At 39.1% G+C, this 288,358-nt stretch overlaps 10 protein-coding genes, 1 long non-coding RNA gene and 1 pseudogene across 21 annotated transcripts; 7 read left to right on the plus strand and 5 right to left on the minus strand.

The window, feature by feature from the left end:
* Nucleotides 1–7,729: 7,729 nt before the first annotated feature.
* LOC148412829 (14-3-3 protein zeta-like) lies at nt 7,730–15,006 on the plus strand. 2 transcript variants are annotated; one of them, XM_088432598.1, is made up of 6 exons: nt 7,730–7,873; nt 8,431–8,814; nt 12,753–12,876; nt 13,067–13,230; nt 13,308–13,403; nt 13,977–15,006. In XM_088432598.1, exons 2-6 carry the CDS (start codon nt 8,521–8,523, stop codon nt 14,049–14,051), a joined length of 753 nt encoding a protein of 250 aa, XP_088288724.1. In that variant the 5' UTR covers nt 7,730–7,873; nt 8,431–8,520; the 3' UTR covers nt 14,052–15,006. The 2 variants fall into 2 exon arrangements, with proteins under 2 accessions (XP_088288724.1, XP_088288725.1); XM_088432599.1 differs by having other exon boundaries at nt 7,746–7,869.
* Nucleotides 15,007–16,245: 1,239 nt separating this feature from the next.
* Nucleotides 16,246–29,700, plus strand: adam17a (ADAM metallopeptidase domain 17a). Of its 3 annotated transcripts, XM_088432666.1 has the most exons (20): nt 16,246–16,458; nt 16,752–16,884; nt 18,153–18,286; nt 18,522–18,610; nt 19,091–19,274; nt 20,210–20,340; nt 20,417–20,503; nt 21,619–21,744; nt 21,825–21,969; nt 22,042–22,133; nt 22,548–22,700; nt 23,353–23,552; nt 23,732–23,835; nt 24,817–24,951; nt 25,035–25,165; nt 25,243–25,321; nt 25,401–25,489; nt 25,575–25,634; nt 26,499–26,535; nt 28,252–29,700. In XM_088432666.1, exons 1-20 carry the CDS (start codon nt 16,353–16,355, stop codon nt 28,623–28,625), a joined length of 2,589 nt encoding a protein of 862 aa, XP_088288792.1. In that variant the 5' UTR covers nt 16,246–16,352; the 3' UTR covers nt 28,626–29,700. The 3 variants fall into 3 exon arrangements, with proteins under 3 accessions (XP_088288792.1, XP_088288791.1, XP_088288794.1); XM_088432668.1 differs by lacking the exon at nt 26,499–26,535 and having other exon boundaries at nt 16,247–16,458; XM_088432665.1 differs by lacking the exon at nt 26,499–26,535 and having other exon boundaries at nt 21,825–22,133.
* A 1,018-nt stretch (nt 29,701–30,718) lies between these two features.
* Nucleotides 30,719–33,026, minus strand: iah1 (isoamyl acetate hydrolyzing esterase 1 (putative)). Its single transcript, XM_088432671.1, has 6 exons — nt 32,889–33,026; nt 32,757–32,809; nt 32,517–32,662; nt 31,803–31,964; nt 31,619–31,740; nt 30,719–31,129 (listed from the first exon to the last, which is right to left on the minus strand). The coding sequence occupies exons 1-6, from the start codon at nt 32,952–32,954 to the stop codon at nt 30,953–30,955; spliced, it is 726 nt and encodes a 241-aa protein (XP_088288797.1). The 5' UTR covers nt 32,955–33,026; the 3' UTR covers nt 30,719–30,952.
* A 103-nt stretch (nt 33,027–33,129) lies between these two features.
* Nucleotides 33,130–44,799, plus strand: itgb1bp1 (integrin beta 1 binding protein 1). 5 transcript variants are annotated; one of them, XM_088432678.1, is made up of 8 exons: nt 41,524–41,833; nt 42,856–42,974; nt 43,085–43,163; nt 43,242–43,372; nt 43,520–43,612; nt 43,975–44,124; nt 44,207–44,283; nt 44,371–44,799. In XM_088432678.1, exons 2-7 carry the CDS (start codon nt 42,903–42,905, stop codon nt 44,276–44,278), a joined length of 597 nt encoding a protein of 198 aa, XP_088288804.1. In that variant the 5' UTR covers nt 41,524–41,833; nt 42,856–42,902; the 3' UTR covers nt 44,279–44,283; nt 44,371–44,799. The 5 variants fall into 5 exon arrangements, with proteins under 5 accessions (XP_088288801.1, XP_088288804.1, XP_088288800.1 ...); XM_088432675.1 differs by lacking the exon at nt 41,524–41,833 and adding an exon at nt 33,130–33,239 and having other exon boundaries at nt 44,207–44,799; XM_088432674.1 differs by having other exon boundaries at nt 41,524–41,726; nt 44,207–44,799.
* LOC148412833 (dnaJ homolog subfamily C member 30, mitochondrial-like) lies at nt 33,131–34,961 on the plus strand. Its single transcript, XM_088432670.1, has one exon. The coding sequence runs from the start codon at nt 33,140–33,142 to the stop codon at nt 34,082–34,084; it is 945 nt and encodes a 314-aa protein (XP_088288796.1). The 5' UTR covers nt 33,131–33,139; the 3' UTR covers nt 34,085–34,961.
* On the minus strand, nt 34,876–41,481 carry LOC148412834 (cleavage and polyadenylation specificity factor subunit 3). Its single transcript, XM_088432669.1, has 17 exons — nt 41,302–41,481; nt 41,144–41,207; nt 40,947–41,044; nt 40,631–40,759; nt 40,378–40,555; nt 39,945–40,034; nt 39,710–39,860; nt 38,629–38,804; nt 38,171–38,329; nt 37,872–38,018; nt 37,612–37,764; nt 36,521–36,629; nt 36,248–36,441; nt 36,098–36,185; nt 35,631–35,697; nt 35,454–35,550; nt 34,876–35,374 (listed from the first exon to the last, which is right to left on the minus strand). Exons 1-17 carry the CDS (start codon nt 41,370–41,372, stop codon nt 35,252–35,254), a joined length of 2,094 nt encoding a protein of 697 aa, XP_088288795.1. The 5' UTR covers nt 41,373–41,481; the 3' UTR covers nt 34,876–35,251.
* A 2,281-nt stretch (nt 44,800–47,080) lies between the features above and the next one.
* On the plus strand, nt 47,081–95,276 carry asap2a (ArfGAP with SH3 domain, ankyrin repeat and PH domain 2a). Of its 3 annotated transcripts, XR_015867767.1 has the most exons (31): nt 47,081–47,575; nt 62,584–62,656; nt 68,798–68,943; nt 71,102–71,176; nt 77,561–77,610; nt 77,820–77,846; nt 79,751–79,880; nt 80,891–80,976; nt 81,105–81,180; nt 81,260–81,346; nt 81,910–82,013; nt 82,247–82,316; nt 82,404–82,491; nt 83,110–83,158; nt 83,336–83,502; nt 84,502–84,635; nt 84,908–85,002; nt 85,078–85,267; nt 85,907–85,992; nt 86,238–86,353; nt 87,765–87,832; nt 87,908–88,015; nt 88,092–88,302; nt 89,259–89,411; nt 89,561–89,666; nt 89,878–89,936; nt 90,082–90,161; nt 90,251–90,370; nt 91,790–91,838; nt 91,938–91,989; nt 93,038–95,276. XR_015867767.1 is itself a non-coding variant. In XM_088433048.1 (29 exons), exons 1-29 carry the CDS (start codon nt 47,450–47,452, stop codon nt 93,110–93,112), a joined length of 2,955 nt encoding a protein of 984 aa, XP_088289174.1. In that variant the 5' UTR covers nt 47,081–47,449; the 3' UTR covers nt 93,113–95,276. The 3 variants fall into 3 exon arrangements, 2 of the variants coding, with proteins under 2 accessions (XP_088289174.1, XP_088289175.1); XM_088433048.1 differs by lacking the exons at nt 91,790–91,838; nt 91,938–91,989; XM_088433049.1 differs by lacking the exons at nt 77,820–77,846; nt 91,790–91,838; nt 91,938–91,989.
* A 2,381-nt stretch (nt 95,277–97,657) lies between these two features.
* Nucleotides 97,658–140,934, plus strand: mboat2a (membrane bound O-acyltransferase domain containing 2a). The gene is made up of 13 exons (XM_088433743.1): nt 97,658–97,926; nt 118,195–118,340; nt 121,701–121,778; nt 128,740–128,835; nt 130,075–130,130; nt 131,023–131,077; nt 133,573–133,759; nt 134,037–134,229; nt 135,276–135,379; nt 135,462–135,526; nt 135,637–135,769; nt 136,801–136,952; nt 137,852–140,934. The coding sequence occupies exons 1-13, from the start codon at nt 97,843–97,845 to the stop codon at nt 137,997–137,999; spliced, it is 1,497 nt and encodes a 498-aa protein (XP_088289869.1). The 5' UTR covers nt 97,658–97,842; the 3' UTR covers nt 138,000–140,934.
* Nucleotides 108,469–109,868, minus strand: LOC148412837 (uncharacterized; annotated as a pseudogene).
* A 1,116-nt stretch (nt 140,935–142,050) lies between the features above and the next one.
* Nucleotides 142,051–198,175, plus strand: kidins220a (kinase D-interacting substrate 220a). 2 transcript variants are annotated; one of them, XM_088432600.1, is made up of 32 exons: nt 142,051–142,146; nt 146,500–146,660; nt 147,221–147,319; nt 147,571–147,669; nt 148,795–148,893; nt 150,004–150,102; nt 150,335–150,433; nt 150,728–150,925; nt 151,009–151,107; nt 152,141–152,239; nt 152,335–152,433; nt 152,506–152,683; nt 152,768–152,932; nt 153,016–153,195; nt 153,986–154,151; nt 154,249–154,400; nt 155,022–155,122; nt 155,229–155,414; nt 155,578–155,718; nt 157,207–157,444; nt 157,519–157,610; nt 160,974–161,118; nt 161,276–161,438; nt 178,588–178,766; nt 181,498–181,712; nt 183,830–183,946; nt 187,022–187,054; nt 190,070–190,186; nt 190,306–190,404; nt 192,101–192,319; nt 193,687–193,908; nt 195,124–198,175. In XM_088432600.1, the coding sequence occupies exons 2-32, from the start codon at nt 146,529–146,531 to the stop codon at nt 195,901–195,903; spliced, it is 5,010 nt and encodes a 1,669-aa protein (XP_088288726.1). In that variant the 5' UTR covers nt 142,051–142,146; nt 146,500–146,528; the 3' UTR covers nt 195,904–198,175. The 2 variants fall into 2 exon arrangements, with proteins under 2 accessions (XP_088288726.1, XP_088288727.1); XM_088432601.1 differs by lacking the exon at nt 187,022–187,054.
* Nucleotides 198,176–199,974: 1,799 nt separating this feature from the next.
* Nucleotides 199,975–201,927, minus strand: id2a (inhibitor of DNA binding 2a). Its single transcript, XM_088432602.1, has 3 exons — nt 201,430–201,927; nt 201,275–201,336; nt 199,975–200,648 (listed from the first exon to the last, which is right to left on the minus strand). The coding sequence occupies exons 1-2, from the start codon at nt 201,802–201,804 to the stop codon at nt 201,280–201,282; spliced, it is 432 nt and encodes a 143-aa protein (XP_088288728.1). The 5' UTR covers nt 201,805–201,927; the 3' UTR covers nt 199,975–200,648; nt 201,275–201,279.
* Nucleotides 201,928–273,100: 71,173 nt separating this feature from the next.
* On the minus strand, nt 273,101–283,792 carry LOC148412840 (uncharacterized). The gene is made up of 3 exons (XR_015867839.1): nt 283,423–283,792; nt 273,867–273,940; nt 273,101–273,598 (listed from the first exon to the last, which is right to left on the minus strand). It is a non-coding gene; the product is annotated as an uncharacterized LOC148412840 (long non-coding RNA).
* Nucleotides 283,793–288,358: the final 4,566 nt, after the last annotated feature.

The raw sequence follows: 288,358 nt of genomic DNA on the forward strand, positions 1-288,358 counted from the left end.
CAGCCCTGGCTCGAAGCCTGCAGCAAATATAGATTTTACTGCGAGCAGACTTTACATCATTCTGAAAAGAGGATAGACATCCACCGCGTTAAAATATTTGTCACTTATGAAACAAAGGAAGATCTACAATTTTGATCACTAAAACGAAGAAAAGGTTTGTCACGAGGAGAGCATTTTGCCATTTGTGGTCCACTGAAAATGACATCACAGTTAATCAGGGTGCTCAGGAGTCATGACTCAGTTTGCGAATGTCACACGACCAGACTTGGAAAAAAGGGTTTTGATTTGAACATTTATCACCAATAGCTTCTGACAATGCAGGCAAACACATTTTTGTACAAATGATAAGATGATGATAAATGATTAAGACTAGTGAAGAAAACAGAGTTTGACTTTATTCTCAGAATTCTCACTTTAAAACCATAAATTTTACTTAAAATGAGAATTCTGACTTCATAATTCTAACTTTAAATTCCTAAATTTAATCTCAGAATTGTGATGGTAAAGTCGTTTTCCTCAGAATTCTCACTTTAAAGTCACAAAATTACAGTGAGAATTCTGGCCTAAGACTGCTGACTTTAAATGTCAAAATTCTGACGTTAAAGTAAGAAATCTAACAATAAAGTTTTCAGTTTAATCAGAATTTCTCACTAGTCAATTTTTTTACTTTAATGTGAGATTTCTGAAAATAGTCAGAATTCTGAGATTGTTCACTTTTTTCTGACTTCAAAGTGAGCATTCTGACATTAGAGTAAAAATAAACAGTTTAAAGTGAGAATTCTAAAATAATGCCATGTGTTTTTCAAATAATATAACTAGAGACCCCCCCAAAAACATTTCAACATGTTTGTTTTAATATTGGATTTTCTTATGTCGATATTAATAGCTATTAATAGCTAAAACAGAAGATATCAGCTATTAATCTGAGTTCAAATATGATAAGACAGTTTTATAAAATTATGCAAACTATTACATGACTGTCTCTTGATTAATTGCCACATTATCACCAAAATTTAATACAACCATCAAACAAAAACAGGTTGCCAGTAGGAAGTTGCTAATAAACAACCTCTTTCTCGGAAGTCATGAAGATATAAACATTACAATCAAAAGTGATAATGTGAATTTGCCTGTTATCAAAGAGCTCCTCCATTGTCTCCGGTGCTTGTGTAACACCGCCATAAAAGTAACTGCACTGTGACGTTAGTTAAACAAGCGATAACAGCACCATATTTGTGGTAGCAATTTGCATACACCTAACTCCCATGGCTTTGATGAAGCGCCGTGACCTCTTTTACCTGCTGCACTGTGTTGCCGTCTCCTCTAGTCTGAACCAGCTCGCCCACCCCCATACGAGCCATCTCGCTGTTACTAACTTTATCTTCTGTGCCAATCGGTGCCCCAGAGGCATGTGGGGCCAGACCACGAAAGACAGAGAGCGCTGTGACCAGTAAGGCACACGCACATAAAGAGATGACATCTTCTATTTTATACAAGCTGTAAAATGCATAAGAGTGTGGGTGAAGATGTGCGTTTGCGTTGGTGTGTGTGTGTTTTTTTTTTTCCTTTTTCAAGTGGGTGTGTGATAGTGAGAGAACTATCATAATCGTTGAATTTGCTCTCACATTTGCATTATGTAACAACCAGCACAATCCTGCGTAGTGCTGTGGAATGATAGCAGCACGTGCTGTGACCTTCTGCTGGTGTCGGCCCGCAAAGCCGCTTGGATTAATAACTCACAAAAAGTGACAGAACCAGTTCAGACTAACTGCGGAGAGGATGCTTGTTGTAAACACCATGAATCGTCTTATAACTTGCTAATATGCAGAACCCAACAAATATGCTTGTGTGGTGATTCTCAATCCTTTTTCAAGGACAAGATTTTTTTTTCAGCCAAGTACTTCCAGCGTAAAGCATTTTGGGTACAAATAAATAAACAAATAATAATAGGACTTAAAACATAGTGTTGTGCCATTAGTGTAGGCGTCACTAAACCTTAGAACTACATTTATGGGGGTATTTATAATCGTGTTAAATACAGCAAATCCAGAAGATATCGAACATCATCTGCTGAAATTTTTATCTCCTCTACTGGAAGACACTAGTGACAATGCACCTCTATAGAAAAAATAAAATAAAAAATATAAAGACATGCAATGTTTTGCAAATGAGCACAGTTTTAACACAATTTAGCAATAAGTTGATTCACGTTCTAGCTAATTTGCTCTTTATTTGAAAACAAAAGTATTGTTAGTGTCAAAGCATTAAAAAGGCATTACATTGGATTTGCTGACACCTGGAAAAAAAAACTGATTGAAATCTCAAATAGTGCCATCACATTCCCCCAGGGGTAGTCACAGAACTGATGTGCTAATGTATTACCAGGGGTGGTCCTGGAAAAATGCTCCAAACTTTTCAGTCAATAAATCCATCGGAAATGAGCCATGCTGGTGAATAATTGAGTCTGCAGCTTGCTGACATCATCATTCTGCCGCTGTAGCCAAAAGCCCCCCTGGCCAGGACTGGGAGAGTTCCAGCTTGCTGGTCCACACTGGGAACATAGCTTTGGATGACACAGTGGAAGACTAAAAAAAGATCATTGGGGCCTGCTGTTTCAACTGAAAACTGAGAATAAGAGTTTAGTTTGGGTCGTTGTCAATATATAGGAGCACGATAATGTACAAGTTCTTTACAAGGTATTAGCATGTGACAATAAAACATAATTAAATGTATTTTCCATACAGCCATTATCTTCACCGTTTATTCTCACAAGTGTTGCGGGCGTGTTGGAGCCTATCTCAATTGTCTTCAGGCAGTAGGCGGTGCACACCCTGAGCTGGTTGCCACCCAGTCGCAGGGCACACAAAGACAAACAGCCATTAACACTCACAAGCACACCTAAGGACAATTTAGCGCGCCCATAATACTTACCATGCATGTTTTTGGAATGTGAGAGGAAATGAGAGTACCCAGAGAAAACCCATGCAGGCACAGGGAGAACAAGAGGATTCAACACAAGAAGCCAGAAATGAGCGAACCAATCTGCCACTGTGCCACCCTGTATGTGTTTTGTCATAAAAAATTGAATTTGTAGTAATTGTAAATAACCTGTGGCAGATATCAAGTGGTCTAAGAATATGACACACATGTACAGATGGTAGAAAAATCACAGACATCAAAATGTTCCACTAGGTGAGGGGGTTGCCAAAAGGGTGGCCAGAGAGTGAAAAGTCCATCTGTTTCTTGGTCAATTTCATATGTAATTTAATTTTAATAGACAGAACTGATACAAATGAATTGCACTTCCTGGATAAATCAATTTTATTGCACTCAAGTCAGTTCAATCGGATCCAGTCCTAGTAAATTACTGTAACAGACCATAAAGATATGTAACATATATTCAAAATGTACCTCTGCACCTGGTCCATATACGTTACAATAACAGTGAAAGTTTATTTGTGTAGTGCATATGGGTCTTTTCTCCAGCATCCTCCCACATTCCAAAAGCATGCACGAGACTCTAAATTCAGGTGTGAATCAGGGTGTAACTGCCTCTTGCCCAAAGTCAAACGAAATAAGCCACACGCTCACACCCAACCTTAATGATGACAAGCTTGACGACTCCAGTTGCCAGTCTTAGGAATGTATAAAGTCTACTGTACTGTAAGTCTTCCATTTCCAAGCAGCAACTTTCTTTGGTTCAGAGTGGCAATCCCACTGCCCACTGATGACTCACAAAACCAACATGGTAATGTTATGGTGCACTGATGCACTGCAATTATGCTTATCTCCAGGTCTATGTGTGGCAAATGAAGTCAAGCAACTCTCACTGATGCTGCGGAGCTGAGGGAAGACTTGTCTGTAGTAAAACCACAGGGAGTGTCGAAGAAACTTAAAAATGAATTTCCATTGCATTTCACCCCACGAAAGAGGAAGGGAGAGGTCTGCGTGGAAGAACGAGAGGAGGCTCGGTGGATGTGACTGTGCTCTGAGTCAGTCGTGGTGATTCAGATATGTACCTTCCAAGCCCCCAAAAAATTATGCTGATAATTTGTCTGGTGGGGTCTACAATGAAAGAGGATATGAACATGAAACAAGGATGGAGACATAGGTGGTAACTGAAAGAGAAAGTCTCCCACTTTGGGTGGGAATACGGTTGTGTAACACTTGGTTCCTCCTCCGCACTATCGCCAAACTCTGCTTTCACCATCCGTTGTGGGATGTTTCACGCGTATGCGCTGTGTTCGTGCCTCCGCACTTTCACTGCATTTTGAGTCAACATCAAGCAGCCTCACTTTGGTGAAATCAAATACAATGAATTAGTTCAAAATTGACACATTCATTGATGTTATACTTTACTTATTTATACAAGATATTTGCTCTAAAATGTCTAATATTCAGTGGTAAAAACTTAACATTTTGTCTATAATATGTTAACTTATGGTAACAATTATTACCTATTATTAAAAAGACATTTTGTTACTCGCTGTCCATTGCAAACGACATCACATACTCAGGGTTTAGGGAACGACCAATCACAACTCACCTGTTTTCTGGATCTGGTCATGAGGTGTTTACAAGCCGAGCCAGGATTGGTTGTTACTTTTCAGTTGACAGCAAAGAATATAATGCATTTTTCAAGGTATATTAAAATAATTTTTTAATTTGCACCCTCTAAATATTTTTTTTTACTTTACGAACTGAGCAAACCTTGTGTTCTGACTCTGTACCCTTCTGCAGTACTATTGGGGAAAAAAATCCAAACAAAAACCAAATCATGGTCATCATTAGGGATGTTTGATTTATGACGTCTCTCTATTATACATTTTACATAATATACTAATTTCTATTATACATTGACTTACAAGCTTATTTGTGTTGCAAGCCAAACTTAAAATTTATAAGCAATCCCAGAGATGGAAATCTATCCCATGACATTGTTGTCTGTTTTGTTTTGTACTCCGTGCTGAGAAGAAATTCCTTTACTGCCATTAACGCCCAAAGACCAACGACCAAAGATCCATTACTATTGCTCTGGCAGTGAATGGGTTAATGAAGTCAGAATACTAAAATGGCATCCACATCTGTACTAGATTGTCTCTCCCCTTACTGAACCAGGCCAATAGCTTTGCCGCTGACTCGCCCAGTGTGGCTGTGAGGGTAATTATCACCCATCAATAATTGATTGTCATTGCAATTTATCTGCTGCAGCAGGAAAAAAAAAGAATACAATAGTACTAAAAGCATTTGTGGGACCTCACTCTTTCATCTCTGGCGGGAAGGGAGGGGCTCACAAAGGCACTGCAGCCCGGTGCGGTGATGCTTGTCTGCTCTGAGGTAGCCGGTGCTGCAGCTCTGCAGCACCTTGCATGATTGGACTGCTGAAGAAGGTGCATAGATTTGATTGACAGCCGGAGACAGCACATCAGTCTTCAAGGCACACATACTTTTGCACAGGTTGTTTATTATTCTTCTCAAGGCAGCTGTAGACTATAAGTATACACTTCCCCAAGCCTGCTTTGGGTCTCTGTGTGCTCGCATTAGTGTTTGAATGTTCTGTGCAAGTTTGCTTTAATTAGCTCTAATTATAGGTGAGACAGGCATAGTGAACTGAAGAACAAAGGCCTAATTGCCATGCAACAGCCTCCTTACTCACTATGCAGTGAGAGGCATGGCACTCCTTTTAAGCATTTTATCCAGTCACGACAGAGTATCGGTTGTAATGGAGGAAACAAGCACTCCCTCCTCATCTTTTCATACATGGGAACCTTTAACGCGATCCTTCCCAGGACGTTGGTCTAACTTGCCATTTGTGTACAACACATATCAACCCTAACCCTCAAGTAAAATACACATTTAAAAAAAAAAAAACAACAGGACACTCTAACCTGTACTTGATAAACAAGCAATTCCACACACAGCTAAACAGATGTTGGCTACCATACTAGTGACTAGTATGCCAAAATGGCTAATATTAGCTGCTAGCATTAGCAACCTATCTATCGTGTCTTCAACCTGAACATCGCTCTTTACTTTATCGAGATTGAGGCTCCATCTTATCTATCTATCTATCTATCTATCTATCTATCTATCTATCTATCTATCTATCTATCTATCTATCTATCTATCTATCTATCTATCTATCCGTCTATCCGTCTATCTATCTATCTAAGCAATGCTTTCTATAGGCAATACTTATGAACACAAATGTAAACTTCAGTATTGTTAAACTCATTTGTTGAGATTGACGCAAGGCATCTGAACAGTGTCTTTCAGTTTAATTTAAACTCATTCAATCCAAAAGCTTTAATTACACGTCTTAGAAAGTCCAGACATTCAATCTTATGATAATTTAGAGTTTTTTATATTATTATTTTTAATATTAGGGTAGAGAATTGTCTGAAGAAGGCTGTCACAGAATGAGTTAATTTAATAGAATATCTTCATGCTCAGCATTCAAATCAAAGTTTTTCACATGATATCCACATGAAACATCAGAATACGGGCTACACAAGTCCCACTGCTCGCTAATATAAACTTGAGTGGCTCAAATCTAGAGCTGACGCTGTGGGATTTCATATTCTATTAATATTGCTATTTCTAGCCATCTGGCCTACTGTGGAGAAGAAGATGCTCTAAAACTGAGAATGCTGCTTCCAGTGACAGAAATAAATGTCTCACTTCCTAGACCGGAAGGCAAAGGGAGTCTGTAAAAGTAAAAAAAAATAATCATAATAATAATAAGAGAGAGCGTGAGAAAGAGGGGGGCCTGGTTTCATTTGGTTGCTTACAGGATGTTAGCCTTTATGTTCTTTCCTGTTGAGAGCAAATGTTGCCATTTCGGTGTCCTCTGGCCTACTTCACAGTGTGTGTGCTGGAAAGTCTCCATGATCACGTCCAATCGGGTAAAAAAAAGCAGTCTGGCTTGGAAAAGGAGAACGTTGAAATTGCCACTCTGTACGCATATGTTTCAGTCACGAAGACCACATTATAAGCTTGTGGCTAACTGTGCGCTTGGTACGTGGGCCTTCAGTGCAGACCTAGCTCACTACATCCATTGTGACGAGCGTAAACCACTGACAGGAAACAAAAACATAATATAACATCACACAATGTGCCATACGTTTAACAGTAACGTGTTTTACACATTAGTGAAAGCCAGCTGGTTTCCATGGCCTCAGTGGCTTGTCAGTGTGCCTTCCCATGACTAAAGAAGGGTGGGGCATAAGAACATACAAAGATCAGAACAAGTAGATTTGAATTTAGTTCAGAAGAGCAACAATAAGCTTTTTTGAAAGCGTTTCCCCCCCCAAAAGAGATCAAATGCAGTTTGAATTTAATCCTATTTTGAACATTTATCTGTGGTTAAAATAAGAATTGTAACAACAAATGAACGCATCATAACTTTCTATATAAATGAATGCGGATTTTAGGGAGAAAAAGAGACGGCGAATAAAATGGCATTGTGCGATTCACTGTGTGATAGTGTGCCACGCCCGCATATAGTGTCCGCACGTCGTGCCAAAGTAGGGAGCGATTGGGCCGATATCACCATGGCAACGTGGTGACGTCATCTCCCTTGCTCTAATTGGAGGAAACCCCGTGCGACGATCCGCTGCAGCGTTTCGGTCTGTCAAACTACACTTTGATGTCCCGCCTTTCACCCCCGCGCTCAATGTTTATTCGCCGGCATTCCGAAAATTACCTGTCACTCAAAAGAGAAAGCGCTATACAATTGGAGAACCTTCCCTAGATAATCCGCCCTCCTTTAATCAAGTTCAGTTGGACTTTAGCTGCCGCTGGCTTGTTCTTTGCCTTTCTGCCCAATCCATCGAATCGGACCAATTTGTGAAGCGATTTCGGACTTCTGTAGGTGAGATACGTCGACGGGTTTGTTCTGTACGCTGTAGTAATCTTCCAGACGTCTTTCTGATAACGAATTTGAACACATTAGACGCGGTCGGTTATCTTGAGCTGCGCTTTCGGTGACACTTTTTCATTGATAGGAGTGGCCCGTTAGCTTAACCTGCAGCTTTAGCTCCGTTAGGCTAGCTTTGTCGCTAGCCAGCTAGCCGCTCCAGACAGCTTTGTGGCGGGCTGCGGTACCGACGTGACTCAGCTTGGCCCTTCGAGAACCCCGTTTTCGGTTCTAGAATCCAATTTCCTTAATAACGCAACCAAAGATATTTTTCACATTTATATACGTCATGAAATGACCGTTACGTAATCGCGTTAACGCGTAATTGTCGCAAAGCGACGGAGACACTAAAAGCGTTTAATGTCGTTTTCCGTTACAATGAATGGTTGTTATAGTATTTCTTTGATGTAGCCGATGACGTTGGTTTCCCCTATTTTTTTTCCGAATGTGATCACGTTTCTCATCCTGTCACGCCGCGGTGGAAATAACGCCACTCCTTGTTCCACTCCCAGTTCACAGTCCCCGACTCTCGCTCGCCCCGTCCTTGTTGACTGATCCATCGCTCCCCAATCAAATAGCCCAAAATAGAAATAACAAAAACGATGGAGAAAACGGATCTCATCCAGAAGGCCAAACTGGCAGAGCAGGCCGAGCGTTACGACGACATGGCCGATTGCATGAAGGTGGTCACGGAGAAGGGCGACGACCTGTCGAATGAAGAAAGGAACCTGCTTTCCGTTGCCTACAAGAACGTGGTGGGGGCCCGGCGGTCCTCATGGAGGGTGCTTTCCAGCATCGAGTCCAAGTCCGATACCAGCGAGAAGAAGCTGCAGCTGGTTAAGGAATATAGGGAGAAAGTGGAAAAGGAGCTGCAAGAGATCTGCAAGAGCGTTTTGGTACGTGGCCTTTTTATTTATTTCTTTAAATTGCGAGAGCCAGGCATGATTTAATTGAACTTACCAGAGTCCAGTCGACGAATCGCCACCTTCAGAGTAGCAAAGACATTAAATCAAATAATAAGGTACATCTATCAGTTTCTGCACATTTCAAAGCCCATAGCATGGTAGCTGACCAATTAGACAATTTGATACTGATTTCATCTTGTGGGGGAACATAACTAACACTTTGAAGAAAGCCCAACAGTAATGCCTGCATACCCTAACCAGTTCAAACTTGATCGAACAACTTGGGCAAGCTGCATAGGAACAGGTTAGCTGTTACTTTTATCAGTTCCGTGAATTGTTTTGCTTTTGGACAAAATATTGAACAGATTATTCCATGGCATTACTAGAACATTGTAGCACAGCATTGCTCTATGCTGTAATGTTTTTGATTTCTAACCCAGCCAGCATTCTTCTCCAATTCCTGAGGGGCTTGCAATTGCTTGTCGGAAGGTTGCGTGTAATTAGTGCAAAATTCAAATGCAGTAGAGTAGCTATTTAATGTCCTTTATTTGAATGAGCCTCTAAGATTTCATTTGCAGTATTTAGATGTGATTGAGTGTGTGTTTTAACGTGATCTCATAGGCCCCATGACCATAATTCAGCCCTATTTAATAACTCATTAGGTTAGCTATTTCAGTCTAGTTTGATTCCGATGCCATGACCCTCTTGTTGCTTGAATTTTTGTGATTGAGCCTTTTTCATACTGGGGCGTATAAGAGTATTATATAGCCCACCTGTCTGTCTGGCATCAAGATTTAAAATCGCAGCATTGTTGCAACACTGAGAAATGGTTTCTATATTAGAGCCTGCAAAGTCACCACCATTCTGTTCAAGGATGCTAAATGGCTTCCAAATTTTTGTTTCACAATAGTTCCCTTTAATTACAAGATCAAACTGCCATTATAATATTTTTAACTTGAGTCGATGCTTCAAGAATAACTTAACTCTGGAAACAAAATGAAATGTTGACCCTTAAAACAAAAACACACTAACCCTTTGAAGATGCCCGACTGCTACACTAGTCAAATAGCAAGAGTGACACTGTCACCTGGTGGTGTTTTATGGGAATTTTTGTAATTAATACATTAACCATGGGCATCATTATAGTCCAATGGATTTTAAGCAAATGATTTGCATTGCTCGTCTTGCGCTTGATAGCCAGAGGTTTTTCCATGAGTAAATTCAATTTCTGGTTTATTGATTGTCACAGGTTTTTATTTATTTTTTCCTTGGGGGTGGGGGGTGGGTCCTCAAAGACGTGGCATCACAAAAAAGCCAAACACATGTGAATGTGGTCATTTGAAAGCTCATAGGTAATTTGCATGAAGACACACAGTGGTGGTTTGGGGTTTCTGGGACACCAATCATCAGGACTCTTACCTGGACCCTGATATGTAAATCTGTGCTTTTTTTTTTTGTTCCATCTGACAGACGAATAGCTAATGTGACAAGTCGTGCAATAATTGACACACACAAGCACTTCCCACTAGTTAAGCAGGGTACCTTTCAACAGGGCCATGTTTTTAAGCTAATGACTTTGGCCTACATTTGAACTAGTTCCAAGCCTGGATTGACCACCAGTGGGGGCGGGGCATGCTTTCACTTCTTGATTAATCTATGGCAACAGCAGGGATTTTGCTTTGCATTATTTCCATCCCGCCTTGATAGTGGATTAGAAGGGATCTGTTTGCAAGATTTTCAGTAATGTCCCTACTGTCTAACTGAGATGCCACAGGGGCTGTTCACTTTCTGCTTGCATGTTCCCTGCCAGTGACTCAGCCTTTTGTATTTCTTCTGCTGGGTGTTCCAGAAGGGTGTGTCTCTCCTCAGGCCTCAACTCGTCCGCCGAAGCCTTCCGGGCTGCTAACTTTTCTCCAAATGGGAAGTCTCGCTTAGGCCGTAGTGGCTGTGAGGATGGGCACAAAATATGGAGCAGATTATCGGTTGCTTACCTGAGTTGTGCTTGGATCTAAAGTGGCTAATCTTGACAGCTAGGTTTGTTGGAATTGCATTCATCATGACTGTTGGGACCCTACTTCACAAGTATGTGGACTGTTTTTTTGGGAATGTTTTTTGGATCTGGTTGGAATGGACTTCAAATGTCCACCTTTGTGACTCTTACCTTTTTGTACAAAGTGGTTCACTTGAACTTTTTTTTGTAGGGGGCTGAATTTAGGAAGAAAATGTAATGTTCTGAAAGTTGTAGGTTTTAACAGGTGAATGTCAGAATTCCCACAGAAATGTAAATGCGGCAGTCTGAAGCTTGCAGCCAGTCAGACATTAATCAGGCCAATCATTAAATATTTGTTGTACAGAGGGGACTTGAGGCTGTGGATTAGGTATTTTCACAGGAGCAATAAACTTATTTATTGATGTGACGGGCGCAATAATTAGCCTTTTCTCAATTACTGTCAAATTCAATATTTTAAAAAAAATCTATATCAGACGTGAAAATACTTAGGTTCACAACTAGCTGTTTTTTTCATGTGGCGACAACGCGGTTCACACTATCTCGTGAGGGCCGGCAACTGAAATCAGAGCTTTGTGTGAATGCGCCGTGAAGAGCGCATCCCTCCTTTTTGTCTTTTGTGCGCAGCTTGAGGGGGGGAAAGGAATGCTCAGCACATGAGCCGTGTGCATGTTTTGACCGAGCCAATGGTGGCTTGTGGACGTGACTTGGGAGTGGCTGCCGGGAGGGCTTTGGCTCAGACAAGGACACTTTCTTCCTGCCAAGGCTTGGAATTCAAACCTTTTTTCCTCATTAGGTTTTAGATTTATTGTAGTTTGCAGATGTTGATCGGCACGGTTTTAACTGTTTTTATTTTTAGTTAGAATCCGCCTTGGGCAATGTCTTATGACTTGGGACAGGTGTGTCCATTTTCTTTCATGACCACAATGAAGGGGGAGGGAAAAAAAAATTCAACTTGTGTGGCTATTTAGAAATAAATAGGACTTATGCACATAAGCTCATATACTCATGCTTAAGCACTTTCAGATATACCTATATATTTCTATTTATTTTTTTGTGGGGGATGCTTTGGAGGCACTGCTATGGTGAAAGCAATTGTCACCGCCCACAAGTGTTGCATGTGTTATAAAAGCACAAATGATTAGATTTTGTATCTGTCAAATGAATTGGTGTAAGTTTTTCCTAAGTTTGATGCCGCAATTTTTTATTAGGAAAAAAGGTTTAAGTTCTGTGACTGCTCGTCAAATCATCTGTCCCCATTGAAATTCATTTAAATACTATTAATCCTTTCCAACCACACGGTGCTCCTTAAAGTGTTTTCGCCTTTGCCACCAACAGGCTAATTAAGATGCACAATTTGACTCAGATCTGTAGAAATATATTCGTTTTTGCTGTAGATATGTATTAGTTTTGTTTTTTTTTTCTTTTGCAGAAGATATGTGTCTACAAGTATTGTATATGTGTACCTGCAATTTAATAACTGCCTCTACTTTGCTGGTTTTCTTCAGCGTATGTTGGTTTGTTTTTTATGTTAGCATTAAACTACCATACTTTCACTAGAGGCAAAATATGTTTTTTTTTTTTTAAAGAATTGTTTTTTGTCATTTGACAGTAAACGTCAACTGAGTAAAAAACAGGTTGAACCATGCAGCGGCCTTTTCATTTTTGTCCGCAGGTTACCAAAAAAAAAAAAAAAAAGGCATTGGCATTTATATCGCCAAACTTAGAAGTTGATGTACCACTGTACTGATAATCACTAATCTGGGTAGTGTGCCTAATTATTATACGATCTGTCTGAAGGTGTTCCTTCCATGCCCCAGATTTTGTCCTGATGTCAGCATCACATTGAGGAGTATTTGATGTGTTCTGTGCCGAATGCCTTGAACTAACGGAGTGCTTCTTCACTGCCCACGCCCAACAGGAACTGCTGGAGAAGTATTTAATTGAGAACTCCAAACAACAAGAGAGCAAAGTTTTTTACCTAAAGATGAAGGGGGACTACTATAGATACCTCGCTGAAGTTGCCTCCGGAAATGACAAAATAAGTAAGTATATTGTATATACTGTATGTATAAAGTATTCAAACTAGGAATGTGTGATAGTAGGATATGTGGATATATAGACTTCTATTATGCTGTTGTCTACCCTTTGATAGACTAAGGAGTGGCTGTTTGTATATTGATACTGTTTGTTGAATCTTATTTGTGTGTGTGTGTTCCCTACTTTGATCATCAGAGATCATCGAAAACTCACAGCAAGCGTACCAAGAAGCGTTTGACATCAGTAAGAGCGACATGGACCCCACACATCCCATCCGTTTGGGTCTGGCGCTTAACTTTTCCGTTTTCTACTACGAGATTCTCAACTCGCCAGAGAAAGCATGTGAACTCGCTAAAAAGGTTAAACCATTCACACACGGTTCACTTTTTGAGCCTGTTTTCCATTGGAATAATTCCGTTTTTCATTTTGTTCGCAGGCGTTCGATGAGGCCATTGCTGAGCTCGACCAACTAAATGAGGAGTCCTACAAAGACAGCACCCTCATCATGCAGCTCCTCAGAGACAATCTGACAGTGAGTGTCCTTCTGTCATCATGTCACTCAAAAAACATCCCTTCAAAAGTTTCTTACAACATCTTAAGTCACTTTGCATTGGACTTAAAATTTCATTTTATAAAAAAAGAAAAATAATTTTTCAAAATATTTTTGCATTGAAGTCAGGTCTGACAAAGTTTTTGAACACTAGAAAAGATTATGCATGACCTAACATAAAACGCATGAATTAGAAATCTAAGGTCTTATTTTTGACCCCATCGCGTTCTTGGAAAAAAAGTTGACTATTTCATTTAATATGAGAAACAAGGGGTAATGGGTGTAAAACCGAATTTTGAAACTTTTTAAATTGTTGGTCGCAGAACCTTGAGTATGCAGGGATCGACTCCTCAAAAGTGCTTTTTCACAGCATTCATTGGAAGTATTACTGTAATCATTTGTACATAACCAGAACAATAACACAATGAACAGATTTGGTGCACTGAAGGGTGTAATTATGAATTGTTAGCAAATGGAATAACTTCTGAAGACATGTTGACTAGGAAGTACACACTCAGTTGGTTTGTATTTAATTGTCCTGTGTTTCTCATTTAGCTATGGACATCGGACACAGCCGGCGAGGAGGCCGACACCGGAGAAAGAGGCGACTGCGGTGATACTGAGAACTAGAAGAAAGAGTCCTTGGCCTCCAAAAACAACAAAAGGATTAAAAAAAAAAAAACAAAAAAAAACTTTTTACACATCCGTCATTCCTTATTGCTCCAATCCAACATTCTTCCAATGAAACCATTGCTGAAAAAAAAAACATGTAATCATGAAAAATAATAAATTGGAGAAACAGAAAAAAACGGTTTAGAATGACCTATAAAAGTAAAACCCTCCATTCCTTTGGTTTATGTGTCCTGGCCTTTCAGTATGTGCAATTTCAGCTGTAGAAAAGTATTGATAGCTTGACATGGTATTACGCTCTTTTCCTAAAGTTAGAGGCAGAAACCCTCAAAAGTCCTTATAGCGAAACAACTGGAAGATCATCCTTTGAGGAAGATTTTGTTTCCAGATTATCTTGGTTTCCTCTTCCTGCTCTGTCTAAAAACAAAATTAAAAAAAAAAAAAAAAAAAAAAAGCGGTACGGTTACATCATCTGAAATTCGACTTCAGAGTTTTCATGCTGCAGGGAATGCCAGTGTTCCACGCATGCCGGCAGCAAAATACTTTAGTAGTGCCCCATTGGATTAATCTCACTTTATGATGCCACTCTTTCACTGAAGCATGTCTGTTTGGGGGAGGAGGGAATAGCGGGGGCTTGACTGACCGACACGCCGGGACCTTTCAAATGGGAAGATGAAGACAATTCTGTCATTGCATGTCTCTTGAGATATTACACTGGAATGGGAACAAATGCTGTAACACACAAGTTCAAGTGTCAAGTTTAATATTTTTCAATGCAGGTTTGTACACATCCTAAAGGAGGGTGGTCTTGTTTGTCTGTCCAGTGATTGTCATTAGAGATTTGGACCACTATTGTTTTGCTATTCATTCAATTGTAGTCCCCTAAAGCCTTGTGGAACCGTTTGAATCCCTGTGTAACAGCTATGTTAACATAAATAAATCATTTTATAAACCATGCCTTTGTCAATGTTTTCTGTGATGTACTGTATCTCAAGCTATGATTCCACATCCTCCTGTTTTAAGTACTCAAAACCCACACCAGCACAAGGAGAGCTAACGAAACTCCAAATAGGAAATCCAAAACCTTGATTTTGAACTCTCAACCAAATAATACCAAAGCCGCTTATCCTCACAAGCGTTGCAGGCTTGCTGATGCCTATCCCAGCTGACTTCGGCAGTAGGCGGGGCATCTCCTGAACTGGTTGCAAGACAGCTGCAGAGCACACAGAACCATTTATGCACCCAATCACAAATTGCCCATACAGCTGCCAAGCATGTTTGTGGAGTGTCGGAAGAAGCCGGAGTGCCCTAAGAGAACCTATGCGAGAACATGCAAACGCCACACAGAAAGGCCGGAACGAGCTGGATTTGAACTTTGATCCCTTAATTATGAGGCGGAAAAGCAAACCATTGGTCCATAGAGCGACAGCGACGTATTTTCCCGTTTTGTTTTTTTTTGTTTGTTTTTGTGAACGCCCAGACATTCAATCTCTGGTATTGAATGTTAATTGGCCATGCTCAGTAGTAAAACTTAATTTCAGCCGTGAAACTGAAGTTTTCTGTGGTCAATTAAGAACTTCAGCAGTAAAAGTTGAAAATTTTGTGTTTCATTTTTATAATGGCCATTTTTAACAGTAAAACATTAATAGCTTGACTAATTTGATTATCTTTCATGAACAATTCATGCCTTAGAAAAACAAACAAACAAAACATTTCTCCTCATGCCGTCAACTGAAAATAGCACTATACATAACCAAGATTGAGATAATGACCACACTTGTTTTCGGGGTTTGGTCCTGTGAGCTTCAAAGCTGAGCCTTGATTGGTCGTTACCCGAGCCAAATACTTGTGATGTAATTTTCAGTCGACAGCGTGCCAAACCTTTTTAAAGGTTGTACATTTAAAATAATTGTCAAATCAAAGACAAAATAAGGTTTTCCCATTGAGACTGTCATTATAAAATTAATTAAAGACAAAATATCAACTTTTACTGCTGAAACTAGCTAAATAAGTTTAGTTTCCCTTTAAAATTGAATAGAAAAAATAATTGCAAAGATCAAATAAAAACTCAAGACTGCAGACAACTACCAATGCCTCGCAGTCGGGATAATTTTTTTTCGAACTAGGCTGACCACGTGCTTTGGAATTAATGACGTCACTTCTTTAATTTTTAGACGACGCTGACCGGAAAATGACAGAGCTACAACTTCCGCTTTGCTCTTGCTAGCATCCCCGAAGAGCTGGGAAACTTTACGACAATGTTGGCGACGCTGTGATATTTGTTCACAGTGCCATTTCACCATGTGGACCGTGTATTTGTTTGCTTTTCTGGCTCGCTTAGGCTTGAGCGGAGCTTTTTCGTCAATAATTACGGCTCAAGACAACAACATAGCTAACGCCGAAATTGGTAAATATTGCTAGCTTTTTACATGCGAGCCATTCTACTGTTAATGAAAACGAGTGCTAAACAATTCAAACATTTAATTTTAGTTTCTGTAAATCTGCTGTCATGCTAATTGTATATTCCTTTGTTGATAACGTATTAGGTTTTTGCTCGTTGCGAACAAGGACGAGCCTTTTGCAAACAGTTGTATTTTTCTCAGTCATTAAATGATGTGTTGTTCCTTCCTTCCTCTTAATAAAAAGATGTTCATTATGAGGTTATTCGCGACTGACCTCGACTGACCTTTTGTCTTTTAGATGCACTTCATTCCATTCTGGCTGATTTTGAGATTCTACCAATGTCAGACCTCCAGTTACACTCAGTGAGGAAGAGGGATGTACACACCCCGTCCCACCTGGAGCGCCTGGTGAGCTTCACGGCTTTGCAGAGGTAGGCAAGGAGCTTTTTTTTTTTTACCTCCTTGTGTCGTCATATCATTTTTTAGGATTCTAATGGAGATGTTATATTCCAAGTTTGGAATACTTCCATCCACAGAACGCTAAATGTAATGTAATAAAATGGGTAACTGTAAAGATTTAATTAGTGTTTTTGTGAACCTACATTTGTTTTTGCTCTTCCGATGCAGTTTTTCAAAATCAAATGAACTGTAAAACCCATTAGTGTTCTAGGGATTATAATGATGATTTTTAATGTATTTTGAAGGTGTGGTCTGAAGAAGGGATGGGGAGTACTGATACTAAGTATGGGTATCATTCTGATATAAGCGACATTTTCAGGTAACAGCTCCTTGTGGAAGTTGTTGATACCAGCAACTGATATTTTAAGGTGTGGAAGCAACAATTTCATGAGGGTTTGTTAAAACATATGTGTTTTCATTGTTAATGTTTTCTAATATTTGATAGAGACACCAACGTTTTTTCAACCACTGAATCAGTCGAAAGCAATTGTGTTGAAATGGGTCAGTATCTTGAAGCACTTCACACGAATCCATGTTGAGAGTCGAGACACTGCTTCCCGAAACACTCCATCCAAATGAGTCAGTTGTTGAAATGGATCAGTGGTTCAAACATTTGACACAATTCAGTGTGGTGGCATCTGCTGAATAGAACTATTTTGCATTTACATTTGACAGTTAGGCAAAGCGTCACAAAAAGTAAAGTTGAGGTGAATGAATACAGTGATAGTAGTTGTACACAATGCTCGTGAGAATGGGATGAGAATTTGGGTGATTTACATATTTTTTTTATTCCAAAATAAAATGATTTCTGGAGCACTTGGCTCCCCTTTTTACTGATGACCTCTCCAAGTTTGGAGAAAACCCTTTTGCATGGCACCAAAGTTGCAGGCATATGCAAATATATTTTACTGTAGGTAGCATGACGTATGTATGTCTCCCTCGTTATCAATTATGCATGCAAATGCTCTTTTCCTCTCAAAACCCACAACATATTAAGGGATCTTGCCCCTTTATAACCACTGTGAGACTGATTGAGTCCAATTGACTAAGCCTAGCTCTGCCCTAAACCACCTGCTCTTCACATGTCAACGTTCACAGGCTGCAAGTGTGGGACGCAACAACGTACAGCTGTGAAAAAAGACACAAGATGAGGACTTTTTGAGGGGCCCCTCAACATGCCCGAAAAGTCACCCATTTGTCCAAGTGTGTGTACTAATAATAGTTTTTGTATTCTTTCCAGACATTTCAAATTGTACTTGACCACCAATACAGACCTTTTCACCGACAACTTTCAGGTCGTTTTTGTCGATAAACTCGGAAGGAAGGAGAACTTCAACATTCAGCGTCAGAACTACTTCACAGGGCATGTGGTTGGTGAGTTGAGGTTAAATTGCCTTTATACTTTGCTAGAAGTATTGAATAGTTTGTGTCATATATGTAACATGTAAAATTCCAGTCCAGGTACTGTTATTTTGCGGTCTCTTTTTTATTTATTTTTTTAATGTTAACAAACAAATCTACAGTTTGGACATTGTTTTTCTTTATTGTTTTTTTTTTTTTTTTAAATCAGGAACATGATTGCCAAGACTTATAGTCATTTTGTTTTCAGGTGAAGACAATTCTCGTGTGCAAGCTCACATTGATGGAGATGAGTTTTCAGCTCACATTCTCAGTGACGAAGCAGAGTACAATGTAGAGGTGAGGGAAAACTCACTCTTTGCATTAGTTATAAAGTTAGTTCACATCCCTCTGTTGTCGGATGTTTTTGGGGTTCTTTTCACCGAGGCAAAACAGAGAAAAAGGGACAAGTCAGATACATCATCAGCAATGTAAAGATGCTTGTTGCCACTTTTTCTCAGATCTATACCAGTATAAGGGTTCACTCTGTCAGGACTTACTGATACTGCGATCCGATACCTCAAGTCATTTTGATCTTCAAAATTAATTTAACACACAAAAAAAGTGTGAACAAAGCCGTTTGTTTTTTTTATGCTGACGATGACTTGGTAAAACAACTACGACTTACTGATTACTACAAGTTGTGCCTTCGGTATTGGTGGCTCCTATTAACAGCCTGCACGAGTACACAACACCTTAAACTAAGGGTGATGTCAACCCAAACACTGTTGCCTATCTTCCACAGTTGTTTAACCCAATCATTTTGTCCATTTTTGACAGCCATTATGGAGGTTTACAGATGGCATTAGCGATAGCAGATTGCTGGTATATCGCTCAGAAGACATCAGGAACCTGAGCCGCATTAACTCCCCAAAAGTATGTGCCTACATGCACGCCAAAGACCTCCTGCCTGAATCCACCAGGGCAGGTTGGGACGAGCCCCAGGTGACGGACAAGACAAACGGTGTGTCTGCTTTTACTTTTACTCCTATTTGTAGCTAGAAACATACTGAGAAAGATGAAGTGTCTAGTGGCTGGAGATCAGAGATGATGTAAGATGGTTAGGAAAAAAAAAAAGAGTAGGAGGATAACGAATGTCTAAGCCGTAGGAGGCTCTGGTGGTTAGACAAAAGGGCGTGGGTGCCAGATTCTTGTACTGTCACTTTCATCAAAATCCTTTTTATCCGCACACACAATTGTGATTTATCATTCATTATGTCAAAATACCTTGCTGACAAAAGGTGAGTTGTGAAATTAAGATACTTTGTTCTGCTTTTTAATACTATTACATGTATCTGAGATCAAGGAGCATACAATTTACTTACAAAGATTTTGAATAGTAACATTTATCCTCATTGAATAGTTTGGGATTTTAGAAAATTCAACTTTATCCAGAGCTAGTCCTTAGTCATCATTTAACCATATCATTTTTAATGATTATGATTACAGGTTCTATGCAACAGTTTCTCATAATTACGTAACATTTTGAAATAACTCTTTCATTGTCGTACTTTGACATCTTTTTAAAATATGAAAATTCAGACCAATTATTCTGAATTGAATTTTGTTATATTGGCGGCTCTGAAGACTGTTGTTAATTTTTGGTTCTCTTTCCAAGTGTCATTGAATGTTGTTTGCCTTCATGCGATGAATTCACTTCAGTATGAAATATGATGCTGAATGGATTCAAATTTCAGTTTCCTTTGTTGCATTGTTGCCATGTTTCTTGAGAAAGTTAAAGCTAAGTAGCGCAGCTTGCCATCATTGTTTACTTTAACTGTGTGTGCGTGTGTATCATGTCATCTAATCTTTGACTGATGTTTATTTGAATACAGCAGTGCGCATATGTGCTGCTCTTTCTGTTTATGTCTGACTAAAGCTGCACATTTCGCTTGGCAGATTTTCATCATAGAGAAAAGCGCCAAGTGCACGACCACAAGAAAAATACCTGCCCCTTATTACTGGTCGCAGACCACCGCTTCTTTAAGCACATGGGTCGCGAACAAGAAAGCGTCACTCTCAATTACCTGGTCAGACACCTAAAACATGTTTGAATAATAAAATGTATTGTTGTGTAATTTTCCATGTCTGTTTTTCTTACTCCAGATTGAGCTGATTGACCGAGTCGATGATATTTATCGAAATACAACCTGGGACGATGAATTCAAAGGCTATGGGGTGCAAATACATCAGGTTTGGCAGCACCAAAGATCTTCGCTTTTTGCTGACTCACTGCAGGAAGCGACTGACTGGTGGACTAAAACGGTCCCCTCATTGAGACATACATTTTAAGAGGAACTGAAAGCTTTTGTCTGCGGCTCATTAAGTTTGTTCCACTGGCGTTGCGAATGAATGGGCACACTGTTTATTGTAGTGTGACTAGTCTTTTCTCACTCAAAAGATATGCATTCATTATTCGACAACACCAAGTCATTTCTAGTTCACTCTCAATGTGAAGAACATCTGACCGCTTTTCTGCCACGGATATTTTTGTGGTGTAAAGTACATAAAATAGATTTGTCATTCACGATTTAATCACAGTTCTGAGCTTCAAAAGTATTTTGTCATAGATTTTCGTATTTTAAATAGGATTAAAAAAAACCTCCCCCATTTGGCTTCTTGTAATTGAGTTGTTGGAGCATGGAGAACAAAGGTCATTCACACCCTGGACAGTCATTGTTTTCATTGTGTTTTAATTAATGTTTTAATTGCAGAATTAAGATATGAAAATGGATTTGAAAGTTTTCAGAGTCATATGCATTGTGATGAGCAATTTCAGTTTACCACATAAATGCAAAGCACTCAGCTGCGAATGCAGCCACAGTTGATGATAGCAACAAAAATGTTGATATAACGAACCTTAGCAATCTGTTTGGCACACTAGACTATAGAATATACCATGTTTGAGTCAGTTTGCAACGGACAGGATGGAGGACGTATTATTTTTTATTTTTTTTATTATTTGGCGATTTGACAAAAGAAGACGGCCCCATTCATCTTGTTGGTTGGAACTAAACATTTTCGCCAGCATTTGAAACAATGGTTGCAACTGCATCTGTTAAAATCAGTTAAAGACAACAAATGACCAAAGCCACTTATTGTTGTATGAACCTTTTGATCTACTACATCCAAATTAAATTAAAATTATATAAAAACCTAGTTGGGGGTTTTTGCACAGACTTTTAGGTGATATTAAATTAGATGGGTTTAATGAGATTGTTTATTTGTACATTTTAATGAATTAAACTCTCAATTATTCTAATCTCTTAATAGCGCTGTTTTTAATCGATTGCTGGATCGTTTCTCAGATGATCATTCACAAGGAGCCCACAAAGCCACCTCCTGGTCGTGCTGGCACTGGCTGGGTCCACTACAACATGGAGAACAGCCCCGTAAAAGGGAAGGTGGTTTGGGATGTCAAAAAACTTCTGGAGGTAAGAAGGCTGCAAGCATTTGGGATCTACAAGGAGTTGCATTACTTCAAATAATGAAGTAATTCTTCATTTTTTTGCAGCAATTCAGCTCAGACATAGCTGACAACGCCTCCTCTGTGTGTCTGGCCCATTTGTTCACCTACCAGGATTTTGACGAGGGCACCCTGGGCCTTGCCTATGTGGCGCCTTCCAAACCCCAAGCCCTTGGTGGCCTCTGCCCCAAACGTGATTTTACAATTTCTCTCGCGATACTGTGTGCAAGGATCACAAATATTTATTTCTTGTTTGTTTTTACAGCTTATTATCCATCTCTAACTGCCAAGAAGCCCAGTTACCTCAACACCGGCTTGACCAGCACCAAGAATTATGGAAAAACCATTTTGACAAAGGTTAAGTTATGAATATGAATGCAATATTTCAAGATATGTCAGATGCTATAGACTGCTTGGCCAAATGTGTAAAACAAAAAAACATCATTGTTGACCATGACGAGTTTTGTCATAATTATATACCTGTAAATTGTACATTTTTACCGCTGCCCACAATTTCTATATTGAATTTAAACAGAACAGGAATAATATGGCTTAACTTCTTTAAAATGTGTGTATTTGCATTGAGATTAATTAAGAGAATTTTGTCCAAATATGCAAGTATTCAGGCTGTTACTGCATCTAACATAGTGTAAGGCAAGGTGGTTTGGGGGTATGAAGAAGCTTCTCAAGGACAACTTTCAGTCCTTGGCTTTGTTTTACATGTTTGCTTATTTGTTTACCATCAACTGAGGCATCTTCTTTTCGCATCAGGAGGCAGATTTGGTGACCACTCATGAGCTCGGGCATAATTTTGGAGCCGAGCACGATCCGGACAACATTCCAGATTGTGCTCCCAGTGACGACCATGGGGGAAAATTTGTCATGTATCCCATTGCTGTGAGCGGAGATCATATCAATAACAAGGTACACGCCTCATGATGCTTATTTTCTTCTAAAGGTTTCACTACAACGATCTTGCTAGTAGGTCAAGCGAGTATAGTGTTCTCAGTCTTTTGTACAGGCATTTCAGATTTTCATAAAAGATCCACTGACTTGTCAAATGCATTTGTATGCCTTGTTATAAGGTTGCATAATATCATTTATTTGCAGCCCTCTTTGTTGTAGCCATCGGCACAGACTGCTGATGGAGGCGATTTATCAGTTTGCCAGAAGGCTTGCAAATTTGCATAAATTGCATAAATGTCGGCAAAGCTTGGATGACGCACAACCCGACTGGCAAGACTTGAGGAAATAAAAAAGGGTTCAGCTTTAGTTGCCACGGAAGGTGTTGAGTCGACGATGCGATGTGTGATACGTGTGAAAGCCAGTTTTAAGTGAGCCGCTTTCTGTAATATGTAATAACAATAAACTGGCCTCCGCTTTGGCTTCATGAACCTTTTATCCTCAAGATTTTTATTGTTGTGAATAAAGAATGCACAAAAAGTCCAAACAAAAGCAAAGCACATTTTTGTGCTCAAGATTTACTAAGAACGATTAATCCAATTTGAAGAGTTTTTTTCGTCAGACTGTTAGGGCTTGCAGTCAGAATGAACTACTCCATTGTCTCCTCTTCTAGCGTTTCTCCAGCTGCAGCAAGATCTCCATCGGAAAGACACTGCGTTACAAAGCTCCCGTGTGTTTCAAAGAGAGGAACAGCAAGGTGTGTGGGAATTCCCGAGTGGAAGAAGGGGAGGAGTGTGACCCTGGCTTGCTCCACCTCAACGACGACCCTTGTTGCTCGTCCAGCTGCAAGTTTAAACTAGGCTCCCAGTGCAGGTATGAAATTGAACATAAAACAATAAACAATACAAACAAAAAACAATAATGCACTTTATTCCTTTTCAAACTGCTCACCACGCTCAGACTTCTAATATAAAACAGTTAATTCATATAATTCTTCTTCAGAATTATTCTTCTATAATTCTGTCTCAACACGCAACTTCTTTTTCTCACAGTGACAGAAACAGCCCATGCTGCAGAGGTTGTAAGTTTGCGCCAGCAAGAACAAGGTGTCAAGAACCCATCAATGCTACTTGCAAGGGCATTGCCTCCTGCACAGGTAGATGTGCCCCTCCCGCTGGCCGCACGCATGCTCACGCCCGCATCTCAATCTGAAATGTGTTACAAAATTCATTACAAATGTTCAGTGGTCCCGTGACCCCTGTGAGGACAACCCCAGTACTTATTGAGATTTTTTTTCCCTTCACATTTTTTTCAAGTGTTGGGCTAAAAAAGGGTCTAAAAAGGCTAGTGCTAAAATAAGCACTAAAGTAACGAATTACTTTGGGTCACTGCTTCTCAATTATTTTTTGCAAAAGAACATTCTGCACCCCTTGTCCTCCCCACTCAAAACACTGTCGATGAATAAGTTCATTATCAATGAAATTATATGAGTATATCTAAAATTGTATTCTTGTGAACATTACAAAAGAAAAAAAAGCAACGTAAATCAACTTGTAAAAATGGTAGCTTTACTTTTTACACGTATTGTAGAAGGGAGATGTACAATTTGTTTTAATATTTAGATTTTTTTTATAATTATTTAAAAAATATTTAGATATAGGTGGTGGAAGATTGGTTAGCGCGTTCGCCTCACACTTGAGAGTCTCAAGTTCAATTCCAGCTTGCTCCGGTTTTCTTCTGTTCTCCCCAAGCTCGTGTGGGTTCTCTCCGGGCACTCCGGCTTCCTCCCACACTCCAAAAACATGCTTGATAGTTATATTAGAGACTCCAAATTGCCCTTATGTGTGGTTGTGTGCTTAATGGTTTTTTGTCAAGGCGTGATCTGTGATTGGCTATCAACTTGTTTAGGGCGTCCGCTGCCTACTGCCCGTTGGCAGCTGGGATAGACACAAGCAAGCCAGCAACTCTTGTGAAGATAAACTGCGATAGAAAATGGACGGATATGTGTAAAATAATATCCAAAACATGGCAAAAATCTTGTGGCCACACAAAATGGTCCAAACCTTTTCAGCCTTTTGACTTTGAAGAGGGAAAAATGTTGTTTCAAAGTTGTCATACAGCTATATTTGACCTCCAGGCAACAGCAGTCAGTGTCCTTCCCCTGAAAATGCCCCGGACGACACGCTTTGCGTGGACAACGGTCGGTGCCGCAACGGAGAGTGCAACCCGTTCTGTGAGGCTGTGCAGAACCTCCAGTCCTGTGCCTGCAACGGTATCAAATGCAGCACAATCAGCAAAAGCTGTTCTTTTCTTTCTCACCCGGTGTAATGAGTTATTCCACCCTCCCATCTGCAGCTACAGAGAATTCCTGCAAAGTATGCTGCCGGGTGAAAGATGGTACCTGCGCGCCTTTTGTCCTGACCGGCGGCAGTTTCCTTTTCCTTCGTAAAGGGAAACCTTGCACTGTGGGCTTCTGTGACGGAAACGTGAGTATGGAAAAGTGCGTTAGACGAGACACGGTCAAGTTGCAATCGATGTTTATTTGGTGTTGATATTTCCGCAGGGGAAGTGCATGAAGCAGGTGCAGGATGTAATTGAGCGTCTCTGGGACTTCATCGACAAATTGGACATCAATACATTTGGTATATGCGTCACATCAAACAAGCAGATGAAAGCCTGAATCCATTTGATGCTTATTTCAATTTAATGTGTCTCCATTAGGGAAATTCCTTGCGGATAACATTGTGGGTTCTGTAGTCGTCTTCTCGCTCGTCTTCTGGATTCCTCTTAGTATTTTAGTTCACTGCGTGGTAAGAAACTATTTTAAATTCTACCAGAAGAGTTAAACTCCTGAAAGCATTTGACCCGATTATTTGTGTCGCTGCTCTCTTACAGGATAAGAAACTGGACCAGCAATATGAGGAGAACACGATGTCGCTGTACTGCCCTCTAAATGTAAGTGTGTTATCGCTTACGAGCTTCCCACGTACATTTTTAAAAAGGTCTTTTGGGGGGAATTCTGTGGTGACCCTGAAGCACTTTAGTTAGGTGGAGATAGTGGTCTTTTGCTTCCAGTCATTTCCATCAGTCTAACCTTACACTAAAGATGCCAAACATTTCAGTAGATAGTGCTGAAATTCAATATAAGAGCTGTATCAATTTTTCTTTAACCGTAAACGTGGAACGGGAACAATAACAGGAACTGCTCATATAGATCCTTCAAATATATTGATTGTTTTCAGTATGTGAGGGTTAAGTTATCTAATATGACATTAATTTCTCCTTTTCCAAATGTAGATTCAGAAGTACTAGACGGGCAATACATTCATGTCCTCAGCTAGCAGACAAAAATGCATTTGATACAAGCTCGAACTTTTTCAGTCATCATCTATTTGACAAGTATGAAAGGAGCTTGTGGAGCCTAAGTGCAGGGTTGTACCCTACTCTTCCATGGGCTGCCTCGTTTTTTTGTATTTCTCAATATTGTTTTTCTCTTAACTTTTACTCATACTTCGTAACCTAAAATTCACTCAATTCTTATAACTGTTGTTAAACAATCCCATACTCCTAAAAGGCTTCAGAACAACCTTGGTCTCAGAATGTGTTGTTGATACAGCCCTTGTATTGGATTTTACTGTTGATCCTTAAATACTTGATGGAACGATAGAATAACAAGGAGGATAAGTGGAAAGGCTTTTAATTTGACTGATGTTTCCTGATTCGGGGACACAATCAGACTTGTGTTCAGAGTTGAAACTTAGCGGTGGGGCTTTCAATGACCTTTCTGTCACTCTTGGCCTTTTCCTATTGGAACTGCAGCAGACGCTGGAGGTTTGTAGTAGAGCTCCAGCTATAGGTGAGTGCGTGCGCCATGGCTTGGTGTTGCGTTGCCATCGAGTCCATGATGATGATGATGGTGCATGGTCTGTGGGCCCACGTTTGGGATACTCCCGCACTCCTTTACTCCTTGATGTAATCGCTGATCGCCCACAAAATCGCCGCAGGGACGTCCCACGCGCTATTCGATCAGAAATTACCTCAAGAACGCAAGATTGCATCTTGGGAGTACTCAAACAGACTTGTTGTCATCTGTGAGGTCAGATGCAGTGTGTGTCCACGTTTTCAGTTTGCATCTGTCGCAAGCAGAGCAGGATGATGTTTTCTTTTTAAAGTCACTTCTTGTCTTTTACCCCTTTTTTTCAGTTGCTTTTTGCACTTTAGTCACTATTTTGTTGTGCTGGGGAACATTCCTCACAGGACATTTTAGCCTTTTTTTTTTTTTAAAGAATCAACAAGTTTGCTCTGACCGACCCATCAGCATGTAAAAATGCTGACATCGAGGGCCAGCGCATGATTACTGTGAGGATGAATTTGGAATCTGATCGCTTAAAGGGCCCCTATCATGGAACTTCAACTTTTTGGTGCTTTTGACCATATTACAATGTTCATTTCTCACCCCAAACACCCTCAAAGCGTTATTTTCCTTCCTTGATTCGTTTAGGATAATTCCCTGCTTGTTATGGGCTCTCAGCACTGGCCCCGCCCGAGTTGACAATCAAGGATTTCAGTTCTTGTGTTTCTCTTGAGGCACACTGAGGAGGAATGCCCTTGTAATGTCTCGGTACCGTCCATGCAGAGTAAACCCATGCCCGCATTATACAGTACAAGAAGCCTCTTACATTACATTTTCTTTCCAGAGTTCGGGAGAAGGTCGGTCAAGTAAATTCCTACGTTTCATTTATCAATTTAAATTTTTACTGTAGAATATGACAAAGTTACGAAATTGTGCATTTGGAAGCACACAGCCAGACAACCAGCAGGCATTTGTAATCGTCATCATTTCAGAGAGGACTTTATGATGAATATCCACCAATACAAGAGTGATATAATTTTACAAATGAAAGCTGACGCAATTTCCACAATTGCAGAGGCTATAGGTTATGTTAGCTTTTTTTTCTTTGGTAATGTTTCGTGGATGGTCGGCTTTAGAATGACTTTTTGTAGGTGTTGTGGCAGCCACGCGGTGAGAGGCGCGGTTTCAATCAATGAAACTAATCACTTAGTAGAAATGTTGCTTCCAAAAATGTCATAAGAATTTCAACCACCTATGTGCCAAAGGTAAGATTGCATCATTTATTATTTAACTGTGGTCAGTTCAAAATACCATGATACAGGTCCTTTAACAAATGTATACAGCTTTTGTTGGCTGCGGTGTATGGCTTTTAATTTTTAGTTTTTTAAAGAAACAGTCTCGTTGCTAGTATGGTTCAAGGCATCAGCCACCACCAATCACTCGGCATTGACGCTGGGACCCGTTTGGACAAAAACTAGATAAATAAGATCCACATACATGTATGAAAATCAGTGCAGCCACGAGAAATAAGAGATTTATGTGACGATATGCAGAAATTAATTTTCAGTCAGTTCCAGTCAAGAGAATGGCATCCCTATCTGGCACTTGGTGGAAATGGAGCTAAAATGTCTCATTTGAGTTAAAAAAAAAAATGAACCCCACCTCAGCCCCAGTCAGCTGCTACCTGCATGCACTTCACGCCTTCTCATCTCCCTCCAGCAAGAAATCCTGAGCAACCTGGAGACTGCGCCCATACGCATCGTCAAGCCTCCTCCACCTCCCTCTTCCTCCTTCGCCGGCCCGACCGCGCCCTTATCGCAGCCCCGGCAGGCGACAACCAGCGCCATCTCAAACCCGGGCCCCGGCGCGATCCACGCGGGAACCCCGGAGGGCGATGTCGGGGGGCTGCGGATGGCCACCATCCAGGAGGACAACAGCAGCGAGTCTCACCTGGGAGAGGAGGGGGGCCGGGCCGACGACTTCCCAATCGCAGGAGCCTGCTCGTCGGCTATGAGATCCTCCTACGAGGATCTGGGCGATCAGAGCCCGTCGGCTCGGGAGAGGCGGCGCCTCAAGAGGCAGGAGTGCTTTGACGCCAAAGAGACTGAGTGCTGAGTCCAGACCTCGTTTAACTAACATTCACATGGACACTAGTTTTATGGAAAGCTGTTTGAGCATTTAGTTCATATCCAGCTTAAGGTCAATGTACTGATGCGCCCTCTGACCTCACTACTAGTGAAACTATGCCATTTAGTCGTGGAGAATGAGCAAATGCCATGAGGAATGCGAACCATCAGATGGCGCCAAAGCAAAAATTGGTTTGATCATGTGTACGCTGACCTGAAGCTCGCTATCAACGAATTTCTCAAATCTCCCATTGAAGTGTCTTTTTATTTTTCGTTATACCTCAAACACATTTTAGACAGTATTTGATGCACGTTCAACAATTTCCGCTGTGTTTTCACAAGCAAAACCACTGGATTATCGTTTTACTGTAATCCCCCGCTATTTATGGTGGACAGGGACCAAGCCCCGCAAGTGCAAAGATGCCAGTGAATGAGGCTCCACCCCCAAAACCGAAATTTGTAGTTTACATTGTGAGTAGACTGCAAACAAGTGATTCTATGTAACTTTAAGCAATTACTGTTCCTATTAGTTGGGCTTCAGCGCCATCTTGTGGTGTGAGTCAATAGTTAATCATGTTTAAGCAGGGGATTGTAGTGCGCAAATACTTTTGGCTTTTTTTTTTATTTAAACTTTTTTTCACTGCCTGCCTTTTTGAAACTTTTGACATCTTTAGCTGTCAATGACAGTGAATAAGTGAAATGTCTGCTTTGTGTCACCCTGACTCCGAAACACACTGTTGTGCCTTTTTGGACTCCCTCATACAGAACAAGGTAGTACAGCGAAAGTCCTGTGGCAAAGCTGTGAGGTGCTCAATTTGTGTTACTGCTAAATTGTGTGCCCGTGACAAAATTGTCACGATGTCTCGCCACTGTTTGCCTGCCTGCTATTTTAAGTTAAAGCCAAAAACTGCAACATGGCTGATATAAAGATATCAAGTGGTTTCCAAGTAAAATGCTTTTATTCAAGGCCAATGCTTACTTTACTTACACACATAACAATAAATAATGATTGTAAATGAAGTAAGACATTCTTCAAAATTGACTGATGTTACGTGTTCTTCTTGTTCACTGGTTACGCAGCAAGTTTCTTTCGGGCTTCCTAGTGTCCACATCTTTGGAGTCGGACAAGAAAAAAGACAGGTGAACCACTCTGCTCTGCAGCAGCTCCCAACTGTGCTGCATGACAAACATGTTGCCTTTTTCTGACAGGCGGAGGCCATCTGACAGGTAAACTTTGAAATACTGTGGAAACAATTAAAAATGTCTTTTTGGGGGCACTTATTTATACTTTACCTCAGAATGTATAGTCTCCAGTACAGTATCTAACGTGCAATTGTTTTCGCAAATCTTTAAAAAAAAAAAATAATATATATATATATCACATTTGGGAATGCAGCATGAGTGTGGTACTAATACGACTACTGGTACTTGAAAGAATAATTAATAGAGTTCAGTTGTATTTCACTTTTTAGATTATTTTACACAAATACTGTTATGTCCTTGTAGCTGGCACTACTGTAGTTATGATGCGTTGCCATGACAAAGAGCATGTAACTTTCATTTGAATTTTTTGCTTGTGTACTTGGTTTTTAATTCGTCTTGCTATTTTCAATTTTTTAAATTGTAACGGTTGAAGTATTGAATAGGAAAGGAAAATTGTGAAAACTCATTTTCAGTTCAAGTCGGGAAGCGCAAATGCACGAGAGAAAGAAAAAAGTCACAGAAAAGAAATACGGGAAAGATGATTGTCTGGTGGACTTTATTTTTTGAGTCATCTACTTACGTTTTCTGGGCACGCATGGTATGTTATCTGTATTTATTGATTGACTTTGTCGTTCAGATGCTGTAAATATTAATTGTAAATATTGATTGTAAATATTTGTCCCTTTTTGGACTCCCCTTATATAGAGCAAGGTAGTACAATGGAATTTCTGTGGCAAAGCTGCAATGTACTCAAATTGTGTTCCATTTAAGTTGTGTGCCCGTGATCAAATTGCCTGTCTGCTATTTAAGTTCAAGTCAAAACTGCAACATGCCTGGCATGAAAGAATATGAAATGATTACTTAGTAGAAATGTTTTTATTCATGACCGCTGCTTACATACACACGCCCCAAAATGTGATATGATTCCATATGGTAAATGGAATTCCACTTATAAAGCGCTTTTCTACCTTTGGTACTCAAAGCACTTTACACTAACTAGTCATTTACCTACTGATGACACAACATCACGAGCAACTAAGAAAAAGTCCATTCTTCAAAATAAGAGTCTCCATGTTGTGTGTTCCTCTTGTTCACTGGTCACACAGCAAGCTACTTTCAGGCATCCCAGCGTCCACATCACCCCAGTAGGGCAGAATTAGAGGCAGATGATCCACTCTGCTCTCCAGCAGCTCCCAAACGTGCTGCATGACAAACTGGTTGCCTTTTTCTGACAAGTGGAGGCCATCTGACAGGTACACTCGGAAATCCTGAGGAGACAGAAACGAAAATTACTTTTTGGAGGTATTAATTTATTCATACTTTACCTCAGAAAGTATGATCAATATCAATTAGTTGGACAGACTTACACACCTAAAAATGTTGCACACATAAGGTTTTCATTATACAATGTATCAATATGAAAATATTTCAATATGTTGTTTGTGTGTATATATATATATATATATATATATATATATATATATATATATATATATATATATATATATATATGAATTTTGAAAAAATACTGCAAGGCTCCAATGAGAAATTGACAAATTCTAATTCAAAAATGGCAATAGGATACTTAATTTTCTTTTGAATGTGTATACGTTTGAGCTGAGTTTACATAATACAAAAAACACTGCTCCAGATTTTGTTTGGCCTTGTTGAACAATTTAACAAAGACAATTCATATGAAAAGATGCTACGTTGTTTTCTTTGACATAACTTATACAAATAGAATGATAGACTGAAACCTGTTCATCTTTCTGCATGAGCGTCCACAAGTCCAAGGCAGCAGCCCCACACTTTGCAGCCGCCTGGACACACGCCTGAGCATACTGACCCGCCACAGAGTTGAGACGATTGAGAGGACTACCTGGGATGCAAAAAGACAGCGGATGAGCTTCAGCGGAGACGCAGACATCCTAGAAAAACTACCTTTCTGCTTGCACGTTTTTTCCCAGGCTGCCTCGTCAATAGGAGGTGGGCTGATGAAGATGACCTTGCTTGCAGGGATCCCCACCGTGGCCAGGTAGCTGCTCATTGCCTTCAGGTTCTCGGAGTACTCGTGCAGAGGGACGTGCTGCTGAGGGTTCTTATCTAAAGATGGGAGTTTTTTTTTCAATTTGTGTTCTGTATATAATGAGTGAATTAACAGATTTGAGCAAGATTGTTTAAAACAAAGACGATGGCTGTAACGTGTGGTTTCTTCGCCTAGCCACATTGGTGACCCCTACGTGATTCAATGTGACAAGGCGAAGAAACCACACATTGCTGTGCTAGTGTAGATCTTTACTCTTCGCATGCAATCACAAAGCTCATCGAACACTGTCCAAAACAGCAAAAACAAAGCCAACGGATCAAGGGTTCATTGCAACATGCCTACTGGGCTAGAGACATGGTTCCAGCGCCCGCCACAATATATATAACTTGATTTTATACATGCAATATTTTACTTCATTTTCTACAATAAATACATTGACAATATCGAATGGAAAGTACATTGAACGAACCATTGTGAATTCCCTTTAGTTTGAGCGTCCCACCGTTGGCCACTAGATGGCGTCACATTACAGTTTACGCGTCATATGTCTGTGCAGCGTGCACCCGTAAACCGATGAGCATATATACCGTATTTGAAAGGTTAAATACCTTGCAGCGCGCAGTCGTTGGCTCCAAAGAAGACAGTCACTGCCGCAATGTTTGCCGACATGTCTTGATGCACTATCCTGGGAAGAACAATCCTTCCCCATCTGGAGTTGTAGCCGGACAGCCCTCTGTTGACTACGTCGCACTTCCTGCTCGAACAACACATAAAAATACTCCAATGACTAAAACTCCGAAAGAATTCATCAACTGCGATAATCAAGAAAAAGGGGGGTCAGCGTAGACCTTGCCAATTTATCGGCGATGCCCGAACCCCATCCTTTCACTTGGAAGGAATACTAAAAGAAATCAATCAAATCAGATGACATAGCAGCGTGCGAGCGAAAACAGCAAACGTTTGTTTATGTAGCAGACAACCTGAGTGATGGAATCCCCGAAAAGGATCACCTGTGGCCAAATCTTTAAATGTATACTTTTGGACATGGCTACTTGTTATCACATTCAAACGCGGTAGTTGTATAGCGCATGCGCATTACACAACCCTTTCGGGTTTTGTGCTTTACGTCAAACACTTCATCACCCACACCAAAAGGGGCGCTGCACACACAAATGAAAACAATAAATACGACAACAAAAAATACAACCACTTCCGTGTTTTGACAACGAACATGGCGGAGGTCATACCCCGTTTCGGCAAAAGCACCTGCAGCCTTTCGCCGAAAATTTACAACTTTTACCCGCTAAAAACGACGAGGAGGCACGGTGAAGGTACAGTAAATTCATCGCCTTTATCCGGTGGGGTTTTATTGGTGGATTGTAACCGTGCCCGAAACGCAAATGACTCAAACGTGACAGTTGGGATTTCACACGATATCCGTGGATGCGGTTTTGATAGTTATCTAAGAGTAAGATATCCAAAAGGTCCAAAGCACAGACAGGTGTTGTCCATTTGGCGAGGAGATTCTTTGGGGTTTTTCTTCCCGCATGACAACGCTCGACCGGGCTCGTGTTGGGAACATTTGACGTTCGCCAGGACTTATTCCAATGGCGCCCGAGCAGAGGAACCGCTTTACAAAAGCAAAACGGGCTACTACGACATCCTCGGGGTGTCCCCCACGGCTACACACGCTCAGATCAAAACTGCTTACTACAAGCAGTGCTTCCTCTACCATCCGGACAGAAACGCCGGCAAAGACGACACCACTGTTCGCTTTTCCGACATCAGTGAGGCCTACGCCGTGCTGGGTCACAAGGGCCTGCGAAGGAAATATGACCGCGGTCTCTTGAGCCAGCTCGACCTGACCAACAAGGCCCGTGCCGGACCATCTGTGGCCAAGACCCCCGGAGAAGGAAGCTCGACTGCCACTGGGCGTAGAAGCTCGCCGGTGGACCCCCGGGCGAGCATGTTTGACTTTGACAAATTCCTTCGCTCGCATTATGGCGAGCAGCTCCAGAGGGAAAGGGATTTTCGGCAACAGAAAGAGGAGATGTTGAGGAAACGCCGGGAGACGCTGGCCGAGAGAAACAAGGAGCGGTCCATGGAGATTGGCGTGATCATGATGGTCTTTGCTGCCATGGCACTGGTGGTCACCTTGAGAGAAGCTGCGCGTTGATGCTGGCAACTGGACCGCGTTTCACCTTATCACTGTGTTAATTTTCCATGCGCTCATTGTTGGACTCCATATTCAAGCTTCATTTGAAATTATGAAGCAGAGATTACTTCAAAATGTAGACACTTAAGACATCAGTGATTTATTGAAGAGGCTCTATTTCATCCATCCATTTTCTTAATCCCTTATACTGACAAGGGTCGCTGGCTTGCTGGCGCTTATCCCAGCTGTAGTAGGCAGGGTATATCCTGAATTGATGGTCAGCCAATTGCAGGGCACGCAGAGACAAATAAATCACGCAAGCCTTTTCTACACGTCGCCGAGGTTTTGCAAACTGGCAGTAAATGTCTCCTGGTTACGTGTAGATAAAGCCTCATATTCACAAACACAATTTGGAGTGTCAGATATACATGATGGGTTTTCAAAAGGTACTTTCCCACAGATGTTCTGACATTAGAACTTTTCAAGAAACAGTAATTAGTTTTAAATGAAGTATACCATCAAAGTTGAATCCCGATTTTTAGCAACACTTTGTGTTTAGAGGTGTCTATTGGAGCCTGATCTGATCAACTCCAATTGACATTTATTATGAATGTGTTTATGCAACCCCCCTCCACTACCCAAGGAGAAAAATGGCTGCTGCTTGTGTCACTTTCAATTTGTCAAATGTGGAAGTAACTTGACTGTTCCACAGTTAAGCTGTTTTGACTTACAATAAGTCATGTCACATTCATATTTATTGAAAGAGACTTTATAATATGTTGTTGATCAATCTTGTTAGAAGTGCAACCTTCTGGAATGATGTGCCTTTATTTGGTGGGTGAGTGCCTTTGTCATCCACATAGTGAAGTACTGTAATAAATAAGACCTAAGTATCTGATTTCTGTGTTCATTCCGTCATTCTCAATTATCTTAACATGTATTTTTTTAAGTGTTAAAACCAGTAAAATCACAGACAAAAAAATGACCCTTGTTCCCATTGTTAAATACTGAACATTTAGTGCAATTAGAAATTAATATAAATGGACATTCAAACACAGTCACAGGTCAGTGCACATTTTAAAAACATATTAACTATAAATAAAAGTGCTTATAAGGTAAAAACAAAACACACGTTAAAAACAGTGACAAACTATTCAGGGCATATAAAATGTTACATGAAAAATGACATTACTTAAGTGGTGGCAATAGTGACGTGATGGGGTTGAGGGCGTCAAAGAGGCGCTGCACGGCTTGCTCCACCAGCTCCCTCAGGGAATCGTCCTCCGTGTCCTCGTCCTCGTAGCTCACCGACTGGTCGGAGTGGAAGAAAAGTTTCAAGTGGCCGTAACAAATTCCAGAATCAATACCGCACAAGACAAAAGAATCTCACCCTTGTTTCCAAGCAAACATTCACCGTCTTGCCGTCGACGGTCACAGAGATGTTTTGACCATCGCTGATGTCCACGTAGTCTTGTCCGAACATGTCCCTGAAATTGCATTAGGCTTAATACTGTACTTTGAATCATCACATCAGAACATGTAAATATGATAGTCATACTATACTCACTGCAACATGACTTCTAAACGACTTTGAAAGACGTCCATGTCCAAAATAGAACTCTGAGATTCCATGACTAAATAGAAAATTAACAAAGTAATTACTCCAAGTGATTTACTGTTTGACTTTGAATATTAACTATACAGTATATTTAACCATATTAATCTGGAAAAACAAATTTCATATCCAAGTTTGAGCTTCTCACAGAAGTCAGAAATTTAGTAAGCATGCGATTCAACCAATTAAAAAAAAAAAGAAGTGTATAATATACTGTAGCGTCTCTTTAATCGAGGCAGCAAATGTTACTGTTAGCTGATGCTACAAAAACTAGTGTGATATTTCTCTGCCAATTTGTGTTGTCACCTGAGGTGATCGACTGAAGCGATTTTTTATTATTTTTTTCTCTCCAATGACAATTGACAAACTGAGAACAAAATTACATCATGATGCGATGAGAGCTCAGCATTTTTACCAACCTTTCTGAGCCTTCGGATTGGACTGGACCTCCAGCACCACAGTGGTGATGGCGTCGGCATACATGTCATTGAGAGGGTTAGCGATCCACTGAAACGAAATCCGAACAATTACGAACTAATACACATGTAGCTAAGAATCCCAGCGCTCACCTCCAGCAGAACCATTCCAATTTCGTGAACCAAAGTAACACTTTGAAAGATCCTCAAGGTTTTCTTCTCTGTACCATCTAGCTCTTCGACGTCACCTGTGAGGTTTCTCAGGTGGCAGACGAGCAGCGAGTAGGGTCCGGTGAACGGGATGGCTTGGGTCTGCTTCACCGTGCTCATGGACAGCTCTGTATACACTGCAAAAAAAAAAAAAAAAGTCACATATTGACATATACTGTATATTGTGGGATGAAAGGTGGACTGCTGAGAACGTACGTGAAAGGTCCGAGGGGTTGAGGATGTGGTAGTTGAAGTTCTTTTTCACCAGGATGCCAGAGACTCTCTGACCCTGAACACACCTCTGATCTGCCAGAGATCCCATCACCTCAACACAGCAATACAGTCATATCATAAATATGAGCGCTCCTCAAACAATCAATAAGTAGCCTAATAGCATACAGTAATTGTCCTTTTTTAACTTAAGAGGAATAAAAAAAAAACCTACCGTGCTAGTTAAAAAAAAATGTTCGCGACAGAATCTAAAGCTAGCCAATTATATTTTGTGCAGCGAAATGCTTTTTTTCCTACTAGCAGAGTGGTAGGTTTTTATTTATTTTTTGCTCTAACAGCTTATTAAATATGATTTCTAAAATGTGTTTAGGTAGCATCCCATAGTCTTAAAAGCATACAGTAATTGTCATTTTCAATTGAATTAAGTAATAAAAAAAAAATAATACCTATGTGCTTGCGAATAAGTGTTTTAGTGCCACAGAATCAATATGCTGAATATGTTTTGTATAACTAAACACATTTTTTTTTAGCTAGCACTACGGTAGTATGGATAGTATTGGTCACATAAAAGCAACTTAAAAATGTAGCCCCTTAGCTCGTGTGTAGATTGTGTTCCTTGGCCCTTTTTTTGTTTTGTTTGTTTTTTTAGCTAGTACATTGGTAATTTTTTTTAATTGCAATTATACACAGAATCTACACACTAGCTAGAGCAATTTTGTGGAGCTAAACACTTAACTATTTGTAAGCAATAAGAACTAATACAATAGCTATAAAATGTATTTCACTATGCATGATCTGCATGCTAGCACATTGGTAGTTATTGCGCTTATAAAAACTAGCAAAAAATGACTAGCTACACAGAATCTACATGCTAGCTAAACACATCTTTTATCTAGTGTGTAGATATGGTGTAGATTTTCAGTGGTTCAGGTTTTAATGGATAGACTCATCTCGTGTTGAATTTGTTTGTTTTATGACAAACCTTCAAATATGACTCAATAACCACTGCGCTAACAAAATTAAGTATGTTGGTTACTTGATGTGCACTTTTGCGCCATGCGCTAATGTTGAAGAACCTTGGCCAGTTTCTCTCCTCGGAAGTTGAGCGTGACAGACTCTGTGTTTCGAGGGTTGTGGACTTCAATGTGAACCTGGTCGTTGTCTTCGTACTCTCGGATAAGTGCCGCCTTCAGGCGGGCCATCTCATTCTGCTCGCCGTGGACCAGGATCTGAGGATGGCAAGAGGCCATTTTGACCCGACCGACAACAGAACTACGTAAAGGATCGCGATTCCACCGTATCTATCGAGGTACGAGTGATGTGTTTGTTTCCCTACCACATGTGGAGGTTTGAGAGCACGGATGAACTCGCTGGTCTGCTGGTAGTCTGTGTGTGCCGAGAAAGAGATGTAGTCCACCGACATCTTCAGCTGCAGCTTCTGTCCCGACATGGTGGTGATCTCCTCCGGCTCGGACATGATGTGCTGCGCAACGAACGCAGTCATTTGCATTCACATCCATAGGCTCATAAAATCAAGCTTGTAGCATTTACACTTTTCTTACTTCAGCTTGTAATTTCTGCAAATATTAATGGAACTTCTAATTAACTGCTACTGGACAAATAGTATCAGCTGACCTTGGCCAGTGTTCCCTCCACGCAATATCCTGCGATGATAACTCCATTTCTCTTGTCTGTGCACCAGCTTTCAAAGAGCTCCCTAGATAGGCCGCTCTGCATCATGCCAGGGGACGCCATCACCACACTGGGGCCGATGTCATCAAAGTGGTCCATGCTCTAGAATTTTTAGATATGTCAGATTTCATACTTCTTAAAAGGCAAAACGATTTGAGTTTGCTTTTCAAACCTTGTATGGACAAGACGGTGGCAAAAGTCCACAGACAACGGGCCCAGTTGATTAGATTGAGGGTGTGAATATTTACGCAGCTAGAGTATTGTCCCCCACAGGTTATAAATGAAAAACATTATCTTGAGCTCCAGATTTTTCATCCCTCAAATAACATGCATTTTAACAAGGGTGTGTACATTTTTTTCTATCCACAATACATCACTCAGTATTTTTTTTTCCCCCGTACCTTGAGGTTGCTGATGTGCTTGAAGACAAAAGGGTTGTTGATGTTGATGGCCTTGCGGATTTTGTCGTTCATGGCGTTGACATAGGTCTGGTACACTGCCATGCACTTCTTTGCCAAGGACGAGGCGTAGTAGATGGGGATGTCGTGGAGCTCGGGATGGTTCTGCCAGTACTCGTCTGCGAATTAAACACAGCAAAAAAGACACGTGACATGACAGAAAACTGATAGTAAAGATGCATTTTTTTTTACAATTTACATTAACTACACTGGAATCTCCAAAGTTGTATTTGTTCCATGATGCCAGTTGACTCTCCAACTGTTCTATTTTCTTAATACAATTATTACCCCAGGAAAAGAGGAATTAATTCATTCCAGGCTCAAACACCAAGCATCATCAACATTTATTATTGATGTAGGCTATTTTTTTTAAGTTTGTTTTTTTAAACGTTCCAAACTCGAGTACAAGAAGTTAACCATTGTCAAATAACTAACTAAAATGGATCTTTGACATCAATATCCATCAACGATAGTGAACAGATCGGCCAGATAGATTGTATATAAAGTAAAACGATTTATTTTGCGAGAAAATAATACATTCAAATGATTATTTAAAAAGAATACCTACATATGAGACCCATATTTGACCATTGTCTTTAGTTTAAATATACATTGATTGTTTTTAACAAGGCAGCACCTATTCCAAGTATGTTGTCATACATGATGGTTTTACTGAAAATTTTGCTTGACTTTTTTTCACCATTCTACTGTAGTATACAGTATTAGCATACTACGCCAATTATTTAGAAAGTATCAAATATGATGGCTTTTATTTTGAATTGTTCCCAGTGGCGGTCTTAACTTGAATAAAAACCCAATTCCCCATTCTGCCCTCCCCAAGAATCTATTCAACAAAAAGGCGCAGCTTTTTTCATGTCATGATATCACAAATATTTCCATTTTTATCTTGGTTACAATGCTGCCTCTTGCATGAATTGCACAAGCCCAAAAAAAAAAAAAAAAAGACATGCCTGATTTTTCAAAGTGTTGAGAACGATGATCATAATCCCACAAAATGTCTCACCCAGTATGAGCAGCAGTTCCTGGGCTCGCCCCAAAGCGAATACGGGGATCAAACACCGGCCCTCCCTGTTTACAATGTCGTGGACCGTGTTACAAAATCGAGCCTCGCGCTCTTCGCGCTTCTCGTGGATGTGCGTGCCGTAGGTGGACTCCTGCACAAGGGCGTTTAAAGAAACTTTTGTCAAGATGGAAGAGAAACATTTTTTGTGAGAAATGTTGAATTTTGGTGGACGTACAATGATTAAAATGTCTGGTTTGACGCTCGGGATCTCAGCCGCCATTAGGTGCCTGTCTTCTTGTCGTGAGAAGTCGCCGGTGTACAGCAGCTTTTTAAGGAATGGAATAAATACATCACAAACATAAAAAAGTAAATAATAGAAGCGGTCAGAGATGGGTTGAATTGCAAAAATTGAATCTAAGGAAGAATCTTTATTATCTTTATGAGTAAAGACTGTAAGTAACAAAAGGCCATCCACATAATTAAAAGTAATCAGTGAAAAAATACTGAGTTATTGTTGTACAACAGTATCACTTTCAACTAAAACAAACTAATATTAATAAAATAATAAAGTGAAAAAAAACCTAAGCACAAGAGAGGGCCTTAAATTTCATTTTGTTTCCACTTATGAAACAACACAAAAGGCTCATAATGATATGGTGAGTTGTTACCTTGACCCCGGCTATTTCAATCATAAACATGGCAGCTCCGAGCACATGGCCTGCATGGTAGCACCAGAACTTAATCCCCGCTACCTCTTTGACCTCATGGAAATTAATGGTCTCAATTTTATCCATGCTCTCCTCCAGGTCCGTCTCCGTGTATAGCATGTCATCTGCGGAAATATTGCTAAAAAAAAAAAAAAAAAAGCAGCACACATTACACTATTGTGATTTAAAAGAAATTAAGGGTCTTATTGCTTACCTGACTTTGACATAGTCGGACAGGAGCCAGCGGTAGATGGCTTTGGTGGCGTGGGTCATGAACGTTCTGCCTTTGAAGCTGGTCTTTTGGAGGAACCAAGGCAGGGCCCCACAATGATCTAGGTGGAAACTGAAGACAAAAAAAACGTTTATTTATTTATCTATTTATTTGTGTATATCATGTCAGCCCCTAATGGTAGAAAGAGCAGTGGTTTTAGCACCTAATTAGAGGCACGCATTTAAAATGTGTTGGGGGTCTTTATGTTTGACCAAAAAAAAAATTAAACCGCAGTCTTCTGAAAAAGACAGAGGCTTACTGGCTGATGAGCAGCAGGTCAATCTCCGCTGGGTCGATCAAGTCGATATATGGGAGAGCATCCATTCCCTCTAAACCAGGGTGGATGCCACAGTCGAGCTGACGAAAACACAAATTATGCATAACCTCCAAACACGCATTTCTCTCTATATTAAACTGTCAAAAAGATCAGTTCGGCCCTAATCAATAATTATTTACCATAATTTTTCTTCCTTTGAACTCCAAGATAATACAGGACCTCCCAACCTCCTGCCCAGCTCCACTGGTGAATAAGCGAAATAGAGAAAGGAAAAATAACGGTGGTTTACATTTGATTTGCAATCGTTTTAAAATAATGAAATAATTTTTCAACGTACAGCGGACGGATATGAAGCTGATCGCTTTCCTCTGCAGGGACGGCCATCTCAACTTTACGTTTTGAAGCCATCGTAAGCGAAAAGCACAGTGCAAAAATGACAAATCCTAAAATCAAATCATAGCACAATGTTTTGAAAATGAATGAGGAGGCGGTCCCTCGCCGAAAGGAATACTTCCGGTCGTCCTTCAAAATACCACCGATAAGAAGGAAAAGCAATACTCATCAGGTTCCGGTGCAAACATTCTTTTCCAGAAGAGTTTTTGGGCGCAAACCAATAAAACAATTCGAAATATAGCAAAAATTCATATGCGTCCAGCTTTATTGGTTTAACGTTTAACGTTGTAACCGTAGTCTACTTTAGAACGGGCTAAAGTTGTGCACGTCCTCTTTAAGAAACGCTGGGTGGAGACAGTGAAACTACTGGTGAGAAGCTAAACAGAGTGAATAAAAGCCTTCAAACGACCTGTTGTAGGCACGGAGATTAACAAAGATATGTTAACGGTACACTGACGCACCAACTTTAACGACAGGTATTGGTATGCTGCTTTTCTGTCAACCGCGATCATTCGGAGCAGACATAGTTAACCAACTTCAAGGTTGAAACGATGTTGAGCATGGGAGGTGAATAAGGAATCGTTTTTGTTGGGTGTTTACGTTACTTCAAGTTAGATGCTGGTTAGAGCAACTTTAGCCACGCTGTAACTTGTAAGTCGCGAATATAGATAATTGTTTTGGCTAACTGTTAAGGCATAACAGATGTGTTGCCCCTAAATATACGCGATCCACTTACAGACGAAGCAGCGTTCGATTTCACTCACTACTATGCAGATATAAATAAATGGTGTGCCTTTTCCAAAATGTACATTTACAGTCCACTAATTTACGAGTTAATTAATTACCTGCATATCTCGTAGTTCAAAACATTCTTATTTCAAATCACCTGTAACATTTGCGAATGAATGGAAATGTTAAAAATGCACCCAAGCTGCTCGAAACAATACAATTTTTTTGTAACATGTTTTTGTGTCAAGATTTAAACGAGGTGTGCATTGTGCACAACATTGCGGTTCGGTTATTGCTGCTTTATTTTTTATCACGGATTTTAATTTACGACCACAACTTTTACTATTGAAGGTTTACGTTGCTATTTTCCATGCAACTATTCTAACTTTTGTGTCAGATCAGTTAAAAAATAGCAATTTTATTGAGTATCTTGTCCTCTGTCTACATGTGTTGTCACTTGGTTGTGTTCAAATGTAAGTTTAAAAGTCTGTAAATACAGCCACATCAATTCTAGTTCAATTAACAGGGTAACGCTGTTTTGCATTGTGTGTTAGGACTTTCACAAGATACATTTGGTTTGATTAAAGGTGAAATCAAGTTAAAAAAAATCTTTATAATATGTTGTGCTTGTCCTCCTCTATCCCAGTCGTTATTCTGATGAATATAGCGTTTGTGGGATTTGAATTTCGGGATGGCTATTTTGCTATTTGCCTTCCACTTAAAATGACAATCATGTAGTTTTCCGTGTTAAATGTTTTGTGATGTTCAGGTTGGAGGTGGGCTGGGATGCGGTGGTCCAGGATGCGAGAGTGAAGGATGTTTCGCAAAGTGAAGAAACGTCACAGTAGCAGTAGCTCTCAGAGCAGTGAGATAAGCACCAAAAGTAAGGTATGAAAATGGCTTTTTTTCTTTTTTTTTGTATACACATCTTCCATTGGATCTCATTAGATCATACGAGTGTATCAATGTATTGGTCTTAAGTGCTGTCTCTTGCGTAGTCTGTAGATTCAAGTTTGGGAGGACTATCCAGGTCCAGCACAGTCGCCAGCCTTGACACGGACTCTACCAAGAGCACCGGTCAGTAGGACTTCATTTTCTGGACACTCACATTCATTTCATCCTGTTTATTTGATGCCGAAATGTACACCGATTTAGGAAACAACACATCGGAAACATGTGCAGAGTTCCGGGTGAAGTATGTGGGAGCCATTGAGAAGTTACAGTTTGACATGAGCAAAATGCTCCAGGAACCTCTTGACCTCATCAACTACATTGATGCTGCTCAGGTAAAAAAAAAAGATCTGAAAAATATTGGTTATCGCTACTGGTGGTGTATAAAGGCAATTTTTTGTCATTCTCTAAATATATCTGGACAGAATCTTGTGTATTCTATTCTTTTTATGTATTTATACAATTATTTTTTATTTTTTTAGCAAGATGGAAAGCTGCCGTTTGTACCAGGTGACGAGGAAATGATCCTGGTTGTGTCAAAACATGGAGTTAAAGTAGCCTCGCTTGACCAGTGTGTGAGTTTTCTTATACTATGCTTTACTTCTTTTCACACAAGAACAAAGCAATCAAATCAAATCATTGTTTTTTTCTGACAGCACAATGTATATACACTTCTATTGGCTGTATTTACAGCGCAGTATTTGCGATTAAGCATTTCCACAAGTAGTGAAAAATAGCAATAATTGACTGAGCCACAAAAAGGTTTAGAATTGCCTCTTGAGGCCTGAAGATGGCAGCAAAGAGTTATACTTATCTAAATGTAACTCAGGATAGATTTCGATTGAGTTTGTTTGCATGATAGCTAAAAAAAAATGGTGCTGTGGTTTTAAAATTTTATGATGTCAATAGTTCTTATTTAAAAAATACCTTCCTCCAGGATGTGTTGCACCGCCACCCTCTCTACCTTATCGTGCGCATGCTGTGCTACGATGACGGTTTCGGCGCGGGGAAGAACCTCTTGGCGCTCAAAACCACTGACCCCGAACAGGAGGGGTGCAGCATCTGGGTGTACCAGTGCAGCAGCTCTGTGAGTGCTAGTGTATGTATGCTATTTAATAAACTAAAAAAAAGAGGATAAAAAAAGATTGGCTGTTTTTTAATGCCAACAGGAGCAGGCTCAGTCCATCTGCAAGGTGCTCTCAGCTTCCTTCGATTGTGCACTGGCATCAGATAAGTCTTGAAGATGGTGAGCAAAAAAATAAAAGCAGCAAAGGGAGACAACCATGACTGACAAATGCAAACACGTCTTAAAACTGAGTTTCTTTTCCAATAGGTACTACATAGATGGCATGTTAATTTCTGTATCCACCAGCCACCACACAAACAGTCTCTTTTGATTTTTAAGTTCAACATGAATGCTTCCAGGGAATCAAATGAAGTAATGACAGTGATTTTAATGTATAGGTTTTTTGTGCTTTCCAGTCATTTGGTACGATATATGCCTCAAATCGGCAGATAGTATCTATGAATAATTGATTATTTCAACAATAGTTTGGTGCAACTATAACGGTACAATTCTTGAAATATGGCCACATGTCCTTCATTTTTGAAACTTGAATTAAGAACATACTTTTCATTTTTGTGACAAATAATATCAGAAAATAAACTTTGGTACATCTTTTATGCTATGCTTTTGCCATTGTCACTTTCACCCATTTGTTGTTTGAAAATGCTTGTGATATTAAATGAGTGAAACGTTCAAGTTCTGATCATCTTCTTTTACTCTTTAAAAATCAAATTAACGGTGTCAAAAGGATAGATTAATAGCAATCATTTTTTTACAGTCAGAGTCATAGTTGAAGATATTGGCAGCCAGTGAATCTAAAGTCAAATTACAAATTTTACAAAATACTTAATCCCCTGGTAGTACTGTACCAGTTAAAATATCCATCAGAGGGCGCTCTTGATATTTATCACAAGATAGTAGTCAGGGGTGTCAAACTCCTCTCGGGCCAGTGGCCTGATTGTTTTCCAGTTGTTGTTTTTTTCCCCCCCAAGACACCTGATTCAAATGATCATCCTGATCATTATCAGACTCCTCCTGAGCTTGTTAATGATCTGATCATTTGAATCAGGTGTCAGGGGACAAAACCTGTAAAACATGTGAGATACCTGCTCCCGAGGACCGGGTTTGGACACTCCTGCTGTACATACAATGGTTAAAAAAAATATTCATTAAACAATATAATCATTATTTTAAAAAAAAGAAAAAAAATCACATTACTATGAATACATTGATGTGAGATTCAGAAAAGCCCTTCTCAGTTCAGTGCTGCAAACTACTATCACAATAGTAAATAATATACACTTTTCTCATTACCTATTAGTACATACAGCACATTGTTATTTTTGCTCAAATAATGTTCTTGCATTGGCTAGTATGAGATTGTGTATGAGTAGCACATGATGAGGTGGGTGTGTTGCAAGCCAAGAATGCCATGCACGTTGTGCACTTACTCTTTAAACAGGTTGTACTTGGTATTATTAATTGTGTTGTTGAAACTAGACTAGATGGACTTTGCCCAATATAGAACACATGCTGTGATTTTGTTGGCAAAATACTCTCTTGCTATACATTCATGGCATTTAAATATACACATCAGTAAATGCATTTGCACCGTGTTACTGCATAAATGCATGCTTGTTTTTTTTTTTTTTTTTTATAAGGGGTTGGTATTTTTTTACACGTCGGTGTCCAATCTGCTGTCCTCGAATTGTGCTGTTGTGAATCTGGGTAGCAGATTTTCATCAGGGTGTGTGTGTTAGCGTTTTAATTTCATAAAGACGATTGGAGTCTTCGTGCCAGGCAGGGTTTGACCAAATCGTGAGGGCTTCATTTAGCAACTTGCCAGGAGATGCTGCAGAACTGCAAGAATGTGTGAACACTGCCCACTTTGTGATTTTGAAGGCTGGCTAGACTGACACTATTTACAGTTCACCAATTGCCTTACTTTTGGGTTGGAAATACTTATTTTTTTAATGTTCAGAATCTGGGAGAAAAAAATATGTCTGGTAAATAGTGACAAGCTGTGTGTTGCTCTACCGTGTTGGTTCAGGGTACCCCCTCCTCACACACACAAACACAAACAGCACATGAGTAATATTTTGATACCTGCATCAGTGTAGATCCTGTTCACCCTGTTCTTAGTTTACAGAAGTGTGCATTGAAATGAATAAGCGTTGTGTTTTGGTGTCTCTATTGATACATACAAGTGCACTGGTGAATGCAAAGAGCGGTGCATAGAGGAAGTGTACATGAAGTCAATTTCCCTTTAAAGTACGTCATTCACTGAACAATGAAAACATTATCTTAACTTAGAAATATTTAAGTAAACGTCACAAATGATCGAAGCCTGAATATCGGCTATGACGCTTTACTCTAATATTTTGTCAGCAAAATCAGACGATAATATAAAACAGATAAAGTGTCAATGACATGCCAAATTCCCTCATGAGTTTCATTAAGAGTTATGGATTTCTTTGAAACGTCTTTTCCAGTGGGAAAAGGAAAAGTGTAAAAGATGAAGAAAATATTGTAAATGTTATTTTTTTTCATTCATCCAACACATTTGAAAAAAAATAAATCGCTGGTGAAAATTTAACCATAGTGCTGCATTCATGTACTACAAGAAGAAAATCTCACGTACTACAAGCAGACATTCTCACGTGCAATATGAATGAAGAACAGTTAGGAATTGTAAAATATGGACGCAAAAATGTTGCTATGGCAACGAGTAAACAAGACCAAAATGTCAGATGTTGCTCAGTCGAATTTCCTTTTAATCGTGTCCAGGCGATATCTTCCGAGTTGCTATAATTACGATTGTTTAAATAGAGTCTCTGAAGGTAGCATAAGATCACGCCCATGCTTGACTCTGATTAGCTCTCGTTTTCTATCCGCCGTTTTCTATTGGCTATTGCCGCTCCATTGAATCCCCTCCTCTACCTTTGTGAATTTCATGCGCTCGGGATGAGAAGGTTCGCTTGTTGTTTCCCGGCGCTCGTTGTGTAGTACTCGAGTCTTCTCCTCTCAGGTCCCACGTTGGGAGACAAGGAGGGACAATAGACTCCACAGAGGGAACTTCAGTGTCAACGTCGCACCGAGAGACAAGCGTTTTAAACCGAATGGAGTGGCAGTACGTCAACTGAAAGGCAAGAAGACGTTAAGAACTCCGTCACTGCGGAACACCGTGTCGGCGACCGATCGTTGTCCGAGTTCTACCCAGACATGGTTCACTGTCGGCCGGGGCCGTCAAGGACACTATCGCCGCTTCTTTGAACATACTTTATTGCGTCGTTGCAAAGAGCTAGTCTTCTCCTGTTTGTCCGACAGTGGTTTGGGAACATTCATTATGCCTGACCAAATCACAGTGTCCGAGTTTGTGGTCGAAACCAACGAGGACTACAAGTCACCCACCGCCTCCAACTTCACCACCAGGATGTCCCACTGCAGGAACACCGTGGCCGCACTGGAGGAGGTGAGTGCACCAGCAAAACCTGCACTTTCTCAAACTGGAGATTCTATAGAGCAAAATCTTAGAAAACGCTAATATATTACTTTCTGCCATCTAGTGGAAGAGTTCTTAATTAACCTGCTTGCCAATATACATCTTTGGCGTAGAGAGATGGCCCACCCAAGGAAATAGTTTATAAACAAATTTTAGGCCAATTAATTGGTATTGTTCATTATCTTTCTTGGCACACCTGATAGCCTCACACAGATAACTGCCGCAGAATCACAGCGGTACTAAATCACCTGATGGACACTCTTTCGACGTATTTAGCCCTTTTCAACAGTCAAAAGTTAATATTTTTCTCTATTATTAATTGGGTTATTATTTGTCATGTGCAATTAATACCTTTGAAAACACATTTTGCCACTTAGGGTTCACATAACAACCAATCTTAGCTCAGCTTGTGATCATCACATGACCAAACCTAGAAAACAGGTGAGCCGTGATTGGATATGAGCCCAGAGCATGTGATTGTGTGGTTATTTGCAACCGACAACAAGTGGCAAAATCTGTTTTCAAATGTTTTAATTGTACGTAAGAAGTGAGTGAATCATCTTTGGCCACAATATGACTGAATGTCCGCCATGCGTAATATGTAATGCTAATTTCTTTTACGGTGTGAATGGAGGCATAGCATGTTTAATACATGCATTTTCTGTAGCGGTTGTCCTCATTAAGGTTGCAGGTGGGCTGATCCCTTTGGGTGAGAGGCGGAGTACACATTGGACTCTTGTGTTTAACGCATGAGATTGTAAATATTAATCACCTATATGCATAGCATCAATCAAAAGTAAACATTATAATCTTTGTAAAGTTAGATTTCTTGTATCGAATCTCATTAGGGAATTGCAGATGGACCTCATGAGTGACAGGATTGGATGCTTTGCGTGCACGCACACTGGGCTTTTAGTGTTTTCTATTGACTTAACATCCCTCAAAAGTGCAACCATATTGCTGATGTCGCGGTTAGATGCGCGCATTACAGTTTTCTGCTACTTCCTTGCTAACATGCAGGTTTTCTTGAGGCTGGCTTCCGTTTTGTTCCCTGTCGGCATCCCTCTGCCTTGTTAGAGTTTCCCGACTTTGTGTGCTTCGCGGCCTAGAGCCTCGCCCACTGGTAAAAATAGAATTTCCCACATGAATTGGTTGGCAGCGGGTGGTGTGTGTACAAGTGGTGTGTGTACAATATGTATATGTGTGTTAGTGTGTCTCTGTCTCTAAAAGACATCAGGTGAGGCAGGCCTGTTTATCCTCTGTAAATGTTTGACCTGTAAGGCAATTGCACATTTCTTATAGGTTCCGGTGAATATTATTACCCAATAAAACCCTCTTAATTGTTGATGACAAGCGATATTGAGTATGTTGACAGCGTAGTGTTTCAATTTTAAAGTTCATTTTCTGTTTCTGCCATACAAGTCTCAACAGAAGTTAATTACTATTATTAGTTGGGATACATCGATACCGCAGATAATTTACAATTACTCAGACACAGAAAAATGCTCTGATGCTACGACACTGAAACTAGTTGACCAGCCTCTTGATAATTGGAAGCAATTTCGGCAATCAAACATTGATTACATAATGTTGACAGAAGAAAACTGTATTACTTTTCTGTGTAACCTGTTTTTTCACAGTTTAGTAGCCCGACAGATATGGGCATTTTGACATGGGCGCCGATTTTTGACAGGAAAAAACACTGTCGACAATAATTGGTTGATTATTTTTAGAAATTGTAAAATTGTGACATTCTTTTCTGTCAATTCAGGAAATACGGCGTTGAAAAAACACTTATTGGTTCCCTGAATGCATTGCGTTTTCTTGTCCAATGTGTTTGTGTTACTAGTAGTTCAATCAGTGTTACATTTAACAAGTTTGCTTAATTTATCTTGCTGCTGTTGTACTAAGTATTTTAGGATTGTTCTCGTTTAACAAACTGTGACTTTAGATTGTATGTAAAAAAAATAGACATCCAGGTCAATTCTTTGCACAACTTCCTCACCTAATCATAACTTGTAAAAATTAGATTTGCTTTGTTTTGAATGCCAGTTCCACAGAATGTGCTGATTTTATGATATATATTAAGGATACACAATTATGGTATGGTGTATGCGGTAAATAATGAATACAGAACTTAAATGTTTACAACTGCTGTAAATGGTTAGAGTATGTAAGGGAAATGTTAAAATAATGTACAATGGCTGAATAATTGATCAGGCTCTAATCAGTATTTCTAACTGTCATACAAGTGTAACATGAAGCAAAATACCATTTGTTAAAAAAAATTAACCTCAAGAAAGTACTCTGTTATTGTTGATGCAAAAACACCACAAAAAGCCCCCCAAAAATGTTTAATAATTCTTTAATCCTCACCAAACTGAGGTTGCTTAAGGTGTGATATTATGCTGGTATTTGATTAATTGTAATTTTGAAATGAGTTTTAGTAGTTTCGCGATACTTGCTTTCCTTCTTTCCACTGTATTAAACATTAAGAAGAGACAATTTCTCTCTGTCTCTCTTTTTTTTTTTTTTTTTTTTAACGGCATGCTAATCCACATCTGGGCTCAGTGTCAACAACTTCACTTTAATCTGTCTGAGCCTCCACACCTCGGTTATTTGTATTTATATACACCTGCTCAGGCTGTCGGGTTTCCCGCTGACATCATCACCTGGCTGCCCTCCGTTGTTGCTGGTTTATAATTAATCCGCTTTGGGGCAGGGGGTGGAGGGGGGGGGGTTAATATCTGTTTTGCTTTGAGCGTAATGTGTCAGTTGAGTGTGGGAAATTCCGGGAGACCTTACTGCTGGACCTTGATCTACTTTGAAGAGAATTGGGCAGCTTTGTTTTAAATTGCAGCTGTTTTCTTTGCTTGTTGTATTGCTGTTGTTGTTTGACATTGACCTGCCAGTGCTCGGTCTCAGCCAGCACACAAACCCTTATTGTTAGCGGTCGCTTCAACAATGAAATGGAGCAGTGCTTGGGGAACACTTGCATTTATTGTGGTCTGGTCTGCAATTACAAACCCACAAGGACATCATTCATCTTTTACAAATTAATTTTTGACTTATTCATAGATGCATTTGAAATAATTGTATACTACAGTAAAGTGCCAATCTCACTAATTTGCAAGTGCTATCGAAGCTAGTGAATGCACGTTCATGTCAGGGATTCGTCAAGCTTTGTACATGGTCACCTTCATACTTGAGATGTTCTTAAGACGTTCTGAAAGAATCCTTATTGTTTTTCGTGTCGCAAAGAAGTTTTGAACTTGTTAAAAGGTGAGTAAAAGCTCCACACCTTCAACCTTTTGCCAACGTGTCTTTTTCAAAAAACAATTAAGATAGTTTCAAAACAATTAAAATCGTTTAAAAATGTCTGTCCTAAAAGTATTTGCGACCTTGAATGAAACTTGACAAGATCAAAAAAGTCACAACCTTCACGGAAACTTGACAACTTTCACACCGCAGTGGGATAAGGGCTTAAACATCTGTAAATGTTGATAGTTGTGAATGCGCGTTCACACCAGGGTTTGTTCAAGCCCCCACGTGTTCTTAAAACGTTCTGTTTTGCACCTGTTCAAAACTTCCTTGCGACACAAAAAACAAATTAAGACAGCTTCATAATAATTAATACTGTTTAGGAATGTCCTAAGAATGTCTTAAAGGGCACAGTTGTCAGATTTAGACCGTTTTTCATTAAAAAGGAATACATTAAATTATTGTAAATTTCAAAAACTTGCAAATGAATGCATTGTTAATGACCAACAGGATGTTTTAAATATAATCATTGGTCTAGTTATCATTAAATCATATTACATGGGGGGTGGCACTTCTCCGGAGGCGCCCATGTTTGTTTTAGCTACGGAGAATTGTAAACGCAGCACCTGCAGCACCTCCTGCTGTTCGTAATGAAAAACGGTATACATTTTACACACTATCCCTTTAAGGATATTTGCAACCTTGAATTAACCCAAATGAGATCAAAGGAGCGGGATCGAAAAAAAAAAGTAATATTCAATTAATCGATTGAATTGACTAAATAATCAGCAGATCAATTAACAATAAAAAAGTAGTTACAACTTCAAGATTTAAAGGCGGAATCTAAAGCAGTGGTTCTTAAATCACGGTTCATGAAGTCACTTTGGTGGGTATGTGAGATTTTAAAATGGTTTCCGCTGTTATTCCCAAATCCATGTTAAGGCTTTTTAATGCTGTTACAGGTACAGAACACTTTTAAATCAAGAGCAAATAAATTTGAACGTAAATTAACATTTTGCTTAATTGTGTTGTAGTACTTATTCATAAAATATTTGTATTGCTTTCATTTTTTAACGTTTATACGGATGTGTCCTCATTAGTAACACAATTTCACGACAAACAAGACAGATAATGATCTTTAAATGGTCTATAAAATAAATCAGAAACTAATGACACAATACTGTTATTTTCATTGAGACCCTCTGACCTAAAGACGATTACTCGAGCGTCATCTTTGTTTCAACCTTCTTGATTTAGTTTAAGGGAAGGCAAATCCTTTAAGTGATGACAATGCGTCTGTTTGGTTTACACAAACGTTTTTCATCGAGTGCAATTCGCCAACAAAGGAGATTAATTGGTTTATGTAGTGTGATTATTGCATAAGTCTGTTGTACCAGATGGTTTCAACATCCACTTTAAGTTGGGTTGTTTGTTTTAAAGCAAAGTCTCAGGCTTTTATGTTGTATCTCTTTACATCTAATTTGCATTCAACACAAGATAAATTAGGCTCATAGTCTTAAACAAGCGGTTATTAGGTGCAATTCATGAAGCTTGTGTGGGCGCGTGTACGTTTGCAAGTGTGCACTTGTGTGTGCCGGTGCTTGTAAAAGCCAACAGTGGGTAAAAACCTGTTTATCCAGTAAGAGGATGTTGGGCTTTGTGTCACGACCCCCCTTTGTGCTTCCGGAAAGCATGACTCTTCGTTCTCAGCTCTTTTCACGTATCTTTTAATAGTGACGTACAATGAAATTAGCGCTGGCCTGTGTGCAACTCACTCCGTTTGATCGTGGAAGCATTTGCTCAGAGGTTTTTCGTGGAACTGCCAATAAAAGAGATTGTGAATGAAAAGCTAAAAATGGCAACCGTGGTTGCACTAATAATTATTATTGACGCGGAGTTTCTCATCATGTGCCGTGGTGTCAACCTAAGCAGGTCATGCATGCATTTGGTGCCTCCAGAGAGAGACACAGGAGTTTGGGAGAAGTTTAAATAACTACCATACTTATACTTAAGCTTTATCTCTAATATTCGATTTCAGGTGGCTATCTGTTACTGATATACACTGTAGAGATTGTAGAGGCTACAGGTCAGACAGTTTCTAGATATAGCTGGCTTTTTATGATCCCAAAAATCGTCTCAGCTAGCCTACATTCAATGATTTTTCGTGAGAAAACTTGTGACAGTGGATACCTAGTGCTTTGCAGTTTTCCTATTAAGTTTTCTTTTTATTAGGATTGAAGCTATCAAGTATTTTTGGTATTGGGATATCCTACAGAAAATTCAAATTGAATATCCAGCTATAGTCCAAATACTCATTTTTTTGGTGACTTGGGAGGAGTTTGATAAAATGACACTGATTGACCCATTACATTTTACTAATTGGTAGAAGTATATATTCAATCAGTAAGTAAAGTAAGTAAATAATAGAGAGTTATGAAATAGTCTCATATAAAAAGCCCTCATAGGTGAGATTCAAATTTTCCTCCTCCGGTTTCGATCAGTGACTATTGAGCATTCAAACACAAAGCCAATTGTGTTGTCTGCTGTCTATGTCAAATATGTGACCACACAAGTGCCATTAGAAGGAGGGGTTGACAATTTCCCCGGGGGCTGAGTTGACCTCCTTGTGAAGTATTGATCTTAGTTAAAATGCTCCAACGTGAGCTTGGGGAATGTCTGTAATGGGCTTGACCCACTTACCGGTTGTTAGAAAGAGCAACACCTAAACTGATGCACCAAAGACTTCTCCTGTCCTTGACATACAGTATCTCGCGCCCTCAAGTGCATCCACTTTTACGTGTGCCTGGTGGAAGGCATTTTAGTTTTTTTGAAAGCGGTTACTCACGACCGGATTCGGGATTCTGGATTGGGTCAGTGGTCAGGTTTGTTGCTGTGAAGCAGTCCTCACTAATCATTCGTGACAATCCATACGTTAGTCCTTTTGAGTCCACTGACTTCCCCACACAGCTGTGAACTGTAAATTTACTTTTTGTAAATTCTAATTTCCTGACAAGTACAGTGCTTGAGATGCTGAGTCTTGATTGATTTGATATTTCTTTTTAATCTCTATTAAAAAAAAGACACTGGACCTTAAGGTGCCTATTGATGCCAGATGACTTGGATCTAATACTTAAAATAATTCTGTGAAAAGAGACTTTTCTGAGCTCAAATCAAATTAGAACACCACATTTGGCTAACTTAGCACAACACCGGGGCCAAGTATAAAAGTTGTGAATGTCATGAAAGTGAATGTCAACATTTAGCATTAGCTAATGTAATAACACTGGTCATCTGTCAGACTAGTTCTTTAAATTATAAACAATTTCTGGCAAGACATTCTTGTTTTTGATTTACAGAAAAATTGCAACATCTTGGTTTTTAATTCTCAAAATCCCGTCACCCTAACTTCCATTGCCGTGGTAAATCTATTTCTAAGCAACTCATTCATCACGGCTCATGGCTGCAGGTGCTGGACATCTAAAGGCAAGTGTCATCAGTCCTCCAGCTAGCTATTATTTCATCCAGCCGAGGCGCTTCACAGAAGTATGCCAGCTATGCGGTAGTCAAACAAGTTGCCTGGCTGTTGATTTTGTAGCTGGATTACTTTGGAATACCTCTGGGAACAGCCATGGTATTCCCAGCATCAATTAGGCAACTGCTGGCACTGGCCGTGAATACCACACCAGCCTTTCGGATTCCAAATTGTTGGGCATGGCAACGTAATGAGTCTCGTTAAAAAGCAACTGGCTTTCTATGAACTCGAGAGGATTCATGGAGCGCTTTATGAGCTCGTGCTGTGAGCATGTTTAACCTATTATATTTTTTTAGTCTGAATAAACCGTCAATCGGGCTACTGTTCAATTTCCTGACTTTATTCTGGGTCTTTTGTGATTCTATCTTGCCAGCTGGTCACAGTTAATACATCTCTACTCTACATGATTGTTATTCTTGTTCACCACTAGCGGGTGCTTAAACGTTTCATTTATCACGATTCGTTTTACGGCCAATGTGATGACACAAGGCGGCAAGTGTTCCCTCGTACGTCTTGACCATGTGTTGGTCTGTCATCTTGTGTTGTTTCTACAGCTTAGTCCCTCGCCCTCCAACGTTTGGCGGGAACGGTCGTGGCCACGCTGGGAGCGGCAGCTGCTGCCCTAAAACAGGTGGTTCAGAGGAAAGTTTTAACAAGGATTCAGACGCGTGGATTATCAATGGGGAGGGAAATCCACAACTAATAGACTTAGAGACACATGGATGGATGGACAAGCACTCACACATATTAGCTAAATGCTCAGTCAGGCCCGACTCCCAAGTGAGCAGATATGGCCAGTCTTGAGTATACCTTCTAAGAAGCTTAATGCTCCCTGTAATTGCAATTGGATTCTGGCAGGATTAGCACGGTGCTTGTGTCTGGCTTCAGCCGTACACGTCTACATTCAAGCCTGTTGTGAAATACTCCGACATAAAACACCACTTGTGATCTATGCAGAATCCTCTGGTGATGATCAAACAGTTCTGACCCCGGTTTCAAAAACTTTTCTGAATAGATTGTGTCTTTGTTGTTTTACCATCACAAAGCATCTTATTAACAAGCATTTGTAATCTAGCTAACTTGGATGCAGTTAAAAAACGGTATTGTTGTCAAAAAAACAACACTACCGATTTAAAAAGGTGTTGATTTATTTTTTTGATGCCCAATGGTGTTTAAATAATCAAGTTCATATTTAAGCAATTATGTTTTTTTTAAATTTTCAGTCAATGTGCTCACGTTACCCCTAGTTGGGGATCACTGCATTGGAGGATCTAATTGCACAATAAGAGCTAACTCCTGAACTATCGTGTGTTTGTTTCCATGACGCTAGCATTTCGCACAAGCAAATCTCAGCATATTTCATTTTGTTTTGTGCCAAGTAATTCCCGTGGTGGTTGTAAGAGCCATTGCAACGGCCCATAGAGACTTCTAATGTAGAGGTAACACTATAGAAACACACCAAGGTTTTTGTTCATATTTCTCTGTGGTTGTTTCAAGGGCAGAGCTAACTGGCTGGGCCCAATCAGTGCAAAACCTCATCTTATCAGTTGTTCCTCAGAAAATTTAAAACGCTCCATTTAGTCACGGTGATGCAGATTTGATGGTGATGTCTCTTTATTTGTCTAAAAAGAAGTTAGGGTTTTAGAAATTTTTGTATTTCAGAGGTCAAAAGGACACGGCATGCGGCTCATCCATCAGTCTGTCCTCTCCTGGATTGCCTGAGACAACCTCTCTTGCTGGGTATTGTCCTCTGACAGGCTGCGTTTCTTCATTAATGAACTCCACAATTGATTTGTACTCCGGACCACTCTTTGGGCTGTTTGGATGAATGAGTGGGAGGGTGAACCCTGCTAAAATGTGTTGTCCTGTTGTCACTTTTATTCCAAGATGTGACCCAGAAATATTTGTGTGTGGGAAGAAATATTACCATCAGTCAAAGTAGCCTCTTTGAGACCTCTGAATGAACTTGTCACATTTGACACCAGACCGAAAATGTGACGCAGTTGTAAAGTGAAAATAGATGGGGAATTCAGCATTATTGCTGTTGTACATACATCGCACATACAGCTCTGTGATTTAATCTATATATGATACAGCTTGCAGCAATAGGTTTAAAACCCCACATAAACGTCCACATACCAAAAAGCTTTATACATGTTTGTATTAAGTGCTATAACTGATGATAACTTATGATAATACCGATTAGTTTTAAATCAAAGTATTAAACCCAACAAACAATTAAAGTGTCTTTCATTAAAGAAAAATACTGTGCCAAATGTCTAGACCACAATAATCTCTTTTGGTTGTAAATACATTTGGATGTATACTTAACAATCATGCAAAAAAAAAAAAATCAAGCTTTCATAGAGGATGAAAGAAAAAAAAATACTGAAGGTCTAAAATTTGCACAATATTTAAGCCTCTGAATCGATCGATGATGAAAACCAATCGATTAATTTGATCGAGTTATTGCTAAATCATTGCATTTGTAATTGTCTTTGTATTTAAACACAACATTGTGGCGCAGGGTTCATGGAAAAATGACATGACACATTTTCATCTACATCTTCGGCAGCTTCAAGATAAATGGTTTGCTTGATGAGCAAATTGCACAGGCGAATCCAGCTGTTAGATTATTTCTTTTTTGGGAATCCATCAACCATTGCAAATAAGTTGCAACGTTGGTGTGCTCCAACCTCCTTTTTTCTTTCAACTGCATTATTGCTTGAGCTTGCAGTCGATTAGAAGCCGACACGCAATTTCCCCTGCAACTCTCCCGAACGCTGTCACGCTCCATTTAAGAGTGCTGTAACAGCTTCGACACCATGGGGTTTATGCATATGTTCATGTGAAAGAGCCAAAATGAGTCTCAAAGGTGAGGTCAGCTGTTTCCCCTCCTAAAAAAAAAAAAACAAATGGCAGATTTGGTCCTGCCAAACATACTTAAATGAGTCTCCTGCTGCTTGAGCTCCTTATCAGGTCTCCTCCGTCTTTGTGTTTTATCATCTAACAGATGGGATTAAATTATGCTCTTGTGCTCATAACCCACTTTTGAGGGAAAAAGCTTGTTGGAAATGCCTCGGTAGCCTGGGAAAACCAAACGAAACAAATGGCCCGCCCAAGTTCTCTAACCTTGTAAAATGTGAGATGTCTCAGCAGTGAACATGAAAGTTTGTTTTCTCTTTGCACTGCAACTAATCTTGACATCCTGGCGTGACTTTTGGCACCTTGCAGCAGACCCTGGAGCTGCAGCTCTCCTTTATAGTGATTGTTGAGGAAGTATGAAGTATTACCGGAAAATAGATGAGATGTTTAGGCAAAAAAAATGGTACTAATACTATGGTGGGCATACAATATATCGAGTTATGTTTTTTCCAGGGCTGATACAGTTTTTAGTAGTCAAGAAGACAGAGAACCAACGTTTGGAGCAGGTATTAATTTTCAATAATAGGAAAAACATTGACCTGAAAAAAATAGTACTACTGTTATTTTTGTAAGCATATAATCAACATAGCAAAATTGCCTGTCACATTCCAATGTTTTCGGAAAACTTAGAATTGAACACTTGTAAATAAATTTATCAAGCCAGCAAATTCATTTGATTGATTGATTGATTGATAATAAGTGGAGATGCAAAAATGAATCACAATGCCTAATAAAGGTCTGTTCTTTAAGATGAAACATCTAATGGGACAATACCCAGCATTTAGCACTTTGGCAGACTTTCTTAATCGGAGAGTGTCCTAATCAAACATTTGTTCCACCAAAGACATAAGTAGTATTTGTTTTTTGACACATTCACAAAGATTCCAAGATGTCTGAGAGAAATAGTTAATGACTCAAGTTGGCTCTCTGCCTAAAGGTAGCCACTTACTCCAAATATTAACTTTGATTGTAGCATACACAGAAAGATTTGTCCATTTATTTTTTTTTCCACATTTGAGTTTTCATCACATACAAAATCAAGTCTGTCCTCTTCCCGTTGCTGCCTTCATCAGACTTTCCAATGACTTACCTGAAAACAGAACATGTTTGTAACAGCCCGACTGTAGCTTTGTCTCTCCTCCTCAAGTTCCTGCCCGCGGGATTATTCCGGGCCAGCCAGGTGGAACTGTATATTTGACATATGTTTTGAATGAGTCACAGGACAAACAGTGCTGTGTTTATACCAATTGCTAATATGTGGGACCTGTGGAAAGCAATTTTTTCCCGGACCAGAAGAACACGGATTTATTAGAGTCTGGTACATATCTGTTTGTTTCTTTCGTAACATCTTGCAACTCATTGAATTAAAAGGCACAAGATGTCTTCACCAATATCCACGTCTACCAATTAAATGAGATAATTAAACGCCAGACTGCTGCCTTTTTATTGCCTGATAGCGTCTACCTCATGTGGCACACTGTTTATTCACAAGAGTACCATGGGAAGGAGGCTTAATGGGGTAAGGAAGCTTAGCACTGGCGATTTAAGGTGAGGTCAGTGACTTTTAGTTTGTTTATTTTTCTTGGTTATGTGCGTGCAAAATGCTGACTAGGGCTTTGAAGAAAGTGGAATACCATCTTACGTTGCAGACATGTTGTCCTTGCAGATACTTGAACGGTACAAAGAATAATGCAGGGTCTTGTCTTAGTCATTCCAGCATGCACTTATTTAAGAATGTCTTCAGACCGCAGACAAAAGAGGGCGACAATTAAAACACCGCCAGATGGAGCTGCTATTGTCAGTGATACCTCAGTGTAAAAAATGTAGAGGCCTTAAATTATCAAAAACGTTTGATGACTTGGGGTTAGTGCTATGAATGGAAGCTTTTTAATCAAGATTACATGGCTGTTTCGGAGTCTGTTAACATTCTTTGGTAGTGAAGGTTTGCAGAGATGAAGAAAAGTTGGGATACCGTCGCTAAACGATCTGTTGGTTGACGATTGCCCGCCATCCATGCCTTGCGTGCTCCTTCATTTTCTGCCTGTCCTTAAAAATGGCTCTACGACATTGAGCCTTGGAAAAAAAAATCGCGACCCATACATCTATTGGGGCTCATTTATGCTAGAGGAAGCTATAACGAAACCTGAGCCGTATGTTAATGAAACTTAACAAAAAACACTTTGTATAAATATTCAAACAATCTAAAACTTGTGCAACTGTGTGCAAACTAATGTTGAATGTTGCTACTACTGTATATCTCTTTTAAACAGAATGGCTGATGACTTAATGTTCTTTCGCTGAATTACACGGTCAAGTGACTTACGACACATTGCGTGATTTATGCACTTAGAGTTAATGTCTTAACGCACTTTACTGCAAAACTCAGGAAACGCCTAGCCCTAAGTAAATAGATCTCCATGGCAACGGCCTTGTGACCCACTCAGCCATATTTCGATTGTGCCTGTGGATGTCATACAATAGATAGTTTTTGATTGCAATCATAACGTTGATGGTCATCATGATGTGACGCATTGTTTTAAATGCGTAAAAAAGTTTTTGAACGCTTGATCACAGGCTTCTACTGGGGGAAATGCTTATGCCGCAGTGAGCTCGTTTAGTAAAGCAGCATCTATTGTGTGAAGATACTCCCGATCCCCCGCTTTTTTGGAAACCTCCAAGGCAATGGAATTCCCCTGGGAATAGTTTCTGGGTTGAACCCAGCTAAATTTAGAGCGGGGCCTGCGCTACAAACAAGAAGGCCGAGTCTCTCGCCTCAAGCATGCCGAGTGCAAACATGAGAAAGCGATTTCATGAGCTGCTTGTGCTACAGCTTGGACTGGTCATATTGATTCACAGGGTGATTACAGGCATCTTGCAGCGGTCAACCAGAGGTTAAGTAGGCCCATCGGCTAACTGATCACTAGCACTTCTTAGGTGATATGTGACATTTGATGGTATGACATAAGTGGTCCACAAGGGCTGCTCTTAAGGTTAAATGTCTTTTTTTTCTGAGTGTTTCCAGTATGCACCTAAAGCGTAACATCTTTTTTGCATCTGAGCCTTTTATTTATGAATGTGTTGTGTAAAATTAACAGCATAGTTCTTTAGGTGACCTCTTGTTTTAGGCCAAACAGCCATACCAGTAGATACTAATAAGTGTAAAAATAAAACAAAAAGATGCCAAATAAATGTGTAATGGACTGGCAACAGAATGGTTTATAGAACCATCCTGTCACCTTAATGAGAGTTTTGTGTCCCTGCAATCAATGTGTTCTTTACATACAGGACTGGGCTATACTGTCCAAAAATAAAGTTTTTTTTTTTATTTTTTATTTTTTTTTAGTGGACGATTACGAGTTTAAAACAAAGCAAAACAAAATATGTATCTAAAGGTTTATTTTATTATTTTTAAAATAACCCAAAATATTGATGATTAGGTTTACGTGCAGCCTGTTTTGTCATTTCAATTAAAATAATTTCAAATGTTTTTGGTAAAAAAACAAACAAACAAATAAAACAAAACAAGATGGTTTCCCCCTGATGTGTTTTTGTTGTTTTTCTTTAAATGTTCTGTGCACCCTGGCCTTTTGTGAGGTCTAAACTGGGAATTTCTCAGTCACTTGGGCAGACACAACTAATTGGATAATGGCATATGACACAAATGAGTCATTTAACAGGCGCCTATGCAGAGATTTTACATGCAGTTGCTCAGTGTAGAAAAACTGAGTTTGCAACATGTATACATCTTTTTTTTTTTTTTTTAATTGAGACAGTTGCATTATTTTTTTCTAACCATTACATTGGGGCTTTGGGTGAGCTGGAGACTATCCCAGCTATCTTTGACCATGAGATGGGCTACACTTGACTGGTCACCTGAAGCCAATCACCAGACACATATAAAAAGAAAATAAAATTTTCATGCACAGTCACACCTAGTTTGCCCTAACATGTTTTATGAAATTTGATGGGAAAAAAAATTGTTAATAAGTCAACAAATTCCTTCTTGATCCGTCTGGCTTAACAAATTCACCGCTTAAATTTTGAGTGTGTGTGTACAGTACTGTGGATAGGATACTGTGGCTGAATGGAAGTCATTGTGTGATTCGTGTATGCAAAGTTTCTGGAGCATCTGATATGTGTTAAGCAGATATGGGGGAGCAAGGTATATAAACATGGTGGCCCCGCCAGCTTTTGCCCGCTTGAGCAGACATACTTAATAACAAAAAGCCCCTCTTTGTTACCCCTTCAAAATTCCCCCTTTTCTTTAGAGACTCACTCATTCATTACGGTTACAGTGGCGTATTGTCTAAACTGTATTTGCTGAATGTATCAGGCCATTACATTAGGTAGACCAGCACTTTATAAGTGGCAGTATGACTAATTTAATAACTATGATGTCTTTTCGTGACTATCAGAATAAAACATTAAAACCTGCGTTCCCTTTGTTATCTGTTTTTAAATGTTTTCTGATATTTTAGGTGTGGTAACAGTCAAAAGTGAAGAACAGTGTAAGTCAAAAAAAGTGAGGAACGATACAAAAAAATCGTATTGGAATATTTCATATGACATAATTAGAGCTTTGAAAAAGTCATGTTTTTATTTATTTTAAAAAAATAGTCTGCTTTTGAGGTATGTTTGATAACTAAGTCATTTATGTTTTTCCTTTTACTTTCAACCATTCTAAATGTTCATTGGGTTCAGACCTATTCTTATTTTTTTATTATTTAATTTAGACCTCCTCATCCCCTCCTTAGGACAATTTAAGTCCAAGATTATTTCTCATTACATAATTGTGGTGCCGGTGAATTTTCTTTGACATCATTCATGCAGTATAGTGGCATGTTGAACTTTGACACGCGTTAAGCTAGTACATGGAGGCCTTTCTAGAACCGGACCACCTCAGATTTGTCTTCAACATAGCGAGTGTTAAAGTGGCAAACTACTACACATACATTCTGACACACATCCCATAAAATACAATAACGGTGGGGAGCACATTTCTATTTTTAGCCTTCCCGTGAATAATTCATTACTTTGCAGTCAGTGTAGATTCAGCACAAGACTGTGCCCTCCATATATACGCAGAGTGAAATACAAAGAAGCAACACTTGTGCTGACCTCGGAAATGAAGTTGCATCATTTATTAGCTTCATGTTGGAGAAACAATTAATTTCCCAGAATCTCCACTGGTATTTTGTTTGACCTTGAATGAAATACTCCTTGTCTCATATTTTCTTGTGTTCATTTGTGTTTGTTTCAGGCCTTAGATGTGGACCGCAGTGTTCTTTACAAGATGAAAAAGTCAGTGAAGGCCATCTACACGTCTGGTTTGGGTGAGTTATGCTCCTCTTTTATCTTCATACAAAAATCAAGGAAAAAGGTCACTGTTCATTAGTATCATTGCAAAAACAACATAACCAGCTTCAGTGATTTGTGTTGATGATTGACTTAAGATGAGAAAAAAGATTAAATTTGAGATTTGTTTTTTTTTTTACAGTAGTGCAACTGAATTGTTTTCTTTTGTGCTCTAAGGAACAAGAAACCATTTCATGTCATCACTATAAATAATATATTATCTCTACACAGTTTCTAACCTACTCATAACATTGGAACATTTGAACTGTATTAACATTAAAGAAAAAAGAAATAAATATACATCATCTTAAAATGAAGAATAACATTGGGTTTTTAATTCCATCTGTAACAGAAAAGGTTTGAAATACACCAATTTGCAGGAAATTAAAGGAGTCAACCCCCAAAATTTCCTTACAATAATGGAGCGGGGGAGGAGGGAAGGGAGTGGGAGGGGGTCACGTTTCCAGGGGTCTCATGCTCATCCTGGCATTGTGGGTTAGGGGTACACCCCGCCCCATTATTTAAAAGGACTGTGTTACAGTATACTTCCATTGTGCAGAAACGGGACCAATGACGCACCACATTCTGAGAAACACTACCGCTGCAATGCAGAAAAATAACAATTTGTGCCTGCTTAGGAAGGGAACGGTCTCCTCCAGAATGTTACAATGTTTTAATCAAACAAGTCAAATGGAAAACTTAAGGTTTGAATTTGGGATGGGCAGTTTATTCCACCAGTGGGTGTTTTTTTTTAAGCGATTATGATTTGTTTTCGTTATACATTACTCTCCATATATGCAGTTTTTTGGTTTTTTTTTTGTTTTGTTTCTCCCCTGTTTGGACAATAAAAGTCCAAAGGCAGATCCCACCAGTGGCTTAATCAGTTAATGGCTTACTTAGTGGTTAAAATTTCAGTTTGTCATGCTGTATTGATTGATGAAAGGAGTTGTCCATCCTCATTTAGCTGCATTCAGATATCACTCTGGGGTCAATGAAGTTTTCAAACAGCGTGAAGTTTGTGTGGCACATTCCTTGAATGAGCACCTTTTTCACCCCACAAAGGTCCTCCACAGGGACTGCATCGGCAATCAGAACACGTACATATTCTGGTTCAGATAGTGGAAGGATTCCCAGTCTGCGCGCGCACGATAGGATGCCGATTGGCTGCGCCAGTCCTGAGTGTTTTCCAGCATCTTTTGTTTGGCCTGACAGAGCCCCCGCTGATGGCGAGAAAGAGAGAGAGCCAGGGCGAGAGACATGTGAACAATGTGCTGAGCACGTCTTTCGGTGAACACTGCCAGCACTGTTGTGGTCCCCCGCGACAGCTGTCTGATCCGGACTCTCAAAGGAACAGCTGGGAGGGTTACTGAGGCGGGGACACACGCCTGCTTTCAAATCCCGTCACTCATTAACACGCATCATTGGAGTTGTGTCCGCATGAACATTAGCACTTTGCTAGGGTTTCCTTTAAATGTTCCTATTTAAATCTGCATAACAAAAAAATAATGGTTAGGATGTTAAAATGTGTTATGTGTGGATCCTGCTTTAGAAGCAGGTCAGAGTTGCTTGCTTTCGTTGCAAATAAGATCATGAGCTGTGACAACATCATGAAAATGGTGTTGGCAGTAAAAACACTTTATAAGCCATCTGGCTGCTGGTACAGTTCAACCAATAAAGCCTTGCATTAACATTTTGTTTTTAGAAAGTCTATGACAAAAATCCAGCCCGAGTCTCAGATGTTTATAATACAAACAAGTTGGCTTCGTGGAACCCGTGTGACGATTTTCTTTTGGTCTCCTCACCTGTAAAGTCAAACAGAGGAGTGTTTATGAAAATGCGATCATGCTATTATAGCGTTAGAAGATAACCAAGTTTGGGTCGTTGCTTATTTTGGATGAAAAGCGAATCAATTCAGGATAACTAAACCCATCATTCTGTAAGTTATTGCTCTGTGGTGCCTTACCACCCATTTCTTCACCTAACCAATAACATCTGACATTGATGGAGTTATGACTTACACATCTGCCTCACATGCCCAAGTTTGAATCTCCATTGGGACAACTCTGTTTGTAAATGGCTTTTCTCTGTGTACACAGCTTACATCTAGAGCATCGGGGGTTCTTTTATTCTTTAATGCCTTTTTTTCCTGACGTTATGGACGAAACCAGAAAGTCATTCTGAAATAAGTGAATCAAAATAAGCGGGTATATATATCTCAGTTTTGCTGTAAAATTTTTGAAGTTTTCACCTCAATCACATTCACTCGCTAAAGAGAGAATCCCAACATCCCTCTTTTGAACGACAGTTCTTTTGTGTTAAACGTGCCATGTTTCTTTAGACTTAATCCGTGATCCGTACAGAACAATCACCGTGGTTGACGCCGCTGTCAGAGGATGAGAAGAAAGAGTAGGAGTAATCTTGTCAAGCGACCCAGCAACATAACGAAACACACCACCAATGAGCTACTTATGCCATTCTCGAAATAAACACCCCAAATAATACATATATACTTATGGGGCTTTCAAATGGACTACATTTCAAACTCATACAGACTAAAAAGCCATCAGTGCATTAAACATTCGTCTCTGCCATAATAATAATAATAATGTTAACAGCGTAATTTTTTTGTTTAATAAAACCGTTGCTTTAGGTCCCTGGGATGAACCTGTAAAGAAAAATGCTCCACAAAATTAAAAAATGGCTCCTTAAATCAAGTCAATGATTAAAAAAAAACTTCTCTGCGAGAGAAAAAAAAATGTTATGAATACTGGGTTCCCACAGGGACTGATTTGATCGAGGGGACGGTGTTAGTGAGTGGTGTATCGATGGTGCGTAGCATATTAATGTCAGTAAAACGTCTGTTTTTTGGCCCCGTTATTCATGCTGTGGGAGTAGTCTTAATCAGCCGCAAGCGTCGTGCGGACCAGCGGTCAGGATGATGGATGGATGCATGTTGCGTGGCCCGCCAGCATTGAGCGGCAAGGGGGCACGGCAGCAACACTAAGAGCAAACGAGCCATTTTACTTCCTGGTTAGAAAGATCAGTACCATAAAATTCATATTTAAAAAGAAATCAAATCTCCAATGTACCAAATGGAATTTATATGCACATATTATACTATGGAAAGTATTTAAATATCATGTTACGATCCCTTTGAAGCTTCTACTTTAGGCGATCAAATCTAAACATTGCAAAATTAGGTTACAGAAAGTTAATGATGCGTCATGTAGACACGTAGGGAAGCAACTTTTTTTTCCCCTCTGTGTGTTTACACGATGAAAGTTTCATGTTCCCCATGGAGGTTGCTCGGGAAAAAGCGTGACTAATGAGCACAGGGAGTTTCACCAGTAACTGCCTCAACATTGAGTTTACACTCCTCCTGAACCCCTTGTGAAGATGTGTGTGAGTATTGATGACAAAGAAGAGGATGAGCAGAGAGACTCAAGGAAAGAATGAGATGGTTAGCATGGTGACGGGTTTGCTACACATTATTAGCAATCACTGAGGGAGAAGAATGACATGAGGAACATGGTAAAAAGTGAGTAAGAGACGAAAAGTTTGTATCAGGGACCCGCCAGCTTGTTGGTATCTAATGAATAATCCAGCAACAATGTTCTGGATCATAACAGAAATAGGGAGATACAGGCTAAGAAAACCATTGCATTAGATGCACACAAAAGAGTGGAGGAAAGTTGAGAACTTTTATTAATAGTATCAAAGTCAAAATATACGTGAGTACTGAAATGATACCACAGCAAAAAAAAAGATAGTTGGTTGCAAAATTTAAAAAAAAATCTACTGAAATTTTGACTATAAAGTCATAAAATACGTTGAGACCAGTCCTTAAAAATTAAAATCAACAGTTTAAATAAAACAAACAAAAAAAAACTGATAACAGCTGAAAACACAATAACTACAAATTGACAGTTATCTCTATTATTTTAGTTACATCAGTCACGATACAAAAATGTTTGACTTTTGAGACCATACCTTCATAAAACACCTTGAGATCAGTGCTAAAATTCTACTACAGCAAAACGTTCAAAACAACAGTACACTAGTACAGAAAAGTACACTAATAGCAGCCAAACAATTTAAAATGTGTTGTCTTTGTATTTAGAGCTGTATCGATTCCAAAATTTTGACTTCAATGTTAGGTCTTCGTAAAATACCTTGAGACAAGTCCTGAAATGATACCACAGCAAAACAAGTGGGAAAAAAGCGTTGAATTAGTAGCTGACAACTCAATAACTTTAAATTTAGTTTTAGTTTTCAATCTAATGCTGTCACAATACCAAATATTTCACCATACCTTCATAAAAGAGACCATACCTTCATAAAATATCTTGATCATTTTTTTAGATACTATGGCAAAAACTTCAAAACAGCAGTTGAAGAAACAAACCAAAGAAACAGTGAAATAGATGACAGCGAAATTGAATTGTGAAAATCAAAAAATCTTACTTTGACACTGTACTTTTATAAAATACATATGGACCTGTATCGAAACAATACAAAAGTAACTATAAAACCACAAACACAATAGTACAAATAAAAAAATAACAAAACAGTTAACTAGATGACATCTTAAACACCTTCAGATTTGTTTTATTTGTATTGATTTGTCATAATACCAAAGGTTTGACTTTGTCATACCATCAGAAAATCTGTCAAGATCAGTAAGAAAGTGATACCACAGCAAAAACAGGAAAAAAACAAACAAACAAAAAAAAACTAATAGCTGGTGGTTGAACAACTTGCCGCATTGTCACTTTTGCTGACTAAAATTCACAAAATTCACTTAAGTCCAAGCTGCAATACTAGTAACATGGATTTTGGGGAAATAGTATAAAGGAGTTAAAAAAAAAACAAACAAAAAAATGTATTTGTAGACTGTATACTGTAAATGTTTGGTGCAAGTCTTGCCGTGACTTGACCTTGTGTCTTAAATTAGATTTGTCTGCTGTGTTTTGCACTTAGTGACTCAGAGGCTTTCAGCTAATGAGACGGTGCATATCTGCCGAGCCGCAGACATGATGTTATCCAGCTCCATCTATAAACCTGACACACAGCTGAACACCGATTCCGTACGCTTTTGATCTGCGGTGCGTGTTTGTGTTTGCGTGAGTCACAGCAGCGTCGCTCCAGGTGTGTTTTAGTGCTCACCTTTGCATTTTTACACGCTCCTCCTCTTCGCGTTTCTTTAAAACGTTAACCCACGCTCGCGTCAAATTTCTTAGTGATGGTTGTCATAGCAACGGCCCCCCCTGAGCCCCTTCCCAAGCTCCGCTGCTGTCCTGATTACATTAGCTTTTCCCCTCTCATCCAAGACGGCATGGCAATAAGGTTCCCTTTAGACACAGTGTAAGATTCAGGTCACCACTTTGTTTGTTTGCGTTTTTTTTTTTTTGTGCCAGCTTTCTGGTGACTCTTAGTAAGTTTTACCCCAATACATAGTGGCAACATTGAAAATGTACCAAAAAATGTGTTATTACAACAAATACCTTATCGAAGTGCATAGATTGCGCGATAACTAATCGATTAGTATTTTGATACTAGTTTGCGCAGTGGCAGATTGACCATACTCAATACCATATTCATTTTTTGAATTTTTATAAGATGTGTTACAATACAAATATTTGCTGTCATCATGAGTTTATACCTGCACAAATTTGGGTTCTATCACTGCATAGAATTGGTCCTGCATCGTAAAACAGAACTCCACCTAACTCTTTAAGATATACTGTTCATAGTCCAAAAAAATGTTTAGAGGTCCAATGAGAGAACAAAAATTGCAGTGTTTGTATTTCACTATTATTTAAGTATTTTTATTTATTTATTTTTTGCAGGCGATTGGTCTTATATTTTATCTCAACTACTGTATATCTGAGAACAAAGTTATAAAAGTTATAAAAGATTCATCATTTTTAAATGACTCTTTTTCTACATTGGTGTTTGCATTGTTTGTCATTTACAATGGGAATGTGATTGTCAGGAAGTTCCAAAAATTCATTTTGTTTGGTTGTGTACTCTAGGATGTATTCTATAAACAATGTAAACAACCAACAAACCTGAACCTGAATGCTTATGTTTGTTTGTTTTTTGTTTTTTTTTCCTAGCTCACGTTGAGAATGAGGAGCAGTACACCCAAGCGTTGGAGAAGTTCGGTGAAAATTGCGTGTTCAGAGACGATCCCGACTTGGGGTCGGCGTTTCTCAAGTTCTCCGTCTTCACCAAGGAGCTCACCGCGCTTTTCAAAAACCTGGTGAGTGCGCATTGTGTAAAGCAGGGCAAGTGGATATTAAAATCCACGGGGGAATAGGATTTCCATTTTCTTCCTAATTGTAGGATAAGTGGTTCGGAAAATGAATGACTATCTCAATCCCCTGGAGGCAAACACACACACACACATTGAACATCATTGTGTCTGTGTGAGGTTGATGTAATCAAAATGGATCTTAGTCCTCTAAATGCAGCATCTTGTGTATCCAGTCCAATGTAATGTACTCATTTGACTCCTATCCGCTCACACAGAGATGAGGCAATTTTGAAACTATGATACCTTATATGAAAGCAATGTGAAGATGAAGCCAACCTTGTACATTAGCTTTTAATCAATGGAACCTTTATGTAATTGTGTGACTTTTAACAGCGACCAAGCATTCCGCAAACAGATAATTAGATGCGAGATGTCATCAGGTCCAGCCTCGAGTTTGCTGTAAATTCTTTTGCTTTCAACACAGCAGGGTGGGAAGAAAATGCCCATTAATGTCTCGCCATCTTTGAACATGATTATGTCCAGATGACAGCCCACCTCATTACGGTTTTGAATCTCCATCTGAGGCTTAAAAATGTTATTCGTCAAGCATTATATGAAAAGGCAACCTCTACAGTGCCAGCCGAATTCGAGCATTTTGATGCATCTTTCAAGGCCAACAGACTATTGTATTTTATGACTATGTAGACATTTTTGGTACCATATGAAAGATTGGATTCCATTCTTTACCAAGAAAATGAAAGTAGGATTCTATCCTATTCTGTTCTGTAGTAATCCCTGTTTTGAAAAAAGGTTATTTAAGAGACACTAAGCTTTTTTTGTGAAAAGATGTTTTCTGCAGAGCAGTGACTGACACAAATATTTTTAGTAGCATTTGAAACATCTCAACAGTTCTTCCCTTCAATAAAACATAAACAAATCAGTGAAAATGTGTTTTTGATGGCAAAACAACAATTTGCGTATTCGATTGGCATAACATTTAGCGGAGCGCTGGCCATGAGTGTCATCCATTCGTTCACCAAAAAAACATAGGTGATATGAATTCTTGTCTCTAGCACACAACCTAAATATTTTACTCATCAAATTCTCGTCCATGGCACTGAAAGCGTTAATAAGCCCTTAATCTCAAAAGTCATAGTGCTTAACAGAACTACACACCACAAAAATCACTGCAAGGATTTGGAACTGGACCTGACCTTCTTTAAAGGTATCATTACTCTCTTTGAGGAACTAGAAATGACAAGTTAGAAGAATAAAATTGCTCTTAATTTCATGTAATTTAAAAAAATTGCATTGGAATAAAAAGGTATTTCTTTTTAGTATTATCTGTCATTATTTTGGGGGAAATCTTGTGTATCAAAAGTACTAATGGTATCAGTAGTAGATGTCAATCTCTGTGATTACTCAAGAGTTGAGTACTCGTACTGCTAACGATATGGAAAAAAAATGGTATGAAACCTCCAAATCAATGTAATTCCCTCAGTCACTCCTCCACTTCCATATCTGTTCATACCAAACCTGAGCACAGATAGAAACATTTACGAGCTTGTGTGAAAGTCGGCACTACAATTCACTTCAATCTGCTATGTCAGCGGTTCTTAAATGGGGTATGAGAAGGCCCTTCAAGGGTGCGTGAGATACCACGTACCCGCAAATCTAATTAGATATAACTTTTTATGTTGTGACAGGAACATGACATTTTTTCTTTTCAAACTAGTGCTAGATTGTGACTCCTTTGATAGTGACTCCTTTGATTGCGTATTATACGTATGCACATTTGTCATTAGTGATGCGCTTTCTGGTGAAGATGAGCAATAAAGGAGTGGTTAAATAAAATAAAGTCGAGAGATGGACTATTTTGAAAGTTTAATAAATCAGATAGCAGTTTGTTTACATTGTTTTAATTTCATCCAAAAATGCTTTGCTATGGTTAGGGAGTATACTTGAATGAAAAATTATTGAAAATCATTGAACTGTGTCAAAGTCTGCAATTATTGGAGTTATTAGAAATATTTTCATTAGAAACAGAATGGCTACCATAACTGTAGTATGCAGTGGTATCAAACTTTGCTGACACATATTAAGAAGTGTTTCTTATAATTTGGTTACAAAACCTCAACAGCTTCTTTGTTTGTCTCTTGTCCAGTTCCAGAACATGAACAACATAATCACGTTTCCTCTGGATAGCCTGCTGAAAGGAGACCTGAAAGGAGTCAAAGGGGTAAGTCAGCAAAGTTGTGTCATTGGTGTCAATTTACAAACAAACTTAAATGCACCTTTCATGATGTTTGACTCTTCAGTCCAATTGTGTCAATTCAAACTTGGCAAAAAAATGATACAGAGTAATGCATTTTTGAATAGGGCCTAGTTGCTACCTCTTCCCTGGTCAAGTGACCTTTTATTCCTTTTTGGCTGTTATAGTGAAAACATTATGAGAATAAGTCATCTCCAATGAGGCTGGTTGCTATAGAAATGTGTCTCAAAGACTTTGATACAGATAGTCGCGGAACTGTTTGTCCTTGTTTTTTTTTTTTTTTTTCCTTCACATCGATGTTTTCTCCAAGCGTCTGACATGGCTTCCTGTCATTGTTCTGGCAATGCTCTGCATGCACTCCCCTGTCCCTTTTATGAAATTCCTACGTTCCTTCCAAATGCTTGACCACTTAGTTTTATTGAGCTCTTGGATGATTCTCGTTATATCAACGCAATGGAGTTAATGAGCCGTTGAACATTTTTACCCTCACCTATTTAATGTCCCTACTCCAGAATGCAAGTAAAACTCTCCTCTCCAACCTGTTGCCCGAGGCAATATTCATCAGTATTCCCACCCCTCTTCTCACTATCGTCTTCTTCCTCTTTCTCCATTATCGCTCTGCGTGGCTTTCCCACGAGACCGACCTGTCAGCAGATAGGGAAGCCGGATCATGTCCAGGCTCGCTTGACAAGCAGTTGAGGCCATAGGGAGAAAAAGACAAAAGTAACGACTCGACTCATGAAAGAAGACTGCAGAAAAGAAGTCAAGAACTAGCTGTAATGAATGTTATTCACAGACGTTTTCAATGTGGATAAAAAGTGCAGTCATGTGTGGATAGATGCAGCACAATTTAAGAACCTGTCTGAAAGCTTTTACGCTCATTAGAGCGTGACAATAAAATTGTATACAAGATATCCCAATCGGAGCTTACAGTTTGATTTTTGTTAGGTTGTTTTGACATTTAAACTAAAAGTACGAGTCACAGGAAAACACAGTAGTAGATGTCCTTGGAAATAAATAGATACACATCTCATTTTCCACCCAAAATACTTTCGACCGAAAATGGGGAAATGTTGCATTTCGGTTTCCGATTCAATTAAAAAAAATAAAAAATGTTGTGTCTGATTTTCACATGGGCAACTGAGAATGGAAGGGGCAATGCTTGATAATGCTTTGAAGTGCTTCATAGCAGTTGCCTATCTTTTTTTTTTTTTCCTGTGAAAAAAGGCAAACCAAAATAAGAAAACGGCCTAGCAAGGAAGACAAACATCACGTCACACGCACAATAACCTGTTACAAAGGTCACCTTCAAAATAAACACACCAAATAGCACATGGATGACAATGCCATACTTGCAGAAGGCTTTTACTATGAAGTTAGCTTTCATAGCTGTGGTAGCGAAGAAGCTAGCTTGAGTCTATGCGACTGTTTTTATTGCTGTCACATCACATCTCTAACAGTAGACCACCATTAAAAAAAATACAAAACTAAATAAATTTCTGATTAAGTATGCTAAGAAACTGCTAATCAATAACGTTGCCATTTTATGATACGACATAAGCCTCCAGCATTTGTGCTAGCTGCTAACTTTGTATATGGTGGATTCAAACACAGTCAGACATTTCAAACTCAAAAGAAGTCCATTAGACGTTAATAACCGAAAAAGTCTAAAACTACTTTTTTGGAGGACATCTTTGATGGAAACGCCCAAACCTCAGTAAGTGTATTCATATGTATGTAAAATGACAAATTGTTTATTAATGGCAATATTTCTTTTAACTTACACATACATTTAAAACAGTATAGTTTTACATGTTATACTCTATATAGTCTTTTACGGTGTCTCTTCAGGCACAGACGTTGTGCATCAGATTTTTATCTCGGTGCAGGCCAGTGACTTGCACATCGGAACTCTTACCCATTTTTCTCGTCTAAAGCAGGAAATTTTGGACTTCCCAGTTTTGTGGAATGCAGCATTAATTTCCTGGTGGTTAATGTTTTCCACAAACATGCCAATACTCCCCCACTTCACTCTTGAGTAATATTAATAATGGCTTGCTTGTGACTAAGATAGCAACCTTTCTAGCTTCTGCTCAGCAAAAAAAAAAAAAAAAAACTTCACCTCATCTCTTCTCATTTTGCCACCCAAGACAATCTGGACTTTGTTTGGGTTAGTCTGAGTCCAGCCCCTACTTAACAACCATGGACGGGCTCCTCCAGGAACCGGTGGTGTCCCTCTTAAAGATAAACAGACGTTATACAGCCCCAGGCAGTGGAAAATGGAAAGTGCTGAGTCTAAAAGTTGGTTGTGCTCACGGGGGATTTTCGTAGTGGACACCAACATGATGTCACGCCTTTAGCTGACCCTCTCGGCAAAATCAACCATCCCGTGGTTGAATGGCCACTGTAGAATCATCTGTGTTTGCACAAGTAAGGCACGAGATGAGAGGGCCTTAGTGCTTCTGAATGGAGCCGCAAGAGTCCAGCTGAGCCTCGTCCCATTGTGGTTCAGTGGCGCGTGAACCACCCACCCGTGCTTACTGCTTGAGATTTTAGATAAAAACAGATTCCCCTGTATACAATCTGCCAAAGCAGAGCCCGTTGTTTAGGTAGTTTAAAATGCATATGAAAAAGTTTAAATGTGAAGTTCAGGCATAAAATGTTCTTTATGATAATATGTTCTGTGTGGCCCCAATATCGGGCAGAAAAGGGCCGCACGGTGGAAAAGATGGTCAGCACGTCTGCCTCACAGCTTCCTCCGCCCTTCCTGTGTGGAGTTTGCATGTCCTCCCCGTGCCTGTGTGGGCTCTCTTTAAGCACTGGCTTCCTTTCACATTCCAAAATCATGCATAGTAGGTGTTTTGGACAATGTAAATTGTCCTTAGCTGTGATTGGACGCGTGTGGTTGCGTGTGCCCTACAAGAAACCAGTTCAGGGTGCCTAACCCCTGTAGAGAGCTGAGATAGGCACCAGCAAGCTAGCAACAGATAGTCAGGATAAGCAGCAGTGTTGTAAGCGATACCAACATAATGATCATAAACAACTTATATTTTAATATTGCGTTTTCTCTTAAAATTAACAAAATTATTGACACTTGTGTACTCTTCTAATTTGCAATTTGTGATCGTAAAACTGCTCTTAGAGACCACCTTGTACCGCTATCGACTGCCATTGTAAGTACAGTATATCTTGAAATGAGGCCAGTTATCATTCTGATACAGATACTTTTAATTTTTTTTTTTTTTTTTTTTGCTAATTACTCTATGCCATGCAATCTACCAATACTATGGTCATGATCAACCAGTCGACCATGATCGACACATTGAACCTCCTGTTTTAGATTATTTTACTTCAAATAATTTGACTGTTGTTGCATAAACTAGGTAGAATTGAGAAGAAGGCCCTTTCCCATTGCGTGTGGGAAATGGTAAAAGCCCTGTTGCATAGAAAGCAGTTGTTGCTGTCTGACAAGGATTGTACAGTAGACAGTATAGTACAGTACATTGTCAGAACCTTTGCCAGTAGATCAAGTTTCATTGCCATTACTAGCATAGCTAAAAAAGCCATTTCAAATTTGTGCGGGTCCAGACTGATGATCCGTGCGTTTTCTGTGCGGTTATCTTGTTCAGAGCCTTGGCAGGGCCGGGACTTTAACAGCTGAATTTGGGCAAAAGACAGACTACACCCTTGTCTTTTTGCCAGATGATCGCAGGGTGCTTGTGAACGGAGTATTCAGCAAGAATTTATCCCATGCCAGATGTATGGAAGCTCCAACCGACTTGAACCATGCCACTAGCATTATCCTTAGATTGCACATCCGGGATTTTTTATGAACATGATCTTTGTGTAAACTTCAGTGCATGTGTGTGGTCTAAATGGACGGCTCAGCTGCACTCTGCGCTTTTGTTTGACCTATTTGGAATAATTTGTACCTATAAGGAGGTTGACTTTTTATGAAATCTGGTCGTCAGTGCTGCTGACCTTGCTGCATCGAAGTGGTAAAGCGACTGAGAAAAGTGTGAGACGAGCCAGAGTTGGTGGTAGGTTTGCTAATACAAGCAATTTTTAAGGGCACGACACAATGTTCTAGCTTGGCTTCTGACTCCCAGCCAAAATAGGAGCAAGGGTACTAAAAGCTGCTTCTCCCAGAGGGAGTATTGTGCCCTCTTTCTTGGCCCATTCTGCCATTCCCTGCCTCGCCATGCCCACGTGCGATATTTTTAGCAATGACTGTTTTTCTCAACTCGCAGGCTCTGACATTTCCTTCCATCTACCCGCTTCCAGTTTGTTTCGCAGCTTCCTGTGTCCTCTAAACTTTGGTTTATAGGGTTTTCTTTGTGATCTACTCCTCACTCTGATGTTTTCTACCCTTGAACTGTTTGGTGAGTGGCAGAGTGCTCTTGGATTTGGTTCAGCGGACCAAACCTGATCCGGGGTTTGAGAAGTTGAGCGTGCCACTCCGTTGTAGCGCACACAAACAATGACACCATAGCCTCAACCTGTCTATCTAACAGTGTTTATTTGCATCATATTCCTTAGAAAAAAAATGACCCTAAAATCTGATGTCCACTATATGGATAAAATCATTTGATACTCTCATGACTAGGGGTATATACAGTAGTTATGATTTTTTGAGGGGACATTATTTTTGGTCATAGAGGCCATTAACTAAGATTTAAAACCAATATTTATATATTCATTTTCAATAAACAGGAAATTTTGCCATCAAAATGTTTTAATGAAAACAAACTAATTCAAATTAATTGAAATGTCTTTAAGTATATGTTGCATATTGATCTTATTTTCAGATTTGCATAATGTTGATGATTTTTTTTAAATAATATTTTGACAATATACATTTCAAATAGTACTGACTGACAGAAAAATAAAATCTCAGTTATCACAAGTCATTCTTGACAATTATTATTTTTATTGTTTTACTTGTGATTATTATTTTATTATTAACGCTCTGCATAACAACAAACCAAGAACCCATTGAAATAACAATTGCACACAGTGAAACTATGATTTTTTATTCTATTTATTATTCATATTACTATAATATGTAACAATCAGAGCAGCGCTCCCAATGTTGTTGTATATAAGATGACAAATAGGTATTCTGTTCCATTCTAAAGCAACCGTTAATTTAAAGGTTTGATTTATTAAAACATAAACCCCAAATCAATAATTTGTACTGGTTTTAAATCAGTTTTAACGTAAACTTAACTTTGAAGGCCGATAGGAGATCCCTAGTTCATAACCCTGGATCAAATCCGCACACGTTTACTATGGAATTGTGTAACCCTCACTGCTGTCAATTTGCATCGGATCTAGTTTGTGTTTAATTAGCACCACAACAGCAGGGATGCTGTTTAATCAAAAGTTTTGTTCGAGCGGCTGGTTTAAGCTCACCCTTGACAATGAGAAATCAGCTTTGCATGTCGTAGGCGTGACCCGGGGAATTAAATGTCCTTCAAACAATTACAGGGAGTCGCCTGGCCTCCATGTGCCCCGCCGAGACAGCTGTGGACTGCATTTATGTGAAAGTGGATTTACGTCTGTTGTTTCTCGTCTTGACTTTGCTCATTAGTCAGTTTGGAAGATCTCAGCGTGTTGCTTTCCGCTTGGTGAATACTCACATTCCTGTATTCGTTTTGCTGCATAGCCATGCTAGCTTTGTCTTAACGTATTTTTTTATTTTTTTTTAATAATGTCATCAACTTCATTTGCCATGTCAGTGATGATACACCCCTTGGTGTTTACTTGAATACATATTTGTTTATATTTTTTTTAATGTAAAAAGATTTGTTTTATTTAAAATGTACAAATATGTCGTTGCAATAGATTTAGTTGCGCAGATGAATTGTAACACGAAGCATCATATTGCAAATTTTGTTTACAGTGACTCCTTTACAAAACATTGTATGCCTTTGTTAAGTTTTATACAGATGTGCAAGTGATGCAATTTTCTGACGGACGAGCCAGAAATAAAACAAATGATGTTACGCAATCCAGTGTATTGCACTGTTAGGAGGGATTTTGTAGAAATATTTCTTTTAAAAAATGTTAAGAATCATTACTGTGGGGAAAAATAATGTATATTGTGCTAGGGGGTAAACACATTTATTCAAAGCCATCCCTTCCTGTTTTTGCTTGTTTTTATGTTTAATACATGCAGTATTGTTGCATATTAAATCTACAATGAATTGCTTGATACATTTCCACAGTAAGCGAAGAAATGTAGATGTATGTCCATTCAATCCACATCAACTTCAGCTCTAGAATTTAGTTTAAAATGTTCCATAAAAGTAATCTTCCGCCACCTTTTTCCTTTTTTTTCCCGCACAGGATCTGAAAAAACCTTTTGACAAAGCCTGGAAGGACTACGAAACTAAAGTGTAAGGCGGCTGTTTCAGCCATTTTGAAATGTTCATTTTGAAACGTGCCCTTGTTGTCTTCACTAACCACTTTCCCCTGCTTTAACACCCCTTGTGATTTTCTCTCACGTTCACGTTATTGTAATAACCTCTGTCGTCTTCTGCATCCTTTTGGTTGTGCATGCAAAAAAAAAAAAAATGTTTATAGGTTTTGATATATATCTTACAAGCTGCAAAGGACATTCTTTACTGAAAGGGTAATACATTCTCTCTCCAAGCCCGTATAATTAGACAGTTCAGTCTTGTTGCCAACATTCAGCCTGGTGCTGCATGGCATTAGTCCACCATCAAAAGGGTCAAGTTGCGTGCCTGAGGGGGAAATTTGAGCGAAAGCACTTGTGATCTGGCGTTTGTTTGAATTTCCAGTTTGGAGCATCGTGTCACTTTTAATGCTGTTTGTTCAGGGATTGTGATTCATTTCATATTTCTTAACTGCAATTTGGATAATGACACTGAAACACAAACGCATTGTCATCATCGCTTTCAATGCATCAGCTGTTATTGAAACCCTTCCTGAACCGACAGCAAAGAAAGTGAGTGGATTCTCTGCTCCATCATAAGTTGAACGACCGTCATCTTGGCTTGTGGCCAGACAGCATGGCAAACTCGTGCCTCTCAATCAGCGATAGCCATGATGACTGCAAAAGCTGTGGATGCATGTGCTGATACAGTTTGGCAGGTTTACATCAAAGAAATGGCAAGCAAATTTTGCATAAAACTGGAGCTTGAAACGCAAGGGTGGCAAACTCATTTTCATTGCGGGCCACATTCTACAAGCCTGTCAATGATATAATGGTATAATAATCAAGTTCTCCGATTATTATATGTACACAGTTGTTCCTGTTTTAGGGATGTCACAATAAATAAAATCATTTTAGTAATTAGATTACAAACTATTTTAAGCAAAATCAGTGCCTTGAAGCCTCCTCAATCATTTTTTTATTGCTCACTCATCTACCCAATGTATAGAGTGACCATATTTTCAAAACCAGATCAATGCAATTTTACTCATATGCGTAGCAAATGGGCACCAGGAACTATTTCTAACATAATCAGTAGCCGATCTGATGACCAGTGGCTGCGTTATTGCTTTAGCTAAGGCTAATCGCTATCTTGGATGACACTTCAACAGTGCTAAACAATACACTTACCATTATCCTGCTTTTTGTTATGTTGTAAAAATGGCATCCCCTGCTTTGCGACTTGCGTTGACATGTGGCTGTTCTGATTTATATTCATCAAATAAATAATAAAACATTGCCACGTACACCTGCGATATACTCATGGAAAATTGGACTCAAGCTGTGTTGGGACTCGGGACTTAAAAAGGTCAAAATCCGGACTGTAACCAGGACGTCTGGTCATCCTCCCCGCATTGACAGAAATTTTAATGATGCTGGTGATCCAAGAGGAACTTAATGCACTAAATAGAGAGAATGTCCACAGGATGGGATCATTTTACATTTAAAAACAAAGATAAATAACAGTGTCTGTTAGCATACTTCAACACTTCTAAAATCGCTACACAAAGTATCAGTGAGCTAATTTATTGTAGCGTACCACTGCTAGCTAAGCTAGTCAATTGTAAGGCTTCCACAAGTGGTTATGGATAGGTACAACCACTTAAAGGTTTTCAATCATCTAATTCAACAAATATTAATAAAATAAAAGCTCAACCAATGTCTTGCCACTCAATACACCAATTAGCTAATAGTTAAAATACCCAGCAATATTTCTGAGATTGGTAATGAAAAGATGCATCCTTTTTGCAATCTGAAGTTCAAAAGAACACTGCAGGTTGCATGGAATGCAGCCACTCCTCCATTGTGTGATATGGTCTTATTATTTTTTTTTCTCCTCATTGCCTGCCGGAGTATGCGCCGTTGTTGGTCTTTGTGTCAAATCTTTCAAAATTATAAAGATGCTCTGTCAAAGTATGCACCCATATTTTTCTTTGTTTTGAAAAAAAACCCCAAAAAAACAATAGTTTCCTAAAAATGAATAGAGAAGGATTTTTTACAAAGACCACTATTTACTGTCTGCGTTCACTAGCGTAGCTGAGGCGCCTCGAGTTCACCCCTGCAATGTTTCTCTTTGCCAGGACCAAGATTGAGAAGGAGAAGAAGGAGCACGCCAGGCAGCACGGTATGATCAGGACGGAGATTAGCGGGGCGGAAATTGCCGAGGAGATGGAGAAGGAGAGGAGATTCTTTCAACTGCAGATGTGTGAGGTTCGTTTAATTAGCGGTGGTATTCAAGTTCCACTTTGTTGCTGCTACTTTGAAACCTAGGTAAGAGCAATTTGTTCTGGGACATAGGTCAAACTTACAGGGTTACTAAACCCTAAAAATTAGTACTACGCCTTCCAATACGCAATTTGCCATTAGTTTTCATATGAACACATGTGATCAGGGTTTAGGTGACAACCAATCACGGCTTCTCTTGTGAATGTCACATGACCAACTTCAGCAAATACTGGAGATAAGCTGAAATTGGTCCTTACCTTAGCCTTGAACACATGTGAAGTCATTTTCAGTTGACAGCAGGTGTTTTGAAAGAATAGTTTACTTATTATAGACAGTAAATAAACTTTTTATTTTTGAAAATGGCTAAATAAGTAAAGTACCCCTCTACATACGTAAGCCAATACTTTTAGGAAATATGTTCCCAAACTACTACTTCTTTTTTTTTTTTTTTTCAGTTCCATTCCTTTGGAGATTTACTGGTGGAAAAATCCCACTGGTGTGTTTACCAAGCCAGTGTAATTTGTAATGATAAATATTTCATGGGAGTGCTGCGCCTTCACTGTCAAAACATCGGGCTCTTCTAGGGGTCACATCCCCCAGTTTGCACACCACTGTTTTGACATCAGATTTTTTTGTACAACTTGTATATTTTAGTGTAATTCAGGTGTTTTTGACTTTTGCAATTCACATCATTTTATCATAAAAAATACCAATTGCCAAACTAGTAATAGCTGTTAGGAAAAACTGCAAAATGTCATCATTTGACAAATATTTCCATCCAAAGTGTGTATTCTTTGGAATACAGGCACACACTTCACATGTTTTATGATTGTAAAGCCTGAGCCGTTTTGATTTAAGCTTCCAAGAACTTGAAAGATAACATTTTTACTTTCATGTGAGCAAGATGAAAAGTATAGTGAACATGTATTTTGAAGAAAAATGTTCCCTCTGGCTGAACCTATTTCTAAATGAGTCCATCTTGGTAATGTTCACAGTATCTGCTCAAAGTCAACGAGATCAAAATCAAAAAGGGAGTTGATCTACTGCAGAACCTCATCAAGTACTTCCATGCACAGTGCAAGTAAGGCATACGCTATTTCGATGCATACAGCGATCTTCGCAAATTTTCACGGAAATGCATTCATTAGGTTTCTTTCTTGGTGGAGGTCATCCTGAGTGTTCATTTGTTTTGTTTTGTTTTTTGTCCAGTTTTTTTCAAGATGGCCTCAAAGCGGTGGACAACCTAAAGCCTTCCATTGAAAAACTTGCCACAGATCTACACACAGTGAGGATTACTTTCTTTGCAATTTACATAGACTTCTATTTTGTTTGTCTTTTCTGCATTTTGTATATATCGTCACCAGATAAAGCAGGTTCAGGATGAGGAGCGCAAGCAGCTGACTCAGTTACGGGATGTGCTTAAGACATCGCTACAAGTGGAGCAGAAAGAGGTAGCACAAACACTTGAATGATTTAAAAAAAAACATGCAACCTCTGGGGTGTTTCACTTGTGAGGTTCCACTGTACGCACCCACGGGTCTATTCGGGTTTCTCCTCATGCACAATAAACCTTGCAAAAATGCTACAAATGACATTTTGATCTTATCTGAAGTTTTCTCCTCTCTCTCATTGCCTCCACAATTTGTGAAACAAGTCTAGAAGAGTAAGTGGATTAAAAAACAAAAAAACTGCATTTATTTTCAGTAGTTGATGCTGCGCCATTTGTGTGTGTTTGATCTCCTGCTTGATTTGTTGTCATGTAATTTTTGTTTTGTTTGAGAAACGCAACAAGTTGTAATCCAGTTGGCTGTGTGCATGTCTCCTGATAATTGATAAAATCTGAATACTTTTACAGTATTCTTGTCATCACTGGCCTTGTAGTTGACCATTTCCAGCACTGCTATTTTTGAGTAGGCACTTACAACAGTGTCAATATCCATCTGTCAATGTCAACATTGATTTTTGATGCAATAAAGCTCTCGCTACAGTATTTTCTTTGCGTGTGCTTTTCCAGGAATCGCAGGTGCGCCAGAGCACCACCTACAGCTTACATCAGCCGCAAGGCAACAAGGAGCACGGCACCGAGCGCAGCGGCTATCTTTACAAGAGAAGTGATGGGTGGGTTTCGAAAACTAAACGAATGCATCGGCTTTGCTTGTTAATTTATCCACTGCCATTGACGGACAAAAGTAGAAAATCCATTTGAAAGGGGAAGTCAACTTCAAAATGTTTTCATCATAATAAGTTCTATGTAGCCTCCAATGCATTTTTAAAGGTGATCTTATGAAATATCCGATATAAATTGCTCTTATCTATATTTCTGTGCCTCTTTTGATAAACATGTGATGCAGGTTGAGGAAAGTATGGCAGAAGAGGAAATGCACGGCCAGGAATGGATACCTCACCATCCCGCATAGCACTGTAAGGAAACCGTCACTGTCTAGCCATACGACATTCGCGCGCTCTGATCAAGTTGTCACTTGAAACTGTCGTCCGTCCGTCCGGCAGGCAAACAGACCGCCAGCCAAACTCAATCTGCTCACCTGTCAGGTGAAGCACAATCCCGATGAGAAGAAGAGCTTTGACCTCATATCCCGTAAGCCCAGCCCTTCTTTTACTTTCTCGCCGTCTGCCATTTTTTTTTGACCGCAAATTGCTGCTCAAAGGAAGTGAAAGGTCACAGCTGGATAGAAAGCCGGATGGATAGGCGGATTTTTTTTTTTTTTTTCCAGCAAGGATGTTATCTTCTCGTTGCTCCTTCATTGTTTATTTGGAGGATTATATAAAATGTGTTTATTAGTATCTCTTAATATTGAATGAAACAATCTTTTAATTATGCCATATGCAGGGGGGTATTTATGAATAATGATGCATTTGCAGTGCAATAAATTTGAGTATTGTAGGGACATTTATGTATTTCTGCATAGGTGTCAAACAAGGCCCAGGGGCCAGTTTTGTCCCTTCTCAACATTTTATGTGGCCCTCGAAATGCTGTTTTGACTTCAAGTTTCTGGCTAAAATATGAAACTAACCATGTGCGCAACAAACTCAATATTTCATTTGACTTTACATTTGACAGAAACTGTAACTTTGACACCTCTGCTTTAAATAATTAGCCACAATTTGAAATATTTAGATTTTCCTTTCAAAATGTTGCTCAGGCAACTCTATGAATTATTTTCTGTGCAATCTACTGTGATTTTCTTCCTTTCAGATGACAGAACGTATCACTTTCAGGCCGAAGATGACCAGGACTGCCAAATGTAAGAACCCAATCCCTGTTTTTACCCAACTTCATCTTGTTTCCTATTTTTTCCAGTTCACATACTTCCTTTTTAACACAGCCCAACCTTTTGCACTATTTTTATCATTCAACTTATCTACCCCACTTTGACGTCTCCCTTTGTTCATTGTCACCCATTTTCCCCCTTCACCTGCAGCTGGATCTCAGTGCTCCAGAACAGCAAGGAGGAGGCGCTGAACCAGGCTTTCAAGGGTGACCAGCACGTCGGCGAGAACAACATCGTGCAGGAGCTGACCAAGGCCATCCTGGCCGAAGTCAAGAGAATGACGGGGAACGACGTGTGTTGCGATTGCGGCGCGCCCAGTAAGTGGTGACATTCTGAAATGATTGACAGCTTATATTACGCTCTATTATTTGCCATTGATTTGTATTTAATTCCCCTTCAGCAGCTGTTTAAATCCAATTTCTGTCAGAATTATTGGACTGTGACTTTCTTCTTCGAAAGTGTGAGAAGCCCTCGGGCAGCTGTAAAACTTCTCCAAGGACATATCACAGTCGGTGCATATATTACAAAAGTGTTTTTTTTTTTTTTTTCCCAAGGACATTATATCAGAAAGTGCGTGTGAGTTTCTGATTTACTACAGCCTTTTACACTGGACAGCTACGTTGGCATTTTCTCAGCTCAGCTGTGTTTAATAGCCCAAACGGGACAGGATTTGTCTCGGTTTGAATCACTCCTTGAATTTGTCGTTTTCTGACATAAGGTCAGAGGTGTAAAATGGCCACCGGCTGTGAGTGGGAAGTTAAAAATCCAAGACACTTTGTCCCATGCCCATTTGCGTCAAAAGCAATCATCATTATTTTAGCATTTAAAAATCAAGGATATAAAAATTAAGTTGTGTAATTGAGATTTTGCAACAGTGGCAGAATGCTGGATGGGTTGTTTACAAGACATATACGCTAACTACGTAATTGTTGCATTTAAAGTCCACTTATTTTGCCAGTTAAAAGTTAATAGTGTCCCCTCATTTCTTGCGGTTAGTGGGGAGCAGGGATAAATAAATAAGTAATCAGATTAAAACAAACTAAATTGTGAAATTGAGATTTTGCAAAAAATTGCAAAATGCTGGATGGATGGTTTACAAGATACTTAAGCTAGGTACTTACAACATAATTGCTGCATTTAGCCCCCTTATTCAGCCGTTTTTATCAGTAGACAGTTAATAGTCACAGTGTATGAAATGTGTTTAAAACCTAATTTACAACCCTTCTTCTTTTAAAATAGTTATTTCATTGAACTACTTGGGCAACGGTATCTATGAGGAGGAAATCCAATGTGCAATTTTCTTTCTCTTTTTCCAGATCCGACGTGGCTGTCCACCAACTTGGGCATCCTCACTTGTATCGAATGTTCCGGGATCCACCGAGAGCTTGGGGTCCACTACTCCAGGATCCAGTCGCTCACTTTGGATGTACTCAGCACCTCCGAGCTCTTGGTAGGCCGCTGTCGGCGTCTCTCATCTTCCTTGTGCTTCTCCGGCTTTCGCATCCGTAATTCTGGGATGTTGTGGTAGGATGACAGCGGTAGAAGCGGTGGTCATACTTTGAATATTTTGCCTTTTTGGGGGGCTTCTGCAATCTTTTTAACTCCTGTCAGTGTTTGCGTGTGCCAGATCAAATGACTCCTTGTTGTTAAATGCAGGACATTGTTTGAATCAATGCTATGCAGAAGTGCGGTATGTAACTATTCCACATGCGCATTCCACAGCTGGCCAAGAATGTTGGGAATGCAGGCTTCAATGAAATCATGGAGGCAGGTTTAAGTGCTGAAAACGCAGTGAAACCCAACCCCGCCAGTGACATGTAAGCGTTCTACTCCTCACTCCTCGCCGCAGTCGTTACATGCGTAGTGAGCCGACACTCGGCACCTTCCATCAGGCAGGAGAGGAAAGACTTCATCATCGCCAAGTACACAGAGAAGCGCTTCGCCAAAAAGCGATGCCCAGATTCCGCCTCCCGCCTCCACACGCTGTGCGACGCCGTCAAAGCTCGCGATATCGTCTCCCTCATTCAGGTCTATGCTGAGGGAGTGGACCTGATGGAACCCATACCGCTAGCCAACGGACATGTCAGTATATCTACTTACTGGCCGCAATGTTAGGTAGAAGTCAAGCTGTGTCAAAAAAAATAAAAAAATCAGTCTTCCGGACTTATGATAGAAATGAACAAGCTTCTAACGGTTAAAAAGAAAAAAAAATGTTTTTTTTTTTTTTTTCTTGATTTAATATTACTGTTAGAAAAAAGCTTCTGACGATATAAAAACTGAATCAAAGTTACTGGATTCTGACGTCATTAAAAAAATAAATAAGAGAAAACCTCCCAGTGGCAGAAAGGGGCTTCCCCTTCAAGCCCATTTCCACCAGGAAATGAAAAAAAAAAAAAATATATATATATATATATCTTAACTGCTTTTTTTAACTGTAGGGAATGGGGTTCCATAATACTGGTATGAATTAAAAAAAATAAAAAGTGATGCAGAAGGTTCGTTATATCCTACTGAAAACCCCAGCCTTTTTCGTTTGTGTCCCCTGTTGCATCCATTTTCCACTGAGCACACTAGCACTCAAATGAGTCAAAAGTTATAGAACAAAAACTAATGTCCATTATAGTGGACACAAATAAGCGACGTCTCACGAGGATAAAGCAGTGAAACACTTTACCGAATGTCATCATAATTGCTCCACTGCTAATTTATTTCGTCCCTCAGGAGCAAGGAGAGACGGCTCTCCATCTGGCTGTCAGGCTGGTGGACAGGACCTCTCTTCACATCGTCGACTTCCTCACCCAGAACAGGTAAACAAAAAAGCACGCAAGCGAAAAATCAGTTACGAGACGGCTCAGTTGGCCAGCCTATTAAAGGCTGATATGTTTTGACACTCCATTTAGCCATGTGACATTTAAACGAGGACGCTTATCTATTGATGCAATTTACCGGAGGACACTCAATTTCCGGAAATGTGATAATTGGTACAAAATGTAGTATTTTGCTTCATCACAAGAACTTTTTGTACTCATCCTTGTGCTTTCTCCGTCTGCAGTTTAAATCTGGATAAGCAGACGGCAAAAGGCAGCACGGCACTGCACTACTGCTGCCTGACTGACAACAGCGAGTGTCTGAAGCTGCTGCTCAGGGGCAAAGCCTCCATAGACATCGGTAAGCTCAACATCTGCCTTTAGTGACACTCGCTGAGGCATTGTTTGGAAAGGACAAAGATGGGTGGAGAGTCGTAATGGAGAACTGAACAGACCGAAAGCTATCAATACAATGGCAGAGATTTCTGATCCAGCTAGCGTTGGATCTTATGTTGTTACCTTAACCAAGTGATTGGTGAGCCCATTTCATTCATGAAATTGATTACATTTACACATGTACATTGATCTTATCGGCCTCTTTCCTTCAATGTTCTTCGTTAGACCAGAAATAAAACATAAAGTTGAATATTTCAACCGAGTCTGATGGAGCAGACGTCTTACAATATGTGCGTTCTGTAGATAGTTGCGTCAAAAACATTACAAAATCAACTTTTTGGATTATATATTTACACCAATAATTTGGGTCATATGAATACATTTTTAAAAAATGGCTTATTCTGTACAAAACAACCACATTTCTTTTTATTTTTGTACTTCTTAATTTAGCCAAAAAATGTTGGGTCAAAATGAATAACCTACAAAACCACCAAATTTTAATTGGGTTATTAAGTTGCATCAGGCTTTTTCTTTACTTTTTTTTTTTTAATCCAATGTTTTTAGAGTGTAGTTGCAAAAATAAAGTGAATAACCCAAAACAGAAAAAAACAAAATTGGCTTAAATGAGTAACCCAAGATGTGTCAGTCTCTTTAACTAATATTTTCATCCAAACATCTTTTAGAGCGTAGGTGTCAAACTCCAGTCCTCGAGGGTCGGTATACCGCATTTTTTCCGGTTTACCTCTCCCCAACACACCTGATTCAAATGATTAGCTCATTAGCAAGGCCTGCAGGAGCTTAAAAATGTTCCCAATCATTTGAATCAGGTGTGTTTGTGAGAGAAAGTTCGAAAACATGCAGGATACCGGCTGTCGAGGACTGGAGTTTGACACCTGTCTTTTAGACTGTAGGTGCATCAATACATTGAACAACCCCCCAAAAATAAAACTAAACAAAAAAAAAATCCTATTTTTTTTTAATTATTTTTTTTTTACCCAAACATTTTTATAGTGTAGATTCATACATAAATAAACCCAAATTTAGTTGTGTCTCTGACCCAATTGTTTCTACTAGAGCGTCAGTAAGCTGTTTAGTATTTTGCCATCCTTGTTATGGTTCCCCATCCAGATTTTTCCCTCACACAAACACATCTGTGAGGTTGAGTTCCCAAGGGGTTCGACTCCATGGCGACTCTTTCTCACAACACTAATCTTCCCTTCTGCCGTGACCTGTCATCAACAAAACACACCGATAATGTGGACAGAGAGGCAGCGGACGCAGTGTGGGAAACGTCTCCGTGTCAGTGAGGGGAGAGAAAGCGGCTCCGACGTTTGCTCCGTTATTGACTCTAGCGTTCCTCCGCTCTCCCCTTTCAGCTAACGAGGCCGGGGAGACGCCGCTGGACATCGCTCGCAGGCTCAAACACCTCCAGTGCGAAGAGCTGGTGAGCTGATTCTGACAGCGAACACTCACAGGTCACTTCCTGGGAAAAACATGGCCGCTCATTTCGTGTGTACAGTTGAGCCAAGCTCTGGCAGGGAAATTCAACGCCCACGTCCACGTGGAGTATGAATGGTGCCTGCAGCATGAAGACTTGGATGAAAGTGATGAGGATCTTGACGAGAAGGTGACAGGACGTTCGGTGTGACGCAAAGCCTGCGTGGCCTTGAGTTAAGAGCTCCATCTTCCTGTGTACGTTGCAGCCCAGCCCCCACCGCAGAGAAGAGCGTCCGGTCAGCTGTTACACACCGGGCAGCAATTCCCACCTGCACGGAACGGCCAAGGACAAGCAGCGCTCCTATATGCCAAATTTGGTCAATAATGAGACTTATGGAACCATCGTCAACAACAATTCTCCTCAGGCCGGGGTGCCAGCCACCATCTCTGCCCCGCCGCTTCCTCCAAGGAACCTGGGTACAGTTTTCCCCCCAAAAATATTATTTTTTTATTTAACAATTCATGTAATGCACAAAAAACACACTCGAACAGAAGCTGTTGTTGGCCTCGGCTTTTCACACACTTTCTCACACCAGGCCTTGCCTCTTAAAGGAAAATGTTTTTATGTTCAAATGTTCTCTGTGGCGCCATATGCAGAAAATGAATTAAGTAGCATTTCTGTTCATCAAGCAGGCTTTTTTAATGACTGGTTTAGGCTAGTGGGGGCACATGGAACATATTGTAGTATTAATGAGACAGTTATTCATAATTAATTGAACAAGGAAAATATTTTTCATGTGCAATTAATACCTTCAAAAACACATTTTGCCACTTGCTGTCAACCTCAAATATGTTACTTGCTTCTTTACTTTCTCCCAATCTCGTTTACTTGCTTTCTTGTTTCCTTGTTCTTGTTTCCCTGCTTCTTTCCTTGCCCTGTTTTCTTCATTCCTTGCAGTTTTTTCCTCTTTTCCACTTTTTTAAAAGTACATTTAGGTTTAAACGTGTGTAATAGAGGTAAAATGATATCAAAATGTGTTTTGGTCTCTGTGTTCTGCGAGCGGTTTTGAAGCATATCCATCTGCATAAAACGCAGTTCACCAAAGCCTTTGGCCTGTGTGGATGTCTAAAGGACTGACATCATGTCTACGCTTCGACGCTATACACTCGCGCAAGTAATTTCATTTCTTGGTGATGTGTGTGTGCTACTAAGAAGCGCAACATAGCTCCACTATCCAACCACACCGTGACACGGCCATCACAAGACCTATTTAATAATGTTAGTGGCCGTATGGAGCTCCGCCAAGGAGCATCTCATCTCCCAGCCGCACCATTCCTCACCTTCCCTCTACCCCTATTAATGTCCCTCTCAATTTCACTCACATATAATCAGATTTTTTTTTTTTTTCCCCATTCTTCTTCCTGACTCGCAGTCCAGTTAGCAGGCCTCGGAGGGGCGAGTCAGCCCTCGTCGTCCAGCGGCTGGAAGCCTGCCCCCTTAGACCTGGTTGGTCGACAAAGATCATCATCGGATCCGCCCAACATGCACCCCCCTGCCCCCCCTGTTCGGCTCACCTCTACTGCGGGTAAACATGGGTTTTGTGTGGGTATGAATGCATACACACACATATATATATATATATATATATATATATATATATATATATATATATATATATATATATATATATATATATATATAACACAATTGTTTATTCAAAACTTTGTGCTGCAGGTTTGGGTCCTTCTCCTGCAGGAAAAATTGACACACTGAGTTTACATTCCAAGTCGGCTCAAGGACCTGCAGGATCAAGAAGCAGTCAACAAAAGTCACCGGCAGGGTGAGGATATATGAACTAGGACCCGGCCGATTTAAAAAAAAAAAAAAAAAAAAAAAAAAAATCTTTCTGCATTGTCAGCTCATATTGCTGGTGTATTTAATAGAGTGGCCACGTCCGTTATAAAGGCTAACAAAATGATCTGTGCCCTTGTAGCCTTTCGACTTCCTGCTGTACGTTCCGTCAGGCACTCTTACTTTATTCTTTTTTCCAGCAACGATAAAAGTTTCAATCGAACACCAGTCCATCGGACGGCTTCAATCGAGCGGCCAAGTGAGTAAACCGATTTAAGGCCATGCGCGTACAGATGGCAAAGCTCCGTGTCAGTCATTTCTTTTTCCGAGGACTCCGCGTTTGTGCTGTGGAAGCGCGCAAACCCTTGTTGTCTTTGTGATCTCATTTCCTCTTCCCGGCCCAGCTAAGGAAGTGCCGGGTTGCCCCCAGAACTCTATAGGTCACACTCTGCCTCCAGCCCATCACTCCAGGAAGGCCTACACCGTGAGTCGAGAGCCCCCGTCACACTCTTGTTTTGTTCGCTAGTTTGCGTCAATGTCACACAATGTTACACGTTATCGCCCGATTCCCAGAAGCACAGGCCAAAGCGAGTTAAGGCCATCTACAACTGCATGGCGGACAACCCAGACGAGCTGACCTTCTCGGAGGGCGAGGTCATCGTGGTTGATGGGGAGGAGGACCAGGAGTGGTGGGTCAGTATCCCAGTGTGTAGTTGTGTGTTTGTGCCTGTTAAAAAAAAAAAAAAAAAAAAAAGACAAGCAACCCCCATCGATGCATAGAAGAATTTTTCACTTCAAATTTGTCAGACAGTATGAACCAGGCAATGAAAATCTAGGCAAAGTACACAAACATTTGAAAACAAGTCTTAAAATGAATAATTGACTTTTTGCAAATGATGTTGATGTCGTTAATATCATTAACGTGTGACCGATGAAAACTGTAGCGTTTATTTAAGGCGTAAAGCCATTTTGGAAGGTTGGTAAATAGTAATCAGCATCACTGAAAAGCATCCCCGTGAGCAGTGCAACCAAGGATTATATTAATAATCGTTTAATTTGTCAATTTGGATCTCTTTATTCAAAAGCCTTTTTAAAAACTGAAAATACACTGTAACAAATGTATTTCACAATTTGCTTGCGACTTTTTTGTCAGATAATTGGAAAAATGTTGACGTTTTTCAAAAGTTAAATCAATTCCTTCCAATGTCTTAGTCCGAATCTACAATGCTAATAAGTTTACTTTCATAGAGGACCAAAGAAATCTAACAATATTTTCAGGGAAGCTGAAGAATCGAGCATTTGTATGGTTTCAGGTCTTAAAATGATTCATCGATTATCAAAACTAATTCTCGATTTATTTAGTAATTGTTGTAATAATAGTTGTTGATAATTTGTTGCTCCTCTAATATCCGTATTTGGACGTTTTTAACATGCAGTGTGCACACTAATTAGTCTGAGAGACAGTGTTGTTGGGTGTTGCTGGTTTGGTTAGCAACAGGGTGGAATTATTAGGCTTAGCGATTAATGATTGTCTGAACAATCGTGTCTGTCAACAGTTAATACTTATTTTAGATTTTTCTGATGGGGGGGGAAAGAATGCATTTATTAGGACTACCATACCCGACTTGGTCGCCTTTTTACCCCTCCAGCCCAAGCATCTATTATAGTTATTTCTTTGTTTGCGTGGCTAATGCAATGAGCGACTAATTAATACACTGCATCTATGTCGAGGCCGATATTTGTGGAAATACGGTCATTGTTGTGTAAACGTACCCTCAAGACGATCCCTTGCTCTCATTTCCACGGTAACCATGGTAGCGCTAGCAAAAAGCCATGAGCTCATCTTGAACTGGCGTCTCTCTCTCACACACACACACACACACACACACACACACACAAAATCCCCATCCCCACCCCCCTTTTTGCCCCCCACTCCCACTTCCTCTGCGGAGCCCCTTGAGTGAAAGTGAACCAGCTGCAGCCTCTGAATTTAGCCGTCCTCGCTGTTCCCGCCGTAAGGTCCCCAACTTCCTCTCGTTGCATTTAGCATTGTTAGCGCCGCCATGTTTTCTTCGCCAGTGAACAAACATGTTGGAGCTTTGTCGTTTTCAGGTCTAGAAATGACTAAATGGAGCTTTTCAATATTGTCTCCATTGTCAAGGTAATGAGCTCTTTTTGTCCACGTTGTAGTCAAATAGCCATCTTGTGACCTGTGAAGTAACTAAGATCCTTGTCATCCACAACACGCCGTATTTTTCAGATTTAAGTTGCAAATACGACTTACGCTCCGAAAAATATGGATTACATAAAAGGTATCAATCTTTCACCCAAAGCCCTTCTAGCAAGTCCTCTTGTGTAGTGCGTAGCTTAGCGCGTGTTTAGAAGCTGAATCCTTCTCTGAAAACAAATGTGTTAAATAAGATTGCAAACAGTTTTGATAACATTGCAAGAAGTGGTATTTGTTGACATTCTTCGGTTCAATGAAACTTCAAAAGTCAAAACCGTTTCATTACGCTGCTTGGACAGTTGAAACTGTTTCCGCCATGGGAAATACACGGACGCCTTGACGTATGAGTTTAATTTGGTCTGTGACCACATTTGCAACTCAAAACTTCATGTCTCAAATCGTCGTTACCGGGTGAAAGGATCCCAGATCCTCAAAGTGAAGTGACTCGGACTTGGATGCAAAAAACAAAACAAAAAAAAAGAGATATCCCTAATAACATTAGTTGTTGATTAAAGGAGTATATGGCGCTGGTTTATTATTATATTGCCTCGCTGCATATTACTGGACCGTTATCTAGTATCAATATACGCTTGTCCAACTCATGTCACAAGCCACTGTTTTCGATATGACTCCTGTCCGAGGGCAGTTTTGAATGTGAACCCAAATATATATATGATCCCTTCATGTTACACAATCACAAAAAAATATGGATAGCTAGTTTTGAATTACAAGGCCAGTAAAAACGTAAAATTATTGCTACGTTTATTTGAGAACTGGTACATCGATTCACGAAAATTGAGGGCCACAAAATGATATGGTGGGCCAGATTTGGCCCCCGGGCCTTGAGTTAGACACTGATGTGTCATACCATCCCGACAATGACATTTTAGCCAGAAAAAAAAAGCACTTGTGCGTCAAGGTACCCCTGTAACGACAATAATGTTTTTGAGGGTTCATCAAAGGGAAATCTATCATAGAATCCATTTTATAATTTACGTAACCTTGCAAAATTCTTATGTCATACAAATCGAAAAACATAAGACAAATAACCTGTTGTATAGTACAAGGAAAATAAAGTTCTTCTGTTTTCATGAGTGCTTTGTACTCATGTTTCTTTGTGACCTCTCTTCCAGCTGGGCCACATTGAAGGCGATCCGATGAGACGAGGAGCATTCCCGGTCACCTTCGTACACTTCATCGGGGACTGAAATGTCACCGCAGGGAGGCGAGCGACTGCGGGATTTCAAAGTCCCGTTGGCCCCTCCGTGGTGACCGCCATGACATTCGATGTTTTTTTCTTTGTTGTTGTTTTGTCAACCGCTTGCCGTTTGTGACTAGAAGACAATTGACATGATCGTAGCCAACGACGTCTCACAAGAAATGCACTTTCCCATGCCGCGCCGTCACACCTAATGAAGGTTCTGTACCTTTCACGTCCTCCGCTTGTTTGTACGTTAGTAAATGAAAATACAAAGCGAGGGGTTGACTTCATTTCAAATGATAAAAAAAAACAAAAACATGCTCGCAAAGCCTTATTATGAAAAGTAAGCCGCAATACTACTCTCATTCATTCATGTCAAATGAGACTTTACGCGCGGTAATGTTTTTATGTAGGCTCAACCTGTCATCTGCCTTATTAAGCAGCGAGGATATGTCATAAATCTGAGAATGTCAAAATAGAACCAAAATGATTCATAACCTGGCCCCATTTTGAGTTCAAGTGTATTCTTTTAATACTTTTTGATGACACAAGAAAGTGGGGAAAATAGGCCATTTTAATTTTTCTCCCCGTTTTATTCATTGTTACAAATTTCCCCCCAAAAAAGTCATGTCATTCATACTCTTGTTCAATACATGGAGCTATCATGTTCTATATCAATGGTTCTCAACCGTTTTTTTTTAATGGCCATTTATGTTTTTCCAGCCAAGTACCAGACTTGAAACAGAGTGCTGGGCCATCCATGTTGGATTTATTAAACTTTAGATCTAAGCATATTTTTTTAGCAACTTCAGAAGATAATCTATTTCATTTCTGGCTTCTCTTCCATAAAATCCTTACAAATTACATTGCGTATTTAATATAAGACTTAACAAAATAAAGGCATTTTGCAAGTGACTCACAATAACACAATTTAGGTTTAAGTTTCATGTTCTAATTGATTTGCTCTTAATTTAAAAAGGAAACAGAACAGTTTTTGTCAGTGCATTAAAAAGCCTTGAATTATACCATTTGTGAATCATTGTTTAAATTGATTAATTTTCAAGTTTATAGTTTAAGGCTACAACTAGTGATTTTCAGAAATTGATTAATGAAATCTTGATTATTGTTGAGTAATCGATAAGTCAGATTAAAAACATTGCATCCCTTTATTCAAAAACAGGACATTTTTTCCACATTTTATTTTGGCTGAACACAAAGATAATAAGTCTGCTTGCATGGAATACTCTAGAAGAATATTTACTGGTGGGAAGTTAAAATGCTGAGTACACTGAAACATTTAAATTAAACTTTGTCTCACAACTAAGATGATCAAAAATGCTTTTGCTAATAAATTACTTGTCAATTAACCATTCCTCTCTTCAGACGTTTAGTATCCAGTTTAATACTACCAGGATAATTCAGAATTGTATATAAATAATGTGATATATTGTCAAAAATACAAAAGGTAAATGTTAAGCATTATAAATGTAAGAAGATCTTACAGTTTTGCCATCTTTTTTTTTAATGATTTATACATTAAAGATACATTCAACTTCAAATTGAGCCAGCGTATGAATACTAATTTGAATGTATTGTGAGCGTGTGCTCATTCTGTTTGTGCGACGACCTCTTGACATTCTGCTTTTATCGTGTAGACATTTCTTTGTGTGTTGACAATTCAGCCGGTCTGCACAAGAAAAAAATGCTCGGGTAAGCTCGAATGTTTTTTTGTTGTTGTTTTTTTTCCCCCTTAAACAAGCAGCTGTGCTACAACTAACTTCCTCTTTCCTCCATTTGTACAGAAAGTGCGTTGTTTTTCATATTAACACAAACATAATGTAATTAGATTCAAGTTGTGTTGCAGAGCAACTGTGTGTACACTAAAGCGAATGTTCGTATGTAAGAGGCATTTGAAGATGACACCATGAGAGCCTTGGCGAGTGACAAAAACGAATTGCAGCTAATATCCAAGGTGTTTATTATTATTATTAACTCACTGGAAATAAGATGTAATCTATACATGTGTACATAAGTGTGTGTGTGTTATTTAAATGTAGCGAGACTGTGGGGAACACTTACAGCTGGACTTTAGTGTGAGTAAAAAATATCGATTGTCATTATTGTCTGTGTATGTAAATGGGGAAAAACTGGAATAAAAGGATTCAAAAGTAGTGATGTTTTTTTTTGTCTGGGAAGCGTGATTAAAGTGGCTCAATATGTGCAAATGGTCATTGATCGTCAGGCTTTTAAAGCAAGGTGCCTGTTGTGTTTCATTAATGATGAGTCCACTTTCGACTCGACTCCACTGAGTGCGAGTATATCAAGTGCCCTGCACTTTATTATGTCCTGACAGCTTCCGTCCATCTTCTGATCAACTGTGAAAGTGAGAGGCCACAAAGAACCAGAGAAACCATGTGACTCGTTTATTTCGCTCGGTGAAATTGTCAATTTTGTCCAAAGGAAGTTCAAAATAGTGTTTTAGAATGGTGAATGCCGTAACAAAATCGGTAAATAGTTTTGTTGCGTCAATAAAAGAATCTTTATAGCTAAAATGGGAGGAAGTGTTTTGAACCATTGCTGACTGTAGTCACCAAACATATCAAAATTCATTCCAACTTTATTGATTTTGAACCAAAGACAGAACAAGGACACCCCATCAGTTTAGAAATTTCAATTTATTTTATCAGATCTTTTTTGTTTTTAAGGGCCAGACAACTACACAATTGCCAATTATATTAACAATATAAAAATATATATGGGTACTATTCCGCAAAATGCCATCATAGCTGAAAACCGCTGAATTTCACGTTCAAACGTTCATCTGAGGGCCGCATATGAGATTTTCTGTTAAAGGATTTTGATTACACTTCCAATGCTGCCTACAAGCAAACTTTGTTAATACGTTTTTTTAAGTAGCGTGTCAAACTATTTTTAGTATATTGTACACCACAGGCCGCTAAAATGTGAGTTTGTGGGCCGCAAATCGCCCTTGCCCAGTAATTTGGTCACCCATAGGCTTATTGGTCTAAATCTCTACTAACCATATAAAAGAAGTACATTTTTGTGTGAACAAAAAATGAAAGACATTCTTTTATAATATGGCTGAATCATGCATTATAATAAGTGATTTGCTTTTTACAATTGTACATCAGTTTAAACATTTACTCTGAACTTTGCCTGTACACTGGACAGTGTATTTGAGGCAACAACCGACTTTAATTAAGTGTATTTATATACCTATGACGTGCATTGGATGTATGCCAAGAGTGCTGCGTCTTTATGTCTGTGTGCGGTTATGTAAATGACACGCCTATGGCAACTGATGAAAATAAAACAAAGTCGTTTATTTTGTTTTATTTTATGTTATGTCAACTCAATCACAGGCTGTGGGCTTGGCTTTGTAACGCCCATTCTTTTACCCATGCTGCCCTCTAGCGGCAGCAAGTAAAGCGATTCGAATTTTGAAATAAAAACGTAAATTTGTCTTCTTTCATCTTGTCTATTTTTTTAAGACAAAGTAAAAAGTATCCAAATATGTATAATATTTTTCATTCAAAATCGGCAAATGTTTGCTTTCAAACCTTTTAGTGGACGTTAGATGGCAGTGTCACACAAAAAGTGTGGCTGTTGTCCATCATACGTTTTAAAAAATGCAAAAACATGAATTAAAAAGAATACGACTTCATAATAATAATATAATACATACATTCATTCATACATACAATATGAAAAAATTAGAATACATCGATATGTCGTTAAAACATACGTTTCATTATTATATTCCTGAAAAAAAATGTTACTCCGGTAGTAGTGGCGGTTTATGCCATTTTACACGTGTTTTTAAAACATATATTACATTTTAACAGAAAAGCGGATTAATTGACAGTGAAGAGCCATGCAAGCCGTTCACGCGTAGATTCTCATTCTATTTTTTGCGTCACACTTCTCTGAGAACGTGAGAAACGTGGGCGGGTTTTGACAAAATTTTAAACTGATCCCAATTCGCTCATGATCCGTGGCTCAAGTCTACTTCCTTTTGTTCTTCACTGTGATTGGCTGCTGGGATTTCACTTTCTCCAAACCACTGGAAGCGTTTCTGCTTACCCGCTCCCTAGTTTTTTTTTAATGCCAAAGCTACGCTGCTGTCAAGATTTTTCACCATCAAATATATTTTGATCGTATTTATTATCTAACAGGTTGTTATTACGTTCTAAACAGTGTGTTAACACAACTTTAAAAGGTAGGGTAACATTAGCACGTCTTAAATATGAGTGTTTGTTTATTGTCTGGTAAAACACGATGTTTCAACGGATGTTTTAGGCAATGAACATGTTCAACATGCTTTAGATCTATTTAAATTTCACGCTGTTGCTGAATGTATCAAAGTTGGTGGATTACAAAACGTGGACAAGAAAAAATCGGTAGTAGACACCAATAAATTACGAAAAAATGCGTTGAAATGACATTTCTGGTCTTGTCGCTTTGCTCAAACGAATGGCGTGGTAACGTCGGTACTTCTCTCGCTTTTCTTTTCTTCTCTTTGTCTGGATGTGAGCCCTGGATGACAACCGCCCAGCTAGACTCAGCGGAGGCAACAGCAGCAGCAGCAGCACCGGCGGCGGTGGCGGCGCCTGTGGTGGCTTATTTCTCATCTCGGCAGCCGAGGGAGGCGAAACGAACCCGAGGGGGGAGTAAAAAAGCAAAGAGGGAAAGGATTTATACGTCCACCATCCTAGCATGGCTACCCAAAGCACAGCATCGTGCACCGGATCCACTCTGCTGAAGCCCATCAGCGACATTATCAACCTCCCTCTCGACCAGGTACGATTCGGAATGGTTCGGCTTTCGGGTGGAAAAATGCAGCCCAGACTGCACATGACGCCGCGGCTCGCTAGCACGCAAGGCTAGCTGGATGATGGCGCTTCGTTAACCACTGCCAAATGTTTGCAAAAACCAGATTACAACGTCGGATTTATACGGGGAGCACGAGTCAACATTTTGAGCTTTATTATCCCATCATTGACGTTAGCTCGCTTGCAATTACAGTAATGCCTTTTGTCTCTTCCACACAGCCTGTTTGTGGGACCCCCCCCGCCCCCCTTCCCAAAATCACGCTTTTATGAATGTGTTTACATTATAATCTGGATTAAGTAGTCATCTCTCGCATGGTGTTCACTCTAGGGCACCGGTTGTCCACTTTTAGCTGTCTACAAGGTGACACAACACCAAATGTGTTCTGGAAAGAAATGCCAATGAAAGCAGTATAATTGGAACCAAGGCTATTTCAAAACAAATGCCATTTTATTACAGTTTGTGCAGAATTATGAGTAAATGCAGCCCATGTTGCGTTATATGACTAGCATGAATTACAGTAGTTGGGTTTGCATCCAAAGCATTTAAATGTTTGTTATTTATTTGTATGCTGCATACAGAATGGTGCGAGGAAGTATCTTCTCATATCCAAAGCCAATATTTTGTGTTAGCATGGATAGTGAATCCCATCTACAGTGTGATACTTTTAAGTCTGTTTTCAAAAGAAAAAACACTTTCTGCTCATCTGCCAGTTAAATTCCTCCTTGTGATCCAAACTTTCCATAATAAAACACAAGGGCCACGATCCTTCATGTTTGACATCTTTCCCTGCTCCAAAACACCCGGTTCAAGCCATCAGCAAGTTATTCTGAAGCCTGATTGTTTGAAATAGGTGTTTTGGGGAGGGAACCATGTAAAACGTGCAGGTTAGTAGCCCTCTGGGCGTAGTTTTTGACACCTGCTCTCCACCTGTTTAATGACACTCAGTTGAAGAGTTGAAGGTTTCTGTCAAACAAAATGTCAAAGAGTATGCAGCCTCCTCTATCTTAAAACTAACGTACAATCCTAAACACAAAAGGCACACAAGCTAACAATCTTTGTGATGGTGTTGTTACATCATTTTCTATATTTTTTTATTATATCTTTTTTTAGTTTTCAAATGGTTTTACAATGTGTTGAAAGTGTCAAATCAAACATTTTCTTTACAATATGTTCTATGCACGCTTAACAATTACAAACAGTGTTATGATTGACAGTTTATGGAATATGAAGTCAGAATGTTCAAAATTGTAACAATAAAATGGTTGGTATTAAAAGTGCTAGGCGCAAAAAAGACTTTTTATTCATGGCAGGGGGTAGACCTTTTTGTCATTTGCTGCTGAGAATTGATCGATTAATGAAGTAATCAATCATCAAATTAATTGGCGACTATTTTGCCAATTGATTCATTGTTTGGAGCTATTGTTTATCTTAAGTATCCAAATCTTTTGATTCCAACCCCTCAACAGTAATTTTTCATTGATTTCTTTTTTTTTTTTGTGGGCCTTCCGAAAGCAGATTGAAAATAAGACAATATATAACGTCCAAACCATGAATCAAATCCATCTCAAAAAGGTTCACGAGTATATAAAACTCTTTTGCTATCATATTAATCACCAAAACAATACTAAATGAACATTGATCAGTAAGTAAACAGTAATCAAGAAAAAAAGTTTGAATGCACTATTATGCAAGCTAAAATTTGATCAGAGGGAATAACAGACAGAATAATCGATACAGCGTGGCAGCCTTACTGTCGGCTGTTGATGACATCACAGTTGTTGATGTTTTCCGAGTTTGGTCATGTGACGTTGGCAAGCGTAGCCAGCAGCCCCCCCAGCACAATGCTGGCGTGGCTTGTTAGCCTCCTGCTAGTCACATGTGTGAGTGTGCCAACAGTGTTGCCACTTGTATCTCTCCAGTCTGCTATTATATTACGTCTGATCCACAGATTGTTGTGATTGTATCTCCGCGTAGGAGACACAGGCTATAACGGGAGTGTGAAATGTGCACCTCTTCCTTGCTGTAGCTCCAGCGCCACCTCTGCCTTTTTATAGGCGCGCGATGCCATTCCTCTTACTTTAAATAAAGCCTCAAGTGCCGGCTCATGAATGATACGCCCAACGCCACGGAACCTCATTCCGAGCCGGCTCGTAATGTTGTCGGGCGTTAACCCGTCTTCATGCACCCGTCATAAACCTTGACTGACTCACCGGTCTTGCTCTTGAAGATATTGACCTGACAGTGTTGATTCCAGAAGAATCCTTGACATTTGGTCGCTTGCATCCGCTTCTTCCTCTATGGCTGACTGCCTCTTATGTAAAAAAAAAAAAAAAAAAAAAACAGAACGACGATGCTTGAATATTTTCAAGCGAGCAACTAGTTCTATTTCGATTATTATTATTATTATTATTATTATTATTATTATTATTGGAGTATTATGCCAAGGTTGGCAGATTGGATTGTCCAATCAGAAAAAAACATTAACATCAACCTTTAACATTATCTGTTAATTTCCAAGATCAATTCCCAAAGACGTATTAGTCATAATTTTCAATCGCCAGTTACAAATCCATTTTTTTTGGCTAAAGGAGGGTCTTAAAATACATGGTGAACCTTCTCTCTCAAACAAATCTGATTCAAATGTTTTTTTTTGTATCATTTTCAAGCTTCTTCAGAGCTTGCTAATAAGCCAGTCATTTGAATCGGGTGCGTTGGGGAGAGAAGGTTCGAAAACATGCGGGATCTTTCTCTAGTTTCGGTGACATCTTGAACTTTGTTGCATAACAACAAGTCTTTGTTTGTTGGTGTGGAATAAAGCAGGCCTTTCTTTTCCTCGTATTTTCCAATTAGACTCACCTGCGATCCATGAGCACAAGCAGTATGAATGGATGAATTTATTAGTGTTTTGTTGGTTTGGACCGACTTTCCGATTTGATTTCAATACAGCAGGCAGATCTTGAGTTCATGTCTAATTTTTATCCACTTGGAGAAAATCTGGCTTTAAGAACTGTTTCTGCTCCCTGTCCCTGAAGCACCTGACTTGGGACCGTTGATTTTATTTGAAAGCCCAAGAGTCCAGTCAAAGTTTCTCTCAGTTCTCCTTTGAATTTAATTGGCTACCCTCTAGAGTGTCTTATACGGCCAATTGATTTCTTTCCCCTAAGCTCTTGCTAATGGAGTGCCGCTGGCTGCTGCCGTCATTATTATTATTATTATTATCATCATTATTCTCATTATTATTACGTGGCGCATTCAACAAGAATATGTCTTCCTCACCCTGGAGGAGTATGGAATGTCATCACGCGTGCTTGACAACAAGCCTTACTCACAAAGCAGTTACCAGCAGTTCCTCGAAGAATTCAGCCGTTAATGTGATTGGGTCCTGACGGCTACCAGTGTGACTAGCGTCAGCCATAGATGATGGTGATGAGGATGAAAAATTGTCCAAGAAGGAGCAGGCTAAATTGTAGGCATAGTTATTTCTTTCAATCACAAAGACATTTCATTTTTTTATGCATGCAACACATTCAATCCCAGCTAAATATGTTTTTAATTTTTTGAGTGAAATTCTTTCCAATGTTTGGCTTAATTTAGACAATTTTTCATTAAAAATGAGTGAATTAAATGATTATAAATGTCAAAACTTGCAAATATGTGTTCTTAACGACCAACAGTATGTTATAAATATAGTTGTAGGTCTAGTTATCATGAAATTATTTTACATGGGGGGAACGGTAAATGTAGAACCTTCTGCTGTCCATAATGAAAACGGTCTAAATCTGACACAGTGTCCCTTTAAATGGCTGGTACTAATCAACTAACTATTACTTTAGTACTTAGTCGATTACTTTAATACTTTAGGACCTAAAGTAATGACTGTACTAACTAAATTCATTACTTTTTATGTTATTATCTACTTTATTACTTTAGCGCCTAATAATTACTTTTTTGTTTAAAAGTAATTGTTACTATAGTACTTAAGTACACAATTCAATTAATCTAGTACTTAGGAACCCAAAATAATCGATTAGTTAGTGCTGGCCTTTTTTTGACCATCTTTAGTCAAACACTTGGAAAAAAAAAGAAAACATTGAGTACCTGTGATTGAATGTCTGGACATACAAACATGTCTTTAGGATTGAATGAGTTCAAAGCATAAATACATGAATAACTAAAAACTGCTGAGTGACAGGCTGAATGATAAATTGGAAATTGAATGTTGAAGGATATATGATTGAGATACAATGACTTGGAATGAGCTGAACATGTTGAAGTTGGAATGGTTTGAATCTGTTGAGAAATGTAGAAAATACAGGGGAAAAGTGATAAAAAAAGGCCTATATCGTGATATGATTTTTTTCCCCATATCTTCCTGGCACGAGTGGTGATTGTGGTTTTTGTTTTGCACAGGCATGTAGTTGTGACAAATCCCAGAATAGCATAAGTGAGGCTCTCTGCTGCTGCACCAATAAAATGAACATGGAGTAGCGTACCAAAACTAGCAAGGGTGCAAATTAACCAATATAGAAAAGCAAGCTGAGAGGATGTGGGCGTCTAACAGTTGGAAAATTGCTGGTTGGACCCTTTGTTCCTCCAGCAGAACATCGCTTCGCTGCTGTTGCTTCAAAAACTGCGAGCGTGACTGTAATATCAATAGTAATTGTGATTTTCAACCAGGGTGCTGTGAGAGCTCCTTTACTGTGAAAATGATTCAATTTACTACTTAAATATATTCAAGGTGCAACAATACTGTCACTTAACATCTAATCATTTTTTTTTTTATAATTGATTGTTTTGACACCCTGTTTAAAATAATAACTCTCAAATGATCAGAATTCTTTGTTACGATTAGAAAATATTCTTCATTTCTGTTATCCTCCATGATATCAGATTATTATCTTCACTCTTTCACTCTGGAAAGTCAACACATGTAACAAGTATAATATGTCAATCCTGAGCAAGTAAAAAGAAAATCAAATGTGTTACGGATACACATAAAATAGTGAAAAATATACAAAATATGGAATTTCCTATCAATGTTTAGGTATTTGGGTTTATTGTATGCATTACGGATGATATTATAATGTATGTATTCATATAGGCATAATATTTATAGATTACATTTATAATTATACGTTAAAATTGCCATGATATTTAGTTTTATACCGTATTAGTTTAAAGTATAAACTTCCTCCTACTTTTTTTTTTCTCCTTAAGTGTGTGTACACTGTTATCTGTTCAATTATTTATCATTAATCTTGACTTTTTTAAAAAAATGTTCAAAATCAAATAATTCGTCATTCATTCCAATAATCGATTATTGAAACAAACATCTGATGCAGCCCTAATTTCTTTCATTTGTCTATGCTAGCAATCGATAATTAAAGGCAGGACAACGTAATACAGAACAAGCAATACATTTGTTTCCATTCACATGGTTGGAAAGCAGCTTTGTGTTGAATTGGAATAAAATGTACAGTATTTCCAATCCATATGCGTGTATGGAAATATTATGATAAAGACGATGAGCCCTACTGACTTATTTTAAAACCACCGATCTTCTAACTGTGCACAATCAGGGAGCATAGGGGCCGGTTTGGTCAGGACGAAATAAAAACAGCTGAGTCACACACTTCAATTAGAAAGGAATGTCGCAATAAATTTCGACAATGCCTCGGCTAAATCTATTTCAAATTTCATTAAGTTGGAGCCACAAATAATGTTTCCATTTGCCGTACCTGTGAGGTGCTTTAGAAGAATCAATTGTAGATGCCTCTCCACTGACAATCAATTCAGAAGGAAGTGGCCAAATTTCCAGATGACAGCCAAGGCTGATCAATACTGGGACAGACCAATAACTGGAGCTGGGGGGACAAAAATAAAAAATGAAAAATCGTCCGACATCTCAAAAGGCTGTTTGCTATCCTTAAGGTCATTTGACACAAATTGACCTCAGAGACTTCAATGGAGTTACAATTAACGATGCAAAGTCAACTGGATGAATATTCAGGTGCTCATTTAGATGTATACATATGTTTATGTGCCATTAATTTATATATTGCATACTTATGTAAGTTTACAGTATCTCACTACAGTAATAATAATTAATGAAGGGCTGTATTGTAAAAATCAAAATCACTTTATGCATTCGGTATACCATGCGGATCCATTTTCTGAATTGCTTATCCTCAAAGTTATCAGTAGTTCCAAAATTAGGGTATGTAAAGGTACTTTTAGCAAATGTAATCTGTCCCGACAGTAACAGTATATGCTTTCTTTTCAAATTAAGAGCAAATTAATTGGAACATGAAGCGCCTTTGTGAAAAGGTTTCAACGGATGTACATTGTCATTAGTGATGCAAATTTCCAGCAGATGAGTTGCTGAATAAAATACGCCTGGATAATTTTGAGTCGTTTATATATATATATATATATATATATATATATATATATATATATATATATATATATATATATATATATATATATATATATATAATATACTCATTCACGTCCAGTGACTGCTATACTGTAGACATCAAAGATCTATTTAAACTAGACTGCTAGTGAATGTGTTAATCGACAATTCATCCCAGACAGAAAAAAAACAATCACCGACCAAAAAAAAAAAACCAAAACCTTCCTCCTGGATGATTCCTCCTGGATGATTCCGTTTAAACACTGCTGAGAGATGGTCAAACCCATGTTTCCGTGGCAACACACCCATGAAGCACAATGGACCATTACAGCAGTTTTATCTGATATACTCGTAAGAATACTTGCATATCAAATTGCACCAGCGGATGTCACGTTAGTCAGACTCTCTCTTTGGCGTATGGTCGACCGCCGAACCGTTTTCCACTTTGCCTCTGCGTCGATCCAAAACCCGAGTACTTGACTTGAGATGCCCGCCAGAGTGTTAAGTCATTTAGTAAAGATCCGCTGTTTAAAGCTTGTCTCCCTTCTCTTAATGCACAGTGGAGGACTAGCATGCCAACTGTATCATAGCAACTGACTTATATCGCTGTTCAATTCCTCCATTTGTAAAATATTGAACTTCATTTCTGTGCTCGGCGTACTTTAGAAGTTGTGGGAAAACTTAGGAAGTGTCGTTCCCCGGATTCTCAGCTTGAGTAGGAAGTTTCCACAACAAAAGATTATCACCCTTGATTATCTAGTAGTGAAAAGCACCTGCATGATTTAAACGGCAATATTTGACGTTTGTTGAATTAGGTGTGCATCCAGCTGCATCCCGTCAAAGTCACTTTACTTATAATAAGATGGGCAAACGAGTTTCTGGAAGGAGGAAGACACACAAGCCCACTGCTTGGAGGGTAATAGCTGATTGTTTGGCTATTTTTAGCCAGGCTACCCGTAAAGTTCACGCGGCATCAATGGCCCAGCTTAAGGAGAACACCTCACTGTTGGGTTTTACAGGCTGCTGCTGCTGCTGCTTGTTTTAGTATTTTCAAGTTAACACTCACAACATTAGATGAGCTAGTGAAACGAAGAACGGATTTTTGTTCCTTACTAGAATATACCGGCATAGTTTTAGTTGCCCACTTTGTTTTGTAATGCCGCTGCTATGGAGGATTTTTAGTGCTGGGATATCCTACGCAAAATTCAAATCGAATATCAAGTATTGGAATGAAAATATGTATTTTTTAAGTTTCTTTTTTGCTCGGTGAAAAACAGATGACTAAATAACACACTTCCACTATATAAATATATATATATATATATATATATATATAATTTTTTTTTTTTTTTTTTTTTTTTTTTCAGACAAATCTCTCCCCATAAATGTTGGCCGAATTTGCCGGCAGAACATTAGTTTGCTAAAAAGTGATCAGTTATGCTGTGAGCATCAAACTGTGTGCAGTCATTTATCTTGCCAGCCTATATCGAGCACTTGAGTCCTGCTAGCATGGGCTAATTCATGCTAGTAAGAGCTATAACGGAGCCCGAGCAGCTGGTAAACACTGACAATAGGTGTCGTATGCTATCGTCAGAGTAATTAAGTTTGTTAGCGTCCTGATTTGGCGATTGAATGTGATTTCGAAGCAATGATTTGTTGTTTGTATTGTGACTCAGGAGCAATCGTTGCATTAGAAAGACAAGTCAAAGTTTTGAGCTGTGACATTCTGCTGGAAACAACTTCAAAATTGAAGTCCATATATGGGTACGGGCCAATAACATGGCACCACTTGTTTGAATTTTTTATTTTTGTTTTTTGTGTTTTTGTTTGTTGTACAAAGAGAAACAATGTGCTGAAAAGTTTGTTCGATTGGTTTTAGTCAAAAATATTGTGCTAAATGATCATCATTTTCTCGCTCCCCTGTAAAATTAGCGTTTTCACCATGGTCCCCATTTTTTGGCCATTCCCCATATTCTTTGAGAAATTAAGATTTATTTTGAAGTTGACCTTCTCACTGTGTTTCTGGCAGAATTTACTGTCTTGCAGAGCATGAACGATTGTTGCTGCGATTGGCTTAACAAAGGAATAAGGAATAAGCAGGCATCCGGGCCAAGAAAAAAAAAATGCCTCAAGCGTTTGTTTTCAACTGAGGTACTTAAGTTACTTAAGTACTCTGACTCATTTCATCCCTGGTTTCTCCTTGGCAAAATTACCTGTCAATCCACATTCCTCTTTTTGCATTAACAAACATCAGCTCTTTTTTTAAAATCCTGTGTGGGAGTTGAACATCATTGCTCTCTGTGTTGGCTCTCCTGGGAATGCCAGTTTCACTGTGCGCAACACACAGACAACATGCAAAAATCCTTTCAAAATAATTATTTCGTTCATTAAAATTTTCAGGGAAATATAAGTTCATAAAACACATTTTATGTGCAGTGGGTTAGTCAATGTCATTTTTTGTAAAAAGCCAGATTCAGCCCATACTAGGATGGTTTGACCCAACTTGTCAATGTGCCTCCTCTCGTTACCTGTCAAGTTAATTTTTTTTAATTTTTTTTTTTTTATGAACACTTCTCAAATATGATCCCAAAGGAGGACACTTTAAGTTGAATATTTTTCTTCACATGCTACTTTCATGACTATGATATGAAAATGATAGGTGGTGTAAAATAGAGGTTTTCATTATTTTTTTTCAATGATGTACCCACTGTGAAATATTTTTTCAGCCATGTACCTACCACCTGTCAGAAAATTGCATCACATTACTCTCTTGTATAAAACTTGTCAGAGGTGGCCATTGTACACATTTTTGCTGATCTTTTCATTCATTATTATTTGGTGCCCTTCCATCATTCTTAAGTCTACCATTTTTTATCAAGCCAAACAAACTGTAAATGCCCATTGTTTTATTTTACCCACACTTAAATAATCAATTCTTCACTACCAGAGGTGGACGTTTTCCCTTTTTTTTCATCAAAACGGGTGACCGTCAGTTATGAATCACTGGATAGTCCGAAGTTCCCGCAACAATTCATTTTTCATCAGTGCTTTTTTAAAATTTTTTAGTTCTTTTTTTCGGTTTCTTGTCAAAAAAGAGATCTGTCAGTGGACTGCCCACCTCATTCAACATTGTGCCAACAAGTCAATATAAGACAATTTATTTATTGCATATAGATATTATGTTATGAACAAATGACATGAGTTTTTTTCATGCTCCAATTAATTTGCTCTTAACTTAAAAATGTACTTTTCCTGTCACAAATGTCCAACATGTATATGCAGTCACACATGGGTACAAAAATGTTATCCTGTTAAAACCTCACACACCTCCTGATGGTGCCTTCATGTACCCCCAGGGGTACTTCTATCCCCATTTGAGAACCACTTATGTAGAAAGTGTCTCCGTGTACAAATTGACTCGTGGCATATAAACTGCAGTAATTTGCCGGCCAGAAAAAGTAATAAGTCTTTTTGTATTGAAACGCTACACACATTCACAGCAATTGCTTGTTCTGTCGGCTCTTATCAAAAAGCATGTTTGGAATATTCTTCCTTCGTGAACATGTGGGTTAAGAATGTGAGGAATGCAAGGAATAAGCATCTGCTGGGTACAGAATGTACACTTTGTTAGAGATCTGTTCATTTTTTTCATCTTGGCAGAGGAAACCAGATAACCTTCTTGTCTGACATTGTTTTTGTCCGGAAAAATATGACTTAACTTTTGTGAGATTTTTGTGACAACTGAACTTGAAAGTTTGTTTTTGGAGCATTATCATATAGTGCATGTCTATAAGAGAGACTTAAAAACGTGTGTCCAATTTGTATTGTCGTTTCCGACACGTAAGGCCCTTTGTGGAATGTTTGCATTCTCGGGTTCTAGAACACCCACGTCACATAAACAACATTACAGTTTTTGCTGAAAAATATATCACAGAAATGACCCCTTAGCTGCGTTTATGCGCCGACCTTGATTCCCTCCTTCCACCGTGAAGACAGTGCTGGAACTCTGCCCAAGTCATTGAGGACAACAGCTGAAAGAAATGAAACACAGCCTGTGCACACCAGGGCTGGAAGCACTCATGCTTTTGGGCTCACTGGTTGAGAGCGAAGAGCAACGAAGCTGAAACAGGAAGGGGCTTTATTTATGCCATAAATATATCCCCAAATTGTGCAGGCGCATGTGTCGCTACATAAAAGTGTGAATGGCACTTTGCAGCTATTTTTGTCACACAGTTGGATGCACAAATGCAGGTTCAAGGTCACAATCTTGGTCACTGCTTATTCATGTTCTTTTAAACTTTGTATATTAGCTGATAGAAGACATATTGACTTAAAAGATAAAGTGCTTGATTGATTTGAATTGATGCAAAAAATGATAAACTTGCACTCCGATTACTATTTTTTTTTAAATCATTGCATGATTGTGTTTGCATTATTAGAGTTTTTGGCGTGTAACATTTGCGTCTGTGATATTGTCAAGATAATAATAAGTAAGCTGCAAGTTGCGCTTGTGCAGTGGTACCTTGATTTACGAGTAGGGCCTGAATGATGCAATTTTTTAAAGATATTTAGCCGAATAAAACCTTGTCAACCATTTAATTGTTAAATAATCTAATATAATGTATAACAAATACCATTTTTTCTTCGGTTTTGTTGCACAGTCACCTATAGGACAACCAAAGGCACAAATTACATCCCCAGAGATTTTTGATCGAATTCAAGGTTGGGATATAGTTGGGCCACTCCAGGACGTTCACAGAGTGGTTCTGAAGTCAAATCTATCAGATCTTGACTGTGTGTTTTGGGTCGTTGTCCTCCTGAAAAATGAACCTTCCTCATTCTCATTTTCCTCATTTTCACATTCCTTATTTTCATCCAGGATATATCTGTATATCCTGCTACATTCATTTTTCCTTCTATCCTGACTAGTCTGCCAGTTCTTCCCGCTGGAAAACATCCCCATAACATGATGCTGCCACCACCATGCTTCACTGGAGGCATGATGACGGCAAGGGGATTGCCAATGCCAGGTTCTCTCCAAACATGATGCCTGGCATTCACACCGTAGTGTTCAACCTTTGTCTCATTAGACCAGAGAATTTTGTTTCTCATTGTATGAGAGTCATTCAGGGGCCTTTTGGTAAATTCCAGACGGGCTGCCATATTCCCTTTAATAAAGAGTGTTTTTTGTCTAGCCACTCTACCGTACAGGGCAGATTAGTGAATCGCTGCAGAGGTTGTCTTTCTGGAAGCCTCCCCTGTCTACACAGAGAAACACTGAAGCTCTGGCAAAGTGACCATAAGGTTCTGGGTCACCTCTCTATCTAAGGCACTTCTCTCCGGATCACTCAATTTAGACGGCAGCTCAGCTCTAGGAGGAGATGGATACAAATGTCTTCCATTTACAAATAATGGAGGTCACTGTCCTCATTGGGACCTTCAAAGCAGCAGAATTTTTTCTGTAACCCTCCCAAAAATTTTTTGTGACCATCCCCAGATATTTGCCTCAAAACAATTTTGTCTCGCAGGTCTACAGACAATTCCTTTGACTTCATGCTTGTATTTTGTGCTCTGACCTGCCCGGTCAACTATATGCATAGGCGTGTGTCTTTCCAACTCATGTCCAATCAACCTCATTTACCACATATGGACTCCAATTAAGCTGTAGAACATCTCAAGGACTGAGATTTATGACAAAAGTGGTGAATACTTTTGTCGATTTGATTCATTAGTTTTGTATTTTTAACAAGTTTGAAAATTGTGAAAAAAAAAATATTGATTTACATTGTCATGATGAGGTATTATATATGATTGAGGTAAGAGATTAACTTCATAAAATTTGAAATGAGAGCTGTAAGGATGACTAAAATGTGAAGTGCTTTGAATACTTTCTGGAAGCACTGTACAGTATAAAATCTGTTTATTTCTTTACATTGTCCTTAATTGTATTACAGCATTATGTTTTTATACATTTATTAAAAACACATGCCAATTACGGGGGAGGGGGTGCAGGAATAATTAATGGCATCTCAATTGATTTCAATGTGGCTTTGTTATGAGACTAAATTGGCTTACAAGTTTTCAAGTTGAGGCACCATAGCATTCATAATGCTTTGAAACTTTTTATGGGTAGAAGATCGCAAAAAAATCTCACTTTTTGCAACTCTGTTCATAAAAAGCCTCACCAAGGGAGGAAAGCAATGAACTGCAGGTGAAGGAGAGTGGGAAGAAAAAGTTAAAAATGACAAATGGGCATGGAGAATTAAGGTGAAGTGTGGAGAAGCACGGATGCCTGGAGGAGCATTCTGGTTCTCACACATACTCTCTACAGTATACGTATATTTATATGCACGCACATACACTCTCTTTTTGAATCGGTAATGAGCTTCAGGAAACAGGCTTATCTCTCTCCCACTTGCAGCGGCTCTGACTTCCTCCTCCCACTCCCTCTGCCAGTCAGTGAATCAGGCTAAATGTTACACAGCACTATACCGCCTCTGCCAGGAGGAACTGCCTGAGAGCTTATTGCCCTGAAACACTAATCGCTGACTGGCGCCTGCTGTAACATCAAAACATAATGTATGCTGTCTAGCTCCTCCTCCTTGTTTCTCCCCGATACATACACACGGCGGATCTGCTGAAGCAGGTAGTGAGAGAATGAGATGAATGCAAGAGAAATCTCCTGTTGCTGGGTTCTTTTCAGTGCTGGACTGATTTTTTTTTCACTGGATCGTGACACAACGTTGAAAAAAAAAAAGTTCAACCCAATTGCGGTTGAGCTGTTGCTTAATTAAGACCAGTCTTACAAGGCAAAAAAAAAAAAACTAAAACAGTGACAGCGGCGACTAAGAGAAACTTAAATGAGGGAGCATTAAATGAAAAGTGAACCCGTTTGACCGTTTTAACAATAAAGAAAATGAGGATTTGATCTTTTAACTAGATTATTTTTTCATGCACAAGTATCATATTTTAAATACCATAAGGTACAAATCAAAGCTTTATAAATGTTTCACCAATTACCAGTGCACCTTACAGTCTGGTGCACCTGTGCTTGTGCACTTTGTGTGTGCACAGACTCCCGAAATGTGTGTGAATCTTATTGTACAACTTTGGTAAGTCCTCCTCTTGACTGTCAGTCAAATTCCCCCTGACACATAGACATAAGGGAAGGAACATGAACCTTATATATGCTGGCCCCGATAAAGCAATCAGAGAACATCACACATTACGTACAGTACGCATGCTAGCACCGATAAACGAATCAAAGAACATTACGTATTGCATTCAGTATGTACACTGACAGGGAGAAATCATTTCATTGCTGACCATGTGGTTGAACATCCACCTTTGAACACGATGCACCCAGAATTTGGAATAATGTTGCGTTAATGGAATAGTAAATGAACTGCAAAATCCACCCGTGTTATCGCAGGAGGCAGCCATTTTGCCACTTGATGTCAACTGAAAAGGACATCACAATTGCTCATCTAAAGATCAATCACCACTCGCCTGTTTTCTGAGTTTTGGTCATTCCATGTTCTCAAGCATTTGAGCTATACGTTGGTGTATTGAGAACCATTAGGAAATTGAACAAACCTGCCCTTTGTCAGATAGAATAGTTCTAATCAGAACTCCGTCTGCTATAACACAATTTTCAGAATCTGAACCAACCTTGCATACCTGCTTGTGTTTGCTTTGATTTGTGTTTTTCAGGTTAGTCAAGTTATGACTAGGGCACCCATTTAATGAACTGCATGCCGCTCAACCGCATACTCAAAAATTACGAGCAGTTTTTGCTATTGTTGTTTTTTTGTTTTTAAAGCCAGAAAATTGATGGTATGGACATGAAAGCCCTTTGCCCTGCCTGTGTCCATCCTTTCACCCACATCAGCTGGTGGCCCGTCTCTACAATACAGATTTTTCTTATTCTGTGTTCCCATTTTTGAAGGCCTTACAAATATCCCTGTGGCGCCCATTTTTAAAGCTTTCCATCTGAAACAGTGCAAGCATCGAACCCCAGGGTATATTTTCAGAGAGGATCAATAATAGAAAAAGGGATCCATGTATTATGAATGAAGAAACATTGTACCCCGGCACAGAAGCTTGCAAAATGTGTATTTTCTAACTTACAAGTGTGCTAATAGACACACTCGAATGCCTTGTGTTGTCTTTTAACCAATCCCTAGCATGTGATAGCTACGTGGTTTGTTACTGTGTTTGATTATATATACTGTTCAAGTAGCAACTTGCAAACCCTTGTCCCGACCATTGAACATTGACTCATTTCCCTGAAGGAAAAAAGACGCACAGTATAACAACAAGATTGTGCTTGCGGGTTTAAGTTAAAATAACAAAAAAAATTAACGCAAGCTTAATGAGTCTTGTTGTTAACATGCCAACCCGATGGGATTTAGAGCTCAAAGTATGCCGTGTCTTGACGGCAAGTAGTACAATGCTGTATCAGCTAACTCGAGTGGGAATCGGTACGGATGATATGATACTATTGGCTATATTTAAATTTGTCCTTCGACTCTGCTCGTAATTCATTTGACTCATTTCTCAAATTGTGAACAATGTCGGATTCTGAGCATAGTGAAATAAGATAAGCGTGTCTATGTAAAAAGGAATTAGCTGGTATAGCCTCTCTTGCACTTGAATAAGAAGTTCCACAAGGCTTGACACTGTTAGGATTTTAGAGTTGATCACCAATCACCTCATCGATTTGCAAGTTTGGGAACAAAAAACAACAACGAATCACCGATTTGATCAGAAAATTGACGTTTCGAGTCTATTGAAACATCTGTAAACCACCCCATGCTGTTTGCTGGGGATTGGAATTGGCCGGCCTAAAAAATGCCATAATTTGCTTATTGACACTTATTTATGTGGGAAAAATATTAAAGATTAAACTAATTGTTAACATTTTCTTGGTGTCTAATAGTTCATTTGTAGAAGATAGAATTTGATCTCATGTTCAACCTTGATAAATTATAAAATGTATATACTGTAATACATATATATATATATATATATATATATATATATATATATATATATATATATATATATGTATATATATATATATATATATATATATATATATATATATATATATATATATACACACACACACACTTGGGTGGGGGGGCTACACTGAGGGCCTATTATTTGACGGAATAACTGATAGGTCAATAGATTTGAAATAGATTCAGTATTAACAGCCCGAGTTCCCAAAACCTTGACTCAACTTTCACTGTACTCCACTTGGCTGTTACCTTGAACAATAGAGTTTTCCCGTCACATCCTCCCAGTCCACCACATGACATTCCTTTCTTGCCGTGCAATATGCCGTTCCTCGTTCCTCAGGGAGGGGCTCATACTTCGCACTCACAAGTTCCTCTAAGCACTTCAATCCATTTTGAAGGAAACACCCTCTTGTGCAAACTGTTCTTGTTTAATTCATTGCACTGTACAAATGTAGTAGCGGGTCTATACCGATGCAAAGGGCAGAGGGCAGGGCCACAAATCTGCATGCATTGATACATTTGTTGATCGAGCAAACACTGAAGTACTTGACATCCACGGCTTCTTTTGACTCTGTGGTGAGGGAGTGTGATCTGACGGTGAATATTCTCGCGAGCCGGCTTTTGCAGTCGTGAGATCCTCTGGAAAAGAGCAGCTCGTAGTAATCAAAGCGTGAAATGAGTTTCAAAGCTGTGTTTTGGTAAACACACTGTGGAGCTCGCAACAGAGGAGGTTGCTCCAAGGGTCACTTGATGGGATTTGTTTATTACAGAGGCCCGGTTTTATTTTTAGCCCCTAGAGGTGATTCGGCGTCTATTTTTGGCTGAATGATGGAGGTAGCTGCCAGTCAATATGTACTCGCCTCTTATTGACGTTCGACTGCCGATGTAATCAATGCAAGAATGGAAATACTGTTTGAAGCTATTGTTTTATACTGTAGATGTTTGTTTCATATGAAGTGATGTCAGAGCCTTTTAGTATCAATTCTTTTACTGGTTCTTGTCTTTCTAAAACCCTCTTGGCACCGTATATCCAATATCACCAGACAATTGCCTCCTGCTAACCTCATGAACACACTATTGATAGTTGAGGGAAACAACCTTTAATCAATGAACTAATCAATCCTGGTTTGGTCTATGGCAGCAGTTGTCAATTGAAAGTTAAATAGGCCCAGTGGTCTTTGAGCTGATATCCTGAACATTATATTTTATTACAGTGCTTGCCAACCTGTTTTTACCACATCTAAGGATCCTTTAGGATTTAAAAAAAAAAAGAAGAAGACTTAAAACTGCTCTACCCTCTGTGGCAGCTTTATTAAACTTTGGAAGTAGTTCTAAGTAATATCTCTTGGCTTATTTTATTCAACAACATCTGTTTAATATCTGGCTCGTCTGTTGAAGAATTGTCACTCATATCTCACAATTGACAATAAAGGCATACAAAGATTTGCAAAGGTAATAAAACAATTTATCATAAGTTGCTTCATGTTACAATATATTTGCTTTAATATGAAAAGTGTACGGTTCCAGTAACAACATAAAAAAGCATTGAATTCAATGTTCTGTTACCTGCAGAAACCCTTTTAAAGTCTCTCTTACCCCCTGAAGTGCCTTTAGTACCCCCAGGTGAACCGCTTTGTTCTATTATATGCATGATCAATCAGTTTCAAGCCGGAAAAGTGAAATTTCATTGCCATGTACTTGTGCAGGAGTAGCGACAATATAAAAGCCATTTCATCATCACTAATTTACTTTTCAGTAAAATAGAACGTAGAGGGTATGATTCTGTCATAGTCCCAACAATTTGCTGATTTTCACATTGAACTGGAAGGACCATCAAAACAATTGTTCATGAATAAGTTATCGTAATATTCCTATAAATGAAAAATATTGTATATATGTGTATTCACTTGCTAAAAAATCACTATGGCCAATCCCACAACATTTTCAATCATTTTTATGTCTTCATAGAACACTTAAAACCTTTGAGCTTGAAAAGTTTTTACAGTTTTACTTCCTGTTGGTGTATTATTTATTTTTAATTTTCCCTTATTGTACAGTACATGGTTAGGCAATGGATGATGCTCGAGCCACCTAACAATGGCCAAAAAACACAACCTCCTACAGTATATGCAAATAGTGCAGTATATGAGAATAGTGTTATTTTATAAATAGAAAGTGTCTACTGGCCATCGATATAGCCCATTACATAATTTTGCCATTGATGACTTGATTACAGCAACATTAATTATCATTATCTTAAAATACAAAAAAATCTGATTTATACAGTACATTTGCATTTTTTATGTTGTCCATTTGTACAAAAGTAAATGTGAAGCTTGAGCCTTAAAGTTTTGGTCCTGATCCCCTCTATCTACTTTCGAATGCAACTAGAGGGCCTTATATATGCATTTGAGGCTATATCTATCTCACTGGCTCTGTCATAAATCATGCAGGAAGCATAGATAATGGATGGCGTTTGTGGTGTCTCTAGCCTTTCACTGCTTACCGGCCAGACAGATCTATTTGCATGACCTATATTTACCAGCATGCTATTGTGCTGCCTGTGAGTGGGACATCAAACGAGTATGTCGCCTTCTTGTCGGATTAGCATCGACTGATGTTTGCTGTGTTTTACACCGTGATTTGTTCGAAAATTTTCAAGGTCTACATCTAGGATTTTAGTTCAAGGGCCAGTGTCGACTGGCCAACTAAAACTGTGATAGGCTCCTTATGTTGGTACTTTTCTCTTCTACAGCAAAAAGTCCATAGGGCATCTGAAATAGGTTCCATCAAGAGAAGGTCAATGGAGCTATCTAACCTTATTCACAATATACGGAGTCAAGCTCTTCTGATGCCATTATAAGAAGAAACAACAGCTTTAGTATTTTTATAAAGCAATGTAGAAATTCCCATGTGCAAATATAAACAATACAGATGCCCGATATTGTACAGACATTTTGATTATGTTTACAAGATGGACTTTGCGGAAAATGTAATTGGATGCTCGGTTCACTGAGGACTCTAAATGGAATTGTCTGCAGGTGTGAATTGATGTTTGTCACAATACTCCTTGACACACGATTGACCCCTGCCTCAGTGGTATTACACTCGAATACATAATGAAAACACTTGCTAGGAGCTGTTGTAGGCCACAACTCACACCTAGACAAGTCAATTTAGGTCAACAAAATTAATCTCATGTTTTATTGTTTTTTTTTTTCTTCTTTTTTTTTTAAATAGAATTCAGTATTACTTTTTTGAAAACCATGTAACAAGAAAAGCTGAAAAAAAGCTGAAAAACTCATTCCAACTATTCATGTGTATTAGATGTCAAATATCCATGTTTACTGGGCTGGCAATGCATGTTAACTCATTCACTGCCAATGGCAGCTACAGTATGTAAGCCCGATCAAATTTAACAGGTTTGGCACTGAATGAGTTAATAAATCCATCCATCCATCAAGCCATTGCCCAAACCGCTTCTCCTTAAAAGGGTTGCGGGCGTGTTGGAGCCTAACACAGCTGTCTTCGGGCAGTAGGCGGAGTACACAATCGCAGGGTACACTAAGACAAACAAACATTCACACTCACAAACGCACCCAATTCAGAGTACCCATTTTGCCTAATTTTTGGAACGTAAGAGGAAATCAAATTGCCTGGAGAAAACGCGCACGGGCATGGGGAAAGCCACAGAGGGTGGCCAGAACCGGAATAGAACCTGCAACATCTGAGCTGTAGGGTGGGCATGCTTGAATATGTTAATGTATTTAAGAATATATTTGCAACATGAGAAAAATGAATTACAAGAACTGTGCTATATGGTGTCTTTTCTATATAAAAAGAGGTCATTTTGTAGGCTGCAGCTAGGCGCTAGTTAGACACAAGCTTGCCAATAAAACGTGTCTATCACATTACTAAGCAGCAGGATTGGGCCTTATAGGGACAGTCTAATAATTTAACTATTTTTGCAGTAAAATTAAATAATAAAACACTTTTTTTTTTACCAAATTATTTTTCATTTTCAATTAATATCCTTAAAAACTCACTTGCTGTCAACTGAAAAAGATATTGCCCATGCTGAAGGCTCAGGGAACAACCAATCATTGCACAATTACTGGTCATGTGACATTCCCAGGCTGAGCTGTGATTGGTTGTAACCTGAGCCATCAGTACATGGTCATTTTCAGTCAGCGGCAAGTGGAAAACTGTTTTTAAAGTATTAGTTGTACATAGAAAAAATAATTCATCAAACTAAGTAGCTGAAAGAATACGTTTTTTGTTCCTTATTAATATTATAACCATTATTTTTCTTTTACAATTAATACCTTTAAAAACAATTTTTTTCACTTGCTTTTAACTGAAAATGATTTCGCCTGTGCTAAAGGCTCATGTAGCAACCAGTCATGGCTCACCTGCCAGTCATGTGACATTCCCAAGCTGAGCTGTGATTGGTTACTTGAGTCATTAGTTTTTTTTCCAATTAGCAGCAAATGGGAAACTGTGTTTTTAAAGGTATAAATTGCACGTAAAAAGTCATTAAACTCATTAGGTAAAAGAACACCCTTTTATTGCTGAAAACGGCTTTAATTCACATTATTTGATGAATCTGTACATAAAAACTATATAAATATGCTGAAAGTTTTATGTAGAACAGCCAATCATCATTTTTTTTATGTTTTCATTTATCATTGATCAAAGTAGCATTTATCAACTAAACTAAAATGCATGTTGTGCAAGTGTATCTGGTCATATGTTAACTGTAACAATGTCGTGTTGTGCTTCCTCGTGCAGGTTAACTTTGTGGCAGGCCAGTTGTTTGCGCTTCTCATGGCCGTTTGGTTCCGTCTCTACCTCCATCCCAGTAAAACCAGTCCCTTCGTCAGACATGTTGTGGCCACTCTGCTGGGCTTCTATTTGGCTCTCTTCTGCTTTGGCTGGTGAGTCACCACACCTGATGTAAAATATATGTCATCATTTAGCTTCCTTTTCTTTATTCCTTACTTCCGTGAACCAAACAAATGAAAGTACACATTGTGTTCTTTGATATTGTTTTTCTGGTCGTCATCGACTTTAGTTTGTTGTGTATCAAAGAGACAATGGGCGTATGCTCTTTTGAATGGATTACATCACTTCCTGTTTTCACTCTTAGCGAAAGCAAATCGATAGATCACTTTGGAGCAGATAGACGATTATAATGCTGTCACACTTTAATAGACATCTAATAACATTTGGCGGTGTCATTTGTGCAAGTTTGCTTGCATGCTTATAGTCCACACAGTTTTAATAAAGGTGTCATTGTTTTTGTTTTGTTGAATGAAATATCACAAGTATAAAACACCTTATTGGTGGAGATATTTGACAGATATTGTCACCGGTGCAGCTACTTTGACCAAATCTTTTACAGTCACCATTAGTTTGGTCTAATTTTGAAATTGGAAAAAAAAACACTGCACTGAACTAGGCGGGGACAAAAGCATAACACAGCTTTCACAATTATGTAAATTTGAACAAGAAAAAAGGAACTAGTCTTAGTGAAACTGTGTCACCAACTAGCAACATGTAGGATACAGTTTGGTGACAGGAGGTGGATAGGAAGATGATTAAAAAACAAAAATAGTGTGACATCGCTTTTACCATCTTTAAAAAACATTAAAACAAACAAAAAAAAGACCTATTGTCCATTTGACAAAGACATGGCAGCAGGTTTGTCTGAAACAGATCAATACAAAAGACATTTATGTTGTTGAAAGCATGCCAGACAATGTTATTTGCTCCATTAATAGGCTATAATCCCAGATGGATTGCCGTACCCTAGTAGGCTTTAGAGAGCAAGCATAGGGCGCTTTACTTAGCATTTCAAATTTACTGTATAAATTACAACTACACTTTCTGATGTACGGTAATCAGATATTGCTTAGGGTACAACCAATGCAACTTTCGCGTCCATATTTCATGTCTGATACGGAGTTGCATTTGTCTTATTGACAAAGCATAAATCAAGTATTTTGCGGTCCATATTATTTGTTCTCGTTTCTAGCATTTCGCAAATGTCTTTGTTCTAGTGTTGGCCAAAAAATAAAATCTTGATTTTCTTCAATCAGTCTAGATGATGTCAATTTATGATTTTAATAGAAAAAAATCCTGAGGAAAATGTTCAGATAAAAATAATGAAAATTATAATTAGATTTTATATGATATATTCTATGTATATTCTATATATTATATTAATTATAAAATAAAAACGTATTACCCGTATAAGGCTTCTTAAAAACATTTTTTTTTTACTTGCCGTCGACTGAAAATGACATTCTGTGCCCATGGCTCAGGTAACATCCAATCGTGGCTCACCTGTTAGTCATGTGACATTCATAAGCTGAGCCATGGTTGATCGGCCATTACCTGAGCCTACGAACATATGTGATGTCATTTTCACTCGACAGAAAGTAAAAAAGATGTTTGTTTTTTTTTATGTATGAATTGTGTGTGAAAAATATTCTACCCATCAAATCAACCCATTCAATCTCAAAGATGTAATTTTATGTTGTTAAAAGTCTTGACATTAAATTCTAGGTACTATTTTTTTTTTAAATACACATAAATGTTAGCCCAAGGACAAAATAGTAACTTTTTACTGCTAAAAATAGTAACTTTTTACTGCTAAAAATACCTAAATATGTGGCCTGTATGCCACAATCATATTGTAAGTACCTATTGTAAACATGTCTTGTAAGCGACCTAATCAGCATTTAACCACTTTTGCAAAATGTTTACAATTTAGATCATTTTTAAAATGATTTTTTTTAATGATATCAATGAATATGATTTATTGGCCAGTTCTACGGTATTCAAATATACAAAACCATGTTGTACTTTCAAAAACAGACATCATGTAAACATATTTGCACTCTGACATAGACGCATAGTGTGATCATAACTGTTGTTCAGATGAACTTGTCATGTAAATATCTTTGAAGTATGCCGGGATAGGTGCTTGTTTACCCGCACCCCTGGAAGCCATAAAAAACAAACAGAAAAAAAATGATATTTGCATAATGACGTGACTGTTGCTATCCTGTGACTGGATATGACACATTTAGGGTTGAAAAAGCCACATGCTCGATGGTGTGACTGCTTTCATAAGGCATCATTTCCTCATTTTTCTATCAGTCCAGGGCTGCAAAGTTGCTGATTACGCTAAGAAGCACGATGGATAACAGTATGATTCCCAGCGAATGCCGCATTATACTTTCTTGTGAGACACTTAGACTTGTAGTGTCGGAATTGGCTGTCACTTTGAGTACTGCGCTATCAAATATATGAACAAATGTATTGGGACAGCATTTAGAAAATGTTGGGGGTCCTAAATTTCTCCTTCACTAAATCTGTTACGCAAATTAAATTCAATAGACATCATGTTGAAACATTCTTTGTCAAATGAGGTACAAAACCTTTTTAATTAATTTTTTAGCATTATGATAAAGTTCAATATGTGCACTGCTTGTCACACGACTTAAGTCATGTAAATTTTTTGACGGATATTTGTGCTTGGTGATATGCCAATGCGGCTCATAGACACATTGTTGTTTATAAAATTCTGCCACAAGGGAATGATTATATTGTCTTCATAGTAATTTTTTTATAATCGAATTTTTTTCCAGGCCAAATTTAATTTTAAATAATTCTAAAAAGTAATCCCAATAGCAAATTTGGTATAATATATTATTGAATTATCTCATATTATCGTTTTTCTGTCTTCCGCCACATAAGCAGATTAGTGTCGCTTCAAAATAAAAAAAAAAAAATGCAAGCATTTACTTTTATTTTGGGGAAAAAAGTACGGGTAAACATTTTTGTTGTTTTTTTTCTGACTTTATGGACTTGTGGCTGTTTTATTTATCTTTTGCATTTTCTGCACTGTCAATTTATAATCTCGTGTTTTTTATAAACAAATTAAATTTAAACTAATTAATTTACAGACTGATCTACACATAAATATTGTATTAAAAAAACAGTATGTTGCACCACCCCTAATTTTCTGAATGGGCACATTTAGCAAATATTCCAATTTTTTCAAAGTAGTGTCCTTTCCTTATAAATTTGATTTCTGTTTGTCAGCTGTCATCTGTTTTGTTTTAATTTGCGATCATCTGAATAAGAATTTCTTATGTTACTAGACTTCACAATTGTCATTTTTTTTTAGGACAACAGGTATTATTTAAAAAAGAAAGAAAAAGATCAATTGCTTATTTTTTTTTCTGTTGTCAATCAAGCTATTTACATAATGTCTTTCACGCCAGGTATTCCCTCCATTTCCTGGTGCAGAGCGGTTTATCTTACGGCGTGATCGTCTTCGCTGGCCTGGAGCACATGCACAAGTAAGCGCTTCCAACCTTTTACCTACAGAATAGGCCGCTGGGTGCCCAACTGGGCGCGCAACAAGCGAGATCAGCGTCAGCGTAGTAGGATCGACCGTCTGCAATTGTTTGTCTGGCTCTGTTTTGAGGCGAACGAGCCAGGGTTACGATGACAACGATTCTGCCCTTAGGCCTACGTCTGTGTGATTGTGGCTCATCAAGATATACACACACACACATACACAAATAAACACAAGCGCTTTGATGCCAGGATTCAAGGTTACGAGTGCAGGTGTAGACAGACAATGTTTCCCCGTGGGCTGAGCACTGAAAATACATGCTAACAAAACATTTTTTTCAAACAAAGCAGCTGCTCTAATAAAGGACTCAGCGTGACCATGACCTAGAACTAAAAAAGAACAGGATCATGCTGACTGAAGTAAGCAAAATGACGCATCCCTGGATGTATATACCCTTAGGTTTGTTAGCTGTAACCACACATCAAAAGATTCACTACAAGACCGAATCTTTAAGGAAGCAGAGTAGTGTTAAACTTTAAATATATGCATATAAAAAAGAAATCGCACCTTTGACACGTTGGTGATGGACCGTAATTCCTCAAATATAAGACACGTTTTTTTCCCCAAAATGACCAGCACAAGTGTCCAGAAAAACAAACAAAAAAAAAAAAAAACTTTTTCGAGCTTATTCAGCTTTACACTAGAGAGGCATTCACTGACTGCTCACAATGTGGGAAATCTGAAACACACTTAACTCTTTCAGTGCCGAGTGTTACCAGAAACGGCAACCTCTAGAGTGCATTGTATATTTAGCATTTTCACACACCTTTCAAGGCTGACAGACTTGTTTTACTTTGTGGGCCTTGAAGAAAAACTGTTCCCAAGTGTATTTATATAACTTTTAATACAACAACTTCAAATGTATAAGTTTAATTTTGTTACTGTCCAAAATAGTAAAAGCATAACATCACTATGAATCAGAAAACATTAACATTACCAATAATCTTAAAAGTTTTTCATTTATTAAATAAATTCAACACATTTTTATAATTTACAAAATCATATAATGGGCCGGATTAATACCATTTGTGGTCCAGAATTGACCCTCGGACCGTATGTTTGACACAGCGGGGACTTAGACAAACCATTATACGTAAAAAAAACTTTAACTTGAACCTGTAGTAGCCTAAGTAGTTAATAGTAGTTGAAAGTTTTCTTTTTTTTTATTGCTTTTTCCTGGTGTGGGCGCGAAATGTCTTCTTTTTCCTCTGGGGAGCTTTGGAATATATGATTGAGAAGCACTGAATTAGACATATTGGCCTATCTTGTGATCAAATTGGTGATCAGTCACTGTGATTGGCCCCAAAAATTGTCAAAAAGAGTCAAAAAGATAACAAAACATAAAATATATACGTTTGGGAAAAAAACATTATTGGTTGAAAAAAAAAACTTCAAACAGTGCTGTGCCAATCTGTATTATTTAATCAAATTTGGATCTACATTTGTAGTGGTCTCTTTAGGTGTATTTTATCCAGCAACTCCAGAAGATAGCTCATGAATCATCATGTTTCATTTCTGGCTCATCTGACGTAAAACTGCCTCACTGATAACAGTATGCATCCGTATTATATATAACTTGACAAACTAAAGGCATACTATGTTTTTCAAAGAAGTCGCTGTAACAAAATTTAGCTGTAAGTTAGTTCATTTTCCAATTAATTTGCTCTTGATTTGGAAAAAAAAAATAGTGTTCTTGGCATGGCAATAAAAATCAATAAATGTGCTGGTAGCTGCTGAAACTCTGTTAAAATCTCAAGTACTCCATGAAATGCCTTCATTTACCCCAGGGTTTACTTCTACCCCCATTTGAGAAACACTTCATACTGTATACTCTTTGGTATTGATCTTCTGCAGCTTTCACCGAATCAACCCACCTTCACCGCAATGTTGGTGTCATAGTTCCACTCGGGGGCACAAATACTGTGGCAGGATGCACTGACATGCTCGCATTCACCGAGGGCGTTGAACCCACAGGCTTGGATTTTCTTTGCATAACAAATGAGGCATTATTAAAGTGGCAGGCTGAGGTTGACTCAGCCGTGACCTTGCGTGAGAGCAAAGTGGGTTGTCTAATGTCTGTGAAAGGTTATCCTGGGCAATCATCTTGTGCTATGTTGAGTAGGGCTTGGCGAAATGGTCTTAATGGGGAAGTCGAGTAAAAAAAAATTCTATGTTCTACTGCACCATACGTACAAACGTTGTATTTTGGTTAATATGTTTGTGGGATAAGAATTCATCAGTCTGCTGTCAACTGAAAATGACATCACACTTGATGATCACTTGATCAAATCAAATCACTTGATTTAGGTGCGCAGTGTGACAGCTTTATGAAGCTGCTAAAAGCTCCTTTTTCTTGCAGTGTGGGAATGACTGAGTTTGAAACTCTCCCAGCGTGACTCGAGACTGAAGAAAAATGGTTTGCTCACAATGCTAGGCATCGCGTTTCATGGCATTCCCGCTCTCATGGCTCCCTCTGTGCCACTCCTCTTTCTCCTTTTGACAGGTCACCTGTTGTGCTTATCCAACAGAATGTTCTAGAACACTTTCAGGGTTTCGATTGTAACGCACAGTGCTTCCTGCTGGTTAATGAGTGCAAGCACAAAAGCTGATGACAAAAATAGCTAGCAAAAGGAGGATTCTGAGTGAATGCCAGAAATGTGTTTTATTGCATTTTTTCCCCTCAATCAAACTTTTACCTAATTCCATATGAAAATCATTATGACTAACATGAGATGCAAATGGTTTCTGAGTTTTTAAACCATTGACACCCATTATAATTGCACTGAAAACAAAACAAACATGTAATCCCATCATCCTCCAAAATGTAAAAAAAAAAAAAAAGCCTCAAAGGGGAAGTGAACCCAAATGTCCCTTTTACTACAAGTTCTTTGCAGCCGCTAGTTTAAGCCACCAGAAAATAGAAAATATTTCGTGCATTGACTACAAATAAGATTATCTCTAAAAATTGTATAAGTATATCTAAACCTGTATCCTTCACAACATTAACAAAAGAAAAAAAAAGCAATATAAATCATCTTTCAACAACTTATTTTTTACGGGTTTATACGGGTTACAGCTTAGTCTAAAACTGAAAATAAATAACCAAGTGCATCAAAGTGCCTGAAACTTATTTGATTGCAATTACACTTCACATGATAAAAACAAAGCATCACCTTGCACCCTACCCCCCAAAAAAATCCATCAATCTGGTCCAACATAAAGCATCACCATTTTTGTAATTACCTGTTTTCATGAAAATAAAATAACAATATGTATATAACACACATGTTAAAAACACATAAGGGAAAGTACATAAATAAAATTGTTTTGTGAGCTATAATTACAGTTCATTCAAGTCGCTACAACAGCTTTAGTGTTGTATATGGAGTTCAGGAACTGTATATAAAGAGCAAAAAAATAGACACACACATTTACACATTTATTTTGTGATTTTTAATAAGGGTTTTAAAAAAAAACAACAAAGCATGACCGAACAATAATGTTTGCATCGTATGCTGGGTGTCATCCCTATTTGTTAGGCAGACTGTTGATCCACCTGAGGAGGCAGCCTCTCACTGACAAGACTGGCACACGGACAAGTTGTGCCCGGGAGGGAAGGAGCAGTGACGTCAGCAGCTGCGACCTTCTTCCTCCTGTCGCTCTCACCTCAGCCGCTCAGGCGAGACAGAATTTTCGGCGATCTGATTTCTCTGTCCGGGAAACCTCTTTGGCTCTTCAGTGAGGCGTTGGATTAATGCTTTGATTTGCAGATAACCTTTCAAACGGGCCCTTTTTGTGCTGCAAGCTGTTAGATGCGACATCATGTGACTTTGATTGGAAGCTGTGAAGCATACAGTGTGAATTACTGCATCACAGCTGCTAGCAGAGCAGATGGAAATTTCCTCTGCATGTATTTGAGTGGACACGGTGGTGTTAGGCTTCTGGGCATTTACCGTGTGTGCGCAACCTGCCAGTGCTCAAACACACATTTCAGGCTCTTTTGTTTGACTTTTGTGCATGTGTGTGCGTTTGACTGTGTGTACATGCTGCTCAAGCGCACCTGTCCACCGCTGACCCGCGGAGGGAGATGGGTTTGCTTTAGTTACAGCAATTTTGATACAAATGGCGCAAACACAAATCAGACGTGGATAATGGTGGAATCTCAGTTGGGCCTCCTGCAAACAGAGCTGCTGCACGCACACGCAATCATGAAAAGCACAGCTGTAACATACTGGAGAAGGGAAAGGGATCATAAAGAGGATTAAAAATGCTCGCGTGGCAAATACTTCTTGAGCTGCTTATACTCAAATATACTATAGCATACAGTTCAATAAACATTGTCATATATCCAGCATAATCTAAATGGACTCGCTGGAGTCATGGAAATGCTGCCTTTAGAAGATAATTTAGCTACAGTTTGGATTGACACTGAAGGAAATGCATTAACTGACAATGTTCATTATTGTGGGGCGCACATGTGCCTTGCAGATGTCAGGTTCCGGGTCTGAATATTGGCACTGGTTGCAGGTTTTCATATTGCCTGGCTAATTCTTGCATTCCAAAAACACCCATTAGTTATCCCAGATTATCAATGATTTTTTTTTGCATTGCACTTTCCTAGGAAAGAGAAAACATTTTGTGCTGCCCTCACACTTTTGCCACCGTGACTATAAATAAGATAATCTGAACAAAAAATGTAAAGTATAGCTACTATTGTATTCTTTTTAACATTTACAAAAATCAACTGTCAACAAATGTTAACATGACTGTTTACAACAGAGATTCCCACTCGCCACGGCCCGGCACAGGTCCGTGGATCAAATTGAACCGAGCCGCGTGGGCTGCACCCGAAATATTGAACTTGTCATGGCATGTAAGAGTAGGCTCGTGTTTTGCTTCCCTCTTTGGGGCATTTTTGAGTAATTGATGTAATTTCAGTTCACCTGGCAAATCCACCTGGCTCCGGCCTTCCTGTGTGGAGTTTGCATGTTCTCCCCGAGCCCGCGTGGGTTCTCTCTGGGCGCTCCGGCTTCCCTCCACACTCCAAAAACATGCATGGCAGGTGAATTGGACATACTAAATTGTCCTTAGGTGTGATTGGGTGCGTGAATGGTTGTTCGTCTCTGTGTGCCCTGCGATTGGCTGGCAGCCAGTTGAGGGTGTCCCCCGCCCACTGCCCAAAGACAGCTGAGATAGGCGCCAGCAAGCCTGCGACCCTCGTGAAAATAAGCGGCTCTAGAAAATGGATGGATTAACCAGGTCCACGATAAAAATCTCTGTTGACTGGTGCGTGGTGATAAGGTTGGGGACCCCTGTGAAGAATACAAAAAATAGATCAATCCTTATTTAAAATAGAATTATTTTTGACTAGCTGAACCGTTTGATTCCTCCCAAAATATTAAAGCAAATATTCAATTGGCATAATGATTCTATATATATAGAAGCGTGTCCTCTCGTCGTCAATCTTGCCAGTCATGTCACAAATGTCTAAATTTGTAGAGCTAAAATCTACAAATAACTTACACCCCCACCAAAATGGCTTATACTATTTCCCCATTGAAATGACCAAAGTCAGAGGGCTATTTTTGCCTAGCTGAAGCTCATAAACTCATTTCTGCAGGTCCTTGGCACTACGATGTCACCAGATGACTCCTAACATAATAGTTATCGCTTTGGCCTGAATTTTTCATCTTTGCTGTTATGATTGTATAAACATGCCAAGTTTGTGCTGTCTCTGTCTCCGAGGAGCTAACCAGGTCATGCTGTAATGATCACCATTGCTTCACATTGCTGCCTCTTCGGATTTTACCATTACGAGTGCTGCGTGGTTTCATTTTATGTGCAATGTGCTCAGTGGTGGAGGTGGCATGATTTCTCCTCCCATCTCGGTCGAAGCTTCCCGAATCAAAAGGACACGTTGTGTCCTTTCTCCCGTCATCCTTTGGCCCGGTCCAATGTGTGGTGTCCCTTCTGAGTGCAACACAGTCCTTTATTGTTTGCAGCAGGGGGATGCTAGGTTGATAGTGCTTGGACTGGGCTCAGTCCACCCACAGACTTTCCCTGTTTTTCTGCCTTGGCTTTTTCTTTTGAAAGCATGTACTTGTCTGCTAACAGAGACACATTGTTGGACACTCCTTCGGCCTTTTGTTTAGTCCTTAAGCATTTCCATAGTGATGCCTTGTTGTGGTGGCCATTGTTTTCTTGAGTTTCACCATTGACAAATGAGGATTGATAGCGTATGTATTTTTTGTTTCCATGGTGTGAAATAACATAGCACATTATGGATGGCACAGCAGTTCAATTGACTCATAATGTGCTCAGAACATGGGTGGCAACTTATTTTGATTAATTTTTTTAACACAGAATTCATGTCTTTAAAGTGAAATAGTTTAATTCATGTTGTTTCATTCAAGCAAAACTGATTGCAATGATTGCCATTGTCTGTTGAATGACTTGTACAGTACTGTAAGATGTGCACGTGTTCACCCTCGTGAAGGTAATTCTTAGCTAGTACAGTACTTTCAGTGAGTGTGTAAAGAACTCAAAACCTGACTTCAACCCAGTAAAACATCATTGAGCTTTGACCTCACTTGAGTCATCACGAAAGAAGTTCCTTTGTAATTGTAATAAAAAAAATATCCCAATACTTTTGTCCACATGGCATATTCACATTTAGCCATTGAGACTCCCAGTCATCAACGTAGATTTTAAAAGAGGAATTTCAAGTTCAACTTTGCTTCTTCTCCAACAAAGACAGCATACGGCTTTGTTTCCACTTATAATAAATACGTAGAAGATGTAGCTTGAGGCGTTCATCCGAGGGCGTTTTCATTCACATGCCAGCTGCCCATAAGACATCAGGAATTGTAACAGTTTTCGTTTTTCTCTTTCTCTCTACACAGGTACTGCTTCATCGTGACACTTGGCTATTTGATTGTGTGTCAGATCACACGTGTCTACGTGTTTGATTACGGCATGTATTCTGCGGATTTTACTGGGTAAGCACCAGACATCTTCTGTATGCAATGTGATGATGCCGCTTGACAGAGACGCAAAAAAAAAAAAAAACGTTATTCCACTGTGAACCAGATAAAATAGAAATTTGTCTGTAGATGTTCGTCATTAAGCAAGTCGCGTTCTGTTCTCGCCTCAATTTCGTGTCAATTGAAGCAGACTGCCTGCACCCTCCACAAAGTGGGGGTGGGTTGTTGCTTGGCAACCCAATCCAAACCAATACTGCCTGTTGAAGAGCACAAATTTCACTCTTTCATCTTCTCTTCCTGCGCTTCTTATTTTTCTCCAGACATGGCATTTTAGTTCCTTAAGTGTATTAATATTTTACGCATGGAAGGGCTTAGCTTGTTTTTATGTTGACAAGCCACAAAAATTAGAATGTGTTCAACTCTATAACCAATTTACAGCCTTATAACCACCATAATCCTAATTTACAGTACACATAAAATGACTAATTTAGCCATTTTCAGCAGTAAAGAGTTACTTTATTCATAATTAATGTGATGACTAAATTACGTTTCATGCGCAATTAGTGCTTTTTAAAGCACATTTTGCTCCCTGCTGTTGGTTAAAAAGGACAACACGTGCTCAAGGCTCAGGAAACAATTAGTTTAAATGTATAAAAACTGTGATAATTTCATTTATCTTTCATTGAGATAAAAAAACTGTATTTAATTGTAGTTATTTTTTTTTAAGTGTGCTGCCGCTCAACAATCAAGCATTTCATTGTAACCTAATTGTTGTTTTTTAAAATCAGTATACACTATTACACAAGCTACAATATTTTGCAACTAATTCCGAGGAAAAATAATTTACTATCTCCTTAAATAAAAAGTAACATTTGATCAGATGATTCAATTGATTGATCGAATATTTGATAGAATAATTGTTTCTAAAAATATTCCAACAGTGACAGCCCTAGTACACTCAAATATTGCTTTTAATGTCAACATCTCAGGTGAGGTAATTTGTGTTTTGAGTTCCATTTTCCTGGATTTTGCTTGAATTCTCAAGGGCATTTGACTTGGTTATGAAGAGAACATCCAAATATGAGTGTCATATTGTCGTTTTTTTTTCCATGTGCGATTGTGAATGGCAACACTATCCCGCTATCTTTTTCAATGTAAAAATGTTTTTTTATGAAGCCTTTTATTATTTTTAAGAGGGAAGGTAGGATAGCCATACAGGGGATTGAGTGACTTTTGTGATTTTGTCTTCATTAGGCCCATGATGGTGATAACACAGAAGATTACAAGCCTTGCATTTGAAATCCATGACGGTAAGAGAAATCCTCCTGCCATTTGTCACATGAAAGTCACCGGTTCAAAAAAAAAACAGCTCACACTGTCACATTTCCAAGCCCGGGACTAGTGAACCAGCACAAAGAGTATAAATACTGTTACGTAACAAAGCAATGACCCACCGCGCTCCCTCGCTCTGTTAAACGGTTAAATGGCTGACTTAAAACACAAGTTCCGTTTTGCAAGAAGACACACGCAGTTAAAGTCGGAACGTCCATTACATCCTGGCCAAACAACACATGATGGGCCACCAGGAGACAACGTTGCCATTTCTACCCAGGAAGCAATGAAATCAAATTCAAACAAAGGTCCTCTTGACTGTGAGGTAGATGTGCTAACCGCATTCCATCATATTGACCAACTGCAAAAAAATTGCGCTTCTACACTAAACATGGATCCGGTTGTCTTCAATTTTCTTTTGTGAACACGCCTTCTTGAGGACAGCAGTGCAGAGGAGTGAAATTGCAATCCTAATTTGCCAAAGAAAAGCCAGTATTGCTGGGCTTCTCATTGACAACTTTAATCTCTTCCGACAAACATTTACTCATCTTGTCGCCGCTTAAAATATTTGTCACCAAGGTGCAGTTGGGAAAGTGCAGCCAACACTTTTATAAGAGTGTGTATTCACTGCACTGTTGTCTTTTTAACCTTTGCTGAAGAGGGCCAGTGCGAGACCAAGTGATGTTTAGGGGGGTTATTTAACAGTACACCATAAATTGTTTCAACACCAAGAACAGCTTACAATTAATCACATCAGTGTAGATCAACAATCAAACTTTTCTACACAGTTTTGAGTGTAAAATTCATTATGTTTGGTTTTAAAATTCATATTAAATAATTGATAACAATGCATGTTTTTTCTGTTTGTAGGTTTGGCCAAGCGAGAAGGGCAGCTGACTCCAGGTCAGAAATACCTTGCTATCAGGTATGTGACTCAGGTATGTTTTGGTATGTCTTAATGACAGGACATAAAGTTTGTGCTGAGTAGTGATTAAACAATTTTGAATTGGAATGATCATTTCCTACATATGTAACTTAGTGTAATGTGTAGTCCATTTAAGGGGCGACTGATAGCATAATGCAGTGTTGCCAGCTCTTGGAACTCTTAAAAATATATATTATTAGCGGTGTCAAAACTACAGACCGTTAGAGGTGTTCAATTAATTACCGTCATAACTAAAGACTTATAATCGCATCAATCAAAGTTTTAATCGCTAACTACATGTGTTTTGTATGCTGATTAGATCACGTTTTATGCATCGGGTCAATTGCATCCTGAGCTGGACACTGATTGGCTGCCATTGTGTTGAACAAAGCTGGATAGACTCCTGTTGTGGGCGCTTGAAAATGGACGAGCATGTGAAAGTTGTCGGTCTGATGAATGGTGAATTTAACCTTAAAAAATGCCTTTGATCAAGGTAGCGTGATATGCATTCTTTGAAAGAAGGATCTCGTTTACCACTGGAGCAACTCAAGTTTAGCTTACCACATAAATGCAAAGTATCTAGCTTCAACTGCAGCCACAGCTAGCAATAGCAACAAAAATACTAATGTAGCGAGCCACATCAAAACTCTTTGCCAAACTAAACTCAAGAACAGCCTGCGTGAACGATGTTTCATTTTAATTTTAATTTGTAATCATTAGGGGGAAAAAAAAAAAAAAAAAAAAAAAACATTATTCCTCCTGATGGTTGAAACTAAGGTTTGCAACCAGCACTTGGGACTAGTCTCAAATACAGCAGACGGCAAATGGTTACAACTGTATCTCTGGTGACTGAAATGAATAACTGAAACCACTGTTTTGATGCCCACCAACAGTATCCATCATGTTTTTGGTGCAACCCTCTCTGGCGCACCTGATTCTAAATATCAGCTCATCAGGAAGCTCTGCAAAAGCTTGATAATTACCCTGAATTTGAATCAGGTGCATTGGAGATGAGTTACACCGAAAACATGCTGGATAGATTAATTAATTACAGGTAATAGATAGATTAATTGAAAAGAGATTAAATCAATTAATTAATAATCTTAGTCTCTCAATATTTGTTCTCGTGATCTCGACTGCAGCAAGACAACAACAACAACAACAACAATAATAATAATAATAATAATATAAAATTGCTACAAATCTTGCAAACTTAACAGTCCGCTATTGTTACCATTTTGGTCAAGGTTATAATGTGAGATTTTCTTAGTATTTCATTTGTCATGCTGCGTGATGTCTCTTGTAATCCAAAGTTAGTAAAAGAGACCCACATTTTCTGGTTCCGCAAGCATTCACTGAGCGTTTGGTATTTGGGAGAGGACGTGTTAGTCCTTTGCGACCTGCATTCATTGTGTTAGAAGTCGCAATTCTCGATTAGGCATGTATTATTTGTCTTCGCCCAAACAGTTTTGTGCTGCAGGAGGGAGCACAGCAACGGGGGTTCAGCAAGAATGTAGGAAGTAGGTCAGGGAATTAATACGTGACAACATCTTATACAGAGCAGAGATTAGAGGCATAACAGACCGTGAGAATGACATCTTGACTTGGAAAGAATAATGGAAGGAAAAGGAGAGGTTTCTTGTAAAGCCCAGGTGCCCTTTGGTAATGTGAGAAGATCCCAAGTTGTTAGATGATGGCTGTAGGATTTTTTATTCTTTTTGCCTGAAGAACAAGATTGATGAGTGAGCTATTGTCGGCTGTCAACTTCAACATAGAACTCACCCAGCATGAATTTTGCAGCTTTTACTGTGTGCCTTCACCAAACTGTTATCAAACACCGTGTCTATCACAGTTCATTGTGGCTAATTTTTAGAAGTGTTTTAATTGGGGCTTTACTGTTTGTACAAGTCCAAATTTAGTTTGGGTGTACTCCAAGAGATGCTGTCAATCTTGTTTGAAGGTTCATAAGTACCTTCATAGGTGATTTTTTTTAGTCAGCATTTAGCATTAATATTATTATTATTATTATATTTAGTATTTTTCAAAATTGGTCTCAATTGACATCTAGCATTGTATATTTTAGGAGTCAGGTGAGAAACTCAACCCGATTTCACACTGGTAATATACGTATTGGGGTGAAAAAAGCAGAGGCTTTTGTCATGGAAACATGTGGGAAACATTGCCCTCTGGTGGTAGGATGACCAAGTGCTTGATTTGACATAGAGAAGCCGGCTTTTTAAATGTTAATATAGCCGTGGATCAACTTAATTAATCGTGGCAGCCAATATCGTGATTAAAATTAGATTAATCGTGCAGTCCTAATACACATATATAATCTCTGCCTACTTTTATAAATGAATATAGGACTCATGATAATTACAGTTAAGAATCTGATATTGAAAGGCTTGGACAATTTTAATTTAAGCGAATCAACAAATTCCTAACGTGTCTTTAAATGTCTCACTCCATACTGTCTTTTCTTCCTCGCCCTGAAGGCGAATGCCCAGTCTGCTGGAGTACCTCAGCTACAACTGCAACTTCATGGGCATCTTAGCGGGACCCACATGCGCCTACAACGACTACATGGCTTTCATCGAAGGCACGTGCTACCAACCGCGTCACCAGGAGAACGCCAACGGCAAGGAAAACGGCAAGCACAAGCAGAGCGAACCTTCGCCCAAGGTTGGAGCCACAATTTGTGTGCAGTCATTCTTCACATAGCAATATAATAGAGGTCTCCGATGTCTTGGTATAATGGTTTTGAAATGTTAAAATGCACAAAGGATAAGAATTAGACTCTGGTTCAAATCTTTCCATATGCTATTTTTAGCACCTTATCCCGCCCTCTATTGACTTTTTAAAAGCCCTGAGCCATAAATCTCGCCACTTTTTGTGGTGTGGTCGAAGACGGTGTCAAATTTTCAATGTAATGATTCTATTTTCTCTCCTTGCCATTTAGGATGATGTCATCTCCAAGCTGTGCACATGCGCCATCTCTCTGGCCATCTACTTGTCATTGTGTAAGCTGATCCCAGTGGAGCGCTGCGTGGAAGAAGATTTCATCAACAACACCCCTTTCCACCTGCAAGTGGTCTACCTTTACCTGGCTATGCTGGCGCTCAGACCAAAGTACTACTTTGTCTGGACGCTCGGTGAGTTTGATTGGACGCTATTTTGGATTTGGAGATCATTCTTTGGCACAATGGGCATAAGAGGCCTGCCGCTACCAAATATTTTTATCATCGATTAGTCTATCGATTATTCTTACATAAAAGTGCTTTAAGACATATCCTGCATGTTTTCCGTTTTTTATTTTGAAACTGATTTCGTTACCGGTTCGGTCATTGTTTTCAAAGTAAAAGCACGTTAGCAAATTTCTTTTTATTAAATCCAAAAGTTTATCGGTGTGCTTTCATGAAACACTATAAAAACCAGAAAATAATTACTGTTGAGATGCTGAAATCAGAAGATTTGTTCAATTTTAAGTTACTCTAAACCACAGGTGTCAAAGTTCAGTCCTCGAAGGCCGGTATCCTGCACGTTTTCGATGCTTCCCTCCAAACACACCTGGTTCAAATGATAAGGACAATTTTCAAGCTCCTGCAGAGCTCGCTGATAATCTAGTTGAATTGAATCAGGTATTCTAAGGAGAGGAACTTAGAAAACAATAAATACTCTGGCCCTCGAGGACCATAGCTTGACACCTGTGCCATTAACAATAGTTCCAAACTATTACCTGGTTATTACAATAATTGGCGATTAAGTTGATAATCGCAAACCTGCTGATATGTGTAGAATGTTAGAGAAGTTGGTATGTCCTAAAAACATTACACCGTTTATTAATTTCAACCTGAACTGTGAACTCTTATTTTAATTGTCGTCACTGTCGAGTGTTGACATATGTGGAGAAATGTATGTACAAATTGAACTCACTGGCTGTTTTATGGGTCAGTGAATAGATACTCATATCATATTTACCGTTTCAATTGATAAACAGATAAAAATGTAAAATACAGCATAGGCATTAAGTCGAAACTGCTTTGTAAACCCAGCCTTCCAAATGATGTTGTTAGAGCTCCCTCTAACGGTGCAATTGCAAAGTGCATTTTTCTTCTTTTTTATGCGTCAATTCACCGCCAAGTGACTTTTAGTATTCTCAGCAAGTGTTGCAGGATTCATTTGTATGTTTCCTCTGCAGCGGATGCCATCAACAATGCTGCAGGATTTGGCTTCAATGGCTATAGCAAAGATGGCTCCCCACGGTGGGATCTGATTTCCAACCTCAGAATACTAGACATTGAGGTTAAAATCTTTTATATTCATTATTTCCTCCGGTTGCTCAATCGAAACAGTCGTAAAACGCTTGTATTTTGGGCTTTTTCAGTTTGCTACCAGTTTCAAGCTTTTCCTTGATAATTGGAACATCCAAACGTCTCAATGGCTCAAAAGGTAAAGAGTGCTGTCCATAGTTATGTTTTAATATCGTGGATGAATTTAGGTGAATAAGCTTTTTCTTCCTAAATTCTTGCACAAACACTCCTCAATAATCTTTTCACCAGAGTGTGTTACGAGCGCTGTCCCATCAATCCCACTGCCGCCACTTTCCTGCTCTCAGCAATGTGGCACGGCGTGTACCCGGGCTACTACTTGACCTTCCTCACTGGCATCGGTATGACCATGGCGGCGCGTGCAGTAAGTACACACTAAGAGTTTTTAACATTTTTACAAATTTGACAAATCCACTCTCAACTCCTCGGTACACCAAAAGAGCCCGCTGTAAGATTTACACAGTTCACTTGCAGAAGTGAATATATATATGATTTAGATTTACTCCTCACAATGAGTTTTTTTTTTTAGGATTTTGTACCATATCCATGTTTTTAGCGAACACTTAAATAAAACCCCAAATTTAATAATTCAAGAAATTTGGATATCACTTATGAATCCCACAAGTTTTTAATGCAGATTGTACCTAATTAAGATTTTACTTTTACTCATTTAATATAGAGATGATGGTAGAAAATTTACCTTGTTGAAATATTTGTATTTAATCTATGATTTTCATTTTTTGAAAGAAATCCTTGGAGACGCAGCAATTTAAAAAAAAACAAATCTGTGTTGTATCTGCAGATAACAAATATAAGTACAAACAAAGCCCTCTACCCTTAAAAAACACACTAAATAATGATCAATAATTAGGCAAATTAACCCCCTGACTTTTATGTGAGCATCTAGAACAGCTTTGTTTGTTTCCATCATAAATCATAAACTACTTCAAGTGATTTCCATTTGTGGGTTTGTCATGCCAAAGTGTGGCACATTAATCATAAGGCTCTGTTTGTTCCAGGAAGTGTTTGTGAAAACTTCCATATATTTACTTTTTCCATCTTCCTGACAGTTAGAAGCTTTTTCACCACAGCTACTTAGCAGACTAACAACACACCACAAAATCCTTTAGAAGCAACAATCATAGCGTACTTCAATTAAATTGAGTGCCCCGATCAGTAAATATGAGAATATTGATGGTGGCCGTAGAGAATATAAGGGTCATTTGGAAGTTACAATGAGTCCCTGTTTACTGTGGGGGATACTTTGCTATACATGAAAAACTACAAAACTAAAAAAAAAAAAAAAATGAAGAAAACATTTTCCACCCATCCTGAACCGTTTTTTGTATTTCCTCTAATAAGCTGAGATGACATGACCCTTGTGTTGACTTTTAGGTAAGGCACAACATCAGACCTCACTTCCAGGTGTCTGATGCATCCAAGCGCATCTATGATGTCATCACGTGGGCATGGACTCAAGTTGCCATCAGTTACACAGTGGTGCCATTCGTCCTACTGGCTGTGGGGCCCTCGCTCAAGTTCTACAGGTAGGATTTTTTTGGGTATTAAAGCCCTGATTACAGATTTTATGACAGATATTAGTAGCGCAAGACCTGCATCTTGTTCCTATGGAGAATTGACTGTAATATACAGATTTAGAAATGATTGCGCATGGCGAGGATATGCACATTTCCCACTTGTTAGGCCACTGCAGTCAATGGGACATCCTAATGAATAAAAACTCGTGAGAATTTATGAGGAAGAAATAAAATTCAAAAACGGAGATTAAATCGGATGGTGGCGACGTGTCACGCAATGAAAAAAAAAATCATTAAAAGAGCACACGGTTTTTGCTATTACTTCAATAGCTTCAAGTCAAAGACACAACGAACAACCGTTTGTCATCTGCTGCCTGTTTAAAAAAATCATTATCATATATTTAAAAAAAAAAAATCCAATTATGTGTTGTTGTATTAGCGTCAACCACTTTTAGAATTTATTTTTTTTTTTTACTGTACCACCTTAAAAATTAACAATAATAATCGGGTATGACCGATCCGTTGGTCAACTGATTAAATTGGCTTATGTTGATCCTTCAAACATTGACTAGTAGTTGGCCATGATTTTAACTTTTTTCCGTTATGTGCTCTAAACATTTACAGGTGTTCTATAAAAGTAACTTGTCATATTTATTTATTACACATCCTATAAAGCCATACCATAACCCTGTAAAACAAAACAAAACAAAACAAAAAAACTTAAAAAATCCCGAATTGCTTGGAAGTGAACTAATTTAATCCTCTCTTACCAACCGAACAATCGAGAAACTTGGTGAAAAATCTTGGTGGAATTGTTTTTTTCTTCAGGGAAGCAGTAAATTGTTCTAAACATTTTGGACTTTTTATTATTAACCGCGCACTGATAACTATTGCTGGTGTGTTCGTAGGTCCTGGTACTTCTGCTTACACCTTCTGTGTCTACTGGTAGCCCTGGCCTTGCCGGTCCGATCGCGGCGCCGCGAGGCCAAACAGGAGAGCCCGCAGGCGGACGGCGGCGCCACAAACAACTGCACCCAGAAAGACAAAACCACATGAGGTTCGGCACGAGCATTCTCGAGACAAACTGGAAACCACTGAGAGCTGGAGTCTGTTTACAGACCAGGAACCAAATATTGGATAGGCTTGGACAGAACCTGACGTTACTTCCGGTAGCAAGGAGGACAGAGTGGTTGCGTTACATTTTACCCGTGGAAAATGGAGATAAACTGAATTCCAAGCTGCCTTAAACCCTCTATGTACCTGGCAGGTGAAACAACGAGTACACGTGCAGTCAGTATGTGGAGGGTTTTTGTCATTGTCTGGATACAAGCCTCTCTTAGGTGGAAACATTACGTTTATCATCAGCTGCCAACTTTCAAACAGGCCTTAGGATCCTCAAAATATTGATTTCACTCAATGGGGAGTTGATATGAATAATACGTGTTTTGTATTTCGATGTGACGACACTATTCCCGAGGCGTTCTTTTGCAGAGATTCGGATGAATAGAAAAGAAGTCCCAAAAAGGGAACCAGATCTCCAGTGGTGGAAAAAAATAGTCTTGCCCAGTGGATTTTTTTTTTTTTTCAATATATACATTATATTTTTGTTCTGCTTATTGACAAACATGACTTATCAACTATATGTGCGTTTCAAAAGGGAGATGATTAACTCTGTTGTGACTTTGGAGAATTTATGTCAAGGTGAATTCTTTTCTCTTTGATTCTGTCGAAACATGTTCCTCTTCTTCACACTACAGCCTTGCTACGTGTCACGAGCCCCTAAATAACAAAAAAATGCATATATCCCTTTTCCTCAAATAGTGGCCTTTGCTTCAGTAGATGCTCCCTCAAATACATGTCTCATATTTCATCAGGGAAAAGAAAAACTCCTGTAATGAGTAATTACTGGGGGTCAACCATTTTGAAAAAAAATCTAGTTAAGAATTGTTCTATTCAGTATTGTGATTTCAATTTAATATGACTTTTTTTTTCCTTGTCTCCATACCTTTTTTTAAACACACACGCACAATTAATCCGGTTTACCAAAACAGTATGAGGTTTAAAAAATAAAGCAGGTTAATACGCACTATACTAGTTAATAATTTTGGCTCAACAGTTTTGAAAAAATAATTTAATTATATTTTTTTTCCATCTGTATTGCAATTGAAAATTAATATGAGCTACAACAGTTAAAGATTCATCAATATGCCATCAAACTAATTAATAATCACTTTTGATAATCAGTTAAAATTGACCAAATTCACTGAAATTTTGCTTCTCAACAGTTGGTAAGTATAGTTCATCATTGGCCACTATTTGCGGAAACACAGCAATTAATCGAAGATTTTCTCCAAGTCTTGTACGGCTACCCTTGGTGAGTGTCATTTCAACACAGGTGACGACTACTGAGCACATTTGAACCCTGTTGCTTACCAAAACAGCAGCACTAAAGTACCCAATTGCTCAACTAAAACCAACTGTGGTGATTGACTGCAATGAATTCACTACGTAGTATTAAAGAAAACCTTATGAAGTTGGCGTCTTTAACAGTGTTTTGAGTTCCAGTGCACTCTTCAAAAGTTATCGCTCCACAATATTGTGTGTGTGTGTGTGTGTGTATGTGTCACTCGTTACCATTCAGGGAGCTACGCAGCTTTTGAGATCTGTGTAGTACTTGACGTGTCTTTGCATTTCTCCATATGAGATTTGAAACCCCAATTTCGGGTGAAATTAATTGTAATATATTGCTAATTCCATACATATGAACGAAGCCCCTCTTCTTCATTGACGCTCTCGTCTTAACTTCAGTCCTTTGGCCTCTATTTGTGGAAATTTTGGAAGTTAACTTATTCACTGCCAAGCCAGTTAAAATGCTCTTTGACAACTATAGGGCTTCAATTGTAGTCCATTAAAAATATATATTTGATGTTCATGGGCCATCAATGGTAGTGAATGAGTTAATAAGACCTTTTACATATTGTACAGTAACAGTGATCCAATCACACTCTGTCACAAACTGAAATGTTTTGTTTATTTAATAGTTGGAGTCGCCATAATTATCCCAATGAAAGGGGGGAAAAAAATGGTCCAAATTGGTGCACAGTGCAAAAAAAGCACATCATGTACTGAGGCTACAAGAGTGAGTGCAATTTGCTTTCATTGTGTTAATGTGTTGTCATTTGAATTGATGATGTTGTATAAAGACCGAATGTTGTGTTAATTAATTTTTTTATGTTAGAATAGGGTATGTTTCATCTGGTGCATTTACTGTACGGTGTAAGAGACACTGGGTCTTGTCTTTTTTTTTTTTTTTTTCCACTTCACATCAAGCCTTCTTGTTTGTTGTAACGCACGACACCCTCTTGACACTGTCCGGACGCCGTCGTTGCTTAAACGTCACATTTCGGCATATCCTTTGAATGATAGGCTTTGTGTTCACTTTGTGACTTTTTCTTTTGTGGCATTTGTGAAATAACAAAGCAGCCAAGTTGACTTTTGAAGTTTTGGATTTTTTTTTTTTTTGAGATGGTTTAACATTTTGCATATTCCTGCCATAACTCTGTGTGTACTGTATGAACGAAATGTTGTGTGTGTGAGAGTGTGTGTATACCAGTGTTCATGTGGTTCGTACATGTGTGTATTTGTAACACGGCCCTGTAAAGGTGAAAAGCACCTGTAAGAAAAAAGGAAAGGATGTCAGTCATTCTGCAAAGGAAACATTTAGGACATGATTGCACTGCATGGCCACCAAAACCAGCAGATCAATGCAAACTGCTCCATATGTCCAAAGTGCCAAAGCATTAAATGGCGCATTTTTTGTTCTGTTGTGTGTGTATGCGTGCATGTGCGCCTGCCTGTGTCTGTCAGCGTGTGTGCTTGTGTCACATAATGTTATTTTTGTGTCAGAAGGAAATTTATTGAGAGATTTGTATGACAGTTCATTACAGTTCTGATTTATGTGGCAAAATAAAGAGAGGTTATTTTTAAACACCATTGCTTATATCTGAAAATACATGTGTGTTTTGTCTAAACTTTAGTTGGATTGGAAGACTGAATGAAGCCGGATGAAAAGCGGCAATTTAAGACAATGAAAATGAACAAATTGTAATTCATATGATACTTATTAGATTATTTTGTTTATTAAATAAGTGTACATTTTACCTCATTCAATCCCAGAAATAAAATATTTGTTTTAAGAGTCCATATATACAATCCCTAGTACTTTTTTTACAGTATGATATTGTCAAATATTAAGGTAAAGTATTGTTTGAAAATAGTTGTCATAATCAATCTCAAAGACCTAATTATAAGACTTTACAGAGCCCAGACGTTCAACCCCATGAACTTGTTTACAGTAATATTTTTTAAATAAATAATACAGAAGTGTTTGAAAATAAGCTTATGCAGAAATAACTGCACACCAAACTTACTTTAAAGGAATTGTGCACTTAAGATGTAACTTTAATGTAAAATGTGTTACAAGATTAGTCTCATTAAGATTATGAAAACTGTAGCATTCGTGTAGAGTTGTGTAAACATTTTATCCCCACGATGTTCTGTGTTGGGTCAGTGACGTTTTTTTTCAAATTTATGGCCAACGTAAGGAAAACAAGTGTGAGCACAAAACAGAATTCAGAAGAAAAAAAATACATACTGTTATCTAATATGACTTTTTGGGGAGAAAAAAAAAACATTACATTAAATAAAAAAACGGACATAATAAAGTATTTGTTAAAAAGCTGCATGTTGAAATGTGTATTACCTGTATGTGTCTAAATGTCCAATTTAGGTTGTCTTTCAAAAAGATTTTAATACAACTTAAAAAAAAACCCAAAAAGCTTTATAAATGCTCATTCATGTACCACTTCCGACACAACTCTGGGGGCGGGGTTACACGGCGATGTAACAATAATAAACAAATATAAATTAAGTGTCTTTTAAAATCAATTTTTGTAACTTTTAATTAAACTGCACACGAATTTCATAATCTCTTGTTTAGCAAAAAATTACATTTTTGTACATTTCCTTTTTGTCCAATTCTGATCCGTGTACGTATTCATACCCCCCACGTTGACGTCACGTTCAGTTGGAAAAAAAACTAAAAACTAGAATGACAAGCCTTGCAAGTGCAAAGGCAGCATTGTCGTGACACCGTATTTGTGTCACTGAAAAGCTCCGACGCTTTCACATTTCCTCGTTCTAGGTAAGATCATTTTAGTTCTTTGTGTGCTTTTATTTTGTCCACTTGGTTAAAATGACAACTTGTTGTGCTAGCCTCCCGGAGCTAACGCTAACTAGCTTGTTAGCCCTGAAAGTTCAGCTCGCGACTGTTATCGTTGTTGTCACATCTTGTAGGTATAAAATGAAATCAAAACATATTAAAATAAGTATTGCAGCGCACGAAATCACTGGGTGCTATCGCAAATTTGCCTTTGCTTATCCCAAATAGCTGTCACGTTGTGGCCATGTGATATGTAAAAGTGGCATCCAGATGTGCTTTCATTTTGACGAGCCCCAAAAGTGCCTCCTGATACGAGAGACAAACCTCTTTTTAAGCTCAATAATCGCACCTTGATTTCCTCTGCGGGATATGTAATCACTATTTCATTATTGATTTAATATATTTCACTATTTGATTTTAAAAAGAGGAATTACTAACTTTTTAATTCACTGAAATCCATCAATCCATTTTAAATCCATCCTGTAGTATTGCATTGTAAAAACAGCCTCGTTTCATGTATGTAATTGTTGAGTGACAAATATGTTTTTGGGAGGTGTGTGACGGGCTCCGTTCTACATCGCATGTCATTGGGAGCTGACTTCTAACGTGGAGTCTTTCCTTCAAACTGCCTGCTTTCGCATGATGCTCACATTACACTGGCGATTATTCCATGAGATTAGCTTCTTTTTTTGTTTTTAACATACACACGCGTTGGGGCCAATCGTAACCTTAAACAGATCCTGCAAAATGATGAGTTGCATTTGCTAATGTTCTACTGTGTGTGTTTTAGAAAAAGCATCCTGCTCAATTTACATTAACATACACTGATGTACATTGTTTTATCTGACTGTACGCTTCATTTTAAGTACAAATAGTCAATGTTTAATCAATTTAATGGTGGTAGTATGTAATAATCTCCTGTGAAAAAAGCTTTAAATGATTTTGACCTACCCTAAATGAAAATAGGATAACACTACTTGACCATAGATAACCTACTTTAGTGTTCTATATCTATTAGTGGACCAGCCAGGACACCTTCCATCTTATTTTGACATGGCATTGGCTGGTGACATTGCTGTGACACATTTATTTGTAGTATGTAATAATCTACTGTGAAATAAAAGCTTTAAATGATAGTTTTTGACCTACCCTAAATTAAATTAGGATAACATTAATGTTTGTCATTGTTACTTGACCATGGATAACCTACTTTAGTGTTCTATATCTATTACTGGACCAGCCAGGGCATCTTCCATTTTATTTTAACATAGCATTGGCTGGTGACATTGCTGTGGCGCATTTATTTTAAGAGAATAAAATATGTTCTTGTGCATGCATTGAAGTGGCTTAATAGCTTTGCTCAGTTATTCTTTAAAGCTGGAAGGATAAAGTCTGGGTGTCGAAAACATATTTCTTCTGGTTTGTTTATCTGCATTGCTTTCGTCACATGAATGCTGTTACGTTGTCAAATATTACAATTTTAAAAATTGTCATGAGTTCAGGTTTTAACATTTATCTTAAAATGTTACCTGGCTCTTCATTAGTATTATTTTCCAAATATTTCATCCCCCAGTTCCCACCCCAAAAATGACAATATGTAGATAATGTATTCTACACACACTGAAATTGTAATGTATATTACACACACACTGAAATAGTGAAAAAGAAATCTGTACATCAAAAATATTTCATTGAATTATTTTTTTTTAAAAAAAGATCTAATGTTTGTTATTATTTATTTTAATGAATGGTGCACGGTGGTTCCAACATAGGAACTATGGCTCCATATCCTTATAAACCTTCCGTCCTTATAAACATAACTTTGTCAATATAATATTGTCAATATATAAATATATAAAAATGGTTATATAAAAATGGTTACAGAAAAAATAAATATGATTCATTTAAAAACATTGTCCTTTGAACTGTATTACTGGATTTTGAACAGTGTTGGATATTTCAATGTGATCTGGTGGTAGCAGATAATAAGTCACATCCTGTTCATCATCACTCACTCAGTCATTATGTCATTGCACAGTAAATTGAAAGCACACAAATAATCCCCTTTTATGCAAAGCCAATGTTGTGGAGCACAAATGAATGGAAATGTAGTGCTTGCATTGTGTGAGGAAGCCATGGGTGTTGGCCAGCCCCCTCATCTAATATTCAGCATTGAGTAAAAAAAAAAAAGAAGAGGTGGGGGATGCTGAGCTTGATCCAGGCGGTGTTTGTAGATGCTCTGTAGGGGCGTGTAGTGTGAGAGCAAGACTTACACCGGTGTTGAAAAATCACCTTCCACCAAGGTAAGCGAGAGCCTTGTTTTGACTTCGTGTTCTTTTTGTTCGACTGATGAGGTGACACAGATGTGATGTAGTCAAGTGAATGTTGTGCTAGGCAACCATGGAGCACAGAGGGCGTGTCAACTGTTGCCTTCTCTGACAACAAAGGATTTTTTCCCGGCTTGACATTTTCTATTATTGGAAAATGGGCAGTTAGAATGGAACACAAAAATCAGTATTTGAACACTTTGGCTCTTTGTACTGTCTGCCCAACAAGTCAAACTGTATTGACCCGAGCACGAGCTGACTGTGTGCCTCCAGGATTATGTTGAAACATCAGGCTGCTTGTTGTGAAACCCTCTTGTGAGGGAACTTCATTTTGGTAATGGGAAACACGCTTGGCCGTGCCACAATAGAAGAGCTAACTCGGACCCAACCATTTTTTTTAAGCACTTGTCCTTATGGTTAAGTGGTGAAGTGGATACTTTCCCAGGTGATGAGTTTGGGTGAGATGTGGGGTACACTAGACTGGTTGCCAACCTTCTAATGAATTATTAATACTTATCGATCGTCTGAATCCCTCCTACAATGAAGCGGCCATGTTTAATGGGCTTTTCTTTTGTTCGCTGAAATAATAGCAGTCACATGACTTTTGATTATTGCTCAGAGTGAGCTTGTCGCTTGGTAGTTACACAAGTAAAATGAGTGCATGCTGATGTGAAACCAGGGCAAAGCTCTAAGCCCCAAAAAACAAAACAAAAAGCCTCTCTCACTGAACTTGAATTATGGATGCATTTTGTCTGCTTCGCTTCTCCATCATCCATCATTCCTAAAGACTCGACAAGATTACACTCCATCTGACCATCTCCCTAAAGAGAATAATTATTTTAAAATGCATTTCATGGTATTACTGTAATATTCGTATTGAAGCGTGGGAAAATAAAGCCTTTCCTCTAATACAACGTTTCTCAAACGGGGGCACAAGAACGATTGAAGGTATGCGAAGAAGGCACTTCAGAGATTTATTTCACATGGATTCTGCTGGTATCAGCAATTCTAATGTATGCTTTTTAATATCATGACAATAACAGTACACTTTTTTTCAAATTAAGAGCACATTAATTGAAATTCGAACTGAAACAGTATACACCTGCCTTTTGTTAACTTTTTTTTAACATTTCAATTAGCGACACATTTTGCCAGCAGAGCAACCAAAAATAAAATAAATAATGTCACACAGGGATTTTTTGGTTAAAACACGAAAAAAAAATCTCCTCTCTGGAACAAAAAAATTAAACCACTGATCTAATAGATGCCTGTTACTCTGTAGGCTTGACAACTCTGAGGTTTTACAGTTCTCAGTGGATTTGATGACTTATCTGACTTCTTCAGTGAAGTGCTGTGATCATGATGATCCTTTAATTCTCACAAGAGGATCAATTTTTTTATGTTCTCTTCAAGTTTTAAGCATGAACAGGCAGAGCTGAGTTAAATGTTGTAATCCTAATCCTATTTACGTCAATGCTATGGTGGAAGTAATGACCTTTGTACCCTGTGATCCTACAAATATGACTAAAATCTAGTTGGCTCATTCCCTGCCGAGCCAGTTAAAATAGAGTTATGATGGAACAGTGCCTGGCGGAACTATTAGCCCTCTTGAACCTTTTGACCTTTTACCTCGTTAGGCTTCAACCAAAGATAGAAAATTGGAATATCACACATCCTACTTTTCAGTGTTTCTTCTTTGTTTAAAAAAAGTATGGTGTGCATTTCGTTCACGATTCTGAAATGTGGCAAAAGGTAAAAAAGTTGAATGGTGGCAAGGCACAAATAATCGTCCATAGTGCCAGTCCTTAAAAAATAGATCTTTGTTTACAGCCCTCAGTGGTAGTAAATTAGTTAATGATTTGATATATGCAAAAAGTCATTTTTAGTATGATTTGTGGCTATTTTACTAATTTGGTTCTAGTTTCAGGTTTGGTTTTAGAATACATTTTCCAAAAGACTGTTCACCTGAAACCCACAGCTAAGCTAACTGGTTTTCTTCTTCGGCCAGAGCGGTGTCCAGGTGTTGACAACTGAGCCATGGACACCACCACCTCCCTGAAGATGACCACCGTGGCTGTCCAAAGCCTGTTCAACTATGTGGAGGAGGAGAACCTGGCTGCCATCAAAGCACACTTAGACAAGTTCAAAGATGTCGACAGCAGGAGTGATGTGAGTTTCAATAACTTCCTTGTCTGGTTATTTGTACAATACTGCAAAAAGATGGCTTCCATGGTATGCTTTGTAGAATGGATAACAGTGGGTCTGCAATAGAAAAATAAAAATTTAAAACTAGTTAAATTGTGAAATGGAGATTTTGCAAAAGTGGCAGAATTGGATGGGTGGTTTATGAGACATGTTTGCATTAGGAACAATCTAATTGTGCAATCACTCATTTAGCCATTTTTTTTACGCTAAAAAGTTAATATTTTTGTCTATAGTCAACTCATCTAAAATACATTTATGTTAATATTATATTATATAGTAGTTTGGCTTTCACTTTATGAATTTAGCCAATGTAGCCTGCAGAACCCTTAGGAAAGTGATATCCAGAAAAGGAATCATTGCACCAATAGCAAACATTCATTCTCTAGTTTGTATGTATGTATGTACGAGTAAAATGTAGGTTTCCTTATGGACGTTGCTACTGTGTATTTTCAATTCTAGATTGTTTGTGTAGTTTAAATATAACAAACAAGATCTCCCTGTCTTCCACCCTGGTCTTATTTCAGAATGGACAGACTCCCCTTATGGTGGCAGCTGAGCAGGGCAATCTGGAGATTGTGCAGGAGCTCATCAGGCGAGGAGCCAACGTTAACTACGATGATGTTGTAAGCTTGCACACGCATTTCCGCAATCTTGAAATGAATTGAAGTGTTCAGGAGAGGGTGCTACACAATGAGAATAATGTGAGGTAGTTAGGGATGTATGTCATTTCACACAGCTTTTATTTGCAGCTAACCACAGCTTTAATTTTTTTTAACTGCTTCTGATCACATCACAAAGCTCAGCCAGGCACTCAATTTGCTTGGCATGGTGCTAGATGGAGGTTGCTGTGGTTACAGTTTGCATCTTTGCACAGGACTGCTGGACAGCGCTGATGTCAGCTTCCAAAGAAGGCCACATTCAGGTGGTGAGAGAATTACTGGACAATGATGCTAACAAGGAACACAGAGACATGGTGAGAATAGCGACATGAAATAAAATGAATAATACAGTAAAGGTTTTAGGCAACTATTTTGGTTGCTCAATATGAATTGTTGCCATTGTATTTTTGAAATATACAAGCAATGTTGGTTAGTTAGGTCATGCCGTGACAAGTTTAGAAATGATAGTTAATAATAATGATAAGATAAAGAATAAGTGATTATTAATATATACAAATTTAATTAGTAGCATGAGATGGGGCCTGAAAATGATGATTTTTGAAAACCTCACTTTTAATAATATTCTATTGTAAGGTCTTGACAGTTTTACATATATGACAGGAAGTTTATAAAAACAATTTAAGATGGCTAACTACCTTTAAGAACCCAACTGAAACACACAGAAGGTGAGAGGCAAGGAGAAAATCAGGGCTCAATCCATTGCACTAAAAAAACAAATACAATTGTGTCAGCTGGTGGTATAATTGCTGATTATTGGTTTGAATAAAAAAACGACAAGCTGAATATTAGTATTTTTTACTATTTTACATTTTTATGATTGGAGTTATGCATTACAACTCCAAACGTACTAAACCTTTGTCTTCATTCATTTGCTACAATAGCTACGTGCATGTTAACCCTGAAGTTCCATCAGCTATAAAATGAGATTACTACTAACTGTAGTACTGTAATGGCGCCTTTCCTTTAGTAATCTAATTTATAGACCTCTAATCGTATTCATATGAGGCAATGATAGGATTTGCTCCTGGATATGGATAAGGACCTGAGAGAGCAAAAGACAGCATACAGACATTTCTGTTGTCCGTCGCAATTGAGAAGATTCTCTAACCTTTGGTTAGTGACTCAAAAGGAAGGGATGTGATTTGAGTCATTCGCATGTGAGGTTTGCACACCGTGCACCACAATGGGAATATTTATGACAAACAAGATAATGAGTGGTGCTGCTTTTCCCTTGGTACAGTTTGTGTTACTCCATCTGTAAATAGCGCATTGTTTTGTGTCACCACACAGCACTACAAAGGTCGCGATTATTGGACTGAATTGAAATTGAAGCCAGCTTTCTTTTGAGTACATTTTATTCTCTACTTTTTTCCTTTTAAAACAAATGCTAACTGCTGATATGTGTGTCTTCTAATTAGGGAGGTTGGACTGCTCTTATGTGGGCCGCCTATAAAGGTCGTACAGATGTGGCAGAACTACTCCTGAGTAAAGGAGCTAACCCTAACATCACTGGTCAGGTACTAAGACTGCATACACTCACATCGATACATCAGGAGAATGTTGTTATTTTTAATTGTGTATTAGTGATATAAGGGTGGACCAAATTTAGCTTGTGTTTTGCTCGAAATATTGCATTTAGAAATATTTAAACCAGAATGTATTTTTAAATCGCCAGAATGTATTTTTAAATCAAAGTTTCCATCTTTCTATCAATATATCGGTGGCCAATGGTTTAAACGAGCTGCATCATAGTAATTCAACTTTTTTGAGCTTTTACCCATATTACAATGCTAGTTTCTCATCATAAACACCCCCTCTGACTATTCCTGCTCATTGCTGCACTCCCAGCATCAGCCCCACCTGATCTCAGAAAACACTGGGTCCTCACTTAGTCTGCTCTGTGACAACACTATCTGACTAACGCCCTAGTACCGCCTTCCTACCGCCCATGCAGACTAAACACATTCACACACCCTCAATAGAGGTCAATGCTGAACTAGTACAACATCATGAAAGGTGTGTTGCAGCCACACGGTGAAAAGCAGGTTTTAGGGTTACCAACTGTATCACTTCCTGGTTAGGAATATAGCCACCAAAAAAGTCATATTTCACAAGAAATTAAATTTCCAATGTGACAAAGATAGGATTTCATCATGTATATGCATATATTTAACCGCGGAAAGCTTAAAATACCATGACAAAGCTACAGTTCTCAATTGGTGGTACCAGGTTGTCCATAGAGTAAGTGAAGATTTAATTTAATGTTTTTAATGTTATGACTTTGTTTTCAAATTAAGGGCAAATAATTTGGAACGTGAAGCAACTTACTGCCAAATTGTGTAATAGTGAATCCTTTGCTAAACATTGTATGCCTTTATTTTCTTAGTAAGTTATATATGGATGTGCATTGTCATTACTGATGCAAATTTCCATCAGACTAGACTGAAATAAAACAGTTTATGTTATATGATCTGAAGTTGCCGAATAAAATATGCTAGAGATACCACTACAGATGTAGTGCTTTACACTGGCCAGAAGGTTCTTGGCTGGGGAAAAAAAAAGTTGAGATCCGCTGCCTAAAAGCGTTAGTCCTGACTCGACATCATCACTGTGATCTTCCTCAACAGTATAGCGTCTACCCTATAATTTGGGCAGCGGGTCGAGGCCATGCTGAGATTGTCCATCTGCTACTGCTGCACGGGGCTAAAGTCAACTGCTCGGACAAGGTAGCAACCCACAGACAACACAAATTTTGACAATGTCTGTCCAGTTCCACATTTTGTGTCACTGGACGGGCATTCTTAGTAATAATGCACCCTTGGTGCAACCATTTAAATCTGATTGTCTTTTCTGTATACGTTTGTAGAATAATTAAATATCTTCTGCCGTTGTTTTTTTACAACAAATTCTCCAGTGTCCCAACAACTTTTTCACAGTTTCATTCTGCTGTCTTTGCAGTATGGCACCACCCCACTGATCTGGGCTGCCAGGAAAGGTCACTACGATAGTGTGATGCACCTTCTGGCCAATGGAGCCGATGTGGACCAGGAAGGAGCCGTAAGCTGATTACATATATCATATGACCGGTCAATTATGACTGCATTAAGGTTGCTGTCAAAAAGTTAAGATCGCATTCTATATGTGCATGCAAGTTTAATTCAATTTCTGGTTTATGTTTATCATATTTTGAGTCATTTGTTAGTTTACTTTGCATACAGCCAAGTTCCAGCACTTGTATCATTTCCTGATTAGGAATATAGCCACCAAAAAGCTCATATTTCATAAGAAATTAAATCATGAATGCGCCAAAGATAGGATTTCAACATGTTTCTTTGTCAATTTTGTTTTCAGAACTCCATGACAGCTTTGATCGTGGCAGTGAAAGGCGGATACACCGAAGTAGTCAAAGAGCTGTTGAAGAGGAACCCCAATGTCAACATGACCGACAAAGATGGCAACACAGCCCTGGCCATCGCTGCCAAGGAGGGACACACAGAAATTGTGCAGGACCTTCTGGACGCTGGCACCTATGTTAACATACCAGACAGGGTAAGACCCATGAGACAATTGTTTTCACACATCCACATGGGAAAACAAATGCAATTCCCTTCACACTGTTTCTTTCCCACCAGAGTGGGGAAACCATGCTGATTGGAGCAGTGAGAGGAGGTCATGTGGAAATAGTGCGAGCTCTCCTGAACAAATACGCTGATATTGATGTCAGAGGCCAGGTAGGTCCTCCTCTAAGGCTTTGTTGATCTTTACCAGTAAGCAGGAGGTCTGTTTGTCTAAAGTGTCACTCAATATACTTTGCTCCACTCTGTTGTTACTTAAATCCACAGCTCAGCGTTTATGCAAATATTTGGGCTTCCATAACAGACACACATTTTGGAGATACTCCTTATTGTTTGCTGTCTTTGTGGAACCCTTTGTCTTTGTGGAGTATTTTATTCTAAAAATATGTGTCAACACAACTATGAAAAAAGTTAGATTAAAGATCGAGTAAATAATTCAGGATCATTATCAGGCTTCTCCTGAGCTTGCTGATGAACGTTTAAATCAGGTGTGTTGGGGAAAGAAACTTGGAAACGCTGCAGGTTACAAGCCCTTGAGGAGCAGGTTTGGACACCCCTGCTGTAGGAATAAAGCACAGTTGTCAAGCTCTGGTTTTTGAGGGCTGGAATCCTTAGTTTTTTCAAGATGCCTCTCCCCAGTACACTTGAGTCAAATGATTAGCTCATCAGCAAGCTCTGCAGGAGCTTCAAAATTTATCCTAATCATTTGAACCAGGTGTGTTTGTGAGGGAGGCAAAACGTGCAGGATATCGACCCTCGAGGACTGGACTATGACATCTATGGAATAAAGCCTTTGTGCTTCAAATTTCCTTAGATGGTTGTAATTGTTGCATGAATTCAACATATTATAGTTCCTTCCTACAGTTTTTTTAGCTTTTGTTTTTAGATTCATATTGAATGCAATTTGTATTCATATTAATCATGTGTCTGTCAATATATTCATATTGACTTATTGCACAGCCCTAATGCTAACCTTTATCTGTGATTTGCATGTTTTTCATCCTTGCCATTACAAAATCATGAAAAAAAAGCCAAATAAAATCCCAAATAATTGAGTGTAGTTTAGCTGTCTAAAAATTGCTTGGCACGTTTTCAGAGGATGTTTGTCTGCGTCATACTAAGGTTTACTCCATTTTATTTTATTTTTAAAAAAGTTCTAAATTAAATCGCAATGTTTTTTGCATTTCAGGACGGAAAGACTGCTTTGTATTGGGCAGTGGAAAAAGGTAACGCCACCATGGTGAGAGACATCCTGCAGTGTAACCCTGACACGGAGAGCTGCACTAAGGTATAACATTCCGCACCAACATAGCAAATAATGTTGCATGTTCCTGTGAAAATATTGTCTAAAATAATAAGGTATGTTGTCTATCCTCATTGAAGGAGGGAGAAACCCCACTTATCAAAGCAACAAAAATGAGAAACATTGAGATTGTAGAGTTGCTGCTGGATAAAGGAGCAAAGGTGTCAGCTGTGGACAAGGTCAGGACTTCAAACTCTTTGATTTGTCATTTTATCACATTTATTTAATTTGAGCTTCTTTTGAGTTAACAGAAAGGCGACACCCCCCTTCACATCGCCATCAGAGGGAGGAGCCGAAAGCTCGCCGAGCTGCTGCTTAGGAACCCTAAAGATGGCCGCCTGCTTTACCGCCCAAACAAGGCTGGGGAGACACCATACAACATCGATTGCACCCATCAGAAAAGCATCCTCACTCAAATTTTTGGCGCCAGTATGACCATTTGCTTATTGTTTTTCGGAATTCTTTAGACACGACTTGAGACGTTAATAATTTTGTATTGTTTGTCTCGTTCAGAACACCTCTCCCCAACTGAATCAGATGGGGACATGCTGGGTTATGACCTGTATAGCAGCGCTCTTGCAGACATTCTTAGTGAGCCCACCATGCAACCGCCCATCTGCGTTGGTCTCTATGCACAGTGGGGCAGTGGTAAATCTTTTCTTCTGAAGAAACTGGAGGGTAGGTTCTTGTTCAGCATCTGAACTCTCTCATTAGGGAAGTATATTCGTAGGACACCTCTATGGTCTCCAATTGTCTTTCAGATGAAATGAAGACGTTTGCAGGGCAGCAGATCGAGCCATTGTTCCAGTTCTCCTGGCTGGTGGTCTTCCTCACCCTCCTGCTGTGCGGCTCAGTGGCTGTGATACTGGGCTTCACTGTTGATTACAAACTGGCCATCGCCGTGTCCCTCAGCCTGCTTGCGTTAATTTACATATTCTTTGGTAAGACCTGGACAGGCTGTTTACAGTGTTTCAATCATTCGTAAAAGGATCAGGTTGTGAACATCACAGCACCAAATTTCAAACAGTTTAGATGTGATGTCATTTGCAGTCAACATCAAGTGGCAAAATAACTTCCCCCTGAGATGAATAAAAACAGTTGGATTTTGCTACTTAAGTCATATTCTGCAAACACCATATTAGTTAGAATACCATTTTTAGAATATGGGGAGCGTAGAACATATAAAGAAAATTATACTTCCCCTTTAATAACTCACTGGCCCCCAAAAGAATCCATCTGGTGGACCACTACATATCTGCTCATTATAGGAGAAAATACTCAAACACTTGATTTTTTTAATGCCTATTTTGTAGTGGGAAATGTACTTTTTAACAATATGTTTGTAAGCATTTAAAAAGTTGAAATGCTTTTAAAACTTTCGCCCAGTGGACTGGGCTCATAGTTTGTAGTATGGCCCGACTGATTAATCGTCCGGCTAATTACATTCTTACTAAATCTCTCATAATGCTTTTATATAGCGTACCTCATAGTTTATCATTTTGTGAACCATCCATTGTACCGTTCTGCACTGTACTTGTAAAACCATGCTTTCAAATTTGTTGCTCACTAGAGGGCGCCATTACACAACCAATAAACAATTATGTTGTTCGAGGACATAGGCAATAAGATGCATGTGCAATACATAACAAAAAAATGAATATATCCTAATATAAATGTACCACTGACAAAGTAATTCAATTACAAAGCATTTCTGTTTTGTTTTTACCCCAGTTTTGGTGTACTTTGGAAGCCGACGTGAGAGAGAAAACTGGAACTGGGCTTGGGTCATTAGCACCCGCCTGGCCCGACAAATTGGCTACTTGGAGCTTCTCCTTAAACTGATGTTTGTTTTTGCCCCTGAACTGCCTGAGCAAACCACCCGTGCACTTCCTGTCAGGTGACCCTGACACACCAAACTAAGCCAAATTAATTTTAGATGTTTTATCTGAGTCTTTACATATTAAAAGAACCATTTCCTCTCTTATCGTTGACAGGTTTCTGTTCACGGATTACAATCGCCTGTCCAGTGTGGGAGGAGAGACTTCCATGGCAGAGATGATCGCCACACTCTCTGATGCGTGTGAAAGGGAGTTTGGTTTTATGGCCACTCGGCTCTTTAGAGTTTTCAAGAATGATGAGATCCAAGGTGACTTTCACTCATTTCATCCCACAAACATTTTCTTTTAATTTTATTAAAAGTCCAGATGTTCAATCCCAGTTACTTTTTTTTTTTATACAAACATATTTCTTAATTTGCTTTTCAGGTGTTTTGTAAAAGGAGGGTCTGAAAGTGTCTGCTACTAAATAAAGAAGTAACCCATTACTTAAGTAAAGGATAACTTTGTTAGTACTGAAGCTAATTATTAAGAAGTAACCAATTAATTTAAGTACATTAGTATACTTTAGTATTTAATTGCGCAAAGTAACTGATTACTTTAGTTCTTAATTGATCTTATACAAACCCCTTTTAAGCCCTCATTTAGTCAAACACTTGAAAAATTGGCCAATGCCTAGTGAATTTGTGTTTATTTGTACACTTGACTGCAGTGTTTTGCTAAATAGCAATAAGTCAATTTGGTATTGACACAATTGGCGTTTTATTCCATTTGTGTATGATTAAATCATTCATTGCCAATGACAACTATAGATGTCAAAGATCCATTTTCACTAAGCTGGGAGTGAATGAGTTAAATAGTTAAATAATTTCTGATTCAAGATCTGCACATTCCAAGCAGGATTACATCGTTCTTGTCCTCTCATCTGCCAGGTAAAAAGTGGAAAAAGACTTGCTGCGTGCCATCCTTTGTACTTTTCTCCTTGACATTTTGCTGCCTCATCACTGGCTTAGCATTGCTTGCAATATTTAAGGTGGGTTTAAAAAGATTACAAATTGCCAGAATTTTGATCATGCATGTTGTTGAACAGTATATGTTGCTCTAGTGGGCTTCTGGCTGAGCTGCGTTTTGGTATTTAGGTGGATGCTGAGAACCTGACAGTGAATGCAGTGTTGATCGCAATGGCCAGTATTGTTGGCCTGGCCTTGCTGCTTAACTGTAAGACCTGGTGGCAGATGGGCGACTCAGTCCTTAACTCCCAGAGGAAACGCCTGCACAAAGCTGCCGACAACTTGCACCAGCTCAAGAGTGAAGGCTTTATGAAGGTGCACTAAATGGATTGCATTTGATCCGATCTGATATACAGTGTTTGAGATCATAAATCATATAGATTTGCTAAGCATTTCTAAGTAGTTTGCGGGAAAAATCAAATTATGCAGCTGTGCCTTTTATATGTTTTGAAGCCTCGATTTGTTTTTGTAATGCCAGGTTCTGAAGCACGAAGTAGAGCTGATGTCGAAGATGGCCAAGACCATTGATGGTTTCACCCAGAATCAAACACGAATGGCTGTCATTATAGATGGGCTGGATGCATGTGAACAGGACAAAGTGCTGCAGATGCTGGACACGGTGTGTAGTGGTGGCAGTGGTCATCATTGCTGTAGCCATGGATTTTTTTTTCCCCATTAATGTGTTTTTCTGTGTCTTAGAGTACATACACGTACACACTCCGATGGTATGCAACCACCCTGTTGTTCCCAGCTGCTGCACCTTCCCTTTTAGTTTATCCTCCTACTCCCAACTGTTCTAATAGAATTATTCCACCTTTAGGCAAATGTTATTATTTTGCAGCGTGATCCCAAAGTAGATTGCAACCTCCTGTGTGCTAATGTAATCTTCTCATCTGAAGTAAGCGCACGCACTACCGGCATTCACATGATGTTGTGACAAGCGTCTTCTAAGACAAAACGAAGAGGTTGAGATCGATTCAATGCCTGGACGGTGGGGGACAGTATGGGTTAAAATGGGGGGGGGGTCGGATTTCCAATTAATTGTTCAATTAATTTGAGAAATTACTGTACAGATAAATGATAAGTAAGTTTTTGACATGCATTGTTTTTTTTGTACATAGTTTGGATATTTATTGTACATTATTGAGGTGGAAAAATACTCCAGTATATATAGGTATGAGGACACCGATAATTTTTAATGGTGAAAGTAGTCACCAATGACCTAGTTATTGTACTTCAAAAGCAAAGCTATTTTTTGGCTCAAATATTGTTGCAAAAAAGTAGATAATGAAAAATATGTATGACACACATTCCACTACTAGGAACAAAAAGCATAACATAATTATGCAAACTTATGTTGCACTATGTATTTTATGCATTTTGTCAATTCTTTGTACATCTTCCTTACGTTGCTTACAAGTAATGGTGCAACTAATTATTTTATCCATTAAATAATGATTAAGGTAAAGAACCATCTCCATAATTTGATTGTATTTTTCAAATTGCAATGAAATAATTATGATTCTGTTACTGGTTTGGTAGGTGTGTCAAAAAATTGCCCAAAATCTTGATCTTTATATATTAATAATCAGTCTGCTTTCATGGAAGACAACAGAAAACAGATAACATTTACTGTTTGGAAGCTAATATTACAAGCCTTTGGACATTTTTCGACTAAAAAGGCATCCAAACGATTATCCGACCATCAAAAATAATTATCGATTAGTTCATTAATCATTCCACATTTAGGTAAAAATACTTATACATAAAGACATAGACTACAGAATATATGTACACATATGGTATGATATTCAGAAAGAATATGCAGATAGGAGCTTTTTCTTCAACAGCAATCAGGTAAAACAGTAGGATTGTATAAAAAATAGATGATGAATCACAGTGCGTTTTGGAGCATGGCTGAATTGTGATACATAATTTGCCTCCACTGCTTACTTGCCCATCACTATTTGCCTGCTTCGCATGTTTATCCAAATGTTTATACAGTGCATTAAAAAAACACAACAAATTGTGAACAGATTTCCACAAACCCATAGGTTATGTTTTATTTAGCCTTTGCCTGACATTTTATGGCCGCTTCTCTTTCTAGGTACGAGTTCTCTTCTCCAAAGGGCCCTTCATCTCCATCTTCGCCAGCGACCCTCATATCATCATTAAAGCCATCAACCAAAACCTCAATAGTGTGCTGAGAGACTCCAACATCAATGGCCATGACTACATGAGGAACATTGTCCACCTGCCGGTGTTCCTTAACAGCAGAGGTCTCAGCACTGCCAGGAAGCTGTGCATGGCGGCACCTTCTAATGGTGACAGCTTAGCTGCAGAAGGTACAACAAATTTCAGTTTAGGCCTTTTTGGTGGAACATTGCATTTCGCCTCATTTTACTCTTCTTTACACCAGGATGGAATGAAGAAGTTGACAAAAAGATGTCTCAGAGTAGCCTGGCTCCGGACCAGGCCAAGTTTGGCAGCAAGAACGCCCTTAACCGCAGGGTAAAGACGATTTTGTATCATTTGCAGTGAAACCGCTTAAGTTAAACACAATCTGTTTCAAGGAAGTTTGCTAACCACTAATTTGTACAAGCTTAATATTCATTATTTCCATAGATAATAACGGAAGGATATGATACAACTTCCAGACATTCAATTCCAAGTAACTTTTTTGACTTTTTTTTTTAAATGTTTTTTTTTTTTAGGTGTTTTACTAAAGAAGGGTAAACTAAAACAACTAAAATATGTCTTTGGTATTGAATGAGTTAATATTTAAAGGTAAAACACATTATGTACTCCGGCAACAAAATTACTACTTGAAAGGTTAATCATGTGACATAAAAACTAAACATAGTTCACTTTCTGGTGTCAAGTTCAATAAGATCTGTTTTAGGTTCTGTGACTATCATCACTCTTTACATCACCATTTTTGGTACTCTTGAGGATAGACATGCAACAAATGACACAAACTGAATTTTCATTCATATTATTTTGAGAATTTGAATTTGAAATTATGTCCTGCTTTTTTATACAATGGCCTGATACTTAAAATGTTTAAAAAAAATGATTAATCAACAAATCAACAAATAATGCTTGGTTGTAGCCTTACATGATAATGATTTGCATAGAAAATGTTGATATGCCTCAGGGCGGCGATACAAATTTGTCAAGTAAACAATAGCTTTTGTTAACCTGTAGATAGTATGTATTCATATTTTGGAGTTTTAATGTCCAAAGAGGTGAAAAAAAAACATGTGTGGATAGGCATGATGCCAGTGAACATTTTGATTGATGAAAGGAAAAACATCTAACGCAAAAGGCATCTTTTGGCTCAAATACTGTATGTCTTTGAAAAAAAAAAACAGGTTAATGAAGGCAGTCTCTTAAATCATTTACAGTATTCCTCCATTGGGATAGTGTTCACACTGCACTCTGCTTATACAGCGAAATGTTTGCTGCCGAGGGTGAGAATTAGTTCCATGGAAAGCCTTGCTGCTTTTTCATTTCCGTCGCCTCCTGAAGAGGATGCTTAGTGCAGGCGTGGCTTTGGCAGGCGGATTGGAGGCCAGTGGACAGGAGGAGACACGTAGAGAGAGTGGGTTGCTTGGTGTGCAGCCAAGGCTCCTGGTGTAATTGATGTAATGGCTGTTTATCCTTCCTGCTGCGTCGCCACCATCTAATGACAAGGCCGAGCAGCAGTGGGTCCCCGCGACAAAACACTGGCACCGGCTCTGCTGGCGGGAGGCTAAGCGACTCTGCTTCTGTCGCTGATGCCTTCCTGCCCCCTGCGAGACCTTAACACCATCCCTACACTTCCTCCAGGCCTTTCTTACTTGCTTAACATTTTATTCCCACCGATGGCACCTTCAAATACTGGTGCTAGCCCTTGGATTCTGGAGGCATCATGCCCTTCGTTCTCTTGGCACAAGGGGGAAATGACAGAGTGACTCAGTTTGATGACTCATTCTTTAGATTGAACTCATGTTTATTTTGGTGATATGATAACAAATGTTTCCCTTGTGACAGTTAGATTCTGCTTCTTGTAAATGCAACGGTGGGTCGTCAAAGCCAGCTGGGCCTAAACATGTTCTAAGCATAATCTGAATAAGTGAATAATGTCAGCAACATACTAGAGCCTTTCACGTGCCCTAGATAGAACAGTTAAGTCTTTGTAGCTATTACTTTTATAAAATAGAATTATGGCCATGTCTCTGGGCACTATAAACTTGGGTTCAAACAAGTCCTGTAGTCAAGAGTACCTTGGTTCAGAAAAATGCTTGAGGCATCATTTCTTGACCTGGATTCCTGCTTATTAGTGTTCTTGTCAGAAAAAAAAAAAAGTCAAACGAATCACAGCAATAATTTGTAATGCTCTGCAAGACTGTAAAATATGCAGTAAATGTAAGAAGACAATAAAAAAAAAAATCCCTGCGTAGACCATGACTAGTCTTTCTACTGTAACTGTTGGTCTCAACTCCTGACACAAACAAACAACGTTGTTCCTAAATCACGTTCACTCGCTATTTCAGGGTGCTAACAATTTAATTAAGCTCAGGCTCCATTATAGCTCCTTCTAGCAATAATTAGCCGATAGCTAGCAGGGATCAAGTGCTCCATATAGGCTGGTGTAATAGACATACATTTTGATGAGCAAATCCTGACACATTTGCTGTTCCTACTCATCACTTTATAACAACATGTTGACTCAAATTTGCTTTTTCAGACAGAACATTTGTGTTATAGACTAAAATGTATGTTTATAGAGAGGAAACTAGATTGCTGCTTAGCAGTTTAAATGTATGTAAAAAATGTTGATCGTCAAGAATGTATCAGTTGGTCATTCATAATTAAGTGGAAATGTGACATTAGGTCTTCAATATCTATAATTGTTTTTCACCAAGCAAGAGACTTTATTTTTTATTTTTGTCTGAATACTCAACATTGGATTCAAATTTTCTGCTGAACATCCTAATAGTCGATATCTGCAGCCCAATATCAACAACGTACATGGTATTTACCCACAAATAAATTTATTGTTGTCTGACTAGTCAAATGGTAGCTTGTCTGCAAAGCGGATGTACAGCTTGAAAACTCTTAAATCTATCTTTAACTTGGACCTTTCGGGCCCTGACTGAGTGGTGGCCATATGTTTCATCTCGGAGAAAGAGGTCACAAGAGTGGTATTACGACTTCAAAGTCAAGCAAAAGCCTCATCTTGGCTCATGACCATGGCAGCTGTCTGATATCATCACAGATGTTCCCCGGTAGATCTGTGTCAATAGCTAGCCTGTGTGTGTCATGTCATGACTGTTCTGCTTGGGACAGTGGCTCTTTGATTTTGTTTTTCTCTTGCAGTCACAGAGAGTTTTTCTCTTGAGCAGATTATATGACAGGAAAGGCTGCTGCATAAAAAATGTGGCTTAAAAAATAGCTTTCAGAGTGATTCCCATTTATTGTTCCTTTTTAGTTTTGAAGATCATTTTAACAGGCTCCCATGAACTTTGCTGCATACATTACATGTGCAAGTCAGGAATAAGAGATGTTTATTTCAGCATAATGATTTTGAGTGACTTGGCCTGAGATCACATGATGACCCTGAAGGCCGACTCCAGGGTCCCATGATGCTTTTTTTCTCCTTTTCAGTTTGCCTTCAGGGAACACGCTGCCAATTTACAACTTCCAGGAAATCTTTTTTGCTCCGTCTAATCTACCGTGGATGATTAAGTTCTATTCATCTTTTTTAGTGTTAAAAAACAGCATCAATAGAGCATCCTCTCCCATTAAGCCTTGTGTTACCCTTCAAAGCACATAAAATTCAAAGTTGTGTTTATATAATTTTTTCAAAAATGTTGGCTATCTTTGAAGGACACATACCGGCGGCGCCAGATGCAGAGAACCATCACCAGACAGATGTCCTTCGATTTGACGAAGCTGCTGGTGACTGAGGACTGGTTCAGTGACATCAGCCCCCAGACCATGAGGAGACTGCTCAATATTGTTTCTATCACTGGTAAACCTGCACACTCTTCAATTCATCAACTTTCATAATTACATTCTGCTTCATAATCATGGATTCAGTTAACGAGAATTTTTATCAGTTTTTTTACTTTAATAGGTTTATGTTTCAGCGTGTAACTTCAGGCCATATGCGCCCTCTTTGTTGACAGGTCGTCTGTTGCGAGCCAATCAGATAATCTTCAACTGGGATCGTCTGGCGTCGTGGATCAATCTGACCGAGGAGTGGCCTTACAGGACGTCATGGATCATTCTCTTTTTAGAAGAAAGTGATGGCGTGTCTGATCAGGTCTCTCTCAAGACAATATATGAGAGGTAAGAACACAAGCGTTTAAAAAAAAAAAAAAAAAAAATCTAATTTTTGATGCGTAGCATAACCATTAAGTGGGTAGGACGTGGCTTAAAAAATACCCTTGGCTGATTTGTGTATAAAATAACAATATGGTGCGGACACCATCATCAACCGAGTCATTTTCAGGATCTGTGGAACATCTTTAGCAGGAAGCTCTATGAGGGTAGACTGAAGTTACTTATCCAAGCATCAGCTCTAAAAGCATGAATTAAATTACAGGCAGAAGCTATCCTTGCACTTACAATTTCAAAGGAGGAGAGGTTTTGTAAAGAGACACCTAAGAGGGACTCTTATGTTAGTATGGAACCCATACAACAAAAAATACATTTAATAAGCATTTAAAAAAAATAACACTTGTTGTGTCAGATTAACATAATCAATTGATTGCAGTCATCGTTTTTTATTTTGTTAACCTAATTTGTAAATTTCCAACTTTATTCTTTCTAAATGATTTGATCCATTTTGATGCACAAGGCTTCTTGTTTGAAAATTATTGGGGTTTGGAAAAATGATCAATCGCATCTTTTTTAATTGATGAAGTGCATAGAACTGCACTGTTAAATGTTTTCCAGTGAAGGGCGTACTGATATTTGCATCGTTTTAAAAGGTTAAAATTCACATCAGACAACCATAGTATTATAATTTAAGGCTTAGTAATTGATACTGTTCTTGAAATGTCACAACATCACTACTGTAGTTGTCAATGTTTCATATTAGCAAGCTTCAGCAAATCACTTGCTTTTGTTAAAAACACATTAACCAATTGCCATTAATTAATTGCCACAATTATTCAATAGTTAGAATATTATTTAATTTAAAGATATTTATTTATTTCCACTATCTTTGTGGCATTCATCATTTTCCCCAGCAGGTGGCAGTAGATGATTTTCATTTCCAACCGCCTTCAAATGGTAAATTAGCGCCACAGCTCTGTGCGCCTCATTTTGTATTTTTTTTTTTTTTCATTATGCATGCATCAAATTATGACTCTATTAAAGTATGCAAGCTAGATTAATGACTTGACATGGTTTTCTTCAAAGCGGTCAAATTAGTCTCGGATGTCTTTGTCGGAGCAGCTAAGGGACAGAGTTGTGCTGCGCTCACCACAACAGTGGCATGACATCTTTGTGCACGCGCGGCCACAGATGCTCTTAGGCGGAGGGCTGTCGCAGGCTGAGTCGCCAGGGTTTGGGCGCTGTTGTGCATCAGTCGCTGGCCTTTAAAGGTTGCACTCTGTCACAATACACTAGCGCCTACAACTCCTGCGGCAGGGAAGTGTCACACGCACTTAATGTCAGCCGATCAGCCAGCCTCAACAGCATTTTTGTTTTTTTCACCTGCATATCTTTTGACTTTGTGATAATGAGAGGATGGTATTATCACGTATTCAGTCCGACCACTTTTGAATGATGATGATCCATGTCAATGTTATAGAAAGTAAACGTGACATGTTTGTGAGGAAAACAAATGTCCAACAAAAAGCTCCCATTTAGCAAAGCGTGGGTGTGAGTTCACATTTGCTCATTAAGCCTAATATAAGCGTCTTCCTGTTCCTGACCAGCAGCGCTGTCTGTCTTCATCTTCCTCCTCACTGGGTGTCTTTCCAAATGGCCGCTCTGTCTCGCTGTGGCTGTCGGACAAATGACGTTAATGATGATGACATCTTAAACAGGCCTCGCCTTGGGGCTTTATCTTGTGCACAAATCTTCCATTGATAAAGACTCACGTTTTTGGTTTGTGTATTCGGATTCCTTTGTCTGAGTTCAAAGAAATAGTGGAGCAAAATCTATCAAAACCTTGCCATCCCTTTTGTTTTATTTTTGCTCGCTTGTATCCTGAATTTTATAAAATGTACCATTTTCTGTACTGTATAAATAGATTCAAAATGAACTGTTATTATTCACATTTTGAAACAATTCACCAAAACAGAAACAAGGCTAAATGGTAATGATGACTGGCCTGAGTGTTGTATTATTTATTTGCGAGCTGGCTGAAATCAGAAACAGTTAGTCCCATAGACTCCCAAGACCAAGCATTGTGTTCACTGTAGTGAACATTTGTTGTTCGTCTATCTTTTTTTACCCATTTGAGTTAAGCTACTAAGTCTTTGTGTGCTTAGTAGAGGTCTCGTGTTCGGGTGGGATGCAATTCACTTTGCTGCCTTGCTGAGACAAAATCGACCGTGGACACAAATGTACAGGATGGGTTTCAGGAAGATATACCAGTGCACCTACTGCATCACAACCTTTAAATGTAAAATTTATACCAGCATAATGGAAGTCTGAACCAAAGGCCCGTTTTAGCCAGTGAAATTTTTAAACGATTTATTTTTACTGTCAGCAGCCCGTTTAGTGTTATTTATTTATTTTTTTTTTTTAAGTTGGGGGCAACTTTTTTTTTTTTTTTTTTTTTTAAATCTCTGGTCCTATATATGTTAGAAGCCGGCATGGCTCGGTTAAAAGCCAGCGTGGTTGTGGGGATTTTGGACCCAAGTGCAGGGAAGCTCAGAGGCAAGGAGTAATTGCAGGAGGCCATATTTAACTAACAAAAAGAGGAAGCAAAAACTGGACTCAGGGGGAAAAGACTGAACAGCAAGAAAACTACAAAATACAGGCAGGTATACGGGACAAAAGACAAGCTGGCAAGTACACATGACAAAAGAATGATCCCACAAGAAGTGAAACTAAACAAGGAACTAAATACAATCAAACTAATTCGGCAACAAGAAATATCTGGACAAGAAATAATTGGAGCAAGGATGCTGATAGGTCAGCACAAGGGGGCGGATTGCCAAGGACAGGTGAACATCATAAAACTAAAAAGACACTAACAGAAAGGGCAAGAAAGCATGAGCAAAACTAGAAGTCAAACAGGTCACTGCATCATAAAGTTATGATAGTGCACTTTCTGCATTGTCTACTTGGAAAAAACTCGCTGCTAGCCTATTCAAAATGTATCTTTGATATCTATACTCGGTAATAGCACTGAATGAATTAGTAGTTTGTCTTTCAACTACATTGACAATATACACAATTATGAAAATAATTTTTAAATCAAACTATAAATGTGTAATCGTAAGTGAAAGTCTTGCTATTTAATGATGAATGAATTATATTATAAAATAAGCTTCATGCTTTTGTTCATATTTTATTAACTCATTCACTGCCAGCCCAGTTACAAGGAATACTTGACATCTATTGATGTCAATGGCTCTGAATCAGTTGATACATTTTTGTTAACATCCAAAACGTCCACTAATAGACGAAATATCAACCTATTAATCAATTAAAATCACCTTTAGTCGCAGTACATTATATTACATTTTGTATTTGAATTAACTATGTTTTTACAGTCACTTTAGAACATTCAGATTTAGTGCAACACAATCGCAAATCCTATTGGGAACTAATTAACTCAATTTCATTGTAGAATGCAATTGTATCAAATATTAATTTGTTACTTATGCACCTTGCGCAATGTAGTTTCAAGCAGAGCACTGAGTCCGTTCTTACACAGCAATACTGCACTTCCCCTGAGCGTTAATAAGTGAATATATTAGTGGTGAAGTGAATGTGGGGGTGAGTCAGCCCTTATAGGTCAGCTGTCGCCCTGCATCTCAGTCACAAGGCAGCCGGCTCTTCCTCTCTTCTCCTCGTTATAAGCTTCTGAGCAGAACATCAGCATTTTGTAAATCGCAGAATGGAAGAATTATGCCTAATGACTTGCTGGAGTCATTTTAGAATGCTGCTTTAGAGATTGGAAAAAGCTGCAGGGTTTAAGCCTTGTCAGGTGAGCTTTCATCTGGGTTAGCTCATGTATGACTAAGTTGTCGACAAATTTGAAACACCAGAGCTACTCAGTGATGACAGGCAGACTTTGTGATATCCCATCCCGAGGCATAAGGATGAATGAATAATTATCAATAAACAAACATGCCAAACATTTCAGAAAAAAAACAAGCTTTGATTTATAAATTACATTAGAGCCTTCAACATAGAACAAGCAATTTCTTGTTTTTGTATTTTCAATCAGTTTTCTCAATATTAAATATTAGAATGTGATGTTGTTCCTGGCTCAAATTAAGCATCCTCAAAATGCATAGTCATGTGCGGGCAATGTTTTTAGTAACATTTTACAAGTGTAAACAAGAAAAAACTCGAACTACTCAACCGTTGAAGGTGCCTGACACACTCAATAGGAAGGGAACATCGCTATGAAGTCAATTTTTATCATTTTGTGGGAGACACATTTATTATGTTTCATGGCTGCCATGAAATCTAGGAAATATATGGATAACTTTGTTATTTTGATGGGAATAATTACCTTTCTTTTGTTTCTCAGATTCAGACATTCATGACAAATCTAATGATTATAGATCCGGATGGGTATTTGTATTTAATCATATCTCTTACTCTTTTATCCACAACTGAGATACCATAATCATCTTTAGTTTCATATTAGAGTTGGCTGAATAATTTTTAAAAAATGATAACGAATAAAACTGTAGTCGTTTACTTCCAGTGCATTTTATAGATGTAATTTAAAAGCCTATTCCTTGCAAATAGCAGAGGTCAACAGTAAATGTAGGGAAGGACTTTTCGGTTAACAGAATAAATGTATACTATGTATTTTATTATTTTTTTATGTGACTTTAGGTTGTATAATAGTGACATTGAGTTCTAGTCTTTGCACACCGTCCTTGCATACCTCACCTAATCATTGCTTGTAAAAATACAGATTTGCTTTCTTTTGAATGATAGGTCCACAGAATGACCTAATTTTGAATCAGTATACATTATAGTTGTCTGAAAATTTTGCACACTAAAACTTTTTAATCAAGTAAACATTCTTTGGATAAATATATGTTTGGTTTATTTCTTTGGTTAAAATTGATTCAAATTTGAATTGTCCAGATGACAAAAAAGATAAAAAAAAAGATTTGGACTGAAAGAAAAGAAGTACAAAAAGAAACAATAAATAGTGTGTTGCAGGAGTGTCTGTTTCCTTGGTACTTAAGCTGTGAAATTTCTTTTGAGGACGCAAGGAGAAATGTTGAGCTCTAATTACCGTAAAGGGTGTTGACCAGTACAGCCTCTAATCTGATGGAGAATGTGGAATCGGTTTATAAACTCTGCAATTTACATCTTAATGGTCGAATGAGGAGGCGCGGCAGAACAAATTTATGCAAGCTAACATTAGCCGCAAATTGTGTAGAGTTTATTTTGACTCAAAGCATTTAAACCAACTTTGATAAGGGGGGTGGGTGCTGGGTTGCGTGACAAGTTCTGCAAGAGAAATAACCAAATTAAAGTCTGAGCCGTGTGCCAGTGTTGCAGCCCGCCCGGCACGTCGCCGCTGACGATTCAACATGAAATGAAGCAAGTCGTGTTTTGCACCATCTTATTACCATTCCTATTTGTACTGCTGTTTTGACTGTTCACAGAGTAATTGAATTTGAGCTCACAGGCTCGTGACTATCATATTCAGCGCTCTTGTACGTCTTCATCCTTTGCATCCTCTCAAGGGTCCGTTTTTTTCCAGGTTTGGTTGTCATTAGGGCCTTAATGACATAAAGCTAACTAGCGTCTCTCCTTCTTGGTGATTGCCCAAAGCCGGCCTACCACTCCTAAATTCCATTAATACGCCTTTCCTGTTGATTTCCTTGATGTAGTTTCGAGTCATTACGTTACATTTAGCCATTTAGTCCTCATGAAGATTAACTTCTGGATTTTCCTCAAGACTCACCACTATTGCGCTTCAATTGATTGCATTTTTTTCCCTGTGAACAGCACAATGCCGTTCCTGAATTAGCTTTATAGTGTTTAGGGAATATAAAAATCAACCCAACAATTATTTTCTGTTAGTTTGTCTCTTCCCATTGAAGATTAATTGGCTGAATTACTGTTATGTTGCAAGCACTGACTGAGTTAATTGCTGCCTTGCTGAACAATAACATCAACTCTTTTCCTAAAAACTACTATACTGTATTTTTTTTTAGTCTCAATTTAAGTAAAACAGGGATCTGTGACAATGAATTTTAATTATATCCTTGATTGACTGTCGACAAAATGATTCATCATGTAATATTTTAAAATGATTTTCAATGGCGTGGAAAATTCTGTATAACGCAGAATCAATCTGAGTTCGAAAACTTTATTCATCTTTGCGGCGAAATGAATGAAATTAAAGCAAACTTATATAAACGGTTAGCGTGTCCGATTCCATCCCGCTCTTCACAGAAGTTGAAACGTTCTGATGTTGTATTATGAACCAACCAGAAAAGGACAGAAAGAGATTTTAGGAGAGAGTTTTTATTTATTTATTTATTTCCCCCAAAATGCTTTGCGCTTCTTAGTGTGGTTATTCGGCTTGAAAAAATAAATGTTTCACAGGGGGTACATAATTGTCTTGGCTGTCTTGTGAAAAAATACATGAACAGAACATGACACAAGTGAATGATTAATGAGCTGCACCATATTAAACTGACAAACATGCAGTTTTAACATCAGGTCCATTAGATGGTCATGTGGCCATAGGACACTTTGTCGTTCGCCATAAGACACACTGAACGACAGATGATCTGACTCGTAGCTACAGCCGTCCACTTTTCTACTCCACAGGGGCTGATGGCCTGCCAACACCTGTCAATCAAAAATTGTTCTTAGGGATCCTTTTTTTTCCTCACTCCACTAATACTTCTTATTATGCCCTTGTTGATAAAGAGTTATTCGATTTATCTGTTGACACCAAATTGGCTGTACACGATGACTCCAACAGCCAAGAAGTGACTGAGGCGTTCTTGGAAACACAGGGGAGCTATCTGTGACAGACCGTCATGCAAATTAAATTGAGGGGCATGTTCACCTCTGTACCTCCCAGCACACGCTTACTTACTTTGCAAGCTGTACACTCAAATGTTTAATTTCCACTTCTGAGAAAGTTTTCCATGTTTCAATGAGGCCGGGTTCTGTTCAGTCCCCGCAGGATTTATTCTTGGATCCCCGAATTCTGTTTTCAGCTGTAAAAAGTGCCATTGGTCCACTGAGCAGGTTCCTGCTCTGCTCTGACATCTGGTGCCGTGTGTGCCAGGATGCCCCTGCTGTACGTAGAAGTGGGTTTCTGGCGCCACACCTGAATCGTCTGATCATTACACTAACCCACATATACACAACCTAATGGATGCCACACACTTGACCACATGTTCGCACCAGAATTGTAGTAAAAGTGCAAACGATCTTTGCCAATGCAGTCGAACATATGTCCTCATCAAGTCACACCTAAAACTGGTGCTTGTGGTTCCTGCCGCAAAGATGCATTCGCTCTCTCTCACCAGTACAAGAGCATATGTCACTCTCAATTCCTCAGAGAATCCCTGTAATTAATCAGACCCTGAAATACCGGCTGCGTTCAACAAACAAGCAAATTCACACAGTGCAGGAAGCAGAACAACGCAAACAAAACTGCTGTCACGTAAGGTTAAGGACAAGAGATGAGAGCGTGGATTAACCAGTCATTGCAGGCTAAATAAAGACTATAGTAGGAGCCATCTTGGAGGTCTGGATTTGGATCATTTGCCAATACCAAATGATATCAATGTGGATTTGAAATTACTGTATATAACAAAAAGAGGGATTTGTGTTAAGGAAGCTCTAAAACTTTTCATCATGTAACATCTGGGAGAGCAACATAAGCATGCAATGAAGGGAAGTGATGGAATTGGAAGTGTCAATGGAAGACGATATGAATGAAAGTTGACATTATCTGGTTGAGCCTGAATGTCATCTGAAATAATTTTCACTCATTTTCGCTGGTGTCTCTTATCGGATGGAATTTTTTGCTTTATCAATGAGGTCGGGACCATCACTTGTCGCGCAGAAGTCAGGTTAATATACAACTGACAGTCTTATTAGACATCTGTTGAAATTAATATTATGGACAGTTCATATTATGGCAAGATTCTAACAGCTAACTAAAGAAAAATGAGTGGCCATCATTTCTTTAAGAAATTGAATGTTTGGATTGAGATTTGGGAGTGGCTGTCTGAACTCCTCAGTGTGGTGGCAGCCATCTCGAATCAATCATCTGATTCTTAAAACTGTTCTTCCAGCACTAATCTACACTGTAATATCTTTGTAAAGAAAATTGTACTACTTGGCTAGACAACACCAAAGTCCACACATGTGAGCACCACCTCCTAGGTAGATGTAACCCTGGACATGTTTGGAATTTTGATGTTCCAAAGCTGGGCAATTTTACTAGAGTGATTTTGAAGAAAATTTTGACCACATTTTGAATTGCACAACACTGTTTTGATTGTGTCCTTGATTTGCGTCCTCACTTTTTAATTTGAGACGAGCACTTCTCAACGCATCAAAACTTTTTTTTTTTGTAGTCTCGTTGAGAATGAATATGTAGACAGGCAATTCAGTCTCAATTAGAGACACTCATCTGAAGTGCTGAAACATTAAGATGACACTCTCCATTTAGGGTTACTTTAATTATTGTAATTTGGTTGCAATTATGTGCTGGGATAAAAGTGCCGCTCCAGCGCTCTTGTGGGTGGGTGATTTCCTTTATGTAAAATCCGTTAATACGATTTTAGATTTCTATTTGAAGCTGGAGGAAAATGGCGTGACCCTGATCTGTTCTTGTCTTCAGCATGAATACTTTCTCAACCTTTGCTACCCTCTAAAGTAGTTGATTCTTTACCATTTGACTTGTTGTTCACGAGCATTTCTTTCATAATACCGCACTACAGAACCCAGACTGTGCAGAAAGATGCCTTGAATGCATGACCTTGTTGTTATTTGTAATTTCTTGCCTTAAGCACCGCCTCCGGTGTTCTGAAAAGGCGAAATAGAATGACATTTACGTATGTAACAGCGGTTTTATGAGCCCCGGCTGACTGCCAGAGTGTCTTGTTACTCGGAATGTTCATATATGCGTTGTTCGCATGAGTAGTTTCTGAGGGTGTCAGAGTCTCAGGGTGACATAGCCTTTTATGCTATCACCTGGGAGTCATTATTGACAAAATCGCAAAATTTTAAATAATTAATCCCGATGGAGCCATTGTACTGGTAATATATTGCTAAATAGGGCATATGCTGTACTTGCGTGTGCGTGCAAATTTCTAGGTTGGTGTGTAGATAGATGTGTGAATGGAAAGAACGTGAGGCAGCATTCTTTGCTACAAAATCCTTAAAGCCCCTTTGAGTTCTAAACTAGGTTGATGGATTAGTGTAATTGGTCTGAAACAGGAAAAAAATGCGTTGTTCCACTTTAGTTCAAAGTCAAGCAAAGAATCATTCCAAATAAAAAACCTTCTCACAACACATTTCAGAGGGACCTCTGCTGTTCAAGCAGTCAGTATGGACGGAGGGAGTGAAATTAACATTTCAGTTAACACTGATATGGCAGAAAGGAGCGATTGTGCTGCTTGATATTGTGATGCTACTGCAGTGGTGAGCATTAGCAATGGTCTGGTCTCTCGCTTCTTTCTTTTTGTGCTAGAACCGCTGGAAGGTGGGAGGGATGAATATAAATAGCAGCACAGGGTTGCAAGAGGGTCAGCGCTGACCTTTAAGTAGATAGCGAGATTTGCCCTTCTGCCGCTCTGAGTCAGCTCACGTGACTATAGGAACAGATTATTTAATTCACCATTGTTTCTGAATAAATTGAAGACACATCCTATAAACAAACACCATAATCATAGTGCTTTCAATTTAAATTTTTGTTTGTGTATCTTTTTTTTTTTTTTTAAACCAGATTTTCTAAAGATGATATTGCGGGACTCAGGTTGATGTGGCCTTTCCAAACACAGTTTGCAATCAGACAGATTTTATTATTCATTTATTTATTGCTAAACCATGTGGTGTGGCTTTGTTTTGAGAAGTATGTTTTTCAAGTGGAGTGAAACAGACATAAGGCGGTAATGCAGTTGGCGTCATTGCTGTTCACAAATCAGTAAAAAGCATCCAAAGAGAAGAATGTGGGGAATTATCCTTTCCTGGTTCTTTTAAAAAGATTGATACATGTCTCCATCTTCATATATTTGCCTTGAAAGCAGCTTTTGTATGTTGGCGTTATTCCACCACCAACCACTGAGGATTTATCCATCAGATTTGTCTGCGCAAGCAATGTTCGCCATTTTATAGTGCTCAGAATTCCAGAGGTGACTAAAGCGTACAGACCTTTGTTCGAATTGAAAATTTTGAAAATCAAAAACGCATTAGATTTGGAGCATTATTTCCTTCTCCCGGCTCATTGTGTGTCCAACATTTGCTCATTGATATTCTCCAATCCTTATCTCCAGTACAAGGCTTCCTTATTGACCCAAGGATTACCATTTCAGTTTGAGCTTAACTTTCACAGTAATGCTTCACTGTTGGGATTTTTGGTGCATAAGCAGACTTAGCAGAGATGTATTGTCTTTCATTGCGGGGCGCATTCGTCTTTACTGAAGCATACTGTATTGCTTAGAGCAATGGACTATCAACTGGTCTGTTACATCTATCAAACAACCACATGGAGCCTTATGAACTCTGCAGTGAAATCAGTGCCCTCTAATTGTGCATAAATCACAATGCTGAGGTTTATTTATTTTGTTTGCTGTTTCTCAAGAAATTAAACTCTTGTTACTCTGTGCACAGGGTTCAGTTAAGGTTTTTTGGGGGGGTGGGAGGGAGGTTATGGAAAATGAAGCTCTGTTTCAGGGCTACACATGAGTTCAATCAATGACAGAGAACCGCGGCATCCTGAGCCCAGCTTACCCAGCTCTGTCTTTATCAGCCTGTTGTGTTTCCCATTAGTGTGACTGTCTGTGGCTTGCGTGGAAGTGCACAGGTCCAGCTTAGTGTAAGAAAGCTACATTTATCAAACTAAACCTTGCCATGAATGTACGTTATATGCAAACCAGACTTTGCCACAAGTCCAAAGTTGGCATTGTCTTGAGCGGAATGAAACGGAGATTGGCAAGGAAAGAAAAACGTGTCCACATTACTTGAAGCATTTGATTCAAATCAAGAAAATTTGCTGGATTTTAGTGAAACAAATAACATGACCGTTTAAAATGAAAACATATTGCCTAGACTGACTGAACTAAATCTGATCACTATTACTACATGCAATGTTTCCTAAGGCGCTTCAAGCATCAGACATAATAGCCTATTAATCTGTAATCAGCATTTCTTTCTGTCCAAAATCAGTTTTTCTTGGCAAACATCATGTCACCACAGCAACAGCAATTGCCCAATTAAGAGGCTATGTGTTTGTTCGTCACCTTGAGCATATAAGATCACTTTAAAATATGTATTCACTTTGGACAAGGATTTGCTGGATAATAAAAATATAGTGGTACCTCTACGTATGAAATTAATTCATTACGGAAGTAATTTTGTAACGCAGAAGCACGTTTTACATTTAAATAGCCTAATCCGTTCCAAGCCCCCCAAAAAACACTCATAAACCCTTTAAATTAGTAATACAATATTAATAATTTTTAAAATGCATGAAAAACTGTAACAAATAATCATGGGATTCAAAGTTCATACCAAAAATACAATAAGAAAAATGATGTTCATTTCCCTTCGGGGTTGGGCGACTGTGAAGAGAAGCATGGTAGGTGGCAGAAAAGGAGGGAAATGTTTGACAGCTGAGAGAAATTAACATTTTAACGAAAAGGTGTACTTAGTGCTTTACCAATGTGCGTTAGCATGTGACAAAAGATTCGGTGATGTTTTAGGGTTGAAGGGAAACAAAGTGCATTATGGGTAAATATTTTGCCCCCACCCCCACCGCCTGTAATGGATTGTTCCATCAACGGATGTAAGACATGGTGGGTTGTAAAGACGTATTACATTACAGCCTTGTTCAAGCAAGCGCTGGTGTCTCACGTGTCATTATTATATGCCAACAATTTTTGTGTTTTGTATCATTACAGGAGAATATTTTTCCGAGGAGGTGTTTTGTAACCTGAATTATTTGCAACAAGAGACGTTCGTAAGAAGTACTACTGGAATGTATTTTGGGGCTTCTGGTTGATGGTTTTGGGTGGGCTTTTTGAGGAGCAATCCAAAATGAATGAGCCTTGTTGAGTTTAACACCAACATAAAACTGTCCACTTGCAGTAAAATCATAAACAGTTCTCTTAACTCATCAATTTTGAAACCCCCACATTTTAAATATTCTTAATTAACAGCAACGCTTCTACACATTACTTATAAACACACATGCTAGGACATGTCTTAACACAATCTATAGAATAACACACACATATGCTAACATATGCACCCATGGTAACACACTCATGGTAACACAATAGCCATGCTAAATAATCCCTATAGTAACACACAGAAAAGATCTCCCCTCAGATTTTAGGGGAGCTGGTGATATGTAACTATTCTTTGACAGCGTGCACACTCGCCCATGGGTTCGCTCTTTTCCTCGAGAGGGCCTTACTTCTTCCACATGCTTGGCAGAAAGGGTACCAAGGGCTGTGAGTCTGCCCGGCAGAGGAATGCGTCGACCCCTTGCCTGGTTAACTTCTTCACCCACGCACTACTGCGTTGGTCATGCAGCCTCTGACATTAACGCTCTTGAACTGCTCAAGCACAATGCGCATAAGGCTTTGTCTGTTCTGTAGGCATCCCTCTCTGTCTTTGGGCCCCTTTATGGCAATGTTTGGCTGCGGGACCACCTCTTTGTGTGTGCATGTTGTCTCTAAGCACAGAGGGCAGCTGTAAAGCAAAGTCAAGTGGCACATTCATGCTTCCAGCTTCCAGAGAGAGGATGGAGAGATGAATTCTGCTCATTCCCGGCAGCTTGTGGGAGGCTGAGAGTAGAAGAAAGGCTGAATTCCACTTAGTTTTTAGACCTATTAGCATTTGGATAAGCTCTGAAAGCTCCCAGTGGCCGAACCACACAGAGAGCAGTAGGACCTAAGCGCCTGTACTGCTGTAGTTATAAGCCGGATCCTGTCAATGGGCTCATTGTGTAGCGATGGCTTCTGGGATCCCTCATGGCCTCCATTTCGCTGCTCGCCAGTCAGCTTAAACGTATCAAACCCCGACTAAAGTAGCCATCTTGTCGTTTAGCGATTGTTGATAAGAAAGCCTTTGTTGTCTCGTCAGTTGGCGGTGAGGATGACTCACTGAAGTGAGTTGTGTCGATTTGCTTTATGCCAAAGCTAACAACTCAGCGTTAGTTATCTGCAAAAGATGCCATTTGATGTGGTTAAACCCCATTGTCATCTATTGGTCACCCTGTCACACCATTCCAGCACTTCCCATGCTTTTGGCTCTGTATCATTTTCCTGATCAAACATCCACTGATTGGCTCATTCTCCCTTGTAGCAATGAACTGGCATGAGTGTTTTTCACTGGCGAGTCAGCTGGGACAGTTAGAAATGGACCTATGACATATTTCTCTTATTGCCTTTCCATCTGTTTTAACACACTGATGGATGCCCTTTTTTTGACATTTCTCACCAGCTTCGTTTTTATCTTTTCGTCGGAAATATCATTTTGCGTGTCTGTTTTCAAGAAGACAGCTTTTCACAGTGAAAATATGAACCATCGCAGCTAATATCCCACTAATAAACAGCTTGATTGTTTGTGGCCGCACTACGAAAGAGAGAGAGTCCCTGGCTCCTGTTGGTCTGCGTCTGCGTACCGCTAATAAACATCCCTAAGCCTGCTGGAAATGTGGGAAAACAGACTTCTCTCAGTCTGTACATGGGTTAGTACAGTTCGTGGGAAAGGGGACCAATTCCACAATATACATGAGCTCATGCTTAAGACTATCACATTGACCACTGAATTCCCCATCATCGCAGTTCAGTTTTTCACAAGCTTTTGATAGGAACACCTGTATGTGCTTCTAAAATTGTTGTCTTCCCAGCAGACGCCAGGTGAGCAAAGTTTCCCTATGTGCCAACATGCTGCTTAGTTGACCTTTTGGTTCTGGCACAAAGTTTTAATGGGAGGAACACTGAAAAGGCTTTGTCCTCCAGCGCCCAGCTGTGTGTCCTCAAGTGTTCACAACACTTATTATTATATCTCTGTCTCTGCATCTGTGTTTTAGTGTGAATAATTAAGAAGGCATGTCTTTAAATGGGCCAACAAAGTTTTGATTGTTTGCCATGACACCACATTCAAGTGGTTCACTGTCTGTCTTACTCTAAGAATGTTCCTTACTTAACTTGGACATTCTCCTGCTCTTGTGCATCTTGCCAGACTTGCACATTTGGTTAGAGACATCCTGCAACCACAAGGTCACAGGCTTGTGCCCTCTAACAGCAGATGAGTCCATCACCAGCCATCTGTCCTGTCAAAATGTCCTTGAGCAGGAAGGTGGACCCCTACCTGCTCGTTTGCAATAAGCTGCCTGGGTTGTAAAACCAACGAAAAGTCAGAAGTGGCTATGAATTAACTTGTGTGGTGTCCACCCATCGCTCAACTGAGAGTTTTACCGTTTTGGAACTACTCCAGGCTGATGGAGCTATTGCTGATGGAGCTAGTGCGTTAACTGGATTATCATAGCTGTGAGTTTGATTATTCACTAACAATGTGTTGTGTTGAGCCCTCGCCAGATGCTGACCTCCCCTTGACTTTGTGAGAGTGCTGCTGGAATTGTAGCCATCACTGAATAAAGTCACACATAGGCCAGTCTGTGTTCATTGGTAAAACCAGAATCAGACGCTGGGAAAAACTTCACTTTTTAGATTGTGTTCTCAGCACTGTATAACTAACAATGCTTGGATTTGCACCCAACTCTGCGTTCGCTATATCGTTAATATCGAACGAGCTTGATTTGGGTATTGATGTGCTTTTCCAGAAAAACCTATGGAAAGTTTTTTTTTTGCATTAACTCTGAGTAAAACCATTAAACTCCACCTGCTATAGCTGGGTATATTTGCTGTAGAGCTGAGCAAGTTAGAGTATCTAGAGACAGACCAACACGTTTTTTTATTTTAGGGCCTATGGCCTATATCAGCCGCTAACTGATATTGAGAGCCGATATTCACTTGCAATGAAAGGGAAAATATTATTTTCAAAATTTAAAAACATAAAAATACAAACGCTATAAAACATCTAACTCATTCACTGCCATTAACAGTACATATCAATCCATTTTAATTGAGCTGGCAGTAATTGATTTAATGGAATGAAATATCTTACCCATCTTACTCAGCATGTATTTACTCAGTATTTTTTGTGAAACATAAATTCATTTTTTGTTGTTGTGAAATTGTAAGAAAACGTTCAGGGAGCTCCCCGAATCATCAATATGTCTTAAACTGTAAATTGTTCCCTGAAATTTTCTATAGTAAGTCAAGTTCAACAACAATAACGTTAAAAGTTGACTTATCTATGGTCAGTTTTCAAACAAAAACAAAAGGTGCAAAGTCAGGGTCAGCAGAATATTTTACAAAGAACTCACAATTATGTAAAGTTGCCTGCGGTTACCACTAGGGATGTCTAGAGCTCAATCGTGTGATCGGAAATCAGGCCCTAAGTAATTTTCAACTAATGGGAATTGAGGGAAAAAGATCAGTTCAATTTATATCTATTAATTATTTTTGTGCTAATAACCAGAAAAATAATCCAGAGGTACACAGATTACCAAAAAGGATAAAGTATACAGTATATAGTTCTCTATGTTTTTTATGCTACATTCTGGTAGTATAGGACAGGGCTGCATTGAACACAACTAATTTAACACACCACCTAAAAACTGAGCCCCCCCCTCCAAAAAAAATACATTAAAAAGAAAAGCATTTCATTGTTTTAGTTGGTTTAAACAATTGGTCCATTAAACATATATTTTAGTTGTTTTAAACCACTGCTCATTTAAACATAGAAGCTTTCTTGTTGGGATTGTTTTGTTAAAAATTATTGTGGTTTTGGATCAGGATCGGAAAATTGAGTGACTGATATCTTGATAGAGGTTTTACCTGATCAAACGCACAGGAACAGCTCATTTTTACACTTATCCTTGAATGCAACACTAAGTTCAGCCGATCACTAACCTCGTTTCCATTTGTTTATGTGTACGGTGCATGGATAGAATTGTTTGCATTTAGTCAAAGTGAGAGAAGGAGGCAGAGATAAGAAAAATGTCTTTTCCGTGCTGGAGTCTCCACATGGATCTGATAAGTGTTACATTTTGTTGATGAACGACTGCTGTCACAAGTCATCGAGAGGTTCATATTTTCATGTCTGAATGATCAAATTAACGAGTACTGACTTTTGCTGTTGACATCAATTGTAGCTCAGGCATGCGCTGCAAATTTGTTGTTAAAACATAATTCCCACTTTATTCAGTATTTTCAAATGTCATTGCCGCTTGTAAACATTCCTTTAAAACTAAAAAAGAAAAATGTCGCATGAATTCCTTTCATATGACCTCCTTCACAGAAAAGTTGCCCCGTGGTATAAACAAGGACTGAACTGTGACACAGTAATGCAAGCATCACAGAACATGCTGTTTATGACGGGCTTGTGATAACAAACATCATGTTAACTGTAGCGGTGCAGCATGACGTGCTTCCGTCTGCTGGTTGCTAAATTGCCCTGATTGTCATCTTCTCAGGTTTCCTCCTCTGCTCAGAGAAGATAACGTCCCTCACTCTATCTGTCCTTGAACGTCCCTCCCCCCCCTTCCCTACGCTATCTTGTCTTCTCTAAATCTGGTTATCGCACCCCTCTGATGAGGATGATGATGATGACCGTTACATACAGTATCACTTCCATCTTAGCAGTGCTGTTTGCTATTTCCTCTTATTTTCCCACCAGACTATCTATCTCACATATTGTAAATGCAGTGCTGAGAAATTCTGTCCCTCTTTAGTTTCTCACACATTTGAATTTTTAACGTTTTGTCCTTTTTAGGTGTTTCCAACTTTTGAAAAATTTGAGATACACATTGCTCTGTTTCATCAAGAAGAAAACAATGTCCATAAAGGCATGTTTGAATCAAATTGGTGCAGGAAAAACCCTGACCTAAATACAGTAACAGTTTATGAATGTCTGGACTTAAAAATAAGAAGTATTCAAAAATATATTAATACTGTAATTTTATTTATTTATTTATTTATTTTGTGCCCCGCTGAAGGCTGTCCAAGAACATTCCCACCACCAAGGATGTGGAACCGCTGCTGGAGATCGACGGCGACATCCGCAGCTTTGAGGTGTTCCTCTCCTCCCGAACACCTGTCCTCACTGCTAGAGATGTGGAGATGTTCCTGCCCTGCACTGTAAACCTGGATCCCAAACTCAGAGAAATAATAGCAGGTATAACCACCATGATTATTGTTTGAGAAAGCTTTCTTTACTTTTTGAATTGGCATTCTAGCATTAGCCTTTATTCATCCTATACTTAACAGGACAGTGTCCTCGTGGTTTCACTCTGCCCTACAGGTCTGAATTCAGGTTTTGGGATCTTGGCTCAGATCATGGCCCAGTCACTCCATGTTTAACAATTTCTTCATTGGCTCTTCTTGCCAAAAACATGCCTGTTCCTAAAACATGCACGTTAGGTTCATTGAAAACTAAAGCCACACGTGTGAGTGTGAATGGTTAGTTGCTGATATGAACCTTGCAATTGGCTGGTATCTTGTCCATGGTGTACCTTGCCTCTCGCTGAAGGCAGTGATTCAGTGATTCAGAATTTTTTTTTAAGGATGTGTCCCTTTGAAACTTTTTCCTACCCAAGTACTCCATAACCAGTGGAAAGCATTTATGAAGAAAAAAAAAAAAAAAAAAAAAAAAAAAAACCTTTTTTGTATCCGAAATAAAAATTCACAAAATAGAGGAAAACAACATTTTGCAAATGAGTCACTTTAACACAATTTAGTAATATGTTGTCTCATGTTCCAATTAATTTGCTCTTTTTTTTTAGTCTTATTTTATACAGTAAAAACGTTCTATACAGTAAAATAGTCTTATTTTTTCCTGTCACAACATTACAAGGCATTAAATCAAATTTGTTGATAAATATACCTGAAGTGCTTTAATGTACCCCCATACTCCCATTCGATAACCATGATTTAAGATAACCTCCAGGTCACCCATGACATGAACTCATTCAGTGCCATTGACGGCTTTAGACGTCAAAGATCAACTTTTACTTGGCTGGCAGTAACTGAGTTAATTATTTCACTTCTCACACTATACATCACTGGCATATGTTGAAGAATAAAAATTTGACCTAGTCGTGTACTTAGAATCGTTAACTTATTCACCGCCATTGATGGCAAAGACCCCAAAGAGCCGATATTGCTGGATTGGCAGTGAATGAGTTAATGAGGACAAGTGCAATAGAAAACGGAAAGATTGGTCATCCTGCAGCAGTGAAATTACTGTAACTAATTATTGACATACAATGGACTTGTATAAATTGGACTTTGAGAAGTTGTCTTTTTGACTTATAAAGGGCATCCTGACCAAGCAGCGAGCTTGTTTGTTTAAAAAAGAAATAATGTGTCATTTATTATGAGTACTATTTTATCATAAAACAGATTTGGGTACTTAATCCCACCAACACACAAAAGACACACCATATTTAATTCATTGCATCTGGAATGACGTTATGTTGAAAGATTTGGCAAAAAACATTTAACCATTTTCCGAGGAACTTAGAGCCAAGGAAGATCTCATAAAATTACTGCACATTATTGCTAACTTGCATATCATATTTTTTGTCTTCACTTTTATCACCGTTGTAATAATTACAGGACTTTCACAGGACTTTCCAAACCTGCTTTGTTTATGGAACAATTACTCTAGCTGATCCAAATGTAATCCACATTGCTTGTTGTAGGTCCTGAATAAGCAAATCCTTCTTTGACTCAATTTTGTCGAGTCAAAACATAATTCTTAACTCATCAAAAAATTTGCGCCTGTAACTTAGTAAAGCTTCATAATAACAAGAATCTTCATAATAGTACTATCTGTCTCTTGCCATGCCTCACCAAATCCGAGCGTTCGGGCGGCATAATACTATTATGAGATAGGAGCCAGAGTGGCGCCGCACTTTTCATGCCATGCGTCAGTGTACGTTCAGCCCATCTAAGTGTCAATGACGCCGAGTGTGAAGTTGCTGCATCATAGTGTGAGGAGACCACAGGAAAACGCACACACAAACAAAGTCTGTCCTAATGAGGCATTGCTGAGTCACGCATTGGACCAAACTATGGGAACTCCTAAAAAAAAAAAATAATAATAAAAAAAGGCAGTGGAACACGTTTACTTGCGCAGGTTTTGCCTTACGTTTCTGTATGAAGACGATGGTCATCTCATCTCAATCTGTGCGCAGCCGCTACTTGGTGCCAAGCGTCCTGTGGACAGCACCGTCAATGATACCCGCCCATGGGCCTGACTCACATCATAAGGCCCCCATTGTGTTCACAGGCAGCTTTGGGTCTCACTCAGTGTGTCATTCAGCCACCACTTGTATAACCAGGAGACATTCTGGTGCCTTCTGTTTCTGGCTTGGACTTTCTTGCCAGCGACACAGAGCCACTCTGTTCCTGTCGCCGGCCTTGTTTAACTTCACTTTGGGAGGTTCCCCTCGATTCTCTTACTCAGCGCCGACTCAGATTGATTGGGGAAAACAATTGCAGCACAGTTCTCTTGTGCCCATGCTCTTTTGTTTATGTTGTGAATTTATTTGCCAAAATCGTCACATGGCTGGGATGTCACTCTTGTGGGAAAAAAAAAAAATGAATGTCAACAAGGCTGCTTTTTTTGTTAGCAAATGGAGTTATAATCAAAGTGTGAATGGAGTTCAATCACGGCCGAAGGTTGTTACTTCATCCACTTGCAACATTCCATTTTGTTTCCACAAATTTGTTTCCTCTATTCATTGACTTGCCACAGACGACAAAATAAAGCAAAATTATTGATGCGTGGGTTGCATCTAAAGGCCCTTTATAGTCATGGCCAGAGATATGATCATGGGCGTCACACACAAACAATTCCCTCTCTCTTCTTCTCTTCCCCCGTGATTCTCTCCTTTCTTTAGATGTGCGTGCAGCCAGGGAGCAGATGCACGTGGGAGGGGTTACGTATCCCACAATGCCTTTGCAGGAGGCGGTGGTGCCCCGTCCGCAGCCGGTGTACGGCCAGCACGCATCCGCCTGCTCCCCGGCAGGTTCCTTCGCCAGTTCATTGCCGCCTCAGCCACACAGCGCCTACTTCAGTGGGATGACTGGTCCTCAGCACCCCTTCTACAACAGGGTAAGACAAGTCCGAGTATGCTGGCAACCAGGTTCTTACAATATGGTGTAGGGGTTGTGAAAATGAGGGCTCCTCCATGCCCACAAACAACACGTCACATTTCAACACATGCTTACATGGAGCTTCATAACTCATTTTCCATCCATTGACATTCTTTTTTTGGCATTCTACAATAAGAACGACTGTTAGCATCCTTCCTCTGTAGCAGGGATGGGCAACTGACAGCAGCCCAGGGCCCCACCCATAGTAGTCAAAGATAAATTTTTCCTGAGCTGGCAATGAAGCAGCTAATTATGTCAAAAATGTATTTTACAGGACTGGGAGTGAATTAAGAAAAAAATTGAGGTAAATTGGGGTTAGGCATTTTTCTCGACTACAGTGGAACCCACGGATATTCAAAGCATATATACATATATATATATATATATATATATATATTATTTTTATTTTTTTTTTCCCAAGGAGGGGACAAACAGGCTTTTTGCATACAAGGCATATTTAGCTCTTAAAAGGGAGCTGTTCATTCCCGAATTGTTGCCTAAAAAAAAGAGCTGTTCAATTGACTTGTCTTTTTTATGGTTTTTAGTTTAATTTAAAATATAAACTTTTTATTCACACCGTGATTAGTATCGTCACAAGTTATGTCATTATTTAAGTGTTTATGTAACTGGGCATTAAATACTGTCTGATTCTAAAATATTTTAAGTAGTAAGTACATGAGGCGTTTTGCGATTTTCACCATACATTGGTTACTTCATTTTAACAACTAAAAGTCTAAAAAAAGAAATAAACATAGTCATTTCGTCTTCACTCTTGAACATAAGTAAATATAAACACGCAGAACGCTTTACACACATTGGTTAGCATATGTGTGTACACAGCATCTCCAAAATTTTGACAAAAGCAATCATCTTTCAAATTGAATTTGTACTCTGTTACGAGCACCTCCGCTCCCTTCCACTTCTGCCGGTCTTTCCTGCCCTCCACTCTGTACCTCCCTTTTTTATTTTTTTTTTTTAATTATTATTACTATTTTTTTAAATTGCACTAGAGCCAGACCTAAAGACCCGATTACAACTGTATGCTGCTAATAAGCAAAGACGACACGCTCTCCAGAAGTGAAGGGGGTGGGTGGGGGAGCGGTTGAATGGCCTGTCACAAAGACTCGAGTTCCATCTTTCTCAGTCAAGAGCCGTTCAAAAGACCCGATTTGTTCATGAACGTGACGTCACTACTGGATGTTTGGTTTACAAAACGTTTACTGTAGTTTCTAGCTACCTAATTGTTGCACCTAGGAAAGTTATGCACATAGTTTATTTTTGCAAATGGTAGGAATGTAAGTCAATGTAGTATACATTATAGTATATTGTTATTGTCTAATTTTTTTTTCACACATTTTATCCATTCATCCATCCCTCCATCTTCTTCCACATTATCCGAGATTGGGTCGCAGGGGCAGCAGCTCGAGCAGGGAAGCCCAGACTTCCCTCTCCCTGGCCATTTAATCCAGCTCCTCCGAGAGGATCCCCAGGGAGTGGGTTTATTCTTTTGAATAAAATTGTCATCATCCAGAATGATAATTGACATTTTATTTTGCCCATCCGTCTGTAGAATACTTGAGGTTTAGCAAAGCTTTTTTGGTGGAATTTTGGGTCCCCAAAAAACAAAAACCAAAATAATAAATCCTTGTTTTCAGTGTCTGTTAAATATCCATAGATTTTGAATGTTCGTGGGCAGGTACAAGCAGATTTGTAATAACATGCAAAACAATTGGAGAAGTTCAATAATATATACATTTTTTCTGAGTTCATTTTTGTGAAAAAAATGCAGGAAATTAGTTCTTGTACTTAATGTTGGTTTCCTGCTCAGCCGTTTTGTTTCTTGAAACAACTAGCACTTATTTTGAATGATTATGATTTATTTTTTTTTGCCATGCATCTGGTTAGGACGTGCATGTCTTCAGTAACCCTGATGAAAAATCCCACCCCCATCCCCACCCCTATCAATTCAGTTGCCTATCCCCGCTTTGTAGCATTATTCCAATTTTTGTTGTGGTTTTTGTGCCTTAGCTCCTCCATATGATTTTCATTTGACCTCCTCTCCTCCTGCCTCCTTAGCCTTATTTCCCCCAACATGTGTATCACCTGCCAAGGCATTACCCCCATCATGTTCCCTCATCCTTGTACACTTCCATTAAGCATCCTGCTCACCCCAAGGACGTCACTGGTGGACTTGTAAGTACAAAAATGAAAACCACTCATTCTTCTGATGTTCAATATATGTATTTTTTTTTTTTATCAATCGAATTGTGGCAAGAAAAACAATCATCTTTGTGGAAGGCTTTGAAATCATGCGATATAATAGAATGAGTTTGAATTGAAATGATACCAGTGGCAGGCCGTGCATTTCAACCCTGGACCTTTAGTGGTGTCATATTTATTCCTGCACAATACGCCCCATAATAACATCAATGTGGCACCAGGCCATGGCACCGCTTCTGTTTCTGGCATAAGTTTTAGGGCGCTTCAATGCCAAGAGAGTCTAGACAATTATGAAAGTATTGTAGATTTTAAGTGTCCAATCGATATTTGGTGTCATGTTGCTACTTTCGTGAAACAACTCAAATTGACAAACACAGTTTTGCTCCAAACAGCAAACAGATCAAGTGCAAACTGCAGGCATTCCCAGCCACAGGTTCCATTCATAGTTGTTTTTATGAAAACAACAGACAAGACCTTTTCCCTGCTGGGACAGGCAAGCTTGATCACAATATCTAGTTTTTCTTGGGAGATGATGTGCAAAGTATTAACTATAACCAAAACCCCCTCTTCTTGTCCTCCTGACATCATGGTTTTAAAAAAAGAAACAGTTTATCACTAGCAAATAAATCTCCTGGTTCAAATTCACATTTTGCTGCAAAATGACACTGTCTGGACTCCCGAGAGAGCTTAACCAATCACAGGACACGTATGTGACTCAGTTTTCATTTTGGTCCAAATTTTTGAGTGGAAAAAAAACAATTTACATTTTGATTTCACATTTTGCTAAACATTTGTGGTAGAAATGAGCTGAGGTTTTCAAAGTTGGAACAGTTTGAAGGTCAAAAAGTACTTTGATGTGGAATGCTGAATTTGTCGTCGGAAACAATGGGGTGTCTGTTGGTGTTAAATGTAGAATATTCGGAGAATTGTGAATTTTCGGAATGTGGAAAAAATAATCGATGATACAGGATGAAAAAAAAGTGTAATGTATTGGTGAATAATATGCAAATTGGAAGTAAATATCCAAGCATATATCCAATATCCAAGCATTTTTGATGAAAGCAAAGCTGAAAAAAAGACCTCAATCATAGTTCTGTGCTATTGTTTGATTCATTAACCCTTTCAATTAGACATATTTTTACTTTTTCTTTTAATGATCGCAGACATTCAATCTCAGGTGTTACTTTTTTTCTTCTTTTTTTCCGCTTTTTATGTTTTACCTCTGATTCAAAAGTTACATCACCTATGACAATGTGCATTCATGCAAAACTTAACAAAATAAAGGCATTTCGCAAAGCAGTCACAATAACACAATTGTGCAATAGGTTGCTTCATCTAATTAATTTACTCTTACTTTGAAAAGAAAAAGACACACTGTACTGCCTTCACATACAGCCTTTTGAGAACCATCACAACACACAATTATTGACGAATGTCTTGTTGCACCTTTTTGTTTTTATGCGTGTGTTTGTATGTATGCGTGTTTCACCTGCTCATTCCTCCATGCTCTCCCCTTTATTCTGCCATCGTCACCTCTGTGTGGTCCATGTTGCATTTTCCCTCTTGATAAACTTGCGAGCCCTAGAAAGTTATTTCAAGAAGCGGTGGCCATCCAATCCATTGGACTCGACCTCTACACAACCCTTGTTTTGTATTCTGTGCCCATGTCAGGAAGTTATAGCAGAGGATGCAAGAGAAGGCCTCCACTCCTGTCCCTCTGACCCCACCATGGTAACCAAATAAACCCAAAAGCATACCCGCTCGGGCGGTTTTGCAAATATGGAGCTTGTTTTTACTAATAATTTGCTCGCTGATGAACGTGCAAAAACCTCAAGCATGCTGAACATTGCATGCCTTGTTAAGTCTCTGAAACATGCTCCTTGGATGCATGTGTGTAATTTATTGGACTCCTCATTCCCACACACCGATGGTTCGTGACTGGGACCTTTCTCTTAAAACGTGTCATAGGGACGCATGAGACGCTCCGACGTCCGCGCATTGAAAGGGAGAAGCTTCTGTTGGAACAAATGAATGATAACACTTCTCGCCTGCTCCACAAAGCCACTTATCAGTCCGCCGCCAGCAAGCATTTAAAGGAGCTACGCTATATGAAAGATTTGAATATAGAACACTGAGAATGTTCCTTCAGTCTGTCTTTTCCATTCCACCTCCATCCGCCTCTTGCTCTTTTGTCCCGTCTCCACCGCCGCATAAATGCCCCCAGTTTCATCCTTCATTCCAGCTTTTCCGATGCACATCAGCTCATCTTATCCCATTCCCGCAAATCTGCGAATGTTGATATGCGTGTGCGCGCGGCCTCATTTATGTGTCATTCTTTGGATATGTAAGCGGGCACAGCCCAGTATAATTGCCAAGCTTATAGAAGTGTGAATGTGGATTCCTCTGTCTACGGGGATTATCATCAGAGCAACTGGCAACACACACACACACACACACAAAGTGACAATGAGCCCTGCGCTGTTCGGTCTTATCTCCTTACCAAGACGCTTCCGCTCCTGCAGAGCTCTGTTTCCTCTTCCCCATCCTTCTTGCCCTGCCCTGAGCTCAGCCCAGCTGTAATTACAGTCTTATCACACACACAACCTGGTTCGCACAAACACACATACTCAGACATTTAGACACTCCCGCTGAAATGTGTGTGTCTTTTTTTTTTTTTTTTGTCGGATTGAAGGCCGTGCCTAAATTGAAACTCCTGCTTCTCTTCAACTTGGTTTATAATCTGTCTCGAGCCTAAGATGTTCTGTCTGCAAAGATTATGACCCCAAAAGCTGTGAAAACAAAATCTCCTTGTGTAATAATTCTCCCTCCATTAGCCTGGCCTTGCCAGTCTGACATGGGTGGAAAAGGGGCTGCCGCCTGCCTGGTTACCAAAGTCCCTCCTGCAGCTTCATGTTGTGCTTCTGCCCTTTTCCCACTTCATTTCTCTCTTTTCCACAGGTGCACACCTGCTCTTATGTCATTGTACATTGTGTGTATTTTTTGTCTGATTATATGTCCGTCTGCTACTTTTTTTGTCTCCTTATCAAGCTTTTAAGGTCACTGACTTTCAAATCAAAGCAGGTACATTGATGGTTTTGTTTCTTTCAATCTCTGCATTGGGGTTGCAATGCTATGCCAGTTGCACAGTATGAATTAGAAGAGAATTTTCATTGGGTATTAAAAGAGTAGTAATGATATACAACTACAAATCTTAGAAGGGACTATTTACAAATTGTACAAAAAATGATCATATTTTCTAATGATGCATTACTTAGATTATTATATTGCTGACATGACAAAAATTGTTATTTAAATAATAATATTCTATATAATAATATTTAATAATACTGTTTTTTTAACATTATAGAAATCTGGGGTGTTTTTTTACAACCTTTAGCCTAACTCAGAAATATGTAATTTGGTGAAAAATTGTGATACTGTTAATAATTAGTTCTCATGAGAAGTTTGGAAACACCTTTAAATTCACATAATAAATATGTCCTAAATAATTAGAGCTGTCAAAAGTAATTATTCAGCAAGTAATTGAATATGAATATGAAAATAATTTGCAACTATTTTAATGATCAAGTAGCTATTGTTTAGTTTGCCCAAATCTTTTGATTTCAGCATCTCAGCAGGAATTCTTTTCTCATTTCTGTAGTCTGTAGTTTAATCGTCTTTTTAATCTGAGTTTCAAAAAGTTGCATCATGGAAATGATTCATGATATCCATCAGTGTGCATACAGACTGTGAAACCAGCATACCGCTGCAACCCTAATCTGTCCCTAAGCAGACCTTCAACTAACACTTTACACTGTTTTATCAATATCGTGCATGGTGTACAATCAGATAATAGGCATCTCAGCTAAAATACACACTATTCCCTAGTTTCACTAACAGTTTCACATTAGTAGCAGTAGTTGTCATCCTGCCCGCCACCATAGTATTTTTTTTGGTTCTTTCCCCTGTCTAACAACACTCAAAACTTGATTAATTGCCACACTCCTCAGTCCAGGAAACAGAAACAAAGCCTGGGTGGCCATTAGGCAAGTGAGCGCTAAACACGTGAGTAGGGATGCACCGAATTTTCGGGCAACAAAAATTTTGGGCTGAAAATGACAACAACAACAAAAAAAAAGCATTTTTGTTTTTGGGCCAAAATACAATTGAAACCGAAACAATTAATCCCCAAAAGGGTGTTGTGATGATGCAAAAATCACTGCCAGTAATTTCACACATGCACGCAGGAGAAAGAGACATTAGGCCACTGCTGTAAAGCATTTTAGTAAGTAAAGCACTGCCCAATTTCCACTTGTTTCCAAGAAGTGAAGACGAGCCAAATAAAGACCCACCATGGTCAACAACACACGTTGCATGCCTACAGCGTGTTGAGAAGACCAACTTCAAAATAATGTAAACACACCAAATAATACGTGGATGACAATGCCATAGCCGTAGAAGGCTTCTATTTGGAAGTTAGTCTTTGAAGAGTCTTTTGAAGAGATGAGTGGCGATGATGAGTGCTTGCGACTCTTGTTTCACTCCCATCACATCACAGAGCTACCAACATAAATGCACCTTTTAAAAAAAAAAAGTTGCTGATTAATGATGCTAAGAAACTGCTAGTCAATTACGTTGTCTTTGTATGATCCAGATGTCACTATCATTAGCGATAAATAGCCGCTATCTATGTGAGGCATTTAAACACCGCCGGACATTTCAAACTCAGAAAAAAGCATTAACGCTATCAACGCTATCAATCTATAAAAGTTGACATATATCAAGAAGAATGAAAGAGGTGCAATAACTTTGATATTTCATTTACTTACAATAAGTGGTCCATCCATCCACTTAATAAAAAAACTATTGTCTCCCATTCTAGTGGCGGGTATGACAATGATTCAAAATTACGAACAACTCTGCCTTTGTTGTACCTAATTCCCATTCAATCCCAATGACATTTTTACTTTTTTTTTTTCCATTTAAATAATCCTGACATTCAATCCCAGGTAATTATTTATGGTATGCTGTATATATGGGTTTTTTTTTCCAATGTTTTTGAAATGTTTGACTAAAGGAGGGTGCAAAAATGGCTGGCATATTAAGAATGTAGTAATTAATGAATGAATGAAGTAATGTTTACGTACTCAAAGTTATTGAATGCTTTAGGTTCTCAAGTGATTATGTAATTAAATACTAAAGTACTTTGTTATTTTAGGTAATAGTGCTAAAGCAATAGTTTACTTATGCATTTAAAGTAATAATATTTAGATTTAATTGATGACTTTTGACTACCCATTCTAATTAATTACTGTAGTACATGGATGGATGGATAATTTGGTGTCAGCCATTTTTTGTAGTCACTCCTTTAGCCAAGCACTTGAAAACATTTGAAAAATTTTTGAATAAGTGACTGGGATTTCATTTATGTCTTTAGGATTGAATGACTCATTATAACTGATTAAAACTGTAATCAGGTGTTAAAACGCTGAACAATAATAATATGCAAAGCCGCTTTTATCATGTCTTTACAGACTTGTGCAGGACATTTTTTTTTTGTCTTTTGGGGTTTCTCATTTTCGGTTTTTGGTCACGGCAAAAATGTTTATTTGGGTGCATTCCCTACTGGGTCAATGCAATGGGGTGGGAGTTGAGTGAACAGGAAAGAAAAGTGAATTGTGGTAGAAATGGTGGTGGTCTGGACTCATCAACAGGCCTGTGATATTCGTGATGCCAAAGCTTGCAGTGACTTCTGGACCACCACTCAGACACCCAGTCTCCAGCCCTTAAGTACGTTGCGTACAATTTATGTGCTTGTACAGCATATACACACTAAAAAAAGAACAAAGTGGTATAACTGTTTGGATTGGTTGGCAGCTTTGTTTGCTCTTACCTTTAATTTGTGACTGACAGAGGGAGTTACTATGTAGAATTCTGACCACAGGCGACCGTGTCGCTCCCTTCTACAGAGATCCGGTTTTCCCCTCATGTACTAACAGAGTGCGTTAACATGCCGGGCCGGGTCCGCCCCGGTAAGCAGGACCAGCGCAGACCCCATGAATGTGTCCTTCTCATTATGACTGCATGTTTTCATAGGCCTCACCTGCTGCCCTGCTCAGCTCATTGAGCACAGATGCAGTGTGCGAGTTGCTCAAGCAGATTGATGGAATGGACGCCAGCATGCTGCGTCAGTACACCTCCACCATCAAGAAGGTGCGCCAATGCATAATATTCAACATCTCAAGTTTACGTGCGGCATCTTTTATTCAGTTAGCATCTTTGTGTTTAAAACCAAATCCATCATTCAGTCAAGTATTCTTCCAACATTGCAGGCTAATATAAATGGACGCGTGCTGGCACAGTGCAACCTGGATGAGCTGAAGAAAGAGATGGAGATGAACTTTGGTGACTGGCAGCTTTTCAGAGGAATGGTGAGGCCCAAATCAGAGACCAGCTGTGAAAAATAAGTAAATAATGCCCAGTTTGTATGGACATGATCTTAAATCAATTCAAAAATTTTAATTTGGGGTTTGGGGGGGAAAAAAAGCTCTCAGAATAATGCAATGCAGTTTTACAGTGCTGCAAACCACCGTCACAAATCTAATATGCTGTATTATTGAATTTCGTTAGATTGACAGTATGGTCAAAACAAGGCATCTTCTAGCAAATTTCTAATTGTTAACAGTATTAAATCACCAATATCTTTAAACTGAGAGATACAATAATTTTGATCGGCAAGCTTTATCTAAATTATTTACTTATTGTAAAAGTGATCTATATTCACGCCACGCATTTTGCTTAATTACTGTATGAATGCGAATGCTAAGAACACTGCAAGTAAAGTGTTTTGTAACTTAATGACTATAAATAACAATAAAAGTGGATAAATATGATGCCTATCATATTAATTTGGTTCATTTGCATTTATCATAAGCCAAACCAATAAACCAAAAATAAATTTGATACCAGAGGTACAATGACTAATTGACAACTAATTGATGAGCAAATTAAGCATTTTGTTTTGGTAATTAATCATTTGAGACCTGAATGAATTTTTCATTAGTGTCTCAACAGTAAACATTCTCAAGATTCAAGAGTTTTATTGTCACATGCATAGTAAAATGTCCTTAGCCCTCTATGAAAACAGACTGATTATCATTACATTGAATCCAAATTAGATATTTATCAGTGAATAAAGTATTGCATAAATGGTAAACAAAATTCACTTTCCAGTCATCTTTTATAACTTTCTGAAGGTTTATAAATGTCAATGTCTTTTTTTCATAAGATACTCGTTATGGAACTTTGAAAGATGTTAAGTGTTTTTCTCAAAGCAAAGGGTTTCAACCTTCATATACGAACGTTTTCAGACGGATCACCCGAGCAATCAATAATTTACATTTTTATTCCACCAAAAATTAATATCGGCCGGGCCCTCAATGATACTGTGAAACTAAAGATAATTACTGTGTTTCGGTTGTGGATAAAAGTGGAAGACATATGGTACAATTTAACTATCCAATATTATCAAAATCCTAAATTGAGGTATTAGACTACATGCCAAAATCCCTTTTGTCAGAGCTGGTCACATTTTATCTTTGGAAAACAATGATCAATTTGGAAAAGAAGTCTCTTTTTTTTTTAAACTAACTGGTTAGTGATGGTGTAATGTCTCTTAGTTCCTCCCAACAAATGGATACATTTTGTAATATTGCATTCTGTGCTGATATAAGATGCTGGAATGGAAAATTAATAATCGCATTAGGAGAAGCCTCGAATGACTAACACGTGTAGCAGCCTCCTTAAAAAAAAAAAAAAAAAGTCTTTTTTTTTTTTTTTGCATCTGATTCGTAGCTCAAATCAGAGCAGCTGGAAAGTGCTGTGTCCTCACAGCTTCATGCACTAAACCAGTGTTGCCAGGACGCAGCCAGCTCAGCCATCTGGTCCAAGATGGCCGACTGATATCTGGATGAAGGGAGGTCATTGTCAGGGATGAGTGGACAGAAAGTTCCTCTTCTTGCCGGAACGTTATTTGCTGCTGTTGCCTTCTAACATATTTGTTTTTCATGTCACAATGATCTCATTTGTGAGTCTGTGTTGAGTTAACAATGTCTTCTTCTTCCCAAGGTGATGGAACAACGGCACGCCGAAAGCCAGGCTCTGCTTGAGGACGAATCGCGAGCTGCTAGCGAGCAGGGCAACGGCGTGTACGCCGGGGAGCCAGCCAGGCGCCTGGCAGGGGCCCAGCGGGAAGCGGGGGCCTTCAGCCTCAACCTGAGCTTTGAGGAGCTCAGTGCGGCAGGAATAGAAGAGCCTCCGAGACACACTGGCAGCTCGCAATGGCCGGTCAGTCCTCTCTACCTGCTAGCTGCTTATGCGCAAACGCCACAAGATATGATCGGGTGCAAAGTTTGCATTTTTACCGAAAGAGATAATCCGGAGTAAGCATATTTAAATGGGACGTTTGCGTAAGGTTGTGCTCTCAAAAACAGTCACAAAACCACAAAGTCCTCTTCATGGTGGTCGCGCGTACCTATTTCTGTGTATTAAGAGGCGAGAAACGAGCACAGCGGAAGAAGTTAGACGTGTTCCTGAATGTATCAGCACACTGAAAATAACACACAAGGGGCCCCATGGTTGTTATTTTCACCTTAGACCTGGATTTGCAAAATCTAAGACAATCAGAAAACTCTAAACGTAGACGTTTCAACTAGACATAATCCAACGCTGAAATGTCAAAGATGCGACCATTAACAAATAAACAATTATCAAATTAATTGCAAATTATCTTTGATAATGAATTATTTAGGGAATAAAATACTTCAAATGCTCGAGATTTCAGACTCTCGACATTTGTCTCTGAGATGTGGACTGATTAATATTGTTTTGAATGAAAATAAAACATTTGCAAACTCCTATTTTGGAAAGCAATGATCACTTTGTTTGATTATTTTCTGACACAGCCCAAACCACCAACCAAATAATAAAGTATATGATTTTGCTCTGTCAATTAAAAATAAAAAAAATACAAGCATGGGAATTAAATGTTGTTTTTGTAATCTGATTAATCAAATCCTCAACAAAATGAGACGGACATTTTCTTTTTCATTTTTCAACAAAAAAATAAAGTTTACTCTTTTCACTTCAACCAAATTAGGTAGATGAATTTAAGACAAACTCAACGGACCATACAACAAAATGCCTTGTGTGATTCCTTGGCATTAGACTGCAATAAACAATCATGTCAAATGTGTCCACTTGGGAGCATATACACACCGATGAGATTCAGGCACACGTAACCTCTCTAAAATCATGTTTCTCAGAAACAGTAACATAAAACAAGGAAGAACTTAATTTACTCAATAATGCCTTTTAAAAATATTCTTACCATCTAAATTAGATTTGCTGGCTAAGAGAAAATCCGAGTGCCATTGGTTTCTGTAATAACATCTCCTCCCAGGCATCCCAGTATGCAGTCCTCAAATGTGCAAGCGATTTATTCATTCAAAAAATATCTAAAAAGCAATATAACATAAAAATCTCTTAATACTTAATTTCAAACACTGCTTTTTACTTAAGGCTGTACAATGAATGTGCTAAGCAAGATTGTATACAGTATGCATTTCAGTTCATGAAACCATGACACTGAAACATAGCGCAAACAATGACTTTCTAGCCACGCTCTAATAATTATTTCTTTGTCATGCTGCCAGGTGGCGAGTCTGCGCACCACGAGCATGTCCAGCCTCAACTCACAGGAATCGTCCAACAACATCTGCAAACTGACCGACAGGCAACAGGCCGAGTACCGTGACGCCTACCAGGAGTACATCGCTCAGATGGCCCAGCTGGATGCGTCTGGCGGCGCGAAGGAGAAGCCCGTGCAGCCCCAGCCATCGAACTTCCTCCAGGCTGCCGGCTCGGATGACAAAGGGGTGGGTGGAAAGTTGGACTGCGGTATTCAGCTTGAATATTTCAAAATCGCCAATTTATTTTACAAAAAAGTTCAATGCAACTGAGCTCAATTACCACATTTTAACGGTCACTGCATTATAACATATGAAATCTACATTTGTAAAAATAAATATGCAAGAAATTTGAGGGAAAAAAATATCAAGATGTGAGAAGCTATCATCATAATGTTGATGATTTATGGAGTCATGAGATTAGTTTTTTGAAAAGCTGTTATTGCTCCAAAAATAAAAATGCATTGAAATCAGAGATGTTATATATTATTGACCTAACAAAATCCCATTTTTAATCATCTCAATTATTCATCTAAAAAAAACTTTTTGAAAGGGAAATAATACTCATTTGTGATTATGCTTAAAAAAGCAGGGTTTTTTCTTAATAAAAAATGGACATAAACATTGAATAATGTACAAACTTTATAGTAAACCAGACAGTACTGAAAAGACCTGATGTGTTGAAAGCAAAAAAAAAAATATATATATATACATATAAATTCCATTAATTTAAATAATTTTATATTTGGGGCCATTTATGTTTCCTCGGGCTATAGTGTGTGCTTTGCTTTAAACACTGTCGAAATAAAAATGCATTAAAATCAGCGGTGTTATGAGTTATCTATCTACAAAAGGCCCTAATATAATCATTTCAATTATGCAATTTGGAAAGGTTTTTTTGGGGGGGGGAAATAATATTTTTGTTTGTGCTTTGGAGAAAAAAAGCTTTTTTTGGGGACAAAAGCAGTTTGAAAAAAATACTAACTCTATCATTACACTGGACGGTATTGAAAAAATTCAATGTGTTGAAAGTAAAAAAAAAAAAAAATACAGTATATAGTATTGGTTTGAACATTTTGATAATGACCATTTATGATCCTTCAGGGTTTAAACATTCACCATGTGTTAAGGTACCTCAAGGGTTAACTATTCAGGAAATTTAAAAATAATGACGAAGCTTGGACTCAGAGGGTGTTTGCAAACTTTTGACCGTTAGTGTATGTGAGGGCTCAGCATCACATTTGATAGTGGGAATGGGAACTATTGCTACTTTCTTAATTACCGACTTTGTCTGCTTTGGCACCAAATGCTGAAAATGATTCTTTCTCCTGAGAGCTCCAGTCCAATCGTTATGCTTCTGTATATTTTCTTTTTCTCATTGAATCTTTTTTTCGCACTTGCCAGACTAAGGAAGGAGGAGACCAAGATGGCCGCAAGTCCTTCATGAAGCGAGTGTCCAAGGCGGCAGAAGCCTCAGACGTTCCCTCGGGTCCCGACGCCCAGCTCCTCGATCCCATCAGCGAGGAGGATGAGAAGCTGGACCACAGCACGAGCTCCAGAAACAACGCGGCCGAGTCTCGCTCGCGCAAGCTGTCCAGTGACGACGACTCCAGCCAGGAGGAGGCCGACAACACCACGCCTCTCCTTCAAAAAGAAGCGAAAGCCAAGCCCTCACATTTCTTAACCAAAGGTCTTTTGGATCAGAGGTCCTGTGAAAGTTCCCCAGAGGAGGCGGCGGGAGAACCCGGCCTGGCGAGGGCAGCGATGAGGTCAGGAGCCATGGAGCTGGAGCTTGAGGGCCTGGTCAAAAAGCGAGGCCACCTCCCAAGCGGCCTCCAGGACGCCGCGGTGGCCCGCATGTCCATCTGCTCCGAGGCGGCCTCCGAGGCCAGCTTGATGGCCAGCAGCCCGGACGAAGGGTGGCCTCCTGGTGGGATGAGCAACCTCAACCGCAGCGAGAGCAGCGGCACGCTCAACAACAACAACAACAGCAGCAACGACGCCAACTCCAACGCAAACAACAGCGGCCGCCAACAGCAAGAGTTGGTCACCTCTCCCTCCGACGTCTCGCCCGTTGTCATCATCTCACCGGGCAGCCGCAACACCACCGTCACTACCGCCACCGTCCATAACCAGAACCTGCGTTCCATCAATCTGGGTGACGAAAGGGAGAGCGTCCTTTAATATTTTTTTTCATCAGAATTCACTGATCAGTTCCATGTGATGTGTGCAATAGGGCCCGACCAATCATTTGGCCAAATAGCTGTTATTTGCCTATTATTTTAACGTTTTACCTTTATCAAGTGTCATTATTTGCTACACATAAATCCATACCATAACCTTGAATATTTCAATATAGATCATGCTGTTTCTTCAAGAGGTCATTCTATGGACCTGTTATTCCAAACAAAGCAAATCTTTATTTTATAGATTAGATGAGCAATGCAAAATGGTTGCGCAAAAAAATTACTTGGCAATCTTGTAACAGTTAATTAAAAACAAAAACAAAAAAAACACACAGTGGAACATAGATAGATAGATAGATAGATAGATACTTTATTCATCCCCGTAGGGAAATTCACATTTCCAGCAGTATCCTCAAGTCGAGATATAAAATATGAGAAATAAAATACACAAGATACACATAAGTCCAGTACAGAAGTATACTTAAGGTGCTTGTTAACAGTGTAAACAGAATAGTGTGAATCGTGTGAATCGTTGGAGTCTATTAAAGCCATATTAAAGCTTCTATTGTCCCGACGAGGAGCCTACACAAACAACCATTCACACTTACAATCACACATAAGGGCAATTTAGAGTGGCCGAAATTTCCTATCTTGCATGTTTTGGGGTTTATGGGAGAAAACCCACATGGCACAGGGAAAATATGCAAACTCTACACTGGAATGCCAGATCTGGAAGCCAACCCACAACCTCCACATATGAGGCTGACCTGCTAAACAGTCCGCCAACATGCCGCCCATATCATTAATCATATCATTAATCATACGTATGTTAAATATGGCACCCATTCAACTACTGGTAAAACCAACAGGTGACAAGAATTATAGTCCCAATAAGTAGTAGTAAGTACCTGGTATTGAATGTCTGAATGTAAAAGAATGTAAAAATGTATTTGGGATTGAATTAGTTAATTGTGCCAGACTGCATTCTGTGAACTGAAAATGTGTTGTTTTTTTTAAATAATATAAAAATAAATATGCACATAATTGACACCTGTTGAAATGCATTGGGGGAAAGTAATTCTATTTTATTATTTGTATTTAAAATTAATTGCCCAATTAGTTATTATTTTTTAACCCCCCCCTCCTCCCCCCAGAAAAAAAACCCATATTGGTCGGGCCGTGTAATAGTTTGTGTTAGGATAGAATTGTGGAAACTATGTTTCGTGTTGATGAGAATTATGATTAATGTCCTTCAAAACCAAGGTGTCAAACTTATTTTCAATTTGTAACATGAATAAATACAAACACAGCTAGCCATTAAGTTAGCCTCCTGGTGAGCTGCACTGTGTTTATATGGACTAAGTATGGCTAGAGCATAATAATATTTTTACTTAATTGCCTTGCATTTGCGCATCATTTTTATAACAAATTTTGGAAAATGGCCGAATGATTTTACGGGATATCATAATTGGACATTATGGGCTGAATCTGGCCCCTGGGCCTTGAGTTTGACACCTGGGTTTTAAAGTTTCATTGAAAAAAAGCTCCAAAGTTAGGAATGGATTAGGGATAGACCCAATATTCAAACACAATTTTTCTGATAGATATTGAATTTGTGGAACATTAATCGAGCACCAAAATTCACCCCATTTATCTCAGGTGGCGGTCATTTTGCAACTTGCCGTCAACAGAAAATGACACATAAACAAACATGGATAAAGGTGAGCTTTGATTGGTTGTAACATGAGGCCCGAGCAACTGTGATGTCATTTCTGTTCGTCTTTGCGTCTTAATTCATATTCCACAAATGTAATATGAATCAGAATACTGTATTTAGTGTGGGCGCAAAGAACGTATTGTGAAGAAAATGTTTGAGTTGGCTTTCCCTTTTTTGGGAACTATTTATTTGAATATTCTGTTAAACACACTGCACCTTTTTTTGTTTGACACACATACATACACTCACCCTTGAATATAGAGTTCTCGCCTCCTCCAAATGCTGTATCGGTATCGGTCTATCCCTACGATGAACGTTAGTGCAGTAGTTGTGACACCGTGGCGGTTATGTAGAATTTGCATTGTGATGGGAGCTTACATTTTAACAAATGTCATGTTACTGGTATCAAAATGTACTCGGTGGTGATGTGGTGTTGTAGACTATGCTGTCAGGTACTTGTATGCACTCCAGGTTTCTGACATGTCCTGTCCCCTAAAGTCTTGTCAGATTGTTTTCACCATTTAAAATCAATACACGTTTTCTAAACGTTCAATTCATTGGAGTTATGTTTTTTTTTCTTAATACAGGAGGATCAGATCAAACTTACCTTGCTCAGAATGACGAATTGTTGTCGCTCAGGAAACACGGATCGCCGTTATAGGGTCGTCCAATAGATGGCGCACTTTCCTTTCAAACGATCCTGCGCGCTGGTCAATCTTCTCATTGAACCCCCCTTTAAACGGGGTCCATTCAGGGTTCTTTTGAGGTCTCTAATAAGGTACGGTACTTTGAGGACTTTTTAAGCAGCATATTAATTTTCATCACGAATGTACAAGTTCCTATACGTGCTATTTTTTTGTTTGTCCTTCCTTTTGGGGGGTTGCATCTACTCTTGTGTATTTATAGGCTTCTTACCACATTCCAAAAACATACATTAGGTTCAGTGAAAACTCAATTCTCCACAGGTGTAAGTGAATGTTTATATATGTGACCTGTGATTGACCTTTGAGACAGCTGACCCTTCCAGAGTGTACGCCACTTTTTTCTCCACCCAAAGTCCAAGGGGATCAGCTCCAACTTACTCAAGCTAATGAGAACACGTTCTATCAAATACGAATGAACGGAATATACAGCGCAACCCAAAAAGGTACATTTGCACATTAAGAATATCAAAGTATTTTATGTTTTACATTTACACGGTCATATTTTCAAATGATTTAGGCTAGGGCTCCGTCTTGGATTGTGGATGTTGATTAAGTACCCATAATCCTGACAAGTCCCCAAAAGTGAGCGAGTTTTGTAAGTATCAAATTGTGCACTCCACTATGTTAGCAACAAAGCCTTCAAGAGCTTCTTTCAACTCAATTTGTTTGCAACTGTCTCATTTGCCATTCAAAGATCCATTTCCATAATTATGTGCTATACCCCCCCCTCCACATACTGTATATATATTCCACCCAACAACACAACCGACAGCCCTTTTAGCTTTAATGTCTCGGCCTGTCACGCTAAGCCATCTAATCCTATTTACTCTACATGGCACCCAAGGAAGTAAAAGTGCAGTCAGCGCGCCCTACATAAGCGTTTTACGCAACTGTGCACCCTGAGGTGCTGCTCGCCTCGCTGAGAGTGACGCACTGTCTTTGCGCTATTCTGGGTCACTTAACGGTGGTTTGATCAAAACGCTTGGATATTTTTTTTATCGTGTGCTTGCGCGCACAAAAAAAGTACATTTTAGTTCATACTAAATTTATGATGGTGTTGGATGGAATCCTTCACCTCCGAAACAGTTGGGGTTAAATAGAACAATTTTGGATTAGATTAAAAACTTGGGTCAATTTGGCTAAACTTTCTGGAGTTGTTTTACCCCACATTTATTTATCTAAATAAAACAAGAAAATCTCAAAAAAAATACAACAATTTTCAACATGACTAATTAAAAAAAAATGACACACAGACGTGGAAAAAAATATGAAATTTAACACAGGTGGCACCAGAAATAAACATCATTTAAAAGAAATGCCAAAAATGGCTCTGTTCTTGAAGTGTGATGATTAAATCATTTATTTTTTTATATTTTCACAACTCAAAATGTTCAGCAGCAACATGCCTATCCATACATGATTATATCTCCCTCTTTAGACAATAATAAGTCCAAAAAAATGGACAAATATCACCAACACTTAAAAGAGCCATTGTGGGTTGAATATTTTAGACTTTTTTTGTTTGTTTTTAAACAGTTCCAGGCTTTTAGGATTAAGCCGGGCACCACATAAGCCCACGGGCCATATGTTTCCCCACAATCAATCTTGCACCAATCACATTTCACCACCCCACAAAATGAAAGCATGCTATGGTTGCTTTTGTGATTTATTTTTGTATAAAAAAAGAGGTACAATTTACATTACTTTTATAAAAAGTTTCATCATAAGTACAACATTACACTTTTTGCAGAAACGCCTGCAACTATACAAGATAAACTCCCGAGAAGAGTTCACAAGGTGTCATTCTTTTTTCATTTTTCTTCTTTTAAACGTCCAGTCCTTCATGTGCCAACAATCCTGACAAGACAAGACTAAACTTTTTTTTTTTTTTTTTTTACAGTAAATAACCAAATTCCCACCTCCGCAAAAAAAGCGAAGACTTCAACAAAAGGAAGAGGCGGAAGGAGGGGGAATAATAATCATCCTCATGACAATCTCATTTTTCCTCCCACAGCTGGGAATATAATGTGCCTTCCAATTCCAGAAAGGACTTACAAATAATAATAATTAAAAAAAAATCTTAAGTTAAATAATAATGCGAAAAAAAAGTACATCACATCATAAAGATTGTCCCATAGTAAGCAAAGTCTCTCATGATGGAGGGAGGAAAAAAATAATCCAGCAGGCCTGGAGGAGGACAGAGGTTGGACTTTTTTTTTCTCTTTTTTAACTTTTTTTTTTCATTTTAAGGAAGAGGGGACGCCCTGCATTGCTCCCCAGGTCCTGTGGGATTTTTTTTTTTTACGCATCTTGACCAAACACCTGCAAAAGATTGAGAGAAAAAGAAAGAAAGAGAGGCGTGTTTAGAAAAAGGCAAACAAGGCAGAGAGAGATCCGGACAGACTGGCGCCAGGGAGGAAGCCGCACACTTTTTTAACATTTAACCAAACACTCCCAATACTAAGCAAACCCTGCACTCCAGATGTACACACACATACACACTCGCACACAAGTTTAGCTTCCAATCTTGGGGAAGAATCATCGTAATTGCCGCTCAGCTGGCGCCTACCCACTTCTTGTACCAATTATGTGCAGACATGGTAGTAGCGAGCGATCCAAAACAGCCATTATTTTCCTCTCTTTACAGATGCCCTTCATTATAGATACGAGAGGCTATAATACGGCCCTGACAACTGCTACTTGATTAACCCCCGAGCAGCTTGACTAAGTACTGCATCCATTTGACTGCAGCGATGTTTTTTGTTTTTTTATTAAATGCATGAAAAGTAAGCATATGCTACGGTTGGGACCCTCGCTGACAGGATGCGCAAGCATATTGAGCCGCGATCGGAACAAATGTTGCTGGTGATTAGGTTGCGAGGAGGGGGGGAAAAAAAGCCTTGTATTTGGCCGGCATGCGTGAGCAGACAGGAGTCCAGACTACTCACCGCCTTTAGCGATGCAGAGTCCGGCTGTCATCTGTCGTCAGCTCGGATGGCAACTCGGGAGACTGCAAACAAACAAACAGAAAACGGAGCGCACCAAATGTTATTTTTCCACGCTGCGTCATAAAGCGAGCCGGTGGTGAGTGAGTGGCTCGTACCTGTAGCGAGAGGATGCTGATGTCCGTGTTGAGGGTGGTCAGCGGGGTCCTGGATGCGGCCGGAGGAGGAGGAGCCCCCTGGCCCGGCCGCGCGGGGTGATGCAGGTTCGTCCCCAGCGCGACGTTGGAGTCGAGCGCGATCTGCAGGTCCAGGATGTAGTCGATGACGTGCTGCAGGATTTCCATCTTGCTGACGTTCTTGTTCTGCGGGATGCTGGGTACCAGCTCCTTCAGTTTGGAGTAGCAGTCGTTCATGTTGTACAGCAGGCTCAGCGGGTCGTCCACGGGGGTCTTGCTCCGCGACAGACCCAGCGAGTGATCCGACAAGGCGGCGGTGTTTTTCCGGAAGGACCGAACGGGGCTTATTGCTTTCATTTTTCTTTCTTTTCCGAGTTAAATATACGTATCGCGCGAGGTATTTTTTTTTTCTTGAGTCTTGCTTCGTTTAAGTCCAATGCTGTCAGGCGGTGGTCGTTCGGACTGGATTATCGGAGCGGCTGTGTGCTTTATATAGGCGAACGGTCCACAGCGAGGCGGAGGCGGAACCAAAGCGCCGATTGGTCAGATTCAAGGTGTCATTCTAAAGACGCTTCTCATACTATTGGCTGTTTGCGCAACGCTCCCTCCTCTCTTCCGCCTTGTTACCGGTGGCAACGCGAGCGGGGGGGTGGGGCCCTAGAGGGCAGCCTCGGCAGCTCCGGTGGGCAATTTGGAAAATTAAGCTCTTACCTGTTTGTGATCAGGAGAATTAATGCCGCACAAGGTTCGCAATTGGCTTTGACAAGGTGCGGCCAACAACTGCGCCAAGAAAAAGTGTTTAATTTTTTTTTGACTAGCTTTCCTCCATATATTATTAATAATAATCATAAAACAACACTAATCTAATGAGGAAAACACATGCTTTTTGAAAACATATACACCGCTTTCGAAAGGTGCATTTTTTCATGGCCGTTTACATATAAAATACACATATGTTTGCCACATTCGGTATTTTTTATTCACACATGCCTATCAATACTGCTCAAGCAGTGACTTTCTATTTGCGAGAGTGCGTTTTGCAATATGAATTTAAATAATGAAAAAAAAATGTAACGAGAAGGCATATTATTATTTGGGGTTTGTGTTCACTGTTCAGCCGCAAACAAGTCCAGGCGCGCCTGATTAATCCACGCAAATCCGGACCGGTGTGAACTTTCTGCGAGAGGATAGGGAAGATGTAACGCAATGCTCAGATCCATCAAATACTTTTGTTCTCCTTATATTATTCTACATATTCGATTTCGTGCGAGTGAATGTAAATAGCCTACTATTTAGAGTTGGTTTGCATGGATAACGTCACACTGACAGACCACTTTATTAGGTAAACCGATTTACAACTCATGTTGTTTGCACATCAGTTAAACCCATCACTTCATTGACTACATGCACAATGATATATTCTCAGCATGTTGCACCGCTGATGTATACGCTGTTAAAATAATACAAAGATGAGCGTCGTCTTTACTTCAACCCTTTAACTTACCAGACTTCATCAAATAATTACAATCAAACATAATGAGTAAAAAGGCAATAGTTGGGCTATTATGTTACCTATAGCTGCAAGTAATCATGACGCACATACATTACATGCGCGGATGTGATCACATTGTTGTACAACCCTCGGTTTACGAGGGAGTATTGTTCCTGTTGCACGTATGTCGGAACGCGCCGTTGCTCGCATTATTCTTCGCTAACATAGAAGGTAAAGTCAGAATTGCGGTGGATATTTCGTAACCTCCGAATGCCGTATGTCCGTAAAGCGATGACCTGTGTACGCGATGCCTGGTGACTGCCTGAAGCAGAGATGGTGAAGAAACTGGCTCAAGAGCATCCTCATGAGGCGCTTGTATCTCTCTCTCTCTCTCTCTCTCTCTCTCTCTCTCTCTCTCTCTCTCTCTGTGGTCTCTCTGTCTCTCTTTCTCTCTCGCTCTCTCACTCTCGCTGTTTTTTTTTAAGCAGACTTTCTGGCGCCGCCGCCGTGACGTCACTTGAGTCACAACAAGACCCCTCACAAGCCCCTGGAGGCGCCGCTCAGGCGGTTTCCATGGCAACCACGGGTGTCAATTCGGGGGAGGGCCGGACGCTTCTCAGCTGATCGACTCGAGGTCCGAGCACACACACACGCGCACACGCCCACACACACACACACACACACATAGTCGACTAGTGATAAGTGATGGAATGTTGTGTTTGCTCTTGTTTCTTCTTCTTTTTTTTTTAGAGGAACAGTACAGTGTGTTTAAAGTCCACTTCCTCCATTCAAAATGCTTAGCAAACAAGTACAGTATGATAGACACTAAAAGTCTACGTTGTCAGTTAGCAGTCATACAATTAGGTATGCTTGCACTATGCAATTCGATACGAATTATACATTATCTAGCTATCTATTTATCGCTGTCCGTCCGCCCGCCTGTCCGCCCGCCTGTCCGCCCGTCTGTCTGTCTGTCTGTCTGTCTGTCTGTCCTTCCATTGCGAGTATTGCTCAATCCATCCATCCATTTATATATATATATATATATATATATATATATATATATATATATATATATATATATATATATATATATATATATATATATATATATATATATATATATATGTTTAGTGTGATAAGCAATTCAGAGAATGGCTAGAATCTTTCTGTTTCCAGCGTTTAACAGGAAAGGTGTAAGAACAGTGAAATAATCGGGACACCTTACTATTATCGTATAGGAGGGAACATGTTGAGGGGTGTCGCCCAACCTCGATTGATTGATTAGTTAGATGTGGTTGGTAATGCAGACGTATCTGCAGATCCACACAGGAGTTGAACTTTATAAGTCAATGTATGCTTTTCGTCAATACGCTGTGATGGGGAATGACGTCGTTGTACTTGATTGTTAAACCACGCTCTTTCCAGCGTTGACCTGAATCATTTTCTTCGTTTTGTGTGCCTTCCCTCAGCCTCTCCTGTGGTCCAGATGGGCCTCGCGTTCTCTCTCTCGCTTGCTCTCGCGCTTGTAAAATGAGAGGCGCTGGGAGAGATGAGGCGGCCAGATTGGACCGGGAGACAAAGGCAACACCGCGGTTGACGAGAGCAAGGATGGTCATGGTAACTCGAAAGCTTTTCACTACGCGCTACATTTTCAGTTTGCAGTAGGGTACCTGCCACAATAGTTACGGCATGGTTGGATTATGTAGGGCGGAGATGTCCTTTGACTTGGTGACACTGTGTTACAGTGGTACATTACGTACTTAAAAGCAGGCAGGCCGCTTTATCTCCAACAATCAAACCCAACAATTCAGAAGCGAGAGCAATAGGTTTCAAGTTTAAACCTCACCCAGTGACCTGGCTTTTGTTTCAATCCCACAATGCTGTTGGTCAGCTTCCTCTATTCCGAGGGGAATTGAGACCTGAAATGAGGTTATGAGAACTCTTCTCTGGTCACAAGTCTTAACGGATCTGGGCTTTTCTTGAGCGTGTTTGCACTCATCCCCCTGAAATAACAGCCACGAGCGGGTCACAAGGTGAATAGCATCTTGCTTATTGTCGTGGCTATCTCGCATCACCTGCTCTACTACGCTAAAATATTGATGGAGTCTAGATACCTTTCAGGTTGTGTTGAGGCTTGCGCCTGTGCTAAATTTGCTGCTCAGTGTTTTTGGCCTGGACAGTAAAATGCTCAGCAAATCAATATTTTCGGACATGGTGTTATCATTGTTGGTTCTTTAGTTTCTCAGCATTATGTAGTGCACCAGCTTGGACCACAGTCAAGTCATGTTAGTGCTAACAATTGTGCTAATGTTCCTGCTAAGCTGGGTGCAGTAAAATGATACAATAAAATATTTATGTTCGGTTATTATAGGGGAAGTTAACCCCCGAATTTTCTTTACAATATGTTCTATGCAACCCCACAAGCCTAAGCACAGCATTTTGCTTATTTAATTTCATTTTTTTGTGGAATATGAATTTCGCAACAAAATCCAGGAAACCCAGGAAACAACCAATTATGGCTCAGTCTGCGGACATCACATGAGCTAACTCAGAAAACAGGTGAGCTGTGATTGGTTGCTACCTGGGCCCTGAGCAACTGTGATGTCATTTTCAGTGGACAGTCAGTGACAAAATGGCCGCTTCCTGAAATGGATAAAAACTGCTCACTACACCTTTTCTTTTTATAAATTAAAACAAGGCGCGGGTATAACATTTCAATTATTTTCTTGTTTAAGATTTTAGTTATGTCAAAGATACGCTTATGAGGCCTGAAAACTAACTGAACTTTGAAAATGGCTGCCTCTGAGATGAAAAAGGACAGATGGATTTTGCTGATTAATAAATATTCCCTAAACACAATGCTCTATCAATCAAAATGTCATGTTTGGACTAGTGAGGGCACACAGAACATATTTTAAAGAACTTTTAGGTTGATCCTCCTGTCACAACGCAATCTACATAATTACATAGTATTGTTTAATTCAAATATGAAGCGATAAAGTCACTGAATTGTTGCTGTATTTCAGTTTATGATTTTGTATGTTTATACAATATTCGTTTGGTAGAAATGATTAAAAATGTCTTCATGAACACTTAATAGACCGCAAGTCACATTGAAGTAGGTACATTTTCTTTCATATTTAATGCATTGCTCATTTGCTTTTAACTCATTCACTGCCCATGACGTCTTTTGACCAACAATCAGTTTTTATTATTATTATTATGATGAATAATAAACACTTTCCACAGTAGCTATGCTTAGAAATAGCTTTTGTCTTGCTGATCCTAGCATGGATATGGTTAATCAAAACACACAATCCGTGTGTCCATTATCGTCCATAAAAACACATAAGAAACGCTCGTATGAATGGAAACTTTGTTGCTGAGTTTGTTTCCTATGTTGCCATAAAACCGCACAGTGTCTCGCTCTTACTCAATCGGCATCTATTTCTATAGCATAGAGGGAAGAGAGACTTCATGAAGGAAGAACAGAGGTTTTCATGGAACCGGCACAGACGTTTTCACAGAACCACTGAACACCTACTGATGCATGGCTAGTGTATTTATTGATGCTTTACTTTGCCATACAAGTGAATGCTCCAAAATGGAAGAAATTACACACATTTTAAGCCCAATTGAACATACTACGTCTACAACTGTTTGAATGAAAATCCAGGGACAAAAAGCCTGCAAAATATCCTGAAATAATTTAGTCAACTGCAAGGGGAATTTGCATGCATGTACACATCTCAAAAGCTGACGGTGCGCCTTATAATTCAGTGCACCTTGTACAGTGCATAAAATGTGAGTTTTCAATTTTAGTGGTCAAAAAAAAAAAACAACTTAATTGTCATGTAAATTTTTCATTTTTTTTATGTGATTATTATAGTTATTAATGCATTTTTTACTGTTAAAAATTTATAACACCCTGTTTGAAATTTTATATATGCTCTAGTTTTGAATACACTTATCTGGGGACAAGGCGCTAAAACCGCAAGTTTTTGTAAAAGAGAGCGCAATTTGAAATCAACAAAACAATATATTTTAAGTTTTTTGGTTGCAATGTAATAATTTTTTTTTATATGAAATTGAATCATAAATATATTCTTTTAAACTCTTGATTTGTCTTGGCGTCAATCTAAAAAGTCTTTTAATGTAAGCAAGAGGTGTTTTTTCCCCAATATTCAGATTTCCTCAAATCATCCTTAATCTTCATTTCTGATTGAAAAGTTTGACTGACTTATCTGATTGTTTTGTTGAAATTCCCTTTAGCGCAGCGCCATCTCGTGGATGCATAATCCAAGCCCAGACACTACTGTTGGTTCTATTCTATGCGCCTTATAATGCAATGCGCAACATGTTTTCAAATAGGCCACTCATTGAAGGTGCACCTTATAATCCGGTGCGCCTTATAGCGTGGAAAATAGGGTAAATAAATAAATACACAAGGCTTTTCCATGCCACAACAAGGCACTCTAAAACATTTTTTTCACCCTTGCCTTATCTCTGTGACCTGCATGTACTCATGCCATAACAACAAGGCACTCTAGAATGACCTCCAAAAGAGTCTGCCCACATCTTGGACTCTTCAATTCATTCAGGAGGGAAATACCGATTTGAGATATGAGTAAAGCTACTGAGCTAAGTTGAACGCATGTTCGCACACGTCCCCTTTTGCGGCCAATGGAACATGCCACGTCTTGCGATACCCGCGCATGCAAATTTGCAGCAGTGCGCACATTGAAGTGGTCAGGTGGATCATTGAGCGCATCACAACAACAAAGGTTCTCACGGCCATAATCCTCCTGGCCTCTTATCGCTCATCCCTCCTCCTCCTCCTTACCCATCTCATCGGCTCACAGTTGAGGATCAGACCGAGCGGCAGCAACACACACCGCCTTTCCCCTTCACTTAATATCCCCATTACTTTCTCTTTTGTCTTGTCTTTCAGCTTATCTTCCCTGCACGTCATCATTCTCCTTCTCGCGCTCGCTTTTGACACCTAATCTGCCCTTTCCCCCGACGTGGGACCCTCTTCCGTAACAAAAGCAGTCACTTTTGAAATGAAGAGTCTTCAAGGGGCACAGGACAGGGAGGAGGGTGGGAAACCGAGCAGTGGCATGCAAGTAGTGTCGACGTGATTAGAATCCATCGAGTTTTCCTATTGCTTGTTAAAGCCAAGTAGGTTCTTTTAGGTCCCTTTGCTTGGAATGGTATCGCCTGTTTGGCTACTAACGTTGTGTTTGCAATGTGATGTTACGTTGTATCATCCCTTCTTAAGGTGTGTTTGTGGTTTTTCATTTCTTTTTTTTTAATCTCACAAGAGTGTCTCACACCTAGGGAAACATGGAGCTGCAAGTGTGGCAAATGCTACGCTACTAGCATTTAACTTACAAGAACGACCCTGCGTTGTGAGAACAAATGCTGTTTTGAGCATTTAGCGTAATTTTTTTGCAAGTACGTTTGACTGAATTTTAATGTTTGAACTTATTTGCAAGCACATTCAAACATATTTACAAGAACTTGAAACATATTCAAATCTATCAGTATACGTTTATATTTATTACCTTTTACCTATTTATAAGTATGTTTAAATGTGTTTTTAAATATGTTCAAACGTACTTTTAAATATGTTTGAACACATTTTCCAAAACATGTTAAATGCTAATATTGTATTTCCCCACAATGCAACTCGGTATGTGTGTCAACACCCTAATGAATGCTGTTTGGGGAATTTTCCAAGTTTGACTGAATTGCAACGACTTTCAAACGTATTTGAAAGTACTGTATGTATTTACAAGTATGTTTGAATGTTGAAAGTATGTTTTGAATGTATTTGCAAGTACGTTCGAACATATTTGCATTTTTTTTACTTTAAAATTATATTTAGACAGTTGCAAGTGTGTTTGACTGACTTTTCATGTACATTAAAACGAATTGGCAAATATGTTCAAACGTATTTCCGACAATGTTCGAACATATTTACAAGCTCTTTAAAACATTAAACTCTGTTTACAAGAATGAATGCATTTGCAAGTACATTCAAACATATTCGCAAGTAAGTTCAAACTGTTCAAATTTATTTATATATTCAAAGACACGAACAGGATAGAACATACTTGCCAACACGTTCTAACTAGGCTTGGGAACTATAAACCTATACGACCGGATATCCGGTTTTACAGGTGACGATACAGGTGTATCGGTAGCATACTAATCAATCGACAATACACGCCCATAAATCCTTAGATGAATCGAATGAAGAGCTATGGATCGGCTATCGCGAGAATAAATTTCGGTTACCCGAGGCTTTACGGTTTTCTCCTCTAACATAACGCGAGAGCCGATACCACGACGGTCGTGAACGCTCTCTGTAGCATTCTCGTCACAGCCCAAACCTAAATGTAGTAGCGGGATTGACATGGATTGACAACACGAGCACCGACGTCAGGGCCGGCGCCAGAGCCAGTTTGCCCGGCGGAAGTGATGATTCACAGCGACCGATTTTCAACACACCAAGAAAACAAAAGTCAAAAGTGCCGAGCAGCTCAGAAGTACACAGAGACGAGTATGGTGAGTTGATCATTTATTTATTTATTTATTTTATTATTATTATTTTTTTTAATCTAGGGCTGCTGCATATGATTTTTAGTTTGTAAGATGTTTATGTTGAAAGATTGCACTTAAATTACCTTCCTCTCGTGTTCAAAACACCAGGAAATACTGAGACTGAATTATTGCACTTTGGTATTGTTGTCTGTCTGGAGTTTTATTCTTATCGATCCAACCCATCAAAATGATGGTCATTCAGCAAGTCTTATTTTTGCGTTCATGTCTCAAAACTAAATATGCATTGGTATGTAATTTTGTTGTTTATTTTTGCTTGTGGAAATTCGGCCTTTTATCTGTTAAAAATAATGTAACAAACACAACAAATGTTTACTATCGTACCGTTTTCACGCTGTATCGAACCATATCGATTCGACTGTATCGAATCGCTCTGCCTTAAAAAAGTATATCATTTTTTAATCGAATCGTAACCTGCGTATCTAGATATACATATTGAAGCGGCTTTGTGCCAGAGATTCCAAACCCTAATTCTAACGTTGCTAAATGCTAATACGGTATTTTCCCCTTAATGCTTCAGAGTGTGCATGTCAACACATTTTGTATGAGAACAAATGCTATGTTAGCATGTTAGCATTTTGCTTCAGATTACATTTAGACAGTTTTGCATGTACATTTGACTGAATGTGCAAGTAGGTTTGAACATATTGGCAAGAATGTTTGAAGGTATCAGCAAACACTTTCAAACATATTTGCAAGTATGTTCAAGATAGTCTGCCATATTTCCTCTAAATCTGCAGATAGAATAACTATTATTGTCCATTGACAGGGTACCAAATAGATGAAGACTCTTAAAATCGGAGACACAAATTTGTGTGCAAAGAGTACCACTTGGTTTACACAGGGCTTATTAGAAGGGGGCTATTACGAAATTCCCCGTCGCTAACGCCTTTGCAGGTTAACGACCATTTATTTTGATATCAGCAAAACAGGACCAACCTTTAGCTTCTATTAGTGTTATTAAAAAAAAAAGCCCCAGTGGGAGCATGTGTACGGCTCCTGTTTTCACGCTTGATGAACGTGTGTGCTCGTGTGTGTGGCTTTATAATATTGGGACTTATTGGAGTAACAAGCTAATGGAATTAAGGTGCTGGGTTTCACTCGCCTTGCCAAGATTGAGCATTAAAAGGATGAATAAATAGCGCTCACTAAGTAGATGAAATGACGAAACGGAAGCGAGCGCCGTTGTTTATGTGGCCCGGGAGCCCGTGAAAGCGGACTTGGAATGGAATTAGCAGACAAACAAGTTAAAATGCTGAACACAGAGGAAGTTTAACCTGCGTGAGAGAGAGAAGAAGAAGAAGAAGTGCTGGAAGCGCACCTAACGACAGCCTCTCCACGGAATGTGTGGATTTCTATATTTGCCAGCTAATTACTTACATGAAAAGCCCAATCCAAAAAAAAAAGAAAAAAAATACAAAATCCAAACATTAACCAAAAATAAACGGGCGTTTTGTTTGCGTCCTCACTCAGCTGTGCCAGCAGCGAGTCGTCTCCATTACACATAATTCATGTGATGTTTGTGTTGCTTGCCGGATTAGCTGGGAGGCGTTGCTGTTGGCGCGCGCTGTAAAAGGCTCTCATCTGTATTTTAATGGACTAAGAAGCAGTGGGAGGACATGGCGCCATGCCACAATTACACACTGAAAGCGGGGCCTCCCCTCTATGCAGCAGGTAATCTGTTTGTGAGAGGCTTTTTAGCCGTATAAATGGAATTAGATGACGGTTTGATGACACATTAAAAAGGCAACAGTGCGCGCCGACGTGTTTACCTCCGAGCACCAGGATTCCATATTTGGTCGACCTGAATTGGGAATTCTGTGCCATTTTTGCGCTGTGAGCGGGAAGATCGAGTATAAATAAAACCGTGCAAACTATGCCAGAATCTCAATTAGCAGAACGCGGACCTTTGCCAAGGTTGATAATGGTGAGGGGAAAAAAAGTATTTGTAGCATTTGCAGTATTGTATTTGTGATAGTAGCACCTGTAAGCACATGAACAACTAGCTACGCTTTGGTTCATGGAGAATGACAAAACAGGACCATAAATGTTGGGAGCAGTTGCTGTCAGCGCACATGCGTTGTTCCTTCTCTTTGTGAGATCTGCCCCTCGGGTGTCTGTGAGTTGTGTTTTCATCATTGGAATGTTGTCATTGACACTAAAATGCCCAAAATTAGTTGTTTGTCGGTCCAACTTGTGATTCTTAAGAACATGCTGCTGGGAAAAGATTCCATTCTGGTGAAAGTCCATTCAGATGTTTATAGCAGGTCAAAATTAAATTCACTTGTATATTAGAATGTTTTAGGTTTTCTTCAAATTTCACCTGAGAGTAGAAGTTTTTGTGATTGTTGGTGTACACAAAACCCACTTTTTGATGGGAACACTTTCCGCTGAAGACGACTGAACGTAACCACTCAACATGCCGGTACTGTGTTGCATTTGGAAAACATAAAAATGCCCATGGACTTCCACACTTCGCTACCACACACACACACGTGCATACATCATGTGTTGCAGGCGAAGCTTGCCGATGGCCAGGGCCGTGCAAGGCGGTTCTTTGGAGGCCTTTCACAGCGTGGCTGGAGGAGGAGAAGACTTGTCTTCCATCAGCAGTGTTGACATTGGGATGGCACCTAATTAGGTTTAGGCCCAGCACAGCATGAATGCTTAACTAGGCTGGCCTCCGCCTCAGGCTGCCGTACTGATCCCAAGGTGACTGCTCTGCTGCAGCCTACCAGTGATACTCCACGCTGCTCATAGATTCGCTCTTATTGAGAGACAACAATGGCACCATTATGCACGGCAATTTAGTGGGATTTTGGAAAGATGACAGATTGAAAACCACGTTTTTTGTTTATAGATATAGCGATTCCTTGGCATACAGGCATGTCAAATCCATTTTCTTCATTGAACGAATTGGAAACACCAATAATCCAACTGTTTTCGTAGAAAAACAAAACACAACACAGTGTTCCCTCGCTACGTTGTGGTTCGTGGATTTTCGTTTGTGGCCCATAAGTTTTACCATTGCAGATTTTTGTTGCAATTTTCCGTGTAAATTCTGTTTTTTTTCTTGTCTTGCTAGCCTGCGAGGCAAAAGTGTTTTTTCATCCATCCATGTTTACTATACGCGCTTATCCTCTTTAGGGTCACTGTTACTAATGCCTAGCCCTGGTCTCTACGGGCGATGGGCACCTTGAACTGGTGGCCAGCCATTTGCAGGGCACACAGAGAGGAACACCCAATAATGCACCCAATCACACCTAAAGGCAGTTTAAAGTGGCCAAAATGTGTACATTGTCTTTGGAACTGCTGGACTACACTGATTTGACACCGAGGGACAAAAAAGGGATTCCTGGGGTAGCTACTCCAATTTCTGAGAGCATTCGCATCAAAACTCCTTTAACGCGTCGTTTGAAGGCAACGTCTCCTTTTCATGCCGTATACAGGATGCTGGAGTTGTTTTGACTTGCAGACCAGCGCTAATGGAGCATCGTGTAAGTGACATCAGGTTTTATTTGACGTGAATGATCACTTGACCTTGCTTCGCCAAGCAAAACAAAGTCTTAAATACAACGAAAGCAGACATACAGTACTGTAGCCATAGAAAAATGAGAAGACGGACAAAGACAAAATAATGAAAAACAGCAGAAACAAATTGGATCCAAACGCTTTTTACAGAGGACAATGAGTTCACCTTAAGTTATACTTGCACGGAAACTATATGACCTTTGGATTGTTATCTTCGAACCGTGCATTTTATTTAGAAGTGTCTCTTTTTGTCGTCTTAAGTGACGAGACAAAGTGTGACGGAGGGAGACTGACAGAAGCTCTTGTTTGAGATCCGTTTCACACTTGTCTTCCTTCCCCACGGGGCTGCGCTTTGTGGCATCATAAACAGCTTCCTTGTGTGGAATCCCCATTTAACACCCCCCCATCACCAACTACCAGCCCACCCCCTCTGATTCCATTTCCGCTTTATTGCCAGTTGGCCTTCATTCAAGAGCGATGGTCAAGCTAGAAAGAGGATATGAGCGGGAAAAAGAGGATGCGGCGCAGCTGAGTGCGCGCTGACTAACACAGCACGGCGCTTGGACTTGTGAGTCAGTGCTTGTTTTGTGTCAGTGCGATATACGATGTGAAGAGAAATCTCTGTTTCTTCCAACGTGAGATTGCAAACTTACATACATCGCACATGTGGCGGGTATGATTTATGAGAGTAACTCTATATCTCAGTCGTAGCGCTGCGCCATTCTCCGCCTTTTAAGGGCATGTTGAAATGCGTACAGTATTTACATCTACATATTTTATGCTTGATTGTTTGTTTTCTTGTGCTCACATTCATTTCCAATGTTTAGAAAGTATGTTTTATCAACTTTAAATGCACTTAAGGCATTTATATATATATATATATATATATATATATATATATATATATATATATATATATATATATATATATATATATATATATATATATATATATATATATATATGCATCAATCATGATGGTAGCATTGGGAGGTCGCATTACATCATGCGTCATCAAAAAATAAAGCCTAATTCAAAACAAAACAAGGAGCTAAACGCTAACGGGGCTAAAAGTTGACTGCAGATGCACGTACTGTATGTAGCGGGTTTACAGTATACTATTATTTTCACCAACCATTTAACCATCGGTATTATTATGTTTGTTTTTTTCTTTCTTTCTCCATCATTCATCATGGACATCTTTATTTTGTCCATACAGTATTTTCTTGTATTTTCTTGAGTACGTTTTTCATGGCAAGGGTGCATGAGATGTTCAAGGCATTGTGAACAGGTGCGTTGCCATGGTGAAGAAGCCACGACGTTTTGCTTATCTTGCTTCTTCTCGAGCACTGAACAAAGCAAACGCTGAAACATCTCTTCATAGAAGTGTGACTTGATCATCCGGGCCACAATAAAAGACAAAATGTGTAATTTGGGTTCGAAATGAAACTTTTGAGATGACAGTCCTGCCCTTTCCGACACCGCTCACACGCCTCGGAATATTGAGCCTCGGCGGAGGTCCGCACTCGACTGAGGATTCTTCTACTTTTGAGGGAATGCGAGAGAAGAAGCCCTGGACCTCTCGGAAAGATGAGGAGGGAGAGGAAAGGAGGATGAGGAGGGGGGCGTTTGGAGTGGGGGTCCGGCCATGTTCAATGGCGGCTCCTTTGAGAGGAGACGAGGGGAAGACGTCGGAAGAAAGAGGGCAGAAGAAGAAGAAAAGCGAGCCACCCAGGCTTCATTACCATGTCAATCCGCAGAAAGAGAGCTGGAGTGGGAGAAGCGGGCCGGCCAGGGCCCAGCAGTGGGGCCGGATCCATATGGTGCTGCCGGCTCGGGAATGAATAGTGAATGGATGGTGGAGCGGCTGGGCTGCTGGAATCTGCCTCCAAGCCTTTGTGAGCAGGATGACCAAAGACAAGAGGGAGCTCTGCAGATGGCCTGGGCTATAAATAGGTAGCTAGTCTATCTCTGTGCTGTCACTCTTCCTCCCCACCCCAAAAGAAATATCCCTCCTCAGCCACCCAGTCTCATGTGATGCCAGGACCACGGACCCCAGTGTAAAGTCCCGTGATCTCGTTTCTCGTCACACGCTGTCGCATCCCCGCCGTGTCCTCGCGTTTTCCTAACGCGCCCTCAATGAGGGTCCTGTGCAGGAATGTGTGTGTGTGTGTGTGTGTGTTTGTGTGCATGCGCGCACTCTAGGGAGTTGCTAAGTTCCTCCAGCACGAAAGCCCAAGAAGGCAGCAAGACAGAGCAGTTGTGTTTACAGTCCAAACTTGTCGCAGATGGACTTTAAAGTGAGTGATAAATCCGTGTCCAGATTGAGGGTCCTTTTGTCATTAAACTAAGCTTTAGCGCTGCTCTCCATCTGGCTGCGTGTGTGTGTATGGGTGTGTACACTGGACATGATCCGCCAGCAGAAAGACGACGACGTCAAGCCCTCCTTTTTTAAGTATAGCTAGTAAGCTAGCCTTCTGTTCCTTTTTTTTTTTTTCCACACTCACAGGTCTTATTTTCAGATTTATGGACGTACTAATAAGAAAAAACTATTGCTATGATTAATTACATAAATGATACAGTAAATCAGAATGTTAAACTATTTTAGTAATAGAAATACGATATTGATAATGCTATTTAACAAAAGTAACAATATAGAAAATCCATCTATCCATTTTCTGTAGCTGCTTCACACACTCACACCCAATCACACCTAAGGACACAATGATCAATATTTTCTTTTTTTTACATTACGGACCAAACAAGTTACAAAATTGTGAACAAATATATTACATTTCTATGACATTGTCTATGTCATTAAAATGTTCTAATTTTTGGAAAATTGATAAATCAAACATGTTTTCTTTAACTTTTTGGTTGATGGATTCATTGCAAACTTTGTTGTTAGTTAAATTGCATTCTGATGCACCATAATTTTGTTTTTCCTTAGATGAAGCTCTGTTTAAGTAAGTAAAAGGAAGAAAAAAAATGAGAAACGCATCAGATGAGCAGCGTTTGTGTCTTCTCAGTTTTGAAGGTAATCTTGCTTTATAATTAGAAATAGCCCCCCAGAAAGCAAAATGTGTTCATGTTTTTAATGCTCACTGAGTGAAATCTTATGTCACGCATTATGTGTGACAACCTGATATCATATTTATCCCTCAAATTTGTCTTGTACGTGGAATGGTACAATCTCGGTAGCATATAGCTTTATTGGAGATGTTTCATTGTTCACCTCGTGGTTTTCTGCTAATTATCCCTCCTAACCCCCCCGCCCCCAAAAAAAAAAAACAAAACAAAACAAAACAAAACAAAACCACCAAACAAAAAAAAAAACAACCTAACTAAATTTTCTTCTTTTGGATCATAGAAGGAATTAGAACAAAAAGAAATAACTCTATTATTAATACATATTTTTCCATAAAAAAATAATCAATATAAAGTCTCTGACATCTCAAAAAAAAAATGTCCACAGAAAAATTTATAAACATAAAGCATCCTGTTTTAGGGTTACAGTAGAGATCTGCTCACAGAAATAAATCACAAACTTAAAGATTAATAAATATTTGACTACAAAAAAATAAAGTGTCAGACCTGTTCTCAAAAAGAAATAATTATAAATAAATACTTTTTCACAGAAAAATATTAAACATAAAGTTTCCTGTTTGGGATGACAGTAGAGATCTGATCACAAAAATAAATCATTAACCAAATTTTCAGTAAATATTTGTCACCAAATAATTACCAACAGTGTCAGACCTGCTCTAAAAAAATATATAAAATATATATGAATATTTTTCCATTTATCTTTTTCAACTTAAATTAGATTTAAAGTGTCCTTTTGGGATCATAGTGGAGATCTGTTCACAAAAATAAATCATTAACTTGACAGGTAATGAGATGTGGCACATGACAAGTTGGGTCAAACCATTCTAGTATGAGGGAGAGTTTTTACAACAATGACATTAAATAACCTACTGCACATAAATCTTGTTTGATGAACTTATATTTTCCTGAAGCAATAAATCCCATTATTATTTTGAAAGCATTTTTGCATGTTTGTTTGGTTTGTTTTAATATTTTGTTTTATTTAAACTCTTGAGTACCCCCTGAAGTTCTTTCAAGTACTAGTACCCCCATTTGAGAACCACTGCACTAGCGTACAAAAACGATCATATCAGCAGATAAAAGTGCGTAGTCTCACTTTTGATTAATTTCTGAGCTGGTCCATCAAAACAAAGCGCAAGGTTAATGACTATGCTTAAAAAAACATCCTCATTCACCTTAAACATTTAAGCTACCTTTTACCGCTGTGTGACTTATCGCTTGAAAAGGCTCTTCCCAGCACATCATATGGCGAAACTCCCGCAGACGCTTTCTATATATTTCAAATGAAGATGAACCGCAATGATTTATCGAGCCAAGCGCTCAGATAAGCTGCAGTGAGAACACAAGGAAATATACTGTTTATCGTCTGTTGTTTGTTGCTGCACTGTGGCAATCCATCACCATGGTGTTGTGCTGTGTGTGTCACGCCATCCCCGCCGCTTGTTAAGTGCTTTTTTTCCCCCCTTATTGCAATTGTGGCCGTGTTCGTCTTGGGGGAACGCGCTATCATTATGCGCTCTGTCGCCAATCTGACAGATGAAAATATCAACACTGTGGCGCCAGAAGGTCACAAACGATCACTTTGGTCACACACTGTATCATTACAAGGCTCGTTATGTAACGCAACTCCAGCGATGGACTTCTATTACCTTTTTTCATGCAGGCGTCTTGCAAAATTGCTGCATTGCGCCAGAAACAAGAACACAACGTGCCATTTATTTTATATTGCTTGTTTTTCCATGAGACCATGCATCCCAGAAAAAAAAAAAAAATCTGTGTGTTTGTGGTTGTGTGTACACATACATTGTGTAACTCTGATGCCATTTTCAATGGTAATATAGTCACCCCATGAGACGGATAAAATTGCATAATTCACGTTGCAAAACCTCAATATTACTCACAAGAGAAAATGCATTAAATGTAAAGTGGACAAAATTCTGCATTGTATTGCATGCAAAAGGTATTTGGTCCTCTCTAACTTGATCAAAACTTTTGCTGGTGCCCAGCTAGATCACATCTGTGCACAATCTTGCACTTTTTATATTGGACAGTGAAAATTGCTTTCAACACACTTGGACGGTGGGGGTCAGGTGTGTGATCTCATTTCAGCATCATCCTGCTCAGACACTCCTAAATTGTTGAGTTACAATGGGGAGGATGGGGCATTGAGGGATTAATTTCTCGATTTTTCTGCTACACGGTGACACAAAACAATCAATCAAAAAATGTACCGTGTGATGACTGGTGTGAGAGTAACACATTTCTTAAAAAAAAAAAAAAAAGATAATCACCTATTATGTTTATGATTTATTGATTGATTCTGTGGTTTTACCGATCAAACACTCTCATGTTTTCGGTTGTGTGACACCTCTAATTAGAAGAAATGCAAACCCAAATCTGAATGTAATTTTAGGCATTTATGCACAATATAGCCTAAGTTTTCAGCATAATAGCGGCGTCAAAAATGTGTGCTACGAGACCTATTTTCAAATGCTTGCTGATGATGATGCAGAGCAAATTGTAAAGACCCCGCCTCTTTGAATCTTTCTCCATTTTGGTTGGAACCCAAATGATGACCCAGCCTGCAAAGTTCTCACACTCTTATCCCATCCAGCAGTGTGTTATGATGATGATGATGTGCTATTTTTACAGCCTTCTTCTATTATTATCTCCACTATACTGTGGACTTTCACACAGAGATTAATCTGGCACGCCGCCTTTCCCACAGCTGACTTATGCGCTCACCAAAGCCACCGCATAGAAAATAGGAATAAAATATGACAAGACAGCGAGACAGAAATTGTTTTTGTCTCTTCCCTTTTTTCCCTCCCTCACTTCCGCATACGGTCACCCATTTAGCTAGTCTGTCTGTCTGTCTACGTCGGTGTTTCAGTACAGTAAACCAGAGGGCTCTTCGGCTTTATCCAAGCGTCCTTCTGGCCTCGGGATGGGCGGAGCAGATGTTGTTGCCCAGGACAAAATGGATTTCCCCCTGCCGAGAGCAGCTTTTCTTGCCCTTCTTAATGGAGGCTCCTTGAAATGCTAATGCCACAACATTAGTGTAGCGGTGGTCTGGCATAGTGATGGTGCACTTTTGGCACTGGGAAAATACTTCACTTCATTAGCTACACCTCCACACTGACGTATAGCACAGTAGCAAACAAATCTCATCTTACAACATACAACATAAAAGTGGCTTCAGTCGTTTATTTATTTATTTATTCTTTTACTTTAACTTAATTTAACAGATGCAGTTGTAACCATTTACCTTCTGTTGTGTCTGAGACTAATCCCAAGTGCTGGCCGCTGCAACCTTTAGTTTCTACCACCAGGAGGAAAAAACCAAATTGAAACTAACATTAAAATATAAGGGTCCATCCTGACAGTCGTAAAGTTGCTAAAAGGAGGACTGTTGAGTTTGCTAAAGGGCTTTGTTATGGCTCGCTATATTAGCGTCTTTGTTGCCATTGGTAGCAACTTGGTGCTTTGTATTGATGTGGTAGGCTAAATTTGAGCTCCCTCTGTGGTAAGCTCCTTCCTGTTAAAAATGCATATCAATCCAAATGTATCGAAGTTGCCGATGGGATGGGAAATATGTTTTGTTTTTCTGTATAATGTGGTGAACTTGTTTTTACGATTGTAGGCCAGTGTACGCTGTTCTTCATTTCAAAATTCAGATTATTTGAGCAAATTATTAGCAATTAATTTCAAACATTTCTTTCAATAGACCTATTTAATGTCACCAAAATTTTTGAAACAGCCAGTATGTTATATTTCAGTTGGCCAGGTGTCTCTGACTGAGTGGCCTTTAATTGAGTTGCAAAATGTCCTTAACGGAGGAAAAGGTTATCACCACAACAACATGCACAAAAAATAAGAAGTGGCTTTTTTTTTTTTCTTTTTTTTCAGAACACGGAGAATGACTCAAGACTGGAAAGCAACTAGGCCTCGGCGAGACAAGGAATTTGCGTTAACTTCTGCATTTTATTGAACTTTAGAGATAAAACTCAGGTCAAAATTGCAACTTAGAGTCAGTGTTTTCTAGATTACCCTTTTAATGGAGATTAAAAAAAAACACAGTCTTTTAGCATAACAACAGGGTAGCGACTCAGCCCTACATTTTAACAGTATGCAGTAAAAACAAAGTAAGTCATTTCACTTTTTTGTTTTTATCAGTCTTGGTATCAATGCAATACAAAAAAAAATCGGGTTTCGAGCGAGGCTGCGTGATTGCATCTCCTCCATGAGCCCATTCCCCGGATCTCCATCAAGGAGCCACAAAAAGAACAAGAACCAATCAGTATTTTGCATCAGGCACGAGGAGTCATTTTGATTCCAAACTCACTAGAAGCGTGATTGATGATCAGCCATTTCCCTCACTGATTCCCCTCCTTCTTCGAGGAATCAAAAAACAAAATATATGCAAAAATGTTTTTTCAAGATGATTCAGAAAAGAATGGGGGCGATAGCAGCTGGAAGAGCTTGGATGGGTGGTGCATGATGAATGGCAAGGTTGATATAGTTTATAAAGTACAGTATTTGGGGAGAAAACAGTGTCATATGAGGAGAGAGTTTGGACCTAGTAAAAACAGGACACTGAAAGAAAAATCCAACGTTGCTACAATTCGGACAACTGCACCCAGAAAACAAACAAATACAAAGACACTTAATTACGGACAGACAGCAACATAATAAAGACAACTGAAGTAACAGTTTAAACTGCAAATAAAAACATCAAATATTCAAAATGCAAACAAGTTAGAATCTCCTAATACATATATATATATATATATATATATATATATATATATATATATATATATATATATATATATATATATATATATATATATATATATATATATATATATATATATATATATATATATATATATATATATATATATATATATATATATAAACACACACACACATACATAGCAAATATAAATATCTCTAAAAATGGTAGCGGTATACCTAAAAATGTATCCTTTTTAATATGAACAAAAGAAAAAAGCAGCATAAATCAACTTTCAACAACTGTTTTTATATTTTTTTACACCGTTAATACAGGTTACAGGTTAGTCTAAAATGGAAAAAACGAAAACTATTTGCACACACCACTCGCCGATCTGACTCTAAATATAGTTATCTATAAAAGTTGTTTGTGTGTACCTAAAAATGCATTCCTTTGAACATCAAAAACAGAGAAACAAAAATCAACATTGATCAATTTTCAACAACTGTTGACTGCTGTATTACAGCCTTTATACAGGTTACAGGTTAGTTTAAAACAGATAAAAAGTCCATCAAAGTGCCTGGAATACATACATTTTTGTTAATTGCAATTACACTTCACATGGGCTTTGCCTCGCGGCCCGCCCCACCATTTGAGAAAGACTGGTACAGCAATATTTCAAGGCTTTAATTTATTGTTGCATGCTATTTCATCGTTTCATCAAATCCTTGACTCCGTATGTAGTTTGCTGGCGCGCGCCCACATGCATCACACATGTATACTAGCTTCTCCGAGGACTAAATTGCCCATTGGGAAAAATTGTCTTGCACTTTCAAGTTTCCAAATCCAATTCAAAAATTCTGAACATAGGCTCCATTCGCACAAGTTTTAGCTCTCGTCTCACACATGCACAGATGCATGGCACTGGACACTCTTGTCCCTGTCAGCAGCTGGCCAACTGAGTCTTGTTTGAGCTTGTGCACCAGTGCTTGTGTACCACCAAGCCTCTGCGAGTGCGTGTGTGCGTGTGCATGTGCGTGCGAGAGGGTCCCAGTAAAGCCCGCCTGCTGCTGGTCTGCGCTCTGCAGTGGCGGCCAGGCCATGTGGCCACTTTAAAGCTCCTTTCAGAGAGGCCTGTGTGCTTGTTAAGGAGCTCCTCTACACTGACAGTTGGCTGTGGGAATCCCTCTGCCAGCTGTAGCCCGCACGCAGCCCTCCCTCCTCGCTCGCCCGCTCATCCCTCATCGCTTCCTTTCCACCCCGTTCTCCACCAGCTACCTACTACTTCTCTCGCTCTATCTGGGCTCACACAATCTGCATAATCTATGTAGTGAAACATCATTGCCGCCCTTCTGTCTGGCCTGGCAGCGGTCCGGCCGCACATGTTTTCTGCTGTATACCTGCTCACATGGCTGGAAATGCACTTTGGCAAGCGCGGCCGAACCACGTGTGGCAATGATGGCTGGTCACATCGGGGGGGAAACGAAGGAGCTTCGCGGCGCTCTTTTACAAGAATAGGCTGCGGGCCCGTCTTTTGTGCGCCGTCAGGTTGCCCGCTCGTCTGACTTTGGTTGACCTTTTGAGGAGAGCAGAGAGCAGGTGCACCTGTGTCCCGTTGCCTGGCTCATATACTCCCAAGGTGCCGCGGGGCACATCTGCTCCAGAGCGCTCACTTGTGCACACAATGAGGACATTTGCTTGTATTGTCATCCCTTCTATTTGCGGCTCGGGGCTCGGCCTTGCAGCTTTATGGAGAAAGTGTTGACGCTGTGATACGGCTCTGCTTTTAGGAGGTCCTTGGAAACTAGTTTTTCATTTTGTGCACATCGCCCAGTGGCTTTGATGGAAGTCGCGTGAAAAATTTCTATAAGCCCACACTGGTCTAAATATTTATTATTATTACATTTGTGGAATATGAATTAAGGAGCAAAATCGACCTGTTTTTGTCCATCCAAGGGGCGGTCGTTTTGCAACTTGCTGTTGATTTGAAAATGTTAACTGTGACACAGTTTAATAGTTAAACTGACATGGGACTCGAGCGATGACCAATCCCGGTTCAGTTTACAAATATCACATGACCAAACAGCTGAGCCATAATTGGTCGATACATGAGCCCCGAGATACAGTGATATCATTTCCACTTAACAGCAAGTGGCATATTGGCCGCCTTCTGAGAGGTATTTTCTTGTATAATTCATATCCACAGCACATAATTATGACATTATATAAATATTATTTTATGATATAAAATAAAATTACGTTTGAAATCAATGGTAGTGAACGAGTTCACTTGTTCTCTACCATTTAAAATCTATGGTTGTCAGCGGTAGTTAATGAGTTAAAGTTATTTCACAAACTCCAGAGCCCAAACCATGCATAATTGTCAAGTACCATTTTTGTTGGATAATTAACTAAAAGTGCAATTTGTCTTGTTTGTGATATAGTGGTTAAACCACAAAATGGTGCCTGATCACTCTTCTCTGTCCATTCTCAAGCCTTGTTGTGGCTGACTGAATTAATATCCGTTTCATTGTGAAAATAACAAGGAGAGAGAGTAGGGCTGGGCAATATGCTCCCTACACCAAATAGTGATCATTCTTGACAATTAGCATTTTAATCAAGTTAATGAATCTATTAAACTTTTATTCAATGGTTTGATTCATTAAAAAAAAAGAAATAGTGACTAAAAATGTTAAAACAACTACAATGTAGGTTAGCAATTTCATGCAAAAACTTACTTGCCAGAAATAGGTAGTTAGTAATTATTCAAGTCAAAGTCAAAGTCAAGTTTATTGTCAATTTCTTCAACATCCAAAGGAATCGAAATTGCGTTTGTCACTATCCTCTGCGTTTTACATGTTAAATAACATGTGCAGGTGTGCAAGACAAGACAATCCTAAAAACTAGATTCTTATCGATAGTAATGTAATGTGCAGTATGTTATTATCAACAATGACATATTATCAACTATTATCTTGCAAATCACCCCTCTTCAGTATTCCGTCATTTGTGCAAAACCTAAATTTCATGATTTAGGTCATTTTCAAACCATCATTTGTTTTTATATTTTGTTGTTTTTTTTTCATTTTTGGGGGGGCTAGGCTTTAGGAGGTCTTAATTAGCCTGGTGCTAAATTTGTTAAAATACATGTGGTTTTTCCCTACATGTCAATTATTAACTCAAGCCTTGTAAAAATGATTTTTTTTTTAACTAATATATTCAATGAATAAATGACTTAACACTAATTTCTAGCCCAACAAAAACAGATCTGTGATTTCTATAGTCGACTGTAGAGAATTAATTCAAAGTGAAGTCATCAAATTATAAGGAATTATTTACTAAAGGCAAAAATGTTATTCAAACCTACATTTTTGGGGGGAATTTTCCTTTAACATGTACTGTACTTTCCACCCAGATAAGAGCTTTGCACTTCTTATTTTCTCAGTATGCTTTTTGAGATGCTGCTTCACAATCTGGAATGACTCTCGATTCACAACTGGCCAATTGTGAATTTGAAAATGTTTTGAAACTTTTGCCTAGTACTGCGTTTATATGCTCACATACCACATTAAGTGTACCTAGTGTGTAATTTTATCAAAGCATTCTTCTTGTTCTTTTACAGGTTGTAGTCATATTTCCAGTACATAGTAATAGATCCACCTAAAAACCTGAGTTTTAGGGCTCAATTTGAATGGACTTATTCGTCTCTATCTAATCTAAATAGGACGCTCCTCTTCTGGCCTGTCTCCTCCCCTTCCTCCCTTTTTTTCCTCTTCCTCTTCCTCTCCTGAGACGACCATGCAAGCTGGCGTCCTTTCACTCCACAGATGTCTCTGTTCCTATAGGGCTCTCGCTGTGAGATGTGTTGGCAATCTTGCGAAACACACCTACAACACACACGGAAACATGCGCACACACACGCACGCGAGCACACACACACCTTCACAGACCCCCGCTCGCCCAGACACCCGTTCTCAGGGTGTGATGCTGCTGTGAGGACTCTTCCGGTTCTGGTGTTTTGGAGATGTGGGAGAATCAGAACATGTGTTTGCGAATGTGTGTACGTGCACAACACGTTCTGTGTGACAACCCGGTGTAGTTTGGATCCGCCACAGCTCTCAAGTCGGGTGCGACAAGGTTGTCGTCGTCTACCTGATGATGTCATGATTAACACCTGTCATGTTTGTGCGATATACGCTCGGTTGACTTGCTGCTCTTAGCGGTTCGAATGGGACGCTAAGTCGCGCGAAGTTGCGTTTGTTAAATCCAGCCGCGAGTGTGACCGAGATGCCTGTTTAGGCAGGCGTGTTGCTGTTCTCTGATGTGTTCTCTTGCTGTCTGAACGGTTGTGTCAGTGTGTGCGCGTGTGTGGTTGTGTGTCCACAGCATGGCGGTCCATCTGTCTCCAGGAGAGCAGCTTCCTGCTCTCTCTCCCTCTCTCTCTCTTATCTCTGCCACCGCAGGAACACACAACCTGGTCTGACATCCGCTGACACACACACATTCATGAAAACACACAAAAGTCTACCTTCTGTCCGTCTATCTGTCTCATCTGTTTGTCCACTCGTTTGTGTCTGCGTGTCCGTCTGCACGCATCTCCCCACAAAGCTGGTCAAAGCCAGTCATCTGCCTTCCTTCTGTCTTGCTGTCTGCCCGTCTATTTGTCTCGCATCCAAATGGTCACAAATGATGGTGTGTGTGTGTGTGTGTGTGTGTGTTTGCTTGCACGTGCCATTTGGAAAATCACAACTCAATAGAAAAAGCTCAGTCGTACGGACCCAAATTGGTTGTGACAAATTAGCTGCCACAAAATGGTGATGTCGCACAGAGTCAAAAGGTTTCTTACTTCCTGTTTAATTTTAAGTTTGAAAAGTTGAGGCAAAAGCCAATTTGGAAATGCATATTCCAACTTTTCTAAAGCTTCCTAGACTGAAATTGAAAAAGATAAAATTTAGTTATAGTTTGGTGCCGGTCAGAGGGCTGTAGGCGAACAATGGTAGATACGCTCCCGTCAGCCTTCCCCAGGGCAGCTATGGCTACAAAATGTAGTTTACAAATGTATTCATTGTAAAGTTTCTATATGTGTACAGAAAAACCCCATATAAAACATGCATTATTATCATTGTCACAACCTTTGCTCATAATATTCATAAAACATTGGGAACATGCTACCAAAAAGCTCACTGTGGTCGGATTTCATTTCCCATGATTCTTTGACACAAGAGAATAAATTTAGTTCTAGTTCCAGGATTAACTCTGAGTTCCGGTCTTACATGAAAGTTTCAAAGTAAACAAATTCACATTTTTTTTTACTTCGTTCAACATATGTATTATTATGACAACTGTGTTATTGACACACACTTGGCTCAAATAATTGGCTTGCTCGATTATAGAAAATGGGACATTGGGATACAATTGGTATTTAGCGATTAAAAACAACAATAATTAACTAATATCGCACAAGAAGGCTTAATGCAGTGCTTCTCAATTATATTTTGCCAAGCCCACCCCTTGGAAAGAGATGATCGATGAACTTCAAATTACATTTTGACTGCTCCAGTGAATTTCGGACAAAACAATAGGGCTATCGAAATCCATCGTGACTGGGGGCACAAGGCTGAAAATCTGGATATTTCCGGTTAAAACTGGATGTTTGCTTAAAAACTAATAATTGGTGTAAATACGGCTCATGATACAATTGGGATGCTTGCAGCCAGCTTTGCGCAGGTGAGCTAATCGATCGCCCACACTGGTCGGTTACCCCGTCGATCCTTTTATGCTGACGAGCAGCTACACGGAGCGGGTGCGATTGCGCGTGCGAGCGTAGCATTTGTATGTGTGGGTGTGTGTCCGAGGGGGGACATTGATTGGAGCTATTTCTGCTTTGCCACATGACAGATGCAGCCTGTTTGTAGCAGAAACGTCAATGCCCACACCTGCTTGGCTCATCCGTATGAACCATAATGTGTTTATTTGTCACTAGCAGCAAGTCTAACATTTGGTATCGTGAACTTAGCAAACCTACGTTTACACCTTCGTCTCGTCATCTTATACAACTTTTGAAAATGTGCCTTTACAAAGTTTCATTCAATAATACTTGCACTTATAGATCACTTAGAATTAACCACCGCATTTATACTCACGGGCTAAAACGTTAGCTATTGAGATTCAATGCAAAAAAAAAAAAAAAAAATATATATATATATATATATATATATATATATATATATATATATATATATATATATATATATATAGATATGCCGTTGCAAATATTGTAATGCTCACACCAACTGTGTCAAAGAAATATTAATTTAAGAATATGTTTTTCTTTGGTGCGTGTAGGATAAGTTCAGGTCCAGGTCCACTTTCTAATTGGTCATGTGATACTTAAAAAAAAAATCATTGGATTATTGTGACTTTTTGGCACATTCAACAAAGTATGATTCCAGCGTTAAAATACATGATATCAAAATTAGTGCAGTCTTGTAGGATTAGGTGATATGGCCCAAATATAAAATCTCAATATTTTTTCATGTTCACGTTGGTTGTTTGCAATTTAAATTATAATCGTAACCAAACAAGAATGTGTTCCAAGCGGGTTTAAAGGAGGTTTGATTTATAGGGCGCGCATTTTGTGCAAGATCTTCCGACAACATCGTGCAAAGAATTTGAATCATTTTTAACACATTCATAGCTAGTGCAAAAAAATAGTTATTCAAAGCTTTGTCCCTATCTTGCTTACATACAACAATTAGGTAGTTAGTAACATGTAAACATGTCTTCTAAAAACCCAGCATTCTGCCACTTTTGCAAAAACCTCAATTTCACGATTGAGCTGATCTTTTGCGTTTTTAGAATGACAAATTAATTTGATTTTTTGTTCAGCTCTACAGTGTATATTTGTCTACACTTGATTTTTGACAATTTTAAAAGAAGTGCAAAACGCACATCCGTGTTTAAAATGTTGACGTAATTTTACAGCTGCATTATATAATTTTTACTATGTTATTCCTATTGGACTCCTCAGCTCAAATATATTTATATAAAATCCACAATTTTTTTTAATTCTGGGTTTTCCCATCCATCCTCGCCATCCGTTTTGTATCTTCCTTGTCCTCATTAGAGCATACCTCAACAGATTTTGGATGGAAGAGTGGACAATTTAGATCAGATGCGAGATTTGAACAGGGTTTCTGCAGGTATAAGCCAAAAGTGATGACAGACATACCATCAATAATTGGCTGTCAAACCGAGGTAGCTACATTTACAATTTGGGTAAACTTACAAAAATGACAGACCAACGACAACTGGAGGGTTCTCGTACCAACGGGACTGTGAATTGAGGGACCAAAACATGTAAAATGAGAACAAGAAATAGATACCGATGCAGTCCGGACTGTTCTGCATATGATTGTTTCAAATGTGTAAAAAAAAAAAAAAAAAAAAATCAAAACAAAAAAAAAAGTGTGGAAGCGTGCTTGACGCACGCAGGTAGGATTAGAGGCGCTAATAAGTTATAAATGATAGTAATGGCCATCTGTTCGCCTATGGGGAGCTCCAAGCCAGCTCGGATTTGGCACGGCGAGCCGCGCCTCCACAGACACTCCTTTGAGCGTCGGGCGTTTAGAACGCAGCCACCTCGTACTTGGGCATTTGCTAAATTCAGACCTGACACTCTGACAGCAGATGCTCGAAGCTCGACTTCAAGATGAGGATAAGGGGAGCGTTCTGCCGCCCCCCTCCTCGCTAGCAGCGTGGCGTACAAGGAGCAACCGTCAAATGGTACTTCCTCCTCCGCGGACGATTAATAGCAGCTAATTAGGACCGGTGCGGCTGCGGCACGGGCATGGAAAACCCGACGCGCACACTGGGGGAATGTGGAGTGTAAATATGATTTAAAAGAGCACTGGAACTAGTGAATATGACAAACCCCGGGCTGCGATTGGTGGACTGCTTTGTCCATGGTAACCGCGGCCTTTCCATCTGTGTGTGTGCGTGTGTGTGTGTGTATATGGAGGCTCTGGTCTTAGCCCTGTGGCAGGTGTCTCATCCCTGTGCAGTGTTTGCAGTCTGGCCCCTCTAAGCACCGGAGCCTGTCTCAGGCAGATTACATACACACACACACACACACACACACACACACATGAGCAGATGGGTGCAGACCTCATCACCCAACAAGCACACAAAGCAAGGCCTGGCCAGATGAATGCGCTGGATGAGTATGGAAAGCCGTATGAGCATTTATTCCATATCCTTGTTATCCAGCTTAAAGTCCATCTACGACTACCCTCTTTGTCCTCAATATTAAGTAGAATGGCTGTGATATTATTCAAATGATAGTTTACTTATTATCATTCAGCATTAAAGTACATATTGTATCTACAATTAATTTGATAGCGAAATCATTTTTCATGTATAATACACATTTTGCCACTTGCTTACACAGGTTTGGTTACGTGGCATCAGCAAGCTGAACTATACAACGTGTGAGGTTATTTTCAGTCGGCAGCCAATCGAAAGAATTTTTCCGAGAGATTAATTGTACATGAAAAACATTTTTTCAATTGAATTTTAAACAAAATGTACTCTTTATGTGCAGCTGAAAATGGCTAAAAGTTTAGTACTTAACGTGTTCGACTAGTGCCACTTTTGACCTACTGATGTGCGATTAACCCTTACTAGTAAATAACACAAAACATGGCGAGATGAATTTACCTAATTTTTCTTTAGCAAGTGGTTTTAACAATAGAATCATCTGATACACATTCAAGTAGCTTTATGTTCTACTTACATGGATTCAAATGTGTTTATCTCGTGCAACCACGTGAAGAAATCAAATTAAGTAAAGCGAATGCAACACTTCACTCAGTGTACAGTCAACCACCTTCTGCTCCTCTTCTTCATCTTCTTCATCTTCATCTTCCTTTTTATCATCTTTGTCTTCTTCATCTCCCTCTTTCTCTCCTTTTCTACAACTTCTTCTTTTTCTTATGCTTCTTCCTATTTTCTTCCTCCTCTTCTTCTTATTCCTCTTTTCCTTCCTCTTCTTCCACCTCTTCTTCATCTTCTTCCTCTCCATTTTTCACCACTTCCTCCTTTTCCTCCTCTTCTTCCAGCTCTTCCTCTTGTTCCTCTTCCTCTTATGCTTTTTCCTCCTCTTCCTCTTCTAAGTCATCCTCTTCTTTTTCTTCTTCTTCATATTTTCTTCCCTTCTGCTTCTTGCTCCTCATCTTCCTCTTTTTCTTCCCTTCTTCCTCTTCTTACTGCTCTTCTTTGTTCTTCCTCTTCATCTTCTTCCTCTCCTTCTTTCAGTTTTTCTACTGTTCTTCCTCTTCATCTTCTTCCTCTCCTTCTTTCAGTTTTTCTACTGTTCTTCCACCTCTCACTCATTTTCCTCTTCTTTCTCCACCTCGTCCTCTTTTTCTTCTTCCTTTTTTTACTTCCTCTTCTTACCCCTCTTTTTCTTCTCCCGCCTCTTCCTCTTGTTATTCCTCTTTTTTTTCTACCCCTCCCTCTTTTTCCCACATCTTTTTACTCCTTCTTCCTGTTCTTATCTTCCTCTTTTTCCACCTCTTGTTATTCCTCTTTTTTTTCCTACCTCTTCTTCTTTTTCTTCACCTTGTCTTCATCTTAATTCTCTTCTTCCTCTTCTTCTTCAACTGCTTCTTGTTCTTCTTCCTCTTCTTTTTCTGAGTCAATGAGTTCTGTCAACGCTTTTCAAATAATGTGAAAAAACGGATTAATTTGGTATCCTTCTAGTTGCACTGAATTGCCCGGCGAGGACAACGAATATTCTAGAACGTGGACCTTTAGCTGGATATGAAATAAATGGTCAAGTGATGTGCCCATGTGCGACAGATCTGCAGGTGCTCTCATCTATGGTGTACGCCTTTGCATCTTTGTCACGGTAAAAAGTGTGCTCGCCAGTGGCAGCAGCGTAGCTAAAGACATTAGCGGGTAAACCTGGTAATCCCGCTGCCCACGGATGAGAAGTATCTCCCGCATGCGGCCCATTATCAAGGCCAAGGCTGCCCGAGATAATGCGCTCCTCTCCTCAGGTTGGCTCACATGAAAGGTACGGGGCCGCCTGAGAGGCTGCACCGAATAAGAGGGCTTGTGCGCGCTTGTGATAAAATGCAACAGCATGCTAAATGTCAACCTGCCTCAGGCTAGCAACGCCTGGCTTTGCTGACACGGGAAACACAAACTCTCTTTTAAATCTAATTGTAAGATTGATGCGTTTTGGAAAGCTTAGGAGAGAAATACCAGTGCTTCACAGCCTTTTATGACTATCATTTAGAAGCTAACATTAGCTCATTCGGATTTTCCAAGTAGACTCAATGCAAATATATTATTTTCTTTTTTTACGATTTCTTTCGTTCGAACAAAATGTTGCTCACTTTACACTCCCAAAACAGTTGAATCACCAAACGTGTGATGAATATTGAGCGCTCCATTAGATGGGTCAGTTTGGAGTTGTTTTTACATCATCAAAGTTAGCTACCTCATCAATTGGTCCAAAAGAGACCAAGCCAGTGCTGTTTGATTTATACAGAATTTAAACTGCAGCGTCAAAACGAAAACAGCAAAAGAAGAAGAACGTCCCCAAAATGGATCAATCCTCTACTTGAGTATATTTGAACAAAATTGGGTCATTTTTGACCCAAATGAGTGCATCTTTTGTGACTCAATTCACCCTTGTTGTATAATAATTGTGGCGATGAATTCTCACAATTTTTAACGTACTGTATCAATTCTACTACCCTCAATCAAACATTGCATATTTTTGTGATTGGTAGCTCTTGAAGACATGCAAGTTCTTTGTCCCCATCTGCACCCTGCGTACGTGTGCTTCTATATGATTTCTCCAGGTGTGGTGTATTATGAGAGGTATTTATGAGTCGGACTAAGTAGGACATCACTGATGGCCTAAGTGTGAAATGCACGGACCACTACTGATATCGACTTTCAACTGCTATTATACTCTCCAGTTTACTCTCCAGTAAACACAATCAGGCATGTTACTGTTGTGTTGATATAGTAGTCTACCTGAAGAACTAGTGTATGGTCTGCATTCGACAAAAATAGATTTTCTGTTTAGTTTTTGTTGGTGTGTCTATAATCCGGTGCGTCTCATAGTCTGAAAAATATGGCTTATCCAATTGAACTTTTTTGGACTCTTCAATACAGTTTAATATGCGTTCTCCTCTACACTTCACTTGATGTCATACAAAGACGACATGGACTTTATGAGTACGCTAATGAATCTTTCTCAATCAATTGTGTTGCGTGCATGTTTACATCTGTATGTTCCACCGTGTTGTGGCAAAAGTCACACATCACAAGTGAGGCCTCGGCGTGACCTCAGTGCTTGTTTGTTCAACAGTTCCACTCATTTTCCCCGCATTTTAAGACTTATAGCGTACAGTAAATGCATACATCGGCGCATAGAAGTGCCACTGTGTGTTCGGCGCAGCTGCTGCTCCATCCTCCCATGTGACCACGGGCTGCTGAGCCCACATGAAGAGGAGAAAGTGCCACCTTTAACGCTGATAGATGAGACCCTGCCTGTGTGTTTATTTGTGTCTACTACAGAACAGATGTCATTTGAAAAAGTTGCTGCACAAAACGCTTTTAAAAAAAATATATTCAAACTGAAAAGAAAAAAAAACAATGGTTCTCTGGCAATTAATGGAGCAATATTGCAGCATTGTTTAGACACTAGCATTGTGTTTGCTTGTTGACATCAGCGAGAAGACACTTTCTTGGAGAGCCTGTCTCATTGGCCCATGTTGTGCGGGGATGATGTCGTTGCTGGCAGGTTGCCATGGCGATGTCTGACTTCAGCCGTCACGCGGCTGATATTGCTGACATGCAGCATGGCGCAGCAGCCTCCATTAGGACTCGCCGTTCATATTGTTTGATGCTTCATGCCTGTCGTGTCAAATCACTGTCACATGTCGCCATTTGGACTTGGGATTGGACATGCTTTGTTTGTTCTTACGTTGTTACACGTCGCTTACCTCTCTTGAGTGTGTGCGTTTGCGGGTGTGTACTCGTGTATGGAGAGTCAAATTAGTTTGCAGCTTCATCGCTTGAGTGTGTTAAATGGCTTTGAAAGACTATGTAATCTCTCAAGATTGGGACAAATTGTGTCCTGTATTGTTTGTAAGTGTGTGTGTGTGCGTTTATGTGAAAGAGAGAGAGAATCTGTGCATGTGTGTGTCTGAGTGTGTTGGCAGCTGGATTTGATCCAAACCTTTAGCAGGTCTGTTCCGGTACAAGCTCTCGAGTATAAAGCACACTTGAGAAAGTGTGGAGAACCTTGTGACATGGAGTGGAACCTGGCCTTTTTATTATTGTTCTCATTTCAGCCATATTGTATAAGTAGCCACTTTCGATACGTTTTATTTTTTTAATACTGCGACCTGCACAGTTTGACATTTGGCGAACATTTACTAAAAAAAATGAGTGACTTAGTGGGACTGCTTCAAGCTGTTTATGAGTCACTGGTGTTAAACATGTACAGTAGTCAGCACTTTAGAAACACTTTCAATAATAAATTGTCACAAGTATATTAAGAAAAAAAACAAAAAAACTTTATTTTGCTCTTGAAAATGCACATGTCCTAAAAGTCATGAAACATCATCCGCATCATAAATCTGGCTGAAAAAAATGTCATATTCTGCCATATTACTGCTATCGAGTAAAAAAAAAACACACACACACACACACACACACACACACACAAAAAAAAAGCCCAGTGGTTTTCAAATTGGGCTACGGGTCCATCTAGGAGTATGAAGAGGCATTCCAGGGGTATATTTGATTTTTTGTAGGTATCAAGTATTAGAATTTAATGCTTTTTAATGCCTTAAGAGGAACAGTTCATACAGTTCATTTTATTTTTAAACCAAGAGCAAATTAATTGGAACATGAAGCAGCATATTGCCAACTAGTGTTACCATGCCCCCCTGTGTTTTATACAGATTCACTTTGCCAGTAGTGCATTTTTTCCATCAGATGAGCCAGAAATAAGAGTTGAAGTTACACAAACCACAAAAGTGATTCTCACTCTCATATTTTTTCAGCCAAATAACCCCTAACTAGTTCAAAGAATTTTTTCAGAAAAATTTAATAATAATAATACAAGATTCATGTATAATTTATTAAACTTATGTACTATATTTGTAGTGGTGTCTCTCAGCAACTTGAAACGATGCTTGTCATAACAACTTCTGTTTTATTTCTGACTCGTCCGCTGGAAGGTTAATGGCAAAGTTAGTGTGTGCCCAAGTAAACAAAATAAAGGCGTACAATGATTTGCAAAGTCATGATAACACAATTTAGCCATAAGTTGCTTCATGTTCCAATTAATTTGCTCTTAATTTGAAAAGACATCTATACTTCTACACAACCACTATAAATGTAGTTCCAAAGCTTAATAAATCAGACACTTATGGCATGGTGCAATTTTGAAGTGAAATCTTTCTTAATTTCAATAGAATTTCTTTTTTTTTCCGTTTTTTTTTCCCTCCCTATTGTTTGAAAAGGATTTCTCCATCCATTCTGTTTAAATGTTCCCACACTGCTGATTTCTTCCACGTTTTGCCCATTCCGCCTTTCTCAAATACTTTCTCACCATTTGCACTGTTATTGCTGCCTCGCTCCCGCTCACTCCTGCGATATATTTAACCCATCCCCCTGGGGAGAACAGAAGCCCGCCTCAATCTGGAACCAATTGTTTTGTTCGGTTCAGGAGTCCAGAACCGAGCCCTGACAAGGGGCTGCCTGTGAGGACTACTGTGTTATTTGTTTTTGCTGTTATCAAAGTATGCCTTGTGAAACAGTGCTGCTGTTGGGGGCGCTTCCATCATTTCTGTCACAGATGCACGGACTAAACGCTGTAAAAGGGGTGTCGACCTCCGCCGAGGACCCGACATATGTCCCTTGAAAGTTTTCCCACTGGATTCAGAATGAAACAGGATTCTCCTTGGCTCCAGAATAAGTCGGAAAAACCTCATTCATTAGAAATAAGCGCCCGCATGTAAAAATATGATTTTCTCAATTCAAATATTGTTGCTTGTGATTCCAGAAAAAACAAACTTAAGTCTAACTTGATGTTATGAGCTTTGATATTTCAATTTGCGGATCTGAACTTCAAAAACTGGAAATATAGAGGGGAAAAAAACATCCTGCTTCTGCCCCCTTTTATGGACCTGGACCAACATTTAATGGGTTCTTTGTTGGCTCATATCCTACTCCCTCCATTAATATTTTTTGTGATTTTTTTTTTTTTTTTTTTTGCACAATCATGCTTACAAGCAAACTCAAATTCTGTTGAGAACGAACCTTTATCGTTGCCAAAAAGATTGATTAGCCACAGCACTTTTATTCAGTGCATCACACTGTTTCGTTGTTAAGGGTGTAACGGGTGATTTCAACCAATGGGTCTGCTTTGCACCAAGTGTGCTCATTCGCTGCCATTGACGGCTGTAGACGTCAAAGATTCATTTCGACTAGGTTGTGAATGAATAAGTTCAAAGGGACCCGAAATGTTAAAGTTAATTTGTGCTGAGATATTGCACTTGTTGGCCAAGTAAATAGGAACGTTTAATTTATTAACTAAAAAGTTTTACTGATTAAAATGCTGAAATGGCAAAAATATGTTTTTGGAAGCACACAGCTGGACATTCGATGTCAGTCACACACAGACGGAACTGTTGTTATGAATACATGGGACCGTTTTGATCGGAGGAGTGTGTGTTGGAGAACGCGATCAATAGATGCTGTTTTGCATTTTAATGTCAGTAAAACGCCTGTTTTCGGCTCCTTGGTTCACTATGCGAGCCTCGTGAGGATAAGCGGTGAAGATGATGGCTGGATGGATGTTTCGTGGCCGGCGGCGTTGAATGATGTCATAAAAGGGGCGTGGCAGCCACAAGGTAAATTTGTTTTACTTGCTTGTTAGAAATGTCAGTACCATAAAAGTCTTCTTTAATAAGTGGAAAATGTAATATATATATGCATACGTTTAAGTCTGGAAAATGTACAAATATCGTAATCTAGGTCATTGGTCTACAACATCCGGCTCTGGAGCCACATATGGCTCTTTTATCCTTATGTTGCGGCTCAAAGTGGTTTGGGAAAATGAATAATGCTTGGTTCAGATCGACTACGTGGACGACGAAACAAGCGACACATTTGAATTGCAGTCCATGAAGTATGTGTGATTGGCTGATAGGGCGACATCTATAGGACGTGTTTAGTGCCACGGGACACAAAACGTGACGCAAGATAGCCAATGAGTTTCGGGAAGGTAAAAACAGGAAGTGGAAATATAGTGCGGCCTTCCAGATTAAAAGCAGACATTTTCAAAGTAAGATATGACTGATCATTAAAAACTAAAGCGATTGAAGAATTCTTAACACAAAATAAATGTCCTTTTAATGCCCCAAGGTCAGACTCAAACGTTGGGTCAGGCTGCTAGTTCTTTTCTTGAACCCAAGACGATAATAACCTCGGTAACCACGAACTCCGCTAAAAGCTATATGATGAACGAACGTAAACAGGAAATACAGGGCCTTTCAGATTAAAAGCAGATATTTCAAAATACGATAAAACGGGTTAGTAAACAATACAAACTAGAGCGCTTGAAGAATTCCCAACACAAAACAAATTTCACCTTAATGCCCCTGTTTGTGAACACGGACGGATTCAGACGTTGGTTCGGTGTGCTTGCTTCTTTTAATGAAAAATATGTGAAACAAACTTTGCTAACAAAATCTGCTGTGAGCAACTCCTCTGGCTGCTAACACCCAACTGATTCCATCCGCATCCACCCGCCCACTTGCCCCATTACCATAACTGTCATAAGAATATGTTTGATATATATTGTTTGCGGCTCCCAGTGTTGTCTTATCCGTGGAAACCGTGGAAAGTGTGCCGACCCCCTATCTAGGTCCTTTAAATCAGACTTTGTAAAGCAAAGACACGTTTGATAGTCCAACAAACAGAATCACAGGCAAACTCGCAAGTTTTGTTTGCTTGATGGGCGTTTTTGAAAGAAACAAGCCCGTGTAGTCAAGCATCGTCACGCTTCACTTCTGTTACAAGCACCGCGACGTGTTTGGCCATCTCACTGGCGCCTTGACCTCTCACGCGTCTCGCTGTGCTGTCACATGCAGAGACAGGAGACCGAAGAGCTCAGGTCGGGATCTGGACTCCCTCTTAAACCCATTAAGGCCACCTGGGTGCGTAGCCATGCACGGCTCCAAAGATGGCCAGGAGGTGTGTGCGTGTGTGCGCGGTGGCCTCGGCGTGGCCGGGAGGAGCAGGCTGTCCAATGAGATTAGCGGGCTCTCACATGTTGCGTAATTCACTCGGCCACTTGCGAAACCCTATTTGTGATCTTCTTGACTTTGCGGAGAAACACACAGAAATGAATGCAACGTTTAATGGCTCTCTTCGTAGAAGCGCAATGTTTGACGGGAAGTATGCATACCTGCCTCGTAACCCGCTCAGGTCCAGTCCGAGCCATCACGAATGTTATTATCCAGACCAGCCTGGAGGTGATTAGGGAGTGTGCCACTTATACACGGGCCCTGCTGCATCCATTTAGGCCAACTGCTGCCTCGGTGTGTTTGTGCATATGGGCCCGGGCTTGCTTGGGGCTGTGATCCGTAGGGTCTTATAACACCAAATCAAACACAGGGGGAGATTGCAGACTGCCATAGGTGCATCCTTGTGTGTGTGTGTGTTTTTGAGTGAGCATAAAAGGAAGGTGTGTGTGGGTGTGTGTGTGTGGGGGGGGGGGGGGGGTAAGTAATAAACAAGGTCTCCATGGTGACAGCAGATGCAGCTGTAGCTCGGAATGAAGTTGAGTGTCAGCAGTTAAGGGCCAACTGTGTGTGTGTGTTGTGTGTTTGATGCGTGACTGTGTGTGTGTGTGGGGGGGGGGCAGCAGTAGGGGCCCATAGAGAGTCATAAACACCAGCAGGCCATGACTTCCACAAATAGACCTCTTAGGGTAAAAAGGGAAGCAAAGGATTTCATATACAGCATATAAAGAAGGTAGCATAGCAATGTGAGGAAAGTGGTGAAAAACGTTCTTATCCTCCTGAGACCCCGCGCATTCATTTTTGTCCTCCATTGTGTCCAATTTGTCTCAACAGTACAGCAAAGTTAATTCCATCCCACTCAAACATGAGATAGCGTTAGAAAGACCAGGATGTCCTCCAGTGATAAGTGATTAGGCTTTTAGCAAGGTGGCCCAAAAACGCATTCCCACTACAGTCGACACAAATGAAAAGACAAACAATATAATGGATATTCAATAGGGCTGTCGCGATTGAAAATTTCTTTTGAGTCAATTATTCGACGGATTATTCCATGAATTAATGACCCTATAATTGGATAAATATTTGAGTCGTATTAGGTGCATTACAATACTTTTTTTTTTAATTTCATTTAGGATGTATTTACCCATTTCTGTATATTTAGTATTGTACGTGATTAGTTGTTGTTCTCACCAACCTTTTTGACACTAATTCAGTCACTTGTTTCATCATCATTTTCCTCCTAAAAAAAACAATTTTTGTATTTTGATTAAACACATAAGATAACCAACTTTCCTGAAGAGCTGAAGAAAGCAGAATAATTACCGTTGAGACAGAAATTTAAGGGTTTTGATCATTTTAAGTAAAAGGAAAGGCTGTAGTCTAAAGCATTGCCAGATTATTAAAATTATTGATAATTTGAGAATCTAGTAGTTGTCAATTCAGAGATACTCTTTGACGGCTCTAATTTCAACAAATTTTTCAAAGTACCTCAATTGGCATGTATGATTCTGTAAGATATACGATATTCACTTGATAAAATGACAACTTTTTCCTTTTCACTGTGGCCTAACACAGGCAAATTGGACCACTTCCGCCGCACCCGCCTTTCTCTTGTCTAGGCTATTTTCCAATATTATTTATGCAGCGACTCTCTTTAGTCCTCTCTAAGCTGGCTTTTTCATGGCTTTTCACTGAGGGGCTAAAAACATACAAATCCCCCCCAAAAGCCCCCCCCCCCAAAAAAAAAAAAAAACAACCAAAAAAAAAAAACATATGGAGCACTCACTATACCTTAATCAGAGCAGTCCCAGTGCGTGTGCAGACTAATATTAGAATAATCCCTGGTGATTATGGGAGTGGTTATTAGGATGAATATGGCATCAGGGTTGGGTTGCGCCGAGCTGAGCTGGGGCTGTGCTGAGAAACAGATGTCAGTTGACCCACATCTGCCGTGCATGCCGGGACATCGGAGTGTCAGGTCACAGCTCCGATCACCTCCGGGACGCCGTACATCTGGGCGATGAAAGATCATTGGCTGCTTCTCTTGGTGCGGAGAATCGCATGGGACGTGACCGGCAGCTTCCACTCTCGCCACCTGTCTCTCTGTCATGCAACTTTGGACTCTTAGGTGCCTCTTTCCAGATGTGCCATATTTACATACTTGATGCTCGCTAAAGCAAAGGACATCATGCTTGAGTTTGATTCACGCCATTGTTCAAATGTACATGCAAATGCATTGAATGTACTAACGATTGCATTTGAATCCACACAAACATTTGAATACACTAATGTTTGCGCAAACTTGCAAGTACGTTTGACCGTGCTTGTAGGTTAAATGCTAAAATCAGATTTTTTTTTCCCATAATGCTATTGGGTAATGAAAAGCATGAGTAAAAATCTAATATATATATATATATATATATATATATATATATATATATATATATATATATATATATATATATATATATATATATATATATATATATATATATATATATATAATAAGGTGCAAATAAAAGCCTTAAAATTCTTCAAAAATTGACAGTGTGCCCCACAATCCAGTGCGCATTGTGTGTGCACTGAGTCCCAAAATCTGTAAAAATGTTGTAAACCAATCATAGAACATTACGTATTACCTACATGTATGTTTCCTTTTATTTTCGAAAGTATCTTTGAGCATGCACCTTTTAATAAGATGCGCCCTACGTATGGGCGTAATACGAAAATAAACCCCATAATTGACACTGTACCTAATAATACGGTGCACCGTATGGTGCGCAATGTACGATCAGCATTTGGCCTACAATTCAATACCAAAATATTATGTTACGTATTTGCATTCAGCTAGGAGTATGTTCCAACGTACTTACAACAAATGATTACTTCAATTCGGTCATTCATTCAATTGATTTTATCGATTAATCAACTACTTAAGCAAGTTACGCACAAGCTATGAACAAGTTGACATTAAAACTGATTTTCAATCAGTGTACGTTATTATTGTCTGAACATTTCCCACTCTATTTAAAAAATCATATTTTTATAACACAAACCTTAAATGTTTGTCGGATTATTACTTTGACTGTTTTTTGCCTGAAGTCAGTTGGGATAGGAGCCAGTTTGCCATGACCCTGAACATGTTAAGCTGTATAGATAATTGATTTATAGAACTGTTGTAGTTGTGCCAGGTCAGGATGGTCAAGTTGTAACCTGAGAAGGTGGCGCCCAGAACCCCAGGTGCTCGGCTCGGACATCCAAGATCGCGTCTAAGCCCAATAAACGCGAGCGGCCTTGTATTCAAGCGGTGTTCCGTTTCAATGACTTCAGTCCGAATGTACCACCGACATATTTTGCTTTGTGCTTCGGAATTGCGATCTTATTATCTTCTGGCTTCTTTATAGCTGGTTTTGGGTTACCTGCGATTGCATTACATCACGGCGAAACACCGCAGACTGAAGAATAGACGTAACCGAGCGAAAAGGATTTTTGACCAAAGAACATCTCGCGAAGCCAAACATTGTGGCTTCTCGCTACAGTTAAATTTACTTTAAATGATGCGGTAGACCAACACCGAGAATAAGTGAGGACTAACTGAAACCAGCTTACTGGAGTTTCAGTAAATCCTGACAGCGAGACAGCCCCTGTGACTATTGTGTCCTTACATGCTGCTTCTCTGATCGTTCCTCCGTGCTCCCAGGAGCACTGCCAGCTTGCGGTCCAAGATAGCTGCTTGATGACTCACTCGTGGGCCTCGCTGGCCCATCCAAGTTCACTTGGTGCTGTGGGCCCAAGCCTGGACTTAGGTAGATGGCTGGGTTTCGGAATGAACAAACCCACAAGGAAAGAAGGTATTATCTATTGACTTATTTGCAAGGAAAACGTTAGAAGTGCACCGGTAGATTGGTGTTGTCGTAACCACGACAATGAAAATTCAGACCGCAGTGTTTTTCTAACTTTTCAATTGCCTTATTATACCGTGCAGACATTAACAGCTCTGTCTCCTAAACGTCACATTCCATCCCAGCTAAACCACTGCAATCTGTCAATGACAAGCCTCCTTGGATATGTAAAGACTCCAGATTTACAAAACAGCATTTACCAAGTGTAAATGCTGTGTTTTGTTTGGGCGGAAGATAAAGTGGTTCAAGGAGAGATGGTGGTGTGGCTCGACAGTATGTTGGGTTTTAAAAGACATGCTCATGACACACTCTTGGAAAAGTCAAACTTGCTCTCTGAGTCCAACGGTCTCCTGCCGCAAACAACGTTAATGTTAACTCACAAGTGGGCAGCAGTTCGATAAGCAAACAGCGTATTTTTCCACACTGTCATTTTCTTTTCCTTCATTCCAACTTCCTCTTTGAAAGGAACTTTGCTTTCATAATTAACATCTGATTTGATGACCTGCACAAGTCAAATTAAAATAGATTCAATTGAGAACTCTGTTTGGTTATTATCAGCCTGACAGATTTGGGAATGGAGGACCTAAAGTTGAGATATGAGTTGGTATAGACATATTTTTGTCACATTTTGTCGCACTAAGTTCTCTCTGAGTCTAGTTTCCAAGTCTTCTGTTCCAGTCTAGCTCTCTGGGCCTAGTATCTTGAGTCTAGTTTTCAATGCTTCCTTTGGTTTTTTTTTTTGTGTGTGTATAAAAGCGTCCTACTTTTATACGTCTGTGTTCTGTTTGTCTCTGGGTCCAAATCCTCCTTCTTATGAGACACTTAGAAGTTTTAAACAATTAAGTGTTTCAGATTAATTAAAGCTCCTATCACACTTAATGCATTGGTTCATGTTCCAATTAATTTACTATGTATTTGAAAGGTTTCTGCCATGGCATGAAAAAAAACATTACATTAGATTTGTTAATTCCTGTGGACACCCTGTTAAAATCTCATATATACCCTAAGTGTTTTCATCTACCACCAGACGTACTTTCCCCGTTTAGGAATATCTGAACTAGAAAACCAGTTGACCGTATGATGGACTTCATTTTGTTTTTGTTGTTGTTTTTCCAACTCGGTTACTGTATGTTATATTTTTATGGGCATAACAATAAAAATGGACCAGAGCACAAAAATAGAGCCCATTATATCTATCTTAGAGCTGTTTTGGATCAAGTAAGTTTTTATATGCACTGGTTTGTATTTCAGCCCAAACAAGAATGAGCAGAGAACGGATAAATACAAATCTTGAGGTACTGCTGATCATTAAGGGGCGTTATTTCAATTGTTGATGAAGTTTCGTTCAAAAGCAATGACAGTAGCGTCTTCCTTGGCTGGAATAAAAAAGCATCACGATTATAAACTACGTACTTATCCTTTTCGCCTCTAATGAGAAGTGGCCATTCCTCCCCGTCTTCTTTTACCCCCCCTTCCATTCCGTCCACCCTCTCACCCTCCCTCTCACTCCCGGCAGATTAAGGCCCATCCTTGTCATCCCATAGGGCAGAAAGCTTTGAATGACAGCCGAGTTCAGCTTCTTGACACAGGTCCGTGCCCCCGTCATCATCACTGATTGTCCCACGCTGGCCCCTCAGAGTGACAAGCGCCTGCAGAGACACTTACTCCCAGTCAAGCCCAAAAATATAAGTCCTCGTCTACCAGTGGCCCTTAGCTCTCATTTCCCCTTTTCTCTGCTCACTTTATCTACTGCCACTCATGAATACAAATCCAACTTTCCACCTTCTCCCATCAGTTTGCCCTCATTGCTTCACTTTCCCCTCCCAGTTTTTGCCCCCTCCTAATCATCTTTGCGCTCCCCCGACGTAAACTCTCGTATCTTACAAAAGCAGACTAATAATAATCTCAAGGAATCTGCCAGATCTTAATCAGGCTAATTACTGTGTTTGTTTTAACTTAACACTGATGACTCCTCTTCAGCGACTATCTTTGAGTGGGCCACAGCAGATGGGGTGCTCAGCGTTCTTTTGGGAATGCCGGCACAAGTTGGGATTGAGTTGTTTGACGCTGTTGTTTCACCTTTTTTTTTTAAGTTTTTTTTTTTCAAAAAAGAATTCAATGCTAAACTTGCCATCCAGAACGTGAAACCATTTAAAGTGAAGCAACAAAAACGGCAACAGCTGTAATGACACCTCCAGACACTTCTTTTGTTTCCTTTTTTAGGATAAGGATAACAGAAGTTCCCTTCATAAGCGAAAAGTATTTTTTTATATTTATTGTATTGGAAATTGATAGTTTTTTTTAGACCACAAAGTTTGCAATGTAAGTTGTGTTACTGCTCATTAATTTAAACAAATCAGTCCAGTAAATAAGACACAATTAATTTAACCTTAAAATCTAAATTTAGCCTTATTATAAATTGAATTTTGGCTAATAATAGTGAGATATATTCTGAACATTTTTTTTCTGGTAATAATACTTACTAATTAAGGAGGTGAATTACCAACATTTTTAGCCAATATTCTTTTTCAATAACAAGGAAACTCTTATAATAAATATAATGATATAACAAAGAAAAAAAAAAACTTCCAACTCTTTGTGTCCTAAGTATACTTTTGTAACAACCTTCAGGTTGGCATACTGTGGATTTTTCCACCACCCCTCCGCCAAGAAATTTCCAATTACATACCTATTTATTATAAAATTCTAAAAAAAAAATATGTTGAGCTAGTTCCAAGAGCCTTCAGCATCTCCTAAAAAGATTATTGGAACTTTAAACAATAATTCCCTATTGTTTTCTACTGTAAATAAAGTTTTATGTAAGGTTTAAAAAAGGTGCAGCATTCCTAAGGTCAGCAGAATCTCTTATAAAGGCAAGTAAAAACAAAAAAAAAATCCAATAAATAATTGCCTCAAGTAAACAGAGGTTTAAATTGATTTATCAGTCATCCAAGCGTCAATAAAGACAGATAGCTAATGATTATAAGGCGCACTGGCAATTTTGGAGAATACTAAATGATTTTAAGTGTGGTTTATAATCCTACCTCCCCATAAATATATGTTACAATAATTACAGTTGTGTTTACTGTACATATAAAGGGCTCTGATCTAATACATACGTTTAATTCAAAGTCAAGTGGCCAAGATAAAAAGTGGGGGGATGAATGGGATCCCATTGTGGGCTTTTTTTTTCATGAACTGCATCAGAACAACAATGACTAAACGACAAGTTGTAATGTGCGTGTTTGTATCAGACACGCATGTGCTGTCCAAGAAGGACAGGAGGGCATGTGATGAGCGCAGACTGTTTCCACCTGCCAGTTTCCTGGTCTCTAATCCCCCTCTCTGTCTGATAACACACATGCACAAGGTCATTTTTCTGTCTACCAAACAATGGCACCGTATATCTGGCCAACATCGCCTTTTAGAAAACACATCATGAAAGGAAATAAAAGTATCAAACGGGGTCAGAAAAGTTGGCTCCAACTTAGTAAAAATGTTGCAGGCACTATTTCACGCAGTGAGTCATCTGGGACTGCGCTCACCTCCGTTGAAGAAGAGGCCTCAGACACAATACTTTTCTTTGTTGACATCCAAAAACATCTTTTGGAAGGAGCTCGCGCGCGCTGCCAAATCTACATGGAAATCTGCTCCTGCTTTTGTGTCGTTTTCTGGCCTCGTCTCCTTTTGTGGGTTTACTTTGCGATGGACGCCATCCCTCTGCGTGAATCACATCATTCTGACAAGATCTCATGCAGGGAGGATAGCTTTGATATCTGGTGGATAAGGAGGCTTTGTAGAGACGCTGACACCTCCTCCTCCCACTCATCCCGCTCGACTATACCCTTAAGGAGGTACGGGCTGGGGGTTTCCCCTGCCCCTTGTTTACGATGTTTACGCCTGATGTGCCTAAGCTTGCTTCAGGTGAAGCAGAGGTCAAATGCCTTTGACTCATTCACTGCCAACCCAATTTAAACGGATCTTTCACTTATTTAGCAATCGATAACTGTGAATGAGTCAGATCAGTAAAATAAATATGGATCCTTGACGTCTATAGCCGTCAATGGCAGTGAATGAGTTAAATGCTTGGAGCAAGGGTCCGTTTTATGTATAAAGTATTATTTGCCGCAAACAATACGGCTTTCACCAGAAATACTCGTGTTTTGATCCTGATTATGATAGTAGGGTAATTCCATGTGGTGCCATGTTGTCTACACCCGCTCCTCTGCAAAACTTCCCAGGCTGTGATTAGATACTGTCAGCCCTCCAGCCACACACACACACACACACATACACACACACATACAGGTAGAAGTCACTCATGCTTATAATGTTGCTCAAGAATGCGACAAAACTGGTCAAGTTGCAGGCAGTGCTGAAAACTTTTCAACAAATATGCATAACTTTAAATGATGCACACTGACATCGAGGACAGCAATACTACATACTTAGGCTGTGGAAATAACAGATTATTTGCTATCAATTTGTTAAAGTTAAAGCCGTATTTTGTTATAATTGCATTCATCTCATTTTTAAGTTTTGCTTCCTGTATGCTGATTACAGATTGGCCTTGTTGCGCTTGAGGTGTTAAAACACAAAGTCACACCCTGAAGTGGATACTGATTGGCTGTCATTGTTTTCAGCATTACCCGGTAGGCTCCCGTTCTGGGTGGGAAGGCAGAGGCAAGTGAAAATGGAAGAGCATGTAAGCATTGTCAATGATGAATTTCACTTTAAAAAACGCCTGACAGTAACTTTGATGAAGGAAGAGTGATGTGTAGTCTCTGTAAGGAGCTTACTCACCACAGAAGCAGCTCATGTTTAGCTTAACACATAAATGCAAAGCATCCACTTGCGACTGCAGCCACAGCTAATCCTACCAACAAAGACGTGAATGTAGCAAGCCATAGAAAAGCTCTTCGCCCAAGTAAACTATGGTACACTCCAAATTTGAGGAAGTCTGCAATGGACAGGATGAACATTGTTGTCTTTTTGTTTATTTTTTTTCTAATTATTTGACAATTGACAAAAGAAACCAACACCATTCCTCCTGATGCTTGAAATATATATATATATATATATATATATATATATATATATATATATATATATATATATATATGGTTGTGAAGGACTGATAACTGATATTTGGAGCTGGATTTATAACAACTAACAATTGCTATAGGCCTGGAAATAAACATACTCTATCATTCTATTGCTAATTTTTCAGTTATCCTTGGTGTCCCAATTATGCACATTATACAATAGTGACTTACCATTTTGTTTCAGTTTATATAATGACAGAAATATGCAAATGTGTCCTACTATATACAGTAATAAGTCTGGTAGTGTTAAAACACAGTAGGAGGCTAAATGGAGGAGGATGCTGAGTAAGATGCTGTGACCACATATAAAATGAGTTTTCAGCTCAGAACAGATTAAATTTCATCTTGTTTTTGGATACCATGTGAAATTGCCCTTGTTTACTGAAAAGAAAATGTTACGGTTAAGGAGAGTTCAGGGAAATTCCGAAAAAGGCTCGCATGATGTAACTAACTTTCTTATCACCCTTATAATTTCATGCAAGATTATTGTAAGTATCCTGACAATTGTTTAGATTTATAGTAAGTTTCCGCATTGACTGTGCCAAAACCACTCTTTAATTTTAAATCGGAAGGGAATACTGTACATTTGATTTTTCCTAATGGAGACGCTTTCTACGCCAGAAATCTTTGACCTTGCTGTCTGCCGTGCGAAACGGTTGCTAGCTGCGCACTGAAGGGGCCCATCTTGAAAGCGGGGAGGCTGACAAGCGAGTCTTGACCCCGGGCCGAGGTTTGTTGTGGCGCGGCGTCTCCGGAGGTTGGCTGCTCTCCGTCTGGGCCGCGCTGCTCTCTAATCAGCCTGACACTGCACTTACTGGGCTGACAGCTATGGCGCCAGCCCGAGTGGGGAGGGAGACGTTGTACATGTGACAAGGCCCACCTTGGCTCCTCGCTTGTTCCCTTTCAAGATAATCACTCCTATTGATTTCTTTTCTTTTTTTCACCTTTCAACCTTTCTGAGGCTGCTTGTCCACTGCGTATGAATATGTTACCCTCAAAAGCCGTTACAGTATTTATCGTTAAAGCGTTTTCCATCAGGGAGGTATGAATTAAATCAAATTTGGCGCTGCGTGCACTAGTCTGTCGCTAACCTGTGTGAATGTGCTGGTGAGTTAATATAGAGTTCATGTTTTTATGCGAAATACTATTAGGTCATGAATATTAAACAATCAAATGAAAATCTCACATGTTCTGTGCTGCTGGGTTGACTGATCTGTCATCTCAACCTAAAGCGTATTGACGCAATCAAATGGGGAACGTCAATGGAATAGAGTTTATTTTGCCACAGTTGGCTTGTGCTTTTGAATATTAGAAGCCTCAGCGTTTGCTACGTAGTCTAAGAATCATTTTCTAACTTTTCAAAACGGTTTTGTCATTAGCATTGATTTGAATTTTTTTGAACTAATTTTATTCACTCAAGGTTAAATTTGATTATGGGTGTAACAAAAAATACCGTATTTTCCATAAGGTAAACTATTATAACTGCATTTCTTAAAGAAAACAAATGAATAAAGCTATATTTTGTTGTACTATAGATTCTTTTGATCTGCCACAATAACCCAAGGTGTTAAAATGAAAAACAAAACATTTTGTTTTCCTCAGAAATGTGTAGGCCAGATTTAATCAATTATTTACAGATCTCAATTTCTTAAAACCTCACTACGCAAGTACCATTATTAGTACCATTACTATTCATGTCAAATCATCATCGGCAGGTTGAAAATAGTTATAATCCAAATATATGAAATAAGACTAGAAAGTACAGATATTTGTTTTCAAATGGCGGAAATAAAAAGTAATAAGAGGTTTAAAAAAAAAAAAGTAAATGTACCTAAATGAGATACAGTCACAATATATTTGTGCTTTGCTACTTGTCCCCACTGGCCAATGCGGGACTTGCTTGTGTTTTCGTTGGTGTTTTCTTTTCTTTCATGGCACTCTAGAGTGATACGATACGTGATTAATTAGCTATTATTTATTTACTTATTTTTGACAAATATCCATTTAGGAGACTTTCTCAAAACCCCCCTCACCCTTGAGCACTCGTGCTCCTTCTTGACTTTTTAATGTCGCTACATGAATAAAAGAAGCACAAGAGTAGTGGTCCCCCGTTTTCCTATTCAACCATGATCTATAATGAAAGAAATTCATACGCTTTCCCTTTTGTGCTCACCCGTGGCTGTTGTTGATGATCGTGGGCGGCAATATTTGCGCAGGGAAACCGAAACCAAACTGCGTGTGCGTGCGAGTGCGTGTGTGGGCTTCATTCCTTTACAGCTCCTATCAGTGAGACGAGGCGTCACAGCCGGCGCCCTCCCCTACTCACCTAATTAGCTCCAGGAGCCTTTACATTATTAACGGAGCCCCTAAATCATTCAGAGGGGCCCTAATGTGCGTGAGCGGGTCTGTGCATTGGGAGGCGGGGCTACAGAGGCCTCCCGCCATAACGTCCCAACCCATTCACTACATGTCAGATGGATAATTATTTACCCCGGGAAGACGCAGGTAATGGCCCTCCTCTTCTTCCCTCCTCCACATCCCGCAGTTTTATGATTGACAAGGTTCGACATGTCCCCCCCCAGCAGACGCACCGCGGAGTCATAACGGATTATGGGATGGCATTGTTGGAACGTCTCTGCTCTAAAGGTCGTGCGTTATGATGAAGGAAGATGAGTACGAATGGATGCATAATGTTCTTTTTAATTAACAGGAGCTGCGGTGTTTGCGTTTATTACGTGCACTAATCATTTTAGGAGAAGATTACAATGATAGCGCGAGTATCATTTACGGTGGCTGTTGTGCAACAGGAGCTTGATGAAAAGGCATTTGGGCCACGCGATGAATCAAGATTGCGGCGGAATCGAACATGGCGGACGGGCGGATAGATGCTTATTGCGAATCTCAACGGGGGATTTTGTTCTGGGCGCAGCAACTAATAGCGGTTGAAAATACAGCTTTACATCGCTATCTTCTCGGCGAATAGCTGCTGCGCAGGGGGTACGCTGATATTGTGATAATATTTGACTAGGCTTGAAACCAGGAGCGCTCGCCTTGGCAATTCCACATGTGTTTACTGGAATGTGGCGTGTGTGTTTCCTGAAGCTCACCAGCAGCTCTGGTATGTGGATCTGGATTCCAAAACATCGCTGCCTTCTGCGCGGCCTTGTTTGCTCTTTGAAGAGAAGAATAGATTTGGGGGTTTGCAAGCTCAAGATGACCATCATTCCTGGAAAACCATTTTTAATTAGAGGGAACATTCTCTATATGTCATGTGTAAATTCCTCAGTTGCAAGATCTATTTACAGAAAGGGAAAGTATTCCTGGTTGGAGCACCCTTTCCAAGGTTAGATTTCAAAAGCAAGTCAAACAAAAAAAATTGTGACCCAGTAGTATAACAGTGATATTTAGATTAATAATGTGTTGGGGGAATATAAATTAAAAAGCTAATTCCACCTGTTTTCATCCCACTCAGGGGGTGGCCATTTACGAGAGATTGGGTTTGAACTCATTACCTCTAATCTGTGATGCGAAAATGCTAAGCAGTCTGTCGCCCTGAGACCGATTCAGCTGGTGCAAAATTCTGTAAATAAAAATAAGACTTTTCACTTTGAGGATTTTTGGGGCCAATCAGACGATTTAAAAATAGCCAATAACGGATCCAATGTAATAATTTATTTAATTCAAACATATATAAATAAAAATAGTTAGATAATATATATGTATAAAATGAAAATTTTTTGCCAGGGTTTAAGCTTTGCCATGTCCACAACTCACAGGTAAAAATATCAAAGAACTCTAGAAAACATACAAAAACTGGCCAGGAATAAATCAAATCACTTTATTGTAATCAAATGACTTCACAGCACCGCATAAATAGTGCAAATAAGGAACTGGTACTATAGCACATTTTCCTTGGACTCAAAAGGTGTAATTTGTCATACAAAATACATTTTGAGTAAGGGAACAATGACATCATAGATCGCTCTGCAAATGATGACATTACAGCCGCTCAGTGATCTTGCATAAATATATCAATATCAATTTACAACTAGTTACATTTTGTCATGGCGTGAGAGAGGTATCGATTGCTTCGAAGCAACTTTGAGGAGGGTGGCAAAGGAACCCTGCCACACAAAAAAACTGCGATATGTCATGTGTCCCTTTCACTACAATAATGCAGTCAGTTTGAATGGCAACTTTCACTCGCGATGTGAGCTTCAAGACGAGGAGTCATTTCCGACTGACGCTGCCCCGGTTCTGTTCCTGTTGGACTAGTAAGTTAGCTTTTGCTCAACTAAAAATGATAATGCTATTGTTAGCTATCGGAAATGTGCGTATATCGTCTTGTTTGGAGCTAATAAGATCAATTAAAGTGTTTTTTGGACTATAACCCACGCCTTTTTTCTCATGATTTGAGCCTTGCAGCTTATAGTCCAGTACATCTTATCTGCAGTTTTTTTTTTGTGTGTGTGTGTGTTTGTGTGTATTTTTTTTTTTTTTGCTCATCACGATGAGACAGTCTGCTTTTAAAAATATAAATAAATGATAAATAATAATAGTAAATTAATTAATTAGTAACATGAAAATCATGAATAAGTTGAATAAGATCTATAAAATTGTGTGATGTATACATTTTGTTTACTTCATATGCTGTAAGCAGGCAATTAAAAAAATAAAATTAAACAAAAATATGTATGTATTTTCTAATGTCCATATACAATTTTTCTAGGTAAATATCTGGTTATGACCTGCAGCTTTCATACCGCGGTGCCTGGAGCTCAGTCTTTAATAATGCTATGCGCTGATTCTCACAGGAAAATGTAGTCTTCTATTACACATTACCATTTCTCTACTAACAAACACTTGATGTTCTTTAGTACTGCTGTAAATGTGACATATTAATTCAAAATTTTTATTTCCTCCAATGTTTATTTTTTCAGTTTCTACTATAAATCTCACTTCTAAAATGATCTCTAAAAATATAAATTTCCATAAGCTCTTTGTCCACACAAGCGTTACATTTTAAGCATTAACGCAACAGTCATCAAGTGAACAAAAATCATTTTGCAAATGCGTAAATTTAACAATGACATTTGTACAAGATGGCATACTACTGCATATTCATTGTGGAGGAGATGCATCTACCGCGTCGTTGACTTTATATCGCCATTTTGCGGCTACTGCTGCTATGGTTAATCAGTTTTTAGAATATTGTCATAGCAGCATTAGCACTAACTGCTTTTTGTGTCATTAAAACATCCATGAGGTGTTGCGTTATTGCCACCAACCTGTATGACATGATTGTATTACATTTTTTTCCTTTCTGGTACCTTGATACTGATTTGAAGTAACAATATTTAAATTAAATGATTTATACGTTCAAAAAAAGTTTCATTTTAAATCCATTTGAAGTATTTCAATAGATTCCAGCAAAATCATGCGCACTCACAAGTCACGTGCTTTTGGTAAATTGCGTTTTAGAGGACAAAGCAGTCAGGTACAAGTGGTTTCACTTTTACAGCTAATTACATTACCTACCATCAGAATAGTTGCAGGATGGAGAATAAAAATAATGACCAGAGTGGTATTGGGGGAAAAAGGAATTAGACAAGGTAAAATTGTCAAGATGCTGGCAGAATGCAATCGAAGGAAACGTTCCTTTATGTCGCTAATCTCCTCTGCCCCTCCCGCTGGCTTTCAATTAAGAAAATTACTTTTTAGTTCAATTAACAATAATTCACGCTTAAGTGAATCAAGTTTATTACACAATCAAGGTGACAACGGAGCCAGCCTGAGACACACATGCGCAAACACACAGCCGCTCGGCCATACACACACACACACGCGAGCGCACACACACGCGTGCACGCTCTTGCTTTGAGTTGACCCTTGCATGCTGGGGCATGGGGTGAGGTGAGGGGTGTGCCATGTTGTTGTGGGACATCACAGAGAAATGTGTCACGGCATCCCGAGATGGAGGGGCCTCTCCTCGTCTGATCCCGGGCCTCGGGCGGCAGCTCGCGTCCTAGCGATTAGCTCCCGCCAGCAGCCACATTGTCATAATCGCCATCACCCTTTCACGGCAGACCCCACCTCATCGGATCAAAACAAATATTGAAATGAAGGTTTTTTGAAGCCAAAAATGTGAAAGTTACATTTAAAACACGATAAAATTATCAATCACATTTTTTTTATCCTTGATAACGAAAGGACGCATTTGGAGAATTCACAGATTTCTCTGCTGTAGCCTTCATTCATCCGCCTTTGTTCCATCCCTCCTCTTCCTCCTTGTCTCAAGCCTCCACCCCCCTCAAAAATGATTTACACTGCCACAATTATTGGGTAATCTCCACCGTCATTACTCTTAACATCTGCTCAGTCACAATCCTGCACTCGCTGACAATTATTGTATGTGCTTACACTCATGCGGATAGACAAAACCAAAGCCCCGCCCCCATAACGCTATTCTGCCTTTTACAGATCATTGCTGTACATCTACCACGTATTTCATTTGCTGCAATAAAAAAGCTCCAGAAACATCATTCTTGATGTTTTACTACCATTTCTCTGTTGTAATCTATTTCAAAAATGAAAATAAATTAGCATACCTTATATTGAAATAACAACAACATTTTTCAACATCAAAATTGTGTATACATATTACAAATTGGTATCAACATAGTATAGTAAGTGCTACGTATATATAAAATACATGTATATGATTAAATAACATAATAAATAAACAATATATAAAGGATTTATTTACCTTTGACGTGACGAGCTTGTTATGGCCATATTCCCTAGTGAGGGTAGCCTAGCCTCGGCTAGCTTAGCCTTCTTCGTATTTCTTGATTATCTCCAGCTTCGTTTCCATACCAATCATCTTCTAACTTCTCTCTTTAACATCACTAGCAATGTTGGGACCCATGGTTAACCAATTCAAGTTTGAATTAAGCACTAAGATACAATAAATACAATATTGAAAGCACTCTTATAAAAGATAGAGTCTTTATCAGCCATCTTTGTGACCCTGTGCATCGACCAATAGCAGACCAGCATCTTGTTGACCCATGACTCTGACCAATAGTAGAGCAGTATCTTAGGGAGTTGTGACGCCGACCAATAACGGACCAGCGTCGTAGTGCCGTAAGTTGTGACGCGTGTAGTGACAAATAAGTGCTTTCACTGACCACCATGTTTGAGAAGAGAATTTTTTTTTATGTTGTAAGGTGAAAAAAGAGGTGACAAAAAAAAACGTTGCGGTGCACATCATAAGGTGAAAAAAACGTAAGCCAGGGACGTCGTAAACCGGGGGTCCACTGTATTATACATAGGTTTTCAGAGCATATGCTGAAAGCAAGTGATATTAAGTGACCTCCAACAAGAGTAACCAACAAGACAAAGTCAAAGTTTAAACTCTACGCTTCACCCGATAGACAACTGCACTGACATGGCTCCAACAACAGTGATTGAGATGGATGACCTGTTTAATAGTGTTTTTGTATGCACACGGACGTGTCCACGGGCTCCCACGAGGCCGAGGGAACACGCTATGACCCTGGTTGCATTTGGCCACTGGAGGCCATGCTGGCAAAAGCTGAAAGGATGATTAAGGACGCTCGGGCCGGACGGGAAAATGTGGATTAATGAACCTCAGATAGAATTAATAGCCTTGATGTCCCGCAACACGAACGACTCTGAATGAGAATATGTCTTGGGCCTCTCTGGATTCTCAACGCTTGCTTGGATTTTCAAGGTGATGGTAAAGGAAAGCTCTTTCATCAGACTTGGTTGGTCTGTTGAATAACAAAGCTAATATGGAGATACATGTAAGATTGTTGATCAGATAGCTTGCATTGATAGTATAGTGATCCCTCACTACGTCATGCCTCGCCTATCGCGTCCTCAGTGCATCGCAGATTTTTTTTCTTCCTTTGAAAAAAAAAACGCTATATTACGAAGAGATGTGCTGTGAAGGTTCCCTGCATGTCAGATGAAACAGTTAACTTTAAATGCACATGCCATGGGCACTCCTTGAACATCGAACTACTGTATTACACATATTTAGTTAAATCATTAAACCTTACTGTATACATTAACTGTACTGTTATCTCTTCCTGTTTCCATCCCTTGACTGTAGTTTCATGGAGAGCTGCGGTTATATTATCAGCACCAAGTGACGAGTGCATGCAATTCTTTAATGAAAGAGTACCAAGAATTTTGTTCATTTCTATAGCTCTAAGGATGTGATAAGAGCATTGGAGGTCACATTTCCAATATTTATTTTCAATGCATTTGCCATTAAAATTTCAAAAGAACTTAATTAGCGGTTCAATCTAGACAGTTTGAAAAGCAAGCTGTAGCTTTCCCCCTCTGTTTTTTTCCCATTCACGCTGCCACAAAAACTGCCTATGCTCTTTGAGTTCACCTTGCGTTTGCTGGTTAATTCCATGTTCTTTCACTTCTACCCCCTGCAGTGCACACGCACACCTGGACAACTTATTAGTATGTTAAGTCAGGAAGTAGAGCGCTGGTTTCGCCCCAGGCGGTGATCACTCATTAATTCCAGATCACGTTTGCAGGTAAATGTTTACCTTAGACTGGTTAGACATTGCAGGAGCCTGAAGGCGAAGGGTCATTAAGCTCTTGCTTTCATAAACAGTTTCTATTTGTTTATAACTGTTGTAGCAGATAACAATGGCTAATTTGTATTTTTAGGACAGGACAAGTGCAAACAAGCCAAGCAACTGTTGAAGTGTGGAAGGATAAAGTCAATGAAACTGCAATATCAGATCTGACAGTATGGTGATTTCAGGCAAAAACACACACAAAACAGGATCCTCTGTGAGAGTTCATGAAAATTACTGCAGCGCATTTTGCTTTCTAAGAAAACACTAGAATGTGTTCTCATGTAAAGTTAGATGGAAACCGCTGCGAGTGAGAGTGGGAATCGAAAAAGGCCTTGAAAGAATTTACAAACCATTAACCCCCTAAATTTTACTCTTGTTAGGACCATGTCTTCAAACCCCCCAAAAAACTCTATAATTCCTCTGCATGGTTGAATGTTCATTGTTTATGTTGCTTTAACGTGAATTTTAGATTGAATTGAAGAGCTAAAAAATCTAAATTGCTATGTAGATAGAATGGATGAGTCATAAGCAGTGGAGTAACGACTAAGCAGTGGAGTAACTACCTTCATTTCACACAAATCATCCCTCCCTACATACAAGTATCCAGAAGCAGTCAAATGAATGAAAGAGAAGAGAAACTGACATAAGAGAAAATGAACGTAAATGTAGACAAAGGTAAAAGGACATCATGTTGCTGTCACAACTAATTAACTAAATATGATAGCTAGTTAGCAGTAGAATGTGTCCTCGCTGATTCAATTTCTTATATCAGTTTCTTTTTTCTTTCATCCGTTTGGCTGCTTCAGTATATTATGGAGGCTAACTAGCCAGATAGATATCTTCATGCGTGTGGACCTAAGTATAGACCACAATAGGGATAATTAATAGATAAAATCAGAGAAAATGCAGTCTAATTTGTTTGAACTGTACCAAATGTGAATAATGTCTAAACCATTGCTTTCTGCAAGGACTTTAAATAAGTTTAAGTCAATTTTTGTTTATGCTTTGACTCTTCAAAACTCAAGTTGACGCCTTATCTATATGGTCAACAGAGATAAAATGTCAGGACCTCTTTACACTCAGGTTGAGCGGTTTACTGTCATTTCCCCCTTCTCGCTACACTGTTTTTGTTCTCCCTTCTAAAGTGGGTTTGCACTACTCAAGATAACCAAAAAGAAGCGTCCCTCATTACAACTCTATGATGTTATCCTTTTTAGTGCCTGCAATTGTGGGCAAGGTTAATAGTGACCCTGTTCTAGGAGAGAAAACTCTGGGAACGTAACAGGAGAGGATGAAAGAGTAACTGAGTTAATAAGCAATGACGGAATGGAGCTCCCAGGTGGGGAGTCAACCCTGGGGGAGGTAACAGTCGCTGACAAAGCTTGTGTACGTGTCTGTGTGTCACATGATGTGTTGGCAGGTGACTTTCTTCAGGATCTCGTTTCAATAAGCACAATTATTAGTTAATGGGTCATGGGAACTTTGGAGTTTGTACCTTATCTACTTGATTTCGATCGAACCGAAAAAGGCAAACACTTCCTTGTGCTTGAACATTCAATTCCTTTGAACGATATTGCCAGCATTTCCCGGTTAGAGTTAAGTCTTTTAGAAATGTTCAACAAAACTTTGTGGTTTTGTTGTCATGGTTACAATAGCTAAATACAGACATGGGCTTTCATCTGCACGGTTATCTTTTTTGTTTGCAACAGAAAGTGAAAGTGCGTGGGCATGGATTTTTATGTTAATTGAAGCATAGGAGCAAGAAATTATTTTTGGCTTGAAATATTTTTCTGTTGCAAATGACAGATTTGAAATGGTCTTAAACTTAATTTATTTCTAAACTGACACAAGCCACCCCTATCCGCTGTTCCCAGTCAACCATGACAGAGTTGCCCTGGCATGTTTTCCGTACAGTAGTGAATGTGGTTGACCTTGCTGCTACTGTTTCTTTGTGAGAAAGTTGACCCTCCTCTTGTCCTCTTCCTGGTTGCGGTCTGAGAGCAGTTTTGTGTCATTGTGTTTATTTTTGTCATTGTGTTTAAAGTGTCCAACTAATTCATTTTTCAGTTTGAGAAGTGTAGGAAAAAGGTGGAGCTAGATAAACAAATGCAAGGTTTATAGGTCCATGGAAACATCTAATTTGGATTAAATGACTCATATCGTGACATTTTCAACTTTCCACAGTTAAATAAATGTATATAAATCACATTTGGCACGTTGGTGATTTTTAATCTCTTATGAAAATTGAGGTTTTTTTTGACACTGACATTTCTAACCAGGAAGTGAAATGTCTCATTGACTAATGCTGCACCCATTTCTTGACATTGTTTGGAAGTTGACCAGGCACAAAACATCCATCCAGCATCTTGGTCGCTGGGCACTGGAGCCTATCCCAGTAGATTAAACAAAGGAGCCAAAAACAGGCATTTTACTTAAATCAAAATAAACTCAACAGCCAATAAAGCAAAACACGTGTTAAGGGACCACACACATTAACACCTGTCAACCAATCAAATCGGTTCTCTCCGTAAACAACTAATCATAACACGAGTTCCGCCCACAGGTGAATTACGAACTAAAAACATTGATTGTCCGGCTGTGAGCTCCTAAATCCACATTTTCGCCAGTAAATTTCTCTCCTCCCCAACCCTGAAAACCTCGGAGTGGAAATGACGGTACGTTATACTGTATTTCCTTCACTTTCACCTTCCTCTCATGATTAAAGCGATCTCCCTGTCACTGTCATTTAATTCTGCTATCCCCTGTGTCTTTTTGGCCCCTCCTTTGTGACTGATCTGTCGTATCAGTTCTTTCTGTGTCTCTACAAGAAAGACCTGTCTGTACAAAGATGACAAAATAAACATGTCTGCGGAAGTGCTGGCACGGCGTCTTTTAGCCAGTTGGCTTGTGGTGCCTGAACAGGAAGAGTAAGGTTTCATTCAATGAGGGCAGGGAGAGGTGAAGAACAAGGTTAAAAATCGAATTTGGCCTCAGGCAAGAATGGGATAGCAGTGAGAGCATGATCATCCACACAGGTGCCGTAGCTGATTTTTGTCCTCATTTGGCAGTTCTAACTGAACCAGTCAGAGTGGTTCTTTTTTGGACCCTCTGGCCATTTTCTCTCGTCAGGGGAGCAATGAAAGGCACAACATTGTACACACAATTTTGTAGCAAGTACAATTAAAACTAGTTTGTTCAACAGTATTATAGATTAATTGCTATTCATGATTCATTTTGGAACATATTGAAAGTTCAATGTCATTTTTTGTTAAGTAGCTACAACTTTATTGATGATTTACAATTTGTAACTAAAATTTAATAACTAAAATGAACACATGATCGTGTTAGCTGACCATTTTATTTACTGTTATTTTACCATAGGTATCAGAAAACTGAATTTGATGCATTTTTCTTTTCAAATTGAGAGCAAATTAAATGGAACATGAATCAACTTATCAATACATGTTATTATAGTGACTCAATTGCGAACCATTGTATTTTATTTCTTTAGTCAAGGTTTATACAAATGAACATTGTCATTAGTGACACCAATTTCCAGCAGACAAGCCAGAAATAAAATTGATGATGTTTCATGACCAATCTTCTGGAGTTGCTGAGTAAAATACCTTTGGAAATTCTGTGACAAATCTTGTTCCAAAAATGAATAAATTAGATAGATGAGACAGTGCTCTGTTTTAAGCCTTTTTGTTTCATCCAAAAATGCTTTGAGCTGGTTAGGGGTTACAAACTACTGTTTTAGCAACACATGCTAGGTCCCAGGCTTATAACATTTGGTGCTACATGTTTGTATCCAGTGTAAACTGATCATGCATGGGCTGATAACCGCAATGGCAATGCTCTATATCATGATTTGAAAGTCAAGGTTATTTAAAACTGTCTTAATGTGACAAAACCGGTAATTTTTTTTCACTCCGCGCCATCTTCTTTAATGGGCAATTTGTGGCCTGCAATGGAAGCCTCCTCTTAATGTGACTCATGCTCTTTGGATGCCGCAGCCAATCACATCCACTTCCTGGTTTGTCGTCATCGGTACCACTGTAAGTTAGCTACTGCGGCTAACATGCTTATGCTACTTTTACGGATATTGCTCAAGGTAGGTCCATCGAGTGTGAGTCAAGAAAGCGAACTCTGGTTGACATGAAATTACAGAATCCATATTTAATACACGTTTCTAATATTTTTTCAAAATATCGTGCATTCATAATTATTTTCTTATATTATTGTGGTAACTGTTTGCTATTATAACAAGTGCCGTATTATACTCGAGAAAAAATGCTAATAACAAAAAAAAGTATGTATTTTAGAGCTGTAATTTCCTTACCGTGATACTGCCATACCGTGATACTTTTGCTCGAGGTTTTCATACCGTCAAATTCTGACACCGTCCTATGCCTAGAACACATTACGCACGCTCGCACCCAAAATCGTAGCTCACCACGGACAAGTTGTACAAACTAAAACGAAGGCCCAACTTCTTTTTCAAAAGAATGAGCTACCAGTGTGTTTTGTTTGTGACTGACATATGCTCACTGTGTGTGAGAGAAGAACTGAGATCAACACTCTGCGCATAGGGAGAGGTGCAGCTGCTCGATAGCATTGCTTAGTTGCCGCGTGTGAAGTCAGCGAAAGTGTGTGCGCGCTCGCGCAAGGAGAAGCGATTGACTTCACGCAGGCGTAGCGGCAATGTGGCAAGTCGAGTGTCACCCTGGCGAAGGAGGACGGAGGAATCCGCAACATTTGGTTATGTCACATTCCCACCACATTTCATTTTAATCACCTCTTTGATGCCAAAATGCCGAGAATGACAGCTCAAGCTTTGTTTACAGAAACTGACCAACGTGTCGCTTTTTAATATTTGGACAGCGGATGAGCAACTCTTAAAAGAACACTTGAATATTCAGATGCCCTCCCACACGTGTCGTGCACACTTTCAGTCCCACACGCGGTTCTATGCCACTGGCAAGCACGTTATTCCCACCAGCTGTCTGAATGAATAAAACCCGGGCTTGTTGTTAAGTCCGGGGCTTAAAAGCGCTGCCAAAATGAAAGCTGGGCAGGAATAACGGCATTAATTCTGTGATTTGAGCCTCCGCTCCGACTCAGCATTTAAAAGTGCTTAAAAGTAGCAGCTGGTGTCAACAAGGTAATAAAAGCGAGACTCGAGGGATGACTCTGCCTGACTGCGGAGAGGTGGCGATACCACGGTGCCAGGAAAGCAGAGGGGCAGTTAGAGCAGTGTGAGATGGGAGTTGTAGTCTGTACGGGGCCGGAGGACTACATCTGGCTTCGGTCACACCCCGGATATAAAAATTTTGCTGCCGGGATTTCTGACGCTTAACTGCTCTTCAAATTTTCATGACGTCTTCTTAAAATGGCAGTAGAAGTCGGAAGTTCAATTTCACAAACATTCTTCTTTAAACTTTAATGGGAGACTTTATTTATGAATCTGTTTAAAGCAATGACATATTTAGATTTTAATTGTATTTAACCCTTGTGCACACACTATACAGGTTGCATTTTTTCCCCCTAATTTTGTAAATGCGTTTAAGGACATAATAATTCAAGTTATTTATGATTTTTTTTTTCCTTCCAACCACTCAAATTGGTAAGTCGCATCATTTCTATCCGTACATTTGTAGGTTCAATCTATTAATACCCACAAAAATTGAAAAATAGAATGGCCATTAACTATAAATAGCCATTAACTGGTCTCTACGGCCACCTACTGTCTTGAGGTGAAACACAGGTCAACATAGAATTTTCTGTTTGCTGCACTCTGTTTTACAGCCACTCAACGGAATGTTGCAATAATCGCAGGAAAAGCAATGTCATAAATCCTATTAAAATGCATTTCAAAAGTTTGTCATTATAATGGTTTTATATGGGCCAAAATTTGGACAATGATTATCTTTGTACACAAAATCTCACAGGTCCAGCTGCAGTCATATAGAAATGTCAGAAACGTTGCATTTTGAAATTTGACATGTTTTAATCATCTGCCGGAAATTTCAGCTCCCGAGTGTTTTTTTTTCCCCATTGATCCTTTTATGATACCACAAAAAAAATCAAAGGAATTTCCATAATTTGTAACAAAATAAGTCAAAGCAATTTTTTAAGTATTTTACTGTCTATCCATTCATTCCAAAACAAGACATTTTTATTCAAATTGACAAGGCAGCTGCATACATTTTTGAAATCATTTGTTTAATTTTTTTAGTTGTTAACACGTCACAAAATTAGCTAAAATATGAATCATTGCTTTCGGAAGGAAATGTTTCTAAATGTCAAAACATTGTTAAATTACTTTCATAATTTGAGAATCTTTTCTGTTGAGGGACTGACATTCTGAGGGTTTCAACTATTTTATGTCTTTTGCAGCTCTAAACAAAATATGAACATTTTACAAATGGCTAAATAAGTGAAGTACATGATCCCTTTAAATATCTGGATTAAAATATGGTAGTATATAAATGCTACTTGGCAGTTCTACCTTGTTTTTAAATCAATTTTCTGCATTAATTCTTAGGCAAAGTAAGAAACATGATCAATTATTTTGGGAACTATTTTCATGATGCATTTCTGGAGATATTTGGAAATTATTACTTGACGTAAAACTTTTCACACTTACTTCAAGGATAACTGCCACAAGTTCTGAGGTTTAGGAACATTTTTAGATCCAATTGCCCACAAAATTGTCTCACTGCAAGTGAAACACAATGACAGGAAAGTTGTCGATTGCCTTGGTGCATCCATGTCAGTATCGTTTTGTTTTTGTTTTTTTTTATGTATTATTTTTCCTCTCTCAGCTGGCCGTTCCAGAAGTTGGAGGACAGCGGTTTATGCTTTAATATGAGACAGCAAGTCCCCAAAGCTCAGCATCATCTTTCTGCCAAGTCATTCCTTTCCCCCCTGCCCTTGTTCTCTCTCCTCTCTGACGGCATGGTGATCATCTGAAAACGTAAAGGAGTCTGCTGGACCCTTGCCACCGAGTGCATTATGATCCACCGCCTCTCTTCCACCCATGAACTTGTCCTTCATGATGCGGCTTGTAAATGCTCCGCCACTCGCGCTCCTCAACTCTTGAATCTGCCGGAAATCATCGGTGCCCATCCTCACCATCAGCAGGGAATTGAACATAGAATATCTCCTTTATAAACTACTGTAGGTAATCACTTCCCACCAAATAAGTGTGTTTAATTGACTGCGTAATTAAGGATTTGGCTTATCCCAACTCGACAACTCTGACAAAATATCAGAAAGCCGTGTTTTAGAAAGTGGGCTGATTATCTCGGCTTGATATGAAGCAGAAAAAAACTATTGGCTGGCTTTTTCTTCCCTCTTATTTTGTGTGTAGCGCTTGGCGACAATAGAGGGGAGCCAGAATTTCATGTTGTCTTCTTGCATTCCTTTCTATTCATAGCTTGGATGTAAACATTCTCGGTCAGCCAATCGCTGTGAGCCATAACACTGTACTAAACATTTTGAGAAAATGAAATATGTTTAATTAGATTTCATTGCAAAATTCCACCGCTTGGTCAAGTGGAATATATGTGAGGCAATTAAGCACAAAAATTAATTACTTATGTAATTAAGAGCTAAAATAACTGATTCCTCTTTCTTTCCTATAGTATTATTATTACTTTATCTTGTTTTGCAATCAAGCAATTGGTTACTTTTATTCCTTTAGTAAATATTTTAGTACCTGAAGTAATCAAATAGTAACCTTGAAGCAATTGATTACCTCAGCACTATAGCACGTCAATTAACCACTTCAATACTTGATTGATTTAAGTAATGCATTCAGTACTTAATTATCTGGATGAATCAGTTACTAATTACTGAATTACCTTAAGTAATAGAATACTCTAATACGTTTCTCATTCAGGACTTAAATTAATAACTTCAGGATAAATAACTATATTAGTTTCATCATTATTATTACTATTTCTTTGTCGTTACTTTAACTTATTTTGCCATGAGTATTTTAGTACCGCAAGTAATCAGTCGATTGCCTTCATTAATTTAGTACCTAAAGTTCTTTAGTCCCTAAAGTAATCAAATAGTGACCCTGATGTAATTGGTTACCTCAGAACCATATTACTTACATTAATGACTTAAGTTCTGATTACTTAGAGTAATCAGTTACTATATTGATTAGTCATGAGTCGATTTATACTCGAGTTTTTCACCCCAATCCCAGGAAAATCAAGAGTCGACCTCTACTCGAAAACATAGGATAAGTATAGACACATTTCTGAAAACGACTCCATGGATTCCGTATCCCTTTCAGTAAAACGTTTGGAGTACCTGACACAGATTTAGTTTCTGTATAAAAAATGCGTACCCGGTCGCCAGACTGTTTCATGAAATCTACACAGAGCTGTCAGTCAAAGTGTAGGAACGGTACAAGGTGTCCTGAAGGTTAATGGCTCAGGAAAGGCTGAGCGATTTAAACACCATATGGATAGGCTCATCATCTACAAGCTGTTCAAGGTTGAACCCAGCCGCAACACTGTAGGATTGCGATAATAGCCTCCTTCACCCAAATGCTGTTAAGCTACCAATCTCTTGTCAGCTGCAGAGGAACTGATTAGGACCAAGACCTAATGCCTATCGAGCAACTTTCTCCCTCTCGTGGCTCAATCTTTGACTAATTCAGCCTCTTTTGTCAGCCTGTCAGGTGCACGGCGCCGGGGCATTGATAATGCATCTCCTCACCCTCGCGCCGCACTTTTCTTCTTTTCCTCCTCCTTCCAAATCCTCCTCCACCATTTTACTCCCTAGACTTACACATCCGTCGGAGAGAGCGGCTCGTCCTCGCCGCCATCTGTTTCCGAGCAGCCTGTGAGCAGCGCTGAAATATGTAAGGCCTAATTAATTCAACCAAATTGTTTTAGAATAGATTAATACAATAATGGCAGCGCATGAAAGGTTATTTCAAGTACACCACTCAGCTAATCTCATCAAAGAGTATACGTTGCTGCTCTGCGCTCGAAAAACACACCTTTATCTCGATATGCACTCACGCTTTGCTGTATCGGTCGCCCGATACTACTAAATGCAATATTTCCAATAACGGACACTCGGGCTGGAAGGTGACGCTCACTGGCTGCTACTGCACACGTAGTCTAAATATGTGCATAAAACTGGATAACCCACTATTAATTTTGGGCCAAACGTGGATATAAGTCAAATACTTCCAAGATTGCTCTGTGCAAAGAGCTGATATACGCTTTTAATCTGAGCCTGTTGTCATCAAAATATAGCAGTAGATTATGCACAGTGTTGCAGTTATTGCGGCTTCATTTGATGGCAGATTTTCATTTATGACAATCCTTTTTTACCTAGTTTACCTTGCCCTTTTTGGGTAATAGCTACACAAAAATGGTATATTGGAACTAATTGCACAACTATAGCTAAAGAGCTTCCTTGTATGTGTTGTAGAAGTTGCAAATGATGCCCTTTTCTCAGTCATTTTAAGCCGTAAACATGGGCGGAAGTAGAAAATGTGAACCCGTCTCATGCAAACAGAATATTTTATGAATTATTTATGCAGTATTGCCAGGTCTAGACAGGCTGCTCTTGACCTCCGCTCAGTCGACACCAGCATGTGTGCATGTTTGTCTCAAAACAAAATTATGCCATAACTGTCACCACGGAACACATTTTTTATGGATATAGGTAATCGAGGATTTCTTCAAGGACAGTTTGATCTCAAATTAAAAAAAAAAAAAATCAATTAAATACATTCATATTGAAAGCTTTTTTTTAAAAATCTTAATTCAAATTTTATTGTCTGACTAATTACTTATGCATCGGGCTTCTTTTGCTTGAGTTGTTGGGTTTGGAAAACAAAGGACAATCACACAGCGAACACTGATTGGCTGTTACTGTGTTTGGCTTAACCTGGTAGGCACCTGTTGTGGGTGGCCGGGCACGTTCAGGAGCAGAAGGAAGACATGAAAATGGAAGAGCATGTGAGAGTTGTCAGTCTGATTAATGGTCAATTTAACTTTAAAAAAAATAGCACCTTTGCTATTAAAGCTCAAGTTCGGCCTACCACATCAATGCTAAGCATCCAACCACGACTGCAGCCATAGTTAAAACCATGGTAACGACGACGATGCTGTGAGCCATAGCTAAGCTCTTCGCCCAACTAAACTCAAGAACATCTATCGCTTAAATAAGAGGGAAGGACAGGATGGAAATGTTTCATTTTAAAGGTCATTTCTGCTTATTTGAAGACTGACAACAGAAAACAGCTTCATGGTAAAAACTAAAAGTTTGCAATCAGAATATGAGACTAGTCTAAAGTAGGTAAATGGTTTCAGTTGCTGTTAAATTCTGTTAAGGAAAATAAATGACCCAAGACACTTTTTGTTGTTGTTTATTAATATTTTAATCTGCTCCAATAACAACAACAGTGTATTAAAAAAAAGAGATTTTTTTTCCCCTCGTTTTCAGGTGAAACTAATATAGATTAATTAGAAGATTTCATTTAGATTATTTTGAGTAATTGCCAACAGATCTTAATTAATCTCTTTATTTTAAAAATCTCTTGATTAGTTATCCGTTTTCTCCAATGTTTGATCCTGGTTGCCATTATAGCTGGTTTTCTCAAACCAATTAATGTTAAATTATGAAAAATGCATGGATATTTTATCGATTCACTTTAAGAGAATAGGTGGTTCTCAGCGGAAGCATTTACTCCACCGTGCTCTCGATGTTTTTACCCCGTTCCGCACACAATCCATCATTGCAAGCCTTGCTCAAAGTATCTGTACGGCGTTGAGGTCGAAGCTTTTCAAGCAAGCAGCTGGATTACTTTTAAATGGCTTCCCCGATCCTGCCAACCCTTCTGGCTCGTGCCTTTTAGAAGATGAATCTGCGATAATTGTTCGTCTTCGTCGCGTTTAGTAGAACAGCTGGTGACGCTTTAAATCCTGTGACCTCTAGGAACACAACAATAGTTACTTTCAGGCATTTTCAATTATGGCAACAAATTAATTATTATGGAATCTTCAAGTACTTTGTATGCATACTGAGAGAGGCAATGCTTTGTTGATGATTATTTTTATGTTATTGTATACTGATCCCTGAAGGAGAAATCTGACCCTGTGGGTGACAAATGGCTTCTCATTTGCTACGCATCATATAGTGAATCTCTCTGTTTTGTTCCCAAAAGTCTGCCAGCACTAAACTTTTTGGATGCAGCGGCACCTCGAAATTCGAACACTGCGAGCGTAGTACAAATCTGAGCATATTTAAGCTTGTCCGATGACACCTTCAGCATGTTTTCATGGAGTTGACCAGAGGGGGATCCGTTTAGAATTTTTGGTTTTTCAGTTGTTCAATGGTTTTTCAAAACATTTTCAGTTTTGTAATGAATTTATAAGGCATAAAGTGTACTATTTTCCACTTGCTACATCCTTGATGTTGATAACACCTCTTGATGATTATTGTGCTTTTATTTACAGGAGATAACTCAAAGGTATATGTGAAAAAGCCTTTTAAATTCCATTGTAAATTAAAATACAGCAGAATTCTCTGCCTCACTTGTATGTTATCTGATAAATAGTAGGCTACATTTGTATGGTAATGTTTGAGAGCTAACATGCTAGTTACTATTAAAGAGCTAATCGTTAATTTGATGCTAGTATTGCTTATCTTAAAATCTAAGTGCAAGTAAGCATCTTTCAAACAAACATCTCTTGGATAAAATAATAAAATTAAGGAACCCCATTAATTTATGCTGGCTTGCATATGTTCACAGAATATTTAAATGATGTTCATGCTATGTTTAGCTAAGGACACGGTGCTTGTCGCGCTTGCGTTGCTTGCTTGCAAGGCGCCAAACACAAGGTCCCATATGTGTTTCACAATTAAATATAACTTTATACTTAGAAAATAAAGAAGCTCCGTAATCCTAGAAACATGACATAAACAGTATATGTCTCTTCAGGACCTAGAATATGTACAATTATTGTAAACAAAACAACTACTTGGTTATTGTTCTAAAATCTGTACTAAGCACTGTATTGGGGTGGCCAGCAAATTCATTGAGGTGATGACTAGTTCATTTCCATGAGCAAGACAAAAATGAGCTCGTGTAAAGTATACTATAATTCCTATATGTGTATTTTGTTGAGAATCTATTGTGGACTTGTGAAGACACCTGGGAACTGCGTTCAAATTGTTAAGAAAAACAAGGACAAAACATCCCCGTTAAGAGTTGGTGTCCCATTTCCATGACATCATATTCCCATTTGAGTGAGGGTGTGCCATCAGTCACCTGAAAAAAAACACTCCGTTGGGAATGACACAGACAGGGAGAAGTCACAGGGTTGCTGTTCATTTAGATTAATACCAGCTTCCTTTCCTCCCGAGAGAAGCAAACTAACATCCATTCCTTAACTCTCAGAGATGACTCCTATGGACCGCCGTGGTTCATTAATGCGAGTATAATAGCTCAACCACTTGCAATTAGTAATGTGTTTAAGACAGACACACATACACATCAGAGTGCAGGCTACACACTTACACCTATGCACACGCTCTGACACGCACAGTCACAAAGTGTCGGGTGCATTTTTTAAGAGGAGGAATATGATAATGAACTTGGCTTGATAGAGTAATTAACTGGGCTAAATGGAAATCCCATGAGGTTCAGTGATAGTTAGCAGATGTTCTCTGAAATACATTAAAGACCAGACGTCTTCTGAACGTAGAGCAAGTGAGGGGCAAAAAAAAAAAAAAAAGCAGAAAGGATTTCAGCACATTGGAGGAAGTAAGTTTTCCTAATTGGAAGTGAATGCGCCATATCTTTTAGACTCTCTTAGGGGGGCATCAGCTGACCAGTCAGGTACCTTATAAATTGAGTTCAACTTTGAGCGATTTTTGTATGCAAATTGATTTTTATGAGTGTGAGAAATTTCTGCTGACATGGTTTGTTGACTTTGATTTAATAGGCTATATATATCTATAGAATGAAATTCTTACATTGTGATTCACCCAGCCCTTCTAAAGCACATAATGTTCACAAAGTTGTGTACTTAATCTTTAACTGGGATTTTTATTTATTTATCTATTTATGTTTTTAAGAGTCCAGACATTCACTCCTTGGTACTTATTGTACATATTAAAAAAAAACAAACAAAAAAAAAATCAGGTGTTAGGCTCAAGGAAGGTCTAAAAATGGCTGGTATTAAACGATTTAAGTTGACCAGTTAACTTTAATTTTTCTTTTTTTTTACATCACATTTAAGGGTAAATATTAGATTTGATTTGAAAATAGATTTACCCACATTCATCCCTTTTTCTCTGGGTCTTTATTTTGAGAAGTAAAAAATAACGTTAATAGTAAATCAGAGAGTATTCGCTGCCGAGATGCTGATATTCTGTTGATATTATTAATCATCAAAAAACACTCATCGATTATTTGAGCAGCGATTTGTTTTTATCAATCATTGCGCCCCTATACTGTACTAAACCTAATATTTGGGAATTGTACCGCATGGCTCGTTTTTATTTCCATGTTAAGTATTTGTGTTCTTTTCCATATATTGTTAGTGGCAAGCACCGGAGGCAATAGTTGAACACAATATTGTATACTGTAGCAAACTAGCTTGCTGTGTCACACTGAGAAGAGCCATCTGCTTCCCTGTCTGAACTTTTGAACAAAGACAGCAGGCTGTCAAAGTTTCTATCCAATGCACAACATTGGAGAATAAAAACCTGAACCACAAGTGGACAAATGTACACATACATGCAAAATTGAAATGGAAAGCCAGTTTTGGATTTGAACTGTGTTGACATGTCTCATAGAAGGGAAATGTTTTCAATATTAAACTTATTCATTTCTTGTAGGTTGAAGGAATTAAACTACATACTGTATTTACTTTCTGTGTCTTCTGCCTCCTTCATAAAGGTCAAACCTGCCCTAGACTCCGTAAAGGAGCTTAATAAAAAATAATACATCAGTAATGCCACTAGCCCAAAAAAATTGTTTTTCAAGGTATTAATTGTACATGAGACAAAATGTAGTTTGCAAATTATTTATAGACATAATATTAACATCTCACTGCTAAAAAAAATAAAAAATAAAGGTACTTTCAGTTAGGTATGTATGAATGTTAAGTTTATGTTAAAACTGATTTTAAATTACCGTATTTTCCGCACTATAAGGCACACCTAAAAGCCATCATTTTTTGAAAAAGCTGATGGTGCGCATTAAATCAGGTGCGCATTATATATGGATCAATATTGAGATTGGGATTCGTAGATGGGGAATGAAGTGATAAAGTAAGCTTTACCTGTTTCTTTTGTGTGTTTACAGTTGAACAAGGTTGGTCGTATTGAGTTTAGAGTTATTATTTGCGTTATTGTTATTACTTTGAGTATTACTATATATAATATATATACTATATTTAATATATATAATATATTTTAAAATATGTCATTAATTGAGTGTGCGTTTTATAATCCAGTGCGCCTTATAGTGCGGAAAATACGCTATTTATTTTTGTCTGAATATTTTCCACAGTTTTTTAATACTTCAAAACTTTGAATAAATGTTTGTCGGGGTTAGATTCTATTTTTTTGCCTTCAATCATCAGACATGCTCGTCATTCATTAGCATATGAGTTTGAACTTCGGCCAAGCTCACCTTAAAATGTACTCAACATCCCATTAACTTTGCCCATCCCATCTCTTTCATCATTTTTTTTCTTTTTTCTCAACTCCTGCAGGCACATCCGCCCTTACACGTATCTGCGCAGAGGAATTGCACAGAAAAACCTTTTAGCCGGCCCTTAGTTTGACATGCCTCATGTGTTGCACGAGTACACTTGGATCCTCCACTGAGCTAATCTGTTTACATTAAGTTTGAAGAACGCTTGAGCATGAACTCTGTAATGAGTGGACGGCTGGTATCGGCCCACAAGACAAAGATGCAGGCTTTCGTTGTGACACACAATGAATGATTGTCCTGATACAGTTCATGTTCATAACATGGAGATATATTGCTGACATCTTGACATTTGCTATTTATAACACCTCAGATGGGAACCAGACGAAATCAATTACAGCTGCAAAATACAAAGCAAACTTGTATTGCTAGTGGTTAACTGTTTACATAATAATGTTCCAAACAATCCAAAGAAATAGCAGAATAACAAGAACTCACAATGTTCTGAAAACGAGAGACGATTGCTGTTGTGTAAAGTAATGATGTACAGAATAAAAAATATAATTCATTTGACATTACTCTTGAAATTGACTCATTTTGTGTTTTTTCTGTATATTATTTTGAAAGAAGCGTAATAAAGAATAAAAGAAAAAGTTCCTAATTCGTCTGTCCTAAGAAATGATTAGGATCACTACCAGTATCTTAGACATCAATAGCCATCAGTGGCAGTGAATGAGTTTGAATGAAACAAAAAGTATGTCAAAAGTGTATTCTTATTGTATTTTGTGGTTCCGTTAGCTTTTACTTGTTTAGCTAAATTATTCGCCTATATTTTAAGAGAAACCATGGCAATTTTATTTTGTAGCTCTGCTAGCTTCCAGTGATTTGTAGTCATGGTCCATTATGCTAATGTATTATTGACAAAATCTGTTAAGTTTGTCGGTTCGTCTTTGTTGCTCAGTTATGATTTCACATTCCGGTCAAATATTGCAGCTTCAAGACTAGGCACCCTGTGATGAAAACACAAACCAGACTAGGGTTGACTGACTCTCCACCTTTCACTGAACACAAGGGTCAACTGAGTTAAGCACTTCTGTCAATCAGTGCATGCTGGTTAACCATTACAATATTCAATTAATCATTCACTCGGCCTGTATTGAAATTTAATGATACATTCATTACCTTTTCCCCTGTTCTTGTCCTTGTGTCACAGGTGAAGGTTTGTTGGCTGCATGTTTATGAACCTTGAGAGTGTTGGCCGGCAGTAAAGGTGATCTTAAATCAACTGTACCATCCTAAAAATGACAACCGTAGATTTTTTTTCGTACATTTTCAGGTGTAAATCCCAAGTAGCTCAAATGATCATTCCTCATGTAAATGAATGGGCATACAATTAGTAATCGGTTCCAACCCTGAAGCGCCACAAGTTAAGGCTAGCAAATCCTACAAAACAGAGAACTTTAGCCAAAAACCTCTAAAAAAAATCCAATTTTTAGCTACGTCAAACGTTATCTAAAGCACTTTACTAAGCAGCTACTGTAATTTTTTTTTTTTTAAATATTGTAGTTTATTGACATCAGCTAACACCAAATTATGGGTTTTATATCATATAATGCTTATTAGTCAACTAAAAGATGCATATTGCTGTTATGTTACGGCACATTTGAAACGAAGAGGAAAATTCTGATTCAGTGCTCTGTTTTCAACATTCAGTTAACTACTGAATTAAATGCCTAAGGTATATGTATTGTAACATCCATTAAACTGACGTCTCCTTACTCGAAAGTAGCCTTTGTAAATCAAGGTACAACTTTTCAAATAAGCTCCTTTCATTCTGAAGAAAAATGTCTGGCAGTTGTGCAGTTAGTCACTCTACTTTACGGAAATTGGCAGTTTTATTAGTGTCGTGTATCTGTGGTAGATTAGTTCTAATCAGATTTTTGTTTTAAATGCATTTTCCTAGCACTTTAGCCGCAAGCAAATCTGTGCTGATGGTTTTAGCCCCGAACTCCAACAAGCCAAAGTGTCTAATGGAGTCATCAGGCCTCTCAGATAATCATCTTTTTTTTTTTAATCTGGCTATTTTACTGTTACTCTCTCTCTCGCTCTCTCTCTCTCTCGCTCTCTCTCTCTCTCTCCCTCTCTCTCTCACATTTCCCTCAGATTTCCAGCTACAAGGAGCAAAGAAGCGTCGGGAGATGTTTAATTAAGACAACAGATCAATTAACAGCTCAATTAGCCTGGCTAATTAAGGGCTCAGTTGGAACCGAGCCTCCCTTGCTCTCCTCTCTGCTCTCCGCGTCTTTCAATGTCTCTCGTCCACTCGCTTTCCTGCACATTCACCACCAAAAGCCTGCCCCCTCTCCCTTACTCTAGCGCGAGACATGGTTGTCACTAAATCTCGCTGTAGACCAAATTATAATCCTACTTAATCATCAGTGCAGATTTGGCTGGAAATTGCTTTGAAGCGAAAAATAGTGGAGGGAATTCTGACTCCCGTATTTCAATTCTGATCACTCGTCATTTAAGGTCTAATTGATGTTGCAGCAGCCTGGAGGCACCATAGCATACATAACATCAGATATTCCACTTTTTTTTGTGTTTCTGTTGAGGATTTCTTCACAGCAACACCGTGACCAAGTGGTGACAATGGTTGCCTCTAGTGATGACAATTTTGGCTCTTCAAAGAGAGCCTTTGAATCATCGCTCAACAAATAGAGACGTTCAAAATACCTCCAATAGACACTTGGATTTATGATACGTAGCACTTCATGTCAAAATGCAAGCGTTTAAATGATGGGAGATATATCATCTTCTAAAATGTTGTAGGTAATTTCATAATATGGAAAAGTTAAAAAAAATCAACATTCACTAGCTTATTATTCTCTTTAACATAAGTTAATATAAACATGCAGAAGACTTGGCACACATTGGCTTGTGTGTGTGTCGAGATGCACCTTTTTATATATGTTGCCATGGTGATACTACATTACCTTCTTGATTATGACATAAAACAGTGGTTTTATTGTTTGAAGCCTAGCCTGTAGATAATGACTATATTTCACAGTGTAAGTTCTATGACGCTGGTAGCACTTTTGTGTCATTGAAATCATGAGGGTTCATTGCAGTTTACGCATTGTCACCTACATTGAGCTTCACGATTTTACCGAGCAAGTTTCCATGTGTGAATAAAGACACATTTTCAGTCTGTATAATGAATTGAAATTGCATCTGTGAGAATGCAACCTCTGGGAACAGTACTCACCCAAGTAATTATGTAGTAATGATTGTTATTAATTGCTCATGGATGAGGCACAAGATGGTCGCGACCTGTGTATTCTTTTGTTTTGTTTTTTTTGGTTATTTTCCTGACATGCCAATTTCACTGTTTCTATCACACCCATATGTCATCTGTGTTTTGAGAGCGTGGCTGTGTATGTGCGTCAACAAGAGTTCAGGTGCTCGGATGTCCCATAAATCTCAAACAGAGTAGACCGGTCTGGAGCTCTGTTGCCCATTTACTGTCTTCTCTTATTAGCACGCAGGAACAGGAGTCGGCTCAGGCCACATATACTTGCGCACACAAACACGAAAAAAAAAAAAACACATACTCAAGCACACGCATATAAAAGGTCTTGCTGGGATAATCAGTTTCTATAGGAGGAGGAGGTCACTGGTTAATGCACACACATGTATGGCCACAATGGGACACACTGTGAAGGTCTTGTGACAGGATGAATGACAGTGGGCCGGCTGTTGCCTCATGACTTCCCCTCGCTGTCTTTCTCCACGCACACACACATGAACATTTTTCTACGTTTCAATGTTAAATTGTGTCCCAGCAGCTGTTTGCTTCGACTGCAGCCTCCCTCCGTCTGCCGTGTGATCTGATCCGACAATGACGTCCAGTAAGCCGTTGACTCTCCTCTTTCCTGTTCGCTTCCTCTTCCTCTCCATGCGCCAACCTGCCATCAAAGTGTCACACCTCATGCTTCGGCCATGCACTTGTGATACCAACTTATTACTGAAATAGAAATGGATAGACAGAGTTCAAACGCGGCCTGGTGTAATTTTCATCCCTCTGTCCAAAAGAAATGCTGGACTTTTTTTTTTTCTTCCCTGAATTCCCACTTACACAAATGTAAAGCCTATATGAGCAACAATTATTAGTGCGCCACATGACTGTAAAACACTACTGGAATTCCATTAGAGGGCAATCAAAATCAATCTTACTTCATTGAATAATACCGCATATGCACATGAATGCCTCGGTATGCTCTCTCTGCTGTGTCTGTTGCTCCCAACTCCTGAAACAAACAACGCTACGTTTTATTCTTTCATTTTTTCTTACATTCAAATAACAATTCAAGGAACTGTCAAATGATTTAATCACGCTGCCATTGACATTGACATACGACACCTGTTGGCAGTTTACTGAAAGCTCGGGCTTCGTTAAAGCTGCGTTTAGCATATATTTACGTCTAGCTAGCAGCGCTTGAATGCTCATTATGAGCTGGCGTGTGAGACATAAATGACTCTTCAAACTTTGATGCTAACAGCCTGACACGCTTGTTGTTTTTCAACCAACCAGGCTTTTTCAAATGCATAGTTTTAGCCAGCAAATTCATCGCATAGAACAACATTTTTGGGATGTTTTTTTTTTCTTTTTTTCTGAAATCTAATGTTTCTACAGAGGACAGTAGAAAAAAGAAAAAAAAACGTTGACCATCAAAAAAAATATAAAAGTTTGCCATTCATAATTAAGTAGAAATGTATTATTTGGTCTTCTGTGTTCATATATATATTTATTATTTGCCAACCAAAAATAATGAATGTAATCCAAATATTCATCATACGATTCACATTTTCTGCAGGACAACTGAGTAAAAAAAAATTCTCCAACGCTGCAGCCCTAATTTTATATGCCGTCGACACTCGCATGATGTAAAGATGTTCTCAGGACGGAGGATGAGAGCTGCTCTTTGTGTCTGTCAATGTCGTGATCGGTTGGGTCCTTGGTGTGAGTCTTTTGACTTTTGTTTGATCACAAAGGATATCTTTCACTATTTATGTTTGAGTTGCTAATCATTTTCCATCCAGGTCTAGTTCTCAAGTCAAGTTTTCTTGGCCAAGTTTTTTCTTAGATTTTGTACATCCTCCCGAGACCCCCGTAGTGAACATTTGTTTGCGGCCCATTCTTTTTGACTCATTTGTGTTCTGGTGTGTTCAGCAGAGGACATAATGGCCTTTCCAATGATGTGTCACATGTTTGAGTGTAATCTAATTAACTTTGATGTCTTGCTGAAACAAAATGGACACAACAGAAGACACAAATAAATGGAGGATCTAAAGACTTCTTCACTTCTGTTTCATCTCTTCTTCTAGAGGAATGCATTATTCATAACTAATGAGCAATTTTTCCAGTCAGTGTGTCCAGTTGGACTGAATAAAATGATGATTAAAGGTTGCCTTCACCAGAAATGGGCCACCTATTAAGACGGAGGAGCTACCCTGCAAAATCGGTAAATAATTAATCACATTTTATATTTTTTCCTCATTCTTTCTTTTTCAATATATATGAATATTGACGGCAGAAACATAGCGGGGCCGAGCAGCCAGCCAGAAGAAGATTCCAGTAGTGCTCAATTGGCCTTAAGCCATTCTTCTGGCCTGCTGCTCTTTGAATAATGCATGCTCTTTTTAATGAAGACCCTTTTCTGTTGTCTTTTTTCTACTTCTTCAGGATCTAGGGTGAAATTAGCATTCCCTGCCTTTTTGCATTTTAATGAGGCTTTGGCTAAGAACGCCGGGTCATGCTTATTGTTGCCAATCTTAGTCTAAAGGTAAGATAAGACCGAGCTTCAAAAAGAGTACAACCATCAAAGTGCTTTTCTTTTTGCAAATGCCATGCGGCTTTGTCTTGGGACACTTTTACACAGCCGTGATAGCAGTTAAATGTTGAAGGTTTTACCTCAGAGAAGTGTGGGATTAAAACAAGGTCAAAACCAGATTTAAACAAAAAAAAGTACCTTTTCACTTTTGATACAAGGACCACCTCTAAGTCGCTGCTGCATTTAGTCGTACTTGCATGTGAACATTTTCACACGTGGCTTTGAAGTCATAGCCTTGCAGTCATTTCAGGACTTTTTTTTTGGGGGGGGGGTGCTCAAGAACTACTGGTGTCGGTAGTGTTTGAGCTTGTCCTTGATTGAAATAAGACGGCATTCCTCAATTGTGGGACAATCAACTGATTCCTAATCCTGCTCTACACTCTTTTCATTGTCTAACAAATACCTTGTGAAGCTCCAAGCTTGGCAAAAGCAGACTCTCTCCAACCCAAAGAGGGCAGAAAGACCTATGTATAGGCCTCTTACATAATTAGATCTTTTTTTTCTCACCGTGTGAATCAAACATTTATAAACTAAGGGGCTTAATAGTTCATCAACGGAGAAATATGGCTTATGGAGACCATTGAGCTGTCCTTTTGAAACCATACACAGTAGTTGGTGTTTAAGCAAACATGGATGCAGTAAAGGATAAACTCTACATGGTTTGATGCGAGTGTGACAGGATGGAGTGGCCCACGAATAATGGAGGCATCAGAAGCAGACTGTGTGGAAATTAATTTGTGACTCATAAAATGCTAATTTCTCTGGATCTTTTGTTTGCAGGACTTTCTTTAAAATGAAAATGACACATTGCATTATCCGTGCAATTCATTTTTCGAGAGATAGTCCATTGTTTGTTCGATTTTAGTCTTATAAAACGCCGCTGATTTGATTTTCACAATACAAATGAAGCATGTCTTTACTGACACATTTATCCGAGAGAGAACACTGAGAACGTCTGACAAATTACGCTTGGCTCTGATTGCAATTCCTTTGAATGCCGTCGCCTGCATACTTAACCTATGCATTAACTTCCCAGCTGATTGGAGACGGCAGGTGGACATCAGCGCGGCGAGTTGTGTGAGGATTGATCTGAAGTTTGATGGGATGGCAGAAACAGGAAAATGGAATATTTGGCAGTCTCGACCGTATCTGTCAACTCGCACAACTTCTGTTCCGTGTACTGGGTTGAGAGAGACTCTCATTTTCCCGTTTGGCTCAGGAGAGAATTTGGCAGTGGAACAGAATAAGAAGCAAAGGTACAAGATGCTACCTCTGTGGGACTGTGTTACCTGCAGACTCTCTGACAGCTTGAGCAACTGATTGGTGCACTTGATGAGGCTGAAGTGGCTCGTATTCCACCTCACAGCATGAATAATTATCGTTATGTATTCGTCGACCACTTCATTTGATTTCCAATATGAAAAGTGTCATGGTTTTAAACAATTTTCTCTATCTATCTATCTATCTATCTATCTATCTATCTATCTATCTATCTATCTATCTATCTATCTATCTATCTATCTATCTATCTATCTATCTATCTATCTATCTATCTATCTATCTATCTATCTATCTATCTATCTATCTATCTATCTATCTATCTATCTATCTATCTATCTATCCATCCATCCATCCATCCATCCATCCATCCATCCATCCATCCATCGTAGCGTATACTCGTATTCATACTGTATGATCGCATGGCCCCCAAAATGTTGCGCATCTTTGACAATTTCACTTTCCAAACTACATTAGTAGTTGCTTCTCATGAGGTAAGTACTGTATGATCGTCCCAGGTGTTCTGTCCAGCTTTTAAGCTGTTCATTTAGTTTCCCTTGTTTGGTGAAGACCAGTTCGCCAATAGCTGCTGGCTGCAGCTGTGCACATCTCTGTTAATGTGAAGTTGATGACCACTTCATTCAGTTGATGGTGCACACCACCACACATCTTTAAGCATTGGCTCAAACATCATCACTGTACTGGGTGGGAGCCTGCAGTACTGCTGGGCTGGGCACCGGGCAACCACTTATGTGCTTGTGGCAGCAGACACTGGGTGGTGTGTTGGGACACAAAGTGGAAGTCCAGTCCAGACCACAAACGGGCCAAGCCGATGCAATCATTGGTGCGTGAGGTGATCTGGCAGAGGCTCTTATGTTCTCCGTGTTGAACTGCGGGATGACGGCCTTGGATCAGCTCCTCTTTGTTCTATCTCAATTAGGGCTGCTCTTGATGGGATTTCGTCGAAAATACTCAAGAACTGGTTATGAAATCATACTATTTTTATAATTCCAGTCCAGACTGAAAGACACACTGTCATCGGATAAATGTTCAAGAATGAGTTCCTCCATCCTTCTGAATTGTCTGGTGACATTGTGCAGATTTGGGTACGCCATTGTTTTGTGGTTAATGTAATGTGATAAAAGGTTTGCTAAAAGAGAATAAGACACCCTGTATGGGCTATTGAAAGTGAATCCATTGCTCCATTGCGTTTTTTAGTGTCCAGATGTGTTTTGATCTGATTTCAAATGCTTTGGGCAAATTTCACCACCATGTATTTTTAATGAGCACGGCCTGTACTACAGTGGCAATGGATAGGGCATCTCTGATTAGTCAGCGTGGCTTAGTGCCCGATGTTGAATTAACTATGGGAGGGCATCTGCTCTTTGAGCGCCAACACTTTTGTTGTTGCATGAAAACTATGAATAATTCTCTTTACACCCCACATGTGGGCGTTCAGTCGCTGGGCAGCGGGCTCCGCTCTCCACCCGTGGCTATGATCAAAAGGCAGGTGGGAAAAGTTTGAAAAGAATAGTTGGGAATGCATTCGAAAGTATGAATAAAAGTATACATAGTGTTTGTGTATTGATTAGGCTTGCTGTAGTTATGCTATTGTGACATAGATGGAATTCTACTATAAATGTTCAAGGAGATAAGGTAACCCCATAATGATTAAAAAAAAAAAAAAAAAAAAAAACTAAGCAAACAGATGTGAAAGATGAAACTGCATCTGCCTAATGAGCAACATTTGCTCACATTTCCTTTTGGGCGTTCTCAGAGTATGTATTAATTTACCATGCACAATGTGATTTTCAGTGTAAATCCATGTAAATTTAAATACTGCAGCAGTCCATAAGACTCAATGCTGGGGCACTTCATCCAATTAGACCCAATTGCAAAGCGTCTTGGACTTGAATCAATTTATTTCAATATATTTCAAAGGAACGTATTACTCTTCCAGTGGAAATTATGTCATTATCAACTGACATGATTGGTGCATGTGATGTTTACATTAAAGATGGACCAAGTGGTCAATAATTGCAGCCAATAATCATTTAGAGTAAAAGGTAAAATATTGGCATCAAAAATGAAAATGAAAAACTAACTTAAGAGTTGTAACATATTTATGCATCTTTGTGGAGCCTCCTTCTTATTATCTTTGATGGGCCTCTGTATTGATACTCAAACAGGGAGCTCTCATCCTCTTCATCGTGTCTTCAAAAGTTAAATTAAAACTTGAGTGTAACTTGTACAGGTAGCTGATAAATAAGTGCCTAATGTTTTCTCCAGCAAATCATGTTTAGTTGAAATAAAATGTATGTTAAACTTTCACTCAACTGTTTTTAAATTTCAATCAAAAAGAAAAGGTTGCAAAGAGCGTTCCCAGGGTCTGTACCATCTCTTATAAAAAAAAAAAAAAATGGGGAAAATTTAGATAAATATTTCCCTGAAATTGACCTAGTTTTAACCCGATCGCTTATATCAGATTTTTAGAAGACGCCCATGCGAGTATTCGTCAAATGCCAAATAACTTTCCCCCGAATATCAGCCCAGCTGATTATTGATTTATCCTTAGTTTAGATATTCCTGTATGAGCGATTATTTGTCCTTCTGGCAGCAACCTGGAATGTGGCTTCAGATTCATTTCAACATTGTGTTTGTACTGTACAGTACCAAGATAAAAGAATCCAAAATGCATTCTTTTTCCTCTGACGAGAAAAACAGTCAAACTAGAGGCAATGTATCTCAACAGCTTGCGGTAAAAGTAGCCTGCAAACAGTTCAACGTGTAACCACAACCTGACCGTCTCCCTCAGATCTTTTTTTTTTTTTCTCACCATACCTGTGAAGCTCCTGCCAATTCCAAAACCCCTTCAGACAATACAGACGGCCAGTTACCGCATTATCTTCAGGGCATTCACCTGCTTGACAGCCACACAGGGAGTGGAAAAAGCCACCAGGTGGGAGGAGCAATGAAGGGAGGCTCTGATAACATTAATCAAGACGAATTATTGGGGGTTAAGGTGATCGCAGCAAGCCAGCCACATCAGTGGGTCAGGAACACCTCATTCAGCAGATATAAATGTATTATTAGCCAATGATTCCGGCAGTCAATACGCATGAGAAAATATGACCAAATCACGTAGTGCCTTTTTGCCATGATTTGCTTTGGAGAAGGAATCCAATAAAGATGATGAAGAAGCCTCATCGCCGCACCTTACAGGACAGGGTGGGGCCCTGCGGAGTTATTGAGTGCGATGCACGGGAAGTGATTGCTGTCATTAAGTCAACAGGAAATGTTGCAACTCCTCCGTCGCAGCAGCTGGGAACAATAACGCTCCCGACGCCGCGGCATTATTGACTGCACGGGTTGCATTGGATAAAAGTAATAACGCTTGCTATTCCCACATTCCCGCTTTGACGGCTCGCCGGTGAGCAGAGGCAGCAAATTAGATTTAGAAGGATGGAAAAAGCGTAGGCTTATGATTGACTGGAGATGTAGTCTACATGATGTGGATCTCTCACCCTGTCAGAACTTCCATTTATTATTATTCCTCTTTTTTCCTGATTTCCCTGTAGGGTGAGGGGCAGGGTAGATATTTGAATTTAAATCGAAGAAAATACCAACCTGTGTGTCCAATTTGAATGGCACTGAAAATGAAGTATTTATTAAAAGAGAATCCTATTGCGGTAAGCGTGTAGCATCGGATCGAATCATCTCATCGGGACTACCTCAAATACCTTTTGGATTTAATTCCTAGCATATTAAATTAATAGTTCATTTTAATTAGGAGTAAAATAAAAATCAAATAATAATTCCAAAGCATTTTGATAAAACTCAACAACAATCTTACAACAAAACTAGCACCCCAGTCGATAGAATACATCAGTTTCCACACGTTTTGGCTTCATTTTGCATTTTAATTGTTTAACAATGCTGTATGTCAGGCTTTCATTTTGAATTCACTCATTCACTGCCATTGGTGGCTCTAGATGCAAAAGATCTGTCAGAATTTGGCTGGAATTGAATGAGTTGAAAGCTACATGTTAGCTTGATTTGACTTTCCAGATGTTTATCTGGTAAATGTTTGAGAGAACTTAAAAGCTATTGTATGTAGTGCTAAACAACTTACAGTGGATTCGACAATTCCCTGAAGAATTAAAAAAAAAATGCTTGTATTAATGGGGACATCTGAATAAATATTATTATACTGTATTTTCAGTGCTACAAGGTGCAAGTAAAGGCTTTTCATTTTACTCAAAATCTGTAAAAATGTTGTTGTGTGATTATTGTGAGCCCTCCACTGACTGTCTGACCATTTCCTGCTGACACAGAGACAAGGACGCTGTCCGCATTAGAGAACATTACGTAACATACGTACAGTACGCAAGTTGGAACAGAGAACATTACGTATGTTCCCTTTTATTGCCGCCTGTATTTTTAAATATGGTGCGCACTATGTATGGGTTAAGTACGGAAATAGACCCTGATCAAGAATATGCCTAAGGTGCAGAAAGTATTAAAATATGTCCACACTGTATTAACCTTGAGTGATCTTTGGAAGCTAGAGGGTGGTAATTGAGGACATAAATTAAATAAATAAACAAACCCTAAATTAGATTGTTTTGAGGAACTGGAACAATATTTCAGTGTGCTTTTCTCATTTAGAAAGACAAACTGTTAACAGCTTGCTCTGTGTCTTCTGAGACCAGGTGCTATTGGGAATCTTTTACCTTTTGTAGCTTCTTGGAAAGGAGCCCTGATCTTCCATCTTCCGTGGCCTCTATGTTCTTGTTCCCGAAATAGTTTATTGGCGCCATAGCCTCCCCTCAGGTAAAAGAAATGCTGCTGTCCTCAAATATTTACAACAAAAACAAAACACCCTCAGGTATATCGATCCTATGTGAGCATCTTTTCCATGAAGTTCATGCCCAAAGTCGATTTTTGGCATTTGTATTACCTGCACCAAACAGGTCAATGGTTGCTTGTGCACTAATTCTATTTTAAAATATCGATCACAGAGGTACAGTTCAATTCAATCCCTCTGTCCTACGTGTCTAGCTGTCCTCCTCTTACTGCAATATACTGTATAAGACAAAAATGAAATACGTTTTGTAAATCATTGACTTCATTTGAAAAGCAATTTTCTTCAGATTAATCCTAAATACGAACTAACAATAAGAAGGATTCAATCGGCTGTAGTGCTTCATCAAAGAGTATGGACATTTCACTGGGTTACATAGAGAATTACGCAGTACTTTAATTTCAAGAAGTTGAAGTTATTTCATAAAGTTGTCAAAATGATGATCTTGTTTTCCAGGGAATCATTTTCAAGATTACACATGATTTGTTTTTGTGTTTAAAAAGATAATGCTTGACAATAAAAAAGAACTAAAATTATGCAGAGGAAGCGCCGAGATTTTCGAAACTGTTGTGAAAATAAATAACATTATTGATATACATTTTTCATACTACATTAATACACATATAACCTTATGGGTCGCAACACCTTGCTGACACATGACGTCCCTGCCATATTTAATTTCCGCTTCCGCTTCAAATCAGCTAGCATGAATATTCTTTTCCAGAGACCAAACACATTCTTTTGCCTGCAATTTTACTGTTCTATCTTGGCTATTCTCCGCTTTAGCGCACTTTCAGCCAGATGTCTGTGAAAAGCGGAATCCATCATACAAGAGCTTAATTCCGGTGTTAACAAGCAAGCCACGTCAATCTTAAATTAGCTTAGCTATTAGCATAACTTTTCTCTATCCTTCAGTAGTGTAAATTATCCACTCCCAGTGAGATCTTGATTACTTAAGGGGCGGTCCAAAAACGAACAAGTTCAAACAGACAACTTAGCTGCGACATTCCCGGAAACATTCTCTTGAGGAACAACTTGCAGTTTTTTTAAATGAGCACACACTCCTCTAATGTCTAATAATGTCGAATGACTTCTCTAATGTGTAATAATGTCTAATGACTACAACAGATAGAAGCTTACTTTACATTTGTCGTCCAAGAAATCCACTGACGTATTGTTCGGCATTGTTGTGATGATGCAAGCGCAATTGGTTTGCCAGATCAGATCATCTTTTTTGCCCTACATACAAGGGCTCATTTATCATGTTTTGATCCGCGTTATTTTCTGGAAGTACAAAACCTGGCACTCTTGAACACAAATGAACTGTTGTTCAAAACCCATTTGGAGCTGTCAGCGGGCGCTTGATTCTCAGTTTCTCCTTTTTACACATAAAGGAAGAAGGTTATTTCTTTTCGTCCCGCTTGTGTTTGCAAAATAATTTCTGAACGGCAAGAAGGGGAAAGGCATGGCTTTTCCAGGCATGCTCGTGTAGTGTCATTCTGTTGTTTCAGGACAGATGATGCTGGTTTTGTGTGATTGGGGAAACGATGGCAAGATGTCAAGATGGCAAAATGCCACAGTTGTCTTGTGAAATGAGCCTCACCAAATCTATAAAGAATAAATCAGCAAGAAATCCCATACCAACCGGTATGGATCATTGTTTTCGCTTAGCGTTTTACCAGACAGACACAGCGAAGACGTCGTGAACTCTTGGGAGAAAAAACAAAACAAAAATCTCTCGGTCTGTTTGCCTCACCCCTCTCTTCCAAAGTTTTCCTCTCTCTGGCTGGGCGGGCACAGGTTTCCAAACAAACTCGCTGAAACATGTTGTCTGTCAGTCCGTCCGTCCAGCCCTCCTGCTGGGCTCCAAAGCTGCCATCCACCATGGAAGCAGGTGGCGCCGGCGTCCCAGGGAGAGAGGGCCGAGCGCGTGGGCGTCACGCAGGCGACGCCAATCCGAAATTCCCAGCTGACCTCCCGGAAACCAAGGCTACGGCTGAGCTTGCCATCGCCTCTCTTTGCAAGTCCTATCTTGCTCTTTGTCTCGCCAGCTGCGTTTCCGTCCCCTCTTAAATTCATTTTCGCCACCTTTTGTTTCTCGTCGGCATCTGTGTCTTCCTCCACCTCTTTTCTTTGTGCCGTTCATCCGAGTGGGACTAGCGGCAGGCCGCGGGCCAGCCAGCCAGCCAGCCTTCGATTGGACGTTAATGAACGGAGCGAGAGCGGGCCCATCTGATGAAGCTGGCCGGGCTCTCACCTGATTTTATCAGCTTTTCGTGTGTGTGTGAGAGAGACAACAGGTGCAATGGAAAAGCACGTCTGCTGTGCCATTACAGGTGATTTTCCAAGCCGCGCATACAAGATGCACTTTCACACTGAAATGCCATTCATCATATTCTAGCCTTACTTACTCATTGACCACCCTCCACAACAACTCTTTGGTAAAAGTACGCATAACCAGTTAGAGAGGCAAATAAGGAAACACCTGTCTCATACAGCCCTCAGTCAAACGACTCAAACACACACTGTCAGTGGGAGCGCCTAACGACAACATCCTGTTCCTTGCTGCCTGTCAACAGACCCTGAGCAACTGTAGTATGGTGTGAGAACACTTTCATTATAATCTTTGTTGTGAGAACCACCTTGAACCTACACAAGCACGGGGAGAACATGCAAACCCAAATCCCACAAAGGACGCCGGAGCTGAAATTGAACACGCAACTTCCTCATGCGAGGCAGACGTGCTAACCAGTCTTCTACCATGCCGCCGTACACTCAGACACATATGAACAAAGATTTCAATGTAATATTTTCCAAAACTTGATAAAACAAATGTCCACAAATGAGGATGTGTTTCTGTAGTCAGCCAAGACCAAGACATCATCAAAACTAGAGCGTATCGAGACCAAGACAAGACCAGTCCTCAAGATTCAAGAGTTTTATTGTCAGACGCATAGTAATACCACACAATGAAATTCTTATTCTGTTCACTTCCCCGAGCAGACTACATTCCATAATCAAGCAAATAATAAAGTAGGCAATAAAACAAAAACAAAAGAAACAGTTATAGAGCAATAATAGCAGAAATAATGAACCACTAATAAATGAATAGACTTACATTCTGTGCATATTATGGAGTAGATGGATTGAAATAAATTGTATACATATGGGGATGATAGTGCAAAATATTACATATTTAGCAGCTTTCCTGCACTTTGCAGTGCTTTTAAGGTGCATGTGGTAAACGTGACTGGTGATGAGGCAGATTAGTACGTGAGGGATTTGTTCGTAATCCGGATGGCCAGTGGGTAGAAGCTGTTTGCCAGCCCGGCAGTCCTGGCCCTCAGCCTCCTGTAGCGTCTGCCTGATGGCAGCAGTTCAAACAGGTTTTGTTGTGGGTGAGTAATGTCCCTGATGAGGTTTTGAAGGAATTGCTGTCAAGCAATTCATTTCTTTAACCAATATCATCACAATATCATCATATTTTACCATATCAGACAAATCACTAAAAATAAAATAACAAATATATTTGTCAAAAGACATTTGGTTCTGTTGTTTTTGAAGTAGTGCAATGAAACAAATTTGAAATCTTCCCTTCTACAAATAATTCAGTTCCTGACTGATTTTAGGATTACTCCTCTGGGTTTGACTGGTCTTGACAGGAAAAAATGCTGCGTCAACCCTATTCACAGAGCAATAGTATAATTATAAGAAAAGATACGAAGAGTCCGAAACCATGTCAAGACAAAGACAGATTTCAAGAACTTCTATCATGTTGTTAGAAGGATTATGCAAGAAGTAGTCAATTGATTATGAACCTCGTAGTGAGATGTGATACTAGCCAAAAAAGACCTATTTTAATGTGAATCTGTGATTTCCATTCATTCAATTTCTGTATGCTTATCCTCAATGTTGGTCCAGCCTCTTGCATATGATATGCTAGTAAGACTTTATACAATCGTACAATTGTGTCCCACGGGTGACCCGGAGAGAGAATAAAAGCCTGTGTCAACCGGGAGACTTCTTACGCATTGCCATCGGTTTTCTGCTCTTCGCACGGTTCACACGTCTTTGATTTCTTTACTGTCTGCGGTAGCATGTTGTCGCTTGGAGTTGCCGTTTTCACCACCGTCCTCTAGCAAAGTCTTTAGTGGTGTTTTTTCCTGTTATACTTTATGATTGTGACTTTGTTTCTCAAAGTGAAATCATTTGTCACCGGTCTGCTCGACCATTGTTCGGCCTTGGTGGAGATTTTCGCTCTCCCGAGTACCGTTCTAGTTGCAAAACGCAATATTCTGCATGGACAGAAATGATTTTCAGGTCCAAAAATAATGAAAAGAACAAAGGCAGATAAACAAGTGAGGTTTCCAGCACAGGCTGGTGGGCTTTGGCAGGACCAACTAGGTGAGGAGGGGGTAGAACAGATAGTGGTCCGTCCACACATCTGTCCACGCAGCACGGGGTGGGTTCCAGTGACACCCACAGAAACCGGCTTAACCTTCTCTTTCTCCCACCACCTGTTCATTACTATGTCCCCCCCAACCCACACCTTCCACATTCAAGCTTGTCTCATCCTCACTCTGTCTGCCTGGCTCTGCTCATTCCAGTTTGGTCTTTGTTACACTGGTGTGACGTCCCTCATTTAGCTTGTTTTCTTCATTTTTGACAGGTATAATATCAGGAGAAAATGACGAGCGCATTCATATTTTTTTTTTGTATCCGTTCAGACACTTTTTTTTTTTTTTGCCTCCACATTATTAGTAATTTGATTGTTCTCACTGATGACAATGGTAGTTGGTCTATTTGGATTTCATTAGAAATTCAGTTTGGATGAAAGACATAACTAGGTTTTGGTTTAGAGTGGAGAGAAAAGTTCATTTGTCTACACATGATTCCTCGTGTGTCAAAAAAGGCTGAGTAACTCCTGCCGGAACTTCATTTGATTTTTAGATCATTTGTTAAACCGATCTGAAACATGATCTGCAACATATTCAGCCGCTTTTTAACCAGACCGGCTTGTTGTCTGCTTTAGTGCATCTTTCATTTCTGATTAAAAAAAAAAAAAAATCTTGTTTAGGACTCCCAATGAGGAGGACAAAACTTGAACCCTAACAGTAGTAAGCTATCAATGGATATAGGATTTGCAATGATTTATTAACAACTAGTCAATTATCAAATGAAATGATAACCATTTTTTTTTTTATCGGTTAATCGTTTTGAGACCTGGTTTAATTTAAAATTGCCGAAATTCTCAGAGCGTCTGCCTCTCACCAGGCAAATACTTTTTAAAATCTCTGTTGTCTACCAAGAAGATTCATTGTTTTTGGCTCATAATGAAACATTGATAAACGTTTACTTTTAACCCTTTACTGGGCCCAGCGGCCACTTTTGGACAATAGTCTTAATTGTCTAAACAGGCAAAACTGCTGAAAGCATCCATTAAAGCCATTGCTGAAATATTAATGTAACCCTGTACCTTCTGAAGATTTTTTCTAATATACTATATATATATATATATATATATATATATATATATATATATATATATATATATATATATATATATATATATATATATATATATATATATATATATATATATAAAGCACATAAAATATTTCCAATCAGTCAACTGTTTTTTTAATTATTTTTTTTAAACGTGAAATCACATTGTTAGATTTGGGTTTTGAATACCTGACGCAGAAGTATGAATGACTTTCTTTTCAAACATTTCACACGCGTTCTCAACGAGAGTTTTAATGATCACCTAATGGACCCGCACCTTCAAACGCATGCGTGCGTGTGTGTGTTAGCATTATGTTTGTGTGCAGGGGGTGGGGGGGTGTAGCACTGGCAGGGGGCACCTTAGTTGACTTGCGTTCTGCTCTCTTGCGCCCCGCACAAGCACCGATATTCTTTTTGACTCTTTAATTGCTTTTGCAAAGTGGCCCCGATGACGATAAAGAGGACGAGGTGACAACATCTCAATTCCTCTCCCCAACTGAACGCTCCCCGTTTCAATTATCCTCTCCGCCCTCGCCCGCCGCCTCCAAATAAATTTCATTTCCCTTAAGCCCGCCGGTTTCAGTATCTGATGGCGTCTCACTCGGTTATCCATGCATGGTATTATCGGGAAGACAGGCTCTTGCTGCTCACTGAGAGGGAAAGGCTCCAGGCCTCTTATTACATACCAAATATCAGGCGCCGTATTCAAATCCGGAGTATCTGGCTGGGAGGGATATGCCTAAACTGGTCCAGCCTGTTAGGCGCGCCGGCGTATACGGATAAATGTCTACAGGGAATTTGCTTTGAATGGTAATTTTGCTTATATCTCTGTATGCATTTCCATATGTCTGCAATTTCATTCTTCTAATTTCATTAACGGTGCATTTAATCTTCACATTGACTGTATATCTTTTTTGACGCGGAACAGAGAGTCGCTGTCATTTGTTGAGACTATGTGTGATAGCATGAAAACGGAGGATACTAAAAGGTCACTTGATAGCGCTTCTCACGACGTTATTGTATCGGGAGCTGTCATGACATCACTGGATTCAAAGGTGAAGTTTAAGCCAGCCTCTCCAAACAATGAGATCATTCCAAGCGGCCTTTCCTAGGCTGATTTCCTTTTAAAGAAAAGGCGTAAGATCACAGAAAAAGAAATAAGACAATAAAAAAGTCACATATCATTT

This window comes from Hippichthys cyanospilos, chromosome 14, assembly GCF_059441005.1.
Source record: "Hippichthys cyanospilos isolate Australia breed blue-spotted pipefish chromosome 14, RoL_Hcya_1.0, whole genome shotgun sequence".
Taxonomy (NCBI): domain Eukaryota; kingdom Metazoa; phylum Chordata; class Actinopteri; order Syngnathiformes; family Syngnathidae; genus Hippichthys; species Hippichthys cyanospilos.

Bases quoted from the DNA above. Each gene is read 5' to 3' on its own strand.
- kidins220a (XM_088432600.1), top strand. From the start codon at position 146,529: ATGGACACCACCACCTCCCTGAAGATGACCACCGTGGCTGTCCAAAGC. The intron at 150,103-150,334 runs GTAGCAACCCAC...CTGTCTTTGCAG, and splicing joins AAGTCAACTGCTCGGACAAG to TATGGCACCACCCCACTGAT. The intron at 187,055-190,069 runs GTACATTGATGG...ATGTTTTCATAG, and splicing joins TGACTTTCAAATCAAAGCAG to GCCTCACCTGCTGCCCTGCT.
- LOC148412834 (XM_088432669.1), bottom strand. From the start codon at position 41,372: ATGGCTTCAAAACGTAAAGTTGAGATGGCCGTCCCTGCAGAGGAAAGC. The intron at 39,861-39,944 runs GTACGTCCACCA...GCCCTTGTGCAG, and splicing joins AACCAGACATTTTAATCATT to GAGTCCACCTACGGCACGCA. The intron at 38,019-38,170 runs GTCAGCTGATAC...TTCGTTGCGCAG, and splicing joins TGGAGGGAACACTGGCCAAG to CACATCATGTCCGAGCCGGA.
- iah1 (XM_088432671.1), bottom strand. From the start codon at position 32,954: ATGTCCAAAAGTATACATTTAAAGATTTGGCCACAGGTGATCCTTTTC. The intron at 32,810-32,888 runs GTTGTCTGCTAC...GATTTCTTTTAG, and splicing joins TCGGGGATTCCATCACTCAG to TATTCCTTCCAAGTGAAAGG. The intron at 31,965-32,516 runs GTATTTAACCTT...TCCCATCTTTAG, and splicing joins CAACGACTGCGCGCTGCAAG to ATAAGAACCCTCAGCAGCAC.
- LOC148412833 (XM_088432670.1), top strand. From the start codon at position 33,140: ATGGCGGAGGTCATACCCCGTTTCGGCAAAAGCACCTGCAGCCTTTCG.
- mboat2a (XM_088433743.1), top strand. From the start codon at position 97,843: ATGGCTACCCAAAGCACAGCATCGTGCACCGGATCCACTCTGCTGAAG. The intron at 118,341-121,700 runs GTGAGTCACCAC...CTTTCACGCCAG, and splicing joins GCTCTCTTCTGCTTTGGCTG to GTATTCCCTCCATTTCCTGG. The intron at 121,779-128,739 runs GTAAGCGCTTCC...CTCTCTACACAG, and splicing joins GGCCTGGAGCACATGCACAA to GTACTGCTTCATCGTGACAC.
- adam17a (XM_088432665.1), top strand. From the start codon at position 16,353: ATGTGGACCGTGTATTTGTTTGCTTTTCTGGCTCGCTTAGGCTTGAGC. The intron at 18,287-18,521 runs GTGAGTTGAGGT...TTTTGTTTTCAG, and splicing joins CTTCACAGGGCATGTGGTTG to GTGAAGACAATTCTCGTGTG. The intron at 20,341-20,416 runs GTCAGACACCTA...TTCTTACTCCAG, and splicing joins GCGTCACTCTCAATTACCTG to ATTGAGCTGATTGACCGAGT.
- asap2a (XM_088433048.1), top strand. From the start codon at position 47,450: ATGCCTGACCAAATCACAGTGTCCGAGTTTGTGGTCGAAACCAACGAG. The intron at 85,003-85,077 runs GTAAGCGTTCTA...ACCTTCCATCAG, and splicing joins CCCAACCCCGCCAGTGACAT to GCAGGAGAGGAAAGACTTCA. The intron at 86,354-87,764 runs GTAAGCTCAACA...CTCCCCTTTCAG, and splicing joins CAAAGCCTCCATAGACATCG to CTAACGAGGCCGGGGAGACG.
- itgb1bp1 (XM_088432675.1), top strand. From the start codon at position 42,903: ATGTTTCGCAAAGTGAAGAAACGTCACAGTAGCAGTAGCTCTCAGAGC. The intron at 42,975-43,084 runs GTATGAAAATGG...TCTCTTGCGTAG, and splicing joins AGATAAGCACCAAAAGTAAG to TCTGTAGATTCAAGTTTGGG. The intron at 43,373-43,519 runs GTAAAAAAAAAA...TTATTTTTTTAG, and splicing joins ACTACATTGATGCTGCTCAG to CAAGATGGAAAGCTGCCGTT.
- LOC148412829 (XM_088432598.1), top strand. From the start codon at position 8,521: ATGGAGAAAACGGATCTCATCCAGAAGGCCAAACTGGCAGAGCAGGCC. The intron at 8,815-12,752 runs GTACGTGGCCTT...CACGCCCAACAG, and splicing joins AGATCTGCAAGAGCGTTTTG to GAACTGCTGGAGAAGTATTT. The intron at 13,231-13,307 runs GTTAAACCATTC...TTTTGTTCGCAG, and splicing joins CATGTGAACTCGCTAAAAAG to GCGTTCGATGAGGCCATTGC.
- id2a (XM_088432602.1), bottom strand. From the start codon at position 201,804: ATGAAAGCAATAAGCCCCGTTCGGTCCTTCCGGAAAAACACCGCCGCC. The intron at 201,337-201,429 runs GTACGAGCCACT...GTTTGTTTGCAG, and splicing joins TCAGCATCCTCTCGCTACAG to TCTCCCGAGTTGCCATCCGA.